Raw genomic sequence first — 269828 nt, forward strand, 5'->3', positions numbered from 1 at the left:
TATTTATAAGGACTATTAAGTAGTCCTAAAACATTTCTAAATAATTAAAATAAATCTAAACCTTTACCTTATTACAGCGGAATAAACCTAGTAAAACTATATATTTTTTATTAAAATTAAAATATTATAAAAGTTTACAAAAACTATACGCAAGAAACTAGTACTTATAGTACTTTATTAACTAAAAAAAATTAAAAAGGAAGTAAAGGTGGTCCTGCCACCCTAGTATATTTATTAAAGTAAAGTTTTTTTTAAGTAAAAAGCTACTTAACTTTTAACTAATAAAATAAAGCATAAAATTTTATTAAAAAAGGGTAAGAAGCCTTTATAAGGTTTTATTTATAGTCTTCTTTAGTATAAGTTATAAATATTAAAGGAGTATCTTAATAAAATACTTAAAAAAAAATAAATTAAGCTATTTTAAAGTAGCGCTAAAGCACTAGTACTTTTTATTTAAAAATTTAATAAATTTTTATATTTTTATATTAACTACCATGGTTTAAATATAATAACTAACAAGAATTATTATTTATTACCATGTATTAACAAGCTAATAAATTAGCTAGTAAATATAAAATATTTTATTAAGCTAAATCTATATAACATGTATTATTAAATATAAATTAAAAAAAAAAATAAATAAAAGATAATATTCCAGACCTATTATAATTATTATAAGTATATAATTATGCCTTTTAGCTTAATAAATACACTAGCTATGTTTTAATCCTATATAAATATAGCTATAAGCGGGATTTTTAATAAATTTTGTATTATTTACCTTAATAATATTCTTATTTTTTTAAAAATAAAAAAGAAACATGTGTATTATGTTTAAAAAGTCCTTAATTAATTAAAAAGGCATAATTTATATGTAAAATTATTAAAATATAGTTTTTATAAAAAAAAGGTAAAGTTTTTAGGCTTTATTATTAAATAAAAAAAAATATTTATTAATCCGGACCATAGCTAGATTATTACTAATTAACTAAAATTAATATTATTTTATAAGTTACAGGTTTTTTTAGGCTTTATAAACTATTTTTAACACTTTATTTTTAATTATGCTAAAGTAATGTATTTAATAACCTAGCTTTTAGTAAAAATAGTAAAAAAATATAAAAGCAGGCCTTTTTTATTCCCTATTAACATAAAAAATATATTTAAAAAAATTAAGTTAAACTTTACCAGGCCGCTAGTACTATAATACTTTAATTTTAAAAAAAAAATTTTTATTATTACTAATATATTAGGGTTTATTATTACTAGGATTATTGCGTAGCTAAAGTAAAAAAAATTATTTAATAAAAAAAAATAGGACTAGTAACACCCCGTGGCTTTTTATTTTTATTAATTATATAAATTAAAGCTTTATTATAAGGTTTATAATTAGGAACTACTTATAATAATTAAGTACTTTAAAAAGTAATATTACTATCTTAAGGACTTTTTATATTTTATACATGTGTAATATAATTATAATAACCTATATTATTTTTTTATAATAAAGGTTTTAAATTAAAGGCAGGTATAATAGGCGGAATTACTTATAGCTTATAACTTTAAAATTAAGTATAAACTAAGTAAGTATAATTTAGTAAATACACTATCGCGGTAATTAAATTATATAATAAAAAATAAAAAGTATTAAGTTAAAATACTTTTTACTTTATAAAAAAAGTTAAATTTATTTTTTTAATAAACTACTATTAAAATAGCACTAGAGGACCTAGCTATTTTTTCACGTGGTTAAGCTTATAAGTACCTAAAACTTTTAAGCCTTAAAATATTTACTATAAAAATAGCAAGTAAAAAAAATTACTAAACTAGTTATAAATACCCTTTAGTAATAATTAATTATAGCCTAATAAAAAAATATTTTTATAAGTTAATTATAATAGTAGCTTAAAGGTATAATCCCTGTTAATTTAAAACAGGCCTTTTTTATTATTAAATAATATAAAAAAAAAAAACTTTTTTTTTATAAAAGTATTATTTATATACCTCCCGTGCCCGCGTTGCAACACAAGATTATAAAATAATATTATAATAATTTTTATATAGGCCACTTTAATTATAAAAGGATTATTAAATTATTTACCCGCAAGTTTTAGTAAGAAAAGTTTAATAAAAATACACGTGTATATATTAAAAAATATTTCTTATGTTAAAGGTCCAAGGTTCTAAGGTAGCTATTTTAAAAAAGTTTAATATTTTTTTTAGTACTAAATATATTATAAAAAAATATATTTATAAACTTTATTATTAGCCTATTTTTATTAAAATATAAAGGGCGTGTTTATAACATAATTTTAGTAATTATAAATTAATTTAGTAAGAAAGTAAAATATCTTTTTACCACTAATAAGATTACTATAAAAAAGTTAGCTAACTTATTTATTAAAAAAATTATATATAATACAGGGTCGCCCTAAAGCATAGTAATAAATTAAGATTTATTTTTTATTTTAAAGTATTAAATAGCCTTTTATTAAGCACTATATATTAAGTAATAACTTAGTATAACATACTATTTTTAATTAAATAGTTAAACCAAGCGCTAAAATTAAATACTTAAAACATATTTACACATGTATTATAACTACTAGTAAAATAATTAAGTATTATACTTACTACTAGCACACTTTACTTATAATAATTTAAAAAATAACTTAACTAGCTATGCTTTGCTTATAGCAAGCTATAAATAAAAACTAGTAATTTTTAGGCTTAAAAACCTAGGGGAATTAATATTTTATTTTTTTATTAAAAAATACTTATACTATTTAAAATAGCTTTGCGAGAATTTATAGGATTATATAAATAAGGTATAAAAAAAGTAAGCGCTTTACTATAATTAAAAATATTATTTAGTAAAATTTAAGGTTAAAAATAATATTTTAGTATTTTCAAAAAATATTAAATTAATATATTTAAGTAAAAAACTTAATTTAAAGTATAATAAACCCTTTAAAATTAAATTTATTATTAAAAAATAAGTATATTAGCTCTAGCTTACTAGTACATATAATTAGTTAAAAATTTATTTAGTATTTTATATTTTTTTTAAAACTATTTATATAGCAAGATAAGCCTAAAGGGGAAAAAAATAACTACTAACTATAAAGTTAGTTAATAAAAAAAAAAAAAAAAAAGTTAAAGTTATTCTTAAAAAATAACATATTTATAAATATAATAAATTTTTTATTAAGTAAAAGGGCTGGCCTAGCTATAAAAATTTATAAAAACTACTTTTTAATCTTAAGCATGCATAAAAAGCCCTAGTAAATTATAAAAAACTAGCTATAATAATACTAGTTTACCGCTAGTTTAAAAAAAAAGGTAATAACCTTATTAAGTTAAATACCTTTTTTTTTACTAGGTTTTAAGGTTTAATAAACTACTAGTATTATTAAAGAATTATTAAACCACTATTTAATTATAACTAGTTACTTATGGCTTTAAAAAGGGGTGTAAAATTTTTTATTTTATAAAATTTTAAAATTATACCCAAGGCTATAAGTAAAGTAGTTATTTTTTTTATTTTTTTATAAGGTTTTAAGGTTTAATAAACTACAGCTAGAACACCGCCGGCTTGGTATTAAAACTTATTTTAAATTATAATTTAAAATAAAGGACTATATTTATATTAAAGTTAAAGTATTAAAAAAAAAAGAATTTTTTATTTTTTTTTAAAAAAAAAAAAATAATAACTAACTACGCAGTAAGGCCGTAATAAAAAACTACTATTTAATATTAGGAGTAAAAGCAGGGGCCTTTCTAAGTATTTTTTTTTATACCTAGTATTTTTTAAAAAAAAAAGGCGTGACAGGCTTATTTTTTAATAAAAAAATATTTATAAACTAGTAATTATTCTAGCTATTATTAAAATAGGCCGGGGGCTGTTTAGTAATAAGCTAAAAAAATTAAACAAGCTTTTATATAACTAAAACTAATATTTTTATTACATAAACCTTGGGGCTTATTTTCTTGTTATAAGCCTTTATTATTAATTTAACCTAATAACTAAACATGTCTTAATAATAAATATATTTATTATAGTTACCAGGGTTTATTTATTATAAAAAAGTAATATTTTTTTTATATAAAATAGCAGGGGGAGGCAAGTGCCCTTATTATAAATATAATAAAAATAATTACACCCGGGGGCTAAACAAACATAATTATTAAAATTATTAATTAACCTATTATTTTTACATGCTTAAATATATTTTGCATATTATAAATAAACCTATTTTTTATTAGCTAATATTTATACTAGAGCTGTTTTACTAGCAAACTAGTTAAAAATAGGGTATATTTATAAAAAAAAAAGGCCGGAGGCTAAAAAAAAAAAAGCCTAAGGGGGTAGTAATATAAAACCCATAGTAAAAATATTAGTAAGGGCAAAGGCTAGCATAGCACTAAATAAAATAAGAAAAGGTAAGCTAAAAGGCGCGGGAGCTATAGTTAAATAATAAAGCAGTTATTATAAAATTAAAAGTTAATATTTTTAATAAAACACCAGCGAAGCGCCGCCGGTTAGTAGCTATTAAAATAAAAAAAACTTACTAAATTATTACTTATAACCTTGCTATATATTTTAAAAATATTTATTAAATATAAGTTATACTAGTTATTACTATTATTATTACTACCTAAAAACTAATTAAAATTAAAGTTTTTAAACTTAAAAAGGGACAGGGGTAAAAAAAAAATTAAAAATATTAAAGGCTTTTAAAGTTAGTAAAAATATTATATTAAAGGGATTTTATAATTATACCATAGTAGGAGTGTAAGGGGTAAAAATAAAGGTATTTTAAATTACTATAGTTATAGTAAGGCGCTTTTTTTTTACTTATTAAAAAGCCAGGGCAGCGCCTAAAAAGGCTTTTTTTTAGCTATAATAAAAAAAGGTAACTTTTTATTTAGTAAAAAGTTTAATAAGTTTAAAAATTTATAAAATTATAAATTACGCTATAATTTATGCTTTTATACCAGGTATTATTAAAGTACTGCCTTTTCCCTTTTAGTTATAAATAAATATTATATTTTATTTAAAGCGCTATAAATAATAAGAATAAAATATTAAATTTAATATATTAAATAACACTTTAATAAAGTTAAAAATAGCAATAATAAAGCTATATTTAGTATTAATATTAATAATAATAATAGTGTTTTATTATTATTTTTTTTTAGTTTAGTAGCAGGTCGCGGACGACCCTTTAATTAAAAAAAAAAATTATTAAGGCTAATATTTTTTTATTTAATATTACTAGAGCTAATTTATTATTAATTTAAAGTTAGTACCTTAAGTAACCTAAGTTTTAGCTTTAGGTTACTAAGGCTTGGCATACCTTATTATTATATTAAGCTATATAACTTAACTAGGTTATTAATATTTAGGGTCTTAATTACTAGTTAGGTAAGGCTAGGGTAGGCCCTAAGTATAAGCTAAAGTAAAAACCTATGCGCAAAGTATTTAAATTTATATTTATTTTTTAGTTAAAAATAGCTTAAGCGTAGCTTAAAGGTTTATAAAGATAGCCTTAAGGCTAGCCTTTTTTTTAAATTTTTAAGTAACTTTTTTAATATTATTTAACAGGGTTTAAAATACTTCATTCTTATTAATTAGATTTCTTTGTTAATATCTTTATTATTAGTAGAGATCTTCGAGACTTGTTGGTCTTACAGTATTAAAGTATTATTAAGTCCCTAATATATTTTATATTAAGAACTTAAGCTAATATTACCTACCTTATATTTATTTTAAGCTATTTTTTTACTAAACCTATAAAAAAATATATAATAATTATTAAGCGTGTGTTTTACTACCTCCAGGGCTTTATAAATTATAAACTAGTATTTTTTAGGGATTTTTAATTACTAACTAGCTATACTAATACTAATTAAAATAGTAATTTAAAAACATGCTATTTTACCTTTAAATATATATTTTATATAAGCTTTATAATTATTAGCTAGTTTTTTAAGTATTAGCCTATTATAGCTTTATCTTTTTATAAAGCTAAGTATATAAGGGAAATATAAGTTATTAAAAAGGTTATTTAGCTTTATTACTTATTAAAAAACTTATAAATACTTAAAAGGTAAATCCCATAGCTATTATAATTTATAAAAATAATAAAAATATTATAATACTAGCTAGTAACCCCTAGTTTTATACCTAAAGTAAATATATTAATATTTAGTATTATTTTATTTAAAAAAAAAATTAAAGGCGTGGTTAATATTTAGTTTATTCTTACTAAAAAATAAATAATAAATAGTTTTACTAAGGCACTAGGGCCTAAGGTATTTAAATACTTTAAAGCCTTACTAAAAATTCTTTTTAAGCTTATATAAGTAGGTTTTTTAATAATTTTTATATTAAAATTAGCTTTTTTTATACTAAACCTATAATAACTTGCGTATTATAAAATTATATTTAATTATTTTTATTTTTAGTTTATTATTACTTTATTCCTATTTTTAAAAATTAACCTTATAATAAAAATAATATAATATTATATTATTTTAAAACCTTACCCTAGTTTTATATAATACCTTAATTATAATATTAAAAGTTAATATATTTTTAACTTAATTTAATAAAGTTCCTGGCGCTTTTTATATTTACCCGCGGGAAATTTTATTTTTAAATATTAAAATATAGGCTTACTAGTATAACCAGCTTATTAACTACCTTAATTAAAATTTTTATTTAATATTTTTTTAAGTATTAAAGCATGATTATATTACATGGCTAGTAGCCTTTAAAACCCTAGGACTTTTTTAAATTAAGTAGCTAAATAATATTATTAGCTTTTAATATATATAGGCTATTATGGTAATCTTATCCCCTAAGGGGGAAGGTTTAAAAAAAAATATTATTATTTAAAACTATAATTCCTGCTATAATCCCGCTAGCTTATACCCTAAAAACTTTATATTTAAGGCTTAATTATACTTATTATAGCTACTAGGCTAATATTATATTATTTAAAATATATAATATTATACTAACACCAAGTTTTTTAGGAAAAATTAATACTTAAAATATATATTTTAATAGGTTTAGTATACTACTATGCTAGGTAATTTATTATATATTAAAAATTAAAATTTTTAAATAACTTATTATATACTAGTTTATTATTACTAGTTAATAATATTTTTTATATAAACTAGGCCTTATTTTTACCCTTAAAATAGCTTTTACACGCTTTAATATTTATTATTACTTTTTTAGTTATAAAGGGGTTATATAATTTATAAAAAAGTTAGTAAATATACTAGCTAGCCCCTAAATTTATAAATTACTTAACTTATTATTTATTATTTAATTTATTTTAGGCTACCTAGTGCCCGAAGCTTTTATTAAAAGCTTATTATTTTATATATTTTATTATTATTTATTTATATTTTTAAAAACTACTTTGGCTTATTAACACCTAAAGCTTTTATTAATATTTATTATTTTTATTATTTTAATTACTAGCTTTTTAATACCTGCTTATAAATTATACTTTTAAAAAAGCTTTTTCCCGGGACTAATAGCCTATAGCTTATTAATTTAAAAAAAACTTTTTTATACTAGTAGCCTATAGCTTATTAATTTAAAAAAAACTTTTTTATACTAGTAGCCTATAGCTTATTAATTTAGGGAAGTTCTTAATATAAATAAGGGGAAGTACTAAAAGTAAGTGCCTAAGGCCACTAGTAACCTTAGGGCTTTAGTAAAAAAATGTTTTTTTAGCTTAAATAGCTATTATAAAACTCTTTATTTATTTTTAAAATATTTAGCTTAATATATAATATAATACAAGAGACTTCTACATACAGTAACTATTTATTCCTTTTAGTACAACCCTGGGAAGGGGTCTCGGGAGGTCTGCCGACGAGTACGAGACATACCTTGCCCGCGCAGGGAACTGGCGGAATCTATACAAAGAAGACCAGACATCTTTCGTGAACGGCACAGACACAGGCTTCGTTGGCTTCTTCCAGCCCCGATACCTAAACGGGACATGGTCGTACCAAGACCCCATTGCATGCAGTGCACTCTCGGGCTCATGGTGCTCGCTCACAAGCAACCCCTCCGAAACATTCGAGTCAAGCGTGTGGGAGTACCAGTTCTACGTCCCGCACGACATGTCCTCCCTAATCGGCACCTTGGGCGGCGACGACGCCTTCATCGCACGCCTGAACTACTTCCACACCTCGGGTCTCGCGGATATCGGCAACGAGCCCGTGTTCCTGACGGTCTTCCAGTACCACTACGCCGGTCGCCCGGGTCTCTCGGCGTCTCGTGTACACTCGTACATACCTAGCTCCTTCAATGCGACGCACGCCGGGCTCCCGGGGAACGATGACTCGGGTGCCATGGGCGCATTCGCGGTCTTCAGTATTCTCGGTTTATTCCCGAACGCCGGGCAGAACATGTATCTGATTACGCCGCCGTTCTTTGAGGAGGTTAGGGTTACGCATCCGATGACGGGGAAGGTCGCCGTGGTGAGGAATGTGGGATTTGACCCGGGGTATAAGAGGATTTGGTTACAGGAGGCTAGACTCAATGGGGAGGCTTATAGCAGGAGTTGGATAGGGCATGAGTTCTTCACGGAGGGGGGCGTGCTGGAGTTGGTGCTGGGGGAGGAGGAGAGTGATTGGGGAAGGGCGCTGGAGAATCGACCTCCGAGCGTATCGAGTGGGTAGGTATGGATTTGGCTCGGAGTAGGCGTGACGGTGCTGGCATGCTTGTCACATGTTGGGGGTCGGAATTCTTGTATACATGCTCTACACCCAACTTAGGTTTGTTATGGCTGTTGCAATGTGCACAGTCCCCGTCACGTTAGCCCAGTGAGGGTGAAACACGGTCGACGTACATCTGCAGGCATTGGGTACACGGCGTTGGGGAATTGTCTAATGGGATTTACGTCTCGTCTCTACTTCCAGAGGTGCCGGGCTGTCTGGCTGTGTTCGGCCGAGGGCAGGGTGTAATAAGCGTGCAGCTATATATAAAGCTCGCCCTCCTCTCGTTTTTAACCAAGCTCCAATTTGAAAAAAAAGAAAGAGAAACAGCCCCCCAAGTCTCAAACAATATAATCCAGGATAAGCCACCATCAGCTTTACTAGGAGTAGAAATGACCTTGCAAGCGCCTTGTTTTACTACTACATAATCGTGGGAGCCGTTGTACGGTTGTAGACGTGCCAGAGCCTGCATAGTGGCGAAGACTGCTTGCTGTTTTTTAAAGATATTATATATGTATATAAAATTGCTGCTATTTATAGAAGTCTCCGTGGCGCAACTGGTTAGCGCGTCTGACTGTTATACTATAGTAGTCATCAGGAGGTTGACAGTTCGAGCCTGTCCGGGGACGTCTAATTTTTTTTTTTGATTTTTGATTTTTGATTTTCTTTTTCTTTATCCAACATCTCCGGCTATAAACTTGGATAGGTCGGCATTTAACTGGTTGGCTTATTGCCTGCCTGCTTACCGTGAGGTCTATAGTGTCGGGCGGCTGTACACTTGCCTTATCTCGATATCTCCCTTCCCTTCGCGTGGCGCGTCTCTGGCGCGTCTCTCTTTTATTAACCTTCTTCAAGCCGCGGCACTCAACAATAGTCAGGAGCCAAACCTGCTCACAATTCGCATGGGGTGATCATAGGACAGACTGATTTGATATCAGCAATATGGGGAAGAAACGCAAAAGGCCCGTCAAGGATAACCCAACACCGCGGGAGAAACCGTCACTATCACAACCTGCTGGGAACACAGCACGCCCTTCTATTACCGACAGCAACCAAGTCGGAGATGCAGTCGAGACATGCCATCCGGTAATATCCCTGTACTACCGTCAGGTGGTGACACTGCGCCAATATATCCTGCAGCGCATACCCCGATCCTCCAAGGCGCGTCGCCGGAGAATTGCTGCAGTGGGGGGCGAGATTGCACACAACGACGCGGATGCTGCGCCTAAGACGCAAGAAAAAGCTCTAGCCGACCTTCTGGATACTACGCTGGTTGGAATATCAAAAGAGCTACCCCCTACTGATAGTAAAAGCCTTCAAGAGGACTTCAAAAGATTCACGCAATTGGTCACTCAAGCCGGCACTGATAGTGGGCCTGAGAGCTTACAGTCTGATGTAGGTCATCTACTTATCATCATATATGCTGAGCTAATGCTGGCATTATCGTAGGTCGTGGACTTCGTGATTTCACACATCTTCGAGAAACATTTTCACGGGAAGCTGGAACATGTCCTGAGCCATGGATATCGGCAAGGGAGCGGCAGGCTGCGATGCAATGTTCACAATGCCGGGGCGTGGTATCCAAATAGGAACGTCGAGAGGCTCAAGCAGTCGCCATGGACGGAAGTTCTCGCCCTGCTAGGGGGCAATGGCGACGAAATCATGATAAGGCTCCTACTTGACTGTGGACTCTTTGCGGCCGTAGACGCAAAGAAGGGGATTTACTACCAGCTAAGTGGTGCGGCGGCCCTTTTGACAAACTGAGTTTTGATGGACACTCACAAGCTATTGCCTGACCCAGGACTTGCGTTATCGAGCCTAAAACCCATCCCAACTTCACCGGAGGGATGCTCTGTTTCGAGGGACGGCAGCAACCTACCTGCTAAGAGTGCGCCGGAACAGGTTTCTGAAACTCGGGCACACAGGAAGGAATCAAAAGACAGCCAGTATCGATTGAGTCCCAACGCGGCTGTCTTCTGCCGTCAACGTATGCTATACGGTCGCCCTCATTTGAACCCAAAAGGGAGGATAGTTTTCGGGTTACCGAATCGTACGTACTTTGTATATCACCAGAAGCAGTATTCTGACAAGCCCTAGATGTCCTCAGTCGCTTTCCTTCATCCGATTCTTTGCAAATGACAGTGCATGTGATGAAGTATATCTTCCCTCAGCAGTTCGGTCTCCACAATGTTTTCACAGTCCAGCCAAGTTATCGTGAGCACCCTTTGTCCAAAAACTACTCTTCACGGGAAGAGGAAATTGCCGCAAAAGAGAAGCTAGAGCGGACTCGAGACCAACGTGCGCCTAAACTTGAAGCTGCTGCTGGAGAGCCCCAGGAATCAATTAAGATACCTAAAAGACTTCGAGGCAAGGCTCTGGAATTAGTCCGTCAGCTTCAAAACAAACACAGACGATGTTGCTATAGGGAGCTTCTACGGTACTACTGCTCAGAAGAGGTATGAAATTGCCCCAAGAATGACGCCAAGGCTAATATCGTAGCTTTCGGATCCTTGGGCTCTAGGACCACTCAGTGTTGAGTCTGAGGTATCAGCTGGTGTAATTCCATGTTCGGCCTCTGGGCCATTGATAACCCAGCCATCGCTCATACGCAAGGACGTTCGACGCGTGCCGAGGCCGGGCAATTCGGCCCCAATCTCGTATACGAGTAAGAGATCAGGTGCTACCAAGCCCAAGGTTAACCTGACCGACCACGCCACCCCTACCGCGTCTATATCGGCCTTCTGTCGAGCCGCCATCCGAAGCTTGATACCATTAGGGTTCTTCGGAGTCGGTGATCAAGGCATCTCTCACCAGAAGATAATACTCGGGCATGTTGATCGGTTTATACGCATGCGCAGGTATGAGAGTCTAAGTCTTCATGAGGTCTGCGAGGGTATAAAGGTTAGCGATCTACCCATTTTGTGTAATGCTAACTCTAATTATCCGCAGATCACGCAGATACCTTGGTTGGAACCTAGTGGACTCTGTCAAAGTTTGTCAGAAAACAAAATCTCGGCATCTGACTTGCAAAAGCGCAGAGAGCTTTTCCACGAATTCATCTACTACCTGTTCGATTCCATACTGCTTCCACTTATACGTGGAAATTTCTATGTCACTGAATCGCAGGTACACCGGCATCGTTTGTTCTATTTTCGACATGACGTCTGGCGCCGTCTTACCGTCCAGCCTCTGGCTAATCTCAGGGCTTCCATGTTTGAGCAACTGGTGCCAGAAACAGCGGAACAACTACTGTCTGGTAAAAAGTCGCTGGGGTATGGGTCTTTACGATTGCTCCCTAAGACGACTGGGATCCGTCCAATTCTTAACCTGAAACGGCGCACCCTGGTCAAGAGCACCTACGCGGGGAAGAATCATTATAATCCGGCGCAGAGTGTGAATGCAGCAATCGCACCTGTCTACAGCATGCTGAACTATGAGAGAGGTCGTCGGAGCGACATTCTTGGTTCAAGCATGTTCTCCGTTGGAGATATGCATTCCCGACTGAAGGGATTCAAAGAGTCATTAGTAGGAAAGGGCTGGAGCCAGAGGAGGCCACTCTACTTTGTGAAGCTTGATATCCAGTCCTGCTTTGATACTATACCGCAGGCAAAAATCGTGCGTCTGGTTGAAAAGCTGGTCTCCGAGGAAAATTACCACTGGATGAAGTACGTGGAAATGAGGCTCGCAAGCGAATTCGGCAATATGTGGCCGCTACGAGAAGCGGAGCAGCGCAAGACATGGTCAAAATACCTTCAAAGAATTGGCGCATTCGGGAAACCAGAGCATATGTCGGATGCTATCAACAACGGAAGTGTGACTGGTCGAAGGAATACCGTGTTTATCGACACGATCGCGCAGAGGGATTACAGCGGTGAGGGTCTGCTTGACATCCTCAATGAGCACGTCCAGAACAACCTCGTCAAGATAGGAAAGAAATACTTCCGACAAAGCAATGGCATTCCACAGGGCTCGGTGCTGTCTAGCTTGCTGTGCAGTTTGTTCTACGCAGAGATGGAGCGCAATGTCCTGGGCTTCCTGCACACCGACGACGCCATACTCCTTCGTCTACTAGACGACTTTTTACTGATTACCTTAGATTCCAAGCTCGCAATGGATTTTCTCCAAGTCATGGTCAGAGGACAGCCGGATTATGGCATCTCCGTTAACCCAGCAAAGAGCCTAGTCAATTTCGCTGCGTCCGTTGATGGCGCGCAAATCCCGCGACTCGTCGACTCGTCACTCTTCCCTTACTGCGGCAGCCTCATTAACACACGAACTCTAGAGATCTCCAAAGATCAAGATCGAATGCTCGACGGCGCGGAAACAGCGGGCGCCGCCATCAGCGATTCCTTATCGATCGACTCCATGCGAAACCCTGGCCGATCTTTCCACAGAAAGGCCCTTGCATCGGTCAAGCAATCCATGCACCCAATGTATCTCGACTCGGCGCACAACTCGCTGCCCGCAGTGCTCCTAAACCTCTATAAAGCCCTCGTCACCGCCGCGATGAAGATGTACCGATACACGCGGTCACTACCGGGCCGGGCGCAACCTCGACCCGAAGTTGTGGTTCGCACGATCCGTGATGCCACACAGCTGGGATACCGACTGATTCGTGGCCGGCACGGCCTGTGCAGGGTCACGTATCCTCAGCTGCAGTACTTGGGGGCGGCGGCGTTTCAGTTTGTGTTGGGGCGGAAACAGACACGGTATGCGGGAGTGCTGCGTTGGCTGGACGGGATGCTGGCGGAAGCGCGGCAGGGCGTCGGCAACGGTGCTTTGCTGGCTCAGGTGGTGTCGAAGGGGGACCGGACGTTTAGAGAGTGGCGGTTTTGACCTTGCTCCTTACCTTGAGTATAGCTGCGCGAGCTAAAATAGAGCAAAACTGCCCGACAGTGCAGGCAATGCAGGGCCATAAGGAATGGTAGATTAAATGAAGGGTTGTCAAGGGATCGGTGCGTATCTACGGAGTATGGAACGCAGTACTACCGCAGAGCAGGGCGGGATAACAAGGAGCAGTAGCACAATCTTGAATCGCGATTCATTCAGCTAATAACAAGTTGAGATGAGATCCATGGTCGACGGCTGAGATGCAAGCGATTGTGGTCTGAGCAGACCATCCCATGGGACGACCGCGAGTGGACGAGAAGCACAGTGGCCCAGCGGACAGGGGGTGGCAATGGATCGTAATCAATGCAGTCAACAATCAACACCGCAGCAGCTCCCTTCCAGTTAGTTACCTAGTAGGTGTTGTAGCCTTCGTTCGCTCTGGTCTCTACTCGGCAGACAGAAGACAAAGTAAGCCGCACGTGTGGATTCGTGGCGTGCCTTGGAACAGCCGCTCGCTCCTTCATCTCGACGATGGAAAACGTCGACTCCGCAGCGCCATCTCTCTAAACCGGTTTGATACTGATCGCCGCGCACAGCGAATGAAACGTAAAGTCTGGACCAAATTGGAGTCCCGATCTCACCTGCCATTGGCTGGTTGAGATAGCCTCTGCCTCAGGCGCTGAGATTGCTGGCCGGAACTAGACCCTTTTGACTGCGTTCGGCTGAGAACCTGGAATTCGTGCCTCCAACACAGTCGGTGATGGAATCATCCCAGCTTCATCTCTTCGCTCTTTGCTTCTTTCCTTGATTTTTTCTACTTTCCACTCGCTCTTCCGTCCATATTTTCTCCAACTACCTCCCTTCGTTCGCCTGCGTCGATTCCTCTTTCTTTTCCATCTCCTTTCGACCCTCCCATTCGCTCCTCCCTTTCCTGTACGATCTCACCACCGAACCGCCGGCCCCCTGTTCACCCTTCCGCTTCACTGGCGTCATAACGCGTTGTCCACCGCTGCTCTGAATACCCTGGATTCCAGTCCTGGTTATTGACTGGCGAATTTATGGCCCTGGGCCTCCCTGTGATATATTAATACAGCGCCGTTGGGGCCATCGAGTCCCCGCTAGTCCTTCGTTTCTTGCTGCCGGTCCGCACTCTTATCCGCACGACGCGAACATACCTTGCAACACCACTACGCTTATCGAACTATAACGACTATCGAACTATAACAACTGTCGCACTATAACAACCGTCGCACTATAACAACTGTCGAACTGTAACAATTATAACACGACCCTGTCGGCTTGGTCAGCGACATGGCGGCTGTTTTGACCGCACCAACTTCACCTCCGGAGCTTTCCGGTTCCAAGTCCTCTAAATCCTCGTCGTTCCGGTCCTCCTCGCGGATGTCAAGTCCGGACGGGGTGTTTACGGACATCGGAAACTTTGAAGATGTTGTTCTAGAAGATGAATCGGCTCAATATCTGGAAACATCGGTCCCGTATGGACGGGCCCCCGGAGTTGCACGGTCGTCGACCGCCAGGATGCTTGCCAAGGCACCCATCACGACAACCCGTGATTTGATATCTCCAGCTCCGAGAAAACCATATGCATCTGCGCAGGGACGATCCGGGCCGAAGTTGATGACTTCCTCCCGGGACTTGCAGGCCCCACGACCTCCGTCCAGGAATCGTCGCAATCGATCCGCCTCACCTCTGCGACCCGCTCAGTCCCCAGGCATCGCTTCATCTCCATCCAGCCAAACCCTATCTCCATCTCCAGTCAATGCTCGGCCTCTGAATCGAAAGCCATCTTGGCAGCGCAGCCGTAAATCGCTAAAGGAGTTGGAAGCAGAATATCACGATTCAGACGACGAGCTTCCCGAAGATGCCAGTTTATGGAATATTCCGATTTCCCCACGACCAGTGGAAGACCGTGCACCGTCTAGAGACCACAGTCCCAACCGCAGCCCGGGGCCGCGACCATTTCCCTTATCGCATTCAGTCTCTGAAGCTGCCGTTGCTCCAGCCTCTCCTCAACGATCGCCCGCTACTTCTCGGGCAAACCGACTGTTGGCTAGATCTAGCTCGGCTGGTCCCGAACGCGGCCAACTATCTCCTCGCAACCCCCGGCTTTACTCCTATAATAGCATGATGTCCGATCTATCCGAAGAGGCGAAGAACCTGACACAGGCTCTGGAGTTTCACGCCGACGAGAATGATCGCAAGCGCGGAGATAGCCTTCAGAGTGGGAACTCTTCGCTAAGATCCAGCGATGAGTCGAAGCGTGACTCCAAGTCCCCGATCGAATTACCACCCGTGCAAAAGTCCAACATAATGATCGATCCTTTGCCCATCAGCAAGGAGAAGGAAAAGGTTCTCACGCGAACTCGCCCCAGTTGGCTCCCTCCCAAGGATCAGAAGGAGGAAAGGCGACACCTTCGAGAATACAAGAAAATGATGGAGCAGTCTCGGGAAGCAGAGAAACGTAAAGCCGCGCAGGCGGCTTCGGCCAAGTGCGAGCGAGACAACACTCGGGATACGCTCCAGCAGATCTGGGACGATTACGTCTATCCAAACTGGACTAGGGCCATTGGCGAGTCTCGCACCCGCGAGCTGTGGTGGCGTGGCATACCCTCGCGAATCCGAGGACCGACTTGGAATCGTGCCATCGGCAACGAGCTGGCTCTATCCGATGAATCTTATAACAAAGCCCTGAAGCGGGCAAAAGACGCGCTCGCCAAGTCTGAGGGCGATTCGGGCGAGAGCAACAAAAAAATGATGGAGTGGTTCGACGCCATCCAGACTGATGTCTCGAAGGCCTTCCCGGAGCTGAACCTCTTCCAAGAAGGCGGCCCTCTACGTGAAACATTGGTTGATGTGTTGGAAGCGTACTCGATGTATAGGAGTGATGTTGGATATTCGAGTGGCCTTCACGTTAGTTTCCGTTAACATAAGACAGACCCAGCGCTAATGATTCGCAGACCATTGCCGCACTTTTTGTGCTACAATTCCCGACACCCTCGTCCGCTTTCTGCGCCATGGCCAATGCGCTTAACCGTCCCCTACCCGTTGCCTTTATGACCATGGACCGTGGAGCCATCGGTCGAACTCTCTCGTTAGCGTCTGCGACGCTCCGCTACAAATTCCCACGTCTAGCCACTCATCTTTATGACACTCTGCGCCTGTCAGATGAAGAGGTCTTTGACAGCATGTTCCGGTCGCTGCTCACCAACGGCCTTGATTTAGAGCGCCTCAGCCGTGTCTGGGACTGCTGGGTTTTCGAAGGTGACCGCATCATGATCCGCGCCGCCGTTGCAATTCTCGGCTGCCTGCAGACGCAGCTGTTTGGTTTCACCAAGCCGGATGACCAGAGTCGTCTGGCGGTGAAGAACATTCTCGCCTGGGGACCACACGATTTGGGTACCAAGCCCAAGGAACGTCGAAGCGCCCCTGCAGCACCTGTGGCTGGCTTTGCAGGTGGATCTACCAGTGCCGCCGCCGGCGACTACTGGGTCCTGACATCTGCAGGTGATGCAGACGGATTCATAAACGAGATGCGGGAAGCAGGCAAGGTCCATCCACGGGCGTAGCCTAGATTGTACACTCGTTTGGCCGGCACCTGTTCTGTATATAGCTTGAAGCATTTTTATCAAGAGATCCTACCTTAGCAACTGCATCAAGCACTGGGTCCCTCGTTCTCGTTAGCTTTGTTTACTTGTCATTATAGACTGATGGGTTTCTACAAAAGATCATTACCTTCAACTACGGAGTAGGGCATTTGTGGTAACGGGGAATGGCCAAACGAGCGTAAAATAATAGGTGTGTGGATGGACCGCCTACCTAACGCATCCTGTTTATGAACCCATCTTCATCACCTGCAGACATCAGATCCCAGTAGTCGCCGGCGGCTGGCGCTGGTAAGCATGTCGCAATCGAAATTGCTGGTAGAGATTAAGCTCATTATTAATGCTCGTACTCGTATCTCACGGCCGGCTTGGCATTTGCTTGGTAACTTATGCACGCTGACTCAGCCGCACCATGACATCACTATTATCGATAAGCTGCATCACATGATCATCGCCGGCCGAAAAGCAACTAAACCGACTACTAACAAAACGGCCTGGATAGCTACAACAGACGATACATCATCGGCCTGATTCGACCGCAGAGGCAGAGCAATCGCAAGATGACGGGTCTACCCGGCACCCGCCCAGTGGGCACAATTCCCCGATCTTATCTTTATGCGTGCGGCTTTGGGTAGAGCTGCTTCCGGGGGACCCGAAAAGAAGGCTGTGCAGTGGACCCTTTCCTGCGATCCCTGTTCGTCCATCGTATTCGTCTTGGTCCTCTTCTTCCTCGCCTCTCAAAATCTTTCTTCTCTCCCTGGTTGGCATTATACTTAGCGTCATATTTTCAGTATTCTTATTTTCTCCTGCTTGTCCTACCTTACCTCGGTCCGGCCCTTGGTCCTGGGATGTCGTCTCCATTCCCGCTATCATGTCTCTCTCACCTCGTCCGGATACCGATGCCATTGCGCTCCCCAATGGCCGTCGGAGTGCAAACGCCAGCGGGGAGCTGAGCCCCTCCGACAGCGAGGATGCAAGTCTAGGTGCTGACGTCTCACCTTATCCCAGCCCCGGCATCGGTGCGGCGGCGACTGGGATTACCGACCTGGAAGAAGATGCTGACGACGCTGACGAAGCCGACGACGTGATTGGTGTCAGCATGGGCTACGATCAGAGCCGGCTCAAATCTCGTACGACGCCTGCTGAGGAGAAGACGCGCATTATGGAACGCAATGGTGGGTTCTTTGAAGATGAGGGTCTTTTTGCGCCGGATATCACGGAGGAGCCGGAGTCGCTGGCGGAGGAGGGGGATACGGATAAAGATAGGACTCCGACGGGAAAGGAAACCACGGCGCCGGGAACTGCTGTTTCGAAAGGCCAGACCTCGCGCACTGGATTTACGAGGTCTCTCTTGAAGGGAACGCTGCCGCTGCGGCCGCGAGCGTGGTCGGGCGATAGCCATACTGGGAGTCGGCGCGGGTTGAAGAAATTCTTTCCATCGTTGCACCTGCGAACGAGCAGCCTTTCGATGTCTCGACATCGCTCGCGCAGCTGGTCATCGCGGCTCAATTTGGAGCAGGAAAAGGGCGGTGATGTGCCTACGACGTCTCGGTCACCTCGGTCACCGTGGCCGCAGCCTTTGGTTTCGGACCCAAGCTCGTCAGCGTCGAATGGGACACTGGAGGCAGCAGCAGAGGACCCGATCGGGGAGTTGAAGCCATTGCAGGCGCCGTCTGCGCGGACCCGCGGTAAGCATTCATTCGTCGGTTCCAACCCGACCTTGCGACGGTCGTCTTCGGATCAGTCTTTGTATTTGCGGGCTTCCTCTACTGCGTCCTCTCTTGAGCACCGTCCTCAATATGAACACATCCATTCGCAGGTCAACAGTCGTTTTAAAGCCATCAAGGATTCTTTACAGGACTCTAGCAGTCGGCTTTTGAGCATGCCCACGCTTCACCTTCAGGATCTGCGGAGCGATTGGGGATACAGGCAGTTTCTCTCGGATGCGCACCACCGCAGGACGGAGACAAATGAGACGGACGACACGGTCCTCTCCACGGGCACAACGGCTCCACCGCTTGAAGGTGCACCCCCGTCGCCTCTTCTGCGATCAAAGTCTACTCGCAAGAGCTTAGCTGCAACCTACCCTGTCCTCTTCGAGGCCATGAGCGAGTTATCCGGAGATGTAGTGGTCATGGGCGGCTACCGGGGTTCTGTTCTACGCTCCGCCAAACCCCCACATCGACAGCTCTGGGTGCCTATGAAAGTCGGGTTGAATCTCCGCAAAGTAGACCTAGAAGTTGGGCTGACACGAGAGGACGAGGAACGCATGGAGGAAACCATCATCCCAGACGGCGTTCTCTCCCACGTAGGCCCCGTCGACATCTGCCGACGGCTTCTCAAGCGGCTGCAGAAATGCGATAATGCCGCCCGCGGCGACTTGCGCGTCCACAACTACGGCTACGACTGGCGTCTTAGCCCGCATCTCCTCTCCCGCCGTCTAATCAAGTATCTCGAGGGTCTTCCCTGTAATGCCCCCGACGTTCCGCCACACAAGCGAGGTGCATATGTTATTGCGCACAGCCTCGGCGGTCTCATCGCCCGCCATGCGGTGAACCAGCGGCCCGAGCTCTTCGCGGGTGTCCTGTACGCGGGCGTTCCTCAACACTGCGTTAACATCCTCGGTCCTCTCCGTAACGGCGATGATGTGCTTCTTAGCTCGCGCGTTCTAACCGCCCAAGTCAACTTTACCTTCCGGACGAGCTTTGCCCTTCTTCCAGAACGGGGCCATTGCTTCATCAACAAGCGCACAAAGGAAGAGTACCGCCTTGACTACTTCGACCCAGCCGTCTGGGATGAGTACCGCCTCTCTCCCTGCATCAATCGACCCTTCCCCACCCCAAGCTCATCCAGCATCAATCTACCTCTCCGCAAACGCTTCTCTACGATCCTCTCCAACTCTTCAGACGGCAGCATCGGTGCAGACGACACCACACCTGACCACTCGCCCACCCCAACAACCGCCAGCGGCGACTCCGTCTCCAACTCGACCTCCTCAGCAGCCGCCGCCGCCATTAAACAACTGAAACCCCCCAAGCCAAAAGGCGAGATCTTCCCCGGCCCAAGTACCAACCCCAGGGGCTCTTCCACCACAGGCCCGAACGCTCAGCCCGTCACCATCCCTCCTGAAGTCGCAAAGGATTACCTCGCCCGTACTCTCTCCGAAGTCAAGGCTTTCAAACACGAAACTCTCCACAACGAGGTACATCAGAGCAGCAACAAATACCCACCATTCGCAGTTCTGTACTCCAAGTCCGTCCCCACCGTCTACGGCGCCCGCGTCAATTCAAAGGAGGGCATCAAGTATGCCGACGCCTATGACGATCTGGCATTTGCAGCTGGTGACGGCGTCTGCCTTGCAAGTGCGGCGATGCTGCCGACGGGCTATAGGGTTATCAAGGGTGGTCTTGTCAAAAGCGACAGAGGGCATGTCGGGCTGCTGGGTGACCTGGAGGGCGTGGGCGCCTGTCTGAGGGCAATTGTCCGAGGAAGGAAGGAAGGTGTTGGGATTGAGGGGTTCAATGTGAGTTCGAGTTCGAGTTCGAGTTGATTCAGACTCAGCCTTGCTCTTGGTTCTGGCTCGGGTTCTGGTTCTGGTTTTTGAATATGCATATCTGCTGCACACGCGCTTGGTTGTATGGGTGTGTGCTGCGACCACAGACCGGAGTTTTGGTTTGGATGCTTTGCTACGGAGTCCTACTATTGATATTGATACCCACCCCTGTCATACATACAAACCATATATATACTTGTATACATACGCGTCTTATATATACATGATACGCATGTACCTTCGTCTATATATTTTATTACATTCTATTTCAAATGCAGCGGATGAGGAGCATTCCTCGCTAGGTTGCTATCATCGACGATTATCGGGACGGTCGTCGAGGTCAACTGGGGCAACGGATGCCGAAGGAGAATATAGCATCACATCCGAGTTATTCTCTTTCATAGAACCTCATCTCGTTCATCTATTACTATAGTCTGTCTACCAGTACCTAGGACCGAATGGACCGACACACATACCATACCGGTACGACCCGAAACTTTTCTTGCAGCTCATGGCTCGACGATCCCAGAACCGAGAAAGAAGGAGAAAGAGACACCCGACCGACGACCTACAAACCGATAACCACATCCCAAATCCGACATATACATCGTATATAAGCGACAGAAGACGGGCAATTCTAAGTAACAAGCAGAAGACGAACCTAGTGTAGAAAGGAAAAGAAAGAAAAGGAGATATTCTATGAAATAACAACCAAGACCAACAGGAATCAGGAAACAGGTAGATCAAATCAAATCAAATCAAGTCAAGTCAAGTCATGCAAGGGAGGGACGAAACAAAAAAAAGGTCTAGTCTGTCCGCGAGTTGGTGATGCTCAAGACCAAGATATCCGTGGCGCCAACCTTGGTCAGCTCGTCCATGACCGTGGCAATCTGCTTCTTCTCGACCATCGAGCTGACGGCCACCCAGCCGTCCTCTTCGAGCGCGGTCACAGTGGGCGCGCGCTTGCCGGGTGTGATGCTGCTGGCGGTTGAGAGGCTGTCGCGGGGGATGTTGTACTGGCAGAGGACGAACTTCTTGGCGGCTAGTGGAGGGAGGCTTGTTAGTTTTTCCATCTAGATGAGGTTTATTAGATGGGTGGGACATACTGATGACACCGCGGACACGGGAGGCGATGAGGTCGACGAGCGGGTTCGTGGTGTTGCGGTTCTTGACGAGGACGGCGGTGCTCTCGACGACGGTGTCGATGGCCTTTAGCCCGGCTGCGCGCATTGTCTCGCCGGATTCTGGCAGCCATTCGTCAATTATCTAGTCCCAGTAGAGGAACGAGTTTTGGAAACATACCGACAAGGTCAACGATTCCATCAGCGACACCAAGCGCGCAGGCTGCCTCCACACTGCCGCCAACATACTTGATGTTGGTCTTCTTGTCCGCGCCGTTCTCCTTCTCCAGCTTGGCGAAGAACTGCTCGCTCAGCGCCGTGAAGCTCGTCACCACGTTCTTGCCAATGAGTTGCTCAACCGTCTGGACGTCTCCCTTCTCCGGAACCTGGACCTGCAGCTTGCACCCGCCGAATCCGAGGTCCAGGATCTCCTGCACGCCCGAGACCTCGCCCTCGGGGAGGTGAAGCTGCGCATCGTGCTCGGCGACCTGGTCGCGTCCCGTGATGCCGAGATCGACGCGGCCCTCGCCGATGAAGGTGGGGATGTCGGCGGCGGGGAGGAAGATGAGCGCGATAGGCAGGTTCTTGACCAGCGCGATGTCGAGGCGGTTTTCGCGGCGGAATTGGATGTCGCAGCCGGAGAGGAGGTCGAGGGTTGCTTGTTGGAGGCGTCCTTCTGTTTCCGAGCGGGTTTGTTAGTTGTTGCGTCTCTTTGAACTCTTTGTGGCCTGAATTGAAATGACTCAGGTTGGGGGATGGGCGGATGGGACGGGGGACTTGCTCTTGGGGACTGCGAAGAGGAGTCTTCCTTCGAGGCTTTATATTGTCAGTTACCGACCTGAGATATACGCGATCCGAGCAATTGACTCACTGGTTAACGAGATCCATTTTAACGGTGGTTGGGTTGATTGACCGCGGGGTACTCGGAGTTTTTGGGGATGCGAAGGACGCGAAAGGTACAGGTGCGGAGGTTATCGGAGGTGCTCAATGGAATGAGCGGTATATTATAGAGTCCCAATTCGGGAGGAAGAGAACGCGCGAGTCAATCGTGTAAGGTGAAGGATAAAAAGAATCAAGATACACCGAGGACTGAATGAATCATCAAAAGTTGGCAGCGGGGCCGGGCGCATGTGCCTGATGTATAAGGCAACTACTTCGGCCGCCGAGCACGTGGCACAAGCCGCCATGCCCTAGCTGAGATGCATCCATCCAACGCTGGATATCTTCAGCACCTTCGGCTGAGCGCAATCGGTCAGCATGCTCAACTGTCATGTGAGGGAATTATATTCAAGTCTATCCAGGTTGTGAGAGCAGCGAGATAGAAGCACCATGATCCATCACCCCCAGGTCTGCTGTGTCTGGATTCCCCCAGGCGTGACTATACAGACCAAGACGATGTCTTCTACAGGAGATCACTTGGGCATAATTTGCGGCTGTCTGCGCCTATCTGACTGAAGGATGCAGGGGTGTGGATCGCCTGATTTGGGTAGTAGAGTCATGGCAATATATAGTTGAACCCCTAGTAAGATGAGCCCGGGCAGGGTTGCCGAATATATAACCCGAGAGCTAGGGTACATGTTGCAAGCGGCACAGTGCATACTACATATGACGTACGTACGTTGGGATAATCTGGAACCTGATCACAGACATGAGCACGATAAGCAGTCACTGAACTACACCATGGAGGAAGATCAGGCCATGACAGTGTAGGTGCATTTTGACCAACTTAACTGGTGCATCATCAACCTGCGATTATTGTCATCGGGAGCGAAAAGTAAACAGCCCAGAAGGACTGACTACATATAGCAGGACTATGGTTGATTTTAATTCATAGGAGATGATACAGCAGAATAGAACACCATTTGTTGCTTGCTACTGTTGAATGGGCCAAGGTACCGACTGACCCCTGGCAGAGTTTCAATTCTGATAGTAAGGAAATTTTACTTAAAAAGTAATGCTGATAAAAAGATAATTCGTCCCCGGACAGGCTCGAACTGTCAACCTCCTGATGACCATTATGAAATAACAGTCAGACGCGCTAACCAGTTGCGCCACGGAGACTTGATGAGAGACGATGGTAAAATTCTGCCACTAAGTGGGAACACACAATTAGTGATGTACTGCATGGAATACGTGTTGAGTCTTAACTGATTGCACCACAAAGAACTTGCTAACAGCTGGCAGAAAGCAAGTTGCCAATTAGTTTCAATTGGCTGTTTGTTGCAGGAAAATAGGTGCTATCAGCAATACACAAAAAAAGATTTACGTCCCCAGACTGGATCAAACTGTGGATCAACAACATTCAAAAAAGTTGTTGCGTCCCCGGACAGGCTCGAACTGTCAACCTCCTGATGACTATTATAGAATAACAGTCAGACGCGCTAACCAGTTGCGCCACGGAGACTTGCTATATACTGACCGTAGATCTGCTGGCACTATAGACAGCCCCAAACAGACGCTCTTATGTCTGACACATCACACTTCTTGCGCAGAAGAGTTCCCCGATGTATCCATATTTGATTCTAAATATGATGAGTTGCCCAAACAAAATCATATTTCACTATGTAGTCTTAGATAAAAGGTCAAGCATTATCATAAATGAGGTGAGCTGAGTGTTGCATGAACTACAAACTGCACGGTCCACCAAAAAAATAGTCGTCCCCGGACAGGCTCGAACTGTCAACCTCCTGATGACTATTAAATTTAACAGTCAGACGCGCTAACCAGTTGCGCCACGGAGACTTCTGATTGGCCAAAACCAGCTCCTGGTAACTCTACAATCCAAACTTACAATAACATTCCATACTCCAGTTTGACAAGGCCGCACACGGGTTGCAATACCATATCCTTCCAAATGTTGGGTGATAGCAGTTTACGCTATGGGGGCCTCTGCCATAGCCACAAGAGCAGCTGAGGGGAAACGAGCCTTGTCGAAGACACTGTATGTATGTGACGGGTACATCCATCCCGCGATCATCCAGGCCAAAACAGTGCCTCTCTCAAGTTGCTTCGTTATCCGGGCCACGATGGTGGGCATGTATTTAGCATGACACTGGTAATTCTCGTATAGGTGCTAGCCAGTGGCTGGGTTTAGTTGGTCGCGTTTCTAAGTAGAGGTTGGACTAGTCGTGTTGTATGTCTGACCAGACTATAGGTACTCCGTATATCTCATTTCGACTCATGGATAGCCGCAGCATATGAGGTCCGCTTGGCCATTGTGATCCCCAGCATCTAGCAGTGAACAGCCATCGGGCGTGCCCAGACCATATACCGAGAGGCACACTGCTCCTTATGCTGCCAATGATCCCAAACAACCACACGTAGGCTAAAGTCATCAACAGATATATTCAGGATGTACACAATCCGTGCATATTGGACAAGCCGCTCTCTGATTGCCAGTACATGAAGAAACCAGGACAAGCTAATAGAGGGACCGATGGCCCGAGAGCCCGTTTATGCAGGGCGAACACTGACAGCGTCGGTCCACCCGTAGGCATCATCTCCAGTTTCTCTACAGCATCCAAGTTCGGAGAATCTCCTCTCATGCACATATGTACTATGTAAGGCTGCTCGGATCACGCAGCTCGATTAACAACCATGCGGACAATAATGGGTTTCATACCCCTGGCTAACATGTGGCTTTCGTGCGGCTGCCGGCAAGGCGTCGAGTAGCTAGAACTAGAGTTCGCAGCCACAGATCCGAGCGTATAAGCACTTTAATGTGCTGCCAGTGCTTATCCTTCCCCGGCTGACTTGAGAGCCAATGTGAGATCTAATCATGATAATTAGGGGAAGGAAATGACATGGTCGCGTCGACGCATTTCAAGCCTTGTATTGTCTGGGGTCAGCCTTATTGAGGCGCAAAAAGTATATCTGTCCTGAAAATTGGCAACCTGACACAGTGACACAAGTGACACCGACACCAACTGACAACATCGCGTGCCAAGCGCACTGGTCACAGATATTCTGAGCTTAGTTAGTTGACCAGAGTAAGGCAACGACTAACCTGTTAGAGCCAGAATTCAGGAACAGGAACAGTCTCGGCCGTTTTCTGTCAGTGTCAGAGACGCAAGAAATTTCAGATCCGTGGGCCGGATGCTCGCAGCTAGACCTTAACTAGAGCTAAAGTGCTGCTAGACCATAAACTAAACATCCGTGTCTTCCCGCTTGAAGAATTTTCGTGAAGAAAATCTCTGTTGTTAAATGATTGTTGATCTGCTTATATTTTCACGGCCGGTGACTTGCTGATGACTTCGGGACAGACCCAGGATCCCTGGAATTAAAGGTTGTGGGATCGCGTCTCCACTCCCAGCATGGCCCAGGCCTGCGAGGAACTGCGTCCGTGACGAGCTCCGGTGACGACGTCCATGCTCTCACCCAAGGATCCCGACTGAGTGGATGATCTTGCACCAGAAGGGCAGGAGTGGACATGTCCGAGGTAGAGGTGATGCATGAAATATAACCGAGTACAGACCTCAGCTGCTGGAGGAGTCAGATCGAAAGCCAGAAATTTGTCACCATTGATCACAGGCGCTTAGAGTTTGCGAACCCAAGTTTGTTAGAGCCCCCGCTAAGTCCCCGTAGAATCCCCGTAAAATGAGGTTAATCAGGCCCAGGCTGAATAGCCTACTGCCTGACAGTGAGGCAACCATAATATTAAACGAAATAATAGATGGGAGCCGAGAAATCGCATCCTGGCTTCGTTAATTTTACTTCAAGTTCTAGGCTCTGACCAGGGCCGTCATCAAGAATCGATGGATCGATTAGAGTGGAACAGCATCTACAATGTCCGGCCCAATCATTCTCTCTGCCAAAACGCCTCTGTCGTCGGATTTCTTCCCTGCTTGCGAGCTAAAAACCTGTTTGAATATTGAGCACTTGTTTGATCTGAATTGTTCGCAGTGAATCGAACTTCGGATCGGCGATCTCATGCTCTTTATCATAATCCCGGTGGACCGGACTCGGCGCAGGCCAGATGAGGAATGAAACAAAGAAAGCCGAGCATCCTTTGTCTTGCCCGAGGTTGGTCCATAGATGCCTCGTGAGCGACGGAAATGGCGTAAACAGAGGCTTTCAAAGCCAACATGGCTGTGTAGTGATGGAGGGCTTCCCCAAGACGATCGCCGTTTGGAAGTGAAACCATGCGCCCAACTACTAACGGACTGACAGACGCCAGACGCCAGACGACAGTAGCTAGATACAGATGGGAATGTAGTCCAAGAGTGGTAGACATGCTAGAAAAGTCAAACAGGGCTGCTGTGGTGGCCCACTCGCTGTCTCCCAGACTTGAGCTCGCCAGTGACGCTGCAGTACGTATTTCCATCTGGCCTGCCCATCATCTCTCAACCCATCCATCTCTACCATCCTCATTAATCCCTTCGCCCATTCCCAATAACCCAATAATAATCCTAATCCCGACTATCCTGACCAGTACTGCCGCGAATATTGTTCCTCGCTTCCGGTCCAACCACTTTGACCTCCAATAAACCCCTCTCGGCCACGGCCCGCCTGTGACGAGCCCAGATCCCCTCCACGACCCCCGTCTGGACTGGCACACCTCCCCCTGCTCGCTCCTAGCTAGCTCTCGCCAGTCACCACCCTCGACGCCGTGCAAACGTCCTTACTCCGCCGTCTTCCTCCTCATCTCCCCGATCGGCTTATCATCCTTCTTCATCCTACGCCTCTCCCCACATCCGACCGTCCTTTGACCTTCGTTCCTAATCGCCGCACGTCTCTGCTTGTGCTGGGACACAGACCTTAGATCACCCGCCGGAGCTTGGTGATCTTGACCTGGACTTTGAATATGCCGCCGTATTTGGGTAGTACTACCCGGTGACGATTGCCTTGTAGTTCTGGCTGGTCCATCTGCAACACTGTGGCCACCAGCCGTGAACAACGCATCGCAGACTAGCATCCTTGAACAGAAACGATCTCCGCCAACCATTTCTGTTTGAAAGCTTTCCTCTGGCAAATTAAAAAAGAAAATCAACTGAAAATTAATCCAAAAAAGAAGGTCTCGCTCCATGTATCAAAAATGTCCGGCAGCGATGTCGAACACGTTTCTGGCTTCGTTGACGCCGGCCCTTCCCAAGCTCGGCGCCTCTCCTCCTCCAGCACCGCTGATTGCTTCTACGACGCTCTTTCCGATAGTGGCTCCCACAATCCTCCGCTGACTCTTCCATCCTCTCGACCGACTTCCTCCCGGTCAGGTACCACATATACCACCAAGCAAGGTGTCTCAAGGCCACAACCCTCCGCGTCACCCGCGACCGCTGTTCCGAACGGCTATCCCAACCGCCACCATCGATCCTCCCCCGACCCCGACGATTACTACCGCTCACATTCACCGACTTTGCCTTTGGAAGACGACTCTCGAGCCCGGACAGAAACTGCGTCGCTATCCGGGACGTCGAATCCAGTTGCGGACGCCCGCGCGATACAAACAACACAGCGAGTAACTTCCGAGCCCGCCTATCCGCCGGGATTATCGAGCGTAGAACGAGGACAGTACCGCTCAGTGTCCGATACCTCTTTGCGAGGCCGGTCTGGTCTCCCAAGTGGTCTTGACTCCGTGCGACCCTTGGCGGTGCGCTCGAAACAAACTTCCTTCAAAGATCTTGTCAACAAGTTCAACAACAACGTCGATCAAGTCCTCCCATTTCCTTCCGCTTCCCGAGACCACTCAAGGGCCTCCAGCCCTGTTGCCGCCGATCGTAGTATACAACCTGGAGCCGCGTCGCGTAGGCGAGACACCGGTGGCTCGATTGCGCAGAAACAACAGGCCTCTAGGTGGGACTTGATGGGAAACTCAGCGCAGGAGGCCCCATCGCACATTGTTCTACCCCCGTCGAACGCATCGGACTTGAATAACGGTTCTTTGGATAATCATCAACCGTCGAATCTGCTTCCGCGACGGCGTCTTTTCGGAGAGCTGCTTACAGTCGACACGGATTTCCAGGGGTATGGGATACCGTCTCACTCCCGACGTCGAGGTTCTGAAGGAAGTATCCCTAGTCCAAACCCTGCGCTTCTAGACCATTTCGATCCGTCGTTCAACCAAACACCATTGACTCCGACAGCGTGGTATCTGGGGCGAACGCCATTCTTAGAAGCAGTTAGCACCGGGGAGAGCTCGAGTCGCCATCGAAGGACAAGGAGCGACATCCCTGGGAACTCGCCCGTGGGTGCGAGCACGCACCCGTCTGATTTTCACATGGCGGTCCCTGGCCCCTTGCAGCCTGGATCACGAACGTATTCGGCCAGCCCGCATTCCAAGTCACGCATTCCCATTTCCTCCCACCGCCTCAACTCGCCTTCCGCTTCTGATGACTCGTCACCCTCTTCGAAGGCCCAGTCTCCTGACGGTGGCCGGTACAATGTTGAGATCCCTCTTCCACCCAAGGGATTGAGCCGTCTCCCCAAACCATCTCCAAAATCTCCCCGCGACTTGGTGCCGCATGGCAAATCAGCGTTTGCTACAACCACTACTCAGACCCCAACTCGTGGAAGGCGAGAAACGGGCTATGGTCGTTCCCGGACGAGATTAGCTGATAAGAGTCCCCAGCTTGAGGCCTTCATAGCTGCGCCACCTCCAAAGAAATCGCCTCCCTTGCGCAGCTCTCGACCACGCCAGCCCGTATCGCATACTGCGCCTCCGACATCCAAGTCGCGAGTGGGAGAGACGGTGTCGAACCTTCAAAAACAGATCCACCGTGAGCGGGAGCTGCGGAACTCGAGGCCGCGAGAGCGGAGGCTACCCGAGCTGGGGACAGTTGACTTTGCGACACGACGCCAAAAGATCCAGCAGGCGTTCAACCGCACGGTCAAAGAGAATGAAAGGAGAGAAGAGGAGGCAGCTGAGCTTCGCCGACGAGCCTCTGAGCATGAGAATATCTCGAAACACACGAACAACCTGCCGTCCGATTTCGAGCCAAGTGAGCAGGAAGCAGTGCCTGTTGTTCAACCGGATGATACTGCAACAGTCATAGAAGATTCTGCCGAAGTCTGTGAGGATGAGTCGCCCGAAAATGGAGATGTAGAGGCCTTCCCGCAACTTCACATTGACACCAATGTGCCGACCGATGGTCCACGTGCGATGACCATGGATTCTCCCACTTTAGGGCATATTGAATTGCCCCGGGATGAAGGCGATACCAAATCTTTCATCTTACCTGCCACCTCTTCGCCGACTTCATGCTCCGAGGATTCGCCGGTGACCACCTTTGATCCAGAACTGCAAGCCGAGATACCCCAACAGGACGTGCATACGTCACACAGAACCCTATTGAGTGAGATCATGCGCTTCCGTGAATCGAGCCCAAGTAGCTCCTCATGTGATGAGCAAGAGTTTGGGTTCTCTGACAATGACGATAAAGAATCGATCCCAATCTTACTGAGAGACAAACCGGGTTTCGACGATTTGACCCCGGACGATTTCACCACGTCTAGGATCGGACCTTTAGAGACATCGGATGCTGCTGGTGATATATCGAACAGATGGAGCATGAGCTCATGGTCTTCGTCTTTACGCCATCAACATTCCGACCACGGTCCTTGTGATGGAAGTGGAGATGATCTCTCTCAGCTGCAGCAATCAGTAGAAGATAGTGAGCTAATGGCCCAGTCGTGCTCTGCTTCATCAATGACTCCATCCGACCCCGGCCAGCTTCCTTCAACAATTCCTGTCGACCCTGTACAGATTACGAGCTCTCTTGCGCATGATTCTGATGCGGGACCTGATTTGAGACAAGAAAATACAGCCCCTCGCAAACCTTACGGACACTCCAAAACACCAAGCTTAGCAAAACTCGGCGGCTGGGACTCAAGGAAGATTACCCAGCTTTATCTCGAAGAGCTTGCCCGTGGCGGTAGAGACCACAGCCTTCCGCTTGACGTTCACGTTCGCGCTTCCCCTGAACCACGATTGCCGAACCTTTCCCATAATGACCCAAGAGCAGACGGGAGGACAGATAGTCTGACCGATGACCCTGTTCTGGTAACCACGGTTGATGGTGCTCCTGGGCCAGGCCCGGACCGACTCTCTCATACTGCGAGCCTGGTGCTACGAGATGACTGGGAACATGCATCCCCATCGATTATGGATTGGATGCAGGTCGCGGCCGATGATGCGCCCGCGCCTGACACGAGTCCCCAGAATGACGGTGTGCCGACACCAACGCTTGGGACTACCAAACCCGAAGATGACAATACAGGCCTCGGCCTGGCCATCAACATTCAGTCACCACAGGAGCCGGCGGCTCATGATACTAGCATTTCGCCAGCCCCTCGTCATGAACCTACCCCGCCCCCACTAGACACGCAAGTGGATACCACGGTCATCCGAGGGTCACTGGAGCGCCCTCGCAGTGTCCGACTTGCTCAACAGCCTGCGATCACTTCAGAGACCAGCGGTTTTATGCCCCTTGGCCCTGTTCACAGCACTGGAAGCAGTCAAGACTCTCTTGGGCGTCATGATCACGACCCTTCTCCATCTCCCCAAGCGAGAGATTCATCTGTTACTTCGCTAGTACCTTCGAGCTTGGAGCAGCCTCGCACTAGTACATCCTCTCCTTCCCCCGACCATGGCCGCCTGAAGAAACGCCGACATGTGATCAAAGAACTCGTCGACACCGAGTACACATTTGGGAGAGATATGAAAGTTGTCGATGATATCTATAAAGGAACCTCCAGTTCCTGCTTGGATCTGTCCGCGGAGGATATCAAGACCCTCTTCGCCAATTCTGACCAGATTGTACTTTTCTCGATGAATTTCCAAGATGCGCTCAAGGACGCGGCCAAAAGTGTCTACGTTATGCCGAAATCGCAACGGTGGAGTAGTAAGCGCAGTGGACGGAATCCTCACGTTTCTAAGAACAACTCAGACATGCCCGATGGAACGGGTCCCTCGGACCTGGAAAAAGACAAAGCTACATCCATTGGCCAGGCCTTTATAGTACATATGTCCCACATGGAGAAGGTCTATACCGAGTATCTGAAAAACCACGACGCTGCCAACAAAAAACTTCAAGCGCTCCAGCGGAGTGCGAATGTGACAATTTGGCTGAACGAGTGCAGGGAGTGGGCGTCAGATCTCACAAGCGCTTGGGATCTCGATTCGCTACTCGTTAAACCGGTGCAACGGATTCTCAAATATCCCCTTTTGATCTCTGAGCTCATTGACTCGACATCCTCGGACCATCCAGACCATGGGTCGCTTGTGAAGGCTCTGGAAGAGGTTACCAACATTTCCGTCCGTATCAACGAAATGAAGAGACGCGCAGATGTGGTTGGACAAGTTGTCGGGCGAAAGAGGAAAGAATCGGACGTGAGAATGGGATTTTCCAAAGCATTCGGCCGTCGAACCGAGAAACTGAGACAGCAAGTTGGCCTGTCAGACATGGTTGCCGATAAGGATTACGACGCCCTCGCTCAGAGATTTGGCGACAATTTCTTCCAGCTACAAGTGGTCATGCGCGACGCCGAAATGTACACTCGTGAGACGCAGGGGTCATTGGACCGTTTCTTCGAGTTCGTCACCGCTATTGAAGCGTTCATCGATGTGTTCCAGTCCAGCTACCCCGAGCTTGAGGGGAAGTGGCGCGTTTTCAAAATTTCCATTCAGGACATTATGGCGGCCACCTTGCCAGAGCATGTGAGTAGTTCTTGACAATGATCAACGGAGTGTTCTTGCTGACCCGATATTCAATGCAGCTCGACGTTGTTAGGAAGAGTGTAATCGACCCAATGGTCACCTTGCTCAAACTCCACGAAGGACCGCAGATGGTCATGAAGAAACGCGACAAGCGCCTGATGGACTATGCCCGCTTCAAGGGTATCAAAGCACGAGGAGATAAGCCTGACAAGAAGACGGCCGAACAAGCAGACCAGTTCGTTGCGCTCAACGAAACCCTCAAAGACGAACTCCCAAAACTCTATGCTTTGACGGCGAAATTAATGGAAGCTTGCCTGAAGAATTTTGTTCAAATCCAAACGACGTGGTACATTGTTTTGCAGAAGAAGATTGGGCCCTTGATCGATTCATTTCCCGAGGAAGTCCAGAAGATTGTCGATGACTGGACTACGCGGTTCAACTTCTCGGAAGCTCAGGTGCTTTCTCTTGGTATCTGCAATGGCTCCCTACTCGCTGATACCGTCAACCTTGTCAACTTCAACACTCCCTCCACAGCCCCGGGGGTAAGCTCTCCCCGTCGTCCCTCAACAGTTCACAGTACTAGCACTCGGGCTATGGATGAGTCGCCCAAGGCCTCTTATGATTTCAGCGCTAGCAACCATTCCTTCCAATCCCCCAATTTTGATGCTCAATCTCAGGTGTCTCTTGGGCGTCATCGTGCCGACTCGGCTTTCTCTAGTCGCCCTGCGCCTGACACTCCGGAGCTTCCCCGGACTCAAGTGCTGCAACAGGCTCACAGCGCATCGACGTCATTTGCCCCCCCTTCACACTCGCAGTCGGAACCTTTCCCTAGACTTCCCAGCATCAGCCTTGACACTCCATTCCTGGCGGATATCATTCCACCTTCTAGCAGCGACGGCCCAACAGATGAAACCCGTCCCAATTCGTCTGCGGGTCGATATTCGGGCTTCTTCTCGTCAGCAATGCCCATGTCCGATAGCCCACAGGAGATGACCGATTCCGAGGCCAATGTGGCCAAAGAGGCTAAAGAGCCCACTGTTCTTTTCCTTGCCGCTAGCATTTACGAATTCAACATAGATCGAGCCCGACGTGAGGCTGGCTATCCATATCTGACCTATGTTGCGGGTGAGATCTTCGACGTCATTGCTGAGAAAGGAGAACTCTGGCTAGCCCGAAACCAAGACGACGCAACTCACCAAGTCGGCTGGATATGGAACAAGCATTTTGCTAAGCTCTCAGCTTGAGGTTCAGCCGCTGTTTTCTGCCCTGCTTCATGATATGATATTGTACGAACCTTGTCCCTTTTCACTGGTTATTTTTCTATTTGCTTCCATTTTCGAGTTCTATCCATTTGGCGAGCGAGTTGATGGTTATTTGCTTTGCGGGAGCCGGTGTTTGCTTTAGGCCGTGAGCATGGAAGAGAATACTGAAAGATCCGCAAGGATGGCCGTGGCATGTACATCTAGATACCCCTTAACAATAAGAGTCTCATTACTTCACTACTAGCACAGTTCTCGTATTCGTATCCTTGTGGCCTTGGAATGAAGGTTGAAGGTCGCCAGTCAAGCCACAGCGCCACAGAGTGACGTTCCTTCTGCGCCACGGCTTTCCCCAGAGTGGCACCAGCCTGATCGTCGTTTGTCACAGGCAGCCAACCCTTCTGCTTCTCTTTCCTTGCTTCCAGTCACTGTCCCTGCTCGTCAATCGCTCACGACTACGATCCTCGTCGGCCCACTATAGTTCTTTTGAAACCCTGCCCAGTGTGATTCCGTGGTCGAAGTGTTGATCCAGCCGCCAATACCCCCGCTTGTACCTCCCTCCCCCACGTCACTACGAACTGCAGCGACCTGTTCCAACACCGGCTTGTGGACTTCTGGGATCACTGTCGCTCCGCGTACTCTGCCCAGAGCCTTGCAGAAGCTTCGTGCTCATCGCAAATCTCAAGTCACTATTGTGTTAAAGTTCCGCGTGCTGGTCGAGACAATAAAGTTCCGCGATTAGACTACCGGTATCGGATAAGATGCGGGACGGGGGGCTCGGAAAGCTCCAGAAACGGATGAGGCGGTTCGGCGATACGGTATGTCTTGCAATCATTCCTTTGCTGGGCTTGTCGCCCGTTGATCTCAGGACATGGATTAATGGGCGCGCAGTTGAATCCGGATGACGCATACCTTAGCTGTGAGTCCCCACGAGAATTTGCGTCGGTTAGTTACAGGATCGAGGCGTTCTGACTGGGTTGGAGCTCATAGATCACGATATCAGGTGTACGTTGGGAATTCTACCCTGCTTGAAACGGGGATTGCTAACCTCCGGCCTGGGTCTTAGTGACAAGAGGCGATTTACAATCTCTCAAGGATGACTGGCTTACAGACAATGTTCGTTTGACTATGCTTGGACTGTGTGCTAGAGACCGAAGCTGACCTGCTGGTAGATCATCTCTTTCTGGGAGGAGTAAGTCCGGGGTTTCGAGATGCACGGTGACCGGCGCCATGACTGACTGGCTGACTTGTGCCAGGTACCTGGAACGCGAGTTTCTCACAGAATACAAGACATCCAATATCGTCCTCCTACGACCGAGCATGTCCTTTATGATCTACCAAACCGAGAATCCGCATTCCCTGCGAGACGCATTACCGGATTTCACCCGCACAACGCACGTCTTCCTCCCTATAAACGACTGCCGAAACGTCACAGAAGCCGAAGGGGGCACACACTGGTCTTTGCTCCTGATCTCGATAGTCGACGGGATAGCGTTCCACTACGACTCGTTACCACCGGGGAACTACTGGGAGGCGAAAACGGTCACGATGAAGTTCGGCGCCCTCCTCAACCGCCCGATACGATTCGTCAACCTCGAGGATTCACCGATCCAAGAGAACGGCAGCGACTGCGGCGTCTTTGTATGCTTGAACATGCGCCAGCTCCTCCTGAAACGACTCCTCCGCGCAAACTCCAACGAGAAGGTTAGCATGAGTCTGGGTGGCTCCAAGGTAGACGCTCGCTCGGGCCGCAAGGAGATAGCGAAGACGATTGAGAGTTTCCGGAAAGAAGGCGAAAGGCGAAGATCGTATGTTCGCCCTCTTCTCTGTCTATTTCTCCTTCTGTTGCTGACCGTGCGTCGTGCCCCAGAGCCAGTTTAAGCCCTTCCGGGAAGAAATCGAGGAGCCCGCCGCGCATTGAATGATTGGTAGACATTGGCCACGTCTACCGTAGATACATGTATACCTCTGTCTTCATGCCCACTGGGATGGATGTGGATTGCTGAATAATTAGTTGCATTGGGCGTAATGAGGTTGGTTTGGATGAATGAGATGAGATGATGAATTAAGATCGGGGACATAAACATGAGCATGTGTTACGACGAGCCGGGCTTGCTGCTGTATTGACTGATGCGCTTTGTTCTTGGCCATCAATATACCTTTCTCTTCTGCATTCATTTCGTCTTATTATCTTTTTCCCGTTCCACGCCATGCCGGTTCTCTTATTGCTTATGTGGATAGCATTGCTTCTAGCATCTTCATATATTAATGAGCATTGCATTTTTCGGGGCATGATTGATTAACACTGGAATACTGCATGTATGCACCACAGCACTATATCTGTGTCGAGGTTTGTTCATAGGCCCTTGGACATATTAACTTCTACTGGTAATCATCCATCCAGTAGGGGATGCAAAGAAGTTCTGTAGTAAATGGCGGGTGACTTTATCATTGCATCTGTTCACCGGAGCTGCCAGAGGAACACTGCAGGTCCGGTTATGTTTATTCCAAGGTTCAATCAACCACTTACCTGGCCAACAAGACTTCTAGATAGATGCTTACAGAATTACGCACTCACCTAGTACTGATCAATCCCCGCGCCACTTCTTCTTGGACACTGGGACACGCACATGGCTGCTAGGAAGAGAAGCCATGCGGGAGGGTTGAAGATGTTTCTCCACGCGGTCTTCTCAACTTCAACAAGTGCTGTGTAGAGTCGTAGACTCTAGAGGCCCGTATTTGAAGGCCGCCATGCGCTCTGAGAGTGAGACACTTGCCATTGTGATTCCCGGTGCCGGAGGTGGTGCTGCGATGCTCGTTGCTATGGCACCATGCGGCAGCGTCTTTTCTCGAAGACTTACCTTGAGTGGAGCGCAGCGCAGTAGTGAAAGAGCCGATTCAAGCTCGTCAAACCAGGTGAGGTGTCTCAATTTGAGCCCTCGCGTGTCGCTTTTTGGGAGGCCCATTAGCCTGGTTGACTGGACCAGCGCGTAGAAGGTATTCACTGTAATCCGAACCCGTAGGGTCACTCCCAATGTGGACATCGACGAGCTTCTCCGGTGTTCTGGGCGAATCCAGGGAGCCTGGAGTGAATGGTTGCTATGGTTGTTGCTATGGTCGAGGAGTTTCTTCGGTGAATGTGCTCAAGCTCCGGTGTTGTGTTGAGTGTGGGTATAAAATCCCCCTCAATCCCCCCTCCAAATGCTTTTCCTCTTTTCTTTCTTTCCTCTTCACACCTTTTGGTTGTTTCGATTGCTAGTACCGTGCTTTGCCCACGCTGCGTTTTCATCGTTCCCATCTGGTGTATTGCTTTCTGGCTTCTGCCTTTTTGCTTCCCTGCTTCTGCTTCTCTCCTCCTTCACCCATTTCTCTCTCTCGCTCCCTTTCCCATTTCTTCTCTCTCTCTCTCTCTCCCTCCTAAGTCGCAATGTTCCGACCAAGCGCTTTGGTGAATCTTGTTGGTCGGGTGTTCTCGACTGCACCCAGAGCACCCAGACCGTCTCCTCTCAACCCTATTCCTGTCGGACCGATTCGTCTCATCCGTCAAACCCCTCGCATTCCTCCTCCTTCTCTGGTTTGGATACCTGTCGTTGCGTGTTTGATAGAATTGACTGACTCCCCTCCACAGAGTGATAGCCAACTCAACAAGTCTCCTGTCAAGATGCCAAAACCGTCGACTCCCGTTCTGGACGGCACAGACTTCTGGCCCAATGAAAGTGTGAAAGGTCCACAACGGCGGAACCCTGCACGCTCTGTTGGATTTACTCAAATCCGGTCTGCACGTTCGGGCAAGAACACGCAGCTGAAGTCAATCTTGAAGCCCGAAGGACGGATAATTGTGGCTCCCAAAATCAAGCTCAGGCCTTGGGTTAAGCGCAAGGGCGTCCGGTTTGATCAAGAGATCGAAATCATCACCATCGATAGATGGATTGACCCATTGGAACACTTGCACTCCGCTAATTGGGATTTAGAAACCTTGCATCGTCACCGAAAGGCGCAAGAGATCGCACAGAACGCTAAACTCGAGAAGGCCGAAGCCGAAAAGGCCCGACCTCTCCGCTCGGCCATGGCCAAGGGTAAAAGCACTATGAGAAAGTGTTACGATGCTTTCTTCAAAGTGAAGCCGACCAAGCGCGTTCAGTTTGACGAGTATTGCACCGTGACGGAGTTCGAGCGCCACATCGATCCCGAGAAGGACGTCCATCCCGAGAGCGAGTTCGGCAAGGGTAAATACCTGACGGCTTGGAAAGTGAAGCACAATCCCGAGTACGATTTCGAGATGATCGGCGGTCGACGAGTGATCTCGAGAAAGGATAGCCATTACACGACATGGTGGAGTACTGCTCCCTGGGGCCAGATGTATCGCCACATGGAACCCTGCCGCCAAGGGACAATGTGCTCCTGGAATGAAATCGCCGACCTGCAAAACCAAAATCCCGACTGGTATCCCGCGGATGCAGTGGCAGTATGGCTAGGCATTCGGAAAAGGCTCAGGATCAAATATGGTCCATTCTGGGCCTGACTGCCCAGTCAATTGGTGACCCCTCCCCACCCGCGTTTCGTTGTCCACTGACATATCCCTCCCTTCCTTCAAAACTTCTATATGGCCTGCAAGGCCACACTGTCTACGCTGATGATTTATAGATCGGGCTGGCGTATCAACGCCGCAGCCAACGTTTTCTTTTCTTGCGTGATTCTCAGCCACCGGGCTTGTTGGAGACATAGGAGGGCGATGGGGGTAAGTCTTCGTGCTTGGTTTAATCAAGGATAGAACAACGCTGACGTTCAGTAGTTGGTTGGTGGGAGCATCGCCTTCACTTCACTTTCCTTCTTCTAGGTTGATCGATAGCCACCGGGCGTGTTGGAGACACCGGAGGGCGATGGGGGTAAGTTGCCCTGATTTGAACCCCGTAGGCGAGCATCGCTAACCATGGCAGTTGGTTGGTGGGAACATCGCCTCGACACGTTCTGGTGACTGCCGCCGGGCTTGTTGAAAGGACCAAAATGACATGGTAAGTTCCCACCGAGGATGTTCAATTGATGATTGAAGCTGATGGTCTAGTAGCGTCTTGGTGGGAAGGTTTGGAGGATGTTGTTTCGAGGGCTGAGGTTGGAACTTGGAAGTCGGCGGTCTTGGCTTGACTTGGCGGTGGTTGTGGAGTGTGGACGGGCCGGGACGGAACTACAAATAACGCTTATATAGACTCCTGTGCCGAGATTCGTTTGTTTACTGCTGTCTGCACCAAACTCGGTCTTTTGAAGACAGACAAACTCATCTACGACCTCTGATACTGCATCAAAGGGGCACTTGCTTCCAATTGATTATCCCATGCCCGCCATATAGGTGAATTAGCGCCAAGCTGGCTGAAGACAACAGAGCAGAATCGAATCAGTCTTTGTCAAGTAATCAGGACGCCCAACGTACATGTAGGTAGAGAAAGGTATAGGAGAAGACGCCTGGCCATGGTCCATAAGCTATAGGTAATAACAATGTCACTGGAAAATGAGCAAAAGAAGAACAAGAGAAGAAAGTCAACGCCCAAAAATGCCAACCAACGTGACGTGTGAATGCCGATATGCGGTCAACAGACAAACAATAAGCGCAGTACCGGGTTCGGTACTAAGTCATTGTGTACATGGCAGGTATAAAAATAGGCATGATATAGGTAGGTACGCGAAACAGAGCCCAGGGCAAAGAAACCGGAAGTGGTGTAATGAAATGAAGCAGGTATAATGCTGTCCACAGGACAAGAGATTGAGGGAAAGCCAAGACAAACCCGGGCAGAGGAGGTCTATGGATAGAACGAGATAAGAGGGGAATCGTCGTGGCTTGAAAGACAGCAAGCAGAGAAAGGCATCAAGAGGGGTATGCGATGCCATCCAGATCAGATCAAAATCAACTGATTCATGAAAGCGGTAGTAAGTGGGGGTGAAAAGTAGAGGATGCGTAAGGAAGAGTTGGATGTCCACTCGACATCATGGCCCTATTCGGACATGTAGCGCCAGATCTGCTAGTTCGAGGCAGTTGGGGAAAGAAACTCGGCTCGGCGGGCTAAAGGGCGCAAATTAATGATATAGTAACCAAGCCGGACTATAGATAGGTCGACTAATGATGTCTTATAATGATAATGTTTCAAGGCGGCGTGCTAGTTTGGCGGACTTCAGGATGCGCGCGGGAGCGCATGTACATCTCGTCCGATCCCGATCCTCGTGTCATAAACCCTGCTTGGGGTTGCGGTTGATGTTGCTGCTGGGCTACAATTTCCCTGGCATAGAACTCCACCAGCATGGTTCCGTATGCTTCAAGTTCCTCGACCGGAATTGAGAGGCGGAAGTCGTTGAGGAGGAGAAACTGGAGTTCGAGGTGGTTTAGCTCAGCTAGAGGGAGACCTCCGACCTTATTGCGAGTTAGCCAAAGAACAAGAATGGGGTCGTGGAAAAGGCACCTTTGCGTATCGAGAGTTGGTATAGAATACATCAGAGAAGAATTTACTAGCGCAGGTTACGCCCGCAATGACTAGCCGATGAATGTTGAAGCTATCCACGACAAAAAAGTGAGAGAGATGGTCATCTCCTTGCGGATTCATGGCTGGAGAGATAGGTGATGACGACGCCGGGTCTTGAGCTGATATACCAGCGGACGGCGGCGGGGTTACCATGGGTGAAGTATGAGCCCGCTGCGCGGCGGATGATTCAGAAGATCTGGGTCTGATTGTGCCGTCAGACTGCAGGGCGTCTGTACGACTGTAGCGACCGCGTAGACGGTCTAATTGACCTTTATTGACCATCTCGGTCATGCGGTCGAAATACACTAGTAAACTGAGAAAAACTTCATAGGTCGTAGGACAGTACTTGTGGATCCTGGTCAAATAGCTCAGTATACTTATGCTCGGGACGTTTTTGCCATGGAATGCAAGCACGCTGTGCGCTTGTTGGGTCAGGTTACTTGACCCATCGACAGGGGGCATTTGTCGATGAACCTGCTCATGATGTGAATCGTTGGTGCTAGTGATCTTGGTTAGGAGGCCTGCGACCATTTCGATGATGTCCGTGACCGGCATGGAACTGATTTCGAACTGGCGCTCTTGAGCCCAAGTTCCGGGTGCCCGGCTCCTCTGTGGCTGAGCTAGAAACTCTTCGCTAGCGAAGCTCTGAATGTGAGACAGGTCACGGATCTTGATGCGGCTGGGAGAACTAGCTTCTGAGCCTCCCAGTGACCGAAGAGACTGTAAGGTCGGTCTCAGCCGCGGAGACGCTGGGGAAGAATGACTCGCCGTATGCCGGCCTGCAGAGCCAGTGCCCGGTTGCCCGCCATAACCAGTATGCACGCCAGATGGCGGGTTCATTGATCCAGACTGCTGTTGTACAGGTATAGGGGTCGGCCCGGGCGTGACTGTTGAAGATTCCGAGGATTGCGAACTGGTATGAGATGATTCCCTGATGTAGGCCGGAACATCTTGGGATGAAAATCGGGCTGAACCTGCGGCAGATGCCGATGGCGGGGCTGGCAAGGTGGGGGTGTTATTGGACGAGGTAGATATAGAGCCGGTGTCAAGATTCGATGACGGCTGAGCGGGTTGACGTGAAGAAGGTCGATAGACAGGTTCCGAAGGGACGGCAGTTCCCAGCATGGTGTAGGTGCTGTCACTATGGTTGGATTGCGAATAGTTAAGAACGACCGATTCCATGCCCAGGCTGTTGCGATGAAGACGACGGGATAGCGTTAATCAATAATAATATATTTGAGCCACAGCGCTCTAAGCCAAGGTCAGCGACAGTACTGCATCGACAGATGCAATGAGGGGGTGTTGGAGGCTTCAGGTAGGTACATGGGGTTGAGAAAGAGGCGCCGGGGGGTAAAGCAAGCAATGGCATGAGATAAGAGACGCGGGGTTGGATACAATTAATCAATTATTACCAGCGGAAACGGAAGAGCCCTCGGTGAAAGCGATCGCGATGGGCCAGAGTACTTGGGGGTGCACTGTGCCATTTAGTGCGCAGCGCACTCCGACCCGGCAGACAGAGTTGAAGTGGAAGGGATTCACGAGCGAGAGGCAGCAATGGAGCAATTCATTGCAGTGGAGAAGCTGATAGATCGGAAGGAGGAAAAATGTATAGTACAGAGCAAGAACCTCCAAGGGAAGCAAGGTAGGGGACGGGGAGAAAAGGAGAGGGAGGGAAGCTAACTCGGTGGCGGAGGAGAGGCCTCGATAGCCAGGAAGTGATGATGGCGATGAAGATGACGGCAAGGCTGGTTGACGGACGGGCCTGGGTCCACCGGCAGTCGGCGACAGTCAGCAGAATACTACCGACACAACAACAACAACAAACACTCTGATATCAAATCCTGCCCAACTGTTCGACGATCAATCGCCTAGATTTATACAGGACTCCGCCGAATCACCGTAGAATAACGGCATGGTAAGGATCGGCTGCCTATGCGTATCAAGGAGAATATACCTCAGATGCATCATCGCTGCAGTCTTGGTACGGTGAGTACGCACTTGGCATGTCTTTTATTTGCGTACTTGCTCTTTCCAGGTGCTAGTTCTGTTTCCTTTTTTCTAGCAAACGCCCCTGATACCTTGAGCCTCCATATCACTGGTGGCCGCGATTCCACCTGAATGTTAGCTTCCGAATTCAAAGGACAGGTATGAAATCCAAGATCCAGGACGGGAGACAGCAGGATTCCTGCCGGACATACAGGGACTGGAACGGGCGAATGGCGGCTCATTGGAAGGGCACCTGGTGGTGATGATCGGATGATTGGTGGTCGCGGAAGAGTAGTCGTGATGCCGAAACCCACCCTCACTGACGGCCCTCACCCCGCCCCAGCAGTCTATATACGGCCCCGGACGACTTCCGGACCCTGTCGTTTGAACCTCAACCGGATTATTTATCTCTCTACTGCTGATATTGCATGCGAGTTACCGACTGTCTTTCTGATCACGATTGCCCTCTGCCATGCAGCGAAAAAGCAATGCGGATCTCGCTAGTCTTACTGGTACAACAAGCCGCTTGCATGACCTCTCATTTAGCGATATGACGCAGATCTGTTCAATGTACGTACAGCTGAGAGATCGCTGCGGGTGCATGAGCCAGGTCCTTTGATACGTCGCGGTAAAGCGAGATTCGAGAGCTTGAATCGCAAGCGAAACACCGAAAAGTAGGAGTCATTCACTTGATAACTAGCATGCAAATATAGTCATTGCCATTTGCGGATGGCTTTAATTGGTGGTACCGGGCGCGGTGTAGCCGTTGTCCGGCAGGTACAGGTGTCGTTGCGCTCCATCCTTCGTCAAGACTACCATCCTGATAACGCCGCCTGAGCTGCCGTCCCATTTAATCGCCTCCCGCAGTGCCGATCTGACAAAGTTGACGCCCTCCTCCTCAGTCATGTTCTCCTTCCAGTTCGCATCACAGTAACCGTAGATGTAAGTCGATCCAGACCCGCCGATTGAGTATGCCTGCTTGTGCAGCGATCCACCCAGAGGTATCGAGTACACCTGGCCGCCGTGTCGAGGATCATAGCCCGCGATGATAATTCCGGCACTGCAATGGCAAGTCAATCAATGAGTTCATTTCGAGATGGTACATAGATGGCCTACCTTAGCATGTCCTTGTTTTCGTAGCATAGCTCCTGGAACAGCGCGGCTGCAACCTGGGTGCTCGGGGGCTCGTTGTTGACGATAGAGTACATGTTGAGGTGGTAGGAGACAATGTCTGCCACAGCCTGTGTATCGGCAGCGGAGCCAGATCGACAGCACCAAATGGTATCATGGACTTGCGTCAGTTTATCCGTAACTCGGTTGGCGATGTAAGCTCCGGTTGTTGTTCGGCTGTCCGCGCCCAGAATAACGCCGTCTTTGAAGTTGATCGCCATGCTGGAGGATCGTATGTTAGTTGAATGGATCTTGATACCGCATCGAAGTCGCTTACATTGATGTTCCTAGGCTGGAAGAAGTAGTGTTAGATCAGGTCATCAAGCGCGAATCTGGATCCATGAGACTTACTTGACCTCCCCTTTCTTCAAGTGATTCATATCAATGTGAATTCCATCTAAGCAGCATATTAGTGCTACCGTAGGATATATTAGAGCAGTATGGAGTAGCTTCTAACCTTCTCCGAGCATCCCCGTCATACCGTGACTGGCGACCATGGTGTTGGCGGATGATAAGACGTTTCGTGTGAAGATTGGCCGAGGATCAAAATTTGGCAGCTGCGTGAGTATATCTTCTGTGAGCAGAATTAGAGGTGATTGTAGGGGTGTGTGATGAAAGTTGAATTGAGAGGTGATGAGAGCAGCTTCAGAGCTCAGGCAGGCGAGCCTTACGTGGGCAAGCAAGCTGGAGCTGCTTCCGCCAGGCGGTGTAGGCTGTATGCCCTCCCATTGGTCAAGCTTCCCGCCGTCTTCTCCCCGCAACATGGCCCGAAGCCTCCTGAATGTACATCATTTCATGCGACCAGCAGGCTTTCAACTTTTTATTCCTCCCCCATCTGTTACAGTCGTGGTGGCTGGACTTGCTATCAGGCTGATATAAGGTGCCGATCTTCTCGCACCTCACACGTTTGGAGCACTCTAAGTCTGCAATTACTGTCACTCTTTCGTTCCCCGTGCGACACTCATCATGTCGGAATCTCCGCCGCCCCCACCGTCATGGAGTATAGCCAGTATGACCAACAACGCCGTTCAGTGGATGCGCCTTCCGATGCTGGCATCGTCTGGGCTAGCTGTCGTTGCCAGTGGTCTCTTGTACTTCAAGCAAAAGTTTGTCCCACCTAAACTGCAATTCTGGTGCAACTGGTTCATGAAATTGACAACGTGTGCAGTGAACTGATATATCCCCGAAACATCCCCACGGACGCACGCACAAATGTTCCTAAGCCTCGCCAGTTTGGTATTGAGGACTATGAGGAGCTTCAGCTTCGCACGCCTGATGGCGAGTCTTTGCATGCCTACTTCATCCGTGCTCCTCCCAAACGAGTAGACCAGAACCTTACAGTCTTGATGTTCCACGGAAATGCGGGCAATGTGGGCCATCGGATACCGATTGCGAAAATTATGCAAGAGTACCTGGGCTGTCATGTTATGATGTTGGAATATCGTGGTTACGGGCTATCCACCGGTGTGCCGGATGAGAATGGGCTAAAGATCGACGCCCAGACAGCGCTTGACCACCTGCGACAACGGGGAGAGACGGCGAACACGCGGATTGTCGTATATGGACAGAGTCTCGGGGGTGCCGTGGCCATCAACCTTGTGGCTAACAACGAAGACAAGGGTGGTATCTCCGGGTTGATTCTCGAGAACACCTTTTTAAGCATCCGAAAATTAATACCAAGGTACGTCTCATGGGGTTTAATCAGTCTCGTGTTTTTACTAACAAGATCCAGCGTCTTTCCTCCCGCGCGATATCTTGCTCGTTTCTGTCATCAGACGTGGACAAGCGAGGATGTTCTGCCGAAGATTACCAAAACTCCTATACTCTTCCTCAGCGGCCTGCAAGACGAGATTGTACCGTACGTCTTCATCAAGTCTCTATGCATAACATCAATAACTAACTTGTGGCAGGCCATCAAACATGACGCAACTTTTTGCCATCTGTAACTCGAAGCGCAAAGTATGGCGGACCCTGCCTAACGGTGCACATAACGACAGTGTCGCCGAGCCAGACTACTTCGAGCATATTGAGACCTTTGTCACGGAAGAGATACTCAAACACAACTAATGACCTTTCTGTCCATCTCACGACTCACGAAAGCGCTACATGACCGCGCCAACTGGGACCCGGAACAGCACGCGATAATGCCTGAATCCCCCTGTTTCATTCGACGGCAAGGCATCAGCGGCTTAGCGACTCATACCCCATCTTTGTTTTATCTTTCTTGTACTTTACCGTGGCCTACTTCCAGACACGATCTTTTGGACGTGAAGATCCACTGGAGGTAGTGCTGGGCGTTTTTCAGATTGCTTCACCGTCCCTATTACGCATACATTCTTTGAGAGGATTTCACCTCTTCGGCGAGCACCATACACCATAATAATAGCTGTAATGCGGATGCGAAACGGGGAGTTGATGGGCCAGGCTTCGGTTCTACGTTCTAGATTGGCGTCTGGGTTTGGATTTCGATTGAGTATATTATGGAGGCGCCTTTTCTATATCCAGTTAATACAATGTACCAGGCTTGTCACTATGCAAGCCAAGTTTTTCACCGTTCTTCTGCCCTACCTACCAAGATTGTTAGACCAAAAAAAACGTCAAATGTTATACAAGAATGCTAAAGTACACGTAACGCATGATATCTATCTAACCTACAACTTCTCCGCCTCGGCCATCAACTCTTCAATCTTAAAGTTCTGCACATCACCCTGGGTGAACATGCGCAGCAGCTCGCCCTTCCGCCCACTCGCCTGGCCACCGAAATCATAGAAACGCTGCACGCAGCTAACCAGCCACGTAGCCTCGGTTGTCGACACCCCAGAATCAGGCATAACCTGACCGTGCATAAGAACCAACCCTTTCTCATCCGCAAGGTCCAGATGGTGCGTGATGGTCGTATGCGGCTGCGCATAAGCACCATGCAGCTTGTACGCCGCCAGCGGGGTAAAGATCACGGTCGAAGTATGCGAGTTAACGGCCGAGGGAGCCGACGCAGGCGGGTGGAAAGCCCATTGTAGGAAATGGATATCCGCACCGCCCTGCTCCTCGGCCGCGGGGGCGCTAGGCTCCGCACCTTGCGACTCGGAAGCGGAGCGGGGAAGCGGGAGAATAAACTGCGGGTTCTGGCGCGCAGCGGAGACAATGCGCTGGTATGTTTCCACCGGAATCACAGCGCATATGGAAGTCGGGTTCGAGGCGTGGCGGAGACGCCAGATAGCTTCGATTTCCTTCGGGGGGAGGGCGCGGACTTTCTCGACGTCTAGGAAGGAACTGAGGGGTTTGATGCCGGTTGAGGAGGCGGATTTGGCGGCTGCGGCGACTTGTGATTGTGCGGAGGATTGGGGAGTTGGAGGCGGAGGGGGTGTGTGTGGCTTTGCGGAGGGCTTTGGGGGTTCCGGGGTGAGGATTGTTGATGCTTCGCGGCGCAGCTTGTCAATCTTTTCTTGGTGCGCTTGTTTTAGGGATTCGACGGACTCGAAGCCCTCCCTGTGATTTTGTTGTCAGAACTTGTATGAATGGGCGGTCAAAGCGCTCTGTTAACTCACTGCTGGGCCTTTTGGTTGAGCTTCGATCGGTATCTATCGAGGACCTGGTTGGGATCGCGGTGGGTTGCGAGGAAGCGAACATCGTGGACTTGAGCCCATCGGCGTTGTTGAGAGCGGATAAATGGGGTGCGGTTCCGCGAGAGGGATTGGAAGGCGAAGGACCGGACAGACGCCATCTTGCTGGTAGCCGAGCGGGTTTGGCGATGCGGATTGAGAACTTGAGGCTCGGGAGTCGGTTCGAGGCCGAAAAATGGCGGCCGCAGGGATCGGCATCGGGGCGTTATGTAATCTTCTCCCCGCATTGAGTTGGAGTTGACTTCGGAGTCCGGGCCCCAGCATTTCAAGGCAGCAGCTAAGTGGGCTAGTAAACAGGTAGGAGCAGAAGCTTTGGACGTTGCTATATAGACATATATTATAAAGGACCTATCATGCGCCCAGTGCAACTTTCAATCGATTGCGTTGTAATTTATAGATCCTGACATGAGCACATTAGAATAGTGACTAAGCATGGTTGATTCAGTTTATGCATCCACGTGGGCTACACCATTTCCAAACAAAGGCTACTCTGTACCCCGTAATTTGCTCAGGCTCAGACCACTTTGCCCATGCAAAGGCCATGAACTGTGGCTTTTTGGTCAATATCACCTCTCAGTCTCTCATTGAATACTAACCATCTCGGCACTCTCTTTAGTCTTGATGTTTTGATGCTTTCCTGCTCTCTCCGCTAGCACTCGGCGACTCGAATATCGCCGCAGGGCATGCTTCTCTCGCCCCATTTGACCAGGGAACCGTGACTCTTCTCCTAATGATGGCCAACCGCCAAATCACAAGGCGCATTCTAATCAGCGCTTCTCTCTTAATCTTCTTCCTTTTTATTTTGTTCATCCAGCCTCACGGACCTCCCAGTCCTGCAGTCCGAGCTCCCGGTCATCTCGAGAAATCGACGCCCATCAAAGATGATTTAACGAAGGGAGACATCGTGATGCCTCGCCTAGGCAATGAGACGGCAAAGTATGAAGTCCAGGCTTAGACTCAGACCGTGCGTTAATCATCCACAAGAGCCGAATTAGGTCGCGCAACATGGAAGTACTTCCACACCATGCTCGCTCGATATCCCGAAGACCCCACTGAAGAGCAACAAGAGACGCTCCGTTCATACATTTACCTTTTTGCGCGACTCTACCCATGGTATAGTTTGCCACTGTTCGCTCATTCGGCGCCCGGATGCTGACAAGCAAACTAGCGGTGAATGCGCGTCTCACTTTCAAGGACACCTGAAGCAGTACCCTCCGCAGGTATCTTCGCGTAATGCGGCGGCGGGATGGGGATGCTTCATACACAACGAGGTCAACGCTATGCTCGAGAAGCCAGCGTTCGACTGCAATAAGATCGGCGACTTTTATGACTGCGGCTGTGGAGATGAGGCAGGTGGAGACGGGAGCAGTGGTTCTGCCAGCGAGCACAAGCCAGCTCCCGGCGAAAACAGCGCTGAGGATGGCAGTATCTCGCCTGTAGAGATATCTCGGGAGCCGTGAGTGCAACCTCTTGCATCACTCTACCAACCTTGACTAAAAGTGAATCTTCATCTAGCATCACGCGCGGTGGGTAGACCAACGTGACACGAACTGAGTTGTCCGTGCGTACTTCTAGATACCCAGATATCAGTGCATATAACCAACGCTGGCGTTGGATGTACAATAATCTCTGTTCGAATCGTTGAGCTATAACGAGCAATCAGAACTCCTATATATGAGCACTCGTTTACCGAGTACGCGAAGGGTCTCGTACAAGTCCGGATACGGGAAAGACTGGAAGGTTGAAGCTTCATAATATGAGCCGTAAACATGTGGAGGCCCTCTACCAAAAGCGACACCAATAGGCATAGCTGTGCGCGTGACTGTTCGCTTGTAAACGTTGCTGCCTCTGTGACTCGCGCAGGTGACCCGAAATTGATGGTGTGTTGACTTTTTCGACTTGGCTCTTTCGCCGTTGTGATCGGCTTTGTATGCGCAAGTGCAAATATACCGCTTGACCCAGGCCTGACGCGCAGCCAGTATGGTGCTACTGTATCGTTCAGTAGAGATTCGGTTGAGCAAGGTTCTCCGCGAAAGGATAAATTCGATCGCAGGTCTATCTGAGCTCAGCGAACGACCCAATGCAGGACATGGATCGCGAGCAGCGAATGGATCGCGAAACCTTGTCTCACCTCGAATGCTTGCCCGGGTCCCGGAGTATTCCGTATACTTTTGTATATGCTTTGCTGCAAGACATTTATGCTAGCGGCACGAACTGCCCTCCATGAGCGCCGAACTAAGAGCCAAATTGAGGGGCGATCCGCAAACAAGCGCCCATTATCTATCCTTGGCTGTGCAGTGTGCGCCAGAGCGAGTCTCCTGACAGGCTCACGCTACTTCAACCACTGTTGTTGGCGAAGAGCATGCCTACCCTCCTAAAGGTGGAATCTGTCGATCGTTGCTCAGACTGCTGAGCGACCCTGGCTCTTCCTGGTTGCAAGAATGATTCGGTTCAAGTCTTGTGCTCAGGCCAATGGTTGCTGTTGTTGGTGCCATAGTCGTAATTTGGCGTCTTATCTACTCGGGGAACCGCGCCTCGAGTGAGATTGCCTTTTTGAGTTTCCAAGAGGTGAGACATAAGGCGGCAGCGTTTCAGCATCTTGCAAAAAGAGACGATAGTTGGAAGTTGGAAGTTGAGACTTCTGTCAAGCATCAAGATATGTCAACGAGATCTACGTCCGCGATGGAGACCCGGGGTTAGCGCCTGGTTTCCGAGGCAGAGACTGCGGATCCTGTTCGTCCCAGATAGGACTAGCTCGGTTTACCCACTGTTTCCACTTTGATTTCGTCTTCATTTTTTTGAACGCGCCAGAAAAGAATCCAGCAAGGAAAGCGCAAATCGAAGAACGCTCTTGAAGGACAGGCGCGCTCTTTTTTTTTGGATTGCTTGGGCTGCTGCGCCGACTTATCGAGTCGCCTCATTCGTTCTCATTTCCTCTGTTGCCTACTAGGTTGGCTTCTGTTTCTCTGTCAACAAAGACAATTCGACCGACCTTTCGACCTTCTTCGTCCTATCGTTTGCGCGGAGAGTCTCGGTCTTAATTGAGGAGTCGCACTTTCATCTGATATCTCTATCATCTGTGCCAGGAAGGTTGTTCTTGCATCTGCGCTGTTAAGCGGGTTATAACATCGCGGGGCCTTGTCAACATGGTGTCGTTTTCGTGCGAGGTGAGTCGATTGTGCATTTTGGCGTCGAAACACGAGTCGCCGGGTTAGAGACTATATTATATCAAGTGCTAACCGAGCTTTTGCTTCTAGGCGTGCGGTGACATCCTCACCAAGAAGAAGCTTGATCCCCATCGCAACCAATGCCGCGGCGCAAGCTTTACTTGCATTGATTGTATGGTCCACTTTCAAGGAACATCTTACAGAGCTCATACGGTACGGATAACACTGTTATGATTTGCTCTCATTGTTGGTGTTTGTATCAGACTGGTTGGGTGGCCTGATTCGTATTCGCAGCGCCGGTCCGCATGTGGCGCTTGACCAGGCATTGGCCTGTCGACAAGCGGCGCCAACACAGCAGTGCATGTTTGTGACTCAGGATTCAATGCTAACGGTCTTCTAGTCATGTATGAGCGAGGCCCAGAAATACCAGGGCGCACTCTATAAGGAGAAGCCAGCCAAAAACGGCCGCAAAGGCAACAACAACAACAACAACAACAACAACAACAATAATAATAACCAGAACGGCAACAAGAACAATAACAACTCGAAGACGAATAACGGTCACCGTGCTCCCTACGTCGAAGACGCCCCCGATTCTCAACTCAACCTTGCCCCCGCTGCTCCCACTCCTCCTACTCCGAACCAAAACAAGTCGGCCCCGGCTCAAGAAGGCGGCAAAGTCAATGTATTCGACTTTTTAGTTGACGAAAAGACACCGAATGCGTCCAAGGTCTCTATCGCCGAACCCAAAGAACAAATGAAGATGAAGGATCACGCGCCTTCGGTTTTCAAGGCGTCTCAGACGTCGGCGCGTGTTAAAGACAATGACGGAAACAAAGAATACGAGGAGAATGGGTTCTCTTACGGCTCCGGGCCCATTCAGCCACCAATGTATCCGAACAAGGATGCTGCTGCGTCAATGGAGTTCATGACTCCTGCCCCGAAGAAAAAGAAGGAACGTCGTGGAGAGAGGAAGCAGTCACCCCCCACTCTGGCGACGACTGCGAGCGAAAAGAAGCGAAAGCGCCGGATCGACGACCATGACATGGAGGACGCAGATACTCCTATGCTTGAGGCCCCATCTAGTGTGGTTAACCACCCAGGAACCCCGATGCTTCATTCCGGTCTAACAGGCGGACTCGACCGCATGCTTCGATCGCCTTCTCTAGATGGAGAGGATGACTTGGAAAACCCGCGCCGACGGTATCAGGATCCTTCGTCGCCTCTCAAGCGCACACGGCGCGACGAGAAAGAAGGCCACGGAGACGCAGGCTTGGGCATCTCAATTAAGAACCGCGCTGAACGACTAGTTTCTTCTATGTTTGCTGGATCCAGCGTTTCCGGAAGCAGTGTTGCTGGCAACGAAACCGAGCCTCGCAAAGCGAAAAAGACTCACAAGGTCCGCCATGACGATCAGGCCCCCTCTTCGGAGGCCCTGAAAACTAAGCGCAAGAGTAGTGCGCAGGCCGACGGAGACCGTCCGTCGCGCCGTGCTAAGAAGGTCGAGTATCCCGACTCTCCTCGAGACGACGGCCGCGAGATGATTGTCTACCGACAAGAAAACCACCCCGACGAGTCACAGCGCCAGATGGCTGCGCACTTCATGTCTCTGGTGACAAAGGGACCTGAAAGCACCCGAGGATTCTCTGTCAACAAAGTTCTTAAGCGATTCCACAAAGACTTCTCGGACGAACTGGATGGCGATCGCGGTCGAGGCCAAGGTCGTAGTCGCGCAGACCGCGAACAAAGAGTGGATGATGAAAAGGATCTGTGGCGAACACTGCGTCTAAAACAGAATGAGCGAGGGGAAATCGTGTTGTTTTTCTAAATGTCTATATAATCCTGATGTTTAACGGGTTGCATGGGTGGATGTCTAGTCGCCTACTATTTCCTCCAGTTGAGGACCGCATAGCGATGATATTTTATGGCGTTTATCTTACAAGCAGCTTATCTCACATGTTCAACATCTCGTATGCACAGGTCCACTATGAGTAATGGTGATGATGACTCGGGCGAGGCTTGTCTAGAGCGTATGAGTCACCACCAGCGGCACTGCAAGATGGGCCACGGCCAGGAGATGACTGTGAATACCAGGAATCCATTCAGTGCTTTGTTAGATAATGAAGAAAGCAGAATGTGACAATGAAGTACTGCAGGACTTGCAAGCAAACGGAGCCACCTTTGCCACAGTCTTATTAAGGCCCAGGAACTGCCCGCTTTCGACTTTCTTTGGTCCCTGGAGTTCCATTCTCTTCCCTCGCCTCAGGCTTTGCTTCCTCGCCTCAAAGGGACCTTTCAATCTCTCTCCCTTTCAACCTTCAATTCTTTGTATTCTACGTCTATAAGTTCGAGGTCGAGTCCCGTGCGTTTCAGCGTTCCATATTCGTGCATGAACCCAAGTGCACGTTCGAGTTTGCCGGTTCAGACTCCACTATCGCCAATGTCAAGCTCAGCTACAATGTCAAGCTCAACTACAACCACCACCGGGGACGGTAGCGCTCCCCGGGCTCCTAGGAATTTCAGACGTGGAAATCGAGGCCGTCGAGGAAATGCCAATCGACGACAACAACAGGAATCAACACAATCTTCCGAGGCGCAACGACCGCCGCAACCACAATCGCAACCGCAAAATCGGCCCGTAGCTCGGGCGCCAGCGCCGACGCCCTCCGTACCCCAGTCTCAGAACACACCGCAGTCAAGTGATTCGACGCCTTCGAATACGACGGGTCAGCGATCAAGGCGCGGTCCGAGGCGGCGGCGGGGTGGCCGAGGTGGCGGGAATACTTCGGCGGATGGAGAAGGACAGCGACAGAGTCCGGTGCGGGGTGGTGATAAACAAATCGGCTCGGGAGCGTCTAGGCGGACATTTGGAGGACGATTGACGAAGTCGCAGGAGACTTCGGAGGATGATAGACAACAGGCGGCGGAAGATACAGAAGACCCAGGATTGAGGGCTAATGCGCCGGCGTTTGTGCCTGGATCTGTTCCGCCGGTCAATGGCGAGACACCGTCCTCGAGCAATGCTGCTTCAGCAAAAGGCAAAGGGAAGGCGAAGGCTCCTCGACAACGCGCGCCGAAGGTTACTACGAAATCAGAGGCCGAGGATATCACTACCCGGATCCATGAAGATATCGCGCATAACCTCTACGAGTGTCCGATTTGTACGAGCGAAGTTGGCCGGAAAACGCGCGTTTGGTCGTGCGGGCTCTGTTGGACTGTGTTCCACTTGAGCTGTGTCAAGAAATGGTCGAAGAACGAGGGCGCCGCGGCGCAGGATCCGTCCCGGAACGTCGGTGAGAACGGGGAATCTAGCGGGCCTCGTGCTTGGAGGTGTCCCGGTTGTAACCTCGCCCAGGAAGTTTTTCCATCAAGCTATACTTGCTGGTGTGAGAAAGAGGTTGATCCGCGTTCCTATCCTGGCCTCCCGCCTCATTCTTGCGGGCAGACTTGCTCCCGAAAGCGTAAGGGCTGCCCACATCCCTGTGATTCGACATGCCACGCCGGCCCATGTAAGCCATGTACGGCGATGGGACCGACCCAAGATTGTTTCTGCGGTAGGAACTCGTCTACGAAGCGCTGTCAAGACACAGACTACGAAAACGGATGGAGCTGTGGCGAGATCTGCGGTGATCTGCTACCATGCGGTGAGCACACCTGCACTCGACCATGCCATGAAGGTCTCTGCGGGGCGTGTGAAGTCAAGATTGACGCGCGCTGTTACTGTGGTAAGGTAGAGACCGAAATGCTCTGCAGCTCCAAGGACGAAGAACTGGATAGTGAGTTGCTTCAAGAAGATGGCAATGTTGAGGAGTGGACTGGATGCTTCAGTTGCGGCGATGTGTGCAGTCGTTCTTTCGATTGCGGCGTCCACTCCTGCCAGAAAGGATGCCACCCTCAAGATGCCCAGGCAGCTCATTGTCCGAAATCACCGGACGTAGTGTCACATTGCCCTTGCGGAAAGACATTATTAGCCGATATTCCAGGATATAAACCTAGGTCATCGTGTGAAGACCCAATTTCTAACTGCTTGGAAGCCTGCGGCAAGACCCTGCCATGTGGACACCCTTGCGAAAAGATCTGCCATACTGGACCTTGCGGCGCTTGCATGCGGACGGTCTCCATAGATTGCCGCTGCGGACGCAACTCATTCAAGAGCGTCTGCCACCAAGGCTCGATCGAACCTCCTCAGTGCTTCCGGGTCTGCAAGGCAGGCTTGCACTGCGGGCGACATGCATGTGCCGAACGATGCTGTCCTGGCGAACAGAAAGCGATTGAACGCCAGGCTGCGCGGCGAAAGCTAAAGTCTCATCTCCGCCCTGTCGACGAGGACGTGGAGGCTGAGCATATTTGTACCCGGATCTGTGGCCGCACGCTGAAATGCGGGCGCCATACATGCCCGGAAATCTGTCACAAGGGCCCTTGCAATACCTGCAGGGAAGCCATCTTCGAGGAAGTACACTGCAACTGTGGTCGAACAGTTTTGTATCCGCCGTTGCCCTGCGGGACACAGCCCCCGGCTTGCTCGTTCTCTTGTGAACGTCCCAAACCGTGCGGCCATCCTCAGACGGCGCATAACTGTCATACAGATGATGAATCTTGCCCCAAGTGCCCCTTCTTGACAGAGAAAACTTGTCTCTGCGGTAAGCGAACTTTGAAGAATCAGCCCTGCTGGCTGGCAGATGTCCGCTGCGGACAGATTTGCGGCGAGCTGCTCAAGTGCGGCTCCCACTACTGTCAGAAGGACTGTCACCGGCCAGGCGACTGCGAAGACGCCTTACAGCCTTGCCAACAGGCATGTGGAAAGACGAAGACGATTTGTGGGCACCCTTGCACGGAACCGTGCCATGCTCCGTACCCCTGCGCGGAGAAGACACCCTGCGAGTCCACAATCACAGTAGCATGTGGCTGTGGACGCCTGCGTCAAGACCGACGATGCAACGCGGCGAAAGCCGTGACATCAAAGGGACAGCTGCAGCAACCGCAGCGCCTCTCCGCAGTCACCCCACTCTCATGCGACGACGAGTGCGCCCGTCTGGAGCGCAACCGTTCCCTCGCGGCTGCTCTGGGCGTCGACATCAACCCATCAACCACTCTCGCACAAAACGCCATCACCTCGACGAACCTCCCTTATTCTACCGAAACTCTGGACTTGTACGTCCAGCTCTCCTCGACGTCATCCCTCTCAACTCTCCAATCCCACGAATCAACACTCCATTCCCTCGCCACGAGCACAAACCCAAGCCAACGCTCCATCCGAACTCAACCCGCCAAATCCTCAATCCGAGCCTTTATCCATTCCCTCGCTACAGACTATGGCTTCGTCAGCGAAAGCTACGACCCAGAACCTCACCGCCATGTGTTTGTCCTCAAACCCACAACCTGGACACCACCCATCTTTGGCCTCGGCAACGGCGTCTCAGTCGGCATTGGCGGCATGAGCGTCTCCGAATGTGTCAAGCTCCGCGAACGCCAGCGAGCCAAGGAGCGCGAAGCCCAGCGTCTCGTAGCAGCAGAAGCCAAAGCACAGCGCGACGCATCCAAAGCCCAGGCCAGCTCCGAGGGCGGATGGGCGCAAATCGCTGCGTCTAAGCGGGGTAATGGAGTCACGGGGAGCGCGAGGAGCACGCCGCTTTCTCGCACACCCGTGGGCTCGGGGTCCTTCTACACAGCTCTTGCATTGAACGATGACGGGAGCGGCTTCAGGAAGGAGAAACTTGTCCTGCGATCGGGCGTTGGCGCGGGTAAAGCGGCTTCACGCCGTCCGTCTCCCCCGCGGCCCGTCGAGGTCGCGGATAGCTGGGAGGAGGAAGAGGATAAAGAGGAGAAGGAGGAAGAGGAGCGCCGTGCGAAGGAATCTGAGGCTGAGGCTTCTAGTAGCGCGGGGACGAGGACCCCTGAGGTTGTTGACGTGGATGCTACTGGGGGACCTTGAGGCACTCCTCTCGACACTGCACAAGTGAGGACCAGAGATTCCAGTCGGTCCCGCATGATGCCATGATCAGCTCATGATCCTTTTCTTTATTGGAATGTTTTTCGTTTTTGTTTTGTCTTTTTGTTTTTGTTTTACATGCATTATGCACTCATTTTGTGTTGTTCTAGCATAGCGAGTCTGAGTCCTACGGGCTGTACTGCATTTGCATACATCATGGGTGGCGCAACTGGTTTAAGAAGAAAAAAAGGAATTCACATAGTATAGAATATTAACCATCAAATACCATAATGGAAATTTATATTCCTCAAAATATTTTTCTTGACACACTTCTCAGTATCTTCCCTATCTTACTTAGCTGGATCGCTTTATATATTCTAGCCCTAACTATGACTTAACTCGGATCAACCGAGTACACCTTTGATCGAGAATTCCCTCGGTCGTGGGTCTTAAGTTGGGTTAGCACTAGCAATCAAATCTGAAATCACTGCTGAAATAAGATCGTTTGTACATACATTGGATTCACAAATTCAGTTTCCGGACACACGTCTAGTTTTGTTCTTAGGCAACTCTACAGTAGACTAGTCTAGCAAATGAATGATTCGTGCCATAGCAGTATTTGAACATGTCCATGTCTTCGTTAAGTATGTAATAATCACAATTCCTCCATACTACGAACCAGCCGCTCGATAACCCCTTCATCAACCGAGCCCGACTTAACCACATCCCCAACAGCGGTAACAAGACCCGCAAGTCGTCGGCGGCGAATCTTCTCCTCCAGCTCGGCACTCTTCTGCTTAGCCATCTCCAAAAGCGACACAGGGAGATTAGCCAGCCTTGCAACATTCAACCCGTAGCTACGATGCGCGACGCCTTCCCCAATCTCGTAGAGGAAGGTGATGTCTTCGTCCGTTCCGGACCCCGACTCGCTGAACCGCATGTGTACGTTGCGCAGCTCGTTATCTGCGAATGAATGGACCATGGCCGAAAGGTGCTGGTAGTGCGTGATGAAGAGGGTGAGGCTGCGGATAGACCGCACCGTGTAGTCGAGGACAGCCTGCGCGATTGCGACTCCGTCGTGGGTGGATGTGCCTCGGCCCAACTCGTCCAGGATGACTAGCGAGCGTGGGGTTGCCTGCTTCAGGATGTCCGCTGTTTCGGAGAGCTCGACCATGAATGTAGACTCGCCTGCGAGCATATTGTCGAATGCGCCCATTCGTGTGAACACGGCGTCTAGCATACCAAGTTTTGCAGACTGCGCCGGAACATAGGAGCCTATCTGTCCCATGATTGCGATCAACGCTACCTGGCGCACGTAGCTGGACTTTCCACCCATGTTAGGCCCGGTCACTAACAAAGCGCGCGTCTTGTCGCTGTCCAGGTCGATGTCGTTGGGAACATAGCTGTCTAGTAGCAGTTGCTCCACCATCGGATGGCGTCCCTGTTCGACATGAATGCACGTCTCTTCCGTATATTCAGGCTTCACGTAGCCTGGCTGACTGGCTATTGTGGCTAAGGATAGCAAACAGTCTAGCGTCGCCAGAGACTGCACACAATCTCGAAGCGTTTGGTAACTGGCCGCTATCTCGGCTTGGAGGGCCAAAAATGCCTTGTCGCACGCTGCGGCAAGCGCTTCTCTGTGTTGATCTCTCTGCCGGATCATCTTAATCACATCTGGGGTGTGAAATCGCGACAACTTCTTTGTGCCACTGATTTTCACCCATGATGCTGGCACTCGCTTGATAGCTGGTGAGTTGTTTTCGACTTCAATCAGATATTCAATGCCTGCAACCGTGGCGTAGGTGACAGTTCTCTTCCCCAGGGCCTCTCCAGCTACAGGTCGATGCTCCTCAAGCTCATGCTCAATGGCCCCAATCCCAAGCTTGTGCTCGCTAATCTCCTCCGTCTCTTCCTCCTCACGGAAGAATTCATACTTGTCATCGTTTCGAGCCGCGTGCATATTGATCTTGTCCAAAAATGACACGACGTCTTGCAGAATTGCAGGTAGAGACACAATAGCTTGGCTGATAGCAGGAGAAGAAAATCCAGTATCCGCTGGTGACTTGATATCCGCAAATTCCTGGGCTATCATCTGCATCATTTGCAATATAATCAACAGCTCCGGTCGGGAGCACTGCAGCCGTTAGAACATGCCAGAGGAATACTGACCGTGATACTTACCTTTCCGTAATATATCCGGATCAAGCCCTTCTCTAGATCATGCTTGATCCTTCCGAGCAAGGCTTTGATCCGCTCAACAATCACGACATTTTGCGAATCCTTCAGCTCCTCCACGGCATTGACCCGATCCTCAAGCTGGCGTCTATCCAGTAATGGCCGCCCGACCCATTTCCGAAGCATCCTCTGCCCGAACCGGGTCTGAGTGCGGTCCAACGTCCAGAATAGACTGCCCTTGGAGGAATAATCGGTCTGGTTTTGGTAGACTTCAAGGCTCGTAAGGGTGTTTCCATTGAGGAGCATATGGGAGCGTGAAGAGAAATGCTGAAAGTATTTTGTTAGCTGCAGGACATGTTCCAGCCCATACTCGGTCATGTGTTTGATCATGGCAGAAAGGCAAATGGTAACTTGATCCGGCAGGCCGAGCACTTTCTGGAGTAGATTGCTAGCAACCTCATCATCTATGGCGTCTGCAGATTTCATTTTTCCGGCGTAGAAGCTCGAGACTTGATTGTGTGATTCAGCAGCGGCGGTTTTCTCCTTAGGCGCTCTCTCAACTCGGACCTCATCGCCTAAGACATTTGTCTTGCTCCCGGAAAGATGCTGCACGAGCTTTTCTGTCGCTTTGGATAGCTCACCAACTATGAGCATTTCACATGGCGCAATATGGAGCAATCTCGTTTCTATCTCGCTCCGCATGAAGCCGTCATCGAACTCGTCGTAGACAATATCCCCAGTAGTCGGCTGCACGGCGACAATTCCCACATGCACTCTCTCGTCATTTCCCCAGCCTCGTGCATTCGTCTCTGTGATGCAGAGGATATAACCCGTAGATGAAGCACCCGACGTCCCAGCCGTAGACCCTTCGAGGCCCTCAATATCGTCAATATAGGTGCTTTTCGTGTAAACATTCGTCAATTTACGAACAAACGGTGCATTGCGGTTATCTCCGGCAGCTTTCAGCGCTGCAGTCTCCAGTTGCCTCACGACGCCCACCTTGTGTCCAGCAGTGACGAGGCGCTTAACATGCACATGAAGTCGTTGTACAGGTATGCTTGCCGACGCAAAGCGGTCGAGATGGGCTTCCGAAGGATCTAGACAGAAGTCAGCAACTCGCCACGGCGTCGAACACAGGAAACCCACGCTCATCATATCGGAACTTGCCAGGGATGCATACAATGCTAAGCTCCTTTGCAGCGACCCTTGCATCTTCACCGAAGAATCGAAATTTGTATCCGACTTCGACGAGTAGTATTGTGTCCATATGCTTCCTCTTGATTTCAATGACCTGCTTCTCCATCGGCGTGAGTTTACCTCCGCCTTTCTTCCCCGCAGCTCTCCGATTTGTTTGTACTGGTTGTGGTGTCTCCTCATCCTCTTCACCCTCCGCAGCTTCCTCCACTGGCGCAGTCTCGTTGACGCTATTCCGTCCGATTCCCAACAAGCAATCTGCCCCGCCGAGTTTTCGAACAAACTTCTGGTGTAGCTTCTCCCGTTGTTTCTGCCGTGCTTTCGCTTCCTCGTCGTCTAATTCGACCGTGCTATCTGCCCCCAGCTCAACAGCAGGGGAGCTAGCGAATTGCGAGAGTTCGGTTCGTTGGCTGTTTGAGGCCTGTGGCGCCTCCGCGCGAGCCACGGGCTTCGCCTTTGGGCTTTGTGGCCGTTCTGCAAGAGATCCATTCGACTTGGCGCGCTTCGGGGCAGGAGCCACTATGTCTTCCTCGAAGTCTGCAGCTTTATTGGGGTGAGCAGCGGGCGTACTGCTGGCTTCATTTTGAGGGGATTGCTGTGATGCGAGTGGCTTCTTCGTAAAAAAACTGGATATCGTAGGTTGTTTTCTCTTGAGGGTTGGAGACGACGATGCAGATGACTGTGACGATGGTAGGGGCATGTTGTCTTTCGCTAAAAAAAGGAATGAAAGGATTCGAGATCGTTCGGCAGAAGTAACAATCGCGTTTCGGTGAAGATATGCGGTCTATGCACGCTCCAAGGGCCGGATTATAACTGTCATTGTATTCCGGAGTAAAACAGGACAAGCTAGGTAGCTCAGGGTACGGAGACAACCGAGCTCGTATGGGGAACAAATTGGCTCTCAAGATTGACAATGATAGGAGCTTGACGCGTACGGGGCCGTGACGCGTTGACCTGCATCCGCGGGTGTTTAATTAGATTACCTAATCTGGCATAGACAGCCCTGAACCCTTGGATACCCCACATTTCGACAGAGCTACGGGTTGCAAACTTGCAATCTCTTGACGTTGTGAATATAACGGATATCATTCCTTTGCCCTATACTTCTACCTCTACCGAACAGATAACAGAGTATAAACCCGCTTTGGAACTGCCAGGTTGACAACCTGGCCAGGACCCATGCAGTATAACAGCAACAGAAACATATATAATGGGCCACGGCGTACTTATATGGTAGGAACGATAACTTCGATAACGCTCAAACAAGCACGGGTCCAAGATTAACCTTTGCTCGCAATACTGTACCTTGGCTTCTATGAATGCAACAAAACAACCATCAAGAGCGAGACGCGCCGAGCGAAAGGGGGAGCGGAGATCAAGAGCTCCCATCCATATAGAGGCGGTCGAAATCATCGTCTGCAACCTCGGAGATTGTCGCGTCCGGCGAACTAACACGGGCTGCGGAGGGAGCTTTTAACGCGTTCTCAGGTTCGGCTGCATATATTGGGTTTTCATCCGTGGCCAGCTTCGTGAGAGATCCGGCTAGAGGGTTGAACGAATAACCCGATGGGCTCTCTTGGCATTCGAATGGGCTGTATCCGACATAATGTGCATCTCCCCCGAAGAGAAACTGAGGGGACAGCCCTCTATCGGTCCGCTTCATCACGGGTGAATGCCAACCGACCAGGGGATCGATCCGACCAAAGGCATTGAGCATCGGCTCCATGTTCTCCTTGTCAGCGCTTGTGCGAGAGCCTTTCTCGAGTAGGTTTGAGGAATGAGTAGCATGGCGTGGTGAGTGAGGGTCGGCATTGATTGCAATGTCTCTTCGCAGGAAGAGTGGCTGCGAGGCAGCAGTCTCCCCTTGGACAAATCTATGCTGGTCCTCCGGTCTAGGTTCTCGGGGTACGGACATATCACGGAATATCGTGAACTTGCTGTGTTGTTTGAAGTCATGGTCACGGAGGGCTAACGCAAACTCCTCCAGGTTGTCCCCGACAGACATCTGACCCCCAAGGCGACCAAATGTTTGAACCGTAGCTCGTTCAGGGGTATATAGATGGGGTTGATCAACTTCGCCACCAAAGGAGTCGCCGTCTCGCCTGATATTCTTCTTTGCTCTCTTTCCATCCACTTCGCGTTGAGCGTTTGGGTCTAGCTGAGCAAGCACGCGCTTGGGACGAGTGGCCCGCTTCTTCGGTATCGGCGTCTCCCCCTTCAGAGGACTGCTGTCTTCAACGTTGCCTGAGATCACGCGCTGCTTCCGCAAGACACCAGTCGGTGAGAATACCAGTTCAGTCGGCTCCACTCCCATCGATGTCCTCTCCATCATCTTCAAGATGCTCTCGTCCTTCTTTTGATTGCGCTTTCGTTTCATCTGTTCGGTGGCGGAGTCAAAAATGTCCATTCCGGGCCACAGAACACCCTTGAGTCTTGAAATCTCATCCGCTCTGTCTTTGTCCACCTCGCTACCATTCGAATACGCAAGGCTATCATTGTCGTCCACGAAAGGATCGTAAATGAAGGGCCCGTTCAAGGATTTCGCTTCCTGACCTTCCTCTGACCGGAGAGGGTTCGGCCAGCACGGCGTGGCTTGTGTTAATGATGGAGATGAATCGTCCTCGTTTTCACGCTTCCAGTGGTCAGGTACACTTCCCACGGTCTGCTCATGTGGTGATGGCGTGGGTGCCTGCGGGTACCCTATTTGGAGACGAAAAGGTCAGCAAATCGCATGATGCGGGCCCACTATAACAGTACTTCCTTACCTGCATTGTTTCTCGAGCTCAAGAAAGGGTCCGAGAGGCGTGGATCAATGTAGTCCGGAAGGTTGTTGTGTGGGTTATCGGTTGGTAACGGCGTGATCTGATACCCGTTGTCCCTGTCCGTAGGCCCAACCGTATCTGGCACGGCATACTTCCCCTGTGATTTTCTCCTGCGTGAGTCCTTGGACGACATCCGATCCGACAAGAGCTTCGCCAGGTTGTTGGCCTTGTACCATTGATTGTAGTCCTCGAGTAAGGCCTCGGCTTGTGGCTCCTGGTGGCTGCGTACTTGAAGCTTGAAGTAGTGGGAGAGGTGAGCCTTGGAGGCAACGTGAGTTAGCAGATGCGAGACATCGCTGAACTTGGGATGCTTCGGGCAGATGTTGCACAGCAACGCTGTGGCATCCATCGTCGGCAGGATCGCCTCGAGGGCTCCTGGTTCAATGCACGCTGGCAGGCGAGCTGGGCAGAAGCTGGGGAAGCAACAAGTTGCAGGTCGTGGCTTTCATGAGAGGGCAACAAGGCACGCGACAGGAAACCAATATAGAAAGACTGATCCTGAGGATAGAGACACCGACTTCCTTAGAAGTGGAAAGTGAGGCAACTGAGGAAGGGCTATCAACTGGCCGGGGACTTGCCTGAGAGTGCCATTGCCGCCGTGGCGGGTAGGAAGGGAGACAACGTAGAGCAGAGTAGAGCTGGGAGTCAGAAGCAGGTGCAACCCTCGGCCTCGAGGAAGGCAGGTGCCAACATCGGGCCGGGGTCGGGGAGGCTCAGCGAGCGCCATATATCGATCAGTCATTAAAACACAAATGTACTAGAAGGAGGTAGTGTTAGGCCGGGGAAGCCAGGAACCAATGACTACTGCTGCTGCTCATCGTCCCAACTGCAGTACAGCTGGGATATGTCCAGTCTTGACAGTGTCTACCTACTCTTCTGCCTCTCACTCTAGTGGATCGTTGGGCAATCTGCTAGAAAGGAAGTTGGTATAGATAAGGTGCCAAAGGATCGTGACAAAAAAGGTAATGATATAGAGTGGTCTCGCTCTTGACACTGGCAAGTTTCTGGCTCCCGGCTTCGTGGTCACTACCAGGCCCTTTTTGCACTTAGTCGTTGAGTTCCAAGCTGCCAATACAATAAAAAAAAATACATATATAAAAAATTCGATGGGATGACCCGGGGTCGAATCGGGGACCTCTAGTAGATACCTGAGGAATGTTGTCTTCAGATTGTAGCCCAGTCCTGGTAAAAGATGTAGGAATTGAGATACAGAACAGACAGAAGTAGATGTTCATTAATAAGGTATTAAGTACTTCATGATTGTGCCACTGTGTCTTAACGGCCGATGTCCAGGCCATTGTAGAGGGGTGAAGCGGAAATAAGTCACAGTGCCTGAGATCCAATCTTCTCCCGCATTGTATCCCATAAGCCACAGAAAGAAAGAAATATGGGTTATTAGATTGCAGGAGGTGGGGGTTATAAAACGAGATCGGAAAGGAATCCCCTCTCGAGAACGATGTGTAGGATAAAACATCATGCTACGCAGACAAGACTTTGCTTGTGATTGCTTTCGGCATACAACTGAACGACATGGTCAGCATGACTGCCAGACTCATGACGGCTTTGGGCTACTCACTAGACGGGATCTACTTCCTCAACACCTTCGAACCCAAGAAGGCTTAAGCCGGCCACGGCAAAGTGCGTATGGAAGACATCGACGGCATTGTCGGGACGGTCGGCAAAACCACCAGCCTCTGGATCCTATGGAGGGTTAGCTAAGCACTCGTGCTGGATTGGGGTTACAAACCTGACAGTGTAGGATGTAGGCAACAAGTTTAGGACCATCAATCCAGTCGAGCTTGTCAATCATGGCCAAGCTCGCTCCAACCCACCAGCTATAACAAGCGTCTGCTAGTTTCTCCGGCCGCCCATTGAGCCCGCCGTGTTCGAGCTGTCGCTCGCTAAGCCAGCCACCTAAGCGGTCCTTGTCGACCAGATCTAATCGCCCGGCAATAGCAAGTGCTCCTACACAGGTAAAGACCTGACCGGCGTGCGACTCCGCACCGGGAGTGACTCCGTATCCTCCATCCAGATTTTCGCATTTCTGGACATATGAGACAGCCTTGGTAACATCAACCAAGTGCAAAAGCCCCAGGAGAGATAAGGCGTTGAGCGCTCCATAGAGAAACCTGGTATCCAACTCGCCCCACTCGTCACCCATGAAAGAGCCAGACTCCCTGTCCTGTAGCCCTGCGATGACTGAAAACACTTAGCCAGGCGCTCTTTACCCAGGTGCATAAGGGTCATATCGTACAGGATCCGACTTTCTGCTTGCCGCCCAACCCGCGCTTTTCCAGCTCATCAACAGCGTCCAAGGTCACCAGAATCTGCACAGCAGACACTGTGTACAGCAGATGTGCATCGTGGCCTGGTGCAGCACCGAAACCACCATTTTCTTGCTGGCATGAGAGGACAAAGTCCACAGCGTTGTCGCGCGGCAAGCCGTCCGGGCACCCAAGGAGATGCAAAGCCGTCAAGCCCCAGTAGACTCCATTAAGTCGCAGGTGCTCTGTGAGCCAGTATTCCAGCTCATCTTTCCGCTACCAAAACCTGTCAACCGTCTCCTCGCGAAGAGAAGTGGCACGGTAGGAAAAGGACGACGCACGCTATCCAGTTTTTTGATGTAGTCAATATGCTTCTCGGCGTATAGCTTCTGATCGGCAAGCGTCCCAGCGGCCCTGCCAGGGCCTGAAGCCAAAGACATTTAGGCGTAGAAGTATGAGGTTAGTAACTGACAAAAGACCAAGGTCCAGAATGGCAATATTCGCCGTTATAGGACAACTGCAGGAATTCCGGCCCAAGACCGAGTTGAAACAAGCGCCTAGCTGATTATTTCAGGTTAGCATGACATTGCTGGCGTTAAAAAGGACGCCGGTGCGCCACAGAATAATGTGGTACCTAGTAGCCTTGGGCTCGGCACGTGTCCAAAGTTTTTGCAGGGATGCTGACAGGGATTGTGTGTCGAGAGGCCCGAGCGCACGTGACTTAGCGCATATCACATAAGCAAGTGGATCATGTTTCAGATTTCGAGAATAACAGGCACAAGTTGCATAAAGCAACCTTGTGAGCAAGCCTGAATCTGCTCCCGTGAGGAGAATTTGATACTGAGCCATGACCCGACTGGCCTCCGCTTGTCTAAGTTCTCACTGATGGTTGATCTGCGCGACATGGGCCTAATTAAGCCAGCGATCATCGAGGTAGGCATACTCCGTAGTTGGACAGACACGAGATGATCGATCCAACCTCCCACGTGTTTCCAGATGTCGTACAGGCAAAGTACAAAGAGTACTAAAAAAAAGCAGTACGGAGAAGACCGATTTACTTCTCAAGTTCTTAGTATTCCGTACAGGGCCTACAGGATTTTGCGTCTCTAGGCATATTCATTTCGCTTACTCCCACTTAAGGCTCCGGCTTTATAGGCTCGGTCTATTTATGGTTCTCAGCTCCCAAAATGCCATCAACGCTTGACGATTCCGGAATCATGGAAGCAGCTAGATAGGCCGTACTAGAACCCTAAAGTACCCCAGTAGATTAAACCATGCTTGTCTTCTTGATTGAACAATCACCATGCAAACATTGCCGCCTGTTCTTGTAGATACGGCAATCCCAATCTAATAGACGCTCGGTATCTGGCAGTCCGGCCAATTGGTTTACTATACGGAGTATCCCCTGATGACTCGAAGATCCCCTCATGCCACTGTATAATATTTGACAATAATTGCTGATTATTACTTTTAATATCTGGGTTATCAATGATATTGTCGGTGTAGCCTGGTCCAATTTTTTTCTTTTCAACCCCACTGGCAGCCTGGCGCATCAAAAGGCCCCCGAACCTTGGTTGACGACATCAGACAATCGTAGGGACTTGGTCAGGCGACTGCAAGACTATGAGGACGACCATGGTTGTGACTGCGAGGATAAAGGAGATGCTGTAAATAAGCACATCAAGATGATGATTCAGCCCTAGGGTGGGTTAACGGTGATGATGCTCTGACCTCCTCAGCCTCGTCACTCCGCCAGGTACTCGTGTCGCCGCTGGCCGGTGATTTGTTGGTGCCTTTGGATGCCCCTCGGGCGCTCTTCGGTTAGCCAATCCGTGGTCTCCATCGGAGGTCTTAGCTGGCACTAAAGATATCATCCCGCCGAGGATGCGCTGCTCGAGCCACTCGTTATCCCGCCTTGGGTCTTACTCTTGAGTCTTGCCAAACTTTCGGTGTCCAAACTGTGGTTCACAAAAGGTACGGACCAGAATGCATAATGTCTATCCTTATGAAACCGAGGTCAGAGTGACGAGATAAGAGTACGGAGTAGAACGCAGGGCACAGTCTGACAGCCCCCAGCTTACGAGGCCCCCAGTCTCCAGCCGTCAATCATCACTGTCATCAAGCGTTGCGCTCCGATCAGACTCAGTCTGTTCCTGGGACGAAAACACTCTAAGGAAGCCTGGGATCAGCCGGTGGCTTCACCAAGACATCAGCGACCCCCGACCCATGGATGCGCTGGTTCCAACATCCGGCGCCAGGGAGGAACCGTAAAAGATTGTATTGCGGCTGGGTGTCTAGAGTGTAGTGCACGTCAGGTAGAAAGCTCTTATACAAATATTGTGGCCATTCTCATTAAAATTTGATGAGATGGCATCTACTTATCTCCCGGCGTATCTTGCAGAGCTGCTCGGATAGGCTGTCATTGTCAAAGCGCTCAGCAAGCCACTTGCTCCGAAACAGTTCTCCGCCATCCCCACTGGTGGTTCCCCCCTTAAAGAAGAACGGAGTTTAGTCTGACACACAGCCGCGCTTGCATCGCGCTATCAAGGAATGTGTCGTCGCTACGGCTTTTAGTCCTGGACACCTTCAGAACCGTGCGGGATTCACTTTCTCCTGTTGTCTGTCGATTATTCCTCTCCAACCGAGCCATCATCGCCTGCCTTTTCTTAGTCCTCTCGCTTTGTTGCTTTGATCCGCGCCCTTCATTGTCACATATCTTATTTTGTCTTTCTGCGAAATCACTAGCGTTGTCAATCTCCTTGCCACACTCCCTCCTGCCCCGACCGCCCGCGAACACTCCCAAAGAAGAGAAGACGAGGAATTCATTCTGTGCAAACCACCCAGCGCCAATTTATCGACTGAAAACTATTGTCGACATTGGACAACATATAGAAAGAGAAGAAACCCTCGGAACGCCCTCCGGACTCACGAAATAGTATGAGCGGCGCGGCTTGGTATGTTGACATCCCCGTCTACAACTCCTGGCGGCACAGGTTTCAGACTTCTAGTCAGGCACTCACTGTGCTCTGAAACGATTTCTTCAGGACTGGGGGCTGGGTCCAATCGCTCTCTCTGCGACTTGGAAAAGCCCACCAAGGATCCATGCATCGGATCGTTGTCCACTTCGTTTCAGATCTCATTGTCCCGCTGTGCCTTGGATCTGTTAATCCTGGAAACACCTGCCGCTGCAGATGACCCGAGTCCTTGGGAGAAATAACTAACACTTATGATGCAATCGGCTGCAGATTCAACCGAACCAAAAGATACTCCGAATACCGCTTCTTCATCATTCGTTCGTACCTGAATATACAAGATTGGCGAGGCTGGTTCTAGTCCAATCACCCTGGCTGTGACCCTGAGCGATTGATACCCACAAACACCGAGATTTCTTTGCGTTTTGGAACGTTGGAGGTATTGGACGCAGTATCGCAGGCCGGAGTGAAGGTGCTGGGGATTGGTCGGATGTTCATGGTCAGTCCTCGTCCGCGTATTGTTGACTCATGTCCTGTTGACCGTTGACGTGTGAATAGGCTGATATTGCCCGACTGTTCCTTTGAAGCCGACCTCTTTATCTGCGTTTGGCACTTCCGTCGCTCAAATCGTCTCCTACCAACCCAAACCAATACATCAACCATCGCCAAAATGCCTTCGAGACACTCTGTGGTTCCGAACCTGGATCTGAGCCCATCCACGCTGCAGGCGGGAACGAAGAACTCCTCTCCTCTGTCACCTGGTGCTCAGAGCTCCGACGGTCTCAGCCCCCTGACGCCTCACTCGCCAAAGTCTTCCTCCAGTTCACAATTCTTCAAAGGGGCCACAATACGCCCCGTCACTCAAGACTCAAACCAGACAACCGATAGTCCAACGTTCCCTGCATCTCCTGGTGCCGCTACAGAACCACCAACTCCAGGTTTCACAGCTATACCGCAGTACCCGCCGTCGCCTAGGGAGTCGCCCAAGCACACGCGTGATCCCTCGCGGTCCTTCTTCGCCAGCCTCAAGGCACCAAAGTACTCTCACAAGGCACAAAGATCGGACGGTTCGGGAAATTCTGCAGAGAAACCGAAGAGCCGCGGTAGCTCTAGGGATCGCAGGGCGCAGGTGACGTCAAAACTTTATGAATCGTCTCCTGATCTCCCAGCGATGATCGCTCAACACGAAGCCGGTAGGTACCAGTTGAGCGTTGGCATTCCCAAGGTGTCCAAAATTAACTCTAGTCAAGATGGCAACCTCCCCGACGAAAAGCACACCCAGACTCAAACGACAGAGCTCAAAAAGGTGGGAACTGAATTGGATGGGTACAGCTCGCTCAAGAAGACGAAACCACGATTCGCCAACCTTCTATCCCGCTCCCGGTCGATCAGGGTGGACGACTCAGCAAAGAGCCGAGCACCGAATAGGCGTCCGTCTACCAGTCTTTTGAGACTCGAAGAGAATTGCAAGCCAGAAACGCAGGAGTCTGCAAAATCTCGACAAGAGCGTGGGATAAAAACAGCTGGAAGCGGCAGTACCAGGGGATTGCCTGTCGAACGACCTGCGGAATTTGGCAATAACTTGACGGCACGGAAGGGGTCACTGGTGCCTTCGGCGTCCTTGAGCCAAGTGTCGGGTGCTTCGGCCGCCATATTCAACAATCTCAAGCAATCTTCCAGCGGAGCAGCCGATCGATTAGGAAAGGCCGGCAAAGGCTTCTTCGGCAAGATCACGAGGAGTGGTAGCACTAACGAGCGCGAGTTGGTCGCAGATGATAATTATGTTTGTTCTGTCATCAACCTGCCCTTGATCGAGCAAGCACGCCGGACACGCATCGCCAAACGACTCGAGGACTGTAGGGATAAGACTGAGTTCTGGATGCCCGCTTTGCCGTATCGTTGCATAGAGTAAGTTCTCAGGTGACTTGACGAGGCTATCGATTACTGACCTGAAACCAGTTACCTCAACTTTAAAGGATGTGAGGAGGAAGGGCTCTACCGTGTGCCAGGAAGTGGCAAGGAAGTAAAGCACTGGCAAAGACGCTTCGATACAGGTAGGTGTCTTGCTCATTTGCTAATCTGACTATGTGCTCACCAAACCTGCAGAGTTGGATGTAAGCCTCTTTGATGAACCAGATCTTTATGACATCAACACTATTGGCTCCATGTTCAAAGCTTGGCTGCGCGAACTACCGGACGAACTATTCCCCAAAGAGACTCAAGCCATGATCGCTGAAAAATGCGAGGGTGCTACTACGGCACCACAATTGCTAAAAGATGAGCTCTCAAAATTGCCTCCCTATCATTACTACCTTCTCTTCGCCATCACCTGCCATCTCAACCTTCTCCACTCATACGTCGACCAAAACAAAATGGATTACCGCAACCTTTGCATTTGCTTCCAGCCTTGCATGAAAATTGATGCATTCTGTTTCCAATTCCTGGTTTGCGACTGGAAGAATTGCTGGCAGGGCTGCTGGACGGAGAAAGAGTGGCTCCAGCGCGAAAAGGAAATGGACGAGCGAGAAAAGGCACCCGAAGGAAAAGAGACTCAGGCGCCCAGTGTCGACGAGAGGGCCGTTTCATCTGGCAGCAGTCAAAGCAGCACTTATGAAGCGCCGCCCCGTCCCGAGACGCCAAAGCCTCACAAGAAAAAGCCCCGGAAGATTGAAACCTCGCATACAAGGAGCGTATCCCAGCTCCCCGAGCTTGGTCCCCCTCTGTCACCGATTCAGATCTGAGGCGCTCATTCTGAAGACACGCTCTAACAAAGCAGACTTCTGACTCTGCGATTTGAGCGCCTTGGCCAGGCAGTCTGAGTAAAAAATCAGATAGGCTGGCCTATCCTATACCATTTGTCATTTCGGCGCGAAGATCGCGCCCTACGAGATCTTCGGCGGGAACCGTGGATCAAGCACCTTGGTCGAGATCCGAGATTGTACATTATCTCGTGCGATTTTGTCTCTTTTTGCGAACGTTTTGCCCATTCATTTCCCTACGGGGACTGGGCTTGTCTATGTTTGAGTCTTATCAGTTTTCGAGAAGTCGTTTCGTTTCCCCCCCCTCATCTCGCGAAATTGCATGTCTGGCGCGTTTGGAGTCTGGTCGCTGTTTCTTCACCTCATTTTTGGCTGTAGAGATTGTTTCTCTTTCATTTACCATTTGCTATTGTGTTTATGTTCTCTCCACCTTAGAGTTGTTACTTGACTGCCTTGAGCGTTTGGCTATCGAATATTATTGCACAGGCCATTTTTTTACACTTGCATGTATGTGTTTTGGAGCCTCTGAACCCGGTCTATCGTTTTCACATTGGAGCCATGTCGCGGCATCTCATAGCACTCAATCCACTTTTTCTAATGGATTTCTCTTTGCCTTCCCCCGTAGACTCATAGGCTGAAATGAGACAAAAAATATGCGCATCGCCCCAAGGCTATTTGAGGTTTTGTAGCGAATCCAACGAATTAGAAACCGACCACTATCCGAACGACATGCACCCAATAACAGCGCTCGTCGAAGATGCAAAGCAACCATTTAGCCAGCTCCTGGAGCGCTCGGAAGAGATATGCTAACAGCTTCACGCCAATGCGCATGTACAAAGGCAATATTGCTTTTAACCCTAACAACAGGGCAACCTATAAACTCAGAACCTGATACCACTCCAGACGCCCAGATAAATCCAGCACACCAGATATCATAATCCCCAAGAGAAAGTTTTAACTTGATGTGAAAACCCCACGAGACAACAATTTATCGTCCTCCGCCGTTCTTCCTGGTATTCCGCTCATTCGCCCTCTGCTTCCTCTCGTTTCGCCGTATCCTATCCTTCCGCTCTGCCCGCGACATACCACGGATCGAGCTGCCCTGGGCCGCGGCCTCCTCTTCCTTCTTCCAGTCCTTTTCCTTCACCTCAACCAGCCACTGATCATCATCCTTGTTCTTGCCCTTGTATCCCCATCTTGGCACCCACTCGCCAGACTCCTCGTCGTAAACCAGCTTCTTGCGACGTTCCTTATCCGCCAGCGCAGCACCGGGCTTGCTGCTGTACTTGCCGATGCCCTTCTTGCGGGCGAACAGCTCCCATTTGGTGGGTGGCTTGGGTGTGGGGAGGGGCTTGTGGCGCGGGAGAAGTGTCGAGGGGGCGGGGAGGTTGAGGAGAACGCCCTGTTGCGAGGAAGTGATGGTGCAGGTGGTGAGGAGTTGGTTGAGGAGACTTTGGACGCCGTCTCGGGCGGTGGCTTTTAGGGATGCATTGAGGGGTTCGGAGCGCGGGAGCTCGAGCGGGTTGGGGTCGTTGGCGAGCAGGTGGCCGAGGTCGAATGTATATGGGGTTGGCTTCGAGACCGTGATAGGGCTGTTGCTAGGTGAGCGGATGTCCAGAGACATGATGGATATATTCGGACTTACAGTCTCTCGGGCTTGGCTTTGGAGGCAGATTTAGCCTCTGTCGTTGAGTTCGCCATCTCTGATATAGAAACTGTATGGCTACAGAGTAGTGACTTGGTGGAAACGGAAATGTCAACGTTGGAGATTATCCAAGCGGGAAAACAGAAAAAAAGTTCGGGGATAATTTTGGAGTGCCGCTTTTGCGGGCTGTGCTCCATTATACCCAGACCGCCCGCTAGAGCGGCCACTGCACTAACCGTCTACAGAAACCTGAGGAGCGGCCAAAAATGTGCTCCGACCTTCCAGTCTCTCCCGGCCGGCGACCAGGCTCCACGATCCCATTCGTCCTCTAATTATCATTGTCTGTTCAAACACTGGCCATTGCGCCGGTGTATTGCATCACAATGACTTCCGCTTTTTGCTCGGGCTGCTTGACGCAGCTTCGCCAGACACCTCGCGCCATTTTACCACCGCCGTCCACAGCAGTGCCCCGAACAGCGGCCTTCCACACATCCGCCCCTCTCCAGAAGGTGGTTCAGAAAGCCAAGGCTTCGGGATATGAGGGTCCTAGGTACCGTGTTGGGGCCAATGTCAAGATCAAGAAGAAGGGCAGACCCCAGGAGAAGTCGCGTCCTCCGCCCCCCGGAGAGCGCAAAGCCCTCCGCAAGCGGATTGTCCTCAGCAACCCGAATGCCCTCGAGGTCGAAGGGATGCAGGAGCTCAACGGAGAAACGATGGTGGATTCACGTCTTCGCGGCTCAGTCCTCGCTCTCCCCGTGCCGATGATCGATCAGTTGCGAGCTGTCCAGGCGTTCAAGACTAGCCAGGGCTGGTCGATTTTCCGCCGCCCCGGGACGGTTTCGCGACGGGAGACATTGGAGATGGGTAGACTGTTTGATCAAATCTCCAACGAAAGCGCGGGCGATAGGAGTTCACTGAAGAGAATTATTACCGGGCAGAGGAAAGCGGGAAAGAGTGTTCACTTGTTGCAGGCTATGGCGATGGGATTCACGAAGGAGTGGATTGTTGTTTCTGTTCCGGATGGTAAGTTTTATTATCGACTTGGGTCTTGAATTCCAGGCGCATTGTTTCTGACTGAGCCATTAGCACGGGATTTGGTCGTCGGGACTACCAGCTACGCGCCGCTGTCTGAGGCCCAGCCCAACTTATATGTCCAAAACGCGGCAACGGCAGAGTTGCTATCTCGTACTGCCACTGCCAACAAGAAAGTTCTTTCTAACCTCCTTGTCTCTCAGGAGCATGCCGCCCTTCCTACTGTTAAGCCTGGCATGACTCTGGAAGACCTCGCGAAGTTCGGTATTCAGGACCAAGCGAACGCATGGCCTGTTTTCCAGGCGCTGTGGGCAGAACTTACAGCAACGTCCGCGACGCCTGGCCTTGAGAAGCACTTTACTCCCCGTCCTCCTACACTCGTGACTGTTGACGCTGTCGGCTACTGGATGCAGAATACCGCTTACCACAGCATTAAGCATGAGCCTATCCACGCTCATGATTTCGTCTTTGTGCGACACTTCCTCGACTTGTTGAAGCCTGGCAAAGGAAAGTCTGCCCTGCCCAACGGCGGAGCCCTTCTTTATGCCACCTCATCCTCCAACAACCCGTCCATCTACGCCTTTGACGTCGCTCTCAAGCAAGCTGCAGCTCGCCACGCTGGCGTGAACCCCTCATCTTCCGAGTTCCCTCTCCCCGAACCATACAGCAAACCTGATACCCGCGTTCTCGAGGCTCTCAACTCGCCGAAACCTACCGTTTCCAAGGAGGGTATGCTGAACGTGCAGGAACTTGGTGGGCTGACCAAAGAGGAAGCCCGCGGCTTCCTGGAGTACTTTGCCCGCAGCGGTCTTCTTCGGGAGACGATTAGCGACGAATGGGCTAGCGAGAAGTGGACGCTGGCTGGTGGTGGCGTGGTTGGAGAGCTTGAGAAGCTGGGCAGACGGTTGCGTGTGGCTGCATAGACTTTTCCTCCTCCTTAGAGCACAATCTGGGTGTTCTTCCTTATCTTCCGTGGTTCCGGTCTATGCTCGCCTGTATTCACGGACCTCCGGATTTACCTGTATTTTACTATTTGGTTTTTGAGTCTGTGATCTGTATGCATATAATGAAATGGGTATTGTCTCGAAATTTAACTCATGGAGTCTCAGCTTTATTCAGGGCGGATTAGCATAGAAAGACCCAAGGGTATTGATGATATCTCATGTGATGCTGGCCATCCATGACAGTCAGGCGGTGCACTATAAGCAATGGTCAGCCTGTGATGGAACAACCTAAAAGCTCAATTCTTTGCATGCACTAATCGCTGCATCATTAGAGAAACAAAGAATCGATCATCAGGGGATCTTGGAGTTGAGAGACGAGCAGCTTGACGCAAGTTGGCCGCTAAGCCTCACCCCCACTCAACGCTGCGGCCACTTCTGCATCTTCTCTCTCGCTCCCCTTCGAACCAAGTTGAGCCTTATAGAGCCTCGGAGGCTGTGTTTGCGCCTGACACACTCAGCGCTCCATTTCCATCGTTGAATGATCCGGGTCCTCCTTCCCCGCACCGCATCAACAACAGCACCCTGCTAAACGCCCGTTCGCGACAGCGCTCCCCGCGCTCCGAGGACTCGTCTCGAGACGATGCCCAACTCGTATCAATATACGAACTCCAATCGACCGCCTACCTCCGCGCCCCCTGCCCCAGAATGGCGAGTCCCGGCAGCACCACCGAGGCCATCAGGGCGCCCAGTCGCAAGCCCCCCACCACCGCCGCCTCCTCCGTCCTACAACCCGGCAACGGCCAGCTACGGTCCGAGTCCTAGTTACAGTCCGATTCCAGGAAGCGCTGGCGCAAACGTGCCCCCGATCTCTGGCTTTGCCGGCGTCAGTACCGCAAGCTGGGGCGTGAACTACAACAGGCAGAACTATATGCAGACGCCGCCTCCTCCGCTGCCAGTGAGTTGTTTCGGTGCGCGGTGTAAGACTTTGATGTTCCCTTGCTAAAAGGTTGTTCTAGCCTCGACCTTCAAGTACCTCTGGCCAACAGCCCAATGCCCAGTCTCCGATAGTAAGCCCCGCGGATTTCTACCAGCCTTCGGCAGCCGCGGTTCCGAGCTATGGAGGTCAGGCACCGACGGGAGATTATCACCAGCAGTGGAATTCGAATCCTGCCTATCCGCTTCAGCAGCCTGCTACTTCTTTGACACCTCCGCCACCACCTCCGCCGCCTGTTCCGCCAGTGGTCGATACACCTTCCTATCAGAACAATCCGCCGGTAGCATCGCAGACCCAGCAGTCCTGGAATCAGCCACCAGTGCCGTCATATCACAACATTCCGCCGAATTATCATTATCCTCCCAGTACCAGTCCTAGTCATCCAAGCCCTCCTCCGGCTCAGCCGGCACCCGACTTCTACCAGAATCAGAATGTTCAGCCAGGTGGTTCATTTCAGCCAGATGGGACAGTGCCACAGTCTACAGCGTCTGCTCCGCCTGTGCCTCCGAAAGCTGGTCCTTCCGTGTTAGGATCCGGAGGCCCCTCAGATTGGGAGCACCTCTCTCCCACCGCGGGTGATATTGATGATGTAGCTGTTTTCAGACCCAGGCTAGACACCCCGGTAAATGCCGGCTACGGATTGACTTCGGATCATGGGGCTGGCACTCCGGGGACTGTAGGAAACGGTCACTCGCCAGCCCCTTCATTTTCGAACCTAGACTATACGAAGCCAGCAGTGAGCGCAGAGTCATCTCAGCATTACTTGGGGCAGTCACCTACCAGTCCAGGAACTCACTATGATTTCCAGCCGCCTGCTCATCCGGTCAGGATGGACACTGTCGGGTCAGATTATACCGCGGTGTCTGTTATTGCTAACTCCGAAAACATCGACGGCGTTATTGAAGCATGGAATAAGCCCATCTCAGCGGATCACAGATCTTCATCGATCCAGCAGAGCCCTAGAATCGAACCAGAGCCGATCAATAGACCGTCGTCAGTACAACAGAGCCCCAGAGTTGAGCCGGAGCCGGTCTCCCTTCATTCGACACCAAGTCCGGTAGAAACTCCCTTAGCAAAGCAGCGGGAACCTGCAGCGCCGGGAGAAAGGGCTCAGATTGACCGAGTCGGTAGCGTGAAGGGTGTCAACGAATCTGTCAGAACAACGGAATCTCCTCGGCCTCCATCCAGGCAAGTAGATCGCTATGACGATCTTGATTCCTGGTCGCAGTCCTCTTTAGAGCGCTATGTGGCCATGTTGCGGAAAGAGGCTGTTGCTGACTCCGATGAGGAGCGCTTCAAGATCTTCACAACTTTTATGGCCAAGGAAACAAAGCTGCGTGAAATCTTATACAGCATCGAACATGAGGCCGACGCCGCTGCAAGTGCCCCAAAGCAACCGCCTACAATCCAAACTCCGTTGAAGGAGCCAGAAGATGTTAAGCCGAAACAGCCCACTCCCGATGAATCGGGCTTGATACCCGTCGAAACTGAAGAGGGATATTTTGCGCCGGCCAGCAATTCGGACGATGTGGAAGACGGCAGTTATAGTCCAGGCGGACGCCCTATACTTCCCAGGCTCCATACCCCTCACCCTGCAGCTCTCCATAGGTCAGCATCCAACCCGGGAGGCCATAAGTATACCGCAAGTCACGCTGTCGCAGCACATGCGCTACGGTCTACATCGGTACCGCCCAACGAAGGTCCAGTATACTCACCTCTCTCAACGAATCCACCGCAGCGAATCTATACGCCCTTTAAATATACTGAAGGGCCTCAGAGAGGCTCTGACAAACTACAAATCGAACGGCCAGCGTACCAAGCTTACTCTGCTTTGCGTCAGGCACAAGCAGAAAGTGGACGTGTGATGGCGGACACGCCGGCGCCAACTGAAGGCAATCGGAAGCGGGCTACCTCCGGTGCTTCTATCCAGAACGAGATGGACGAAACCTTTGTTGGTTTGATTCGAGAAAAGAGTGTCACGTATCGAAAGAAACCCCCTCAGACTTCAACGCCTCCACCCCTGCCACTTTCTCTTCGACAAGGGAAACCGCCCGGTCCAGTTGAGGAGCTGCGCACTGTCACCTCGTCGCCTGTGAATAGGCAGTCTGAAAGCTTGTTGCACACTACGGTGAGAAGGGACCTGGAAAAGTATCCTAACGACTTTAGTTGGGTACGTGAGACCGGTCGAACCTGGGAAGCGGCTAGTAAGACTCGCAAGGAGAACCTAGACAAAGAACGAGTCAAACGTCAGGAGGAGTCTGAAAGCCATATTGATGCATTGTTCAATGGCAAGGAGATTGGCTATGCAGATATCAACATCCTCGAGGAAGAGTTTCGCCAAACGGAAGCACGTACCCAGCTGGAGGAGGAACGAAAAGAACTCGAGGACTTCATTTCCAACGTCTATGAACCGGTGGATAAGCGGTTGAAAGAGGAAATATCTACCCTACAAGTCCATTACGACTCTGCACTCACCCAGCTTGACCGGGAGAACAGCAACAATCAAGACGGCGCAGACAAGCAAAGCATATCTCACACAATGAAGATTGTGAACGAGATCTATAGTCGACTTGAGATGAGACACCACAAGCGTCTAGAAATTGCTTTGGACCGCGAGCGTCGGCGAAAGAAGGCCGAGAGACGGCCTCTTGTTTTCATGGGTGATTCTGCGGCGCTGAAAAAGCTCGACAGCGAGTTTGATCAAATGGAAAAACAGAATGTCCTAGAGGCCGCACGAGCCCGGGATGAAAGGGCAAACAGGCTCATGGACCTATTCGACGATGCCATCATGCGTGGACTCGGAGAGAATCAGAGTCTCCTCGATGAGCTCTCAGCCAAGGTGACCCGAGTCGATGAAGCCGCCATTCGCTCATCCGGCCTCCCAGACGCAGAAATCGAACAGATCCTCAAATCCGTACACAGCTTGGTAGAGTGCCTTCGCAAAGACTCCGAGTCCAGCCTCCACAGCTTCGGCGTCGCCGACTCGGCCCTCAACAACGCGGACTACAGCGTATCCGTCGCCGAGGCCCGCTACTCCAATGCAGAACCCGAAGTGTTCCGCCAGTTAGATGCCGAGAAGAGGAAGGAAGACGCCAAGATCCAGGATAACCTGCGCACCAAGCTGCAGAGTGTCCGCGTTGGACCTGCAAAGATCACCGTTGCAATCAACGACGCCCTGCGCATACTAGGGAAAACGCCTTTTCCTGAGCCGCCGGTTTCTGCGGACGTCATTCCTATCGGTCAGCTTTACGATGTCTCCCTGCCGAACCCTGCTGTGCGACCTGCTAGTACGGTGGGGATAGCGGCGAGGAAGATGGAGACAGACCCGGAGCATCGGGACCGGCTGCGCAAGGCGCTGGAGGATGCGAAGAAGCGCAATGCGGCGAGACAGCGCTCGCCATCTGCGGCTGCGAAAGAATGATTATACATACAACTTACGACTCACGAATTTCTTATGCCGTTTATACCCTTTACCTTTCGCGATGCACTTGTTTTGCCTGTGTTTTTTGCATGTCGGTATAGATGGGTTAGGGCTTACTCCGTAGTTTATAGTGATAGCGATTAATCTATGATTATTCTCGTTGTATACTACCCAGTAGATGTACAAGAGTACATTAACAGAAGTGGTTCGCAGAGAAGTAAGTACGAGGCTCGACTGACCACCGCGCCACATCTACGCCGCAGCCAGCGAGTGGTAAACAGAGCACCACCCTTCTTCCAACAGCGTCAACGGGAAACTGCCTCGCGTGCGCCCTGCTGCGGCTTCAACTTTCTCCCCACAATCATTCCCACCTCTCTTCTTTCCCACATCTACTTGAGCATGCGTCAAGCTCCGTTTGGCCCATCCCACCCAGATGTCGTCATGCGGCGCGAAGCCAAACACCGCAGACAACGAACCGTGCCTCCTCAGCTCGTGGGTAAACATCGATTGCGCTGTCCTATTCTACTCAACTCTCGATAGCGCCGCAGTGTGCCCGACATTGAACAGAACCCCAGGGAGAAGGAGACGCTGAAGTGAAGACGAAGAAGGTCCGACCCAGTCTTATCTTATTTACGAGCAGACCCGCACCATGGCCGCGTTTTCTGGTTTCGTCCTGGGTCTGGCTTCGTGGTCTGTTCTGGCTCGGGAAATATCATCCAACAGAACCCTACCCTACCGCGTACCGGTCCTTTTCCTGACTCTGGTACGCTATCCACCTGGTAGGCTGGACCTGTTGGCAGATAGTTACGTATCGTCAGCCGCGGACTCGGAGTCTCAAAGCGAAGCATCAAAGCTGGAAGCTCAATGTCCACGCCCACGGGGCAATTCTCCAGTCTTTCGATTCATGGGAGAGCTGGACGTGGGCAAGGGCGAGGGCGAGGTGTGGGACAAAGAGAGTCGTCAACAATGACGGACCTGACCGCCGTTCAGGCCTCGTCTGGCTTCGTCTACGACCTTCGCAACTCGGGCCTTGGTCCTGACACCGAGGCTAGGGCGCTACTTGGCTTGACGACGGACTTTGACGTGCTGTTTTGTGAGAGAGTGAGGGAGGGTTATGAGTTTGTTTTTGCGGAGAGGGTGCGCGTGCGGATTCCTTTGATGCGTCGGGGTCAGACCCAAGGCAGCCTCGATGGTGAAGGCGATGGAGTGGAAGGGAACGGATATGGCGATAGCTATGAGTGCACCTGCGCGGTGTTTCGGGGGAAAGATGTGGCTTGTCAACATATCTTTGTGAGTTTTTCTACCCTTGCCTCGAGCAAACCAGTCAGGGCTTGTTGCGCAATCTGTTTTGCTAACCGGTTTGAGTGAAATATATAGTGGCTTCTCGATCAAGTTCAGGGTCAATTACTTTCGGCCTCTCCTTCCCCTTCCCGAGTCCCTTCGAAGATCCTCCTCTCGAGTGACGGGCATGCGCAGGGTTTCCCACGCATCGAACAACTCCTTTCCAGCCATATAACCCTAGAATCCCTCGCAGACCAGCTGGACTGGCCATACGTCCGCTCCGCAGTGGAGGAAGGCGGGTTCAGCCGGACGCAGAGGGTCCGCGACATCCTCTCTGCATTCAGCACGGAGATCCTCCCCGAGGAGTTTCGGTGTGACCTTGCCGAGCTTGATTTCGATCCGGAAGACAGTACGGGATATAGCCACATATCAACCAAGGAGAGGAGAACACCAGAGCAGTGCGTCGTGCAGGGAGACATGGAAACGACCGTCTTTCGCCTGGCCGTGAACGATGATAACGTATTCACGAGTCTGTGCAAGGCCATGCCACCTGGTGCTTGCGCAGCGATCTACTTTGATAAAGCGCTGGAGAGGTCGAGGAAAATTCTCTTCGAATTTGACAAGTACTGTCAAACACTAGGAGGACCAACCGAGATCAAAAACCAAGACGAGACTGGATACAAGGGCGCATCAAGTGTGGCTGCATTCATCCAGGCCCTGAAAACAAACACCATCAACATCCACAAGAACATCCATGCCCGAGCCCCCCACGGCCTCCAAGGTGCCGCTGAAGCCCTCACCACCATCCTCGAAGACATATCCAGGCGCAACAACGATGTCCTTGCTGAGAACAAATACGGCCGCGTCTCCTTTTCTCCCGCCAACACGCCCGAAGACGAGGACTCTCGCAATCTATACCAACAGCTCATTGGGAATGCAGACGACGAGGATGAGGAGGGAGTGTATTTCGTCCTCGATGCGTTGGCGGACCTACCCGGTGAAGATCTACACCAGTTTCGTGAGAGATTGGGCACAGTGCTGCGTAGGGTTGAGGTTAACCGGGCGCCGAGGGGATTTATTATGAAATTGGCGGGAATTGTTCGTGTTGCGGAGGCGGGAACGGGGACTGCTATTGCGAGGAAACGGGCTGGGGAGATGGGGGGTGAGAGGGGGAGGAAGAGGATGAGGTGATGGATCGGTATAGTTTAGATCTGCTTTTCTGCGTTCTGTTGATCTTATCGTTGCTGCAAGCGAGTGTATACTGCATACCGTACTGCTAGCGTTCCATTCATTACCTAGGGTTGATTGAGCCCAACCACGAGGCTAGCCTCGGCCATGACCACATAATGAGACAAGCAGGGAAAGGTTGAAGAACTTCGTCCCGGAAGTCGTCATTAGCATTAACCATTAACAAAGCAAGCTACTCCATATACAATCGCTGCGCCGAATCTCAGATCCGCTAAGAAAGATCAAGAACAACCCGCCCCTGCAACTTACCCTCCTCCATCTCTTTAAACACTTCCGTCAGAGCCTCCATCTTCTCCTCCCGATAATGAGTCTTGATCACACCCCTAGCTGCAAATTCCATGGTCTCAATCGCCTCCGTCCGATTGCCCACCGCCGACCCCGTGATGTGTATATGCTGCTGTATAAACTTGCTAGGGAACGCAGTAGCTATAGCCTTCGGCTCGTTCTCGGGAATGCCCACGCAAACGAGTGTGCCGTTGTACCGGAGGAAGAGCAATGACTGGGCGTAAGCGACATTCGACGCTGTACAGACGACGACTGCGTGGGCACCTAAACCCTTCGTAGTGAGCGCTTTGACGTGCGACGAGATAGCGGCGAAGTTATCGTCTGTGGGGAACTTGGTGATGTCCACGAAGTGTTCGGCGCCCGAGGCTTTGACCAGTGCTTCTTTGCTCCCGTGGTCGACGCCAATCACGCGTAGACCCATGCCCTTGCTGGCGATCTGGACGGCCAAGTGGCCTAGTCCGCCGCCTGCGCCGGAGATCACGATCCATTGGCCTGGTTGGGCTTTGCTGCGTTTGAGGGAGGCGTAGACTGTAACGCCTGCGCAGAGGAGGGGCGCGGCTTCGGCTGAGGAGAGGCCGTCTGGGATTGGGGTGACGTATTGGGCTGGGCCGAGGACGTATTGCTGGAATGTTCCGGGCGTGTAGTAGCCTGATACTTTCTGGTTGAAGCAGAGACCGTCGGCGCCGTCCTGGCAGGGGGCTTCACCGTTGTTAGTGAGGATATTGGAGAGAATTGTATTGTACGTACGGCACTGCCCGCAGGCGCTGGAAATCCACTTGATACCGACTCTGTCTCCGATCTTCAGGCCTGATGCTTCGGCGCCAGCGCCGAGCTTCACGACCTTTCCGACTCCCTCGTGGCCACCAACTTGCCCGGGCTGGGTAGGGTATGGTAGCATTTTCCACTATAGCATGGGGCATTAGATTGTGATTCGCCGGCTTGAGGGTCTCTATGGCAGTGGGTGCATACCGTGTTGGTCATGATGCCAAAGTCCGAGTGGCACACGCCGGAGTGTGTGCTGTCAGGGTCACAACATTAGCAATTGTTACACGTCAATTCTCCGATTCAACTTGATCTTTCCGAGTCAGTCAAGGTTGCAGGCATGTTTCACATACAGATTAATCAGGACTTCATTATCACCGGGCTCAGGCACATCCACTTCGACGACCTTGGTAGAGACAGTGCCGGGGTTGTCGTAAATGATAGCCTTCGCCTTCTTAGGAATCTCGGGTACAGCTGCCATTCCGGTAGGTCTCGATTCCTCTTTTTCCTTCGGTAGATTGGAGGTATAATTGCTTAAATCATGTATAAAAGAAGCGGAGGAAATGAGGAAACAAGCTCTCTAGGACGGATCATAACCCTCTCTTTATACCCCTCGAGACCCTAGCGCAAGGTAACGCCAAGTCGTCAATCGTCTCTCGTCTGACCTTTGGCCTCGCAGAGTAAATACTCCGTAGATCCTCCGTCCTGATAAAGAGATGAGGGGAAACGGAATCTCCGCCCTGGGAGGGGAAGGTGGCCGACCCAAGGCAATGCAGTGGGCCTCAGGACCAGCTCGCGGCAAGAGCTCGAGGGTAAGGTTTCAGCATGACGCAGCTAGTTCAGGGCATGGAACGTGTAGATGTGATTCATCCAATCAGTCTCGAGACAGAGTGAGGGGTGTCGGCGACCGAGGAGGGTCTGCGGTGGAACAGCCTCGGTTACGGTAGACGTGTGTCATGGTCTTGGTGGTCCAGGGGGACAGAGAGCTGCTTTGAGAGGTTCATAATGAGCAGTCTGCCAATGGGCACTCAGCGGGCTCAAAGCTGGAACGGAATGGATGCGGAAGCCGGCGATGGATCTGATGGAGTCGACGGAGTTGCTGGGAGTCTGGGAGTCTGGGAGTCTGGGATGGCGGGGAAAACGCGGGGTTGACGACATCCGCACAGGGAGAGCTCTGAGCAGTAAACATGCCCAGGGCAGGTCCCTGGCCTTATATCTCTGGATGTCTGAGTACCCTGGTCTCCAAGCATTACTTACATCTCCCATTGGAGCTGCTACGTATCGAGCTATGCCAATGATATGCAACCATGACGCTCATCATCGATTCGGTCTGAAATCACCCGACGGCTAATTTCCACCGCGGATTTACCCCCGAAAGCGCACCTTATAGCAAGGCATCCTATTCAGCTTCACGGTCTTCATCATGTCCAAACCAAAACCTATTTCAAGTTTCTGGACCCGAAACCACTCAACATGGCCTTCCCCATCGTGGACTCGCACATCCACCTCTTCCCCGAATCCCACCTCCCCACATTATCCTGGCATACACCGGGGTCCAATCCGCTCGGCTCCCAACACTCAGTCGACGAATACCGCGCGGCAACGAAAGATTCCACGTCCCTGCGCGGCTTCATCTTCCTCGAAACAGACCGCCTCTCGTCCGTCGAAGAGGCTGGACCGGACAAACATGGCTGGGGACACGCCCTGGATGAAATCTCGCTGCTCGCGCGGATCGCGAGCGGGAATCCTCTGCCCGGGGAGGGCCACAGCTCTGAAGACCGCGGTCTATGCTTGGGAATAGTCCCCTGGGCGCCTGTGCCTGGCGGACCGGATGCGCTGGAGAAGTATATAGCGTTAGCTAAGGAGAGGGCCGGGTCAGACGAGGTATGGGGCAAAGTGCGTGGGGTGCGATACCTGGTGCAGGATAAGCCGGCTGGAGTTATGCTGCAGCCTGCATTTATTGAGGGGCTCAAGTGGCTGGGGAGGAACGGCTTGACCTTCGATTTGGGTGTCGATGCCAGGCAGGGCGGGATTTGGCAGCTGGAGGAGGCGGTTGAGCTGATGCGGAGGGTTTACGACGGCGTTGAGGAGAAGGATAAGGTGACCATTGTGATCAGTATGTTCTATTCTCTCTGATACTTTTGGGCTCTGTGATTTGAATGATTGAAGATCGTGCTGACTTATATTTACAGACCACCTATGTAAGCCGAATCTCCGTCTACCGGCTACATCCACAGACGCAATCACCACCCATGCCGACTTCATTCAGTGGAAGTCCCAAGTCACAGCCATGGCGCAACATTCATCGACATATATGAAGCTCTCCGGCGCCTTCTCAGAGCTCCCGCCCCTCTCTATAGATTCCGAGCTAGACATTGAGTCTCTGGTGGACAAGATTCAGCCGTGGACAGATGTTGCCTTTGATACCTTCGGCCCTGAGAGGGTGATGTTTGGCTCCGACTGGCCTGTCTGCAATGTGGGAGGTGGTGGCAATGCAGTTACCTGGAGCCGTTGGAGTCGAGTAGTCGCAGGTGTTTTGCAACGGAGAGGATTAAATGAAGCGCAAAGGAGGGGATTCTGGGGGCAAGTCGCTGTAAAGGCTTATGGCGTGACACTATGAGCTTAGACCACTCAGCTTTAAAATCAACAAATGACCTCTTCCCCGTTAGCGAACCATGGAATGAAGTAAAGAAATTCCCGAAAGTTTGCAGACTACGTGTATACTAGTAGCTGCCGTCAAATAACCCTAATGAGCGCAGGTACAGAAGCCATTTATCCCACGATGCCTGTTCGCAGACACAGCGAGCAAAAAGTTTTCGAACGGACAAATAAAAACGAGCTCGTGAGATGTCTCAAAAACAGATCGCGATAACCCAGTCAAAATCTCGGGCCCCAGAATAGCATCTCGTAGACATTTTCAGCCCTTCGCGCCACCTGAAGGGGAATCAAAGCAGAAAAAAAACACGGTAAAGTTACATGATCTGATCCTGTGTGATTCCACCGGTAGGCTGGGCATCATCCATGGGGTCGACCGGACCCTGAGACGGGGTCAAGTACTTGACAAAGGTGATACCAAGGGGACGACCGCCATACTGGTAGCCAGTGAATTTGGCTGCAACTGTGTTAGTGATATCGGCAGAACCTGGCGGCAAGAGAAACGTACCGATTGAAGTCTCAGCCATGTCGGCGCTATCAAATTGGACTACACCGGTCCCACGAGACCGGCCGTTGGGCTCATATTGGATTTCGGCGCGCTCAACCTTTCCGATGGTCGAGAACAGGTCCACTAGATCATCGTTGCAAGTAGACCAAGGCAACTGCTATGCGTCAGAGGCTGTATCAATATTGCTGTTTGTCCACGATACTCACGTTGCGCACGTAAATTACATCGCTCTTCTCGCCGCCGGAGGTAGCATAATCGGTGAAGGGGTTGGGAGGCACTGAAGGGCCGCTCTCAAAACCAGGACCACTGGGAGGACCGCCGTAACCACCGCCGAAACCTCCACGGCCGCCGAAGCCACCGCCGAAGCCGCCACGGCCACCAAAGCCTCCACGGCCGCCGAAGCCACCACGGCCACCAAAGCCACCACCAAAGCCACCGCGGCCCATGCCGGGTCCAGAGCCTGCAAAGCGGTCCTCACGGACCTCAAGGGTACGGCCTTGCCAATCGTATCCGTTGAACTGCTGGATAGCATTGCGTGCATCCTCGGGTGATTCGAAGGCGACGATTCCAGAACCCTTGGGACGGCCAGTCGCGTCGGTGTGAACGTCGGCACGGATCACGGTACCTTGCTGAGCTGTACCAAATACGAGCGTCAATCTCGGGCCATATTTGGACTTCGGGGAAATAGGTAGACGGCAGGGAACAGCGGAAACTATTCAGAGTGAAGCCTGGCATCCTGAGCTTACCTGCTTGGCGGAAAAGATCCTTCAAATCTTGCCAGCCAACGTTGAAAGGGAGCTATAGATCGCATCATATCAATCATCATTCCCGCGCAGATGGCGTCGCGTCATGTTAAATTGGAGCGAGAAGACTTACGTTGGAGACGTATAGCTGTCTTCCTCCACCACCGGGACCGCCGCCGCCACCGTAGCCTCCAAAACCACCGCGGCCGGGGCCACCAAAGTCCCCACGGGCAGGGCCACCCGAAAAGCGAGGCTCAGGTTCGCGGTCCTACCAGTGAAAAAGAATCATAATTAGCCTCCCTGCTGCCGGATATATGGATAGGGTATGTACCTCGCGGACGTAGACTAGACGGTTCATCAGGTTCTGGTTGCTGAGCGTGTTGACAGCATTTTGCGCTTGCTCCCTGGTTGCGTATTCCACAATCCTACTGCATGGTCAGCGTTGTGTGGACAATGTATAGCAAGGTTTGAGTAACTGACCCGCATCCCTACAATAATCCCGGACAGCCAGGCCCAGCCCGTCAACCCAAAATTCCAAGCAGATCAAACCAACAGGGGTAAGAAAAGAAACCAGAAACAAATGAAATAAAGAAAAGAACCAGTCACGCTACGCATTGGCGCCCACCTTCGACATTCCATTGGGAAGAAGCAAGACGTCGGCAAAGATAACTTCTCCAGCTGTAAATCGGCGCGGAAAAAGGATCCCCCAAAGTCAGCCACATATTCCAATCCCATAAATGCTCATTGCCCTGCCGGCACGATATGACCCTGCTCACCCTGTCTCATAAAATCTTTAAGATGATGCCATTTGACATCGTAGGAAAGGTTCCCAACATAGACTCGACGGTCCTGTTGGGACGAGTCGCGCACAGATTGCATCATTTGTTCTTTTGCGACTGCTCGATCTTCGAATGACCTGGGCGGAGGCGGGTAGCTGCCACCGCGTCCACTGTATCCCGAGCCTGAATGACCTCCTGCTGGGCCTTGGGCAGTACTCATAGGAGAACGAGAACGGCGATCGCTGCGGCGGTAATCGTCACGGTCACGACTCCGAGATCGACTGCGTGGCGAATACGAACGGCGGCTTCGTCGCGGACTGCGAGATCGACGACGGGGAGATCGGGATCTCTCACGCTGCGCGCGGTCAGTATCGTATTCATAGTCGCCGTAAGCCATTGAAAAGAGATGTAAAAATGTTTAAGGGGATAAATAAAGAGACAGGATAAGAGACAAAGGATGGAGTCGGGAAAAAGGCTGATGACTAGTAACTGCGAATCTGCGACATCGATCTGCGCAACGGGCGTGAACCTTGGGTGCGCGATTTCGGAGCTGAAGTCATGTGACTGGAATGGGGCAGAGCTCCATAATTGTGAGGTACCGCAAAGAGGACCCGGGGGATAGATAGGGCATCCGAAGCGGCCCTAGCGCAAAGGTCCCAAACTGTATAAGTGCAACAAAGAGGAGCTCATGGGGACCGCAGAGGAACAATGGATAACCGAGTCACATGCCCGCTAATGTGCGCAGAATGAAAAGTCGAGGTAATGCCACGCCCAAAGGAGTCTCAATGCCTCTAGCTATCTACCATATCCATGGTAGCAGTAGGGAGGGGGCGGGGTAGATATCGCAGTGGTGGGAGAAGCACACAAAGAAGATTGCCAAGGGAGAGGGCATGAGATGAAAAGAGGATACTTACTTGGTATGGTCGATAAACGTCGGCTGGTATTCGCTTCAGGTGTAAGCCACAAGTCTAGTGCGTTCTAACAGAAGCAAAAGGACAACAGCAGGACGACAATAAGAATAGTGAAGATGGAGTGTTAATAGGGAACACACAACACCACAGGAAGAGGAGGGGAAGGGATGGGAGAAGGAGAGGAGACGAGGAAAAAGAGAAAAGATCTAGGGCCAACGAGGGAGAATAGCGGGGGAGCGAAGGGGGGTGCAGCGAAAAAGAAAGCACAGCTACAGACGAGCTGTGTAGCTGTGTCTGACAGGCAGCTCGGACAGAACGCACGCCACAAGTGTGATTGGTGTTCCCGTGGGAATCCGAGATGCAGCAGAGTAAGGTGACTGGCTGTGTTGGAGTAGACGGGCCGGGAAGAGTAGGAAGAAGAGCAGATGGATGAATGGAAATATGATGAGGTTAGAAAGAGGAGAAATTGCAGAGAACGAGACGAGATGCAGCCCAAGGTCCCCGTCACATCAGCTCCCGATGAGAAAGCAATGGAGCCAAGCCATTAGGAAGAGGGGGGACAATAATAAAATGGGGGAGTAATAATAGAGAGCAGTAATAGTAGGGGAGTGGGGAGGGATCAGGCTGGGGAATGGAGGAACCAAAGATGCAGTCAGATCAGAAAGTATGGTCTGGAGGTACAATGGATGCGAAAGTAGCCACATAACGCAAGGAAGTAGACGAAACACAGCAGGAAAGACGCAGACATACCCATGTTGAAGACGCGGTCGGGGAATCCAAGCGGAAGAAGCTGAAGGGCGAAAGAAGGGGAGGAAGAGGAGGGATGATGGAGAGGGAGAGACAAGAGAGGCGGACGACGAGGCTTGATTTGACGCCAGAGATGGTCTGGATTCTGGATCCTCCCGCAGTCACAGCATAGAAAGACCCAATTGGTGAAGAAAAGAGAAGGGAAGAGAGGCGGATGGTTGGAGTGGTTGGAGTTGGGTTGGAGGAGGAATTGGGGCGTTTAAAGCTGCCAGATAAGATTCTGGATCTGTGTTAATGAAAGGGAGCGGCAGGCAACCTGGTTTGTGTTGAAACTACAGTCAAGCGATATAGGACCGCTTTGAGTGAAGATAGCTGCGATTGAGTCCAAACACATACTCCATGGGATCAAAAGCAGTTGTCATGAAGAACTGGGGTCTCCATATAGAGCAAACTGACAGCACGTCCCACCTGTTCAGTTAGCCATCTTACCTATAACTAGATTTGAATTTGACTAACGAGACATGTGGACTTTCTCTATATGCAGGTACTACCAGCTAGGTGGCTTAGGATACAGATACAATGTCTGATAGCCCGACGGACATATGTATTGGCTTTTTGGTCAGATGGTTAAGCGGTTAATGATAGCCTCAAGAAGTCATGCACTGTTTAGGAAGTCATCTGGTCTAATATCAAGACCAAGTACCTATAATGCGACCCAAGTCTTGCGTTTTTCATTCCTTGATGCAGGATCTGGCCGGATCAAATTCAATTCTTTCGTAGGTGAAAAACATAGACATAGTATTGAATTGAGACCACCCTATTGTTCTGCGGAGACTTGGTAGATACTGTCACTATTGTTTTTGCGGCTCACGGAATTTCCACGGAGATATAAGTAAACCGCCAAAAAACATCATCCGATGCTATCCAGAACTCCGATCCCTCCACAACCGACCAAACCACACATCAGACCAAAATGGCCCGTCCAGCGCTTCGCCCACTGCGCATCTGTCGCAACTCCCTCCTCTCCTACTCCTGCACCCCCCAGAGATCCATTCTAGCAACAATCACCGCCACAATCCCCCAGAACAACCTCCGCCAACCCGCCGCTCTCCGATCCCATCTTCCTACCCAACGTCTCTACCACTCTCAGCACCATCCCGACCTCCCACCTCACGAATACACCAACTCGCAAACAACCATCCTCTCCGCAGCCCTTAAGCATGTCCCCGCCCACGGCTTTACCAAGGACGCCCTCGTCCTCGGCGCCCGTGACACCGGCTTCCTAGACGTCTCCGTGCAGCTCCTCCCGCGCGGCGAATTCGACCTCATCCTTTTCTGGCTCGCCAGTCGCCGCGGTCTTCTCCGCGCAGCGGTTGAGCAGAATGGTCTTCTGGCGACAAGCGACGGGGTCAATGCCATTCCGGCCTCTGTGGAGGAGAAGACGAAGACACTGATCATGAAGAGGTTGCGCATGAATAAGGATATCAGGCATCAGTGGCAGGATGTATGTTTCTCTTTCCATTTACTTATATTCCAGGAGGTAAACAAGTCTAACAATATGCGGATAGGCTCTAGCGCTAATGTCATACCCCTCCAACATCCCTCTCTCCCTCTCCGAACTCCACGCCCTCTCCTCGGACATCCTTCACCTAGCCGGCGATGCCTCAGTCGACGCGTCTTGGTATACGAAGCGTCTCTCCGTCAGCGCCATCTATGCCTCCGCGGAGGTCATCATGACCCGGGACTCGAGCCCTGATCTGGCGGCTACAGAAGCGTTCGTAACGCGGCGAGTTGAGGATAGCAAGGCTATTGGAGACAAACTCAGCGGTGCGAAGCAGTGTCTTGGGTTCATGGGTTCGACGGCTGTTGGGCTGGGCAGGAGCTGGGGTTTGAAGATTTAATTCGATGTCAATCGTAATAGGAAGCAAAGTGTGCACGGTGTATTTGTGGCTCTCGATGGTAAGCGGGTATCGAAGGACTGTAATTGTATATTATATCCACGATTATCATCATTTTAAATAATCTTTGCGCAGGTCAGACTGAATAAAGCAGCGCTCATAGATTGCCTCAACGCCAACACCAGATAGTTTGAACAAAAACACAACCGAGCCGACCCATTGGCTAGCTATACTATAACACGCGGACCAGCACAAGAAGGACGAGTGCCCGGAAACCTACATCCACAAGCAAATTTTTCCACTCGCCGTCCCACCAGCAACCCAGTTCTTACTTCTATGGAAAACGGCCACCGCAGGTACGGCAGTGATACCATCGCCTCCCAGTTGGGCGAGCTGATCGCCAGAGCCACTGTAGATGTCCACGAAGCGGTTCATGTTTCCGATGCAGAAGCGCTGGATGGCTGATTGTGGATTGAGTTGCCATTGGGGGCGTAGACTAGAGAAGTTAGCATGATGCGCGAGGACTCATCAATACTGGTTAGGTGTATAGAGAACGTACATAGTGACCCATCGACCAGTTTGGCAGTTATGTCGTACAACGGTGTCGGGCTTCATCTCCGAGTCATCAAGGCTGTGTCCTGGCTTCCAGGAGGAGATGCCCTTGGAGCTGAAATCATATAATTTCAACGTATCGTCGTAGGAAGACGTTGCAATCTGTCCGGCGCTGTTGAACGCAGCATGCGAGACTGAGAGGCGACTCTGGTGTTCGCCGATGGGCGTGGGATCGGTTCGGGATAGTTTACGGATATCCCAAAGGCGCATGGTGCGGTCGAGACTGGCAGTTGCAAAGTAGTGCGGGTGCGTTTGGTAAAGCGAGAAGCCACCAATTTTCTTCTCTGATAATTGCCAGGTCGCGGCGGAGCCCTGGCGCTTGGTGCGCATATCGTACCTGCCGAATGCGCCATCTAGGGTCGTCCAGTAAATTGTGTTCATGTCTCCGACAGCCATGTCAAGGCCGGAAATTGGAACGTCTTCTGACGTAGACTCCGGTGCCCACTTCTCGACCGATGAGGTCTTCTCGAGGTCCAACTCACGGATAGAACTGTCGTAGCTTGCAGTGTAAAGATGAGTTGGTTTCGAAGGGTGAACGGTCATTGAGCTGATAGTGCGGGTGTGCGGCTTGAGTGTAACAAGTACTGGGTCAGGGTCGTCGTCGTCTTCATCGTCTTCATTCTTCACGGCCGATGTTGGCTTCTCCTGAGATGCGTCGAGGATCCCGAGGTGACCCATTTTGTCTCCAGCAAAAATCAAGGGCTTCGCTTCAGACGGATGGAATGTCATAGAGTAGATTCGCTCAGGTGTGATTTTAATGCCTATGATCGTCCATAAATTAGCATTTGTCGCGTACGGCGAAGAGGCAACTATCATACGGTTAGGTTCCCAAGCTTCCCACAAGCTCAAGCCATTCATTTCTTTCCTTAACGCCTTCAAGTCCTTGTCATCCGTGGACTTGATGTCCTCATCGCCGAATGTTCGCTGGTACGGTACCGCGACGCCCTTAGTGACCACATCCACGCCGATCAAGGCGTCTCCGGACAGTTTTTGGCCTGACACAAAGAGGTCATTGAAGGAGAAAGAGTCCGATTTCCGGACCCTCTTCGCCCTTTCCTCCTCTTGCCTGCGATCATACTCCTCGTCCGCCTTGCGCTTTGCAACTTCGCTATCCGCCGCTATTCCCCTCAGTCGCGACGATGTGCGCCGGGGGAGCGGAGACTCCTCCTTCTTCACCTTAGGCGCAGGCTTCTTCTTGGGCTTTGATGGAGTCCCAGTTGTGCCTCTCGGCATCTTCGAGGGGAAGACGCCCGCCGAGTGCGCATCGAGGCTGAGCTTCTTGAGAAGCGCATCGCGTTCGGCGATATTGGCGAGACGCTGCTTCTCAAAATCGGAAAGTTCTTCCTTGACCATGGCGACCAGTATGGCGAATTCAATTGACCGTTGAAGAAAGAAATCGAGTGGCGTTCCAGTTCTTGTTCGCCATCGCGGAGTTGAAAAGCGGGAACGCGTACAGGCAGCCGCGTGGTCACGTGGGTCTACCTAGGTCTAAATTGTTCTCTAGGAAAAAGTTCCATCGGAGTCTGGATAATCCACAGTCTCACCTGCAAAGATGAGCTTACAGCGTCGCGCAGCTTCAAACTGGCTGGCCCAGGCCCATGCCATTTGCAATTCTCCTGCCCCGTTCTTATATCAAACAAATACACTCACCAGCATTCGACCCCGTTCTTCGAACTTTCGGTCTCAGCTAAGCTCGAGCTATTCGACCTCCGATCCCTCCAACTCCTCTTCCATTGATTCGCACATACAAACCGAAGGTGACAGTTTCACTGAACCCCCCAGCAATGACACCGGCGAAGGTGGCCCGCCAATTGCCTTCAATCCTACCCCTGCACCTCGGAGAAGCTTCTTGCGGACGAAAGCCGAAACTATAGCCAGGCCTGTTGTCAGGGAAGGACGATGGCAAAAGAGAGAACGGTCGGATAAACTGGGACGGAAGCCAAGATTGACGACACACGAGACGCGGACACTTGCGGGCCTCATCTCGAGACTGGATCCCGAGAAACGCCCAATCCCACAAGGGCTGGCGCAAAAATCAAGAAAGTCAGATGAGTTGGGCTCGGTGAAACCGGGAGAAGTGGACGCGGAGATCTCTGAAATCTTCGCCACGGTGTTAAAGGATGTAAGAAACCTACAAGGTCCGCCCGAAGATGGTAAGGTTTGGAGTCCGTGGCTTCGGGAAAAGGAAAGAGAACAGGAAAGACAAAAGGAAAAACTCGAAAACAAAGTTTCACAGACTTTGGATGAAATTATTGCTTTACCAGGACAACCCGGGGCTAAGGAAGAGACGAAAGCCGATGAACAATCCAAGGCTGCCGTGCAAGCTCATAAAAGCGAGCTCGGCGAACTCATCCTAACCGATGAAGGGCTAGTGGAGCTCTTAAGAACAGAGCAGATAACTCTAGCTCGGGCTATTGAAATAGTCACTGCTCGCGAAGCTGCGAAGATCGACTCAGCTCTCCACGGTGCCGTTGAGGGCACTACAGACAAGGACTTCTGGAAGGTATGCCAGGACAAAGTCTTTTCTTTGGTTCAGTACCTACGCAGCGACGAGGGAGTTGCATCTACATCTTCATCCGTGACCGATTTCTCAGTCCCTGCTGGCGTCCCTATTGAACCCATTGTGGCAGCAATCTACCCCAAAGTCCTACGCTTAGCGTTCGTCCTCCTAAACCTGCACTTCCCCGACTCCCACTTCATGAGCCAATTCCGCACAGCGATCACCTCGCTCGGTCGTGAGTCCGCAACCCTAGGCTTTACCACCGGCCTTTTTAACGACATGATCTACCTCCACTGGCGCGTGACACACGATTTTCCAGAAATCATCGCGCTATGCCGCGAGATGGAAGTCACGGGTGCGCACCCGAACAAGTCCACCATCGGTGTCCTTGAGGGCATTGTGCGCGAGCGCAATGCGGACATCGCGAAGCGTCAGGCCGGTGAGATGTCAGAGCAGCCATGGTGGGATCTCCCGGATAATCGGAGGGCCATGCGTATGATGGTTGGGGAAGACGGGGCGCTTGCGAGGCTTAGGAGACAGTTGAATGAAGGGAGGTCGAGGATGCAGATTTTCAAGCCGTACTTGTAGTACGGTGTTAATTGGGGCGCCTGGTGTGTCACCTTATTCTTTATTTTGTATTATACCTTACGGCGCATGGGCTGTGGGCAGTATATATATGATAAATAACCACACGTCTCTAAAAAGAAAATTAGTATATACCCAACACACCATAATGTTTTCAGCCGAATCGCCGACTACTAGAACCCTAGGTTATCAATAGCGATGTCTTGAAACTTCCCTACTATCGAGTCCACTTACGTACCATGCGTACTTTGAACCTGGCTTTAACATAAAACGTTTCTTCATCGTCTGCATCTTCTGGCCTGCATATAATCGAGTCCATCTGCCCAGGTATTCATGATATGCACATGGCCTATAGCTTTGAAAAGAGTCAGCATACAGGGTAAACACCAAAACATACGTGATGCATAACCAAATAAAGTAGTTATCAGCACAAGCGGATCTTAACTATACGCAGGTCATAAAGTACATATGACCTATTCCCAAAAGACGCGCAGGAAGACCAAGTAGGAGATAGAAGAGTGAATTGTCTAACCATAAATCGCATGCTCATTTCATCTATGCCAACAAAAGGGACCCATGGACTATTTACACAACAACAGAAATAGATCTAGAACCACCCACACTGTACTCAATCGCAACAAGAGCCCCAAGACGAAAGAGAGCAATGGCATCATTTCATATGTACCGTGAATAGCCATAGCTCCTTGGTGTCTGCATTTCTTGCAAAGGGGTGCTCTTGATCGCCACTCAACACATACGCAGATAGACATGGACGAAACGGCCATCACAACAGGGTATCAACACCATGAAAAAAAATGCTTTCCAAAAGAGAAAGAGAAGAAGTTATAGAAAGAGACACAGAAGGGAAGAGCGTTAATCGTGAGATAGCATATATGGTGGAGATTGGAGAGGTTATGGCGAGAAGTGAGTGAGGGCTGAGGACTGAGCCTCAGCCAAGAAGCAAAGCATAATCATATACACCAGAAGATACGGAATCAGTAAGTGCAAAGCCACCCCATGTTATACAAAACAAGTGACAGGTCCGTTCTAGGTTTACCTGTCTTTTTTGTTTATGTTTCAACCAAAACTGGTTCAACCAGCGGCGGCGGCTGGACTGCGGAGGATCCATCGTGAGTCTTGATGATCATCGTCGCCATCAAGATTCGTTCCGTAGTTCCTCGCGGGACTGCTGCTGGTTGGCATCCCGGTCTTTACCCTTGCGCCTGGACGGTGCAGGAACAAAATCGAAGAATGTGCGATATTTACTCGTTGTCTCCTTAGTTATGCTAGACCGGCGGGATTTGGCAGCATCGGGGTATTCAAGCGAATAGGTCGAGGAATTTTTGGAGCTCCCGGTACTATCTCGAGGTTCAGACCACCTGGGTATTGAGAACGGCACTCTGCTCTGGTCCCAGGTGGCGGAAGACGAACTCGGGGGAGTCTCCTCATCAGCTTCCTGGGCATGGTCGGTTGAGCGGCGGGGGAGGGACGGCCTGGAGGTAAAATAACCGATGGAGTTACGGTGACTTCCGGTCAGAGACGCCGCTGATGGCACGTTGGCTTCAGGAGCGGGCGCCGAAGAAGGAGCGGGAGCTGAAGCGGGAGCAGGCGTTGTGGGCTTGGATGAGCTTTCTCCGTAGAGCGTCACAGAACGCTCTAAAGAGTCGACTAATTCTTCCCACTTGATTTCGAGGTTGCCGTTAGGACGTTCCGCCAGCTCCGCCCTGTTTAAGCATTCCTTGGTTCTTTGCTGTAAACGGATGGCAATCTCATGGAATTTCAAGATCGCAGGATCTGATTCTTCCAGTTGTGATAGCCGGGCTGGCGCGACTTCTAGCCATATTCTGATCAAATTGGCAAAGCTTCGTGCATGATCAATGAGGAAAGGAAGGCTTGGGAACCCCTCACGCGAGGGTGGTGGTAGACGGCCGAGAATCTGGATTGGAGTGGCATAAGATGGTGTGACGATGGGTGTAGGGCGGTCGGCCGGTATCGCACAGATGGAGTCGACGAATGTTTTGAATTCATTCCGGTTGCTGTTCAGGAACTTGTTCATTGGCTCCATCCAAGGTTCCTTGCTCCCAAACGTTGTCATGTTGGCCAGGCCTTGCAGGGCTTTGGCAATCAGTGTCAGAGTGCGTTGGGCGCGAGGACGGGGGTGATCTAGACATATGTGAGCTATGAAACTCTTGCAGGCGCGATGGGGATAATTCGTCATACCTTTGAGCAGTCCAAACAGCTTCGGATTTAGAATTGCTGGACAAAAGAACCGCAAGAAGAGAAAGCCAGAGACACTGCTATACGTAACGGAGCGGAGGAAATCGCCATATCGATCATCAGCACAAGCCCGAATGTGTCGGAAGATAAGTCTCAACTCCGCCGGGCACCGTGAGGCAGAACTGGCTATAGACTTCCAGACACTCGTGGTAAGGCTGACCAGATTCTTCCAGTTGCGTTCGAGATCGTCTGCACGATGTATTCGAGAGGGGTCAACTTCGCATTCAGGGTCAGTCTCATCGATCTCATATAGCCGTTCACCAATTGTTTCTTCCAAATATTCCTTGCCGAGGCGACGCATGTGGTAATCAAGGGCTTTGGTGAGAAGCGAGTTTCCTCGGAAAAGAAGATTCGCCTCTAAGGTTGCGGTGCGCCCCAGGTCGCGAACCAGGACCTCTCTATCTTGGCCATGCTCCCTAGTGTCGTTGGAATGGAGTCGCGACGTATACCGAAGTCTGTTGGCTGTGGACTCCTTGTGGATACCGTCTATCTCGTCCTCAACGAGGGCTGATATCCATTCAACTGTTGTCCCTGACACTTGATAGATGTTCATAAGTGCTTCGGACAGTTGATTCAACTCGGATGACATGATTTGAGCCATATTCACTGTGAGCCCGTTACCGAAAGAATGCAAAATCTCAGACATTGGGGCGTATTCGTGAGACATGAGAACAACCGTCTCCTCCATCCGAGCTCGCATCAACATCTCTCCTACACATTGGTCCCTATCATCCAGGATTGGCCACCACTTTTCGGTCTCCGTACCTGGCTCGAGGTCGTCAAGTTTGATATCCACCCTCCCACACATGGCGTCATGAGAAGATACCTCAACATCATCCAATAAGCGCGTTGGGTTTGTGTCCTGGTTCAAAGCATACGCGCCATGAGCTACTAGAGACCAGTCGCGTTGCGCTGGGTTAAGGGTTTTCACCATGATAGAAACCTGAGATAGGACTGTTGGAAGATCATTGAAAGTGAACTCTTCTCGCCAGAAGGGATTAGGTGTGCGATACTTTATAGCCGTCTTCGCTCGGATCTCACCATCCAAAAGGACCTCGGTATAGTAGTCGTTGGTTGCAGATGGTGCAGCGGTCGTGAAGTGAGACCGGGACTGTTTACGACTTCGAGGTGTCTCGTCCGCGCCCTTATTACCGAACATTTTCGCTTCGGTCACCTTGACCGTTAGCATTCTCTCAATTCTGAACATATCGGCAAGAGACGTTGTGCCAGTATTGCCGGTGTCGATAGAGCCCGGTGTTTTCACGGACTCATCATCGGCTGGAATTGCCGGGCCATAAAGTTCTGGCGTGCTAAAGGCTCGCAGGAGCACAAACCACACTTCAAAGAGCACCCGACTTTCCAGCGCAAGATAAAGCGGGCGCGTCAACCCAGAAACAGCATGCACCGCATATTGCGGGTAGATTGCTATGCAAAACTCATCTTCCAAAACAGAGGATTCTAGCTTCTGTATTGCGCAGCGTGAAAGTTGAGATAGTTGAATGGTGGTGACGTGTGAAATGTCAGACTCGGTGAAGAGCCTGAACGCACCATTCTCCTGCAGCGTGCAGCTCACCTTTTGCCAGGATGAAGATAAGGCGCGCTGTTGCCGGAAGGTTGAAATGCGACGACCGGAAGATGGGCGAACGCCCGAGGCGCTAGGTCTATCCCATAGAAGCATTTTCCCTACTTTTATGATGGCGGCGTCCTTCTGGGCAGTACTCTCAGAGTTTCTCCTACTTTCTGAGTTCCTTCGGCGATCGACCACGCGACGATCAATTATCGTGACGGACTGTGGCTTCGTCATCTTGTTTTGTACGCCCTTAGGGCGGATGGGCTGCCAGCACAACAAGGCTGCGAGCCAGGAATCGAATGTCTCGCTCACGTGAGGCCGCAATTCTACTCCAAGGCCGGACGTAAAGGTAGAAACGCTGAGGTAATTCGCTCGGGTTTCCGGATCCACAAGGGAGCGAACTTGACAACCACGTAGATCTGGAATCAGTGTCTTCGCCAAGGCGGGCTCCCCTTTTGCTTGGTAAATCAGACTGCCCATGGCGACATTGATAGCACAGTAACCGGAAGACCAAGCGGTGGTGGAAGATGTTCGGAAAGACAGAATGCCGTGCATCCTTCCGCATGTAGTCTTCATAAGCTGCAAGATCTTGGAACTATCCGTATTCGGCAATGATGAGGATCCTAACCCCGAACTTCCAGGAGACCTACTCATCCGGGGACGACTGGGTGTTCGGGGAGAGAATGTGGGAGACTGTATAGATGGAAAACCGATGGACGACGCCGATTGATCATCAGCACTCTTGGGTTGAGGGGTCGTATTGATCGAGCCCAAGCGGTTCCGCGTGCGGGTGAGAAAAGAGCTTGACGATATATCGCTTCGTTGGTCGTCCAAAGTGGTGGTGCGGGACCGCGCCCGCTGATTTCTCAACTCCGAATGCATATCATCTTCATCCCCCGTGGAATAGTATAAGTTGAAGTCGCGTCGAGACTCTCGATCTGGGGCTCTTGTCCGGGCGGCACGCGGAGAAGGGGCAGCACTCGCAGGGAGATGCTCCACCTCCGATGCAGGTGAATTGTTCCCGGTTTCAACGGAGTCAGGGGTCACGGTCCGAATGGTCGCTTCCCTGAAGCTATCCGGGTAAACCATGCCGTGGCGGTCCTTCGAAGATGACTTCTTGCTGGGCCTACGTTCCACCGGACGGCTGTAAGATCCCTGGTGCATAGAATTCCGCTTGTACCCGTTCGAGCTCTCCGACTCCATCCTTATCCGCAGGCGGCAGCGGCGCTCCGAGAGAAGTCGCTATGGAACGCAAGCAGGCGGAAGCACATATATCGATTATAGTCTGGTGGGTATGTTACCATGCAGCGGCAGGCTGGGACCCGACACAAACTGCGCAACCGACCTCGAACAATTGAGAGCCTTGTCGTCCAATGGATCGCTAGATGAACGCATGGAGTCCAGATAGGAGGAAACCGGTAGAGTCGCACATTCGGTCGAGGCCGGGCGTCCTGGGGTACAGGTGAGAGCTGAAGACACGACACGGACCACCGGGACAACTGTAGGTTCAGGGGGATCGTGCCGGCGGGTGGGCGAGGGCAGCGAGTATGTCTGTTGAAGATTCAAAGGGCGAAAGAGGCACAAGCCGATAACAACGGGGGTGGATAGGTCGTGGTCGAACGGTCAATTTGGCATGGCGGTGTTGTTGCTAGAAAGCCATCGTAGAGCGGATTAGCTTCTTGGGGAGGGGAAGAGTGTGGAGGAGAGAAAAGTGGTACGGAAGCACGGCGGACGGTCTGCTGGCTGGTTCAACCGCCCGCCAGCAACGTGATATCATTGGGCTGTCCATTGGAGAGGGGACATACTGTCTGTCTGCTTCTTCTCTCTTCAGAGGTTCAGCCAGCCCTGGCTATTGCCAGACGCGTGAATGTACCGGTTTAATTGGTTGCGATTGAAGCGATCGATCGATTGATTTTGATCTCGCCCTCGCTGCGCGGCTTGGAGGGCTGCAGATCGCACGTCAAAACGAAATCCTGGGGTGGGAGTACTTTTTTCAGGATTAGTACTTTCAGGATTTCTTCTGTTTGTACAACAGGAGGTTTCGGTTTTCGGGTACAGGGTAAGCGAGAGGAGGACACAAAACGGCGCGGTTATTAGAAGGAGTGAGGTGGGGAGGAGAGGGATGATCAAAGTGAGAGGCAGCTGGGATTTGGAAGAACGAGATGGGCAGAAGATAGCGACACCTCCAATGAGTCGTGCACTGCACGGTATATCTAGAGTGCTCAGCAAACCGCTTGATCGAGTCCTCTGTATAGTTCCAGGACAAGACTTCTCTTCTTCTTCTTCTTCTTACGTACTCTAGACTAGGCTATGCTAGCTTTCCTCTTCATTGATCCTTCCAGGGCGGCAATCTTGATAAGGAACTCCGAACGAATGATGCTTATGAATTCCGAGCAGAAAGCGACGATAGCAAGACGAACACTTGAGTCGGTGTGTCGAAAGAGTTGATATACCGCTCTCATTGGAGCCCACTTCCCATAACGACCCTTTCCTCTCCTGTTCGTGGTCGAATCATGCCGTCTTCTGCAGGGAAGCTCCCACACCTCTGTTGAAGAAAGGATTCCCCTCCTCTTCCTTGTCTCCGAGCGTCCTCCGAAGAAGCTTCGGCGTCCACCACCTTGACAGGGATAGTCTCTACTAAGCTGGTCTGGACTCCTATCACTCCAGCACCGATGGCCAGTGCAGCCCGAGAGATCATCATGATGCCTGCAAGTCATCGCGGAAGTCCTGGGGTAGTCTCCCGAAGTGGACTTGCTGACGGGCGAATATCGGCCCCTCTGCCAGGACTAAGGAGCAATACTATCACCATCGCAGGTTACCAGTTCCCACTTTGTTACGAATCCGAAATCCTAATTTTTCGACTGCCAGACATGATTCAGGTTGGTTGATTCCGGCAAGATGACTGATTCAATTCTAGATTTGGAATTTGGACAGGGAAGATGTCTAGCCTTCTAGAAACGGCAATATAATAGCACTCGCCACATGGATACATCAAAGGAATATGTCTCAAATGATACGGCATACATACCTATTCCTCGGCTTACCCCTCATACTAACAGCGGTAAAGCTTATTAGAACCCTGGTCCCTGAACATATATATGAACTATCTTGATAGACCTGCAGCATGCCTCCACAGAGCTGCAGGGCCAAGATGACTCCCGGCAGTCAACTTCGCTGGAAGCTCGTAACAAAGCCACTACTCGTCCATCGGGCGTAGACTACGCTATACTCCGTATGTTACCCAAACGCTTGGAGCAAGGCAAATATTCATCCGTGATTCCTATCTTCCTGACTCGTACATAGGTATCAGGGATTTGTGATTTGCGATTTGCGATCCAACATCCCGCGGAGCAGCAGTCCGCTGTCAAAGAGGTACCTATGCTTTGTTGCTTGATTTATGGGAGAATTTAGTTGAGTGACTGGTCCTAGGTGGCTTTTCAAGCCACTTTATATATTTTGATTCTTTGAAACATCAATTCGTTCAAGAATCCTGCATGCAGTAGCACGTTGTATACCCTTGTTCGGTCACATGATTTGTGCCTCAGGCTTTAAGGCTGCCACAGACCACTTGCATCATCTACTCCGTAGGCCGGTGCGGCTCCCGAGCTTCTGTCAATGTCATGAGACGAGGCTGTTCATCACCTGCTATCTTGTAGACTTGTCATAATACCTACAGGCAGCATTTGACTACCTCGCCGAAAGGCGAGCCATAGATCTTTTCCACTCTCATCGCCTAACTATATCTATCACCTCCCTCTTCGGAGCTAATTTCCCGCTTGTCGCATCTCCGCATCTCGCTTTCTTGAGCCATCTACCTCCTTGGATGGCCGCTATCTAAAGAATGACTTTGGCTTCGAGGCCGCTTCTATACGCTGATGCTCATGTATGTTATGCTGATGATAGGATCTATTCGAAAAGCTTTTAGCCCAGCATGATGGCCTCAAACGTCCTATCTCGATTCCTTCCTCCAAACGGACAGTCGGTATACGAGACGATACGCCAACACGACAATGACTCTGATGTTTCCGATGTGGAGGAACGTGCCGGCTTGGTTTATGATGGCGACGTCAATTTGGAAGATCGGTTCAGCGATCGTGAGCTTGAGGAAGCCATGGCCGACGCTACGAGAGAGGGATCTTCGAGCCCGAGCGATACGTTTCTGAACCGAAGAGGACCTCAAGTACGCCCAACTAGCTCTGGGCCCCGGCGGCGTAAACCTAGCGACCCCAAGTGGATGCAATCAATATCTCCCCGGCCTGAACCCCTCGACGACGACGATAATGACGATGAACATGATGACGATGTCCCAGCTTCTCTTCTGATGGAGGGCCAGCATGATGATGATGATTTGAGGATGCGGCTTCCTCCTCCGCCTTCCCATCACCTCTCCGACCTGCAGCCTTCTCGCACCGCTCGCTCTCCGCGCCGTGAGCACATTCGATGGGACACAACCAGGGATCAACGACCTTCGCACGATGTTTCTAGCCGAAATCGCTTAAAAAGCCTGTGGTCAGCGGGTCACCCCAATATGGCCATGGTAGATCCGAAGGAGAAAGCGATGTGGATGTGGGCAAACGTGGAGAACTTAGATAACTTCTTGAAAGAAGTCTATACATACTTTCTGGGCAATGGGATATGGTCCATCCTGCTAAATCGGGTTTTGAGTATCCTGTGCGTCCACTTTCCACTTCCTGTGGCTTTATTACTGGACTTATGCTGACCACTTGTAGAACCTTTGCATTCATCGTGGGGTTTACAACGTTTCTTACAAGCTGCATCGACTACCATCTTGTTCGGACCAGCAAAGCCTTAGATCAAATATTAATATCAAAGTGCACCAGCAATATGTCGGCGTCTTCTACTTTCTTGCTTTGGTTGCTCTGCGTCTTCTGGATTGGCAAGGTCTTCCAGTTGCTGTTGGATATCAGAAGACTCAAAAACATGCATGATTTCTATCATCATTTGCTCGGGGTCTCCGACGCAGAGATCCAGACAATATCCTGGCAGGAAGTCGTTAGCCGTTTAATGACGCTGAGAGACGCCAACCCCGCCACTGCTGGTGCTGTATCAGCGTATAATCGCCGATTATTGGGCAGCCAATCCAAACAGCGAATGGATGCTCACGATATTGCAAACCGTCTGATGCGCAAAGAAAACTACCTGATCGCCTTGATCAATAAGGATATCCTGGATCTAACGCTTCCAGTCCCGTTTCTACGGAACAGACAACTATTCTCCCGGATCCTGGAGTGGAATATCAACCTATGCATAATGGATTATGTCTTCAATGAGCAAGGCCAGGTACGACCACTATTCTTGAAAGATACCCACCGAAAGGCATTGAGTGAAGGCTTGCGACGACGCTTCATGTTTTTTGGTATAATGAATATCTTCATAGCGCCTTTCATCGTCGTCTACTTTATGATGCATTATTTTTTCCGCTATTTCAACGAGTTCAAAACCTCCCCGTCACAACTCTCTTCTCGCCAGTATACGCCACTCGCTGAATGGAAATTCCGTGAGTTCAATGAACTATGGCATCTATTTGAGAAGCGAATCAATTTGTCGTACCCTTCTGCTAGCCGCTACGTCGACCAGTTTCCCAAAGACAAGACCGTCCAGGTTGCTGGCTTTGTGGCCTTTGTTTCCGGTGCGCTGGCCTCTGTTCTGGCTCTAGCATCAATTTTAGACCCGGAGCTGTTCCTTGGATTTGAGTTGACGCACGATCGGACGACGCTCTTCTATCTTGGTGTCTTCGGATCTGTCTGGGCATTTGCCCGGGGAATGGTTCCTGATGAGACCCTTGTATTTGACCCCGAATACGCTCTGCTTGAAGTGATCGAACTTACTCACTATTTTCCAAGCCATTGGAAAGGGAAACTGCATAGTGACGACGTTCGAAGAGACTTTGCTGTATCGTATCAGATGAAAATCGTTATTTTCATGGAAGAGATACTGAGCATGATATTTACGCCGTTTATCCTGTGGTTTAGCCTACCCAAGTGCAGCGATCGTGTGATCGATTTCTTTCGGGAATTTACTGTTCACGTCGACGGCATGGGTTATCTCTGCTCTTTTGCTGTCTTTGATTTCAAGAAGGGTACGAACGTTATTCCGCAGGGACACACCAACCAACGCGACATGCGGCAGGACCCACGCGTAGACTATTTCTCGACAAAGGATGGCAAAATGCTCGCTTCATACTACGGGTTCTTGGATAACTATGGCGGGAACCCTCGTGCTACCAACTCAAACAAGCGCGCGTTCCATCCTCCACCAACGTTTCCATCTCTAGGATCCCCATACTTGGTCGGTGTTGGCAACATTGGGAACCGGCCAGACCTGGCCCAGACTCGGTTCGGACCGGCATCTGCAGCCATCGGCCAACAATCGGTGATCGGTGGCCGATTGGGGGCTCTCGGCGGTGGTGACACTGAATCTCCTGCCCCCTCGCTCCTCCTCGACCCGCACCATCAACCATCAGCGTCTGAATTCCGGCCAGCAACCCGCGTCGCACCGCACAATCGTCACCGACCGGCCCGTCCTCCGCCAGCGCCCGTGTCTGAATCCGTTTACAAGGACGGTGGGACGTCTATTGCAGCCGCGCGTCCCCCAGCCCCTAGGCAAAGAAGCGGGCCACTGCATGCAACCTCTGGGTCAGCAGGCGATACTAACGTCGAAGACTCATGGGGCATGAAATCAGGCGACGAAGTAAACGAGGAGGATGCGGAGGAAGAGAACGTTGACGACATAGTAGGGGGCGCGGGGGTTCTTGGATTGATTCAGCAGTTCCAAAAGGCGAACAAGGATAACCGGCCTCGTACGGCTGTTGGTCTCTAAGATACCTTGTGTCATCACTATCCTATTAAATGCCAAGGGCCATAGAATTCTTCTGTCCGTCCCCCGCAATGCGTAGGAACAGTGCGGAGTATGGTGGCACTAGCAAGTAGTAACAACCGAACAAGTGCGGAGCAACGACGCATCCTATTGTCCTACACAGACCGCTCGGAGACTCTGCCCAATAATGACAGGGCCGTCCATAATTACACAGGCTGATCGGACAAATCTTGTGATGGTACGTAGGGTCCGTACTACTGCTCGGACGTATTATCAGGGTCCTTTTCAGGGTCCATCGGCTGGCTGTATCGTACCGTATTCTTACCAGGGTCGAGACCCTTTATTGCAGCATCGTCCCTGAAGCCTGAAGGAACCTCGGGGAATTCGCACACAACCCACGACGATGGCTGTCCCCGAGGCATCCTTTTGTAGGTCTTGACTGAGGCCCCAATGATTCCGTACCATTCTTCACACTTGAGACAGTGAATTGTGGATGGATTGCTGGTGCCTGATGTCATTGCAGCCAGCTCCGCTCCGTTCAGCCACAAGGGTCTGGGCAAGCTCCGCTTAGCGCTCGCTATAAATCAAAATCACCTGCACGAATGGACAGTTCAACTTTCAAGGAAATCCTTGAGTCCGAGCATATCCTATCGTTTCTCAGCCTTGCAGCTGGTTCTGCGTGTAACTGTCAATCCTTGGCTGAATTTCTTCGAGACCCCAGTTCTCTTCATCCTATCCACCATCACAACTCGTTACCCTGCACGCGACCTCGCGACCACACAGCTCAGTTCCCGAGATGCGCTGAATGACTATTCCAAACTCTTCTCTATTATAATCACTCTCTACTGCCAGCGAGTGATCTTGTCCTTTGACGTCCATTCATTTCAGCGCCGCTGCGCCTTTACCCTCGTTTACTGCGTTTAACCACGCTTCTCCCACTTTTCCTTTTCCTACCCCCTACTTTCTTAGCAGGGGATTCGCCGACCATGTTTCGAGCACGACGATATCGCATTTCTCTGGTGTTCGCCGCCATATTTGTCCTACTTGTACTCCACTTTAGCCGGTCTCACAGTCACGATCAATCAGCGATTTTACAGGCCCCTCCGCCGCCCGTCGATCATCATACTCCCCCTTTCCCGGATCCGAAGGTCAAGGACACGGACACAAGTAACAATGGCGAGGCCACCAGTGGGCCTCCTGCGCTGGAACAACCCGGACAACATCAGCCACCACCTTTCACAGGTCCAGATGACAGCTCTGCTGTGTCAATCGAACATCCGAGCATCCCGAACAATGCACCATCCCAGGTCCATGAAGTGGGCGGCGCAAAGCCCCAGACTGGTGCACAGACCCAAAGTACACATGATGAAGTTGATGATGTTACTACCTCGATACCCCACTGGAAGCCAATGCCCGAGCGGCATCCGATTAGCCCGGAGTCTCTGATCAAGCTTCCAACTGGGCCGTCAAAGGCGCTGCCCCAACTACAAGCGAAGCTCAAAGACGAGTCGTCATCCGACAAAATGCAGCGACTGCAACAGCTTGACACTATTAAGTCGGCGTTTCTACATGCGTGGAACGGTTATAAAATATCCGCGATGGGCCATGACGAGGTTAGACCCCTTCGAGGTGGATACAAGGACACCTTCAATGGCTGGGGTGCAACTCTTGTCGATGCTTTGGATACTCTGTGGATAATGGATCTCAAAGAGGAATTCTCCATGGCAGTCGACTATGTGAAGAAGATCGATTTTACCACCAGTACCAAGAAAGAGATCCCAGTTTTCGAGACCGCAATTCGCTACCTAGGCGGCATGCTCGGCGCCTACGATATTTCGGGACACAAGTACGATGTACTCCTAGACAAGTCTATTGAGCTTGCGGATGTCTTGATGGGCGCCTTTGACACGCCGAACCGGATGCCAACTCTCTATTACAAATGGAGTCCAGAGTATGCATCCGAACTTCGCCGAGGCGATTTCAAGGCCGTCCTTGCGGAGCTTGGCTCACTCTCTATGGAATTTACACGTTTGGCGCAGTTGACGAAGCAGGATAAATACTACGATGCTATTGCACGTATTACCAATGAGCTTGAAAAATATCAAGATTCAACCAAGCTTCCCGGTTTATGGCCTCTCAACCTGGACGCGTCCGGATGCAGAAGGGTTCCAGGTATCTCACGAGAGCCTGCTGCAGCTGGGCAGCCGGTCAGAGGGTCCGCTTATGAGATCAATTCTACGAGCTCTGCAGTCCCACTTCATGCGAGACAAATCCATGAAGGCGCAGAGCCAGCCCACTACGGAGCTGATCATTCGGAAACGGAACCTCTGGAATCAATTGACACTCGAACACCTCCCCCAAAGCAAGATTGTTCCGCGGGCCTCAACAATCAACTTTCGGGCATGGACAAATTTGGGCTTGGTGCCCTTGGTGACTCTACATACGAGTACTTGCCGAAAGAGTATATGCTGCTAGGCGGTAACAACGACCAGTACCTGACCATGTATCAAAAGGCCATGGACACAGTACGAGAGCAACTTGTTTACCAGCCGATGCTCAAGAATAATCGCGATGTCCGCTTTTTGGCTACGGTCACCATGACAAAGGATCTTGACGCAAATCCTCCAGGTCGTACCATTTTCTCCTACGAAGGTACTCACCTTACCTGCTTCGCCGGAGGAATGTTTGCCATCGGCGCCAAGTTATTCGGTATCGAAAAAGACCTCAAGCTGGGTAGTCAGCTGACGGACGGCTGTGTCTGGGCATATGAGGCCACCAAATCCGGGATCATGCCGGAAGCATTTCAGCTGGTCCCTTGTAAGAAGGGCGAGCCCTGCGAGTGGGACGAGGATGCATACTACATGGCTATGGATCCTTACGCCGACAAACGGCCCATTTCACACAGTAAGCGATTTGCCGATCCTGAAAAGGGAAATTGGCATGTCGTCGCAACCCCCGAATCGACTCCATCTGCCAAAGAAGATGGAACCGAAAAATCGGCCGCCACTGAAGGGCGACATGTCGGTACAGCGGCCGGGGCCGGCGCGCTCTCGCATGAGGAATTCGTTACGGGGAAGATCCTCAACGACCGACTTCCGCCTGGCATGACAGGGATCTCAGCTCGCAAGTACCTCCTTCGTCCGGAGGCGATCGAGTCTGTATTCATCATGTTCCGCCTTACAGGAGACCCTATCTGGCGCGAGAAGGGTTGGAAGATGTTCCAGGCTGTGGACAAAGCCACGAAGACGGAGTTGGCCAACTCGGCCATTTCCGACGTTACCGTTGATGAGCCGCGGCCCGTGGATAGCATGGAGTCATTCTGGCTTGCAGAGACTCTGAAATACTTCTACCTTCTATTTAGCGATTCGAGCCTAGTGAGTCTTGACGAATATGTCTTGTAAGTGAAGTCTAACCACGTTCTACTACGGCCTGCTAACTTCTTCCTTCTAGGAACACTGAGGCTCATCCATTCAAGCGTCCTGTGTACTAAGCGATATTGTTAGCCTGTATCCATATGATGCGACTTTTGCATGTAGAAGTATCGATCGCGAACCTAGCTAGCCGGCTTGCGCTCATCAGAGGGGACTTTGTGTACCTTTCCGGCCCTTTGGTTATGTCTCTCTATATACTACATCAAACACTTATATAATAGCATTGTGTACTCAGATCCTGCGTACTGTGGAATAAATATAGAATGGGCGTTGAGTGGCTCCGCACTAGAGGGACTTGGGTGGGTTCAGCCACGCTTTATTTAGTCAGAGGAGTCTCGCTCTCGTCGTCATCGCCAACCGGGCAACCTGCCACTGCTTCTCCTCCCTTTGCTTCTCTCCTTGTCCCGCTCCCTCGTTCTCTGGATCCATTCTTGAACTTTAATTTTAGAACGATTGGCAAAGGCGCCAACGCTTCCTCGCCTCTCCTTCGAACGGAGCGCACGGCCAACTTGTGTGACGGGCGCAAGTCGGGATGAGTGAAGCAGAGACCCAACAGGCCCGAGGACGACGATCGAGTTGTGGGAAATGGAGCTTGAGGTCTCCGTGGATAATGAGCAGCAATTCTGGGCCAGTATGTTCTCCGTGTCCTAAGATTTCCGTGCTTGGTGTCACCGTTTCTGAAACTGACCTGTTCCGCTCCTGCGTAGACATCCAAGCGATTGTATCCGCCCCTTGCTCCACGGAAGACTTGATTGATGATGCACTACGAGCGTACCTGAGTTTGACGGCTAAATATAAAGGTAACCCGGCGATATGTCCCACAAATACTGCCCATAACATGCTCTAACCAGTCTCCGCAAACCCCTCCAGAGCATTATCTCCAGTCCGAGTACGAGGTTACAACATGTTCGTTCCAACTGCTTTCGTCCGCGCTCTTTGTCGCTCATACGGACTATATTCGGCGACAGATGATATACGCTTTACTGCAGGTACCGCTCGCTATTAATCCCGTCTTCGCGAGAATCGCTATTCATGCCCCAGATAGGAAGATGATCCCATGATACTTCATATGATTGCCTCCTTCCTCCTCTTCGACGGCCGGCAACATGAGGTTCCACTCGTTATGATGAATGAGGAGGGTGCGTTTCCGCGTTTACTTGAGTTGCTTCAGGTGCAAGCGTTGCGCATGGATGATGACAGTGCGGCGGGATTACATCGGCTTTTGATGGACCTCTTGTATGAGCTGTCGCGGATACAGAAGATCAGAATTGAAGACCTGAGTGAGTCTAATGGGCTTCGGTAAATCGTCGCCATGATTGGATTACTGACGTGCTCGTATTCAGTTCTCGTGGACGACGACTTCGTACGCGGCCTATTCGACATCATTGAGCATTTGTCGTATGACGCCAATGACCCGTATCACTATCCCGTCATTCGCGTGCTGGTATGTCCCAGTTTGTGATATTTCCAAGGCATTTACTGATTTGCGCGCCAGTTGGTTCTGAATGAGCAGTTCATGATATCCGCCCATAACCCTGACGAAGGATCGCCATCGGCCCCGTTGACGAACAAGGTCATTAAAGTACTGTCTATGCATGGGAACTCCTATAAAACCTTCGGTGAGAATATTATTCTATTAATAAATAGAGAAGGTACTTTGCCAGTCAGGCCATTTCGCGTACTATGATCTGACCTTTCGGCAGCTGAAACTTCATTGCAACTTCTCACTCTCAAACTCCTATACCTTATTTTCACAACCCCGAGCACGTATGAGTATTTCTTTACCAATGATCTTCATGTCTTGGTTGATATTCTTATACGGAACCTTCTCGACCTCCCGGAGGAAGCCTCGGCTCTGCGACACACCTATCTCAGAGTTCTCTACCCACTAATAGCACATACGCAGCTGAGGCTCCCGCCGCATTACAAGCGGGATGAGCTCAAGCGTATGCTCAGTCTCCTTGTTCGGGGCCAGCTTACGGGTGATACTGCCGCCGACTGCGAGAAGATCATGCATTTCGATGAAGTCGACGAAACAACTCGGAGACTAGTCCTCCGATGCGCTGCCGTTGACTGGCTGCGTGATGAGCCAGAGCCGTACAAACTTGCGCGCCCTCCGCAAAGGGAGGATAGCTTGACTTTGTCCTTTCCTTCAATCGACGGCGCGCTTCTTTCCGATGCCGACATAGGAACATCACTAGAATCGTCCCAATCAATCGGCTCGAACAGCACACGGGGCAGCTCACTAGAGGATCTAACATCTCCTCCAGGCGACGGCAGAGACTCCCCCGCATCGGCGGGCGAAACTCCCCGCAAGCATAGCCACGTTGAACGGCTTGAGATGTACCTCGCTCCCGCCTCGTCGTCTTCACTCAGCGTGGACGAGATCGCATCCCAACGCGAAAAGCCGGGTGTCATCACACCAAGCCGCCACGATGGACACCTGCCCGGCGCGCAAACAAGTCCCACCAAACACAAAGTGAAGCCGCTACCCCCAAAGACAAGACGCTGGCGCGGTAGACGGGCAACGGTAGATGAAACCGCTTCACCCCTCTCCACGGCAAGCATCGCGGAAGAAAGGGGGAACGCTAGCAGTCCCAGCCCTCTTTCATCGACACCTCTCGTAACCGCCTCTGAGCAATTTTTCCCGAACTCAGAACGGCGAGACTCGTCCTCGACCATCCATAGTCACACTCACATGTCTTCCGCCCACCAAGAGCCTGTCCACCTACATCCACCACCAGCTAAGGGCCCCAGCACAACGCGCCGCTCTGCCTCCAACCCGCCACCGGCCGTCCCGCCCCCTCGCCGCTCCGCAGTCCACCACAACCTCCACCCATCTTCCTCCAGCCACTGCACCCCGGCCACTAGCCTAAACCCCAGCCCCTCACGTCCAGCAATTTCAGCACAAAGCTGTACCACTACCGTCGCTGCACAGAGCCACAAACAGGCCCAGAAACCTGAACCACCACGAACTCGCCGCTGGGGCCGCAAACACACATTTACCGATTCCTCGGACACCTCGCAGGCCAGCCAGGCGGGGAATAGCATTAGCAGCAGTGTGAGCAGTGGCAGCGGCAGCGTTGCGACGGCATTTCTGCACCCGGATTATCCGTATTCGCTTGAGAACACGTCTTCTCCTGCTCCCACTCCTGCTTCGACAACTGTTCTTGGAAATGGGCCGGCCATTGAGGCTGCGGCTGCGGCTGCGGTCGCAACTGATATTGTGCAACGTGAAGACCCAAAAACTACGGAAGCCGAGCCAGGTGTGAATGGGGACGGGCATGAGATAATTAGTGTTGAGAAGGCGGTGCAGAATGTCTCGCTGCAGTAGAACTAGCCTTGATATAAGAGCGGACTTGGTAGAAAGATGGAGTGACTAGTCGGTCGACCTTATATATGTTCTCGCTGCTGGATACATCTAGCTAGTTGCGCAATGGATGTAGGTCGTGCATCATATTACTTTCTTCATTTATCTGCTTTGTTCATTTCCAGTTCTAATCAAATGTGATAAGCCTGCTGATGATCTGGCTTTGTATTACTATTTCAAGAAGATATGTACATCAAATACACCAATTATTTCTCTTGGAGACATTTCATAAAGATCGTTGAGGGTGGGTGACAAAATGAAAAGAGGGTGACAAAATAAAAAGAAGAAACCCCTCAAGGCTCAACCTCGCTTCAGGGCGCCATAAGCTCCAACGAACTCCAAGTAAATTGAAAGAAACCACACCAGACCACATGCAGACCTTTCCAGAGGCACTCGCTATACTGCTGCACCTCACTGGTCCAAATCGATAATCTCCAAGCCCTTGGTCATGTCACCCACCGCAGCAACAGGAGAAGGCTGCTTCTTCCTAGGCGAGGCGCTCCTGGGCTTAGGCTTGATCTGCTGCAGCAGACCCTTGCATTTGCCGCATCTGTGTTTTCCAGGGTCGATGCTCTTTGAGTGGCGGCCGTAGTTCTGGCAACAGTCGACGCAGGTCCATACGTACTTGTAGTCGATCTTGTAACTGTGCTTCGTGGTCACCTCGATCCGTCCACCGTAGACAGGGTGGTCTTTTAGCCTTTCCTTGCATTTCCTTCCCCATGCCTTGAAGCTGGTGCCGTGGGGTTGGTCGCGGACGTCTGACACGATGTAGTTGGCGAGGTGGCAGTACTCGTGAGCCAGGGTATTAAGCAGTCTGTCCTCGTCGTCGATGATCTTTTCCGCCAGCTCAATGGTAGCATAGTGCTTCGTGGTCACTGATGGCGCCTCACTGCCTGATGAGGAATCGGCTGGGGACGTGGACCGACTAGAGACTATGGACCGATCTCGTTTCCAGCTTGCACGCCCGGCCGTTGTCTGGAGCGTCTTGCTCCAGACGATACGAACACCGCCGGTTGCTGCTGAGAGGCGTTGGACTTTGCCGTCAGAGACATGGTCGTCGAGCACTCTCAAAAAGTCTTCTGCGAGGGTAGCTTTCCTGTTGTCGAAAGACTTTTTGCGCGCGAGTGCGGCTTTCTTTGCTTCGGTTTCTGCTTTCTTCAAGGCCGTCTTGCTAGGGGTCTTGACTGGCTTCTTAACCTCTGATGGTTTGGGCATGGCTTCGGAGTCACAGTCAGACTCGTCAAACTCCTGCAATAGTAGGTTCACCTTGCGCGGAGAGTGCTCATCGATCCAGCTGTTGGTGACCTCGGAGCTCCAAAAGGCGTCGGTGCTTTCACGATAGGGAGTTGGTGGTATTTGGATCTTGCTCTTGGTCGGAGACCGTAGAACGCCCTTCGATGGGCTGGGCGGCGGTGTCTGGAATGCAGAATCCTTACGGGGTGTTGAAGATGGTGATTCCAGCTCAGCTGTCACTCTGTTTGTACTTAGTATGTCAAGCACTGGGCCTCTGAGGGCGGTAGGACTTACCCGAACAGGTCATTCTGAAGCTGTGAGGAGGGATCACTGTCCTCCAAATTCAAACGGTGCATCTTGTCGGACACGTCGGTGTCGTTCTGGAATAGTTTTCTGGAGACACTATCCAGCTTCGGAGACGGTATCGTGATAGTGGCTGGCACTGATGGCTCAAGACGAAGGTCAGGTCGTTTTGAGGACTCACGCAAAGTATTCTCCAGATCGAGTGTAGGATTTTGTCGTCTACCCCTTATCAACCTCCTCCTTTGTGTTGGTGGTGGCGAGACCTTGTGTTCCTCTTCTTCCTCAGATTCATCGTTTGATGTTTCATGGTAGCTCGGCTCGTCATTGTCACTGACAATAAACTCATCGAGCGAGTTGTAGCTGTTATCACTCTCATTCTCAACCTCATCCTCATCTGCCGAGTCCTGTTGAGGCTGTCGGTAACCCGTAAACTGCTGCGTGGTTCTACCCCTCGTTGGTGACCGTCTTGTCGAAGACGCATCAGACGGATTTCTAGAGAGCGATGTTGGCTCTGGATCCAACTCTTCTTCTAGCGGATCGTTCTCCTTGTCATAGTTGTATAGTTCTGATTTGCGACTTGTCCGAGCCCTGGGCTGCTGTGGAACGGGCAAAATCATGGAGTTGGTGCGTGCTAGCTTTAAGGGCGTTGATTTCTTCGCCTTGGGCGTGTCTCGCTCGGTTGTCCCATCACTATCAGCAAATATATCAAAGGTCTGCTCAGAGAGCGTCTTTGTCCTGGTCCTTGTTGTCTTGCTCCGCACCAATCGTGGTCTTTCTGTTGGCTCCTCGTCAAACAGCGTCCTCCCGGGCATCATCATTGTGCGTGCCAATTGTGGCTCCCTGCAGCGCTCCTTGGTTGTTGGTGGCGGAGGCGAAACATATCGTTCAGTCAGGCGCTGCGGTCTCGTCCTGTGGCATTCCTCCTGTTTAGTCTGGTTCCTAGTGTTGAGGCGAGCCATTTTGGCAGTTGGCGAGTCGCTCCGGCTGGGTTGGTGGTGTCAGAGTATCGACTTATCCTTTGGCCGACTATCGACTTTGCTGCAGATTCGAAGCTGCAGAAACAACCCACTCGAGAAGAATCGTGGTCCGTCGTTGGAAGTGAAGCTGTCCATGGAGATCGCGGTTGGCACGGCAACACAAAAACACCCGATCCCGCTGCAGATAGCCGCCATCCACCCATGCAGTACTCCGTAATAGGTTGTCCTTCAAGTTAATGACCAATTGAATTTGTGGATCTTGGATACAGACCGGGGCTCTTTGCTCATTTGGCGTTGCGCTGGCTGTCCTTCCCTGGCTGTGGCTGATCGCTAAGTTCTACGAGCACCTCTCCGGCGCCCCCATAGTAAGTCACGGTGAGTTGAATCGAGAACGGGAATCAAGTTGAGATCGTCTCCTTGTGTCATAAGCTGGACATAAGTTGGATCCAGATTCTGTTTGCTTATATTGTATGCTGTGTTTTCGGTGCAATGTTGATGTCAAGTGGTGACGGCAGGTATATATTTTGCAGGTATATATTTTGGTTCATGGCAGCCAACAAACTAAGATAAACCACAGCAGAGTGATGGAATAAACACTGGAGTATAAGGGCCCGCCTATTGCCAAATGGCTTTTCAAGGGTATGCGAACAATAAACATCGCGACAAAATACAATCACAAGTTCAACTCAGTACTCATCTGATAAGTTAGTATTGATAACCACTGTACTCCGTAGCCTGGCTCGCAATAAATTACAAGATAATACTAACAAGCAGTGATCGTTTCACGTGCAGAGAGAATTAGATGAAAGTGACTTGGGTCATGTATCAAAAAGCCAGGTATACATGATAACGAGCGATTGAGCAATAGAATACACTAGACATTCGTAGTCTAATCACCATACGGCGCTGGCCTGCAGTGTGGCGCGTAGACATGGTCAATCAAAATTCCCCAATCTACAATAGAATCATAGCAGCACCGGCAAACATAGCCGTGGTAATGTAGGCACCGATCTGGAAGACACCAACATGAACACTTCCGGGAGCCAAAGTAAATGCAGCACCATCAGAGGTGTCAGCAACAGCAACCCCGCCAGACCCAGCGTTAGCAGCGGTAGGTGAAGCCTTGACAGACCCCTTCCCATCAGATCCCGCTTCGCTTAGCAAAGATGAGCATGCTGCCGTCGGCTCACTGGTACTCTGGCTCGTAGCGGCACCGTCGAAGTCACAGGCATTCTGGCCATTGCCTTGATCGGCCTGGTCCTCGTAGTACTGGTTCATGGCAAAAGAGAGCTGCTGCTCGGGCGTGCAGACACTGTAGGCGCCGTACTCTCCAGAAGTGGCATTACCAGTAACTCCTTCGCAGAACTTGCCATCCTGATAGCCACAAACGGTGCTGAAAGTGGAGGAGAGCTTCTTGCCGGAGATGTCGGACTTGGCAACACATGTGAGACTTTTTTCCATGCAGCTGCAGAGGTCTGAGTTGGGGGAAGGAGGCAGAGGAGAGGCGGCGGCGAGCCAGTTCTTGCCGTTGGTCGGGCATGACTGAAGGGCGGTGTTCGTGGGGTTGTACTCGGCTTTCTTGGTGCCGGTGGGCGTGGCCGAGGCGAGCTGCTTGGAGAGGTAGCTGTAGTCTTCAAGGGTCTTGGCTTTGCCGTTGTCGATAGAGACCAGACCTAGGCGATGTCAGAGAGTAGAAGGAAACTAGGCTAAAGAGACATACCGTAGTTGTTTTCCTCCTGGAAGTACATGTAGACAATACCGCCGGACCAGACGTCGGCCATCTTGTCACCATAGAGAGCCTCCACTTCGGTAAACTTGCGGGGGGTGACAGCATTGCAACCGTACTCAGCAAAGAACACAGGAATAGAGTAATCTTTGAACTCCTCTGTACGAGACTTATAGCCAGACTTCTCGTAGTTGGAGTCACCACACCAGGAGTAAACATTGTATCCCCAAAAGTCGATTGTATCTTCCTTCTCGCCGCAGTTGAAATAGTTCGCCATGTCCACACGGATAGACGAGTCATCGTTGGTAGCATAACCAACACCCATTGTGCGGTAGTTCTTGGCCTTGATATAGCGCTTCATATCACGCACAGCGGCCTTGACGAAGGCGCTGGCATCGGTGGTCTTGGGGTTGTTCGACACTTCGTTACCTGCGAAGAATCCAATAACGTTGCTGTACTGGGAAAGCTCGTCGACAACAGATGCGTAGCGCTTGTACAGATCGTAGTCCCACTTAGGGTCGTTACGGACAATGGACTCTGAAGGAGACGACAAGTCCGCAATAACATAAATCCCAGCATCACTAAGGAGGCTCATACACTCCTTGTGATCAGCCGTGGGGTCAATGGCGTAGACACGGATGGCGTTTGCATTGAGCTTCTGAAGGTAAGGAACATCGCGCTTGCATGCATCGGCGTCGGCGAGTGGGTCTTTGTAGTTGTTGGTGCCAGACTTGGGACCGGAATATTCCTCTGCATTCGTTAGCCATAACAGATATCAGTGATGGACCGCGGTCAGGGTGGCTCACGTTGATAGGCGACACCACGAATGTAGCTGGGACTCAGGTCAGTGCGACTCTGCGTTGTTGTTCATAGAGAGGAATGCCATACAATTGGGTGTCGTTGCTCTTGTAGAAGAATTTGGAACCCTGGGTAAGTCAGCTACCTCATCTCCAGACTATGGAAGAGTACAAATGTAGTCGTACCTTGATGACGATAGGGTCCAGGTCAGCGGCAAGAACGCTACTGGCGAAGAGGGCCGCGCCCGCAAGAATGCTAGAAAACTTCATGTCGAAACACTATTGGTCATACGAGGATCAAGTAAAGATGCGATCGCAGAGCCAGGACTCGTCGTTCGGGTATGGTTGTAACTGATGGAAAGAGTGGCGCGCAAGACCAGCGTTACTAAAAAAGGAATGGAAGGTGCGATGGACTGTAGACGGAAGTGAGCGTATAGGTAAAGTAGCATTAAAATCAAGTAGAACAAGTGGGCGAGTAAAGGAATGTCGATTCTCGAGAGAATGGCGAGAAAACAGAAGTCAGAGAAGGGTCTCAGGGCAGAGAAGCATTTCATACTTCGCCAACGGGGACCCCAGGCTGCAGGGTAAGCCTCAGGGACCGCCCACTCCTACGGCGAATTCGCTGATTTACTGAGACCATGTCCACTCTTGCGTGCTTGCAGCGGAATAACGAGAGGTTGATCGCAGGCGATTTTCGGTGATGTGCATCTCTGAGGGCTATCATTTGGCAAACCACGGTGAGACTTCCCCACGACGGGATAGCCCTGAAGTCGAAAGGCATAACAACGCGCAAGCTGGGTCCACGGGCTTCGAGATTCAGGGGGAGAAGGGTCCAAGCAAAGCTTATTCTCTCGTCACTCGAGTACTCAAGTATATAAATAGGTTATTGGGATAGTCATGTCGCGACTAGGATTGCCGCCTGTCTCATTCTCTCAGAGACGACTCGATTCCTCGAAAGCCGAGGGACATCACTGGGTAACGCGGTCTACTCCCCAGGAGCAAGGCAACTGTTCGATGATGACAAGCATGTGAAGATACGGTTGGGTTCGTTGTTATCAAAATAAAGACCCTCGTCCCGATTTTGCTTGATGGCTTGGTCTCAATGACATAGATACCCGGTTAATAAATGATGCACTTTCCGGCTCTGGGCTGCAGAGTAAGTTCCAGAATTGGATGAAGTATCTGAGGCGTCTCGATTCTCTTGCTGAGCCTTAGGTGTAGACTATAGATATCTTGTGGCCATAATGTACTCCGTAGCGGCAGGTCCCTGACTCCAGACCCAGGGTAAGGGATCGACCTGAAACAGCTCCACTATGCAGATGGCTCTCCACCGATCTTCGAATAATGTTCCTGGCGAAGCTGCATCATGCCTGTGCCCTCAAGGCTCAGGTGCTGTGGCAAGATGGCTGTGCTGTGAGATCATGGTTCAGATGCTCCTCCGGTAGACTCTGGATGGCTCAACCAGTAAAGGAAGTGGTGATCCTGTTAGGGAGTCAATCCATGCTCGACTGGGTGGTCACGTCGCCTTCAGACATTCAGCCGACGCCAAAGATTTGAGAAACAATCAACTTGAGAAATTGGCAGCGAGGTAACCCGAAAACCAGGGTATCTCCGAGAACTGATAAGCATGATGAAAGCGATAGGTTGTCTAAAGATGGACCGTGCCAAGAAATCATGAAGGTTCCGACAGCAAATTTATCCACTGCATAAGCCGATGTTATGCACGGTAATGGCACGTGACACCATAGCTGGGAAAATGGGCCTCGGTCTGTTAATTTTCAACGGCCACCCGTCTCCATGGATATTATTGTATCTTCCATTCAAGCTTTAAAGCCGGGCTGGAAATACGTCTAGAATTGGCCAGCAGGAGTGTATATCCGCAGCCCCTTTTCAACCGGCCCATGGAATCCTCGAGACCTCAACCACCGGCAGCTATGCACTGAGCACTCGCCACCATCCCGCCACCCCTGTTTTGGGATTGGCCCCGGGTCTACATCCTGAAACAGTGAATTGCCCTGATCCTCCAATAAGCACCTGGACTCGATGGATCATCGTCGTCCCAGCATTTGAATCTTACGGCCTTTGCATACGGGCCGGATCACGCCGGAATTGGATTTGCGAGTCATTGTGCATAGATACATACATCTTGGTCTTTTAATACAGAGTGTGAGCCCATCCAGCATTGAGTGGTATTATCCCAGAGACATCAAAATCACCAGCAAAAGATAGATAAGTAGGTTCCTGGCCATGTACTCTAGCTCGCGGCTCGCCTGATGGAAGTCGGCATCCCTTTAGCTCGGGCGAATACCCGCCACCGAAAATCTGGCCGAAGAACAATACTTATTATACAGCATGGAGTTGAGAAATACACGAGATACTAGCGGTCATGGTCTGGCCAGGATTGACGTGGGAGCCTACGCCATCAACGGATCCGCCGCAGAACAAGCGGATTTAAGAACAAGGAACGGGCTTATGTATGGAGATCAAGATCTGGAAGCTGGAAATTTGACTGTCAGTTTGTCAGTGACCGAGATATTCAGCCTAGAGAACCTTGCCGGCTCCTTATATATAGAGCATCTACACTGCACATCCGTAGACTGGCAGCGTCTATGCAGAAATTCCTTTGAGTTCTGACGGAGTCTTATCAAAGTGAAGCACAGTCAGCTTCTGAACTCCGTGCAGTGAGTTTCAAACTGCGGGGCCTATACACCTTAGATAACGACTCCTTCAGGGGACAAGAAAAAGCAATCAAAAGCCACCATCGCGCTTGACAAATGGCCTCCCATCTTTGAGTAGTGCTGTCAGCCTGTCCCGGCTGCCAACGTCTTCGTGGCTTGTCCTCGTTTGCGAGAAACTTGGAAGCTTCCTGCGCTTCTATATTGCGGGCGATCAAACGCAAACCTGAAGCCACAGTGCCACTTCATCCTTCAGAGACTACGGAGTGTAAGCAGTGGCGGCCACAGTGGGGCTGCTTAATTTCAGGCAACGCATTTTATTTGTGCTGATGAGATCATGGAATCGGATTGTGGAGGCTGTCTGGGCTACATCTATTGGTTTCTGTTAAAATACGCCTACTTTATTCAAATTTCGGCCGTATAGTACAGAGTTCATCCACGGCTCTATGCAGTACCTATGGCAGCACGGATAGTCGAGGTCCTCGAGGATTCATGCGACCCAGGAGCATGATGATCAACCAGGGTGCTGGTGCTTAAATCTCTATCTATGAATAGAAGGTAGACAGATGTATGTACTGCCGACGGCTGAGGGGAGCTCTTTCCATGGAGCTAATATCAAGGTCTTGCTTTGGCTGGGAGAGTAAGCGACACTACAGACTCACGGCCGGCATAGGTACTCAACATCTTGGCTTATTTTGTCAGTTAATACCCCACGTTCTCGCTGCCAGTCACAATCATTAGCCTTGGGTCGGATTGTCTGTTGAATGTTGTTGTATGGCAATCTGATTGTTGAGAATGATAGCGAGCCCCTGCATACCAGCTCCGAATACTGGTGGTAACAAAGCTCGTAACACTGACCCAACGGCGTATGGTGTGACTTCTGATCATTGGCCGGACTGGCAGACAGCGGGTCTACTCAGGGGCGCCCGGCGACTTCCATGGAATCTGTCTCGCACTCTTCGAGTTATTTGTTGGTAAACCCACCAAAAGCGATACATAACTTGAAAATTGACACACATGCTCTCAAGCGAGAAGCCTCCACGGTTCACAGACCTCAGTATGGCCTCGCGGGGTGGCGGTGGGCAGGCATGACAGCCATCATGTAGGTACATGTACGATGACACCAAGTTGCCACAACCAGCGAAATCCAAGTTGTGAGCAGCAACCTTGATCTTGTCCAAGTTTGAGTCGATACTCTGTAGCAGCACATAAAACAAGTAAACACTAGAGAGTGGCACCTGCGAGTCGTGTTTAACACTGGGATTACGCGGAATCCCCAGCCGTATTTTCAGTACACAGAATGACAGACAAATACGCATAGGCCACAGAAATCGGCCCGTTCAGCGTATCAGGACGGTAAATTCGCAGATCCAGCGCCCAAAATAGCCACAGCCCCCTCTCAAGCAGGCCAGCCAGTCCGATTTTCCCTGTTGGACAATCGATTCCCTTTTCACTCTCGCTGACCGTCCAACTAACTACTCCCTCCCTTCGTCCTTCGCTTGGTTCCCTTTCCTTCTTTACGAGGCTTCACTTTTTCCTTCAGTTGCTTTTTGAGTCACAGTCCGCTCTTTTCATTGTTTGTACTCTAAAAAGCTTATCGACCAGGACCGTACTCCCCTTCCTTCCTTCTGCCTTCGTTCGGGGAAAGAAGAGGAGGCGCGAGACCGCGGTTCCCCTGCCTGTCGGTTCAAACAGGTTTCAAGTCCTCTCGTTATCTTTCGTCTTCCATTCGTTTGGCAAAACTCGACAATAGTTCGAGATCTCTTCGAATAGAAGAGATAAAATTACGACATTTCGCTTTTCGATTGAGATAATTTCTACAAAGGTCCACGGATAGGCCAGGTGCCTTCGAGCGAACGCCAATTGCAACATCGACGATATTCACGACGCGCCTGGTGCATTATCTTTAGATCTGCTCGTCTACTACGCCTGAATCGCACTGTCCATGCTATAATTACTTCAACTTGATCGGAATAATTTTTAATGGGCCTTTGTTGCTGTAAGTCCGGCCTCCTTGCTACGGTTTCCTCGCTTCCTGCCTGGGCTAACATCTACAAGAGGACCTCAGTGATTATCGCTTGTCAAAATGTCGGGCTACCCACAAGGTTCGGGCTACCAGCAAGGCCATTACGACGATGGCTATGACCATCAGGCTCATGGCGACGCCTACTACCAGGATGACCATCATGGTCAGGACCACCATGCGCAAGGTGGCTATTATGACAACCAAGACTACGGGGACGGCTACTACGATAGAGGGTAACTCCGCCTGTACACTACGCCGCTAGGTCGTTTTGCTGATTTATCTAGTGGCTACGGGGACAACAATGCCTACCAGCACGATGGCGGGTACTACGATGCGGGTCATCACGACGAGTACTATGGTGACCAGTACTACGCCCAGGGAGGTCAAGGCAGAGGACGACCTGGCCGTGACTCCGAAGAAGAATCGGAGACGTTCAGTGACTTCACCATGAGATCCGAAACAGCCCGTGCTGCCGACATGGATTATTACGGACGCGGAGACGAACGGTACAACAGTTACACCGATAGCCAGTACGGACAAGGCTACGGTGGTTACCGCCCTCCTTCCTCGCAAGTGTCTTACGGAGGTAACCGGTCTTCTGGAGCGTCAACGCCAGTGTATGGCATGGATTACGGCAATGGCCTGCCTGCAACTCAGCGATCCCGAGAGCCATTTCCAGCCTGGGCTTCCGATGGTCAAGTCCCCGTTTCCAAGGAAGAAATCGAAGACATCTTCATTGATCTGGTCAACAAATTCGGTTTCCAAAGGGACAGCATGCGTAACATGTACGACCATTTGATGACGCAGTTGGATTCCCGTGCCTCCCGTATGACTCCTAATCAGGCGCTTCTGTCGCTTCACGCCGATTACATTGGTGGTGACAACGCCAACTACCGCCGTTGGTACTTCGCTGCCCATCTGGATCTCGACGATGCTGTCGGATTCTCGAACATGAAGCTGGGTAAAGCAGACCGCAAGACCAGGAAAGCTCGCAAGGCTGCGCAGAAGAAGGCGAAGGAAAATCCCGAGGATGTCGAGGGTACTCTTGAGGCCTTGGAAGGTGACAACAGCCTGGAAGCTGCTGAATATAGGTGGAAGACACGAATGAACCGCATGTCTCAGCATGAAAGGGTGCGCCAACTCGCGTTGTTCCTGCTCTGCTGGGGCGAGGCAAACCAGGTCCGGTTCTTGCCCGAGTGTCTTTGCTTCATCTTCAAGTGTGCCGACGACTTCTACAACTCGCCTGAGTGCCAGAACCGAGTCGAACCTGTTGAGGAGTTCACATATCTCAATGAAATCATCACTCCTCTATACCAGTATTGCCGCGATCAGGGTTATGAGATCTTGGATGGCAAGTACGTTCGTCGTGAGCGTGACCACAACCAGATCATTGGATATGATGATATGAACCAGCTTTTCTGGTACCCAGAGGGAATCGAGCGCATTGTGCTGGAGGACAAGACCCGACTCGTTGACATTCCCACCGCGGAGCGATGGGCGAAGCTCAAGGAAGTTAACTGGAAGAAGGTATTCTTCAAAACATACAAGGAAACGCGTTCCTGGTTTCATCTGGTCACAAACTTCAACCGTATCTGGGTTATTCACTTGGGTGCTTTCTGGTTTTTCACTGCATACAACTCTCCTACCATCTACACCAAGAACTACAGGCAACAGCTCAACAACAAACCACCCGGGTCTCATTATTGGTCTGCTGTTGGTTTTGGCGGAGCCCTGGTTTCGTTCATCCAGATCATGGCGACAATCTTCGAATGGATGTATGTTCCTCGACGTTGGGCTGGTGCTCAGCATCTTACCAAACGCCTGCTCTTCCTCCTCGTGGTTTTCGTCATTAATCTTGCTCCCGGTGTCTTTGTCTTTGGGTTTTCATCGAAAGTCGATAACAAGATTGCTCTTGCTGTCGGTATTGTCCACTTCTTCATCGCGCTTGCCACGTTTTTCTTCTTCTCCATCATGCCCCTTGGCGGCTTGTTCGGTAGTTATCTGAAGAAACACGGCCGCCAGTACGTTGCGAGTCAGACATTCACCGCTAGCTTCCCGAGATTAAAAGGAAATGACATGTGGATGTCATATGGTCTCTGGGTCTGTGTCTTCGGTGCGAAATTGGCCGAGTCTTACTTTTTCTTGACTCTGTCCATCAAAGATCCCATTCGCTACCTATCGCCATACCATGTTCACAACTGCGCTGGTGTTTCCTATCTTACGGACAAGATTTGCTACTACCAGCCTCAGATTCTTCTTGGACTCATGTTCTTCATGGACCTGACGCTGTTTTTCCTCGACAGTTATCTCTGGTACATCATCTGCAACACCATTTTCTCGGTTGCTAGGTCGTTCTACCTCGGTGTCTCTATCTGGTCTCCGTGGAGAAACATTTTCTCCCGCCTCCCGAAGCGTATCTACTCGAAGGTCCTTGCTACCACGGACATGGAAATCAAGTACAAGCCAAAAGTCTTGATCTCTCAGGTCTGGAATGCTATCATTATCTCAATGTACAGGGAGCATCTTCTTGCCATCGACCATGTCCAGAAACTACTCTACCACCAAGTTCCCTCCGAGCAAGAAGGCAAGCGAACTCTTCGAGCACCTACTTTCTTCGTTTCCCAGGAAGATCAGTCTTTCAAGACGGAGTTCTTCCCCCGCGGTAGCGAAGCGGAGCGCCGAATCTCGTTCTTTGCACAGTCGCTGTCGACCCCGATGCCTGAACCTCTCCCGGTTGACAACATGCCCACCTTCACCGTCTTGATCCCCCACTACAGTGAAAAGATCCTTCTCTCTCTCCGTGAAATCATTCGTGAAGATGAGCCTTATTCCCGTGTCACACTCTTGGAATACTTGAAGCAGCTTCACCCCCACGAATGGGATTGCTTCGTCAAGGACACAAAGATCCTTGCCGACGAGACCTCTCAATTCAACGGAGACTATGAAAAGAACGAAAAGGATGCCGCCAAGAGCAAGATCGATGACTTGCCATTCTATTGTATTGGGTTCAAGTCAGCTGCCCCGGAGTACACGCTTCGCACCCGTATCTGGTCCTCGCTGCGCTCTCAGACTCTGTACAGAACTGTGTCTGGAATGATGAACTACAGCCGTGCTATCAAGCTGCTCTACCGCGTCGAAAACCCTGAAGTTGTTCAGATGTTTGGTGGAAACTCTGAGAAGCTAGAGCATGAACTGGAAAGAATGGCGCGTCGCAAGTTCAAGATCTGCGTCTCTATGCAGCGTTACGCAAAATTCACCAAGGAAGAACGTGAGAACACAGAGTTCCTGCTCCGAGCCTACCCCGATCTTCAGATTGCCTACCTTGACGAAGAGCCCCCAGCCAACGAGGGTGAAGAGCCGCGTCTCTACTCCGCCCTGATTGATGGACACTGTGAGCTGCTCGAGAACGGTATGCGCAAGCCCAAGTTCAGGATCCAGCTGTCCGGCAACCCTATCCTTGGTGATGGAAAATCCGACAACCAAAACCACTCGATCATCTTTTACCGTGGAGAGTACATTCAGGTCATTGACGCCAATCAAGACAACTATCTTGAAGAGTGCTTGAAGATCCGAAGCGTTCTTGCCGAGTTCGAGGAACTGAGCACTGATAATGTTTCGCCATACACCCCTGGTATTGCTACTTCCTCGGAAACCCCTGTCGCTATTCTTGGTGCCCGTGAGTACATTTTCTCCGAGAACATCGGTGTCCTTGGTGATGTTGCGGCCGGTAAAGAACAAACATTCGGTACCCTGTTTGCTCGTACACTTGCTCAGATTGGTGGAAAGCTGCACTATGGTCACCCTGATTTCTTGAACGGTATCTTCATGACAACTAGAGGTGGTATCTCCAAAGCCCAGAAAGGTCTACACCTTAACGAGGATATCTACGCTGGTATGAACGCCATGATTCGTGGTGGCCGCATTAAGCACTGCGAGTACTTCCAGTGTGGTAAGGGTCGTGATCTGGGTTTTGGCTCTATTCTCAACTTCACTACCAAGATCGGTACTGGTATGGGTGAACAAATGCTGTCAAGAGAGTACTATTACATGGGTACTCAATTGCCCCTTGACCGGTTCCTGTCTTTCTACTATGCTCACCCTGGATTCCACGTCAACAACATGTTTATCATGTTGTCTGTGCAAATGTTCATGATTGTCCTGATCAACCTGGGAGCCTTGAAGCACGAAACCATCAACTGCGACTACGACTCGGACAAGCCCGTCACCGATCCTCTCATGCCGACATTCTGTGCCCCTCTCACGCCTATCATCAACTGGGTCAACCGATGCGTTATCTCGATTTTCATCGTTTTCTTCATCTCGTTCGTTCCATTGGCTGTTCAAGAGTTGACCGAGAGGGGACTGTGGCGTATGGCAACGCGTCTGGCCAAGCACTTTGGATCTTTTTCCTTCATGTTCGAGGTGTTTGTCTGTCAAATCTATTCTAACGCCGTCCACCAAAACTTGTCTTTTGGCGGTGCTCGCTATATCGCTACCGGTCGTGGTTTCGCCACTGCTCGTATCCCATTCGGAATTCTGTACTCTCGGTTTGCGGGGCCTTCAATTTACACAGGTTTCCGTTTGCTGATCATGCTGCTTTTCTCGACTTCCACCACCTGGACTGCTTCTCTCATTTGGTTCTGGGTTTCTCTTCTCGCCCTCTGCATCTCCCCGTTCCTTTTCAACCCTCACCAGTTTGCCTGGAACGACTTCTTCATTGATTACCGCGACTACATTCGATGGCTATCACGTGGTAACTCCCGCTCTCACGCATCGTCGTGGATTGGCTTCTGCCGTCTGTCCCGTACACGCATTACTGGTTACAAGCGCAAGCTGCTCGGTGTCCCTTCGGAGAAGGGTTCAGGCGATGTCCCTAGGGCCCGCATCACCAACATTTTCTTCAGCGAGATCGTGGCTCCTCTGGTCCTTGTTGGTGTCACCATCGTTCCATACTTCTACATCAACTCTCGGACTGGTGTCACGTCTGATAACGGGGAGGTTAAACCTTACAATGCAGTGTTGCGTATTGCGATCGTAGCATTTGGACCGATCGGTATCAATGCTGGTGTCGCTGGTGTTTTCTTCGGCATGGCATGCTGCATGGGCCCTCTTCTGAGCATGTGCTGCAAGAAATTCGGTTCCGTGCTGGCGGCTATCGCTCACGCGATTGCCGTTATTATCTTGCTTGTCATTTTCGAGGTTATGTTCTTCCTTGAGAACTGGTCCTGGCCCCGGTGCGTCCTGGGAATGATCGCCATGGCTGCTATCCAACGCTTCATCTACAAGCTTATCATTGCGCTTGCCCTGACTCGAGAATTCAAGCATGATCAGTCAAACATTGCATGGTGGACTGGAAAATGGTATAACATGGGTTGGCACTCACTGTCTCAACCTGGTCGAGAGTTCCTCTGCAAGATCACGGAGTTGGGCTACTTCTCCGCAGACTTCGTCATTGGTCACCTCATCTTGTTCATCATGTTGCCAGCGCTTTGTGTTCCTTACATTGACAAGTTCCACTCTGTCATTCTCTTCTGGCTGCGCCCGAGGTAAGATATTCCATTCTTGCTATCATTGTTATATGTTTTCTAACTCCACACTCCAGTCGTCAAATCCGCCCTCCTATTTACTCGCTCAAGCAGTCGAAGCTTCGCAAGAGACGCGTTGTCCGATTCGCCATACTGTACTTTGCCATGCTGATTCTGTTCCTCGTTCTCGTGATCGCTCCTCTTATTGTCAGGAACATGGACATGAATATCGATCTTGGAACAGGTATTCTTTCAGAACTCTTGCAGCCCATCGACAAAGACAACAACGACACCATCACCAGCTATACCGGCTCTGGTCTCCCGCAAGGCTTCAAACCGGTTGCGTCTCCGTCGGCATACCTCAAGAATTACGAGGGTAACTAGAGACTGCCTTGTTCCTTCAAACTACATTCTGCTACATTATTTCGATATGGAACATGGAAACGAGATGTATAAAGTATCCAGTGCGTTGGTGTCGCTGTTTTGAGCCCATCAGTTATGTTTCTTCCATATTATTCTCCTTCTCGCCGGGATCTCTACTACGTGGTGGTTCCTGTGAGGTTTAATGGATCCAATATCTATCGGCTTGTTTTGTATCCGCGAGGTGTATTCTTGTTTTGTTCATTATGTGAAATCATTAGACTAGCAAATTCCCATTTACTACGTTCGTTATTATTATCTTATTAATAAATTTTCTACGTCTGAGTACTGAGTCGTATATCTCGTAGCATGCTTGAGGAACCTCCGCGTCACGTGTCGGCTTTACTCGGAAATCGAGACCGCGGAAGAAACACCGTAAGACGCCAGCCGCTACACGATTTCCAGTCCAACCCTTCCATTTCTCTCCTCGTTTGTCACTCCTAGGGTCCATGGTACCATTCTTATCTTGAGCTTCTCCCTACCTTCTTTGGGTTTTCCATTCGCCTGCGCAGCGTGCGCGCTTTCCTTGAATCCTTGATTTCCACTCATCATGGATATCCAGGAGACCCAACGTCTTCTTTCTGAATATCTTCAGGAGCTTGCCAACCTTTTCCATCGCGTTCCTGGCTCAGCCATTTTTCTGCGCTATGTAAGATCTAGCTATCAGAACGATCCCATTCGCTCCGCTGTCGAATTGTTCCTGTTCCTGTTCGCCGTCCGCTACCTGCTCGCCCCGAAGTATTCCACCAAGCCCGGTGTCGTCCAGCTCTCGGAAGATGAAATCGACGACTTGGTTGACGAATGGACGCCAGAACCGCTTGTGGGGAAACCCACGCCTTTGGAGGAGATGGAGGTGGAAAAGAGACCAGTCATTGCAGGGTATTGAAGCCTAAAGCTCTCCTTTACCCCTGTATATTTACCATGCTGACGCTCAAGACGCTCACAGTCCAGTTGGCCCTAAGTCGAAGCTATCGAACGGTCGGACGGTGATGAACCTTGGTTCTTACAATTTCTACAACTTCAACACGAACGAGTCCATTAAGGAGAAGGCGATCCAGACACTCCGAAACTACGGTGTCGGACCTTGTGGTCCTCGCGGTTTCTATGGTACTCAGGATGTCCACATGAAGACGGAGGCAGATGTTGCGTCCTACCTTGGCACAGCGTCTTGCATCATGTACTCTCAGGCATTCTCGACCATCTCAAGTGTGATTCCGGCCTTCTCGAAGCGAGGTGATATTATCGTTGCCGACAGGGGTGTGAACTTCGCCATCCGAAAGGGTATTCAGATATCTCGGAGTATCGTCCGGTGGTACGATCATAATGATATGGAAGATCTAGAGAGGGTTCTGGCCAAGATCACGAAGGAGCAAGCACGGAAACCTCTTACTCGACGATTCATCATCACCGAGGGTCTGTTCGAGTCGTACGGCGACATGAGCGACTTGCCCAAGATTGTGAGTGCACTTTCTATCCCTCCTTCCACATTACACAGTTGACAAGTGCGAAGATCGAGCTCAAGTTGAAGTACAAGTTCCGTCTAATCCTCGACGAGTCATGGTCGTTTGGTGTCCTTGGAAGAACAGGACGTGGTATCACTGAGCACCAGAACGTGGATGCGGCCGAGGTTGACATGATTGTGGGTTCGCTGGCCGGCCCATTGGTTGCTGGAGGAGGTTTCTGTGCAGGTTCGGAGGAGATTGTCCACCACCAGCGCATCTCGGCCGCTGCCTACACGTTCTCTGCTGCATTGCCTGCTCTTCTGTCTACGACGGCTAGCGCGACTATCAACATTTTGCAGAACAGCCCCGAGACCATTTCCCATCTGAGAGACCTCACAAAGGCTATGTGGGCGCAGCTCGACCCTCGCAGTGATTGGGTTCGCTGCACAAGTGCACTGGAGAATCCCATTCTAATCCTTGTGCTCAAGCCGGAAGTGGTTGCCGCAAAGAGACTTTCTCCAGAGGACCAGCAGTTTGTTTTGCAGGATGTAGTGGACGAAGTGAGATCCCTTTGAATTCGCTTCATCAAGAGCATTACTAATATGGCTTGTCTCAATAGTGTCTCGCGAACGGAGTCCTAATCACCCGTCTCAAATGTCTTGACGACAACTTTGAACCCAAGCAAAAGGTCCCCGCCGCACTGAAAGTGTGCGTCACGATCGGCTTGACGAAGAAGGAGATTGAGAAATCAGGAACCATTATTCGTCATGCCATCACCAAGGTTCTGAGCAGAAGGAAGTAAGCTGCGATGAACTCCATTTGCGCTGCTTCCTGACTGCTCCGTTGGTCATGACACTCTTAATGCGACCATGATTCTAGCTGTCTCAACCCAATTTCTCGCTTGCTCGCTCGCTGACGCCTCCGACATTCCTGATCTTGCGTCTTCTATTCGTCTTCCTTCCACAATTCTTGTATAGACTAATTGACTTTGTCGTCGGCGGATGCTTACTTCTTACTTTTGCTCAAGCACAAACGCATAGGACGAGCCCCGGCATTGAACCTACCTATATACTGACTGGCCTCCTACCTCATGGATGTACACAATACGCCCTTTTCTCCTTCCGTTCCTAGCCAGCGGGATTGGGGCCCGGCCCGCCCACATACCTAATAATTACCTTCTGACTTTGGTCTTACTCGTTCATCTTTGGTCGGGCTGTGGGCCTTGCATTGTTGCATTGTTTTATTAGAGCTTATATTTTTAATGGAAACGGGGTTTTCTTTTCCTTGCTCTTGTCGAGAGTGGTGTGTTCGTCAGCTCGGTCCCTTGGTTGTTATGAACGACATACTACTACTTGAGTCCTACGAACAAAGCCGGTTGGGCAGTCAAAGGAGAAGTTAATTTCCTATTGAAGAAAGACACAAACTGTCTAGCCGCAAAACCAGAGTAGTCTAGAAGCAGTAAGGTGTGGTGTAGATCTAGTCTAGCTAGGTAATCCCATCAAGATGCAAGCTGACCAAAAAGATCGGGTAATGGGACAAGGAAAGCAACGCAAGAAGGTGATGGAACAGTTAGGGTATGACACGATTGCAAGACAAGGGACATGACACGAGCATAAGCAAGGTCACAAGCATGATCAAGACATCCAAGTACCAAACATCCAAGAAGAAATCTAACGCGTCTCTATTCCCCAAAACTTCTCCGCACCAAACGTCCATTGGTTATCGATTTTCCACAGGTCATCAAACGCACTGAATAGGACGAGATCGCCATGACGGTTCCCAAACGCCTTGCGCAGGCTGTCGATGGCCACCTTATGGTTTTCCCACGACGGCACAGCGCGTCCGTTGTTTTGTCCTCCATGAGGCCAGCCAGACTCGGTGATTACCGTGCGCTTCCCGCCAGAAATTTCAGACAGACGGCGCGAGATAGCAGCGACATAGGCGCCCGCGTTATCGTGGGTCTGTGTTGCGTCGAAGAAGGCGTGGCAGTTGGCGGCGCAGTAGTCGGAGGCCTGGCAGAGTTCGGGGTGCTCGAATATCTTAGAGTAGGTGTCGACTGTCACGACAGGGCCATTGTACCCGAGGCTGCGGAGGTAGGCGCGGGCGTCGTTCACGGCGGCTGTGACCTCTCCGGCGGAGTTCTGGCCGCGGTTGAGGAGTTCATTGCCGATTGAGATTGTGTGCAGGGTTGAGAGGTCAGGTCTAGCGGCATCAATGATGGCGTTGAGGTCCGCGTGTAGGTTTTGGAGGCTCCAGACGCCTGCGAAGACTTGCATGTTGTGGCGGCGCGCGGCGTTGATGACCTTTCTGGTCTGGTCGCAGTCGATGCCGTAGATGCGGACGTAGGCGTAGTGGGTGAGCTTGTCGAGGTCGCTGTTTACCTGGTCCTGGGATTTGCAGGTGCTGTCGGCGTTGTAGGGGGAGTAGGAAATGCCAAAGAGCTGGCCTTCATGCTTATCCTTGGAATGAAACGAATCCTTGTCCCCTCCTTTAGGGTCGAGGTGTGTGTTTGCCTTGATGTTGGTGTCGCTTGCGAGGGCTGGTTCGAGGTCATTAGGTGCATTTTGGTCCGGGATTGCTAGGATGGGATGGAGGGCAGTGGGTTCCTGTTTCTCGGTCAGTGTCTTCTCTACCTATTACCATGTAAATGTACTAACATTGTTGACGGTAGCAGTTGCAGTGGGATGAACGGTCTCAACAGAAACAGTCTGTCCATGCTGGTCAACCCAGACGGTGATCACCTCTTCAGGCACAGCAACAGTTTCAGTTGCAATGGGGATAGCAACAGCCAGGCAGCTGAACAGGAACAATGCGAGCAAAGTAATGAACTTCATCTTTGCAAAACGAGCGAATGGTTGCTGTATGCTTGATGGGGGACTGGATGATGACTTGACGTCGAATACAGAAGCAAGGCAAAGGAGTGTCTAGCAGTAGAGAAAGCAAAGAGCGTGAGAAGAGGAACAAAAATATGACAGGACTGGCCCCTATTTATATTGAATAACACAATCATTCACACCATTGTGCATAGTGGAGTAGTTGAAAAGTTGCTGCAGATATTCACTCAGCCATTCACCCACCCAGTCACTCAATCGATGGTCGGACGGAAAATCAAGACTCTGGATCTCCACTGCTCCAGGGGGGCGATAACTGGGGAAGAGATCCATTAAATTGATTTTCGGGCGTAGGAATGTTGCTCTCATACCTACTTTGTTGAGACGTCTTAGTGAGGAATGAGACGGTATTGTATCCCTTCATTTTTGGCTCGATTACCCCAGAGCCCCAGATCCACAGAAGCCTGGGTCATATTCAAGGGCGCCAGTGTAAGGAGAGTGTTGGTATCAAGCCACGAAGCTATCACTGGCTTCAAAATCAATTTGCTGGGATTAATCAAGTATCTCTGTAAGATGGCGAATCCGAAGAAAAACCCGGGAATCTCGTTCGTGAAACTGATACATAATGTTAGCACAAATCCCATGCCATCACTGGACGTATACCATACCCAGTAACCCAGTAATTCTTGTAAGCCGCCTCCAAGCAATTCAGTTGGCGGAGATTGCAGCCAAGGGCTTTCCTTCTGTTCAACACCAGACCTCAACCATTGAAACCAATTCAAAGATTTTTCAGTCCAAAATCTTAGATCACAGGAAAAGGGAAACAAGAAGAAAGAAACATCAACCTCCAAACAGCCCCCAGTCCACAATCTCCAATCTTTCCACCAGCCCATCGATAATCGCAGCTGCTAATTCCTCCTCTCGTGACAGGCCCCTTGGATCCCCCTTCTCATCAAACTCCTTATGTGGGACATTAAAGAAAACCAACATATCGGTCTCCTGCTCCTCGAGCCTAACAAGCAGATAGTGAACACTCACGCTGGACACCGAGCTCCCGTCAGCGCTCGAGCCCGGTGCCGCACCTCCAATGGAGGGTGCAACTCCGGAGCGCGGTGCCGTGGAGGAATTCATCTGCGCAATACCCTTGTATACATTTGCTCGGGGAATTTTCCGGGCGGTGACCTGCTGGGGAGGAGTGACGATGCGCAAAATATCCGCATCGCCGTCGCGGATATCGTTTAGATGGTACAGCGCCGCCGCTTTATCGACGGGTTGAGGGCCACTGTTAGTAGTGGAGCCCAGGAATTCGAGGACGTCTGGGTTAGGGTTTGCTTGGAGAGCGGAGAGAGCTACTTGTTCTGAGACGCGCTCATTGATTTCGAAGATGAGGTTTGAGAGCGTAGTCGGGGAGAGAAATAGTTCTTGATGGTCGGGAATTTGGCGGAGCTCGCTGGTCGACATTTGGTTAGTAGAGCATAGCATAAGGTAATGGGCTCTCGGACCTTGCATCGAGCCAGCGCTCTGGTATTATAGCTTTGATGGCGCCGCCATAGATGTCTTGAGGTATAAAAGTGGCCATGACGAACTGATTGATGCTTGAAGCAGTAGGTGGGGGGTAGTTTTTACGCGCAGGTCGTAGCTGGGAGCCTGGGATTGATAAGATCTGCCCCGCGGGCCCCGCCTACGTAACAGGAACTGGGCTACTCCAGAGCAAGACGGTTCAATAACCTGTCTCTACGTGGTCTAACGACTATGGTCTATTGAATGATGTTCGGAGATTCTTCGATTCAGCACTCATGATACTCAGTAACGAGCTAAATAGGCTGGTACAAGAAAGGAAGACAACGCTGAGTGCCAGTAGTACAAGCTGGTGAAACCCTAAATCTTCAGCAGTTCTTCAATGTAGTCATCCAGGAGAACAATCCGGAATTGATTCCCCCACCGAGAACGGAATTCCTTCTTCTTATAAGCCCAACTTGTCACCTGAGAGAAGCTAACCAACTCGACTTTCCAGCCACGTTGGAGGGCTCGTTCAACCATCTTCATGAAGCCGCCGGAGTACTCTGCTTCTGCAGCATCTCCCGTTGCCAGCACCATTGTTGACGGCTCATCTGCGTCTAACAGGCTTTCTAATATCTTCAAGTGTAGAATTTCGTCCACACCCTGCTCGACCCAACGCTCTTCCGGGGCATCGTTCGTTTCTGAACCATGGCCGCCGTCCCGAGATGTTACCCTAGGATTTCTCCTGAATTTCACCTGACGAGGGGTGAGCTGTTTGATTTTTTGAACCCGGTTGAGAATGTTGGCTTCGTATCCGAGTTCCTCGCTTTCGTTTATAGCAGCGATCCGATCCGAGCCAACGAGAATTTTTTTAGCTGCTGACCGACCGCGTTCTAATATCAACGAGAAGTTTTGATATGAAAGTGGCAAGCGGCGGATCCTGGTTTGGACAGGTATATTCCGCGAGATTTTCATCGTGTCGTGAAAACCTACCATGATCTAGACCACAGATTAGTAAAGCAGAATGCAACAAGCTATGAAGTGAAACATACATTCGAAATATCGACAAACACGTGTATTGGACGAGAAGACGAATCAATTTTCTTTGATTGTTTCGGCCGCCCAGAATCGGCGATAAGCTCAGCATAGTCGGGAAATTCCTTCAGAAGCTTCGTCAACATCCCCAGTCGTTGATCAGGTGCGGATTTGTACGCAAGTGGTTGCAATCCAGGTGCGCCAGTGCTGGCGCTGGCAGGATATTTGATGATGTTCTTCGGAGTCAAAAATTCATCTAATTCGTCAAAAGAAGATGGTGGCGTCTCAAGATATCCTGCTCTAGCTCCTGAAACACCGACCTGCGGTGGAATCATTGGTGGAATGCTCCGAGGTTGCGAGAGCGGGTGGTCAAAAACACTACTATCCGACTCCCCTTCTAGGTTACTCTCTGATGAGCCAGCATCTTTATTGACTTTGGTCCGATGGCGGCGTCGCTGGACGGCTGTTTCCTTAAGAGGAGCGTCGGGAACCTTGGACTGTTTGAGTATAGTAATGGGTTTGCTCTGTGCATGAGACTGTTTCGGGCATGGTTCTTTCGGCCATGGCCGAGTGTCACCGAGCTTCTCGCTCTTTGGAGTAGTCGAAAAAGGAGCGTCGGGAGCGTCTGAGTGTTTGAGTATGGTAATGGATTTATTCAGTAACCGAGCCGGTTTCGGCCATGAATGAATCTCATCAAGCTTCTCGCTCTTTAAAGTTGCCAAAGAAGAAGCATCGAAAGCTTTGGGCCGTTTGAGAATGGTAATGGGTTGTGTTGATAACTCGGACTTCAAAGATGGTCGAGTGGCGGTGTCATTTTCCTTGCTCTCCGGATCAGAAACGCCGGTGTTACCCAGCAGCTCCCACAAAGAGCCGAAATCCCCCAGCTTCGGCGTCAGGAATCGTTCCCTGATGTCCGACGACGTCCCAGCGTCATCTTTCCTTATCTCGTGTGACGCAACCGAAGATAGGGGATAATCCGAGAAACTATTACATGCCGACGATCCCTCGTTCTGACATGTGGGTGATCGCAATAGGTTAATCACCGGGGTGAAATCCCAGTTTGAGGATGCAGAAGATGGTATCATTGACGAATGTCACGGCCCCGTAGCAGTAGTGATTCTATCAAGCTTTGATCCCTTGTTGATTCAAGGTAGGCTTGAGATGTGTTCAAGCTTGCTCAGCAAGATTTTCGGGCCAAGGTCGAGAGTATCGAATGTACGTTACTATGTTGGACGTTTAATGACGGCTGTGGCGGACGATAAATCAAGGCTCGAAACTAAGGCGCAGGTAAAATTAGAAGTCAAAAAGAAATTCTCATAGAAGCAAAGCAAATCAACATCGCGAAAGGCAATGAAACCAGAAAAGAATGCAGTAAACGACTATTTCGTTGGTAGGGCGTAGATTTGGGCATTGAGAATGACTCTCCGTTGATATGGGGGGCGGATCTTTGGTGGCGGTGCCCAATTCTGCCTCGAGGAACCGCCTTGTCTCCACGGTCAAAATCGGATTTCGGGAGAGCATAATTCCGCGTTTCACGTGCAACAAGTGATAAGCGATAAGCCCAATATTACCTAAGGGATGTCATGTCTACGTCATTTCAGGATTAATAGCAACAGGGTTACGCCTGACGCAGCCGCCGATAACCATTATTATTCAATGGTGCCATGGTGAGATCGACCCCGGACTGTCACCTGTGCGATCTTCGATTTGACGTTGACCCAGTGCGCTCTACTGGACCCTGCGGTATCAACGCCTATTCGCCACGGTCCCCCGGTTGAATGACGTACTTTCACAAGCCGAAGATGATACTGGGATCTACTTCGTACACCACCAAAAAGGTCGGAGGTGGGAAGGCACAACATCATGGATGGGAGTCGATTGCCTTCTGGATTCTTGAGACTCAACGTCATGTCTGACGTTCATTAGAGTGCCAGAAAGCTATATATACTCCTTCCTCGACCGTCCTTTGAGCTCCTTCATCATCAGCTTCTACCATCACAAACAACGACCAATCAACTAAGACTACTTTGAACTTTCCAACCCCAAACAAATAAACCATCTATCATCATGTCTGACTCTGGTCGCAAGGATTTCTCTACCAGTAAGTCAACTCTTCCGTTATGGTACAGAGACACGTGAACTCACAAGCTTTGCAGAGGCCAAGGAGGAGATCACTCCTGACTCCAGCAAGTCCACCCAGGAACGAATGAAGGAGACCGTCACCGACACTACCGACCGCCTCTCTCGCGGCGCTCAGCCCGATGACAACAAGAGCTCCACCCAGCAGGCCTTTGACAAGACCCAGCGTGCGGACGACCGCCATGCTCACGGCAGCACCCCTCGGTCTATGTAAGTGGCCTTGATGATTTCTTTCAATAAGCATTGTGCTGATAGCATGTCTAGTGGCGACAAGGTCAAGAATGCTGTCGGTCTCGGTGACCACTAGATGTGATCGTTTCCCGATGATGGCTTCTCACTGATTACCTGTCAATGATTGCCCCGAGCATCAGCTTTCGCTTCATGAATGTGTTATGAATTTCACGATACCAACATACCTTAGGTAGCCTCTGTACCTGACTTGTCATTAAGCTTAATGTGAAACAATGAATCCCCAGAATATTTGATTGTAATTGGGCATCGTCGGCCGTTCGTATATAAGAGTAAACCAAGCCCCTATCTGTCCACCAAGCCTTCGAACATAGAGTCCCGTGTCCGGATGAGTCGGTTGAGCTCCTCTTCTAATTCTTTATACTTGGCTCGAGCACCATTTATGTCTTTGGGAAGGTTGTGGAATGTCTGGATCATAGCCTCGAGGGACTTGACCGATTCTACCATTCGGCCGACCTCTTCCTCTGCCCACATGACTTTCTCAAGAGTGGCGCCTTTGTTGCTATTCCGCTCCAATGCCGTCGACCTATCCTGATACTCACTAACCTTAGCATTAAGCAACTTTGTACCTCTTGTCCATTCAGATGTAAGCGCAGGAAGGTTGGCAGGCATCTCAAACGCAGGGTTCGACTTGAGCTCTTCGAGTTGTTCGCGTAGAGTGACCATTTCTCGCGTAAGATAGCTCTGCAAGCTCTCAACCCTCTTCATCTGGTCCTGAGTTTCGAACTCTTCCCTGGTGAGGTCGATTATCGACTGACCCACATCCATGGTGCTGGTTCCCAGCGCGCCCAAGACAACAACTGTTTCTGCTAGATCATCGAGATCCCGCTCACCGGCTTCGTCAAGAGAGTACTCTACCGCCTCCAGAAGTTCCACCTTCTGCTTAACCTCCGTCTTCTCTCGAGCCTTGAAACCTTCAATCGTTTGTCGGCGGGCATGGTGGAGCATCGCTGCCTCCTCGTCTGCTGCCTCGTTCGCCGCAGCCAGGGCTAATAGAGTGCGTAGGGTATCTTCGTTTTTCTCGAACTTGGGGATCGGGTTCGGTGCGTACTGGCGGCTTAACCAGGAGTTCACGTATGCCCAGTCTTTGGCCTGAATGGCGGCTTGACGCGCCTTGGCTGGGGAAGCAAGTGGGCTGTCCATGACGAAAAACCTGAGGAATTCGCGCCTAGACGTAAATATTTGTGCCTTTGTGCAGCAATTGGAAGGACACGAGTGTAAGTTGACTGGTCTGCTAGTCGGTCGACCGAATGGGGTCTGAGTTCGTCGTCAGGCCAAGATTGTTGATCCCGCGATCTTTCTCTCTCCGCCTCCGCTGACCCCACGATCCAGACCGTTCTTGCAGGACCGTCCCTGAACCATTGCCAACTCCCCATGGCTACTGGCAGTTATTTTCCTCCTCCTGGAGCTTCCTCCAGCGTATCGCCTCGAACTTCATCTCCAGCATCGTCGCCACTTTCACCCCCGCTCCAACAGCGCTCCAATGCCTTATCAAACCGATTGACAAGTGTACTCTCCGTGTCGTACGCGGACTCGGATATACGCGATGCGCTCGAAACTCTTAACCTCAGGGGTATTCACAACACGGCGGAGGTGCGGAGGCAATTGCGTCTCGATGTGCAGAAGGAGGTAGTGGATTGCAATGCGGAGATCGTGAGGGACTTTGGCAACGTCGCGGAGGTAAGCGGATCAGGCCAGGGACGGGCAAGGCGATTGGGGCCTTAAGGCTATAGGCTGACAGGCTTGCAGCAATTGAAACGCATCGGTAGCGTCATATCGAGTTTGAAAGAAACATGCGACGAAATGCGCAAGCACATCGTGCTGGCCAAGCAGGACACGAACCCGGTTTTGGAAGAGGCATCTGCGTTGATGAACCAGAAGCAAGAGGCCGAAACGAAACAACGTCTGTTGGATGCATTCACGAAGCATTTCATAGTCTCGGATGAAGAGCTCCTGGTGCTGGCTTCGGTTGAGGAGCCAATAAACGACGAATTTTTCGATGTCCTTGCGCGGGTAAAACAGGTCCACCGTGACTGCGAAGCTCTGCTGGGTGCAGAAAACGAGCGGCTTGGTCTTGAGCTCATGGATAAAAGCTCTAGGAGTCTGAACTCGGCCTATCAAAAGCTATACAGGTGGATTCAAAAAGAGTTCAAGTCATTGAATCTCGAGGATCCCCGAATCAGTAGCACTATCCGCCGCGCTCTGCGTGTGCTGGCTGAGCGTCCAAGCTTGTTTCATAGCTGTCTGGACTTCTTCGCAGAAGCGAGAGACTACGTCCTGTCAGATGCGTTCCATTATGCCCTAACTGATGCCGTCTCTGGAGGCGATAATGCCGTGAAGCCCATCGAATTCTCCGCCCATGACCCCCTGAGGTATATTGGAGATATGCTCGCGTGGGTTCACTCCACAACGGTCTCAGAGCGTGAAGCTCTGGAAGCCTTGTTTGTTGATGAGGGTGATGAGCTTGCCAAGGGAATTCGAGCCGGTCTAAGCAGCGAGCCGTGGTCACGCATCGACGAGGATGCAGAAGTTACTTTTGACGGACAAAAGGCCCTCAGCGATCTAGTCAGTCGTGATCTCATTGGGGTTGCTCGTTCATTGCGGCAGCGTGTTGAACTGGTGATCCAAGGCCACGATGATCCAGTCACTTGCTACAAGGTCGTCAATCTACTTTCCTTTTATCAGACCACTTTTTCTAACCTGATGGGCCCTAACTCCAACCTCGCCGACCTGCTCCAAGCCCTCGAAAAGTTCACATTGAACCACTTCCAGACAATAATGCGCGACGATGTCAGCAACCTCTCAACAGATCATTCCGCTCTTGCGCCTCCACACGATCTATCGGCGCCCCAGTTCCTGCTAGACTCGTTAGAGATTCTAACATCCGTGATGAGAGCCCACGAAGCATCTCTAGGAACAGACGAACTCAGCACCACGCCCGGAATCGAAGAAAACAAATTCACACCAGTCCTCCACGCAGCTCTCGATCCGTTCTTCAGCCTCGCAAAATCTTCTGCAGATGAACTTACCAATCCCACTGCGCGTGCAATCTACCTTACAAACATTCATATCACCGTACGCTCCTCCATATCACCCTTCCCCTTCGCAACAGCAACGCATCTTCCTCCTCTCTCATCAACACTCTCCACTCTCCGTGTCGAGCTCCTGGAGATTCAACACCGCTATCTCCTCAACACCTCAGGCCTCCAGGTCCTCATAACTGCCCTGCAAACTTTCTCGCAATCTCCAGGGTCAGGCACAGATCAAGATCTCGCCGCCATTGCAAAACTCGCGGCCTTCCAGCCCGAGGCCCTCGTTGCTATCAGTCAGCAACTAGACGACTTCCTCCCCTCCGCACTCATGGACGCCACGGATAATCTGAAGCGCGTGCAGAATGCGACCTTTGTGAAGAGCGTTACAGAAGAAGCAGTTGAGGCGTTTTGCCGTGATTTCGAATTTGTGGAGGGTATGATTATTGGAGCTGACGAGGCCAGATGCATTGGGCAAGCTGACGGTGCGGTTGCGGAGGACGAAGGAGATGATAAAGATGAAAAAGGAAGCGAACAGGAACAAAGCCTAAGGAGGTTGTTCCCGCGCACAACGGGAGAAATCCGGGTCTTGTTGAGTTGATTTGCTTTCTGCCAGTCCTACATTGGTGATTAAAGCACTGCCTATTCTACATAATAGTATATAGCCATAGCTGAGAAACAGTACAATATGCACAAACATCACATCTACTATTACATTAGTTACTGTACTCTGCACTACGTAATAGATAGGGCAACGTCACTCCATATACTTCGGAAAATCCCACGCCGAGGCCGACCCTAAACGCTTTTCCCGATTCGGAAGCGCAAATCCAAGTTTCAAGGAGACCGCGGAGGAGCGAAGCAACAGCAAGCAAGCCTTCCTACCTCTTTCCTCTCGTATCTTATCTTAGATCATTTTTCGCAAGCGGGAAAATGGTCCAACCCCTGAGGCGAGGCGTGAGGACGCTCACATGGACACGAGTCCTCCCTCGCCAAACGCGACAACCTGCGTCATCGCATCGCGGATCTCAAGCAAGATACGTCCAGATTCGTGCCTCGCCTACGGAGCAACCGGCCACAGTCAATGGGGGCAACGTGCCCATTGTTGATACACCCAGCTCTGCGGAGTCTGCCGGTATGTGGTCTTCGTATCCGTCGGAAAATATCCGTCGCTAATTCACGGACATTGCAGATGCGCGATTCGATGTCATCGGAGCACCATACTCGTTACTATCGGTTTCGCTTTCGGCCTCACAGAACCTCTACACACGGCGCGGAACGCTAGTTGGGTTGAGTGGCAAGGCGGACAATGTAAGCGATTACAGGCTGGGTTCGAACGTTCGCTTTGGCTGATGGTGCCGGTATAGGTGATTTCGACGTTGAGTGTTCTGGAGCCCTTTCGGAGGGCTCCTGTTGGTGTGCCATTCCTATACCAGAAAGTACTTCTTCCTTTTTTTCGGCCTTGGAACGTCAGGTATTGATCTGTGCTATATAGGTCTCCTCCGCTAGTCCCGTCACTGCCTTGATTTCCACTCGATCTCCCGTTACATCGTTCGCCGTTGTTCATCTCAATGGCTCTGTCGATTGGATGGTGGCCCAGAGAAGGGCGTTGCTGGCATGGACTGGTCGCTCGCTGACTATCCGTCCAACGATCAACACAAGCCTGGTTGGTACTTCCGGTCTCGTTCACTAGAAGGGCTAGACTGATTTATGCAGAGCATGGCTCATTGGGGTAGCTCCGAGGTCACCGGAAGGGGTTTGCTTGCTCTTGTTGGAAGCGGCCAACTATACTCTGTTGAGCTGAAGGCGGGCGAGCAATACATTGTCCACCCTAGGTATGTCTGAGTGACTGCTCTTTACTACCGCAGCCGCTAACCATTGAAAGCAATGTGGTCGCCTACACCGTGAGCCCCAATCCTCCTCGCCCCTACCGCTTCAAGTCAACGACCTTGAAATTCCAAGTCCCAGGCCTGAAAAGTCTCCCCAACTTCCTCCAAAACACACAGTTCATCAAAGCCATGTCGGAAACAGACTCATGGAAAACCGCCATGCGGATATTCCACAGTGTCCGTACGTGGTCGCGGATGACAATTTGGGGAGATAGGCTGTTCCTTCAGTTTGACGGCCCCTCCACTATCCTCTTACAATCCCGCGGATCCCGGGTCAGCGATGTTCTAAGCACCCAAGAGGTCAATGAACTCGCAAGCACACCTCGAGGCCTCACGATCCTCCCTCCCAAGTCAGAGGCAAAGGACACTGACTCCGAGCAAGCCGACGTCCGCAAAGTTCCTGGCTCAAGGACGGTGGATGAAATTGAACAAGAGATCAAGGGTGTCTCTCAGAGTATCGCTGTCCTGACAAAGGATGGGAAGGTCACATTCGAGAAGCCGGGACAATCATAGAAGACGATAACTGTACAACACATACTCCGTATACACCCATCATATTTTCCTGAAGAATGATATCTGCCAATATCATTTTATGCTTATCTTAAGGGAACCAATTATGTCAGTTTCTGCTATCGAGGCCACGGAAAGGACTGCGACCACGGACTTTGCTTTCCTGGTCATGTAACGACGCTAGAGAAGGCACAGGGGCCGGTGTGGTTTTTCCTTCTCTCCATGCCCTTCGGAGTTCCAATTAGTAGGCTTCAGATGAGTTTCTCTTATGTAAATATGCAGGCAGGTCCATGCATGGTCATTCGTCAGCGCTGTACAACTCCGACACTGCAGAAGCTGTACCACGTACCGCACAGGATAAACGATATTGTGGACCAGCTCAGCCAGCCCTAAATTCGAGATCAGAAGGTTAGATTCGTCCTCATCAATCTAAGTGGAGGAGCACGGTTCGAGGCTGGCTGGATGAGACTGCAAGGTTGCAGCAGGCAACGCTGAAGAATCCACTCCTTGCGCCCGCGCCAGGGTTCACCCCGAGTCACCTCGTCACCAAGAATGTCGTGTAGCAACAACCGGCACAGACCAAGCAGACAACCGGTTGCTGTTTGCGAATGCGCAAGAATGAGTCGGCCCCTCCTTATCTTGTTGCGCGAGCATGCGTTATGGCCTGTCCTCCCATGTTGAGAGCACTACCGTCCTACTCCTCCCACGAACACACAGTCTAGCTACCGTTCGGTGGTCAAAGCAGAACATGTCTAGCAGTGAGACTGTAACTGTGGACGAAAGTGCTCCCTTTCATATCTCGACCGTCGAGTACGAGACGCCTAACCAACGACGGAGCTCCTTCATTGAGACCGTAGCGAATGGAGCTGTGGTTATCGATCAAGAGAAGTTCGGAGTACGGACTCGGTCTCGAGAGGCATCAGCTCCGAGCTCACTTCCGGCTGATGCACCTCCAGATGGAGGACTCCGAGCATGGAGTACGGTCGTCGGTGCCTGGTGCGGCATGTTCGTGAGCTTCGGCTGGATCAGCTGTGAGTATCTCAGCACATTCAGACCTCAAGATCCAGTTGACCAACATAGATCGATATAGGCATCGGTGTCTTCATTGACTACTACAAAGCCCACCAGCTTCGAGATGTGAGCACGAGCGCAATAACATGGATCACCTCACTGGAGTATTTCATGATGTTCTTCGGGGTTCGGCTACACCTACAATACCCTACTCAGCAGCATCTACGTCCACATCCATACTAACTTTCCAACGCAGGGCCCCTTCGTCGGTATAATCTTCGACAACTTCGGCCCGCGCTGGGTCCTCCTCTCCGGCTCATTCCTACATCTCTTCGGCCTAATGATGATCTCCATCTCCTCAAAATACTACCAATTCCTCCTCGCGCAAGGCATCTGCAGCCCAATTGGCACAAGCGCTCTCTTCCACATCAGCATCAACTGCGTAAACACCTGGTTCCGTCGCCGCCGCGCCCTCGCCCTCGGAATCACAGTCAGCGGCTCAGGCTTTGGGGGCATCATTTTCCCTATCATGCTGGCGCGGATCACACAGCTGGTGGACTTTGGCTGGGCGATCCGCACCTGCGCGTTCACAAGCTTGTTCCTGCTGATCATCACAAATGGGACCATCCGCTCGAGACTGAAGCATAAGCGACGAAGCCCGTTGTGTCACCCGCTGGATTTCCTGAGGCCTCTTCGGGAGATCCCGTTCGTCTTAACGAGCGCAGGTACGTTCTTCTTATATATGGGGCTGTTTCTCCCGTTTGCATTCATCCCGACCCAGGCGCAGAGGTACGGTATGTCGTCGTATCTAGCGTCGTACCTGCTCGCTATTCTCAATGCTGGAAGGTTAGTCAGGCCTCCAAGACCTCAGTAGAAAACCCCTAACAACGCACAGCATCCCCGGCCGCATCCTCCCCCCTTATATCGCCGACCACCTCGGCCGCTTCAACCTCATGATCCTGACAACGCTCGCCTGTATAATCCTCGTGTTAGCCCTCTGGCTCCCGAGCCGAAGCAACGGGCCAGCAATCGCATTCGCCGTGCTGTACGGGTTCACCGGCGGCTCAGCCGTCTCTCTCGCGCCGGCTCTCGTCGCGCAGATCTCCGATATCCGGCAGATTGGTGTGCGTAGCGGGACGTATTTTGCCATTGCGGCGTTTGCGGCTCTCACGGGGACGCCCATTGCTGGGGCGCTCTTGCCGGAGCCGCTGAGTGGGAGCTATTTGGGTATGGAGTTGTTTTGTGCGGGGAGTATGGCTGTTGCGGTTGTGTTTTATGGGGTTGCGAGAGGGATTGTTCCGGGGGGTGGGTGGGGGTTGAGGGTTAGGGTTTAGGACTGTGTCTTGTCTTTGTGAGCAGATCATGATCACGGTTGGAATGTTGTTGCCCTTGGGTATGATTGGGAAACGCCCCAACTAGGGCTAAATCATGCATATTTTGACTATGTAACTAACCCTATAGTATGCAGTAGTAGGTAAATAAGCGCCAAACGCCCTCGCTTCAATATAGATGCAAATGCATAATGCATAGACAACGCACCTTATACCATGCTCTTGCGAAATGAAATCAAGCATGCAGGTCAACTAAACAAAAAATCATCAGAGGGACAACATATGGGGAATGCCGAATAGGGTAAACGTGAAGCCAAAACCAAAACCGAAATGCAAATGAGAAATGCGACGCGATTCCAATGCTTCAGATGAAGATGCAGCGCAATGCATAAACGCAGAGTTTTCTATACCAAAACACCAGCCCGCATACTCTGAACCGTCTTTACACCACAGCCCTTCAACTTGCTTAATTCCGCCAGACTGTTGATACGGACCTGACTTTCCTCCGAAAGCCCCTGGTCCATCTCACAGAGGCAGTCCACGATAGCCTCGGCCTTCTTCACGCCGACGCCTTTGAGGAGCTTGATCTGGCTGACGTCACGGGAGTTGATTATGGAAAGAAGGTGGATTGTTCGAGGTGACGGGATAGATTCGTCGCCATCTAGGGAGACCAGATCCAGTTCAGGGCTTGTTTGCTTGGTTGTCTTTGCACGCTTCTTGCGCTTGAGGTGAGACGTCTCTGTCAAGTCGAAATCGGCGTCTGAGTCAAGGACGTGGGAGTCTTGGTCTTCGTAGTCTGCGTCGGCCTCTTCAGCGACAGGTCGTTTGGTGCCTTGTTTCCTAGATGACGGCAGAGAAAGCAAACTGCCCATTCCCTTCTTAGCCTCTACCGCGGGGGTGCAGGTTACTTCAATTTCCTGGCGGGATTTGTCCTGGATGCGCTGTTTGAGGTTGCTGATCTTTTTGGCGAGCTTTTCGTTTTGCGGGAAGAACGGAAGAGCTAGCTGATACATCTTAAGCGCTGAGATGTCTTCGCCACGGCCCTGGTGTTGTTTTGCCATGAGCAGATATGATAGCCCCTCGGCCCTACTATCCTCAGAGCCCTCGATGCGCTGCTCCAGAAGTTCCAAACGCCGTTGGACCTGTTCGTTCAGCTCGCGAACCTGTGTCTGTCTTGACTTCTCGCTGACTGCGCGCACAGCCAATATCTCTTCCACCTTCTTCTCCACGAGTTCCTCGATTCTAGCAGAGATATCCTCCTGTTGGTGTTTCGGAGGGACTCTCGGGGGTTGCGCGATTCGACTAGCTTTCGCTGAGCGTAGTCCAGGTAACTCTGAGCTTATTGAAGGTCGGCTAGGGATCTCTGGCTTCTTGAACACAGCAGACGTCCTCGGATTTGGTTTGTCCGCATAAACGTTGAATGCTTTTGCCGGTTTGGGATCGCCGGGCTTCGAAGCCTCCTTATCTTTATTGGCAGCGAGGTTGACGTTAACAGATGCTGCCAATGGCCGAAGAGGTTGCCGTTGGGCTGTGAATGAGGGTCGAGCTGCAGGTCTCGGAGGTCCTTTGAAGATTGGCTCGTTTTCCACTTCGCGCAGTTCGATCTTCTTGGTGCGGTTGGCGAAGTTGAGTGAGCTGATTGTGTCCAAGTGATAAGACCTGACGGGGGCCAAGTTTAGAATCATCACAGTAAGCCCGTTATTCTGACCCAGTGACAGGATCCTAGTCATCTTGGACTCTCGGTATGGTATACGTTGATGCTTCTTGGTGATCGCCTCCACACATTGGGCCAGGACAAAAAGACTCTTGTTGATGCTAGCAGATTCTACCATCCGTTCCTTGTCATTATCCGTTCGGCGGTTATCTTCCGAGCCAGCAAGATCAATAGCAGATGCAGTGCTGATACGAGTTTGGTCGCCGGTAGTGATCGCAACCTTTACGCAGAGGATAGCATGTGACCGTGACGAGTGGGCATTTAGCTGTAGGCCATCAGCTGCGCTGTATCATTGTGGTCGTGAATCAATAAACAAACCTTGGTAGCGGAGGTAGATCTGTTGATATTCGCCTGGTCATACAGGATCTCAAACTCCTTCAAGCTGTGGCACGGCCTCTCCGTCAAGCCCACAACCACTGTCTTCCCACCATTGTCCCTAAGCGGTAGGCCGGCCATCGTTCTCTTCTCCGGCGGCTCAAATAGATCGAATACCTTGTCGTTGTAGATTTCATAGTAGCTCAAGGAAACGCTGACCGAAGTTTGCCCCTCGCTATCCTTTTCCATCTTGCGGCTCCGTCGGTATATGCTGCTCAGGAGACGCGGAATAACACCCCGTTCAGCGAGACTTTTACCACCTCGCATTGTGTGCGTCTTTCCCGTTCCAGTAACTCCATAGGCAAAGAGGGTGACATCAAAACCGTTGAATAGATGCTTGACGGTCGGGGTAACTATCATATCTGTTAGTATACCGCTGCTTCAAGTCCAGGCTACAAGTCACAAACCCTCTGCCTCGAATAGCTCTTGTTGAGACGCCTCCGCATCGTAGACTGCATTGAATTGGAAAGAGTACTCCTCATTTTCGTTCTTCGGGTTCGGAATTCGTACGAGTGTATCCCTATCCCTCAGCGCGGCCAGCTTCGACATCTCTTTAGAGACCTTCTTGTCGTCCTTGGGAGGTAGTGTATGCTTAGATCCGGTATGTAGGATAATGTCGACATCCCTTTCCGACTTCAACAGCGGCCGAACCCGCGCGACAACACGTACGCTCATTGTGTAGACAACTGCTCAACGTCTTGGTGTAAAACAATAGAGGACCGCCGTATCGCAGTCCCTTCTGTCCGTCTAATCTGGCCTCGCGGTCTATCGTAGCATGGTATAACTGGCCGTGAGCGAGGTATATCGGAGATTCAAGTAGTTCATCTAAAATCACAGGAGAAATGCAAATCAATGAACCCAGAAAAGCTTGAATCAGAATGAAAGAAATGCAAAGACGCCGGGAGTAATGGGTGAAAGCTGCAATTCGAGCATAAGACGATGATTATTGCAGGATAAAGCGGAGTGAAGCAGATTGTGGTGCGAGCAAGCGACTAACGCGTTGGCAGGGCAACCGTGAACTATATCCTGGTGACGGAACCATGGCATTTAACCTGAAAAGTATCTACTTTATATCTACTTTATATGGTCTATTTCACAGTTATTTTATTGATCTTGTTGTTTCCACATCGGTGTAGCTTATTGATTATAAGCATAGCTCTCTATATATAGCTGTGACTGCCCAACTCACATATACTGCCCAGACAGTCCTCCAGTCCTCCGGTCTAATATCACGAATTCACGATCACCTCTATCAAAAAACAACAGTGGCAGAGTAAAATAGGATACTTTGGCATACTGGTCTAGTGGCTCTCTCACCTCGTCCCTACTGACGCCACAGCAATCAGCTGCCCAACAAGCAATGGCAATAGCACTGACTGACTGACTGCCACCCAACATGCACTCATTTTCTGTCTCTTATATAGGTACAGCCTGGCCACAGAGCCACTTGAGCATAGGTTCAGTAATATTACTCGTCGCACACCTTGATCTGTCAGTCTTGAGATCTGTGCAACCCGCCAGCTTACCAAATAGATATGCATCCTAGTTAGTAGTCCCAGAGGCTATAAGTATTAAAGCAGCTAGCTGCGCCAGCTATCTTTTGTTGGCCGCTTTGCTCGGCTTTAACTACCGCGCTCCTTTGCTTTGTAGCATCCTATTCCAAAGAATCACAGTATAGAGGGCATCCCTGATGCTAGTTCCACAGTAACCTCCATGCCACGTATTACGCCTTATATAGTGAGCGAGATTTTGGCATCAATTATAATGGCCTAGCTGTCGTAGACTGTCCATAATAATGTCTGATACCAATGAAATTGTGTCTTATTTGCCCAAGTTGTTTATATATACTTATGATATTATTGACGCAAGCCACTTTATATCTATGGCATTATCCTTTAGACTCTTGTGAAAACCAAAATAATATGTATCTCAGTCAATTATTTATTCGGTCTTATTTAGGATAAAACCAATAAACCCAGCATTTGAGCTCTGAGCCCCAAACTTGACACCATATACACCGCATTTCTAGAGAACGACGTCGGATGATGTGGGAAGAAAGTTAGATATTTAGGTTAAATAGGAGAAGACTGTCTTGAGAGCAAATGCTGGACAGCGTCCATTCCTATTTGGACACGATCATCAAATTTCTGGTTGAGAGATGACATAGCTATAGATACCAGGCTACCCCGTATCTCGATTCGAGTCGGCTAAGCTGCGGGGCATTCTGATTGGCGCAGGCCCAAAGGCCACCGTAACCCGACCTCGACTTGTAAGTTGACCTCAACTCCAGGGCTCCCTCCCACAACCCCCCTTCTCGACCCCTACTCCACATCCCTCATAGATAATTTCTTTTCTCCGGCTGTTAGTTGCAGATATTCTCCCTCTGTCCGTGACCCAAGCATTGACCTGTCCGACAGAGCGAACCTGAAGCGAGCTACGCGACCGGACTCCATCCCTCTCCGAGAACGCCGCCGGACGACATTCGAATAAGCGGAATATTCCCTACCGGAAAGTTATAGGAAATCTCGATGGCATCTCCACAAGGGGGCTACCCTCCCCAGGAAGGGTACGGACAACAACCCGCGGGCTATGGAGCCCCTGTTCAGCAGCCCGGGGAAGCTCCTCCCGCTCCACAAGCCCACGCCGGAGGGAAAAAGAAGAGAGCATATGCTGGAGAGGCCTTCGAGTTCGGCTCCGGTGCGAATGCTGCCCTCGGTGGTCAGCCGCCTGCCGGTGGTAGCTACGGGGCATACCCTCAACAGCCTGCCTACGGAGCCGATCCGTCGCAGATGGCTCAAGGATATGCTCCTCCAGTTGCCCCGGGAGTCGCACAGATGACCCAGCAGTTTGGTGCTATGGGTGTCACGGATCCTCACCTTATGCCACCTCAACCGGCTCCCCAAGCTCCCCAGGCCCCGCGAGCAGTTCCCCTCAATCAACTCTACCCGACCGACCTGCTCACCCAGCCGTTCAATGTTGCCGAGCTCGACTATCCTCCCCCTCCTATCGTCCTGGCGCCTGGGGTATGTGCTCGACAAGAAGGCTCGATGTGATGGGATGATGGCTGACATGTTGTTTAGACCAGCGTTTACCCCTCTCCCTATGCGAACTGCCCTTCGAAATATGTGCGCTCCACACTCAATGCCGTCCCGACAACGCACTCGCTTCTGAAGAAGTCAAAACTCCCCTTCGCTCTTGTCATTCAACCATACGCTGCCCTCCACGATGCCGAAGACCAAGTTCCAGTAATCCCAGACCAAGTCATCTCGCGTTGCCGACGCTGCCGATCTTATATCAACCCCTTTGTGACATTCCTGGACCATGGACATCGCTGGCGTTGCAACATGTGCAATCTGACCAACGATGTACCGCAGGCGTTCGATTGGGACACAACTCTCCAGAAGCCAGCAGACAGGGCACTGAGAGCTGATCTCAACCACGCAGTGGTGGAATTTGTGGCCCCTCAGGAATACATGGTTCGACCTCCGCAGCCGCTGGTTTATCTCTTCCTGATCGACGTGAGCTATTCGTCGGTAACCAACGGTCTTCTGGCTACGAGTGCCCGGTGCATCAAGGAAAGCTTGGACCGAATTCCCAATGCAGACCGACGGACAAGACTCGGTTTCCTCGCCGTCGATTCCAGCCTTCACTATTTCAGCATCCCTCGGGATGGCTCAGAGACATCCGACCCGCGTATGCTGGTCATCAGTGATCTAGACGAGCCTTTTCTTCCCATTCCCGGAGATCTACTGGTAACTCTGAGTGAGTGCCGTGAGAACATCGAGGTCTTCCTCGACAAGCTGCAGGAGATGTTCCAGAACACCCAGAACAACAGTTGCGCCATGGGCTCGGCCCTGCGTGCTGGATACAAGCTTATTTCTCCCGTCGGAGGTAAAATGACTGTTCTCACCTCTTCTTTGCCCAACGTCGGCCACGGTGCTTTGACCATGCGAGAAGATAAGAAAGTTCTCGGAACAAGCAAGGAGAGCGGTCTGCTTCAGACCGCGAACAGCTTCTACAAGAGTTTCGCTGTTGAGTGTTCCAAGGCGCAGGTGTCTGTGGATATGTTCTTGTTCTCATCTCAGTACCAAGATGTGGCGTCACTCAGCAATCTCCCCAGATACACAGGTGGTCAGACATATTTCTACCCCGGCTGGAATGCTGCCCGTAGTGAGGATGCGATCAAGTTTGCGCGCGAGTTTTCTGACTACTTGTCCTCCGAAATCGGTCTCGAGGCCGTGCTTCGTGTCCGCGCCACCACTGGTTTGCGCATGAGCACATTCTACGGTAACTTCTTCAACCGCAGCTCCGATCTCTGCGCCTTTCCTGCCTTCCCTCGTGACCAAGCATACGTTGTCGAGGTCGCGATTGATGAGACCGTCACAAAGCCTGTCGTCTGCATGCAAACAGCGGTGCTTCACACGACCTGCAATGGCGAGCGCAGGATCCGAGTCTTGACCCTGGCGCTGCCTACTACACAGAATCTGGCCGACGTTTATGCTTCGGCTGACCAGCAAGCTATTGCTACCTTCTTCAGCCACAAAGCCGTTGAACGGACACTTGGAAGCGGTCTGGAGCAAGCTCGCGAAGCCCTACAAGCGAAGGCTGTGGAACTGCTATCCACCTACCGAAAAGAACTTGCTGGTGGAAGCGTTGGTGGCGGCGGCCTCCAATTCCCCGCCAACCTTCGAGGCCTGCCTGTCCTTTTCCTCGCGTTGATCAAGAATGTACGTTTAAACCACCTCTGGCGTTTTGCCCGCATTTACTGACATCAAGCGTACAGCTCGGTCTACGCAAGTCGGCGCAGATACCGACGGATATGAGATCTGCGGCTCTTTGCCTGTTATCAACCCTCCCTCTCCCACTCCTCATCCAATACATCTACCCGAAAATGTACTCTCTTCACGATATGCCCGATAACGCCGGCTTGCCAGATGAGCAGACCGGCGAAATCGTCCTACCGCCCACTGTTAATCTGTCCTCCGAGCGAATAGTTCCTTATGGTCTCTACCTCATCGATGACGGCCAGACTCAGTTCCTGTGGGTTGGACGTGATGCGGTGCCGCAGCTCCTACTTGACGTCTTTGGCCTAGCTGATAGGTCCCAACTCCGGGTTGGCAAGCAAAACCTCCCTGAGCTGGACAATGACTTCAACGGACGGGTCCGGGCGGTTGTGGAGAAGAGCCGGGACCATCGGTCGAAGGGTGTGGGCAGCATTGTGGTGCCACACCTGTATGTGGTCAAGGAGGATGGAGAGCCCGGCCTTCGTCTGTGGGCGCAGACGATGCTGGTGGAAGACAGAGCGGACCAGGGGGTCAGTCTGGCGCAATGGATGGGCTCACTGAGGGAGAAGGTTTGAGACCCTTTTTGTTAGTCATTTGTCTATATTTTCTTGACTCTCTCGTTACCGAAGCCTGCAAATTCGTATTTGATAGATTAGACTGACGCGCTCAAACCGCAACAGGTCATCCAGTAATGATAGCATCTACGATTTTTGGCCGATTATGAGTTACCCTATACAACAATAAACCCGAGGTTGCTGACCTCATTCGCAATTCCGCTCCGGATTCTCATCCGTTCATTGTACCATCATCCAGCGCAGCTCTCAGGAATATAGGTGTTGTAAGGTGTAGAGGGGTATTTTGCTTTTTCGTCTATTTTCTCGTCCGGCCGCCGGTCCACGGTCGTGGCAGCAGAATGAATGATAATCGAGAGTTCTTCAAATAAGCTGCGCATTTGACCTGGCCTGTGTTGATCATGCACTGTAAACTTTCGATTACGGCTTAGCCTGCCAGGGAAGGCCGACGTGCCCAGAATAGACAGGACAAATCAACGGCGGAGGGAGCGAAGAGGATCGAGAGGCTGGGATAGAGGACGACGTGATTTGACAGGAGCCGGTGATATGTGATGGACTAGACGCTGTGATCAGTTGGAGCGGCAGCAGTAGCGCCGGTTTCGAGTACTGCCCCTCTCTGGCTGTTCAAGAGTGAATCAAAGTCTTCAAAGACCAAAGTTTGAGGTGTTGTCTGATTAAATTGCTGTGGGTGCTGAAACACTGGTCGAGACAGCACGAGAGGTTCCTGACCCAGAGTCCGTCCTCACTGCTGCCCCTCCATCCTGCCCTTAACCAAGGTTCCGGCACTTCTCCAGGTCGACTCTCCATCTTCAGTTGACTACATTGCTACTATCTGTCCTGAACTGTCTCTCAAGTTATCTATCGTCCTAAGGTAAAGTTCGACCTCTCTATACTCTGCCCTCTTCTGTCCAGTCGCCAGTGCTAGCTTCCCCTCGTTTCAGCTCACCCCCACTCTGGCCGATCTACGCCTGGGTTATTAACCTCTAGTTCAGTTCTCAACTGGGTCTCCGACTCCCCATCGTGCTGCTGCTTTTTCTTGGTTCTCGCCCTCCGCATTGGAACTTGGACCTCCAAGCTTCTTACCTGTCAACTTGCCAGCTTGGACTTTGTCGTTCCTGAGCTGTCCGGCCCCGTCGCCCAGAGCCAACACGGACAAAAGGACGGTAAAAATAGATCGGAGCTGTGAAACATCGACCTAGACCTAGACGGCGAATCCAGCTGGTGAGCTTCTCCTTTTCTTGCGATGTCTACAAATATTTTGTTTTCTTCTCCCAACTTCGCATGCATTGCCCTATTCTCCTACCTCGATCCTGGTTCTTCGCTATATTGACACCGTCGCCTACCGAACAGAACGCCTGATTTGGATCGAGGCCCTTTGAATCCCGGTCATCCAAAGCAACTGACTTCCATCGCCGGATTATACGTGAATCGGTTGGCCATTCCAAATTCCACCACGTTCTTGAACCTTTCCTTTATCTTCCCGATTCTCGTCGGCCTTCGCGGTTCGAGCGATAGCAGCCGGCACGGGCCATACCCCGCATTCGAATCTCGTCCGACCACCTTTCCAGTTCAGCGGATAAGTCGACAACGGATTGTTGGCGACTCCTGATATCGTTTGGAATACCGACAGAACCAGCAATTGTAAGCGTCTTCCATGGCCTCCATACCCGATTGCTACGTGAGATGGACGCACGGTCATCCTGCAGTGTGTACCTGCATGACACGCACTAAGTGTATTGCTTGAGTGTCTTTATCTCTGCGCGCATCATACTTCACCTAATGACCTGCTTTTGAGACGATTTCTCGCCATTAATTCAGATCCCACTTTATCACGGTACTAACTCTCGTCCAGTTCAAATCAACCAACATGGTGCAGCAACCGCCTCAGGGGGGCTCCAGGAAGATCTCCTTTAATGTCTCCGACCAATATGAGATTCAGGATGTCATCGGTGAAGGTGCCTACGGTGTTGTCTGGTGAGCATTATGGCGCAAATCAGGCTGGTTGATAACTGATTCCCGCAGTTCTGCTATCCACAAGCCTTCTGGGCAGAAGGTAGCAATCAAGAAGATTACACCTTTCGACCATTCAATGTTTTGTCTGCGAACATTGCGAGAAATGAAGCTGCTCCGATACTTCAACCACGAGAACATCATTTCCATTCTGGACATCCAAAGACCGCGAAACTATGAGAGTTTCAACGAAGTTTACCTCATTCAAGTACGTCTGCCTTTATGGATTTAAAGAAACGGCTGACCGATGGCCATGTAGGAATTGATGGAGACAGATATGCACCGTGTTATCCGTACGCAAGATCTATCGGACGACCACTGCCAATACTTCATTTACCAAACGCTGCGTGCCCTGAAGGCCATGCACTCCGCGAACGTCCTCCACCGTGATCTTAAGCCATCGAACCTTCTCCTCAATGCGAACTGTGACCTGAAGGTCTGCGACTTCGGTCTCGCTCGATCTGCGGCCTCGACCGACGATAACTCTGGTTTCATGACTGAATATGTGGCGACGCGCTGGTACCGTGCTCCCGAAATCATGTTGACATTCAAAGAATACACGAAGGCAATTGATGTATGGAGTGTGGGATGCATCCTTGCAGAGATGCTGAGCGGGAAGCCCCTGTTTCCTGGAAAGGACTGTAGGTGCTCCCATCACTGGCAAGTGGAAGATTGCGCACTGACACATGGCAGACCACCACCAACTGACCCTAATTCTGGATGTTCTTGGAACACCCACCATGGAGGACTACTACGGCATCAAGTCCCGACGAGCTCGGGAGTATATTCGTTCCCTTCCATTCAAGAAGAAGATCCCCTTCAAGGCACTGTTCCCGAAGAGCAACGACCTGGCCTTGGATCTGCTAGAAAAGCTTTTAGCCTTCAACCCGACGAAGCGTATTACTGTTGAAGAGGCATTGCGTCACCCGTACCTGGAGCCATACCATGATCCAGATGATGAGCCAACAGCGCCTCCCATCCCCGAAGGGTTCTTTGATTTCGATAAGAATAAGGATGCTCTTAGCAAGGAGCAGTTGAAGAGTTAGTTTTCGAGCCTATTTCTTTCATGGCATCTTGACTAACAACTCTCTCACAGTTCTGATTTACGAGGAGATCATGCGGTAGGAAATCAATTGTCAGACGTTGGGATTGAGGCGCATGGAAGCAGCAGCACGCTTGCACATATCATATTTGCATAGAATTTAGGAAGTTTGCCTATTCGCAGATTAATGTACTGCATTTTTGTCAACCCTTTCTTTACTCAGGGACATGGAAACAAGAATCGATCTATTAACTGTTACACAGTACGCAACCTAAATGCATCATGGGTATATAACAGTGCCGTCTACCTCGACCCCAAATTCCTCATAAACTCCTCTATCCCCGCACCAACGCCCTCAGGCGAAGGCTTCGCTGCACATACATCCGGCTTGAACCCACACTCCTTCACTAGATGATCCCTCGTCGTTGGCCCAATCGTCGCAACAAACACTTTCCGCCCGGCCCCTTCCTCAATCTTATCATCCTCCCTCCTCAGAACCCTGACCATAGCATCGCACCCCGTAGGCGAGAAGACAACCACCCATATCACGGCCGCCTCGGAGTCACCGTTCAACGAATCCCGCAATACATTCTCGAAATCCCCTTCAAACCCCTCCACCACCCCCGTCTCATAAACAACAACTTCCTCAACCCCAATCCTCTTCTCCGCCTCAGTGCCACTCCCCATAAGCGTTCGCGGTATGATATCGCGTCTCGTCTCGCCGACAAGGAAGAGTAACGGCGGCTTGCGCTCTTGGAGCCGTCCTTCGAACAAAGCATTATAGTGCTCTAGTATAAACTTCGCCAGGTTCTCTCCGTTCCCGGTTTCCGCGCCGTGGATCGTCGCGCTCGGGAGATATTTGTCTCGCAGTGTTGTTAGTGACCGTGCGGTTGCGGGGCCGACGGTGTAGAGGGGGAGGTTCTGTGACGCGGATACTAAATGCGCTTCTATACCCATTCATTCCCATTAGCACATACTCCCCAAATAACATGCAGCAGTTAGTAATGTTCTATAGCGACGTACCCTCAACACCACCCACCATCTCCGCAAACGCCTCGACCGCGCGCTGGGACGTAAAGATCAGCCCTCCATATCGGCGGTCCGGACCGGGGCGCAGACTGCCATTCTCGAGGAGCTCCTTGATGCCGGAGAGGTTCTGGGTGTGGAAGTTATGGCTTAGGACGGGGATAAAGGTTGGTTTGGTATGTTGGGAGGAGAAGAATTCGTCGTAGCCGTCGTGCGGGGAGGACTTGGTTTTGAGGAGGAGGATGCGGCGGGGTGAAGGAGGGGTCATTGTGGATACGTTGGGTTCGTCGCGCGGGATTTTATGTTCGGGAATTTGATTTGTTTCTTCCAGGCGACCAAGTCTCGAGTTCTTGGAGTTGCGGATTGGAAGTATGAGAGGTTTATTTTGTGGTGGATGCGTTACTCCCGCCGCGGAGTGGAGCGGGGAAGACTCCGGATGGCTACGGTCTATGATGTAGTTGATGGATCTGAAGTGAGGAAGAGCAGAATTGCTACGAGTACAATCTGAACAAACGAAATCAATGCGTCTAGTATTGTTATGTACACTAAGAAAACAGCACTACTGGTCGTCGAGAACGTGCACGTACTTCTTCTCCTCCGCCCGCTCGCGCTCCGTAGCAGGGGGCAGATCGTAGTACGAGGCACTTCGGTAGCCCTTCAAGTAGTGAAAGGTGAGCTCGGCCAGCTCAGCAGGCTCGATCCCGAGATCCTTGAACGTCTTGGCGGTATGGTCGATCTCTTGGTCGATGAACTCGCGCTCAACCTCATCGGCGCTCATGGTGGGCCACCACAGGTACTTGTTGAGAAGGTGAGCCGCAGGCTTCAGGATACGCTTGGGAACATTGATGTGACGGCGGCGCTTGATGATTTCACGGTCGACAAGGGGAGCAATCTCGGCAAGCGAGTAGTTGGTGGGGCCGTACAGCTCAAAGGTCTGGCCAGCGGTGCTGTCATCGTGGAGCATGCGCTCAAGAGCAGTACCAACGTCAATAGCCTAAGAACATCAGTCTCTGCTTAACTAGAACGTGCGATTCATCTTACGTGGACGGGCCAAGAGCGCTGCAGGAGGTGGTTGGCGGTGAAAAGGTTGGTCGCGCTGGCAAGCTTGTGAAGAAGACGGTCCTCGAATCCGAACAATGGAGCTGGTCGGACAATGGTGGTCTCTGGATATATCGAGCGTGCAACTTCCTCACCCCATCCCTGGTATGATCAGTCATTGTTTAAAGAAATGACTGGAACGGACATACCTTGGTGGAGAAGTATTCGGAGGGAGAGTTCTTGTTGGCATTGTAGGAGGAAACATGGATGAAGCGGTCGACGTCGTACTTGGCCACTGCCTCTGCAATGCGCTCTGTACCGTCGACGTGCACGTCGGTGTATGAGAAGTTCCTGGCGGTAATCAGCACAGCACCGAACTTCGGAATGTTTCGCAACGAACTTGGTAGGGTATTCACGGCCGACAAGGTTGTAAACGACGTCGGAGTGGCGGACGCTCTCCTCGATGGACTGGGTGTTGCGCAGGTCGTATTCCTAACATCCGCGTCAGTGCATGCCTCGCCATCCCGCAATGCCGGTACCGTACGATGAAAACGACCCGCCCGAGGTCACCGGTAACCTTGAGATGGCGCTTGGCCATCTCCTCACGGTATGGAACAACGACAGTACATCCCTGTGTAGCTGAAAAATATGTCAATCTATATGCCTTCCGCGCACCTGCATCCGGACATACCGAGCTTGTTGACGATGTAACGACCGAGGAAACCAGTAGCACCGAAGACAGTCGCAGTGTGTCCTAATCACGATTGGTTAATTTAGAATGTTCGTTCGAGCTGGGTGAGACGGGGAACGGCTTGCGAAGTACCTCCGAGAGAGTGACTATAGAGAAGATTGTCAGCGCCGCAGCCCACACCGGAAGCGAATTGAACACTCACCGTCCACCCTGGATCTTCAGAAGCGGCTTTCCAGTGCGAGTGATCGTAACATCTTGGAGGAATCGGCGTTGAGCCTGGAATTGGACACGAGGGGTGGGGACGAACGCCCTAGACCCCAGCACGGGATTGATGGCCCTGGACTTCTGCATGGCCTATATTTCAGTCGTCAGTAAGTCATATGACCGAATTGAGTGTATATAGGTCACGTACGACAGCAAGTAAGAGCTGGGAGAGAGACGGCGCGAAGCTCGGCAAGCGGTCCTTGATGAGGTCGAAGTCATTCATCTCCGAAGCAATCTGTCGGCACGGGACCACGGCGCTAGTCCTGATTCGGCCAAAATGACCTGGACTTGCGGAATGTGACGGTCAGGCTGCCATACGTATACCGCTACTACACGGCTAAAAATGTGCTTCATGGTTTTACTTCTAAGTTTGAAACGCTCTACTGTAACGCAGCTTGCGACTTGGTAAAGCTTTGATGGTGTATGACTATTCGTACCCTCTGATTGGTTGTTCATAGTTAGTGCCTGAGGCCAGAACTATATACTTCACCGTTAACATGCAGCCCCTCAAGCTCGGTACCCCAGTTGCATGCGACTTGACAGTATAACACCCTGTTTTATGACAGGTTACTAGAGAGTAAACAGATAAGCAGATGGAGCGCCTGATTCTCAGTGAGACAGTCATGTTTTCATGTGCCCGAGTAGGATTTATCCCTCGAGGCGTGTATCAGCGTGCTAGATTTAGCCCAGTACGCGGCCCAGCCATGGCTTCTACGGTCTAGGGTATCTCAATTCCCTTTACACACTCAGAGCATTGTATGCCATGCGAGCTATCAAAGCTCGTTATGTCTTCAGGTAGGGTTATACTGTTGTCACGTGATAACGTGTGACGAGTACTTTTGGACAGCAGGCTTATTTGATTTGATTGTCTTGGAGTTTGAGCCTGTACCAAGTTACTAGAGCGCCTAGAACTCAAGTCGACGTACGATGTTGAACGTCCTTCTAGGCTGATCGACATCATGGACAAGCGCTAGATGGGCAAGTCTCCGAGAACTCTCCGGATGAAGGACCCAGGCAGTCGATATGCCTTGAGGATATTGAGGGATTTGCATTTACTAAATAGACTGGTATGGCTCGTGTAGTGTGTTGTCTCAGTAACTCGGCGCCAGATGACTGGTGATTTGCACGGAAGTCGCCGAATAACTCTCCGGAGCACGCACCAAACGCCTTAGGTATCTTGGCGCATTTGAACTCTGTATGGCAGCTGAGATATGAGCTGTGAGAATGAATTGTTCTCACAATTTCGTGTTGTGGCTGATGTTGGAAGTCTCCGAATATCTCTCCGGCTAGAGGCGTCGAGACCTTAAATGCCCAGAGCTCGCTCCCTCACCTCGTTCTTCATTGCATACTTCTTTAACTTACTTGAACTCTATTATAACAACCATCTCGAAGCACCACATTTCTTGGATCTCTTGGGCAAAATGACAACCGACTTCACAGAGAAGAACCGTCAGGCATTCGAGTAAGTCCTCGACTCCTCTCAAGCCTGCTTGACTTCGAAAATGGGCTCATAAGGTTACAGCAAGAAAGCAGCCACCTACAAGTCTGGCTTTGAAAAGGTGGTGGAAACGCTGGTCAACGTCGTTCAGGAACAGCGTAGCTGGGTTAGCGACACATGGGTCGACACCGAGGCAGGGAAGGGAAAAGAAATCAAGGCACTAGAGTATGCTTGCGGTCCGGGTTATATATCTTTGGTGAGTCACGCGGTCATTGAGATGTCAAGCCAGAGTCTAATCCATCTCAGGCATTGGCGCCGTTTGTAAACCGCGTCGTTGGCATGGACATCTCAGATAATATGCTTGAAGAGTTCAAGAAGCATGTCCGAGAAGCAGGCCGCTCGGAAACTATGATTGGGGTCAAGGCTGATCTCGTTTCTGAGTCGTCACCAGCTGAAGTCTCAGGACCCGAGTACTTCAATTTCGATCTGGTGTTTGTCAGTATGGCCCTTCATCACTTCGAATTTCCCGAGAAAGCCATGATCAATCTTGGCAAGAGACTGAAGAAGGGTGGAGTGATGATGATTATCGATATGATTCCCGAAGATCATCATGGTCATGAGCATGAACACGCCCGACACCAAATGGGCGATATGGTCGACACAATCTCGAAGCATGGGTTCAGCCTGGAGGAGATGCGGACGATGTACGAAAACGCTGGAGTGGGAATTGGCTTCGAATATAAAGTTCTAGAGAGTCCCCTGGTGTTCACCAAAGACGGGAAGACGTTTGAGAAGACCATTTTCATCGCTCGAGGGCAGAAGTGAGTCCATTGGAGGAGTTCGGTTGCCTCGGCCCGCGCACTTTGCTATGATTCCATTTTGGGCGATGCAGATATTCATAAGTCATGATGTTGAGATAATTCATGAACCGAAGGTTGAGGTTTTCCCTGCACGATTCTAAACTTGAGAGAGTAGACTAGAGGAGGAAGTCGAGATGGACAGTCGATGACAATAATCTGTAGATGTGGCTGTGTGGCTAGTGCATGTGGCTAGTGCGGAGCACCAAGGTGAGGCTTGAGCTCATCAGCCGGAGACAACGATCCATCACCAAACAGCTACCTCCAATCCGCTACACCTCATTCTCCCTTCCCCTTAACTCTCCTCATATCCCATCTCCTACATATCGCGGCTGCCAGTCCTGTGCTTTCACCATGGAGAACCAAAAGATCTCCGACTTCCTCGCCGACCAGCTTCAACAAGCTCCGGAGCAGTGCCAGGCGTCATTCTTGAGCTTCGAAGAGTACTGGGAGCGAAAGCTGTGGCACCAGCTGACCAATGCCTTGATCGACTTCTTCCGTCTACCAGAGAGCGCTCCCCAGCGGTTACCGTTATTCAAGACATTCGTCCTGAGCTTCGCAGACAAGATCAACCAGCTGAACTTTGTTTCGTTGGGGTTGATGGCGTCGACAGAATGCGCGGGTATGACATCTTTCGCTGAAAAGACATCAGGAACTTCACTGACATTACTGCCCTGCTAGATGACCAAGAACGACTTTCCTTCCTCACATCACTCGCCGACAAGGTGAACAAGCCAGAGTCACAAGACGCTTACATCTACGCCCTCGCGGAGGTCGCCAATGTCAAACAACGGCTTCAGAATTTGGACGGCGCGCAGAAGGACCTAGAGACATGTCAGAAGGTGTTGGACTCGTTTGACGCGGTGGAGAACGTTGTACATGCTTCATTCTACAAAGTCAACGCCGACTACTACCACGTATGCTCACCCTATACCCCTCGCCCAGGAGCATTCGGAACTAAGAACCCAACAGGCCAAGCAAGAATTTGCCTCCTTCTACAAAAACGCCCTTCTCTACCTCGCCTGCATCGACCTCGAGGAGCTGTCCGAATCCGAGCGTGTATCGCGCGCTTACAACCTCAGCGTCGCCGCCCTGGTCTCAGACTCCATCTACAACTTCGGTGAACTCCTCCTGCACCCGATTCTCGATTCTTTGACCGAGACATCACACGCCTGGCTCCGCGACCTTCTTTTCGCCTTCAACCGTGGCGATCTCACCGCCTACGACGTCCTCGCAGGCAACGTCTCTAAGAACCAGCTCCTCCAGTCGCACCGGTTCTTCCTATACCAAAAGATCTCCCTCTCCGCACTGACCGAGATGGTCTTCCGCCGCCCGCCACACGACCGCAACTTGACATTTGCGTCGATCTCCGCTGAGACGAAAGTCAAGCCCGAAGAAATCGAGCACCTAGTTATGAAGGCGCTGTCGCTGGGTCTGCTGAAGGGTGCTATTGACCAGGTCGGCCAGGTCGCTCAGATTAACTGGGTGCAGCCCAAGGTGTTGGATATGAAGCAGATTGAAGGCATGCGGAATAGACTGAAGGACTGGGATGCCGGTGTTAACCAGTTGGGTCACTGGATCGAGGGTGTGGGCAAGGATGTGTGGGCCGCATAGAGAATTAGCATATCTTTTGATCTTAATCACAAAAGAGAACCTGCGTACCTTTTTCATGTACTAGATTACCACGATCGAATCGAAACGCATGGAAGATGACAATATGAGACTGGAGTCTAGTATATACGAGATGCCGTCTACCTAAACCAATGCTAACATGATGATATAATTACAACCAAATAGAAACCTATCTTAAAAGTCCTCCAATACTTAGATCATCAAACCCAACTACCTCAACTGAACAACCCACCCCCAAGCACCACACCCCCAACAACCCAAGCCGGCCACCAAACACACCAAACAACAACCTGCGTCCACATGCCCCAAACATCCCATCCAAACGCCGCCTCCGTGAGAACAGTCGTCACCTCAACACCGAAGTACTTGCATCCAGCGAGCAGTACCACGGGCGGGGAGAGGATGTTCAGGAGTACCAGTCCAAGGACAGCAGATGCGTAGCGCACGGCTGGCTTTGTGGCGGTGCTAGGACAGGATATGAAGGATAAAGGGGAGCAGAGGAGGCCTGTCATGAATGACAATGAGAAGTTTAGGGTTGCGAGGGTGGAGAGGAAGAGGCCTAGGGGGAGGAGAGAGAGGGATTTGATGAGGTGGAGTTGGGCCTGTTGTGAGACGTTGGTGCGTGAGAGGAGGAGGGAGAGTGTTGGTGGGAGGAGGGCGTTTATGGCGATGGAGGTATGTGTGGCGAGAGTGTATTTCTGTACGAAATTAGTATACATTCCAAAATTCAAAAAGAGGGTTGTGTTGAACGGGGACTGACCTCGTGGGAGATATTGTTGAAGATATACAGCGGGATGAGACCGAGTAGGTGTAGACTGATGACGAGGGTAAGCGGGAGGGCGAGTTGGCGTTCCGCAACTGTAGATCCATTGATGGAATCTCCCGCCTTAGAGATAGCTTGAGCCTGATCTTTGGATAGAAGCTGTTCCTTCTCGCTTTCACTCGCTTTTCCGTCTCGAGTCACAGTCGAGTCGTCAGCACCAGGACCCTTGTAGTATCCTGTTCGCAGCCACAACGCAATGGCCATGATCGTAAAGTTCCCAGCAATGAGCATCGCACTAGGTAGATAAGTGCCAATACTAACAAAGCGGTGTGTCTGCATGAGCAGATAAAAGAAGAAACTTTGGTGCAGATGTTCGAGCAGGTTGTTCAGACTGCGGCAAAGACCCTCAACGGTCCGGCCAAGCGCCATCTCATCCTGCCAGCCATTTCCCTGAGTCTGAAGCGTGATGGCGTCGATATGGTACGGCATGAAGCTGCTATGCGCGCCTGCAGCATATCCCAGGCCCTGCTTCACCATGCCCCTTAGCATAGTCTGCAGCCGCTTCTCGTAGCTGTTGTCGTGATCCCACATCTCTTGCAATCGGGTCCCGATGCCCATTTGTCCGCCGGCAATGGAGACGGCCGTGTTGAAGAGATCTAGGTTCGGGAGCTGGCCGTTCACGCCATCGTAGATGATGTGTACGTTCTCGAAGCGGTGCTCGAAGGGGTACTCGATTACCAGGCCTCCCTGTAAGGCGCCGCTCTTCAAGGGCAGAGGCTGGACGGTGGGCGGTTGCATGTCGTGGTATGCGTCGACCCAGGCTTGAGTTCCTGCCTTGCTATCTGGGGGGAAGACGAAGATGATATCCTTTGACCAGAGAGACCACCCTGCAGCACATTTGTCAGTGGAACGGGATTCATGAGCCATCCTGCGTTTGTGTAAACTCACGCTTGAAGTACCGCGCAAGAGTCAGCGCAAGGCTAACACCATTGAGATTCAGCTCCCCATCAATGGTCTCCCACGCCGCAACAAGCACAATCGCCTCCGTTGCATCTCCCCGCGGCGCCTGGATAATGGCATAGATGTTCTCCCCCTGGTGCGTGATTCCCGAAGAGGTGTACTCGTAGCCCTGCGTCGCGACCTTCAATCCGCTAGCTTTCAGAATCGACTGTATCTTCTCGGAGATCCTTCATGACACACCCGATTAGCAGCCAACTCTTAGCAATTCAATATGATTTAGCCGGGTCCAACATACACCGGCGTTCGCTCCACACTCTCCTCCCCCTCATTCTCATTCCCATTGATCAATCCCTCTAACTCCCTCTTATACCCTCGGAATATATGCTGTTCACTGCCCGCAAAATACGCATGGACTTGACCCGGCAGAAGCGCGTTCTCGGAAATGTATGTCTTGCGCGAGTAGTCGTCGAGGGGTAGGAGGAAGAGCCAGATCACGCCGGAGATGATGCAGAGGAAGGACAGGATGTACGGTAATCGGACGAAGAGAAAGTGAGGGTTATTCCGCAGATTGCGGAGTGAAGCTACCATTGTCGTGAGTTAGCGGTGTTGACTCGACTCGGGGATCTCAGGAGTTGGAGCTGGAGCTGTCCTTGCGACAATCTGGGGTTACGGAGATAAAGGAGCTTGCGGGACAGTGGGTGAATGTCGCGGCGAAGGCCCGGTCAAGAAAATTGTCAAGAACGTACTTACATTTCAAAGCCATGATGACGAAGCGGCACGAACTCTACTAGAGTCCATGCATTGAGTGGGTGATTTGGATCAATGTCGAGTTGATCGCTCTCCACATGGAAATTTACGTCGGCCGCTAAAGACCAGCTGCACATCAACATATTCATAGCCATCACCGTCACATCAGTCATTATTCTATAAGAATTAAATACTATGCTGCATATACAGCCTATTACAAAAGGCGCTATTATAGCTAGATATGCACAAGAAGTGGAATGTCCGGTCAAATCGAGCGCAGTCTCAAGAGCCCAGACGCTGCGATGACCCTGACATGAAGCTCATCGGCGTTCCTCGTTCGCCCGCAGGGGCGCCGCTAGTAGGAAGAACACCGAACCGGCCGTAGGTCTTCTGATCGACTGAGACGTAGTGTGGCAGTCTTCCGAGGAGATTCAGTTTTCCCTCGATGAATCTTAGAACCTTCTCCGGGGGAACAAGAACTTTCAGGTAACCGAGGCCAACTAAGCATATTAGACGCATGTGCAAAGAATTCAGGAAGGAGAGCTTACGGAGATAACCAATCAAGATAGAGCAAAGGTGCCCGAGGAAGCTGTTGTTGGGAATCAGGATCCAGACGAGTGCGCATATCAGCAGCGGCGAAGTCCACGTAGGGATTTTGGTAGTTCCCAGACTGAAGTAAGGGTTGGACTTGAACGTCCTGATAGCCTCAGAGCCCAAAAGAAGGAACACCCACACACTAATTGTTGTCAAACCATATTCAGTATGATCCCTGGGCTCAAAAAGAGAGCAAGACTTACCTCGATCCAACTACCCAGGTATTACCATGCAGAATAAACTTCTCAATCAAGACATAAAGTCCCGCGGGGAACGTAGAAAGAGGACCCATGAACAACGCAATGGCCGTCAGAGTTCCGTGCTCAGCCTCGAAGCGCTCAAGTAGCGGTGTCAGCGCAAGCAGGTTAAGAAAAGCGTGGAAAAAGCCGTTGTGGATGAAGGGGTAGGTGTTGGTCCGGTACACTGCGCGCCCTGTCAGTACTCTTCGCTTCGTGACGGTCCCTTGAAGCAAGTAAGCACATACTAGTCTTCAATCCCAGCTCGTCTGGTATCAGAGCGCCCCATTGCACAACGCTCCAGACTGTCTGGAGCTCGAGCAGCCAGAACACAAGTATTGCCAGGATTACGAGGCGCGTAAAGAGCGGCAGTCGAAGGACGTATGATCGGACCCTGGACGGGTTGAATGGTAACGGAGGCAGTGCAGCAGGAGATGCCATATTTAATGGTGAAATTCGGAAGACGTAATCGTTATGTTATGCGTATGGCAGATTGAAGTCCGAGGCCGAGTAGGAGTCGCGACGTGGCTTATCCGGCGATGGAACGTGTGCCGTGGCAGAGCGGGCGGGTCGCGAAGATGCAAATTCAGTCTAGAAACGTTCTAAAGAAAATGCGACGAAGCACGTTCACTTGTATATATGTTCTAAGAGATGCGAAAGAGCGAGCAATTGATTGTTGCAAGACGTGGCTAGCTCTCGGGAGACGCGGAGAAATTCTGCTGGGCTCAAGGCGCAGTGAGATTGACAAATGGTGGCTTCAAAGAAGATGCAGAAACAGCGACTCCGTAGACCTACGTAGGACGGATGGCGAGGAGCAAAACAAAGATTTCAAGAGAGGCAAAAGCACAGGGTGAACTCGTCCAGGGACCTGCCGTCGTTCCTGGCCGTGGTGGAGCCTTTTTTCCAGCCCGCCGATCCCCCAGGTCACGTGCACAGTTTTCTCGATCGAGTGGTGCCTGACTCTCGAGGCCTTACACTATGCCTGTCTAAGACTAGCGTAAATAGTATACATCGGTTATCACAGCAAATTATACCAAAGACTTCACCTCGGTGTCTGTCTTCCTCATACACCTTCATACTTTCCAGCGCAAAACCTCTTCCCTCAAACAATATATTCATAACCATTAACAAGATCTTACTTACCTCCGGCACAAAGAGAAACACATAGAGGCCCTCCTTACCAATGACTGACCTTTCATCTAATATATACGGCGCTCTACGATAACGCTGCCTGAACCCCGGCTTCGCCCCAGACGACTTCAATAATCGACAATGCCGCGCCATGAGGCGTCCACATTTTGATATTCGAGAACCGGGAGTCAGCCTTCTTGAATAGCTCAATCCGGTCAGCCTCCTGACGTTCCCTACTATTGCACAACGTGAGCATGATAAGGTCCATGTCCCTGCGCCGCGTCAGCAAGTCCAATGAGTAACATAGAAGGCCACTACGTCTGTTTCGCTCACCTCACAGCCATCTCCTTCATCCGAGACATTGTGCCCGGTTGGGGAAGGATGTAATCATGTAGGACAATTCTCGAGCCTGGGCGCAGTGCAGGGATCAACGCCCGCAGAATCCGGATCGAGTACGTATCTGACCAGTTATGCAAGATATTGCGCAGGAGGTAGACATCTGCATGGACTTTCTGCTCCGTGAAGAAGTCATGAGCCTGGAACTTGACCCGGCCTTGGAGGTCTTCTGGGAGGGCCTCGGCCGCACCGGCTATCACTTCCGGCATATCCTGAACAACGAACTGGAGGTTTGGGAATTGATGGGCGAGAAGAGCGCTGACGTGGCCTTTGGCCCCGCCGAGGTCGACGACTGTGCCATTGCCGTTGTTAATGGCTTCCCAGGGGTAGTTCTTCGCGAGGAAAGAGGGTGCGTTGCCGTGGGCATCCGTAAATGCCGCCATTGCCTTCCCGAAACGCTGCGCCATGTCAGGGTGCGAGGCGTAGTGTTTATAAAAAGGCTTGTCGGATTTATGGTAGTCATTCCAGCCCTGTCATTGTCAGTTTTCCGCTGTTCTCGTGATGAAGTACGGATTGTAAACCCTACTGTTTCGTTGGGTTCATCGCTCTGAAACTTTTCCAGAGCAGGCAGAGTCTATTCTCCCTCTCTTCACGTTAGTCTTCACCAGTACTCGCGCTTTGTCGTGGACAGGTAAGGGGAGGCACGTAGGTCAGAAACATACATGAGCAAAACTCGGCCAGACCTCGTCGAACATATACCCCAACCCGGCCCTTGTATTGGGATTCTCGCGCACTCGGCGGCTTGCAGCTGTATGGGCAACAAACCCTTCCCGCGGCTCTCTAAAAACATGATGGAAGACCATCGCATAGCGGAGGATACGCCGGACGTTATGTTCGCTCAGCCCGATCTTGTTGGCCAGCTCAGCGAACGAGATCTCTCCGTGAACTGGCACCGCCGCGGCAATGTCGTACTTGTAGATGGCCTGCAAACTAACCCCGTTGAGCTGTTCTTGTAGTTAGTTCTGAAGCGAAATATCAGGCTGCGAGTTCGTACAACAGGGCGAAGGCACATCGCGGGACCAAGAATCAGATTGTGAAGCTCAAGAGTGGCGCCTAGAACATCATCGCGGGCTTTCACCATCTCCTCGCCTGTTAGATTCTGCTCGGTTGGTCCGTCCTCGTCGAAGGTGGGTTGTGGGAGGTTGTTTTCTTGCAGGTGGGCGTTGATATCCGCGGTGCGCTGCTGGATAAGCGCTGCCAATTCAACAATGCGACTCATTTTGCTTGCTTCCTGGTGAAGTGCTGCAAGGCTGAAAGCTAACAAATCTGTTCAGGAAGCATAGCCTGTTTAAAAAGCTTCTGAGTTCTCCGTTTGGGGTAGAACTACGCGTACACCCAAGTTGCTTAGTTACCCGAGTCCAAACAGCCCCCACGGACATTGCGACCTTCGTGTAGTGATCTGCGATGGAGGTTAGAAAGGATTCACTACACAGCCTCCCCAGTCATCCTTGCTCCGACCACAAAGCTTGTGAGAATGGAATACCCACATAAGCAATGCCATGCCCCATCCTACTATCCGATCATCCGATAATCACTACTAGACTTCGTCGCCTATGAAATAACACATTGATGGCCCTGAGCCATGGATTAATCCTTCTAGCCTAATGGTCAGTCAAAAGTGCTTATTTCGTCCCCACCTTCACCTAATACTTCTCCAACTCTTTGTTCCTGCCCAACAAGGATGACATACGTTAACGAAGGCAGTGCTCGCCCATGGTGTGCTTTTCTTCGCGTTGGGAACCGGCACAAAGATGACCAGACTCATCATCCGGACGCGCAAGCCAGGGCTGGGGACGGAAGATTGTTTTGTTGACAATGCATAGGGGAAACCCTAAGCCAAAGATACCACCTCAGGGTCCGTCTTTGGCTCTAACCCTTCAGTACCTCTAGCCTCTTCATACGCCCTCATCTTCGCCAGCGCAAAGCCTCGTCCTTCAAACAACCTATCCATATCCTCCAATGGAACACCATTCGTCTCCGGCACAAAAAGATACACATATCCCGCGCCCAGCACCGTCATAGACCCAAAGAACAGGAACGTCCCGTACGTTATTGCATCAAACATGTAAGTCACGGCATATGTCGTATAGAATTCGCCGACCCAGTGCGCGCACGTTGTCATTACCATGCAGAAGGAGCGGACCCTGGTCGGGTAGATCTCGGCTGCGATGATCCAGGGGAGGTTCCAGCCGACGGCCTGCAACGGTGTTAGTGCTGGAAGCTTGTATACGAGGTAAACCGGAGGTAGGAGGATAGACATACATATCCCGCGCCAAAAATATAGATAAACGCCGCAGCGGAGTTGCTGGCAGCGTTCTGGTCCTGGGCTGTATGGAAGGAGTCCGTGATGGAAGAGTACGCCGCGACATAGAACATGGAAAACGCGCACATTACTGATCCAACGAATAGAAGCGGTCTTCGGCCGAACCGGTCGACCAAGAGAAGGAAGGTTATTGTAGCCATGACGCCCTTGACGATGCCGTAGATTCCCGTGGAGAAGAGCTTCGCCGAGGAGCCCTTGTATCCGATGACCTGGAAGAACGTCACGGAGAAGTTATTCATCGCGTTGATTCCTGTGCTGTTCTGAAAGATCATCAGCAGACAGCCGTGTACGAGCCGCGGGATGATTCTTCGGTTGAACGTTTCTGTCAAAACGGCGCGGAATCCTGAAGCTGAGGTGATTGAGAGCTCGTGCTCCATTTGCCGCTCGTAGTCTGCTAATTCGCTGGCGACGTAGGGGTGAGAGACTGGGAGGCGTCGGAGCCATGTTAGAGCGTTTTGGGCTTCTAATTGCCGGCCGCGCGTGTAGTACCATCGTGGTGACTCGCATAGAAAACAGAGACCGAGGATCATGAGAGTCGCCGGGATAAATTGGAAGGTTATTGGGATGAACCACTGGCGGTCAATTGTTGAGTCCACCTATACACGGAGTTAGTGAGTGTCTGCCTGGGTAGGCATTGGCGAAGACATACCCCCTTCTCAACACCATAATTGATCCAAAACCCCACAATCGTCCCGACTTGAACCCCAATCTCGAACTACACCGTAGGCGGTGTTAGCCATTCATCCATCGAGGCGAACTTCTCAGCGATACTCACACAGCCAACGATCCCACCCCTGGCCGCAGCAGGCGCGCACTCAGAAAGATACTGCGGGATGACAAACGTCGTTCCCCCAATGCCCAACCCACTAACCAGTCTGCCCACATAGAAAGCTGGTATATTGCCCCGACAAGCAACCTGCATGACCACGCCGAGATTGAAAACCACGCCAGCAGCCATCAGCGCAACGCGGCGCCCGAACCGCTCGTTGAAATAGTAGAATAACATCACGCCGAAGAAGGCACCGCCTTGGACTGCGGACATACAAGCGTCAGCTAATCTGCCATTCGCTTGAGTTGAGTGCCACACATACAAGTGTTCACCATATGAGCCTGTATGGCGCTCGTGTCTTTATCCGCCAGCTCAAACCGTTCAATGAACGAAGGGAGCGAGAAGACACCGCCGATGAAAGCAAGGTCGTAGCCGAATATCACGGAGCCGCCCATGGCGACGAATATCACCCAGAAGAGCTTCCAGTTGAAGACCTCGCGGGGAGTGCTGGTGTCTTTGCTGTTGAAGGCAAATCCCATGCTGACGGTTACCGTTTGATAAGTATAGGGCTAGTCAATAGTAAAGCGAAACGAAACCGTACGTCAAGGGATGGTTCACATCAACAGAAGCAATATAAACTTGGCCGCAGGAAACCAGACCCGGCCATCTTGGCCGTTGCTGAGCGGCACCAAAGCATATACATCTGTCCAGGGCTGGCATGGCGCCCAGTCGAACCGGTCCCCGCAGCCTCGAGTCATATGGCAAGACAAAGAGGACCATGGCTTATCGTTGATCTTCCCCGGAGTGAGATACGTTATCACTTATCAGATTGGTGGAATAAGTTCTCGGACGTCACCTCCGACTCATGCGGTTGGAGTAGGGTTAGACTTGGAGTTGGGGACGCATATCTCGGAGGCCTCCTCCGAATAGTATCGAGCGCCTCAGTCACGTTGACTAGATGGAGCTCCGCCGTATGTAAGGATGGATATAAAGTGGGTTGGAACCGACTGCTGTCGCGCAGAAAGACCTCGACAAAGCAAACCCCAACACAACTCTCATAATGGGTTCAATCGGATACACCGCGCCAGTGAGCGACATCAAAGTATCAATAGGTGCGTCCTGATCTCGGCCTACTCACCTTAATCCAGCCTAATCATTCGCATCCCAGATCGCGGAGGCACTTTCACAGACGTCATTTCAATCTACCCGGATGGCACAGAGAAGGTCTTCAAATTACTGTCCAGGGATCCAAAGAATTATCAGGATGCGCCCATTGAAGCCTTGCGGCGGATCGTGGAAGAGGCGACTGGGACCTCGATCCCCCGGGGTGTGCCGCTGGATCTGAGTTGTATAGGTGCGTACCCCTACCTATAGACTTCTTGAAAGCCTGTTTATTGACGGGTAGCTCATAGGCTCATTACGGATGGGAACAACGGTGGCTACAAACGCCCTACTTGAGCGACAAGGCGCTAAGACTGCGCTGTTCATCACGCGCGGGTTCCGAGTAAGTTGGACCCGGTCCAAATCTCCAGACTCGAGGTTCTGATGGAAATATAGGATCTGCTCAAGATCGGAAACCAATCTCGGCCAGATATGTTCGCTCTGAACGTAAAACGCCCGGAGCTCCTGTACTCCAAAGTGGTCGAGGTTTCTGAGCGCGTCACGCTACACGACTCGACATCGTATAGGAGGACGGACGAGCTGTCCGAGTCGGAAGAAGCTCGTAAGGACACCACGACCACAGTTCAGGAAGACGGCGACAACGTCGTAATCGGCCTATCTGGCGAACGAATACGCATCCTCGAGAAACTCGATATGGACGAGACGCGGCGCGAGCTGGAGGAGACCTTCGCCGAGGGGTTCCGCAGCATCGCAATCTGCTTCCTGCACTCATATACCTTTCCGGAGCACGAGCTGGCAGTGGCGGCAGAAGCCAAAAAGATCGGATTCACGCAGATTTCCATCTCGAGCCAACTCTCACCAGCAATCAAGATGCTTTCGCGAGCGAATTCCGCCGTTACGGATGCGTACCTTACGCCAGAGATCCATAATTACCTGGAAGGGTTCAAGGCCGGCGTTGAACCCAACAGTCTAAAGAATGTTAACTGGAGAATCATGCAGTCGGATGGTGGGCTGGTGCATCCATCGAAGCTGTCGGGGTTGAGGGCTCTTCTTTCTGGTCCTGCCGGAGGTGTCATCGGATACGCGCGGACGTGCTATATGCCTGAGAAACCGCAGGCAGTGGTCGGTTTTGACATGGGAGGAACATCAACAGACGTATCGCGCTACGCCGGGTCTCTGGAGCACGTCTTCGAGTCCACAACAGCCGGAGTCTCCGTGCAAGTACCGCAACTCGACATCAACACGGTGGCAGCTGGTGGCGGCAGCGTGCTGTCATGGCGGAAGGGGATTCTAGCCGTTGGTCCGCAAAGCGCTGGATCGCACCCCGGCCCTGCGTGTTACCGCAAAGGAGGTCCGGCAACCATCACAGACGCGAACTTGGTCCTGGGCCGCATTCTGCCTGAGTGCTTCCCGGCTATATTTGGCCCGTCGCAGGACCAGCCGCTTGATGTTGAAGCATCGTTTGAGCGCTTGGCGGAACTGGCGGAGGAGATTAATCGTGACCAGGGTACACAGCTTAGTGTACATGAGGTGGCTAATGGGTTCATTACTGTGGCCAACGAGACTATGTGCAGGCCGATTCGAGCCCTCACGGAAGCAAAGGGGTATGCGGCGTCTGATCACATTCTTGCGGCGTTTGGGGGTGCTGGTGGTCAGCATGCTTGTGATATCGCCCGGGCGTTGGCTATATCAAGAGTTGCGATACACAAGTACTCGTCCGTGCTGTCTGCGTACGGAATGGCACTTGCGGACACCACGCAGGAGGAAAGGAAACCTTGCTCGGAGATCCTCTCTACACCAACACAGTCGCATATCATATCAGTTCTCGACGAGCTAGAGGAGAAAGCGACGCGGTCAATCCAAGAGATGGATCCGTCGTGCAAGTTCATCGAGTCTGCCTATTTCCTCAATCTGAGGTATGAGGGGAGCGACACGTCTCTGATGATTGAGAAGCCCGAGGGCTCGTGGGACTTCGCCGCCAAGTTCGTCGACCAGCATCATCATGAGTTTGGATTCACGCCAACAGGTCGGCATATTATCATTGACGACATCCGCGTTCGAACAACTGCTAAGACGATCTCATCTAATACGCCTGGCCTCAGCGAACTGGAGTCCATCAAGACAACTCGCCAGGTCGAGTCCAAGAAGACAACAAAGATGTTCTTCACCGAGACCGGGCTGATCGACGCGCCCATGTTCCACCTGCAAGACATCAAAATGGGAGAGACTGTTCGTGGGCCGGCCGTCGTGATCGACCAGACGCAGACAATTGTTATCACACCAAATGCCACCGCAACAGCATTATCCTCGATGCTGGTAATCGACGTCGACAATGCTCCTGCCACCGGCTCAGATGCAGCCATCGACCCAATCAAACTGTCTGTCTTTGCAAACCGGTTCATGGGAATAGCAGAGCAGATGGGTCGCGCCCTACAAAAGACATCAGTGAGCACCAACATCAAAGAGCGCCTTGATTTCAGCTGTGCCATTTTCTCAGCCGACGGTGGGCTCGTAGCCAATGCTCCACATGTGCCAGCGATGCTCGGAAGCATGGCCCAGGCAGTGAAGTGGCAGATTGAGCACTGGAAAGGAAACATCAAGGAAGGAGACGTGTTTCTGAGTAACGCGCCGGCTGCTGGCGGCGCCCATCTACCGGATTTGACCGTCATCAGCCCCGTTTTTGACACTGCTGGCAAGGAAATCTTGTTCTGGACGGCGTCTCGGGGCCATCATGCAGATGTTGGTGGCATTGTCCCCGGTTCCATGCCGGCTACCTCGAAAGAGATCTGGGAGGAAGGGGCTGTTATTGACAGCATCAAGATCATCGAGAATGGGATATTCCAAGAGGAACGAATCTATAAAGCCATGGTGGTAGATCCAGCTCAATTTCCAGGATGCGAAGGGGCAAGGTCATTCCAGGATAACATCACCGATATCAAGGCACAGACTGCCGCGAATCACAAGGGAAACAATCTCATCGGGTTATTGATCAAGGAGTACACCTTGGCTACGGTCCTGGTAAGACGCTCTGCGCCTTGAAACGACATCGACTAATCATCTTTCACAGCTGTATATGGGTGAAGTCCAGAAAGCTTCCGAAAACGCCGTCAGGGAGCTCTTCAAGAAGATGGTCAAAGAAAAGGGTCAAACTGTCTTTAAGGCAGAAGACTTCATGGATGACGGTTCAAGAATTCACTTGACCATCAGAATAGACCCAGACACAGGATACGCAGACTTTGACTTCACGGGGACCAGCCCTCAAGCATATGGTAAGCGACCCACCACATACTCACCACCTCCCAACCCAAAACTAACCTGTCATCTGTCGGTAGGCAACTGGAACGCCCCCCGAGCCATCTCCAACGCCGGCATAATCTACACCCTGCGATGCCTAGTTGGCGGCGACATCCCCCTAAACCAAGGGTGTCTGCTCCCCGTCAACATAATAATCCCCGAGGGCAGTCTCCTCGCCCCAACAAAAGAAGCCGCTGTGGCTGCCGGAAACGGACTGACAAACCAGCGCTTGGTCGACGTGATCCTGAAGGCCTTCGAAGTCTGCGCCGCCAGCAACGGCTGCATGGCGAACTTCACCTTCGGCCTCAGCGCAAAGGGCGGATTCGGGTACTATGAGACGATAGCGGGCGGGAGCGGTGCCGGACCCGGCTGGGTTGGCGAGGACGGCATCCACTGCCACATGACGAACACGCGCATTACGGATCCAGAGGTGTTGGAGCGGAGGTACCCGGTTTTGCTGAGGCAGTTTAGTTTGCGGGGGGGTAGTGGGGGCCGTGGGGAGTTTAGGGGCGGGGATGGTGTTGTGAGGGAAGTGGAGTTTCTGATTGATATGCATGCCGGGATTCTTTCTGAACGGCGGGTCTTCCAGCCATATGGGATGGCGGGGGGTCAGCCAGCTGCTAGGGGAGTGAATCTGTGGATTCGGAAGAGTGGGCAGGTCATCAATGTTGGCGGGAAGGCCTCGTGCTATGTTAAGGCTGGAGACCGGCTGCGGATTTGTACGCCCGGTGGAGGCGGTTACGGTGCAGAGGGCAGGCATGTGATGGCAGCTGCATCATGATTATGTCTTTGATGTTCGCGGATAAAGTTGTTGATGGATGGATGAAGTTGAGGAAGAAAGAAAAGGGTTTGTGTAGGAGAGGCCAAGTTAGGCATTGGGTTACGGTGTCACACCCACGGGTGCCAAGCCCCGATAAGATAAGGGAACTGATAAGATAAGAGTCACGGTGACGTCAACCCGCCACGCAGCGATGATATCACCATTGTTCCGACGGTGTATCTAAGGCCAACGCCCCAGCAAAGAATAGTTGGCCAAGAGTTAGAACCGGGGATGGCTGGAATATATTCTTAACCAGACAACACAGGGAAATATCACCTAGTTGCGTTCTGGTCTTATAAATTTATTAAAGTAGAAATTAATTGGTTAATCCTAGACAAGGAGCTATTTACTATTATTTAGTTATTTTATTATTAAAGGTAATACCTTAAAGGTTCCCCTTATAAAATAATAGTATGGTTAAATTATACAAATCTTTGCTTTTTTATACAGCAACGGAAATATAGTAAAAAGCAGGTAAGATAGTGTATAAATTTAGTAATATATAACTTTAAGATTTTATATTATTTAGGCAAGCATAACCCTACAAATGCCCTATTTAAAAGGTATAAAAATAAAACTAAATTAGTCTTAAAAAAAGATTTTTTAGCACTTATTAAAAAAAAGATAATATAAGGCATTAAAGTGTAAATAATTACTTACCTAAACTTAATATAAAGTTTTTATAAAAAAAAGCTTAATTTAAATAAAAAATAAAATATTTAAGTCTAAAGTATTAGGTGCAATAAGTGCTTTAATATTTTTAAAAATTTTTTTTATTTTTAAAATAAAATAAAGTTAAATTTTAATTATAAAGACCGTGGTACCATAAATATATAATTTAATTTTAAAAAAAATTAGGTTTTAGCCTAGTATTAAGTCTAAAATATTATATTAGTTAAAAATATTTACTTTAATTATATATTAAATTATTTAATAAAGTTACTTTTAATATTATAATTTATAGATAATTAAACTTAAAAGCAAATTAAAGCCTTAAAGGTAAAAAATTAAGCTAAAAAAGTTAAAAAATTAAGTTTTAAAAACTAGTTAATTATAAAAAGTAATTTACTAGCTTTTTAAAATTAAATCTATGTCCTACTAAATTAAAGGCTTAAAACTATAATTATTTAAGTATATTATAATAATTTTTTAGTAGGATATTTTGGTTTATAAAAAATTAAATTTTTAGTAAAATAAAAGTTTTTTTAGCTAAAAATAAAAGCTATAATAAAAACTTTTACCTATTTATGCCTTATATACTAACACACCATAATATCTTAATATTAATTTTATAAAAAACTATCCGCCCTACCAAAACTAAATTACCCTTTTTTTAAAATTAGTATAAATTTTATTATTAGCCTACCACCTACCATGTACTAAAAACAATATATTAATATTATTTTTATAATAATAAATTATTATATAAAATAATATTAATTTATTCTTATTTTAATATTAATCCAAGCCCATAAACTAGCTAAAGTTTTTTATTAAAATTAGACTTTAAATTATAGCTAGCCTAAAAGTATTATATTTAATTAAAACTTTTTTTTTATAAGTAAATATTAGGGAAAGCTATAGTTTTATTATAAAATTAAGTTATATTTATTAACTACTTTCCACCCCTAAACTAATAAATAAACCAAGTAAATTAACCAAGTTTTAAAATAGTATTTATATTATTTTACTATAAAAAATTACCATGCCTGGCTTATACTACTTAAAATAGTATAATTTACTTATAATAATACTAAAAATACTACTATTAAAATATCACCCTTTTAAGCTATATATAGCTAAAATTTAGAAATTATAGTATGGTTTAAGGTTAATCCTAAATAAATAAAGGTACTAGCTATATTAGCCAGGATTAAAAAACTTAAAAAAATTTAAGTTAAATATAAAAAAAACTAAAAAAAAAACATAAAATATTATTAAACCTACTATAATAAAGGCTAGAAAAATATAAAGTTTAAACTAAAATAACCTATTAAACTTAGCACTAAAAATTTAAATTTAAAAATATTAATAAAACTTAAGCCTAAGTTTATTAGTTTTTTTTAAGTATTAAATAAAATTAATTTTATAGTATATTAACTTCTACTTCCTAAGAAGTATTATTAAATATATAATATTTTTTATATTTTATTACTTAAGCCTTAGCATGGTAAAATTAATATAAAAGCTATGCCTAATTTAAAAAAAAATAAAAAATAGGAAATTAATAATATTATTAGCTATAACTTTATTAAAAATAAAGATTTATACCTAGTAAAATAGAAAGGATAGCCTTTAAAATATAATTAATAAGTTTTTATTAAGAATATAAATATATTAAATCTTATTTAAAAGTATAAAAAAAGGCAAGCATAATAAAATAATTATTTATTATTTAATTAAAAGTAAAAACAGGACCTAACTCCAAGTTAAAATACGCCTAATATACTTAAATAAAAAAACCTTAATAAAATATTACTTAAAAATTATTATTTTAGCCTTAAACTACAAGTAACTATAAGAAACTATAAACCTAAAAAGTAATAAGCACTAAATGTTATCACTGTTATGGTGTTGCAACTGCGTAGTGTTGCAATAACGCAATCCGGCGGCCTGAGGCCGCCAGGCGGAGGAACATTAGCGCTAAACTAGCCGTGCGCTAAGGCGGCGGCCAGTTATATAATATATAAAATACTAAGTTTAACTTTAAACTTTAACTTAAAAAATTAGTAATTAGTTCTTACTATAAATATATAACACCTTTTTTATTATAGTAATTTATATTTTTTTAAGCTTATTATAGTGTATAAACATAACTTATAGTTTTAATTACTTTTTTTTTTAAAAAAAAATTTATTTTATATAATAATTAGGTAATAAACTTAATTTTAAGGGCTAGTAAATAATACTTTAAAAAAGTAATTATAAACCCTAACTTAATATTTAACTAACATGCCTAAAAAAAAATTTATAAACTTTAAACTAAAAAATTTTAAGGGCGCCCTTATTATTAAACCTTAAATTATATAAAAAATATTAAAATATAAAAAGCCCGCCCAGGGGTAAGAAAATAAAAATAATAAAAAAATTACTAAAAAATTATAGGTAATGCTAAAAGTAATTTTAGTAAAAAAAAAGGAATTATAGGAATAAGAACGCCGTAAAAAAAAAAATATTAATAAATTTATGCTTAAATTAAAAAGGCATGCTAATAAATTACAAGGGCTAAAGCTAATTAAAAAATATATAATATACTTATTTAATTTATTAAGTAATTAATAATCCCGCGCTAAATAAACTTTAATAATTTTATAATTTTAAAAAAAACTACTAAAGGGGTTATAATAATAATAATATAATTTAAAAAGAACTTTTTAAAAAAATTACTATTTATAAAACCATACCAGGTAAATAATATTAAAAAATTTAATAATTAAAAGTTAAACATGGAAACATACTTTAAAACCTTTTTAACTTATTACCTAAATAATAATTATAAAATATTTTAATTTATTAAATTTCTAGCGGAGGACCGCAGGCGGGAATAATTTAATATTTATAAAGTAAAAACTATATTTACCTAGAAAGAATTTCTTAACATGCTAGTTAAAATAATTAATAATAAGATAGTGCTGGTTAATAACTTGCTAATTAAATAGGGTAATATAAAATAGTAATTATAGTAAATTATTAGGTAATTTATATAGTTACTAAACTAAATTAAAAAATACCTATTTTATAAGTATAAAGATAATTAGTACCAAGGATACCTATACCAAAAGATCCTAGAAAATATATAAAAAAAGTTTTTTATTTATAAATACTAAAAGCTAAAACACTATAATAACTATATATTATACTTAATAAGTATTAAAAATAACATGCCCAAGCAAAAAAAAATAATTATAAAAAAAAAGGGAGTTTTTTAACTAAACTTATATAAGGCTATCCGCGACTAAAGTTAGGGTGCTTTTTATTATTAAAAAAAGTATAAAAATAAATACTAGTATAAAATAACTTAATAATTTAAATAATTTTTTATTTATAAAAAAGCTATACCTAGGTAAATACTTAAACTATAGCCATGCTAAATATTTTAAGTAATATTACTAGTTACTAAATAAAGGTTAAAAAGAAAAAGCACCTTTATAATAGTAACTTTTAAGTAAATTTAATAATATAAAAAATATAAAACCTTAAAGCTTTGTGCGGTGCAAGCTTTAAAGGTTTATATAAAATAAAAAAATACGCCGCGGGCCTGGGTAATTTAGATAAAAATAAAAAAAAAAATAAAAAATAATAATATATAAGGATTTTTATTAACTTTAAAGTAAAAGTAAATTTTATAAACTAGCGCTAGGTAAAGTCCTACTTAATATAAAGTAAAGAATTAGCTTATAAAATACGCGTAGTTAATAGCCACATAGTAATATTTTATAAAAAATATATACTTATAGTTTATACTAGAAATTTTGCGTGTAATATACGGCATTATTAGTAAAACTTTAAAGCTATTAATATTAATAATTATAATATAATTTTAGGATTCCCATGGCTACTAGCTATAATACCTATTTTAAATTAGTAAACTAATAATTAAACATACAGCCAGGAAGTAAAGTATAATTTTAAATACTTATAGTATATAATAATAATATAAGAATATACTATAAAAATTATTATAAAAGTTAAAGTACTTTTAGTATAAATTTTTAAATAAAAAAATTATATTATAATATACCTTAATAAGGCAAAGGTTAAAAAAATCCTATTACCTAAATAATATTGTAAATATATAAATATATTTTTTAAAATAAAAGCAAATATTCTTACATTTTATTAATTTTATAATTATATAATTAAATTATAACCTAGTACTAAGCCTTTAAATAAGTATATTTATTTATTATTTTTAAAAAAGCTTAAGGTCCTACATAAATATATTAAAAAAGCCCTTAAAAAAAACTAAATATACTTGTTAAAAAGCCCTGCGGGAGCTCTAGTACTATTTATATTAAAAAAAAATAATAGCCTATATTTTTATATAAATTATTAAGGCCTAAATACTATTATAATTAAAAATATATACCTATTACTATTACTTAACGCGACCCTTAACTATCTTAAAATAAAAAAAAATTTTATATAGCTAGATTTATAAGACGCGTACCACAGGCTCTAAATTTATAAAAAAAATAAATAAAAAATAGTATTTAAAACATAATTTAGACTTTATAAATATTAAGTTATATTATTTAAATTAGTAAATATACTAGTAATATTTTAATTTTATATAAACCACGCCCTAGCTAGGCTAATTAATATAATTTATATTACCTATTTAAATAATATTATTATTTTCTTAAAGAACAAGAAAAAGCATGAATAACATGTATAAATAATTTTTAAAAGGCTATGTAATTTTAAGCTATATATAAAAGTTAGTAAATACTTATTTTATATTAAAAAAATTAACTTTTTAGGCTTTATTATAACCACTAATAAAATTAAAATAAAATTAAAAAAAGTCTAGACTATTATAAAGTAGCTAAGGCTAAAAAATATAAAAAAGTAGTATTTTTTTAGGATTTTACAGCTTTTATTAAAAATTTATTAAAAATTATAGCCAAGTCGCGGCAGCGCTATTTAACCTTATAAAACTTAATATAATTATAAAATACTTATTAAAAAAAAAGGCCCTAAAGGTATTTAATATATTATACCTTAAATTTATAAAATAGCTATTATTATAACACTTTAATTTAAAATTACGTATATAATTATAAACTAATATTTTAGGGTATGCTATTACCAGGGTATTATTTTAATTAATAAAAAATATATAATAGCACCTAATTACCTTTTAGTTTTATAAATTAAAAAATATAAAAACCTAGTATAAAACCTATAATTTTAAAATACTTATAATTATAAAATACTTTTAAGTTTAAAAACACTACCTTAAGGGTAGTAAATTCTTTATTAAGGTGCTTATAAATTATAATAATTTATAATAATTTATAATAACCAAGAACCTAACGCGAAAACAAGCATAATAAGTAAAAAAACTTATAATTTTTAACTTTATTATTAAATACTACCCGGGGGCAAAAAACCCGGTAAATATTTTAAGTAAAAAAGTAGATTATATTTTTTTAAAAAAAAAAAAAAAGCCGCAGGCGGGATAGTTTTTTATAAATTATAAAAATAATTAAATAACTAACTATTATTATATCTAAAGTTTAAATTATAACTTAATATATAAGCTATTATAGTAAATAAGAACCTGTATATAAATAAATTATAACTAAATATTATAAAATTACTTTAGGTAGCCTAAAAATATAATAAAAAATTTAAAAAAATAAGAAATAACCTTGTAAATTTAAATTATAAAAAAGACCTTAAGTATTAAAAAGTAATAAATAATAGCTTATTATACTTTAAAAACTAAGTTTATATACTAAAGTTAGTAACACTTTATAAAAAAATTATAAAGGTAAACTATAATAAGCCCTAAGGTGGGCATTAGGGTGTTAATATAATTATTATAAATATTTTTTAAAGGTACTATTAGCTAGATATAACTAAATATATTAAAAAATATATTAAAAAGTATAATAGTTACTAAAAAATCACGGTCCATAGGTATAAATTATATAAATTATTAAAATTACTAAGCCTACTAAGGGTACTTATAAAATAAATTAGTATGGACTTTATTACTAGTTTATTACTTATAAAATATAATAAGCGTGTATATAATGCTGTTCTAGTAATGGTTAAAATATATACTAAATTTATATAATATATTTTATGCTTAAAAAATATTAACACGGAATAACTTGTAAATACCCTTATAAATAATATTTTTTACTTTATTAGTATATTAAAAAATATAATTAGTAATTATAAAAGTTTTTTTACTAGTATATTTTAGGCTATACTAAGCCACTACCTAGGTGTAAAATAAAAACTATTTACTATATATTACCTGCAAATAAACAGCTAAACTAAAAGGTAAAATTAAGTTTTTAAATACTATTTTTATACTTATATTAACTAGTACCAGGATAATTAGCCATGGTAAATTAAAATAGTATAATTTATAAATAATAATATATATAAGTAGTTTATAGGTTACACACTTACTAAAGCTCTTATAAATTTAAAGGTAACTATATATATTAATATTAAAAGGCCTAATTAAATATTAAAAATTAAACTTTAAAGAGCTGCAAAGTTTAAAAAAATCTATATAAATTTAAAAAAATAACTATAAAAGTTAAAAAAAGCTATAATAATTTAATATAATAAAAAATATAAGAAAATAAGCTTTAAAATTAATAATTATGTTATGCTTTATATAAAGAATATTAAGTTAATAAGGCTAAACTATAAATTAAGTAAAATACTTATTAGCCTGTTTTTAGTAATTATAAAATAGGGAAAATAGTTTTATAAGCTACTGCTCCCACTAAATATATAATAATTATATAATATTTTTTATATTATATTTTTAAAATCTTACCACGGCAACCTATTTTAAGCGCTAAATATTAGCCTTATACTAGTAAATAATAAAAAGAAATATTTTATTAAAAAAATTTTTAATATTTATAAATTTAAAGGCAAGGTATAATACCTTATAAAATAATAAGAATAAAATAATATAAAAAATAATATATGGGAACTAAAGGCTTATATAGCTAAAACTATAGTACTTAAAAATTTTAAAAAAACTTATAAAAATAAATTGCGTAAAGCAAAAAAATACTAAATATAAATATTTATATTTATAACCTACGCGTACTTATAAAAAAAAAAAATATATTATTTTTATTAATTAGCAGCGCCCGCAGGGCCTTTTAATAAAAAAAAAAAATAAAAATATAAAATAAAATAAAAAATAATAAAAAACTTAAATAAGTAGCTAAGCCGCGCGGCGCGCGGTACTTAATATATATAAAATAAAAATTAAGCTTATAAGGGCGCTAATATTAACACTTAATATAAAAGCAACCCTAATAAAAATTTTTAAAAGCGCTAAGGCGCAGCAGACCCTGCATTAAAAGTAATAAAAGTTTATAAAAAAAATTAATAATATAATATAGTGTAAACTAAAATATATAAATATATGCTTAGCGGCTAAAGCTATACTTATATAAAAAAAAATTATAGCTACTAAAGCAGTGCTAAATAAAGATTTAAAAACTAAAAAAAAAATTATTATAATAAATTAATAAATTAAAACATGGTAATACTACGGGAAGGGGATTAATTTATATAGTAAATTATTATTTTTATTAAGGGGGGCACTAACCTATAAAGTAAAGTTAAATATAAATATAATAATATTTATAAGGTTAGCTACCTGCGTATTATTAACTATAATAGTTTACTTAATAGCTACTTTAAATACTTAATAAGCTACCTTTAAAATAGTAAGGTCTTTGCAAGCTCGCGGACTACTAGCTCCTATATATATAATATTAATAATATTAAAAATATTTTATAACTAGTTACCTACTAGGGTAATATTAATAGTTATATACTTTAAAAGCGCCCTTTTTATATTATAATAAAACTAGCACTTTCCACCCCCTTAGTTATAAATAAGGGCTTTTATTATAATATTTATAATAAATATATTTTTATTTTAATACCTTATAGTAGTAATGCATATAATATACCATGGGATATAAAAATTAAATAATAAAGTTATAAAGCCCGGGGGCGGCGGGAAAAAAATACTAATAAAAGCCTTATTAGCAGGGGCGGTAAAAATAATAGCAAGGGTAGTAATAATAGTAGTAATAGCAAGGGTATATAAATATTAAAATTAGGTAGTTTTAATAACTAGCATGTTAATAATTATTAATATATAAGTAAAGGGCAGGGAAATATGATCCTATATACTAAAGGTAAAATAAAAAGTAAAGGCTAAAACCAAGGCTTAACTACTATAATAAAAAAATATAAAATAAAATATTATAATAAGATAAATAACTACTAATAATAGCATTTAAAATATAATATAAAACTATATTAAATATTAAAGTAAAAAAAATATAAAGCAAAGGGCAAGCGTAAAAAACCTTAAAAAAAAAATAGGGTTAAAAATACATGGTATAATAAAGGCTATAATAAAGGTAAACTATATTTAATTTAACTATTAAAAATAATTTTAAAAATATAAAAATAACAAGAGCTAAATATAAAAAGCTTATTAATTAAATTAAAAAGGTAAGTGCGTAGTAAGACATAAAAAAAAGGTAAATAAAAGGCTAATATAGTAATATATTAATAACTAAAATAAAATAACTATATATTATAAATAGCTGCTAAAAGTATTAAAAAAAGTATAAAAATAAAAAGATTTAACTATTTAAAGCTTAAAGCTTTATTATAAAAACTAAGTATAAAGTAAAATAAAATATACAGGCCTAATAATACTAACATGGGATTAATATTATTAAAATAAATAATATAATACTTAAAAAGCACGGGAAAAAATAAATATAGGGTATTTTAACCCTAAAAATATAATTAAATAATTAAAAAGTAATAAAAATATAATAAAAAGGTGTATACTTACAGCAGGCATTTTTAATTAAATTATAAAAAAAACTTAAAAAAAAAAAAAAAAAAGAAATCGCGAGGGTGCTTTAATATTAAAACTAAAATATTATATTTAGCCACTACAGGCAGTAACATTATATTTAGATTTAAAAGTAAAGTAAGGTAATTAAATTAATTTTTTATACCTAATTTTAAATATAAATTACACGTGAACTATAATACTTTATAAACCTAAAAATAGCTTATTTTATAATACTTAATAAAATCTATAATTTAAATTATATTTTATAAAATATAAATATAAATTTATGGATTACAAGGGCGCGATTACTTAAAAAAAAAGTACTATTATTATTATTATAGTATTATAACTATATAATATTATAATAATATAATCTAGCAGCCTAAGGCCACTAAGTAAAAAAATATTAATATTAAACTAGCCGCGCACTAAGGTAGCAGCTAGTTATATAATATATAAAATATTAAGTTTAACTCTAAACTCTAACTTAAAAAATTAGTAATTAGTTCCTACTATAAATATATAACACCTTTCCTATTGCAGTAATTCACGTTCTCCTAAGCTCACCGCAGTGTACAAACGCGACTCACACTAAAGTAATAAAAAAAAATAAAGTATTATTAAAAAAATAAGGCCTTAATATTATTAAGCTATTACCTAGTATAACTAAATTAAAAAATAATAAAAATAAATAATTAAGGCGCTAAAAAGGCACTAGAAATAAAATAAAATATTAATTTTAAAAAAGTAAAAAAATAAAAAAATATTATTACTAAAACTAAAGTATATAATAAACCTAGCTAAATACCCTTAATAATAATAAGAAACTTTATTTTAATATAAGCAAGTCTAGTATTAAAATTTAAAGTATTAATAAAATAAGCCTGGTAGGCAAGCTTAACTTTTTTTTAAAATTAAAATTTAGTAATAAATTATTAAACATGGCCTAAATTACTAAAAAAAAGGCAAAAGTATAATTATAAAACTTTAGTATTATTTTTTATATTAATAATAAAGGGATTTATAAGCTAAATAATAAAAAGCAAGGCATAATATAATAGCATTTTAATATAATATTAAAAATTTAATTTTTACTAGTTTTTTTTTGCCTTACTTAAAAGGAAGAATTCTTTTTAATAAGCTTTTTTTATATTTTTAAAGGCCTTTAGCAATTAGATTATTATAAAATAAATTTAAAATATAAATTTTTAACCCTATTAATACTTTTTATTTTTTAAAAAAAACTTTACCTTTTTGTTATTAGTCCGCGGGTAAAAAAAATAATAGTATTTAATAAAAAGCTATAAATTATAAGCATTTTTTATTATTATTACTTTAACCTAAGAAATATAATAAATTAGCTATAAAATATAAAAAAAAAATATTAAAAACTTACTAGCTTGTAAACCTTATTATAGTAAAAATAGGTTTTATATAAAATTAATATAATAATATTAAACTTATAATTAAATTAAAATAGCATGTTGTTATTATTTAAATTACTAGCTTTTAGTATAAACTAAAAGTATATTAAGTATTATAACATAGCTAAATAAATAAATATATATAATAAAACCCTATAAGTTTTACTAGCTTTTTTACCCTTTTTAAGCTTTTTTTTTTTACTATTTACAGCGCCCTTTTTTTACTTACTTTTTTTTTTAAATTATTTAAGGAACCTTTGCTATTCCTGTTACTATTTTTAGTAGTAGTAGTAATGGTTTTTAGTAAAAAAAAAATAAATTTTAAACCTTATTATAAAAGCCATAAGATTAAATAACCAGTAAAAAAATAAAAAAATAAGATATTAAACTTTAAAAAATAAAATAAGGAAACTAAAGGAATAAAATAAAAAAATTAAGAAAGTTAAAAAAAAAAAAACTAAAAAGTAAATAAAAATTTATTTTTTTATATTTAGCTACCTGTATAACATTAATAATATAGTATTATTATAATTATATTAACCTTTTTATTATTTATAAAACACTGCCTATTTATAATTTATTAATACTTAAATTAATAAAAAGTAACTTAAAACTTTTATTATTTACTAAAATAGCTATTTTAGCTACTAAAAGCAAAGCTATTTAAAARTAAAATATTAATAAAAAAATATTATTTTAAGCCTTAAAATAACCCCGCATTTAATAATAAATTATTTTAAATAAAAAAACTAGATAATTAAACGCGAAACTAAAGTAAAATAATAGTAAGACATGCTTATTATAAAAATTAAAGCTATTTAAAAATTAGGTTAATCTTAATTAAAAAAGGGCTAAGTTATTACACCCACGGGTGCCAAGCCCTAATAAAATAAAAAAATTAATAAAATAAAAGTTATAGTAATATTAAACCGCCACGTAGTAATAATATTATTATTATTTTAATAATATATTTAAGGCTAACGCCCTAGTAAAAAATAATTAGCTAAAAATTAGTTTTTATATATTTTAGGCCTTAAGATTTAATATTAATCCCCTATTAAATAGCCTTCTTAATACTTTATTTTGTACCTGGTTAGCCTAATCAAGGTTTTCACATACGGAGACATGCACCAAAAGTTTCCGCACGCCAAGAATGCCAAGGGTTGGTATTACGTGTTTAGGAATATATAATAATTACTATAAAAATAGTAATATTTAATACTTTTTTATAATTACTTTTTTATGCCCCTTTAATAGCTTTATATTTTATAATTTAATAAATTTTATAATATTATTTTTATACCGTAACTTGGCCTATTTTAATAAATTTTTAATATTTTAACCTAATTTTTAGCTTAAATTAATTACTTAATCCTCTTTTATAATTTTCTTAATTTTTAACGCTGGTTTTTTTATATAATAATACCTAAAAATAAGTTTTATTTTAATAAGGTTTAAGTGCAAGTTTTAACTTTTTAAGTTATTAATAAGCGTGTAGTAAAGATTTTTAGGCTCCTAAAACTTTTTATATATATTATTTATAATATTATTAAAAAAGGTAAACACCAGGGCTATCAGCCAAAAAAAACTAAAGTTTTTTAAATATATATTAAATTTATTAAAAATGGTAAGCGCTTTAAAAGGCCTGTTAAAATTAATAAAAATATTTAAAAAATTATAATAATTTTAATTATAATAAATTATTTAGGGCGCAAGAAGTTTTTAAAAATTTTTATATTTAAAGCTAGTATTTCTTATTTTTTTATTTTATAAATTTTTTATAAATATAAACTTTTTTTTATTAAGCCCTTTTATAAACCTAGTTTAACTAAAGCTACTTAAATTAAATACTTAAAGTTTTATATAGCTTATTAAAACTAGACTATTAAAAACTAAAAATATATAATTTTTATTAATAAAACCTTAATTATTTTAGGCTAACGCCATGGCTTGATTTAAGTATAAAAAATAATAAAAAATAAATATAATTAAACCTATATTTAAAGGTGTTAAAAGGGGTATTTTAACTTTATAATATAAAATTACTTTACCTATAATAAAAAGGGGCCTTTGTATATTTTTAAAATAAAAATAACCTAGTAAAAATATTAAGTAACCCACAAGATTAATAAGTTAAATTATAAGTTAAAGCCTATATTAAAGGCTAAATAAAAGATTAGTATAATATTAAAATAACTTAATTTATGCCTAAGAAAAGGTGGCTAAAGGCCTTAATAAAAGTAAAATAAGGCTAATAGCAAGCTAAAAAAAAGCGTTAGTAAAGGGATTAATTAGTATTAATACTAGGTAGTTAATTTTTAAAGCTATTTTTAACTCCCGTAGTTAAATACTAACACCTTTTTTTATAAAAAATTTTAAAGTCTTTTTTTATTTTTTTTACCTAAGAATATATAATTAAACAGCTAAATACTATTATTTTTAAAAATAAGGCCCCCGCTTATTAATACTAAATTTAAAAGTATATATATAATATTATAAAGGTTTAAAAAATTATAAATTAGCCTGGTAATTTACTAAATTTTAACGTTATTAAGTTTACTTAGGCCTAAATAAAAAAGTATATAACTTTACACGAAGCGCCTTAGGATAAAAAAACTAGTAAAGTAACCTGGTATAAAGCTTAAAAAAAGCTTTTTTAAAAAACTATTTAATACTAAATTAAAAGGCTAGTTTAACATATTTAAAAGGTTATTTGCTATAAAAAAGGCAATAAGTATTAAAAGGCTTATAAAAATTAAGATACCTATAGTTAAAAGGGCCGTAAAGTAAAGGGAAAGCTTTTTAAGTATTAAAACCTTTTTTTACTAAAAGATAATAATAATTAGGAGTTTAAATAGCTTTATTTTTTAATTTTAAGGGGCATTTTTAGTTTTAGTATAGCCTGTGTACCCTTGGAATTTGTTTCTATGGTAATTATATGTAAAAAAATTTGAAAGTTACACAAAGCTTACTAGCATGTGCGGAAACTTTTGGTGCACGTCTCCGTACTTGAGGTACCTAGACGCAAGTCACATGACTCTTGTTTTTATGAGTGGAGCACCTCATGAATGAAACAATCACATTCTTAACCACATCATCATTATCCATGTCCATGTCCATAGACATCAACGTTCATATCAACATTTCATGCGTATCATACCAAAGAAACAACATAAGGTATCAAAAGAGGTCCTGATAAATGGCAACTGAAGACAACACATGCCAGCAACAGCAGCCGAAACAAAGCCAAATACCAGGCTATACAAATCAACGGTATAAAGGGGTATAATACTCGTTCCAAAACACCACGCTATGTTTTTGTGGTTTGAGTTTCTTTCGTGAGACAAGATCCTGGCTTGCCAGGTATCCGGGGGTGGTAACACTAGAGCCAGGCAAAAGTGTCGGGTATTATCATTATTTGGAAGGCGATTACGCGGGGAACCGGTAGGGAGCGAGCTGCCGCCGGGCCTGCCGCTTGACGGCCCAGGCTTTGATGGAAATGACGATGATTTCCCAAGCCATGATGAAGACGGTCAAGCCCATCGCGATGCTGGTAGCGAACATGGCATCGAGCTCGTAGTATTCCAATGCTTCGACGACGTTGCGAGCCTGTTTATGTTAACTCATGTTCCTTGTTTGAGTCTGCAGGGACTTACACTCAGCATGAAGATGAGACCCCCAGAAATCAAGCAGAAGGAGGCGACAATCTCGGTCGGCGGGCGAGAAGGCAGGTACGAACTTGGCGGCTTCAGGTACATCAAGACGTAAGTCACGCCTCGGGCCAAGGCAAAGCCAATCAGCATATTACCCCACGACTTGTGGACCATGCTGGAGACCATGCTAGTCTGGTGGTGTCCTCCCATCATCATACCCAGAAGCAGGATAATAAGCGCCGGCATCGGGTTAAGCGACACCTCCTGGGTATCGGGCGCGCTCCAAGCGTGGGCGGTTTCCGCTTCCAGGTGAGTAGGAGCACGCAGGATGGTGTTGTTCAGCCAGCTCTTGAGGCGCCTCGACTCGAGAAGCATACCACACAGGCCTCCACCGAAGAACAGGACGGCGATCGATACGTGCTCAAAATCGGTAGCGGTCCAAGCACCACCCCAACCGTTGAGATGCTCGAGAAAGACATTGCTCACGCCGTAGGAGAAGATGACCGCCGACTCGGTGAATTCACCACTGCGAATCTTGGCCTTCCAGCCGACAATCTCGCGCGGAGGCTTAACGTTCCAGGCCCAGCCCAAATCCGCCCAGCAACCCATCATCCGGCCGAGAGTGAGGATCCCGTACCAGAAGAAGATGCTGCCTTTGATGAAGTGTGCCAGGCCGTTGAAGACTTCCCTGTCGCGCTATATGTTGTTAGCGGAGCTCATAAAGGCTAGGTCGCTATACTCACGAAAACACCGCCGTAAGTCACGCAACCGGTGACAAGCGCAATGGTACCGAGCAGCAGAATCAGTCTATCGATGACATTGTATACGAAGTTGAGGATCCGAAGGGCGCGGGCAGAGACCAAGGTCGGGACGCGCTTGGCGAGGAAACGATCGAGGACGCCGGTGCGCATGAAGCCGCGGGACTCGGAAGGTGACTCAGGAATATCCTCCTCTGGTTTCTCGAAGCCGTCATACTCATCGGAAGGCGAAGGGCAAGACGAGCTCGCGCGACTGTGAAGAGACGCCGTGTTCCGCTCAGTGCCCTGGCCGCTGTCCCTCGACCAGCGGTATTCATGGCGAATGCCGGCAGGGAAGGTAGTCGGGCTCTCAGCCATGTCGTCAGTCGACACGGGTAGGAACTGCGCGCGTTCATAGGCGTTCTCGGCCTTTTCGCCTCGACCGGCATAGGCGAAGATCAGCGCCATCACGATCTGCGCCGCGATCACCCAAGTCGCGACCCATCCAATCTTGTGGTGGACATTGTTCTCATAGAGATCGGGGGTCTGGGTATTGTAGACGATACCGACGAACAAACCGACCGCGTTCAGCACGAGGAAAACGAATTGCGACAGGAGCGCCAAGCGGGACCGCGCGATGCTCAACATCACAGCTAGAATGGGTCAATTCGCGATGCGCAACGTGAGGATTGCCGAAGCGGGGGTAAAACGTACCTGTTGGTAGCACGAAGCACCATGCGAGAACCATGAGCGCAATATGTGCCACGATCCATCCCGTGTACTGCCCGTAGGCAAAGTAGCTCATGGGCGAGTCGTCGTTTGTCTCCGGTTGCGCCTGTTCGTGAGAGGCGCCCATGTCCATATCCATATTCATATCCTCATGGTCATCGCCGTGGGCGAGAGCGCTCGCGATAGAGGCTAGTAGGAGAGCCGCGAGCGTGGCGCGCGAGATGCGCTGTAGCATGGCGCAAAGTTTATCTATAAAAAGGACGCGAAAAGGCAATTTTAAGCTCTCCGAGTCCGTGGACAGCTGCTATCAGTCGAGCTACAGCTCTAGCAGTAGAAATCGAAGCGAATGTACGGTGTACGGAGCTCGCGGAAGCCGAGAAGAGCTGTGAGGGGAATGCAGCCTCCGTCGTCACTGCCGCTCTATAGGGCTGAAGAGCTGAAGGTGCAAAGTATACGCCTAGAGGGAAGGGAGACGGTGAGAAGCGGGCATAAGAGGGAGAGAGCAAGAGGCAGGGAAAGGGAAGACAAGAAGAGTGAGAAAAGGAACGGGCGGTCTTTTATTCAATAATTTCTTGACCTGACTCTGTTGTACTTCGGAGACAGGCGGGGATAGCACTGGAGCTGGCCGTGGAAATTAGAGTGGGACTTGCTCTTTCCAGCGTCTGCACCTTTGGGCTTGTCGATGCAAAAGATTTTCATTTCCATCACACTATCACGCTCTACACCGTCTGTCCATCGGTATTTGGCCTCTAAGACACTGCTTCATCCCAGATACCTCGATTATAAGTCTTCACAGTTCCATCTCAATATCAGAGTGCAAAAAGACAGGGCAGCGACGTCATCAGTCATACGATAGCAGCCCTGGAGTGTGGAAGACATTTGGTCTGGGCCTTCATCTTGGTTCTTCAGCCTTCACGGGCACGGCGCACAAGCACTTTCCTAGCACAGCAATTGAGAGAGCCGGGCGAAAATCGGGCTCGGAGTCATCGGCAGAGTGACTTCAATCCAGCTCACTCGGTGCCAAGCTTGGAGATGACCTCATTAGGTACTGTGCCTGGCCCCCATACATACTCTGTTTCTGAGAGAGAAGATGGTTGCGATCAGTCTGATGCTGCCTAGTATGTCTCGCAAGTCGCAAGCCACAGATATCTATCTACACTACTCTAGGTAAGCACTTGGGTACGGCGTAAGCGTATAAGTATTCGATGTTTGACGGTAGACTGATGTATAGTCCGATACCCGTAGGGCTGTTGTGGATCCAGCCGAGAACTATGAGGACAGTGGAGAGCTTAACCAGGGATCATGGTAGTCACGGCAGAAGAGGCTTTCTCAACCAGGTCAAACCGCGAGACTCTAAGAGGAGATACTCCGGAGATTCCAGAGCCTGTGTAACTATCCCAGGCACCAGCATTCAGCCAGGAGTTGGCCAGTTTAGGTGTTCTCATCTGACAACCCAACCGAAGATCCCTGGCTTGGCGCTGGTGCATCCGGGCCTTCCGCAGAACCACGCTTATCACCACGCACCCGCCCATGAGTCCATGACCATGAGTCTGGCAACGTTCCCTGGATCAAGCATGCTCTAATAATGATGTCGCCTGCCATTGGTTTGCTAAGTTGCTTACAGAGTAGTGGCATGACTCATCGACTCTGCTTCGGCTGATGGAGCCATTCCAAGGCTCTTATACTCATCCTCCGCTGCTATACACTTACCGGTACGCCAACACTAGCAATGCACAGCACTTTTGCTGCATAAAGGTGGTCAGTCCCCGCATCTTACGATCACACGCCGGCAGCCATGAGCACCAACATAAGTCTGATTCAGCTGATTGGAAATGGCTCATGGTGATTGATAATAGCGAGTTCACAACTCCAGCCTCTTTTTTCAAGGTCACTTGGACCCCGGTGGATCCGGTCCGCCCATCATTGTTTTCCTTGATCCTTCGGAGACTTTCTCCCGAGTCAGCCTTTGATGTCCTCGCAGCCTCGCAGCCTCGCAAGCCTCAGCATTAGGCATCATCAATCCTTGCCAGATGGTGTGCACCCAGGCTGCAGAGTGCAGACGGCTGGCAACGGGCAACTGTGCATATTTGGCAGTTGGTGCCGCTGGCCCTGGAGATTGTTAAGCCATACTCCAACGGCATATACTACAGCAAATTAAGCTCGGAAGTCCGGCACCCAGCAGAACCCAGGCAGGATCCTTGAATCCTTGGACCTTCATCCCTGGCAAAGTCACGGAGCACTACTGCTTAATAATGCCATGCACGCATCCCGAAAGGTAATCTCCGGCAACAAGTCATCGAATCACAGGCAATCCATGTTTTTCATGTGGCCCGTGAACCTATGAAAATTTCGGCGGGAGATCCCGCATTCAGAATGGAAGATGGATCCTTAAGTCCATGATATTCCATGCCAACTTGCCAAGTCTGGCAATGCTGGCAATTGTGGCATAAAGAGTCCGAGCTTCCCATCGGATACTCGGAATATCGGATTCTCGGATGCCCGATGTGGCCTTGGCAGTGGGCTACTGGGCTAGTCTAATATATTCGAGAGGTTACTTGGACATCAACCCTTGAACTCGCTCCGGTCTTGTGATCAGATGATCGCGTGATTGTCTGAGGTATATTATCTCGGATGAGTACTTACAGTCCCTTGAATGAGCAGAATCAGGGCATATGTTGTTATCCAACTATCAACCCCCAATCAAGTTTTCTTTCAATAGCATCATGCCATGCATTCTGCTCCGGAGTAGGGTAGACTACGATGGGGAATCAGGGTTGTGTCCACTATGTCTACAGTAGCGCCAAAAGGTTAATCACCGTATGAGATCAGTCCCCAGTCAAGGTCATCGAGGTCTAGACTACGGGCTGCGCTCTCGCCATATCCTCGGTGCTAACCGTGATATATATTCCTGAGCAAGGAAGAGTTAAGGACAAGCCTCTTTAAATAATACTAACCAGTACCCTTATGATCTTTAATCACTACCTAGCCTAGCAAGCTCATGGCACTTTCATCTCGGTTGACTGTCCGGGTTTAAGTACGATCCCTCGTCCGAATACTGATTCGTTCAAGTGAAAGGTTTATAGAGCGAGTCTTGCCCGTCAGGAAGTACTGCTACAGCCATACGTTGCCTACCTAATACCTAGTTCAAGAACAAATCAGCCCCGAAAGACTCGCGAGCTGGTCTCCGGGCCTTGATCCGTGTTATCGCAAGTCGTCTTTAGCACAAACACTTGTAGGTATATATATCGGTTCGGTTGCACTGTTTAGGCTAGAACCGCATCATACACCTATGCTCACCGACTACAAGGTAATAATAGTAGATATGTCATCCTTGAAGTCGAACATACATCCAGCCATAGGATCCTCTACTCCGTCATCAGCATACCAGGCTCGAACCCCATGCCTACGGTCTAGGCCCTACAAACTGCGCATGTCGCCACCCCCAGGATCTTAGCATGAGCTTGGCTTCTTCTGACCAGTGATTACCCCAGGTCCTAGTAACCAACAACTACGGAGTAGCACTAGTAGGTTCCACTGCCTCTGGGTATGCGGCTCTACTTACTCGTATGTGTGTCGTTCCACTCCTGCACTGCAGCGTGTGAAGCTACCCTGGCCCATGATGTCAGCAGGCTGGGAGGCGGCCGGCTACCTACCGCATGCATACGGGAAACTGCTGGGGCGTACGTGCTGCAGGGCTGGGCGTGATATGATAGGTAGATGTATACTTGTTTGTTTAAATGGCTCTCCACTACGGAGTATATAGGGCTAGATGAGGATACATTGTAAGTTGAAGTCTGCATTAGGAGGTGATAGTAGAATTCAAGAGTACATATCTCTCCAAACCCAATTTGGACAAATTGATAAAAATTTATATATTCATTCATTCCTCATATCCATATACTAGCCCAACTTCATATACAAACAGCCCCCAAGAGTCAATAATCTACAGGTACTGCTTGAACCAGTTAACGGCCTGGACGAACGCCTGCTCCTTGGCGAACTTGTGGTGCTTGTTGCTGAGGTCCGCGCGGACGGCGAAGCCGTGCGTGACGCCGCTGTACAGGTTGATCTGCCAGTTCTGGCCGGTCTTGATGAGGATGTCCTCGGACTTGTGGCGGAGCTCGGTGGTGAAGATCTGGTCGATTTCTGCAGACGCACGATTGTTAGTATACGATGCGGTTACATACACAAGTCCGGCGGGCATGGACGGAACGTACCAGAAGCGCAGATGGAAAGGGGACCAGCAATGGCGGCGAGCTCCTCCTCGGTGACGAACGAGGGGTGAGCGGTGTAACCGACGTCGACCTTGCCGGGCTTCAGGAAGCGGCAGACGTACTATAATCGTCAGTTGGTGGCCCCGAAAAAGAAGTGATGGGCGGGGTGAGGGCTACCTTTCCACCGAAGCAGTAGCCGACAGCAGCGACGCGCTTGACTCCGAGGTCGCCGCGGACGTGCTTGATAGTAGCCTCGACAATGGGGTCGACGGCGGGGGTCTGGTGGTTGGGGAGCCACGCGGGGAGGTCGGCCTTGCCGGACTCCATGTCGCTCAGCTTGATGGGGTCTCCGCGGAAGAGGTCGGGGAGGACAGCGAGGTATCCATTCTCGGCGTACTCGTCGGCGAGGAGCTGGGCGTTGACGTAGACGCCGAAGATGTCGGACAGGATGATGACGGCCTTCTCGGGGGTCTTGTTGTCCTTGGGATAGACGATGTAGGTCTCAGCTGTATAGATAGGTAAATTGTTAGAGCTAGTTCAATTGGAATTGGCGCAGGTTCAGGGTGAGGGGCACGAACTGCCGTTGATGTTCTTGATCTCGCCGACGGGGGTGCCTTCGTGCTTGAAGCCGGAGGCGCAGCAAGCTCCAGGGGGGTTAGAGGCCATGTTGAGTGGATTGAAGGGAGATTTATATGTATAATAAATAAAATAGGAGAGGATAGAGTTGAGTGAGGGGAGCCGAGGGGGAATGGGGAGGATATTTATTTGCCGCCTCTGCTCTGCTTCTGCAGCAAACTCGATCCCCACTTTGCCCCTCCTTGTCCACTTCCCTGGGCCGTCTACGTAAGTGCGACCCTACTACTGCTGCTGTGCCTATAGCAAAGCGGTTCAGAACGGCTCTCTATCGTGCTGACTGCGGACAGGGTTTCAGCTGGGAATGCGCGGTGCGCAAGTGGTCGCAGTGGCAGGGATCTGTTGATGGCATGCAGCTGTACTAGGTACGACCTACCGTTGCCGGGAAATAGGCCGACGTGCCGTCAACCGTTGCGGCAGCCGATAGCGGAGATCGCAATGGCCTCTGTATCAGAGTTCACACATTCTATCCATCCAGAAGTGTTGATGCGACCAATCTCAAGCTGCTGAATGCCAATCCTTGGTCCCAAGTCTCTAACACTTCAACCGAGCGGACCGGATCTCTCCCGAAGGCCGCGGGACATACGGAGTATAGACTTGGCAGTTAAAGGGCATTTGATGCTGAAGGAGATAATTGATGTACTGCACTGAGTGCAGTCTTTGAAAACAAGCATTGGCAGATGGGAGGAAAAAGCTTGTGTTGTGAATACGAGCCACGGATCGCCGGCACCCTTACGGTATCTACCCAAGGCTGCCTTAACAGAGCCTGAAGATCCTGTTGACATTGTGGATCAAAGCATGGCCGTCGCCTCACCGACTCAAAACATCCACTCTTTGCGTTGCTGAACCAAACAAGGGGACGTTATACGGCAGCCCGAGACGCCATTTTCCACCTCCTCTGCTGTCACGTCGGTGACGAACATTGCCCTACAATGCAATGAATCAATGAAAATCACACTTGAATTGGAAGAGCCTTACCCCGGATAATGGCTCATGACGATGCCGGGTGTCTTTGCAGCATTCGGCGCCCTTCCAGCCCCCCAGGTAACCGGCTCTCCGTGCTGCTTGCTGAAGCGTGATGTTATAACCCGCACCTGAGCCAAGTGCTCAGGCTGATACCAGCGCATCCTGACGGCCATATGCGCCCGGTAAAGGCACCCATAGGGCTAAGCTGAACGGACGAGACTTTAACTCGAGGTGCCTTTCCTTCGATCATGTTCCGGGGCTTCAGATCAGCTGCGGCCAACGCGGTCTCAAGCGTAAAGGAGCAGTCGATGAGGAAGCCGACATGTTGGTCACTCCATTCGGTTGTGATGGTTGAGATGCCTTCCTTGTACAGCTCGCCGTCCTGGTAGATGTTGTACCGTGGAATGACGGTGCTGATGTCTCTGCCAGAGGCTAACTTGATGGCGCGTGATCCGGGTTCCATTTGCTCCAGCAAGGGGAGTGAGACCAGGTTGCGGAGACATAGTCTCCTGAAGTCCGCTGCAAAGTGTTGCGGAATTACCACGAGATTGCAGTACACACTGCTGGCAACTCCGGTGTTAGAACCGGTGATCTCGCCGCGTCGAGCACGAAGACGTGCTTCAATTCCTGTTCGACTTGCCTCAACTTTCAAGTCCATTTTCCGGTGCTGTCTGGTTCTGAAGCTAATACTTTCTCTCGACTGATAATCCACTTCTAACCTATCAGCTTTTGAGACTCAGTGGCTTCGTGGGGGATTCTAGTCCGACGCTGACATCCTATATTTCTTATCATTGGATTTTGGAGACACGAATGCGGCAGCTTCGGAGCTGCCGTCCGAATTTATACTTATTGACAGGATGGCGACTGAACATTGCTTTCGATGTTAACGAGCTTTGATAGGGTAATCTCCCACCCTTTGTTCCCTCTATATTCCAGAGTTCAAACAACTTGCGTGGTGTTTGGAAAGAGAATCCCAGACTCTTTATGAAGGGTGATCGCTCACAAAATGGCGCCCAAGCTCGGCAAAATCTCCCATGTCCTCGCCTGTAAACGCCCAGCGCTGATTTCCATAGATATTTTGGTACAGGCTTTGAGGAATCGCTGCGCTTTCTTCATTTTGGAACGTCTCATAGTTCTCGGGAAGCGGCGCCCAAAGGTGGTTTATATCACCCCATATATCCAAATCGGCAAGGATAGACTGTGGTTCTGGCGCAGTCATCTCAAAATCACCATTAAGAATATCGACACCGGGATATTGTCTTGTGGATGTATCGTCCTGGTGTGTGGATCGCCCTTGACCAGATACATTTGTTGAACCTGCAGCTTGCGAAGCGTCTCCAGTCTGATCGGGAGCCTCGCGAGGAGCTTTTCGCGTTAGGGCTCTGTATGACTCCGGCATATCGAGACGGCTGCACAGCTGCGCCCAGGTCCTTTGAATCTCATGAAACCACCGCGCTGCAAATTTGTTCTCGTGGTCTGCCACGTACTGTATCAGCCCTAAGGCTTCGCCTAATCCAGGAGAAGGCTGAATCCTCTGGTCATCTTCGCAGCTCGAGTCTAAGATTGCCGTAAGGATCATGATGAAGGTCACTGAGAAGATCCCGTCAAAGTCAAAGAAGCCGAACAACGCTGGCACAGTTCACATCAGCTGGGCTGTTGTAGGCTAAGTCAGGCAACACCACTAACCTAGGCATTTATTTTGACGTAGCGCTGTCAGAGTCTTCAGTAGCCTTCTTGCTGCTTCGGTGCACGTTCTGCAAAGTTTTCCTATGGGCGACGAATAAAGAATCCCAGGCTGTGGCGGATTGCCGCTGAGGATTAGTTGGGCTATGTGTAGCATGACCGGGCGAATGGTCAATAGAAGAGCCTAAATCGACTTTAGATAAGTTCTTGACCTGAAGCATGGTTGAGCTTACCTGATAGAACATCAAGTGAAGGGCAGCTGAAGTCCTCAGAGATAGATCGTTTCCAAGTCGCGGCATGCCAGTTGCTAGTTCCATAGGTATTTCGTCAGAAATGTCGTATAGACTTCTGATGATGCTCTGGACATTTGAGATGAATGTGTCTTCAGCCTGAGGTGTGGAGCCGTAAAGCACTACACGAAGTAGATATTAGCTACCGGTTTACACAAAGGAACGTAGATCCGAGCTAAAGACATACCGGTCATTACTTGGCCATAGACTCGAGCTAGCTTAATGCTTGTCCGCATCGGGGCCGCCGGCGTGAATCCAATGGAGTCTGTGGGGAGCGGTTGCTCTATAAGCGCATCGCTGATGCCCGGTGGGCTTCCAGTAGCTGCAGCCAAACGTCTGCATCGATTAACAACGATATATGAGCTGAGGACATATCTTGTATTACCTCTCCTGATGGTAGATTGACCACCACAGCCGGTTGATATGTGTCGCTTCCGATTGCAAGAAACGTGCGGTGGATGACTGCCGGTGGTAGCCGTGAGAAACTGCCAATCGCAGGGCTGTGCTAACCTGAGAATCTGTTAGTTCTGAGAGGAATCAGACCTAAGACTGAACGGCCGGATACGGACATGAACGTATGCCTCTTCTTTCCGATATATGTTTTGTAAGTATACAGCCACTTGGGCAAGTACTTCGACGCCAACCCGTCCAACACTGTACAGTTGGCTCAGCGGAGGCAAACGCTCCCAAACGAATTCAAATAACGAATAGCCAGGGAAGCTATCAGCTCTATACGCTTCACCTCCAAAGTCGCCGGTGAGAAGTCTGGCTATTGCGAAGATGAGAAGAATCTCCAAAGTCCACAGGCTTTCTGTATATGTGGAATCGTCTTTGTTAGCATAAAAAAGCCCGACCTTATCCGAAATTTCACGGGCATCAATATAGTTTTGTGTATGGCCAATATAGAAGACGTGCGTTTCGAGCAGCCTGAAAGCCTCACGCTCATCTGGGAGGGAAGGTATATCAAAGACATGTATGCTCCGTGGCCGTGGTTGGAGTAGATAATTAGCGGTATCTTGTGCCCTTTCCTGACGCTGGCCTGGTCTAGGTCCATCGAGCAGGCTTTGCACTCGAGAGCCGAATGTGTAGCTGGAGCTCAGTGACGAGTCAGCAGCAATTGCTGCAATTGTGTCAGCTAGCAGTCTTTGTATGAGGACATAATGAAGACTACCTGAGCCTGGTGACAGTTCGAATGATTCTGGATTTGTGCTTGTGGCCAAATCTGGGCGCGAGGCCCTCGACAAAAGCCCCAGAGAGTCTACGAGAAAAGCGCTATTATCCGGATGTACGGAGGTCCTTCGGATTCGCGTGGGAGCAGGTGTTGTCACTAGTGATGCTTCGGGGAGCGTCTCTCCTGCTTGAGATCCTGAGTGACAGTAGTATACGCGTCAGAAGATTGACTAGTCTATGAAGCGAGCACTAGAGCCACATACCAGGTCTTATGGCTCGAGTCGTATTCTCATATCTAGCCAAACGAGCTTCCAAGTATTCGATTCTCCTATCGCAGGTTAGACGCTTTTCAAACAGGCCTGAATTGAGCATACGCTACTGAGTACGCTCTCCTTTTACCATGCTCGGAGAAGGTGCAGTCTATGCCTCGCTTCAAGCAATAAGAGCACGGATTATTTCCGGAGCATTTGACTTTTCTCTGTCGGCAGGTTAAGCAGCTAGACGGCGTTACTGATGCTGATCCTATGCCACTTTGGAGCTCAAGTGGATAGGCCTATTGTAACTTACGCTGCAAGGACTTTGGGAATATCCCTCCGACTGCGAGTCGGAGTTGTTTGCCGAGACGAGCCTTGGTGACGAGTGTGACCCCGGGGCATTTTCTTATCACTTCAAAAGTAGATTGGTTGTTCCATTCAATACCAAAAGAGTAAAGCCGCTTCCATGTGCGCTTTTGCTCACAATGATCCAGGAAAGCGGTGATTGCGGTGCCTGTGGACAGGTTGAAGCAGAGGGTCGGAGGCGACATCCGAGAGTGATAAGCGAAGCTGAGGGATACCGTACCCAAGCGACCATTCCATTTTAGTAAATCGGACGGTGGAGGGAGTGAGATAAGAGAGCTTAATCTCCGTCTGTGATTGTGGAGAGTTGGAGTAGATAATGAACCCCGCAAACTAAATTTGTCTCCTGAAGTTGGGATGAAGCAATGAGACCAGCAAAGTGCGATTCATTGAAAACGATCGCTGACGAGAGAAGAAATCTCTTGTTCATTGCACCCTTGTGGTGACAAGCACATACTGGAATAAACTGGCCTAGAACACCGGAAGAGTGCCAAACTCGCCATCAGGCTATGGTATAAATGAGAGAACCTCCAAGGGAGAGGCGACTTAAAGGCTCGTGGTGCTTTCCATGCCATCTAGAGACTCAAGAAGGGCCAAGTGGCTTGAAAATGGTGGCCGGAGAAAGAGCGTTGTCGACTATAGTACAGGTGTCAAATCAGTGGTCACCTCTGCTATTGTGGTTTGAGAGATTTTGACCGCATACTGATTTTAAAGCTCGAGTAGTTGCCTGGCTGCTCGTGGAATTGACCTGCCTGTACAAATCGCCATGCCATAAACGAGCAGCCCGGTGAAGATGAAATCAGTCCAGGGCTATGGAACAGAGCTCAGGCTCAGTGGCCGTTGCAACCGTGAAACTCGGGACTTATCCAGGGGAGGCTATCTAGGGAGGCAACTGGTGAAAATGATGTACGCTTCTCGTGATGAAGGTATTCCGGAAGCCATGAAGTTCATATTCGGAGGCCTAAGCTTGTCGTTAAGCCCGCGGCCGCGGTGCCTCTAGCAGATATTCCATTAACAAAGAGTTCAGGGAGGACGTGGAGCACATGGCAGGCGGCGCATGTTGGGACCTGAGTATCATCCTTACTGGAGGAATTGCTGTCATAGAGAGAATCGCACGGCTTTTCGCTTAGGTGGCCATGGGGTTTGTACTGCTCATAAAGACCTGGTCGGGTCAATGTGACCGAGAAGAGCCATGTTCGACCTGAACATTACGGCTCCTATTTGCGCCCTGCGAGCACTGTAAGGATTCGGAGGACACTGGCGTGTTTCGGAGTAGTCATCCGAAACCAGCAGGAGTTCATGCTAAAAAGAGACCATGTCCTCGCCCCAAGCAGTCATTTGAATGGAACGCATCACGTTCCCAGCATTTACCGTCCCCATCCGTCATGACATCTTTCTACTCAAACAATCTCGAAATCTGTGTGGCTTCTGGCCAACTTTGCAAATCGTTTGGCATCAAAATATCGCCCAACGCTCAAGTCGTCCAAATCGCACGCGACGCGGGCTTTGACTCGCTCTTTATTGATTTGGAACATGCGTGGCTCACTTTGGCTGAGGCGAGTAACCTATGCAATGTTGGCCACTTATGCGGCATCACACCGTTCGTGCGCGTGCCACACCAGTGTGGTAATGGTTATGTACAGAGAGTTCTCGATGGCGGTGCGATGGGTGTGATTTTCCCGCATATTCACAATGCAGGTACGTGCTCTTAAAGGGTTATACACAAGGTCATCCGCGCTGACCAAGTCTATTAGCCGATGCAAGGGCAGTTGTGAGTATTAGCAAGTACCCCCCTCTAGGCTGTAGGTCAATGACCGGCCAGATGCCCATGTTTGGCATGCGAGCGCTGGCAGTTGACCAGACTATTGACTTCTGCAACAAATCCGGTTCCACTGTCTTCGCCATGATTGAAAGCAAGGATGCTGTGGAAAATGCTGAGGAGATTGCCGCTGTTGAAGGCGTTGACGTTGTTTTGGTCGGGTCGATGGACCTCACAATTGATCTTGGAATTGGAGGCAAGTTTGACAGGCCAGAATACCAATCCTCGCTTGAGAAAATCAGCCAAGCTTGTCACGCGCACGACAAAGTTTTCGGTGTAGCTGGCGTTTATGATAACCCCGAGCTACAGGGTTGGATAATTAACGGCTTGGGGGCAAGATTCATGCTTGTTCAGCAAGATTCTTCCTTGTTGTCAATAGGAGGCGCAAAAGCAGTCAAAGCTCTACCGTCTGCCACTTAGTCGTAGGCCATTGAATGGGAGCTGTATTATTCTCTTGTGCATTCAACCAAGACTCGATGTGAGGGAAAGATAATTGGAATTTCATCAATCGGTCTTCTGATGTTTGGTGAGAATGAACCTCAAAGTATAGATCTCTCAAGGATTAACTGGTGAAAAGGGGATTTAAGTAGAGGTAAGTGTTCTTAAGAAAGGAAGAAACCGAAGTCTCCAAAAAGTCCACACAGCTGAAGACAGAACTTCTGTATACCTAAGTGTTGACGTTGTACTCCAGAGAAAACTGTTAGTGTCTGAGGAGATCTGGGGAACCCCGGTCAGTCACATGACTCTTATATCCTAGAACAGCTTAGCGTCGTCGAAGCGAGAAAGATGCGCCAAGCCCCGGTCGGAGGACCGAGACTGAGTCAGCAACCCACAACGCCAAATTCCAACCCTAAACCTGCACCTTTTCGTTTCGATTTCCGTCCCCATCGCCAGCGCCGACAGCAAGCCCACCGACCACCCTCCCGTCAACACCGTTTTCCCGACGTTTTCATACTCGCCGATTATTCAAGATGACTCACGAGTCCGTCTGGTACAGCCGTCCCCGCACGTATGTACACCTTTTCCGCTGCGGTTGAACTTGGGAGGTTGATGGGATGCTAACGAATATTCCGCGACAGTTACGGCAAGGGTTCCCGTCAATGGTGTGTTTAGCCTTCCTCCCATATCTATCCTGGACGAATATGCGAAAAAGAAGCGGATATTGAAGAAGGAATTGGGCATGGAACTTGGAGATTCGGATTCGCAAAGGACAAATTGGACGTGAATGGTTTCTAATTGGGATCTTCGAACAGCCGTGTCTGCTCTCACCGCGCCGGTCTGATCCGCAAGTACGGTGTAAGGATACCTTCCCTCGGAACCGAAATTTGCTACACTGGGACTGGGTGACTGATTGGATTCTGGTTTAGATGGACATCTGCCGTCAGTGCTTCCGTGAGAAGGCCTCCGACATTGGTTTCTTCAAGGTTGGTTTCCCTTATCTTTTTGTCTCCAATGGTGGATCCGGGCTTGAGAAGATGGAGGTGGTGGATGGCTTGCGACGATTCATTGGGGTTACGATAAACGAACGGCCGCTGACAAGGTTCTGCTTTAAGTACCGATAAATCAATCGCCAATGTTCTCCCGCCATGACGGTTCCGTATCCGTGCTCGGTACCGGTACCGGCACCATCTCAGCTCGCCAGTTATATAATACACTATTCGAAGGAAGCCGATTTACGATTCGATTCCAATCACGTACCCGATTTGCCTGAATATCTACGATTCCGACGGGCGTGAGACGAACTGGGCTGGATTTATGAATGATCAAGAGCACGTGATATTGAATTGGCAATGGTTGGGCCTGGAATGAAAAAAAGGATACTAGAAAAAAGGATTGCACGACTTTTCTTTTTTTTAATGACGAACTGAGCCTTGCGCGGCGAACGTTTGCGCGTCGTCGGTGTTGACAGACAATATCAATTTCTCAATTCACGGGTGTTTCGCTTTCTCCGTCCAGACCCAGCTCAATCGGGGCATCTTATACGATAGGGATATGGATCTCTGATTGGGCAGCTTCCAATTTTAGCCCAAAAAATACTGGCCAGCTAAGGACCTTGCCTGGGACCTAATACTAGCCTGAAATTGTAGTCCTGGGGATACATGTCCCCTAGATGCTGGCTTCAGCTATGAAATCCAACCTCCAGGTGATTAGCTCTGGAGGTCAAAATAGAATCGATTGGCCTGACCCGGCTTATCAAACAATCCTCAGACAGCGCTTGCGTCCCATAGCGAAGTAAAGCCTCGCATAGCATACCATAGGTATCATCACATCTAATCTATCTCTACAACTCGCAACCTCTACATAAATAAGCATGCACATACGTCGCAAGAAAAGCTCGAAGTGAACTGAGATAGAGGACGTGAATTTACACCTTAACCCATAACACCAAATAACAACACATTCGCCTCCAAGACGCTAACCTGGGATATGCGAACGTAACAAACATGACAATGATAGCTCTCTATAGGGGTTGAGGATAATGCTGGCTGGGCTAAGCGGAACTGTGTTAAGACACAGCATTGGCCAGGCAGCGGAGATTGTAGAATAATAGGTATGCGTCGACACCGAGGACTTCTGCCTCGGTCACAGTGGTGACCTGGTCGTCGTTGAAGAGCATCCACTGCTCATTGTGATGTTAGATACTGAGGCTGAAATGATAGAAGTAGGAGAAACAAACCTCATCACCCTGACGGCAGTAAACGTAGTAATGGCCCGCTTCCAGTTTGCCCTTGTGGACAACGGCAGAGGAAAGGTCATATGTGTACCGGGATTTGTCAACCGTGGTATTGGGGTTCGTAGTGTACGGAAGCATATTGATTGATAAAGGAAAGTCGATACGACCTTCGACCTTTTCTGAGACGGCAAATGTGTGTTCAAAGCGCTGCCTAGGTTAGACGATGTATTTATGGGTTGTTTGTAACAGAATGGGATTACCTTAAGCTGCATACACAGAATTGCCGGGAGTTTCTTAATTCGGAGCTGTTTTGTTGCCTTTTGAGGTGTATTCCCGCACCCGCTGCAGTTATACACGCCGGCCATGAGCTTTTCTGGCGAAGTAAAGCTCTCCAAGCAACCGCCAAGTGTTGGTGTTGCGGAGGAGCCGGAGCCGCCGCCCATTGCTCGCTTCTTTGCTTGAACCTGCACGTCGAGACTAAGGTCAACGATTGGATCTTCGGTCTTCGTGACATTGCCGCAACGATCGCAGGTCACGCTACTTCGAAGCTTGCCATAGAACGTTCGGTGGAAGAAACAGCTGCAGCCTTTCTCATGGTTGTCCCGGTTGCCCTCCGCGCTGGCATGTAGCTTGTCGACCAGAAACTGGTAATATTCGTGCGCGTCCTGCTGTTGATACCCGGCTAAGGTCTGCGCGAAAGTCAGCTTGTCGCAGCATGCAAGTAATAGGGTGCACCTACAGGACTAGCACGCCAAGAGGCCAGAAGCAGATTGAGCGCAGCGAAGCCTTCTGACTTGTCAATGCTGTTGAAGTCGGCAAACGCTTCGGCAACGGCGCATCCAATGCAATCAGTAACAGTACAATCATGCGGTTGGTGGCCATTTCCAAGAAAGTATGTACTCAGGATTGGGTCATGCAATAATGTCTGCAGGATGACATTCAAATAGCATGTCTGCCCAAGATTGAAAAGGCCCCTAACACCTTGTTTCGCACACGGTCGCCTGTTCGCGTTGCTCTTCACGTAGAGTTCGTCTGCAGAGCTCTCACTGAAACGCCGTTTCTTTGCGACTGCTGGAGATTAGCCAGTAATCCAGCAACGACGAGTCACATGCGGACCTTGTAATGTACTCTCCGGTGTGGCGGATCTACATCGCTCTAGGCCATGATCGTATACCATATCTTCGCAGCCTTGACAGAATAATGCGCGACTTCTGGACTCCATGTCTGAAGGACATTAGTTAGCGGCATCCCGCGCCAGCCCTGCTGCTCACTCACAGAACTGATGACCAGTCTTCTCTGTATGGACTTTACGATCGCCATTCATACATGGCTCAGAGCAAGTCAAGCAAGTGTATCTCGGTTTCAGGAGGCTAGACGGAGCCGTCTTGGATCCATCGCGACGTCCAAGCGCATTATGGGTCTTGATGAAGGAAGTCTTGAACTGGTTGCTGGCGGGACCATCGTGCATGAGCTGAGATGCTAGATGTTCTTTGATCTGTGTCAGCTCCTGAGAAACATGAGAAAATTGCCCATATAGTGTCCATACCGCAACCAAACTCGGCCTCCGAAAGGAGGGAAACCGACGCAACGGTCGCCATTATAGATGTGGAAGTCATGAGGCACCACCGATAGACTGCGCGTATCACGGCTCGAAATAGATATGTACAGTGCGCGGAGAGATCGGGAAAGGTATCAAATAGAATATCCTTCGCGACTGTAGGTCGTTGAATCGGTCGTTCGGTTCACAGGGCGGATGGACAAAGAAGCCATGGAGAAAGGTTGCAATTCAGTGCGTCGCGTGCATTAGAGCATCATCCCATCATATAGAGTCCAGCTCTTAGTCGTAATGCATTCAATGGAGCGGGTACGAAACAGTAGTGACTGAGCAAATCTGGGGCTGAATAAAGGTGTTGTCCGCGGTCTCGGGACTCCGCCGCTGCCGGATCGATGCCGAACACTGTGGGGAGCAGCGTTAGTTTTCAGCTTCTGTCAGATAAAGCACTTCAGGCTTACCAAGTACAAAGGATCACTATTCCCTCTGATCTACCAAGTCGGATAACTCGAGACCTGGTGTGAATGGTCCAAGAAGTTTTCGTAAACTCGAGTTTTGCGGCTCCGATAAGAGATCGGGCCTGCATTTGATCCGAGATGGCAAAGAACTATACGGTCCCATTCATGTTTCATCTATTGTTCTACTTTTAAGTTCATAGAAGTGTTGTTTTAATTGCCTTGATTGTTCTAGATTATTTGGCTTGCCCCTCAATTTACCAATTTCGCTTGTAGAACATTGTACGTCTGTGTTTGCATGCACTATGCAGCGCATGCGTTTTGGTGGAGATGCTCTATACTTAACCTGCAAACAGGTCACTATTGTGGCAACATAGCCTCGGAAGGCCCTTCGCATGATTCTAATCGTGTGGTATCATGGATAATCCGATTTTTGGATTTTCACGCCTCGCTAGAGGCCGGAGTAGAGCGTTCTGCTGTATCAGATCCGGGCCAAGTCGGTGCACCACCTGCGCATATGTATGATTGCAAAACATGCATTTCCTCATTATTGACCGGTCCGAGTCGCACGTTCATTGCCCAAGTTCACCGCATGCTCTTTCCTCGAGGCAAGGCACTAGGACGGCCTCGGCCCCTAGTCGCGTAACGACTAGTCGTCGACCCGCGAGTACTAGTACTAGTACTAGCTCCTCGCCCTCTTCCACGAGATGTACCAGACTTGGATGTAGGTTTCGAAGAGACCGTGCTCGGGGGGTGCTCGATGAAGGTGGTATCCGAAGTCCTACGCGAATTTTATGTTAGAAGCATGCGCAGAGCATGGAGAAAGGAAGGCATTGGATTCCTTAACTTACATAAACGTCATGTCGGCTTCGCTAGATTTTGCGATTTCTTCTTCTTCAGCCTCTGCAGCCTGTTAGATCAAGTGGATTTGCGACATGCGGGCAAACGATACCTTTTTGCGCCTCAGCTTGCTTCGCCCTGCGGAAGGACTCGGCGATTGGTGCCTATGATTGTTAGTCAGACCACGCAAGAGACGATAAACCAGAGTAAGCAGAAGCATACCTCTGGAAAGTCTACGCAAAACGCATTCATATTCAATCCGTAGAGAAAACTGGCAAAGCTCTCGCTGAAGCGCGTCAGGCTCTCATGCATTAACTGTAGCTTGTCGAAATTCGCTTCCAGTTCAGCCATACGGTCGGCAAGATCCGCAAACTGTGGCTCAAGGGCATTGATGGCGGGCTGCGTATACGGCACTCTGCTGATCTTCCTGTCATATCCATGCGCCTCGCGGACAGAAGACCTGGAGCCTGGCCGAAGAGGGGTCGTGGGCCTGGATATCCTGCGGGACCGCGACGACGACCGTGAAGGGGAATCCATTTATTCGTTAAGCTTTGTTGAGGAAAAGTAGATGGGCTCCGAGGTGGTTCTGAAAACAAGAGAAGAGGAGCGAGACAACGAGTTGAAGGCCGTTGCGGCGTTCGGGACGGATACGCAAATTGTAAGGTGGGGAACAACAAACAACTAGCAAAGGCCGCGGCGCGCAGCGCCGCGGTTGGAGCTAGTAAATTATTTTCCTTAGTAATTTAATATTAATAAATTATTAAATAGTAAGCAAGCTTAGTTCCCATTAATATTATAGCTAGCTTTTTATAATACTAAAAAGAATTATAAAATAATTTAGGGGCATAGCCATCTTTATAAAAAATATTAAATTTTAAGGGTTATTTATATAGTACTATACCGGGCATAATTTAAATATTTTAATATATTATAGCATGGGGGGATAACCATGGGATTTAATTAAGCTATAGTTACTAGGGGTTAAACCTGCTTAAATAAGCTAATTAAATATAAAATATAATATTAAAAAGGCTATTTATAACCCAGGGTGCCACGGGCAGTACCTATTTATACTTTATTTTTTAAATATACTATTAAGGGAGTAATAACTGCGTAAAGTTATAATTTACTTTAGTATATAAAAAAAGTAATAAGCCAGGTATATTTATAAAAAGTATTAATTTATTAAACTTTAGGGGGCCGGCCCCTAGCCTAAAAATATTTATTTAATAATAATATAAATCCAGGGGCCGGCTTTATTTTTTAATAATAATAATTAAGGTAATACTTATTATAAAAAAAAGCAAGGCCCCTAACCAAAGGTTATAAATAGCCACCTTTTAGTAAGTAAGTCCTTTATTATTAAACTTTATTATAAAATACTAATAGCCTATATTTAGTTGCCTGCTTAATTTACCTGCTTAATTTACCTACTTAATTTACCCGCTTATAGCCCTCTAGCCTTATTTTATAAGCTATATCCCTTTTTATTTTATGTGGCTTTATAGCTAATTTATTTTTAAGAAATTAAAAAGTTACCGGGGATTAAAGGTGTACTAGGAATTAAAGGTATACTAAAAATTAAAAAATTACCAGGAATTAAAGGTGTACTAGGAATTAAAGGTGTACTAGGGATTAAAGGGGTTTTAAGGGCTGTTTATAAATTAATAAAGCAAGAAATAAACACACCTATACTAGATAAAAAGTCCTACTAAGTCCTTGGTATACCCAGGGGCTTAAAAAGGTTTTTAATTACTTATAATATTAATAATATATTTATTAATATTAGGGGTGGTTCCTGGAGTCCTAACTTAGGGGTGGTTTTTAAAATCCTAACTTAAATATTTAGCCTTAAGTATTTTAGTAGCAAAGGTATTTAGGGGATAGTTATTTATAAATAGTGCTAATAAAGTAGGGCCCTTGCTAGATATAGTAATAAATAAATTTAATAACTAGCGGGAACTACCTTATAAACCCTAATTATAATACCTACTTTTAATACTTATTATTTACAGGCTAGTAGAATTTATACCCAAGATATTAAGTACTAGCATGTTTAAAAAAGTATTTTACCTTTTTTTATATTTAACTAGCTATTATGCAAGCTAATAGGCTTAAAATTAAGCTTTTAGTAAGGTAAATAGCTTATTATTATAGGGTAAACCTAAGATATAAAGTTTTTTTTAAAATAAGAAAATAATATAGTATTTTTAAAAGTAGCTATTTTTTAGGGCATGGCTCTTGCGTATACTATATTAATAAGTTTATTAAATTTATTATACTTTAGCACCGCACCTTTATACTAGTATTTTAAAATATAAAATACCTAGAATTTATAAGGTTATTTACCCTAAAAAATATACTAGCTAAAGTTTATAATATATTAATAATTAATAGTACTACTAAAATAGCTAGCTAACTTTAAAATTACTTGCATAATTTAGCTTTAGTACTTCTTGCGGTTAAATTTAGCTTTAATACTTTTAGCTATAATATTAAGGTAAGCTAGGTTATTAAAATTAAGTTAAAAAAGGCTTACTATCCTTATTTTATAATATATATAAAAACACTAAGGTACCAAGGTCTAAAAGCTATATTTATTAAAATAATAAATATATACTATTTTAGCGCGTTATAAAAAGGGATAATAAGTTAAATTTTCCTGGTTAGGGGCTTATTTTTAATAAACATGCTAACTTAGTAAATGCTAGTATTACACCTAACTAAAAATATACCTTTTATTTAATAGTTTTTAAGTTACTGGAATAGGGCTTTAAAGCCCTAAACCTTTTAAACTTATTATATTAAAGCTTTTTTTTAAGTATTACGCCTTTAGGCGTGCCTTTAGGTATTATACCTTTAGGTATTAGAAATTAGCTTAAGGCTAAGCTAGAAAAAGTTATTAAAATAATAGTACTTTATTATTAGCTATATATTAATTAATTAAAGTTATTATAATAAAGATTTCTAGCTCACGGGAGATATATATTATGCCTAAATACTTATTTTAGGTAGTTATAGGCTACAGGAATTTAACCTAAAAAATATTATAAGATTAAATAGGTAATTTTATTTTAACCTAAACTTTAGGAAATAATATATTATTTATTTTATATAAAAGTATAATAAATAATAAAGGGTCCCGTGAATACTTTAAGCTATGCCCTATATACTTTTTTTATATAATAATAAAGGTATAGGCAGTATATTATAATAATATAAAGTAATAATAAGTAATAATTTTTAGGTAGCTACTATACCCTGGATTAACTAAAAAAATAGTAATTAATAATATTTTATAGGCGCAAAGGTATATTATTAATATTAGCTAATAATGCTAATATACTAATACCTAGGGATAAGCTAATATACTAATATATAAAAATATTTTATTTTTTTAGTTAGTAAGGTTTAAGGTGGCCTTGCTGTACAGGGGATTAATTAGCTTTATTAAAATATATTATATTAGTTTAACTAGTTTAAACTGGTTGGTTTATTTAAGTATAATAAATAATTAATAAATTTAAATACCTATTATTTTTTTTTTTTAGCGCTGGACGTAAACTATAAACCTAAGGACTTTAATAAACCAAGGATTACTAATAAATTAAGAATAGTTAATAAACCTAGATTTAAATATTTAATTTTTTACTATACTTTGTATTGCTGCAAGTGTTTTTAATTTTTTTAATTAGCAGGCCCCTTATTAAGTTACTAATATACTTAAGGGCTTAAAGGGGGGCGGAGGGCCAAGGTTAGTATAACTAAGGGCTTAGGGCTTAGCGGGTAAACTTAGTGGGTAAACTTAGTGGGTAAACTAGAGGCAAACTAGAGGTAAAACAGGGGTAAACTTAATAAATAAACATGGCTTATTATAAAATATACTAAAAATATATTTAATTAAAAAAAAGGCAGGCACCTGGCATATATTAAGGCACTAGTTATTAAAATAACTAAATTTACTAGTTAAAAAAGGGCTTGATGTTAAACCAAGCATAAAAGTAGTAAGTAATTATTAATTTTAAACCCTAAAATAGTGCTTAATTACTAACCCTGTATTATAAAGGAACTATAAATATAATGCTAATAATAAAGTATAACTACCTAATTAAATATATAATTACTTTTTTTTAGCACCCCTTTTTATAGCCCTAGAAGTTTTTAAGGGGGTAACCTTTATAAAAAAGTTAGTAGTATTTAAAAAAAGTAACTATATATAAAGCAGGCGCCCTTAATATTAATTAATAAATATAAAGTTATTATTATTAGGACCAGGAAAAAATAAAAAAGTATAAAAACTAAATTACTTTTTATTTTTTTTATGTTTAAGCTTGCAAGCCCTTAAGTCCTTATGTTTTTACTTTTTTAACTTTTTATTCTTATTTTTTAGGGCTTTTTTATATTTTACTAAAAAGCGCGGTGGTGCTAGGAATTAAAAAGGCTTATAGTTACTTATTTTTTTTATCTTTATACTTTTATTAATAAAACTTTTAATCTCCTGCTTAACACGCGGGCTAAAATAAAAGTAATTAATATAAAATATAATATATAAAAAGGAACCGGCGTGCAAAAAGCTATTAAAATTTTAAAAAATAATAATATTAATATTAGTATTAATTTTAAAAAATTTATTAAGTAGCATGCCCAGCATAGTGCTCTTCTAGAATTATTTAGTACTAAAAATAAAAATATATTAATAAAGGTAAAAATAAAGTATAATATATATACTAAAAAATGGTAGTAAGTAAAAAGGTTTTTATATTAATAGTAGTAGGCATAACCTAGGACCTAGCCTGTAAATTACTAAAAAAATAATTAATAATAATTATTAAAATATAAATAAACCTTTTACTAATAAGTGTTATTTATTTAATAATAGTACTAGTTACCATGCACTAATAGCCTATAATAAAAATAATAATATATTATTAACGCGGACTTAGGCGTAGGATATAGTAAATATTAAACTTTATAAACTAGGGTTTCTCCCTCCCATAATAACTTTAGATATAAATACTAAAAACCTGGTAAATATTAATATTAGCCTGGTAAATTGCACTAACTATACCTGCAAGAGTTATAATAAGGTTAGTAATATTAATTAAAAAGTTAGGATAGATTTTTAAAAAAAAATTATTATTTTATATATAAAAATTATTTATATTTATAGCAAGGGTTGGACTATTAGGGCCTAAAATAACTAAAAAAGTACTATTAAACTAGGTAAACTAGCTATTAATATATATAAGATTAAGCTTATTAAATTACTTAATAACCATGCGTATTTTTTTATCACGCTTAAAACTAAAAATATTATTTTTGCAAATAATATTATTAATAATATAAATTAAAAGGCCACGTTTAGTTACGCTAGAAGAAGAGTGGGAAATAATACTAGGGGTAAAAATAATAATATAAAATTAGGATTAAAATATAATAAAAAAAGTTAGTATAAGCATAGCAAGATAAAATAAAAATAAAAAGTAAATATAAAAAAGCAGGAGCTAAAACTACTTAGGGTTCCTAGCTAAATTTATATAATTTAGCACCTTATTATAAATAATATTTTTAGTTAATTAGTTTTTATTTTTAAAATTAAAAAGTATTAAAAGCTACTTAATATTAGTTACCCGGGAGAGCATAATATATAACTAGCTATGGGAAAATACTAAATTTTAGAAATCTACCCTAACATGGTTTAATAATTAACCCTATAACTTATTAATTATTATAGTAAATATAAGGCGGACGGGAAATTAAAAATAATAAATCTTATAAAAAAAATTATTTTTCCTACTAGGTAGTTTAACCTAATAAATAAGGCGCTTTTTACTATTAAACTGCCCACTATTTAGCTAAACTTTAAAATATTAGCTAAAGGCGCGGAGCAAAGTTATTTAAGTTTTATTATATAGGCTATTTTTTAAGGCCAGGTTATTAAGTAATATTAGGGGAGCTTTAATCTTTAAATATAGTATAAATAGGGGCAGGGTGGCTAAGGTTAAATTTTATATAATTTTTATTATAATAAACTTATGGTTTAGGGTAGTAATATTATATTTATTTTTTATATAAAAAATTAGATTATCACGTGGGATTTAATTAAGTAGGATATTATTTAAATTTTAGATAATAATATTTAGCACTATTAAAATAGCATAGCCTTGGAAATATTTTAGGTTTTTATAGGTAGTGGTTAATCGCGGGTAAACCCGTTTTATTAAACTTAATAAGTTAAATTTTATATTAATAAAGGTAGGGAGCTAGATCCAGCCCTTTAATATAAAATTCCTGCATAAAATTTATAGCTAGCTTTTAAACTAAATATTTTCTAAAGTTGCATGTTAAAGGCGCATATTTTATTAAAAATAAAGTACTTTAATATTTAACTAAATATTAGTATTATGCATTGTGGCCTTTATAATTTCCTTTATTTTTTTTATAGGAACCACTAGTAAAATTTACTAAAAATCACCCTTAAACACCACCGGGATTTCTTTAAATAGCTAAGTATTTTAATAAATATTTTAAAGGGTATTTTCCACCGCGTTAAATATTTTATAAAATATTATTAATATTTTATTTTAAATAATTAAATCTATATACTAAAAAAGCTTGGCTAAATAGGTTTTAATATTAATATTAACTATTTTTACTAGGCCAAGCAGGACCAGGATTTTTAGGTATTTATATATAGTTTACCTACTAGGGAGAAGTTAGGTAGTAATACTAGTTAAGGCTATATAAAATATAATTTAACCCTTAAAATATAATTAATTATATAATATTTAGTACATAAAGGTTTTTCCCATGCTATTTAAACTATTTAAGAAAAAGTAAAAATTACTAGACTAGCTTTAAATAGCATGCAGGATTTATTTATATATAAATTACTAGTTTATATTTAACTATGCCTTTTTATACTTTGTATTCCAGGCTAGTAATAACTAGTTATATATATATTTAATAATAATAAAAGGATTTTAGGGCCAAGTACCCTAGGTATTAATTAAATTAGGTAATTAAAAATTAGCCAAGGCCTTGTTTTTATTATTAAGTAACTTTTAAATAATATATAAACTATAGTTACACGCCACTTAATTAAGGGTCTAGTTTTAGAGGTAGTCTAGAGCTAATTACTTAACCTACCTTAGTAAATTTTTATAAATTTAAGTACTATACTTAGCCTAAATAATAAAAGTATTTTTTAACTTACTAAAAACCATGGCTAAAATAAATATTTATTAAAGTGCCTTGCCTACTTATATAGTATAAGTATTTTTAAAGCATAAGTCTTACTTATTTTTTTTAAATATAATACCACGGGTAATACATGCCTTTTTATAAGTATTAAATTTATAACTATTAACCATATAAAAATCCCGGAAACTTGTTAAGCTATAAATAATTATAAAAAGTATTTAAAGGTAGTATTTATTCCCATAAAAAGGACTAAAATATAATATTTAATTAATTTAAAACTTTTATTAATATGGCTTTTATACTCGGGCCCTAAAAGTAAAAGGGTTAATAAAGCCTGTAAAAATAGGCACTAACATATACTTTAAATTTTAAATATATTTTTTTAGTATCTTATAATACAGGCATGGTTTTTTATTTAGGTTTACCTAATTATACTTAAAAAAGGCCTTTAATTTAGTAGTTTTTAATACTTAGCCCTTTTTTCTAATTTACTTTTTTACCTAGTCTTTTTTAAAAACAAAACTATTATAATTTTTATTATAGATTTTAAGCTACTTAACTAGTAAATAGTAAAAGTAAATAAGGTACTTTATTAAATACTATATAGCCTTTAAGGTATTAATAAATTAATTATTAATATAATAAGTAACTTTATTAATAATATTAAACTAGATACATGCCTTTGGGAATCCCTTGTAAATATACTTGTAAATATACTTAATAACTAAAATATTTTAAATAACTTTTATGTTAATATACGCACGGTAGTAATAAAAAAGGTAAGAAAAATAAGGTACTATTTATTTATTACTTATTTAAATTATTTTTTTTTTATTATTTAGGTTAGGAATATTAACATAAGCACTATTATTATATTATTAGTATTTAGGGTAATAGCCTTTATAAAAAATTATTTTAGGATAAAATAGCTTAAAAAAGCCTTTATTATATTTCCAGGGCTTTTTATTATTATTAAAATAATATAGTATTTTTAGCTTAAGCTTTTTACATGGCCCATAAATTATATTACCCTTAATAATATTAAATAAAACCTTGGGATTAAAATCCCCTTTAAAAGTAGTATTTAAGTTAGGGATTTTAACTAAAATAAGGTTATTAATATTTTCCTGTGTGGTAAACCTTTACTTAAGCTAGTAAAGGGTATAAAAATAAGGTAAACCTTACTTTTAAAACTTAATAATAAAGTAATAAGTAATATACTTACTAAACACGCTGTTTTTAAATTCCTAAAGTATTATTTTATTTTTTATATAAAATATATAATATATTAAATCCGGCTGGTCCTATTAATATTATATTAGGTTATTATTATTATTTTAAATAAGCTTTTTAGTAACCTTCTCCCACCCTGGATTAGCTATAAAAGTAATAAATAAAGTTAGGGTGCTATATTATAGCACCAGGGCTATAAAATTATAATAAAACTTATATATATACTAGTTACTACCCTTATAATTAAAGCTTAAAAATATGCGCTTACTAACCTATATTAAATTATAATTTTTATTTAAGGCCCGAGAAGCATTGCTATAATTAGTAAAATAATAAGTTTTTTAATTATAGTAAATGTTAAATAAATATAAATTTTTTATATATAGCTAAATATTTATTAAAAATTATTAAAAAAGCATGCCACCCCGGTACAAGATATTAAAACTTTTTTTATAGGTAAAAATATAAAATTAGTAAAATATAATTATTATTACCTAGTTTTAGTTCTTACTTTATTCCTGTTTAGTTTATATTAAAATATAAATTTTTTATTTATAAAAGTAGCTTATCCCACCCTTGGTGTAAAAAAGGACATAGTAAAGTAGTAAATAAAGTGGGTAGTTAAAATTAATTATAGTAAAAAACCGCCAAGGTACTGGATTATTTTTATTTTTAGTAATAAAAATATTAATATTATAGGGATTTATTTTAGGGTGCAACTTAGCTAATAAAAAATTATTAAATAGGTTTGGTAGCTTTTAAAAAAAAAAAATAAGATTTTATTTAGCTTTTATTAAATAAGTATTATTAGTAATAGCAGGGTTAAGCTAACACTTTAAAAAAAAGATTATAAAAATATTAAGCATAAAAATACTTATTTTAAATATTTTTAACTAAAAAAAAAGGTTATAGCGCTTGCCTAGCTTACTATTAGCTATAAATTATATTTAAAATATTAATTATAGGAAGCCAAGGTCCGTATTTTATTTAAAAATAAACTTAGCTTAAAAAAAATATTATACCATGGGTTACACGCGTGAATAAACTAATTAATTTACTTTAGGGCCTTTTTAACCCTATTTAAAAATATATTACGCCCTAAATAGTATTTAAGGGCCTTAATAAAATTAAGCTAGTATATTTATATAAATATAATATTATTACTTTTTTATAAATTACCCAGGGGGCCTATATAATAATAAATAAATTTTTATATTTAAAATATATAATTAATATTATTAGGACTAGCACGGGCATAATATTTTATAAATAAACTAGTATAAGCAAGAAAGCTATTAATTAACTAAATATTATATATAAACTTACTGTACTCCGGGAAGTTTTTATTAAAAATTTATTAAATTAAAAAGTTAAGACTAGGCTCCAGGTAGGGATTAAAATTATTTTAAAGGTTTATATTACTAGTTATATAGTATTTTTAAAAATTATAATACTTATTAATATAATTAAAAAAAGCACCTAAACACCATGTAATCTTTTTTTTTATAAATAAAAAGTAATAACTTAGGTAAGTAACCTTTATATAGCCTAAAATTAATAGTATTTAAGTGCTATACTTAAAAAAACTAGTAATTATAGCTAAAATATTTTTTAAAGCCCGCGCTAGTATATTTAGCAGGAGCTTTTAATAAAAAATATATTTATTTAATAAATTAGCTAAATTTAAAACCTTTTTACAGGTAAAACACTTTTAGGTAATAACTATTTAAAGCTAGTTATATTTTTAGCATGGCCTATAACAGGCATAATAGCTATTAGTTATTTAATAATTATACTAGGCCTAATAAAAACACTTTATAATACTTAATTAATTAGCTAGGCGCAGTTAATCACGGGGAATAAAAAAAAGGTTATTATATAATATAAATACCGGCATAAACTAGGTTAGCTTAGGAATAATTATACCTAAAAAACCTAGCACTAGGGGGCTTAATACTAGGGTTAGTAATAATATAAAAAAAGATAAAAATAAAGTAAATACAGGAGGTATAAGCTAGTAAATTAAAAGGGTAATAACTACACCTAAAATAGTATCCAGGGCTAAAAAAGGTTAATAAAAATTATTAATAATAAATTAAATATACTAAGCAGGAGCATATAAAAGTAAAATTAGCTATATAAATAGGGTGCTTATAGCTCCTAGGGTTATAACTATTATAGTAATATACTTAGCCCTTTTTAAGGGTTAGTAAATTATAAGTCTTATAAAAAAATAAAAAAGCAGGAAAATAGCCTATAATACTAGTAATTAAAAATATAAAAAAAAATAAATAAAGATAAAACACTAGACAAAGCGTAGGAAGGTATAGTAAAATAGCTAAATTTATAAAGCAAAAAGTACTATAAATAAAAAATAAAGCTATACCTAAAAATAAAATAAATAATAAAATTATACTAAACAGGGTAAAAAACCGGGAAGTAGCTAATTATAATAAATAATATAAAAAAGTACTAAAGAAAATAAAACACGTAATATAAAAATTATTAATTTTATATTTATATAACCTACCTTTTTATACCCATACAACCCACTGTTATTACCTACTATAAAACCTACTAAAGTTAAAAATATAAACCGCACGGCCCGATATAAAAACCTGGATAAATTTACTATTAAATAAAATAATATAAACCTTATAAACCTAAATAATTTATTCTAGGATATATATTAGTACGCTAATTACCTTAACCTAAAGTTTTATTTATGCACTAATAACCTACTTTACTAATTAAAGCTTAAAAATATTAAAAGTAATTATAAGGTAAAAAATAAAAAGCTTTAAAAAAAAATCTAATTATTTTATATTAAAAATAAATAAAGGGGGTTAACCTATACACAGGCATATTAAAATAAATTAAAGGTATAATATTATAAGGTAAAGTATTAATAAAAAGCTAAGGTTAAGGCATGTTAAAAAATACTAGCTTAAAAATTATTAAGTAAATAAAGTAAAAATAAAGCACGCAAAATTATTACGCGGTTTAAAAAGTAAAAAATAAAAATTAAAGTATTTATAATAAGTATATATACTATTATAGCATGCCCTATATATATATATATTAATAAGTGGCTAAAAATATATATTATAAATAATATACTATTACTAAACCTTATAATAATATTAATAATAATAATATTAATAGTACCTACAAACCCTAAAGCCTTAAAAATATAAATTATAATAAACCTGGCCTGAATTAATATTAACCTACTAACTTAAATATATAAAAAATACTTATATATTTAAACTTATAAAAAATATATAATAGGGTAAGATAATGGTATATAAAGGGCGGTATAATAATATATATAAAAAAAAATTAATAAGCTAAAGGCATGTACACGAAGGGAGTTACTTATACTATAAATAAAAATAAAAAAAAAGTTTAATAAAATTAAAAAAAGCGCTTAAAAAAAGCTTAATAAAAGGCTTAAAAAAATAATAAAAATAATAAAAAAGTTAATAAGGTACTTAAACAGGGGCTGGTACGCCAGGGCCTAGGAATTAAAGCTTTTTTAAATTAAAATTTTTTTAATAACAGGCAAATCTACAAGCCTAGTTTATATAAAAAAAAATTTAATACCTAGCGTGTTATAAAGCCTATATAAGTAATTAAAGGCCCTAAATAATATTAACTAGGGCTATATTTAGGGGCAGGCAAGCCTAATAATTTTTTAAAACACTATTTTTAGCTAGCAAGGCTATAAAAAAATTATACTAGTAATTTAATTAAATAAGTAAATTTACAGGCCTAGTTTATATAAAAATTTTTTATTATTACCTTTACCTTATATAAACTAGGCCCTTTAAAATAATAATTATACTTTTAAATATTTGCGCCCACCTTGCTAGTAAAAAAGGGGTTATAAAAATAATAAAAAAGGTGGGAATAATAAGCTAACTAGGGGTAAAATATTATTAAAAGTGCTAAATATAGGCCAAGCGGGGATAGCTTTAAAAATTAAAGTACCTAAATAAAGCTAAACTAGCTAAAAAAACTACTACTAGGGGTGTTAAATATAGGCTAAGCAGTGCTTAAAAATCTAGAAATTAAAGCTAGTTATAAAGGGCTAACTAGGGGCAAAATATTACTAAAAATAAAAGCTACTAAAGTTAGTATATAAAGAAAATAATATGCTTAAATAATTAGGGATTAAAAAGCCTAAATAAAGCCAAACTAGCCTAAGAAGACCGCTAGAGTTAGCAAGAATAATAGTACTAAGGGATAAAGGGATTAACATGCCTAAAAATCTAGGGATTAAATAACCTAAATAAATCTAAACTAGCCTAAATATTTAGGGATTAAAGTACCTAAATAAAGCTAAACTAGCCTAAAAAACTGCTAGAGCTAGTAAAAGGTGATTATAAAGGGCTAACTAGGGGTAAAATATTGCTAGGGGCGCTAAATATAGGCTAAGTGGTATTTAAACTAGGAATTAAGGTGCCTAAAAATCTAGGTATTAAAAAGTTTAAATAAAGCTAAACTAGCCTAAAAAACTACTGGAGTTAGCAGGGACTATAGTATAAAAAAATAAAAAAATATACTTAATTATATGCTACTAGGGGCTTTAAATATCCTAAAAATTTAAAAATTAAAATACTTAAATAAAGCTAAATTAGCCTAAAAAATTACTAAAGTTAGCAAAAATAATAATATAAAAAAATAAAAAAATATGCCTAATTATATATTACTAGGGGCTTTAAATATTTTAAAAATTTAAAAATAAAGCTAAACTTACCTAAAAAATTACTAAAGTTAGTATATAAAAGGGATTAAAAAGCTTAAGTAAAGCTAAGCAGGGTTATATTACTTATAACACCCTTAATTTATATAAACTAGGCCCTTTAAAATAATAAATATATAAAAAAATATTTATAATTATAAAAGTAAAAAAAGGACAGCTGTAAAAATTATAAAAGGGATTATTAAAATTAAAAGTAAATATTATAAATAAAGAACATGGTTCTTAAAGCGTGGTAGCCAGGGCAAATAAAAAGTTATAGGGTATAAAAGTAATACCTACTAACACCTGTAATACCCGGTAATAGTAGGGCCCACTAACCAATTAAAGAACAAATAAAACCGGGCTGTTATAGTTACAATACAAATATAAGGGATTAATATCACTGAGACAGCGTACTAAATTATTAATACTATTCAGTGATCAGTCTTGGAAAAGCAAAACAGGCCTGGCCGCCTGAACAAATTGATTATTGCACCAAGCTCTAGGCCCAGGCTCAAGTCTCGAGGGACCATGGACGGAGTTTGTTGATGTTGGCGACGGATAAATCCCCGCTGCTCGGGCACTAAAAGTAGAAGCCCTCGTGAGCCGTGAACCTCGAGCCACGAGCCCGGAGCCCGGCAGACTAAATTGAACCCTCTAAAAATCGGACGATGTCTGTCTAGAAAATTGCTCGTCTTTCCTCTGTTCTGGCCAATTAAGTTAAGATGCTTGACCTTCTGGAACCTGCCCATTTTCAGGGCTTCGGTTCTATGGCACAGGCAACAGGGTAAAACGACAAACCTGGTTAGCCGGCTCGTCTTTTCGATCGCCCGCCGCTCCGCCGCCTCCTTGAATCGCTTCGATTCCCCCGCATATATTCCCCTCCAAGCCAATCTTTTCAGGGGTGTGGCTGATATCGAACTCTCTTACACGTGGACGCCTTGTCATCGATCATTTTCGCTTAAAACTACTGCTTCGCTTTCCATTCCCTCTGCAAGGGCACATGCATGCTTCTTTGCTCCATCGCCGTGCCTGCTATTCCTCGGCCAAATCAATCCGGTATAGTCATTTTCTGTTAGGACCCTCCTCGCGACGCGCACAGGTCTACAAACCGTCATCACGTCTTAGTCTTAGCTCATTTTTGGTGTCCTCCTACCTACCGAGACGGTCATTCTCCACCGCCCCGTCATCTTCATTTCAAGAACCGAGGAAGGCCTCGACTGGCTGGACGATCACCCTAGCAATCCTTCTCGTTTCTGGCGGACTTTGGCTACAGGATAAATACCAGGCATTCAGAACCGTTCCCGTCTCCCAATCGACCGTCGTCGAACCGCGAACACAAGAAGATCTCTTTCTCGGTGTGATCGATACACTAAAGACCATGACCGTTGAAGCTGCTCCAGGAACTGTGGGCAACCTCACCCCGGAACAAGAGGCCAAGCTCCAGGAATTCTGGGTCCTCTTGTTCAAGGTGTGCGGTGTCCCTCTTGATGGCATTGAAGAAACCGAGCAACCCGCCCCGAGTTCCGTACAAGAAAAGAAACAACCGGCCAAGCGGAGATTCGGGTTCTTCGGAGGAGGCTCCCAGGAGAAAGAAGAGCCCGCAACAGCGAACGACGCTGCCTCTGGTCTTGCGTCACTCGCCATTACCGATGGAGACGACAAGTTTGGGACATCAAAGGAGTTCCAGAAGGCTCTCGCCGAGATCAAGCCGGAGGAACTGCGGACTGCGTTTTGGAGCATGGTGAAACAGGATAACCCGGACAGTTTACTACTGCGTTTCTTGCGAGCACGGAAGTGGGATGTTAAAAAAGCGCTCATGATGCTGATTTCGACCATTCGCTGGAGAATGCAAGACGCGAAAGTAGACGAAGATGTCATGGTCAACGGTGATCATCTTGCTTTGGAGCAACTGAAGAGCAGCGACCCCGTGGAAAAGAAGAAGGGAGAAGATTTCATCAAGCAATTCCGCCTGGGCAAGAGTTTCCTTCATGGTGTGGACAAGATGGGCCGCCCGATCTGTTATGTTCGAGTCCGCTTGCACCGTGCTGCTGACCAAGACGTCGAGGCGCTCGACCGATTCACTGTGTATACTATCGAATCGGCCCGGATGATGTTGGCGCCCCCAGTTGAAACAGCTGTAAGTTTTAGGACGTGAGCTGGCAGGATATTATCTGACTAGCTACCAGTGCGTTATCTTCGATATGACCGACTTCTCACTGGCGAACATGGTATTATTTCCGCTTCACTGTTTATTCGGAATTCGCTAACCGTGGTTCAGGACTATCACCCAGTGAAGTTCATGATCAAGTGTTTCGAGGCCAATTACCCCGAATCCCTTGGAGTGGTCCTTATCCACAAGGCGCCTTGGGTTTTCTCCAGTTAGTCTGCCCCTCCGTGATTTGGATTATATGCAAGTCTAACGAACACTTTAGGCGTATGGAGTATTATCAAGGGCTGGCTTGATCCCGTTGTGGCTGCGAAGATCCAATTCACCAAGACAGAACAAGACTTGGAAGAATTTATTCCGAAGTCACGCATCATTACCGAACTGGAAGGCGACGAGAAATGGGAATACAAATATCTTGAGCCCAAGGAGGGCGAGAATGCTAAGCTCAAAGATACCGGCAAGCGCGACGAACTGCTTGCTCAACGCCAAGAGCTGGCTAAGGAACTGCAAGATTCAACCGTCGCCTGGATTCTTGCCAGCAGGAAGAAAGACAACGCCAAGGAGGTTACAGAAAAGAGAAAGGATCTTATCGAACGCCTCCGGACTCAGTACTGGCAACTCGACCCCTACGTGCGCGCTACAAGTCTCTATGACCGATTAAACATTATCCAGGGTGACGGCAAGATTGAATTCTACCCTAAAGAGGCCGCCACCAACGGTGCGGCTGCAAATGCCCAATAAGCTGTCGAGAGCATGGTTATTGCTCATTATAGGCGCTTTATTTCATTGGACTGTCATTAATAGAGTTGTATCATCTGGGTTCTGTCATGTTGTCTTTGTTTTTTATACACCGCTACATTTGCTAGAATTGGGCCGGAAATCCGAGTATGGCCTGTGCTTAATGATTCATGAGTTGTTAAGTTAAACGAGGGAGCTCAGTCGGGTCATATTATCTCAAGCTAATGAACCTCCACGAGCACATAGACTCGTTACCCACTGGATACGCAGCCATATGTACAAGAATGCACAATCAACCACTTCACATCTTTGACTTAACAGACTCGTAGTACTCTTTGAGCTTCTCCATGTCTGACTCCTGAGCAGGCCATCCGATGCCGAGACCTTCCTTCTCGTTGGGCTTGGGAATCTGTGACAGTTAAGGTTTGAAGCCGCGTTATCGGGAGTACCTGAACATACCATGTGGAAGTGAACCTGTGCAGAAGGTCGTCAGTTCGCAAAAGAACCAAGAGCGCATGAAAGAAGATAGAGAGGGGTAACGTACATGATCAACAACCTGGTGCGCTATGCGGCCGTTGTTCTGAAGGACATTGAAGTCGGTCGCGCCGGTTGCTTGGGCAATCTTCTTGGCAACGGGCTGTTTGTTGTCACCTGTTAGCAACCTCGAAACATGCTGTAAGCTGGAAAGGTATAGATTTGGATTTGAGACATATTGAGCGGGGAAGGGTGGCGGAGTGCATCCCGCAAGGTACCCGGTTCCGCATATCAATACTTATAAGGGGGCGAGTCTCGCTTGGGTCTCTCCATTCCTCAAGATCTGATTGTATAGCCACATACCAGGATCTCTGTGAGATGGTCGTCGGGGATGTCGGTGAGCTTTGCGCCGTGGTACTTGGGGATTACGAGCTGTTGAGCGATTCGCGTTGTTAGCTTCTCTTGTCATACTCTTTCCGGATATTTCCGGATGTAACAGAGTAATGGGGAGAACAAAAGAGCTTACAGCATGTCCGCGACTGAGGGGCTGGATGTCGAGGAAGGCGAAGACCTTGTCGTTCTCGAAGAGCTTGAAGGAAGGGATTTCACCTATTTGGAGTCAGCTCCGCGGTTAGAAGAATGGGAAGGTTTTCTGGTTCCGGGGAGGGTACGGGATTGATTTACCCTTGATGATTCTGCAGAAGATACAAGCGGCCATATTGCAGTGGTGGGCTTTTTTGCTTGGACTTGGTACTGGAAGTTGAACTGAATTGAGGTCATCACAAAGAAATGCGGGGTCGGCGGTATCGGACCGGGAGGGATCACTCCACCAGCCACTGCTAACCATCCATACTTCTACACTCTACTACTCTGGGAAGGTCCACGCGCTTGAGCGGTTACTTTGAAGAACCAGACCCTAGGTTCTTGAGGGGCTCTGGCATCGGATACCTTCTTACCATGGCTTAGATTTGCTTTCTCCTGTCTATGATTTGATAGCAATACCGACCCCAAGACCTTATCGAACCCCACTCGGACATGATATGAAGCTGCTATAGTTGGGGACTTGGAGTCAACAACTCCCTATCTTATCGTTCCCTCAAGCATCCTTGGAGACATCTTCGTATCTGGCACCATATATAGAGTGCAGTACCCCGCCATTGGCCTCCCAAATGGCTACTTTTCTCCAATTGAGGGCATCGGTAGTAGGCGCATTCAAGCCAACTTCCAAATATACATCCGTTTTCCCCGCACGAAGACCATCTTCACACTTACGACGCGCATTTTCCGTCTTTTCAAGTCACGCCATGTTATCCACCGAGCTGACCGAGGCCCAAGTCTCGGCTCTCAGAGCCAATAAAGAGCGTCTTGCACAGGACCTCCACCATACATGTCAATGGGGATATGGAATCCGCTGGGGAGAGTGAGTATACAATACGTTGATAGTACATTGGCCGTCGCGGCCTCAACGGGAGCCTTAAAAGACTAATGATCAAACAGTGGCCACACAGATACAGGAATGCAGCGGTTGGCGCTGTCACAGGAGGATAAGCAAGTACGGGACTGGTTTATCGAGACTACGAAAGCTCTCGGGTGCAAGGTCACAGTAGACGAGATGGGCAACATCTTTGCTGTCCGTCCTGGTCGCAGAACTGATGTACCAGCGACATTCATCGGAAGCCACCTGGATACGCAGCCTACTGGTGGCCGATATGACGGAATCCTGGGTGTTCTGTCGGGCATTGAGACTCTCAAAACCCTAAACGATTTGGGATTAGAAACCGAGGGTGGGGTTGGCGTTGTCAACTGGACAAAGTAAGATGCCTTCCAGATCTCTTCCGCGAGCAAAGCTGATGCTCTGTAGCGAGGAGGGTGCCCGATTCCCTATCAGCATGGTCTCCTCTGGAGTATGGGCAGAATGCATCCCACTGGAGAAGGCACACGCACTGAAAGAAGTTCCCACTGTCGCGTCTCTTCCAACCGCAGCATCAGCCCCCGAGTCCATGAAATCGGCACTCGAGAAGATCGATTACCTCGGAAGCGTGCCGTGCTCATACAAAGAGAGCCCCATGGCCGCCCACTTTGAGCTGCACATCGAACAGGGCCCTCACCTAATCACCGCAGGCCAACAAGTGGGCGTCGTCACGGCCGTTCAAGCATACAGGTGGTTCCGCCTCAACATCTTCGGCAGAGACACCCACACGGGCACCACGGCATTCGAGCACCGCGCCGACGCCCTCTACGCCTTCGCCCGCATGATGGTGCGCGCCCGCGAAGTCGCCGCCTCACAGGGCTGCCTAGCAAGCGTTGGCATCATCGAAGCCAAACCCGGCAGTGTAAACACGGTCCCCGGCACCGTAAGCTTCAGTCTCGACCTTCGGGGTCCCAAAACCGAGCTGGTGGAGGTGGTGGAAACCCAGCTGCGCAAGGACTTCGACGAAATCGCCGCAGAGGAAGGGAAAGGTATCGGCAAGCCTTGCCGTGTAGAGTGGACATTGGATTTCGATTCCCCAGCCGTCAGCTTCCACCCGGACTGCATTGAGTGTGTGCAGCAGTCTGCAGAGGCGGTCGCGGCTGATGCGGGAGTTGCGGACCCTAAGTCACTTGTTAGAACCATCATGAGCGGTGCCGGGCACGATAGTGTTTTCACCTCGAAGAGGGTTCCGACGAGCATGATCTTCGTTCCGTGCAAGGATGGGCTGAGCCATCATCCTGAGGAGTTTTGCTCTGCTGATGACTGTGCTAGAGGCACATCTGTCATTTTGCAGGCCGTTGTCCGATATGACCGGAAGCGGTTCTCATCATGAACACTTCCTAGGTAGCTACACGAATGGAAAGCAAGTTTTGTATCATGATCATGTCATTATCTAGCTATTCCATAACAGACATAGTGGAAACATGACATTTCTTTTTGACTGAGTGCACTAGATGCAGTAATTTCTGGCCACAGCCTACTCAAACCACACTAGTGACACCCATAAAGACCCTCGGAAGACCGGGAGGCGACATCAACACCACCTTACGAAGGGGGAGCGCCACGGCCACGGCCGAATCCACCACGGAAGCTAGGAGCGAACTCGCCGGGGGCACCACCCTCCTTGCCTTCCTCACGGCGGCGGTAGCCACCCTCACGAGGAGGACGGGGACGGCGCTCGCGCTCCTCACCGCCCATCATGCCGCGAGGGGGAGCGTGGGAACGCTGCTGCTTGATGTGGGTGGCGGGGACAACCTCAGCGGGGAGGTGGAGCCATTCACGGAGGTAGTCAAGACCCTGGGTGTCTTGTTAGTAAATTGTTTCGTGAAATGTCGCATTGCCGCTGAGCGCGTGCGGAGACTGAGCGAGAGCATACCTCGGGGGTGAGGGTGTAGTAGTAGTACTGCCACGAGAACTGGGTCTTGACGTAGCCGCGGGAGTTGAGCGACTGGAGGGCCTTGATCACGTAGAGGTTCTTGGTGTCAATGTCGCCGTGCTTGGGAAGGTTGAAGTCCTTCTTGGCCACGAGCACACCCTCTAGAGCCGACAGTCAGTAATCATCCTTGCGCAATATATTTCGCGGCCAAGGCAATTCAATCCAACGTTGGGTACGTCGGGTTGTCTTGTCTTGTCTTGTCGCGCCGTCGAGGGATTCGTTCACATACCGCGGAAGAGGTACTCGTGGATCTTCTTGCGGTCTTCCTTGGGGATAAGCCTGGCATATTGTCAGTAAAACAAGTCGATTCGATCCACGTCTCATGAACTTTTACTCACATTGTCGCGAGTTCCTGTTGCTCTTCGGGGAATCGCTCTGACAACGCGCGAAGAGGTGGTTGAAATTGGATGTTGGAGTGGAGCGACGCTGCCGAGTTAAAAGTGCGGTCATTCCCTTTTCGGTGGTGAGAGGGCTCAGACCCTAATCGCTACGCCATTACCGATAAGATGAGCCGCGTCATGTGCTACATGTCATGTGACTTTGTAGGCGGAGCCGCCCGGGATCTGGGCCTTATCGTCGACTTCATGTGGCTAATCCAGCCTTGTGTACAAGACAACGACTCACCTCATCAGCTTCTCACCTTGGCGAGCGTCGATACATCAGCCTGAATACCAACATCTCGACTTATTGCTATTATACAAACAAACAGCAACGCAACCTCCGCGACAAATCAAGATGGCTTCGCACGTAAACGTTCTACTCTCGTCCTTCCCAGGACTTTCGCTCCCCTCAACTGTCTCCTTCGCACTCCCGGCTACGTCAACTATATCAGATCTTTGCGAAAAGGTGTCATCATATGTTCCTTCCTCTGTGCCGCTGCAGTCGCTTATTCTCACGACAACCAATAACAAACAACTCCTACCGTCATCGCGCGCCGTTTCCGACCTCATCTCACCAAATGGCGACTCGAACATTCTCCCCCTCCGCCTTAGCGTTCCTATGTGCGGTGGAAAAGGTGGTTTTGGCTCCCAACTTCGTGCCGCCGGTGGGCGCATGTCAAGCCGGCGCAAGCGCAACCAAGGCGACGACAACGGCTCTAGTCGTAATCTCGATGGTCGTCGTCTTCGCACAGTTAATGAGGCCAAGGCCCTCGCGGAATACCTCGCCGTGAAACCCGAGATGGACAAGAAAGAGAAAGAGGAACGCCGAAAAAGATGGGAGGCTGTCGTTGAGGCCGCGGAAAGGCGCCAAGAGGAACTCAAAAATGGAGGTGGAAAGCAGAAGGTCGATGGCCAGTGGATGGAGGATAAGGATGAGATGAACGAGAAAGCTAGAGAGGCGGTTCTTGCGGCTATGAGGGAGGGTACCTGGACAGATAATTTGAAGGACGCTATACTGGGCGGGTCAAGCACGAGTGCCAGTGAAGGAAGTGGGCAAGAGAGTGCTTCTGCGTCAGAAGACAGCGAGGAGGAGGCCGAGATGAAAGATGCGCCTGCGCAGTCTGGGCCGTCACAGGCTGCTGCACCGAGGAAATACATTGGTTTCGACGAGGACGATGAATTTATGAGCGACTCGGAAGAGGAGGAGGCTACAAATGATGATCCAAAAGGAAAAGGCAAGGCAAAGGCTTAGGTGATTGCAGTTTTGTTTTGTTCATACACTCTTACGGATTTTAGAGTTTAGCGCGGGTTATAGGTATGATCTAGTACAACAGTATACATAGTAGTTCTTCAGCCTTGGTCAAAATTGTCATTATCTTTATCCTTCCAATTCAGGAAAATTGGGCTGTACTCGTCCCTTCGCTGAGCCCGACCGCCTCTCCACAGCGTAGCTTACAGGGCCAGTTTACCACCTTATCGGCGATCGCCACTGCAACTTTTTCCGGATAGCGGAGCGGACCAACAATGCTTCAACAGAACGCTTAATCTCTGTCGCAAACACCTTTCTCTACCGTGATACTCGATCGTCATGTCGTCGTCCCTCAGGCGCATGAATCTAAAGACCCTGTGGAATTCTGTGCGACAGTATCAGCAACCACGGTGTCTCTTCCGCGGACAATATGCATCAACTCGCCTCTTGCGGCGTGAAGCTGGCTCCGGCCTTACTCCGGTGTTGAAGACTCAAGTACGAAACTCATCTACCGCCGCTCCTGACGCCTTGAAATCTCCGGAACAAGTCAAGGTCACTCTACCAGTATGCTGTCCAGGATGCGGCGCGTACTCGCAAACCGTCGAGCCGAACGAGCCTGGATACTATGGCAAATTTCGAAAGCAAACACGGAAGCTCTTGTCAGAAGCGCAAAAGGAATCATTGGAGGAACCTGCGACGCAGGACGCGGCATTCACCGTACAACAAGCTGTTGACAACCCGGAGCCTGCTCCTAGGCTACGCCGTGAGATTCCCCCCCTGACCTACCCCTTCGCTCTCTAATACTTTGGCTATATAGAAAAGGCCGTGATCGAAGATGCGGCGGACACCGTTAGCCAGTACCTCGAGAAATCGCAATCACCGGTGCAAGTTTGCGACAGATGCCACGACCTTCTACATCACAATAAGGCGGTATCCGCAGTATCGCCTACAATACACTCCATTGGAGCATATCTTGACGAATCACCGCATAAGCGGAACCGAATTTATCACATTATCGATGCCGCAGATTTCCCTATGTCGGTCGTCAACGGTATATATAAAGATCTTGAGCTCCAAGAGCAGCGCTCCCGGAATCGACGATCTGCAACGTATAAATACAAGCATGGGAAGCAGCTAACAACGATCTCGTTCGTTATCACTCGCTCAGACCTTCTAGGCCCCACAAAGGAGCTGGTTGATTCGAAGATGGAATACGTTCGGTCAGTCCTTCGTGAGAAGTTGAACATCTCATCGGAGGAATACCGCATGGGCAACGTGCATATGATCAGCGCTCACCGAGGCTGGTGGACCAAGAAAGTCAAGGAGGAGATGAGCGAGCATGGAGGTGGTCTTTGGATCGTGGGAAAGGCCAATGCTGGAAAGAGCAGCTTTGTGCAGGCGTGTATTCCAAAGGACTCACGGAATCTGGAAAAGTTGGCGGAGCTCATTGCACGCCGCGGTGAGGCGTCAACTGCTCCTAGCCTAAATGAGCAGCCTGATTTCGATTCTGATAATCTGCTTCCGCCTGCTCCGAAGGAGGATCTCTATCCTGTTCTTCCGGTTGTGTCGTCCCTACCTGGAACCACAGTTTCACCTATTCGGATTCCCTTCGGCCGCGGTAAAGGTGAAATCATTGACCTCCCGGGGCTTGACCGCGGCGACCTAGCCGACTACGTTCTGGCTGAATACAAGCGAGACCTCATTATGACCAAGCGCGGAAAGCCTGAGAGACATACTATCAAGCCCGGACAGTCCTTGCTTATTGGTGGCGGCCTTGTACGCATTTCACCTCTGGATCCTGAAACTATTTTCATGGCTTCGGCCTTCATTCCCATCGAAACTCACTTGACGAGGACAGATAAGGCCGTAGAGATGCAGGCTCAGGAACGCTCATATCCTGGAACTAATATCGTCAAGGAGGGCACAGGAAAACTGATCAAATCCGCCGGAACTTTCGACCTAAAGTGGGACGTGACCCGCTCACACCTCCCGACATCCATCGCAAAAGCCGTGGCAGACCATGGGATCAAACCTCCTTCCTTGCCGTACAAGGTGATGTCCGTCGATATCCTGATTGAAGGATGCGGCTGGGTTGAATTGACTGCTCAGATTCGCGCAAAGCAGCAGGGTGGTGAGGGTGAAGAGGGTGCGCCGTCCTTCCCACAGGTTGAAGTGTTCTCTCCTGAGGGCAAGCATGTTGAAGCACGGCGGCCCATCCAGAGCTGGGAATTCCATGCGAAGAAGGCGGCGGCCAAGAAACGAGAAACCGGTGCTCGCGGTCGTCGGAACGTTGGACACATGAAGCGGAAGCAGACAGCTTAGTGCTGAATGATTTTTCTGGATATACGGTGATTAAACTGTCCCCTCTCTCTGTACAAAGGACTGCGGTGCTCCTGTACATTATTCTGATATAGCATAGCGAACGGTGTTTAGGATATAAGATTGGTTCATAGATGTACTATACAGGGCTTTCACTTTTCTGATCATGAGATAAGAAGCAAGCAGACTACTGCTTATACCCCAGGCTTCATAGATATACAAGGCCAGGCATTTCTCACTGGCTTTATTGCATCGTGGTTGCTGACAAACTTGGTTAACTGGGCTTGGGCTCACAAAACAAGCGGAAATATATTTTTCTGCATCAAACATCAAACGCTGAAAGAACTCGAACACTTCGTCTATCCTCACGTCCGCGAATCACCAGAACCATCCAAGTCAATCACAATCCTTCTATTAGAGGCCGACCCGTCCCGCAGCATATTCAACGCATCATTCACCCCCGCTAGCCCATCGTTCCGCACGATCAACTCCGGCGGTGTCAGAGCCCCAGTTTCAAGCAAACACTCCAGCCACCGCATGAGTCCCTCCGCTACGGGCTCACAGATATGGAAGAGCTTAATTGGAACAGAGTGGTAGCGAATGCGCGGGTGTCGTTCCTTCGGCATCCCCGTAAGCCCCAGAAGGTGTGCTTGCGGACTGTCAGGGTTTGTGCAGAGAGCTTCCTGTAGGATTGTGGCGGTCTCGCGTCCAACCATGTCCAGCGCATACCGAAGACGCCCTCCCGTTACGCCGCGTATTATCTCGATCGCTCGCTTCTCGTCGAACCGGTCGACGAGCAGGTCTGCCCCGGCTTCGTGGAGCGTCCTTCCGTGGCGGCTGACGTCGGCTACGCAGATGACTTTCAGTCTGCACTGCTTGGCGAGTTGGGTCATAATGTATCCTGTTGTGGTGGAGGCTAATCGAATTGGGTTTCAGTATACATCTGAAGAACTCGTTGGCCAGGGCCAGGTCTTACCTCCCCAGATAGCAATCCACTCTCCTTGCCTGACATGTTGCGCCTCGCCAACCTGGAAACATTCTCCCGCAATATCTTCTGGAACTGTGCTCTTGTCGATTCCTCCTAGAATATGCACTAGGTTGGGACCGGCCGCAGCTGTCGCAGCTGAGAAATCCAGGCCAAAGCAAACGCCCAACGCGAGGGCCGCCGCGACATATGCTACCCCGACGCAAGCGCCTTGGTGAATTGAGATGTTCTGTGGAATTTTTGCGGCGTTATGCTGTGAGGCCACGGCATATTCCTGGAAAGCAGCTTTCCGAATATCTCGGTAATCGGTCGAAGGCACGAGGACGAGATCTCCGACTTGGATGCAAGAAGACGGGCTATGAGATGATGATGTCTTGACAACGATTCCCGCTAGGTCTCGCCCGAAGACCCAGGGCAACCCGGGAATACCGAAGTTGAAGGCACTGCCCGGTTTTGCATGAGCTTCTTGACGTATAATCGATGGGCTGAGAGAAGGAAGATACATACGGGGCTTTCCAGTCAACGGGGTTGAGTCCGACGGCGGCAACTTTGATCAAGATTTCGTCTGGGTGTGCTAGGGCTGGGACCTCATGGTCCGTGACGAGGGTGTATGCCTCTCTTACAGCTTGCAAAAGTAGGGCTTTTTGAAAGAGCTGGATGTTGACTTGCACTGGCTGCTTCTCCTGTTCGTGGGGATATTCTGAGAGATTACTGCTCAGGGTGTGCACGTGTTCCTGCTGGACAATGGTCGATACTGTGGTAGCCATTGTGGTGATGTCTACTTCTGCCTTAGGGCTTTTCGAGGAAAGAATGGAGTTAAAGGACTCCTTATATGCTACGAACTTGATGAGGCATCAACAACTGCGACTATTGGTTATCCTGGCCATACCTCTCTGCGAAAACCGTTCCTACAAGGAAGACTGCCGCTGTCGCCATCCAGAGGCGAGTGCACGGCATGGCCGGAGATCCCTCCGTGAAGCAGTCCCCTATCCCTGTACAGACGTCCAGATATGCCCAGGTAACCCGCATTGGGGCGGAACTACAGGCGGGGAAACACACCAGACACCTACGCCTGGCATAGCCCTAGTGGGTAGCTTGCGTACGCCCATGACAACGCCGCCGTGATCCGGCCGAGGAACTGGGTGAGATCCGACAGGAACTTTGTACAACCTGAATCAGGCAATTGTGTGTACGGAAGCTTAAAGGAACTGAGTTGCCATTGATAGGGAAATCCGCTGATAAGCTACTTAACCATCAAAGTGCACTGCAGCCTTTTCTACTTGTTGCAAGAGAGCAGAGCCAACCATGACAGAGCTGCAGGAAGCAGCTACCCGCAATGGCGGAAAGAAACAGATTATTCTGAATGCGTTTGAAATGTCAACGGTCGGGCATATGTCGCCTGGACAATGGAAGGTGCGTAGAGGCAAATTGTCCGACGTTTGCGATTTGTGCTCTGCTAATCCTTTGCCTCTCCTAGGACCCTGAGGACCGTTCTCCCACAAAGCGCACGCTTGAGTATTGGACCAACCTAGCCCAGATCCTCGAAAGGGGAGATATTACTGCGCTGTTCTTGGCGGACACGTACGGTGGCCACGACACGTACGAAGGCTCGATTGATAACTGTGTCCGGCGTGCGGCGCAATGGCCCATGACTGATCCTTCTATTGTGGGTATCTCTAGCTGTTTCCGACAGGATTTTATGCTAATCCAGTTCCTATGCAGCCTATCTCAGCAATGGCTGCTGTGACCAAGAATCTAGCATTTGCTATTACGGCATCCACCTCTTTCGAGCCACCCTTCCTCCTTGCGAAACGGCTATCAACCCTAGACCATTTGACAAAGGGGCGAATTGGGTGGAACATTGTCACCGGCTGGAAGAAAGGCGCATTCAAGGCGATTGGTTTGGACGAGCCCCCAGACCATGACCGTCGGTATGCGCAGGCGGATGAGTATGTTCGGGTCTTGTATAAGTGAGTGCTTAATACCCAAAGCCAACTTCTTTACTGTTTCTGACAATAGTAGGTTGTGGGAAGGCTCTTGGGCAGAAGATGCCATAGTCCAAGACGCGGCCAACGACGTCTTCACAGACCCAGCCAAAGTCCGGACCATCAAGCACGATGGCGAATTCTACCACCTCGAAAGCAAGCACATCGTTGATCCTAGTCCGCAGCGGACGCCGCTCCTGTTCCAAGCGGGTACCTCACCGTAAGCAATCATTCAAGTACATAGTGAGCTTCTACCTAACTTCACCAGCGCCGGATCCCAATTCGGTGCTACTCACGCCGAAGGAATCTTCGTCTCAGCACACAGCCCCTCGGTTCTCGCCCCGCGCGTCGCAAAGATCCGTGAGATGGCTAAGACTGCCGGCCGTGACCCCGATTCCATCAAGTTCTTCGCCAGCATTACCCCCTTCATCGGGCGCACAGAGGAAGAAGCAAAAGCCAAGTACGAGCGCGCAAAGAAATACGCCTCCGCAATCGGCGGTCTAGTTCTCTTCTCCGGGTGGACGGGCATTGATCTCTCAAAGGTGCCGTTAGACGAGGAAATCGATCCAGAGAAACACTCGCTCGAGGCGCACAAGGTTACTTCGGTCGCGGAGATGCTTACTGCCAGGACCCCAGACCTACCTAAGCTGACACCCCGAATTGTTGGCGAGATGGCATCGATCGGTGGCCTGGGCCCTGTAGCTATTGGCACCCCGGAGCAGGTTGCAGACGTGATGCAGCAGTGGGTGGACGTTGCTGATGTTGACGGATTCAATGTGGCGTATGTGACCACGCCGGGGACGTTTGAGGATGTTGTTGATCTGCTTGTGCCGGAGTTGCGGAAGAGAGGTCTATATGCACCAAAGCCTGATGCAGCCGGAACCACAGCGAGAGAGAAGTTCTATGGTAAGGGACAGAGCAGGCTGCGTGAGGACCACGTTGGGAGTGCGTATAAGTACGATGTCTACAAGGAGGATGCTCCTTTCAGCGCTTGATGGAGTAGTACTTGATAATCGTTGGCGTTATTCTCAAGGTTCCACCTGTTTGAACTGTATCTTCTTGCCTAGTATATTTGTACGGCCGGACCACGTCCCATCTACTTCGGTGCGCCTGCCACGATGCTGCAACCCACCTCCGACTGGTTTATCAGGCACAATTTATTCTGATATAGTGCGGACTCCAACCAGTACAAACAGGTCTACTGTCTTCATCTGAACCTGGTTAATCCCCACTGATTTGCCCTCTCGTGTACACGTAAAGGACCCCAGATTCTCCCGCCTATCATGAATATGTCGATATCTCCAGGCCTGCCCCTAGAGCTATCGATATCGACGTGACTCGTCTGTCCAGGATTATTGCTGAGCGTCGGATCCCGGCCCGTGGGCCTAGACTGAATCAGGTCAAGAATGAGGAGAACCTTTCTATCCCTGCACTATCACTCCCGAGGTTGATAACACTCCCCTACACTATACACCAGGAGGGATGGTAGTATTCCCTCAACTTGACAAGATGATAACAGGCTCTCTGATACCAGTCCTGATAGCCTCGCTACCCCGAGATCCGCTTCCCCAGAACATCACTCGCGAGCCAGCTTAAAACGAGCCCCGTCTGTCCCCGCCGTGGATTATCCATCACCACCTACCGAATACCAGGAGACCGCACTTCGTTTCCATGATGGCCGACAAAGTCGACCCCAAGGCCCCCATGCCCGGCATCGAAGAAAAAGGCCAGCCCGGCAATTCCTTCACCTGGACAGCCGAAGATGAGCGCGCCCTCCGCTGGAAAATCGACCTGCGCGTCTTCCCCGTCCTCATCGTCCTTTTCATTCTCAACTTCATCGACCGCAACAACTTCGCCAATGCCCGTCTCAAAGGCCTCGAGGAGGACCTCCGCCTCACAGATGTACAATACCAGACTTGCATCTCCATTCTGCTAGTCGGGTATATTGCCTTCCAGATCCCCTCGAACATGCTCCTCAACACTCTCCGTCGGCCAAGCTGGTATCTCTGCGCCGCAGCCGCCCTCTGGGGCGCCATATCAGCGGCTACGGCCGGGGTCCATAATGCCACCGGTGCTATTCTGTGCCGCTTCTTCCTGGGGTGTGCTGAGTCGGCGCTGTTCCCGGGGAGTATCTATTTCCTGTCGAGATGGTACACAAGAAGGGAGATGCAGCTGAGGGTGACCTTGCTGAATGTTGGAAACCTCGTCGCACAGGCGTTTGGGGGTTTGATTGCCGCTGGGATCCTAGGCAGGATGGAAGGCACTGCCGGGATTAGGGCTTGGAGGTGGCTGTTTATACTGGAGGGTGTCATTACCGTTGCCTGTGCAATCATTGCAGGCTTTATCCTGCCTGACTATCCATCTACAACGGGTTGGCTATCGGCGAGGGAAAAGCAGATCGCCCAGCTTAGGCTTGACCTTGACGTTGGGACTGACACGAGCCCAGAGAAACCAACCCTAAGTGATGCTTTGACTGGATTAAAGCAGGCGGTCGTTGACCCCAAGGTCTGGCTACTTGGGATTTCGTATCACTGCACCATTATGGGCCTTTGCGTAAGCCTGGCCTCATCCCAGTTTCCACTCATGACTATACTGACGCCCCGTCCAGTTTAGCTACTTCTTCCCAACCATCACCCAGTCCCTTGGCTACGGCACAACAACCACTCTCCTCCTCACTGCGCCTCCCTGGATTTGGGCCGTGCTGATTGCCCTCCCCAACGCCTGGCACGCTGACCGAACAGGCGAGCGGTTCTTCCACTATCTTGGCCCGGCAGCAGCCTGTATCGTGGGCTACATTATCGCAATGACGACGCAGTCCACTGCACCGCGATACGTGTCTATGTTCTTGATGACGAGTGCGTCTGCCTTGACTTCTATGTATAAAACACACTTCGCTAACCTTGTTACTCTGTGCAGCCGGATACGCCTCAGGCTTCGTGATGCTCGCCTGGATCAGCAGTACCATCCCCAGGCCCCCAGCCAAGCGGGCAGCAGCCATTGGTATTATCAACGCGATGGGTAATGTCGGAAGCATTCCCGGCTCATATATCTTTCCGTCGAAGTATGGGCCGCTCTATGTAAAATCGTTTGGGGCCGAACTGGCGATTCTGGGGATGGGGTGTATTTGCGCCCTAACTCTGCGGACTTATCTGAGATATCTGAATAAGAAGATGGACGAGGAAAGTGAGCGAGACGAGGTGTATAGCGAGGGTGAGGTTGCTGAAGAGAAGCCGTTCCGGTATTTGTACTGAGGTTGGACACCTTGGTTACAGTAAGAAGACGAGGATGTGGTATTAATATGCTCTTGTACGCTGTGTTCTTCGCTGGTCTACCCTGTACAGACTCATGTAATGAGTAGATAGTTTCTCGTTATATGACCCACAAACTGATTATCCTAGTTATGCTGATGGCTAGATACCCGTGGACTCATCTCTAGGGTATTGCCACGATTCCCATTCACATTCCACCACCGTCCTCGCCAGACATACAAACAGTAACCACAACGTAAGTGTTTCTTCCTGGTCGACTAGGTGCTCCCTGACATGGTCAGACCAGTTAGTCTGGAGATAATCCCAGAGGGAAATCCCTAGCCTTCCGTACCCTCGGGGGCATCAGCCGGACCATAGCTCCCTATTTTGTTCTTCTAGGCCTGAATAGACCGCGTCACTTGTACCTAGATAAGATATCTCCGGACTCACATTCCGTCACTTCACTTCAACTCCAATAAGACCACGGTCATGAGTCAGTATCCTATACAACAACTCCACCCGATCCACTGAACAACCATTTCAGACTATCAGCACGACTGGCTACAAGATGAGTTGGAACCTTCAAATCAAAGGACAAAACATCAAACGCCAGCGACGAGCATAGCAGCGTTCGCCGTGCGTGCCACCAAGATCTTCGAGAGATCTTTGAGAAACTCCAGAAAGAGCGAGTCCGCAAGCTGGACGATAATCTTTGCAGTGAACTTGGGATCATCAAAGATATGCTACCTTGTATCCCTGATCCTGAAACTCCTCATCGTCCTTCTTTCTACTAGTCCTTGATGGTAACTCAGATCAAGAACCAGCATCCAGACCTCCGCGACCCAGAGACAGCCGACGTAATGGAAGAAGGGGAGAAGGACTGGAAGAGTGTCCACCCAGACGATATCGACTCGGGAGACGCAGTGCATTTGTCGATGATGGATGAGTTTTCGATGTATGATCGCGTTCTCTCGAACGGCGAGAAAGTTGGGACTCTCAAAAACCAATCTGAGTGGATAAGATTGTGAGATAACATGCGAAACAGTTATCAGCTCTTTGTGACTCCTCGCTAACGAGCATCATTGACCTACTAACTGGGACGACAATTTCCTCCACGAGACTTTCCGGTGCCTCGGCAATGTCACTGACACCCCTATTGAGCCCTGGGTAACAGACATCCGAAATGCTTTTTGCCGGAGAAAACACGTACTCGGGGATAGTGCGCCCCATGTCCTCTGTACCATGATCCAACACTCCTCTCCCACCGAATTTCTTCTCCGCACAGAGGTATTGACAATAATCATCACGCGCCTTGGAGTCCAGGCTCTGCAAAAGCACCAAGTGATGCCGGTAGGGATGATCTTCTCGCAATGGAGTGCACTACTAAGTTCTAGAATACCTTTCTATTCAATAGGTCAACGTGCTGTCGTGCTTCGACGGACTCAAGGCGCGCATCATCCAGGCCCACATGACAGACAACGGCCTAGCTATCCATCACACGCGCCTGTATGACTTCAGCACATTGGACGACCGTCGGCGGAGTGCCCTGGCCTGCCTCGGATACGTGGCCAGCATTCCCATTGGCGATACCACGTCTTTGAACTATACCTCAAAAGACAACGGGAAGGAAAACTTGCCAATTTCTCGCGATTGAGCTAGCGCATGACGCACTGGTAGAGACTCATGCTGTCTTGTCACATAAGTCGCATGTTTCAAGGGCAATACTAAAATGGAGACAGTTGGTCAGGTCAAAGCTATATTCTCCACATTGCATCGTTCATGGGCCACAGAAACTTCCTAAACAGCTACATTATCCAGAACTACCATTCAGGGGGTTCCTCATTGCCTGGCAAATCATAAGCCTTTGCGAGGATATACAGAATCATATCATGACAGATAATGCCAACCAGGACCCAATCACCTCGGTCTAGTACGTATCGTCAGCAATGCTTCGCTGGGCTAGGGCAGACAGGAAACTACACTGGTACTCTAGATAAAATTCTATTACCAGTTCAAAGGCAAGAAAGTTATATAATCAAGCTTCTCCTTTTTACCAGGAGGCATATCTAACCCCCAGGCCTGCAAGAGCAATCAATGCACCCGTAGCAGTCGCCCCAAATGCTTTCGTCACGCTATAATCACCCAGGTGGTCTCTATCCAGAGGCAGTCTGAATATCGGGAACAGAAACCACGGGGCAAACAAGTATATACACAGATACGTCCAGAGATATCCCAATAGATATCCACAGTGCCGCGGCACTCGCCATCCCAAGCGTGGGACCAGGACCTCGCAGTAAACCCGCTGAGCGCCCTCCTCAAACAGCATTGCCAATGGCGATATCATGAAGAATGACGATATCCCTACCAGACTCCCTGGAACATCGGTGTATACCGCTGCCGCCTGGTGGAAGAAGCCGGATAGGCTGAAGACCATTATAAGAGAGAGGAGTTGGTCTGCTAGGGGTGGGAGTTGAATGACGCGGCGCAGATGGCGGCGCACACAGGTAGACACGGATAGTGTTGGCCAGCGGAGAAATTGGTGCCATGTTTTGCTACTGGGTATCAGTCGCCAGTACTTATTTGAAGAGAGCGCTTGCGGGGGGAGGTACTTACGCCCAGAATCGGCGAACGGTGTATGCATCACTGATACGCCCAAATGCTGGAGGCCACTGCGCGCAGGATGTCAGGCCGGTAGCAATAAACGTTATGGCGAGAAGACCGTGTGCCAGGTCAATCAGCATCGCAAGGCCCACTATACCGACGATGCATAGGTGAGAGCGTGCGATGAGTTGCTCGGCTGTTGTATTCGGGCCAAGGAATTCTGTTTCAAAATCAAATACCTGCGGCTTCCATCGCTGGTGGCTATCAATGTAGCCGAAGAAGATTAGGTCGACGGCAAAGATTTGCAGGAGCACTCTCGCTGCCCGACGAAGCAAACAGCGTGAGCGAGTCGGAGGAGTAGCATGTGGCTGAGCCTGAGCCTTGAGGATCTTGATCTCCCATGGTGTGCCGATGCCACGGAAGCTGAATACCAGTCCGGACGCTGCCAGGAGCTGTGGGATGATTCGAGAATTGCGTAGTGTTGCGTAATCGATATGGTCTCGGAGTTCAATTCCAATTACGGCGAAGATGCTGGCAAGGTGGCATGCCTTGAGCAGGATGAAAAAGGATAAAAGGCCTTTCAAGACCGGCGGGCCTCCTAAAGAAGGCAGAAGGCTTATCTCAGTGCATACCAATAGGGTCAGGACGAGGTTGACAACACGGCGCGTGAGTGAACGCTTCAGGGTCAAGACGATTGCAAAAGCAGCGAGCGTGGTTTCAGCGCAGATCGCACTCCAAAAGAGCCATGATTGGGGAAGGATCCGCGGAGAGAACTGGAAGCTCATGACGAGAATTGGTGTGCACGGGAAGAGGAAGTCTCGATGTGTATTTGAGAGTCTGCCTAGGGATCACCCTGCTGTAGCAAAACAGACAGTATATATCTAGTCCACTTCAAGGAAGTTGCCCAATGCCAAGGGCCTGCGAACTTACACGTCTGTGGAGGGGAATGCGCACATTAACAAGATGGGGAATGCCGCAGGTTGATCTCTGAGGTCTCATCTTACCAGAAGGTGAAAGCTGCATGTTTACTGCCGTGTGACTTTAAAAACCAGATTACCTAGTTCCAGGGAAAGTATAATTTGAATCAACAAAACAATTACCTTGTCCAGAAGTCCGGGGACATTTACATCACAAGTTTGTTGTCATGTCAGCAAGTCCTGAGGGTTGTAGTCGTGTGATCATCTTTAACTTCTGCAGATGCTATTCCTGACTGCCGCTTGAAGTCCGTGCGGCAGTCACCCGGCTCTAAGAAAGGGTTTGTTCAAACAATAGGATTGAGATGTGCAGGAGTCGTTGTCAGTCAACATCTACAAGACAGTGCGCCATCCGCAAGCATTTTGAGGTTAACAGAGGTTACTGCTACTAATTGAAAAGAAGCATCGGCTACACTCAATTCCTGCTATGATGCCTGCATAGCCCTAATAATGGATGCCCGTTGAATGAACTCCACGTAGCAGAAATCAGAGGCTCTAGCTGACGCAGTGAGCTATTGCGGAAGATCATTGCTGGCAAGGGGGGTTGTAAACGGGAAATAGCAAGTCTATACTCCTTCAGGAAAGCCCAAGTGCATTGCATTCCTTGATTGTGTCAGTTGCCGTACAAGCCAACTCAGCTTACTCCTTCTCCCAGAAGACCAAGCACCTGAACTCAATACTTTCTCGAACCTCTCCATCCTTCTCATCGAGATCCTCAAATGATGAATGCACCGCAACCGCCTTGGCCATTGCAGGTGCCGAATCAAAAATCTTCATCAAAAGCACATCCGCCAACCCCATGTTGGATAGATAATACCACCTCTGCCTCTCATTATATTTAGCCATGGCAATTTCCCATCCGACCGTGGTCTTCAATCTCTGATTCCCGCCCCTGGCCCTAGCATTGGCCGAGTAGTCCATGCGAATGGGCAGTAAATCACCCTCTTGCAATGTACTGCCGTCGCAGATAGCAAGGGGATCTCGTCTAACGGGCTTCATGGGCCTCCGAACATTGATAATTGCCCACCTTGTCCGCGAGAGCCGCGAGGCGTCATCGGACGGGAGTTTCTCGTAGAGATAGTTCGTGGCGCCCGCAGCGGTGTGGTCGAGATGGGCAGCTCGCGCGGGACCGGGTGTCCCTGTATATTCGCTGTTCAGATCGCTAAGGGCCGAGCGAATGGTGTGGGAAGCGACTTTGACGTGTGTTGGAGGAGGGACCACACTGCCATTTCTTAAGCCCTAGGCAACAAAAGGAGTTATAATATAGACAAGCAAGACAAAGAGAGGGCGGAGGTACTTGTTCTTCAAAAGCTCAGCTGTCTCCGCATAGACCTCTGATTTAATGACTGCGGGATCGAGAACGGGGAGATATACGCTTCGGTGGGTGGTGAATTGGAAGCCGTTGTTGGATAGGCTGAACTCGTCCTGTCGACCGCGAACGTCATGGATCGTTACAACTCGTTTCTCACTTGCGTGTGAGTAGAAGTCAGCCGTCCCGGTCATGCTTCGGGTGGCTGAGTCGGCGGGAATGAAGTTGAGGGTTGCTTGAACGTCTTTGGCCATTTTGGTTGCTGCATAGATTGACTGTTGTTAAGGTTCCATGCGTTGGTGACGCCTTTATAGATGCCTTGAACTTGAGACTTTCAAGGTCCCCCAGTGGCCGTGAGGAAGCAGTGGAATCCAACCCAACCTGACCTGACTTTCCCACGTCGCAAAACAAATATGATGGATGACGTGGTTAAGGTTTTTGTATGCACATGCTTCCTTCGTGCAAGATTGTTGTATGCACTTTCTTCTTCTGTGTAACGCGATCCTCGCTTGCTTGAAGCCTCGGAATCGGATGCTTGAAGGTGATGCCAGGTAGCCAATCACAAGATATCGACTAGAATTGCTGCATTGCGTGACGTAGATTGATTTGTCCTTGATGCCCATGAGGAGGTCGGGGTGTGTTATGAGAGTGAGGAAAAGAGAAGCAGAAATAATCAAGAATGCAAAATGAATAAATGCTACCAGTCCTTTAAGTAATCCAAGACGCCCGGCTGCCCTCGGCTTCCCGTATTGATTTGATTGTCTACTGCTCTCTTTCTCCCCATCAAGCCTACCTTCTGCTTACAGCGAGACAATCGCAGTATGGACTCAAACAATGAGGTTGAGCCTCCCAAAGCGACCATCCTCGTGGATCTAGGGGGTGTTTTTGTGCATCCACCAGAAGATTATACGTTGACAACCAGTGAATCGACCGTGACGTTAGGCCGAGTCCTATCGTCGTCCATCTGGATGGAGTACGAGATGGGCAAGATTACCGAGCAAGAATGCTTTACCCAAGTGGCAGATCTCTACGGCTTCCAAGTGAAGGACTTGGAAGCAGTCGTCTCTGATCTCCGTGAGTCTCTCACATATGACCAGCAAATGCTTTCAGTTTTCCATGCCATCAAGCGCCGGACTACCGCGGTCGAGATCATTCTTGTAACGAATATTTCTGAGCCCGAATATCGCGCCCTGCGTAACCGGTGGGACGAGGACTTTTGGAGGACTTTCGACGGTGTATATGCCTCGTGGATGATTGGTCTTCGCAAACCAAGCTTACGGTTCTACCGGCATGTAGTTCGGTCCACGCGCTCTCTGCCACAGAGGACCTTTGTTATTGATGACCGGCCTGAGAACGTGCTGGCAGCTCTGTCTCTGGGGCTGCGCGGGACAGTCAATACAGATGCAGGCGTCGTCTTTCGAGAACTTCTAAACTTCATCGAAGATCCTGTCAAACGAGGCCTTACCTTCCTTCGACAGAATGCTGGGAAACTGCACTCGACTACCCAGGAAGGCGACTCCATTGAGGAAAACTATGCCCAGCTCCTTGTTCTAGAGGCATTGCAGGACTGGTAGGTCATCCCAAACCTGTGGTTACTGTCTGAAACTGACCAGTTATTCCTGCAGGAGCCTTGTGGATTTGCGCCGTCCCCCATGTCTATGGAATTTCTTCTCGGGCAAGCCAAAGTACACGAGCCAGACGTATCCGGACGACATGGATACAACAGCGCTAGCTCTAGTGGCCATAGACTACAAGCCAGAGATAGCTCACCAGATCCTTGACAAAATGCTGGGTAATGTCAATGAGGACGGACTTGCTCAGGTACCTCTTCTTCCGCAAGCGGCAGTCCCCCCAATCAGCGCTAACGTAATCAGGTATATTTCGACAAGTCCAGGCCCAGGGTGGACGCAATCATCGCACTAAATGTCCTCGTTGCTCTCCATAAGTATGGGCGCGGCTATGAGCTCCCAGAAACACTGGACTGGGTCCACCATATCCTCCTTAACAGGGCATACATATACGGAACACGGTATTATGCAAGCCCAGAGTGGTTTCTCTACTACGCTAGTCGGCTTCTCCTCCATTCAAAAGATCCGAGCTTGGAAGAAAAGCTCGGAGCCTTGCTTCGAGCGCGCCTTGTTGAACGGACTGGTGTTGACGGGGACGCCTTTTGTTTGGCGATGCGCCTCCTTGCTTGCAATTCGCTTGGGATCAGGAATCATCTAGATCGAGAGAGGCTGGCTAGCATGCAGCAGGAAGACGGAGGATGGGAGCCATCTGCCATGTATGTATTTCCAACTGATAAGAAGACGGTTGGGAATCGGGGAACTACGACTGCACTCGCTGTTAAAGCTCTCCAGGATGCGGTATAAATCTGCAATATTCATGCCTGGGGCTTCCAATTGCTCACATTTTTTATCTGGCTCTCATTTTATGTTTTCGAAGACTTTGATAATAAACGATATATTGGGGAACTAAACTGGTCACTGGTAGCAGGAACCTTGCTGAGTTCCGCGGAGTGCTCAATGACATACCGGCGGATTCTGTACAAAGCTAGGGGTTGAATGACATAGGCAAATGATTTCAATTACAAACATGACCTCCGCAATAGAAATGCAGTCTAAGATAAGAAAGAACCATCGGAGATAAGATGAAGGTTTCGGGCGTCTCCACAGAACAAGAGCAACTGCATGACTCCAACAGGACTAAACTAGTCTCTTGTCTCTTCTCTTCTCCAACTCCTACACTTCTGTGCGTCGATTAGCTATCATCATTAAAACTATGGGCACCTCAGGTCGCATATGGAAGGCTTGTCTATCTTGTCGCAGGAAGAAGGTAACACTCCTACTACACATTGAGGCAATAGTTGACCCCAGCAGATCAAATGCGACGGCGAAGACCCTTGCCACAATTGCCAGTCCCGCGAGCAGATCTGCGAGTTTCAGGACAGCAACGACAATGCCTCGACCAGCCGGCGGTGCGTCGCCTACTTGATTCTTGGTTCGCTTGACTGACTGAGTTGAATAGGTATGCCGCCTCCTTCGAAGAACGCTGCCAACACATGGACAATCTATGTGAACGTCTCGAAGGACTAGCCAAGACACTCTCCGACTGCATCGCCACGGCCCAGCGGTCGACGTCAATTCAGTCTTCGGGTGCAGCTTCAATATCGAATTCGATCCCGCCAGCGCGGCATGAAGAGCAGACTGCCCTGCCTCATTCAGACCCCGTCATCGACATTCCAGATATAGGTGAGGTACCGGATAGATCGCCTGGATTTGGCTTGGGTGCTGTTTCCGAGTCTTCGGGGAACATGCAAGGGCATGATACGCAGACGTATCCGACGCCAGTTGATGCAGTAGGCCATATGGTCGCGGACTCGTATGGGCGGCTGAGGTGGGCTCAGACTATTCACCCAAACAGGACCTTTACTGACAACTTCGTGTACTTGCAGGTACATCGGAGGCGCGACTAACAAAATGATGATCGAAGCCGTCCAAAACCTCTCCCCCGGCGGCGCATCCAAGCCTATTCGCTCCATTGACAAAAACAACGAAATCAGCCTGCCCTTCTTCATCCAAGGCCAAGTCTGGCCGGAATTGCCCTATCTCCCGCAGCCGCAAGATCTCGCCCGCCCACCGCAGTACGTCTCAGACCTGCTTGTCGGAATCTACTTCGACCAACTGCACTACACGTTTCCGATCCTGTACAAACCGGATTTCATGCGTCGGTATCACCTCATGAATGCAGGTGCCAGGACAAGTGCTAAGAGAGATACGGCTGTCGGACGTGGCTTCCTCTCTGTATTCTTTGCAGTTTGTGCTTGTGCTTCGAGTTTGCTTCCTAGAGCTCCTGGATCGTCCTCCCTTCCTGGGATTGAGTACTACCAGAAAGCTCTTCTTTTGCACTTTGCCTCTTCCGGTGAGGTCTTTCTGGAACAGGTGCAGTGCTTGGGGTTGTTGGCGCTCTGTTCAGCTGGGTGGAATACGCTCTCACAGAGTTGGAGATTCGCAGGGCAGGCTGTAAGGCTTGCGCAGGATCTAGGACTGCATGTTTCTAGTTTGGTATGTCACCTGCCCTGCTCAACCTAGGTCATGTCCATGCTGTATACTAAGCAGAGCAGAAAGGGCTCTCTATAGACACGCCGAGCCCCACCGAATATGTCGAGGCACAGGTTGCAAGGTGTACGTGGTGGAGTGTCTTTACACTTGACTGGTACGCCTATCTCAGTATCTACCCAGTGTCGCATCCACTGACCAAAATACGTATAGTCTGATGTCCATCTGCCTCGGCCGCCCAATGGCCACTGACGAAGCCGACTGCTGCTGCGACCTTCCCTTCGACATCTCCAACGAAGATCTCGAGCACGGGATCCCACCAGCGCCATCAATCAACAGCCACCTATCATCGACCTCATCCCCAATGACCGGTTTCCTAGCACTTACGCGACTTTGCCGAATTGCGGCGCGCGTGCACAGATTCTACAGTTCCAATCGAATCCGCGGCCGTGATTCTACACTCTCTGACGACTGGACCCATCTCCTTCCAACACTCGACGGCTTCGTCCGCGAATTAGACGAGTGGTTGCAGAAGCTGCCCAATGAGATCCGCTTCTCTGCAAACTTGACGCAGAGCGGGCCGAATCTGACGATGTGTGTTATTGTCTTTATATTGCATTCGGGAACGATTATGAATCTCTATCGGTTTGTCTTACCTTGCCTTAACTTGAGGTACGCTTCCCCTACTAACCACATTTATGGCTGGATACAGACCCCTTGCAGCCCACTACTCCCCAACTACAACGTCCCCTTCGTCTCTCCTCCACACCCTCTCCCCAACCCTTGCAAACCCCTCTGCCGAATGCATCAACGCCGCCCGCAGCTGCATCCAGGCCGCCGAACTGATCCGCGAGCGAGTCCCGCCGTCACATTACCTGGCCTTCTGCGTGCAATATCTCACCATATCCGGTATCTTGCTCCTCAGCATGACGGAGGACGAGAAATCACCGGCCTTGCTTCCGGACGTAAAGAATGCATTGACGTTCCTGGGTGACCTCGAGGCGATCTGGCCCGGTGCTAGTCGGAGCCGGTTGATTCTCGATCGATTGTTGCAGAGTCCGCGGCCACGAGCGAGGAATGATATAAACGGTATCGGTGAGGATGTGGGCGAAGGCGAACCTGCACATGATATATATGGTAATGCTGGGTGGTTCCCGTCGTTGCCCGTACTTGATGATTTGTTGTGGGAGCAGTTTCCGGACTCGAGCGAGGTGTTCCTGGGATTGAATAACTTCCCTAACTGACCTTACTACCTGCTTACTTGATTCCTGAACAAACATCACATGTCCATTGAAAGCACGCCAGTATATACAGTCCATATAACCCCCGCCACCCTCTGCACGCTGGAAGCCTACTCCTGATTCATAATAACAATCTTGATCCCCCTCCTCTCAAACTGCGCCTGAAACGCCTCCTGCACCCTCGTCAACGGAAACGTCTCGGTAATCAACGGCTTCAAATCTACCCTCTTGCTCTGCACCAAATCAATCGCCTCAGCATAGCACCCCGGCGTAAACCGCACCGTCCCCTTAAGCGTCAGCTCATTCGCCGTGAGCAAGAAAAGAGGAACGCTCGTAAGCTGCTTCCCCAGCCCAGCCTGGATACACGTGCCGCCCGGCTTGAGGATCGTAAGCGCCATTTGCGCGGATGACTCGGCGCCGCTGGCTTCGATGGAGATGTCGACCCCGTGGCTGAGATTGTGCTCTTGCTTCACGGAGGATGTAAACTCTGTTGCAAACTTCAGGGGCTCGATGTTCTCTGTGTTTTTCGGCGAGAGGATCCCGATGTCTGCGCCGTAGGAGAGCGCGAAGTCGAGGCGGGATTGCTCGATGTCGAAGACTAGGATGTTGCGGACGCCGTAGGCTTTTGCGATAGCGATGACGAGGAGGCCGAGGGGGCCGCAGCCACTATCCAGAAAGTCCCATTAGCGGGTCTGAATTGTATGGATGGGACGTGGAGGCACCGGGGCGTACAATATAGCCACCGTCTTGCTGGCACTCAGCGCCGCCCGTCTGGCGAGCTGCACCGCAATCGCGAGAGGCTGGATGGCGCCAGCTTCTTCCCAAGAGACACTTTCGGGAATGGGCACTGCCATGTGTGCTTTGCAGGTGAAGTACTGCTGCAGCGTGCCGTCCGTGGGATCGAGGCCGCAGTATTTGAGATCCGCGCAGGTATTCTGGTTGCCGCGGCGGCAGAACTCGCATCTAACCTGTTAGCTACGAAACATCTAAAATGCAAAGGTGTGGACGCACGTGGAACACGCAAACCCCGGCTCAACGGCAACACGCTGCCCGACCTGTCGGTCTTTCACCGCGGCGCCGACTTCCACGATCACGCCTGCGGACTCGTGGCCGAGAATTAGCTGCTTTGAGACATTGGGGTTGTTCCAGTTGTGGGCGTCCGAGCCGCAGATTCCGGTTGAGATGATTTGGACGAGGACGTCGTTGGGTCCGGGGGGTGTGATGGGGCGCTCTTGGACGGCGAGGGTGCGGTGCGAGACCCAGACGGCGGCGCGGTTGGTGGGCATTTTAGCTAATGGTACTAGCAGAATTAAGATGAATAAGGACTTGGGATGGGTGAGTCTACGGAGTAGGTATGGTTTTGTCTTATAGTTCGAGGCGCATCGGGTCTCGGGCCGGAGCGTTGATTAGGGCTATCTCTACCGTATCTCTATACATCACAGTACGGTATACAGCCATATCTCCCTCCCTATACCTCCAGTAATATTAGACATTCTACTTCTGAGACTCACTCTCCTCAATCAGCCCCTTCAACCTCTCCATCTCACCCCCCATCCAAGCCCCAACAGCCACAATATCCGCACCACAATTCACAAAGTCAAACCCCTGCCTCCACCTCCTGGCCGCCTCCTCCGCCCCCAACGCAAAATGCCCCGCATACTTCCCCTTGTCCTTCGCTGCCCTCAAAACCCGCGCGATCGCCTCCTGAACCTCCGGGATACGCGGGTGCTCAAAGGCCACATGCCCCATCGAACTGGCCAAATCATTCGGCCCAACAAACAGCATATCGACCCCCTCCACCCCCGCAATCTCCTCGCAGTTCTCCACAGCCGTCCGACTCTCAATCTGCACGATCACAACGATGTTCTCGTTCGCGCTCGTCAGGTACTCCCGCGGGCTCTGGTTGAATGCGCTGTGCGCGAACATGGCGCCTGCGCCGCGGATCCCTGTTGGTGGGTACTTGCACCCTGCGACGATGGAGCGCGCTTGCGCGGCGGTCTCGCACATGGGGACCATGATCCCGTGGGCGCCGGCGTCGAGCGCGCGCTTCATCATCCAGGGTTCTGAGGCGGGGATGCGCACGATGGGTGAACAGTTTGCGCTGGCGACGGCGGCCACTTGCAGGTGCATGTCGGTGTCGGAGATGGCGCCGTGCTCGCAGTCTATTAGGACCCACTGGGCTTTATCAGTAAGTGCTTTGAGAATGACGGTGCCCAGATTGAGATAAGATAGGGTAGTGTAGGCGACGTACGTCTTCACCTAGGGATGCGACCGTTCTGGCGAGCTGGTAGCCTGGGAATTCGAGCCATTGGCCGACGGAGGGGGCTTCGCGGGCGACGGCGCGAGCAAGGGAGGTTTGGAGGCGGGTTTTTGTGGCCATTTTGTGGTGTAGGACGTAGCTGTAAAGACAGTGATGGGAAGTTGAAGGGAATGGCTGGAGCTCGATTGCTTAATGTACACTGGGCCGGCCGGAGCTCGTCCGGGGCCGTTGGAGGTGTAGGAGATTCGATTTCATACAGATATTGGTACGTTCTCGTCAGCGGTTATCTGAGTGTCTTGTATAGGTTCGGTTGGTCTTTACTCTTGCGGCTCCAATGCATGTAGAGTAGTGGCTAACATGGTTGTTATATAGCCAATCTGTACACTAGTAAGATGAACAGCATATATGCATGATGCTTAGACTCACCTATACTGCTTGTAACTCAAATCCGGTGGCATGAAGGGCGAAAACAAGTGAAGATAAGGTAGAGTATAGTCCATGGAAAAATCCTAAAATTACACGAAACAGACAAAATGCTATGCTACAATGAGTCCCAAAGCCAAACCCTCGCACACAGAGCCTTTTATCACCCTTGACTCAGCTTCGCAGCCTCTCCCTTTGCCGCTGCCAACATCCTCTCGTGATCCAGCTTCGCCTGTCGCATGGCAGCAATACGCGCTCGGTCCTTGACGGACTTCTGTGCTTCCTGTTCGATCTTCTGCAGTTCTTCCTGTTCTTTCTCAGTCGCGGCCACCTCCTGTGCCCCCGTCATGTTCTTCACTTTCATCCAGATATCGGTGTAGTTGAGGTTGCGGACATCAACGGTAGCCGTCTTCTCCGTCGCAGAGGGTGCGGGCGCATGCTCGTCCTTGTCCGCGGTGTTCAGCGACGCAGCTTTGCTGAGCTTCTCTGCAAAGTATACCGTCAAAGAGGCGGGTCCTTCCTGGTTTTCGGTCTGCTTCACGGTCATAGGGACACCCGGGTTGTGGTACTTGAGTCGGGTGAGGCAATTCCGCCAGAAATGCCGCGCTCCTTGGTGTCCGCCGTAGATCTTGCGAGCATATGTGAGGTGTAGGCGTGTGACGGCTGGGTATTCGGGGGTTGCGGTAGCGGCGGAGGGAAAGATTGCGGCGCCTGTTCCGACACGGACATTGAGGACCTGCGTGGGTTAGCGGTGGTCTAGGGACTTTGGTCGATTGTGACAGATTTCGATCCGGTAGTTGAATGGCAAGATTTCAAGGCGAATGAATATGATTCGGGGAGAATTACCCTCTGGAGAAACACGTTAGCAGTTGAAACTTGATTGGGATAAAGGACGTACAGTTTTCAGCTTCCGCAGACGCTTCATAAGGTTCGGCATGATGGCGGATTTTGCGCGTACACGCGATACGCTCTCTCTGAAGGACTAAAAGAGAGGTATAGACCGAGAAACCGGGCTGAACGTGTGCAATTGATGATCTCGACTCCGTCGAAAGATTGTCGGCGAAAAGAAACGGCTCCGATAACCGCACGTGACACAGAGCGGTGGTGCCACGAAGAGAAGGCGGTGAGTGACTCCGCGTCCCACATAATCTTTTCGCGGCCTTTGATCGGGCTGACCCCGCGGTCTGGAAAACAATCATTCCTGACTCATTTCTGCCTCACTTGCCTCTTGGCTGATCTATACAGTTTGCAATTAGCAGACTACACAGAGAGCCATGGCCGCCGCCGCTGCGTCCGCAGCTGCGCTCGATCCGGGCAACAGCTCCAAGAACACCCTCAAGCTTGAAAACGTCTGCCCCTCCATGCCCTAATTCTTTGTACGAGCTAATTTTGGATCTATACAGACCGAGAAAAGAGATGCCCTTATCGCCATCGAGAAGAAGTACCAGGCGCAATGGAAGGAAAACAAGGTCTTTGAAGTCGACGCCCCCTCTCTGTCCGAGGTTCCTGCCGGCAGCATGACCGCCGACGAGCTCCGTGAGAAGTACCCCAAGTTCTTCGGCACCATGGCCTACCCATACATGAACGGTACCCTGCACGCCGGACACAGTTTCACCGCCAGTAAAGTCGAGTTCATGGCCGCCACCGCCCGTATGGAGGGAAAGAGGGCTCTGTTCCCCCTTGGTTTCCACTGCACCGGTATGCCCATCAAGGCCTGTGCTGATAAGCTTGCCGATGAGGTTAAGAAGTTTGGACAGAACTTTGAAGGCTACAAGGATGAGGATGAGGAAACCTCCGCCGTCGCTGCCCCTACCCAGGAGGTTAAGGGCGAGCAGCAGGAGAAGTTCTCCGGAAAGAAGAGCAAGGCCGCCGCCAAGACCGTGAAGATGAAGTACCAATTCCAGATCATGCTTGCTATTGGCATTCCCATCGAGGAGATCCACAAGTTTGCGGATGCCAACTACTGGCTCGAACACTTCCCTCCCCTTGCCATCCGTGACCTTGACAGCCTCGGTGCGGGTATCGACTGGCGCCGACAGATGGTCACCACTGATGCCAACCCTTACTACGACGCCTTTGTGCGCTGGCAGATGAACCGTCTGTACGAACTCGGCAAGATTCAGTACGGTAACCGATACACCATTTACTCTCCCAAGGACGGCCAGCCTTGCATGGACCACGACCGAACCGAGGGTGAGGGTGTTGGACCCCAGGAATACACCGCTATGAAGCTGAAGGTCAAGGAGTGGGCACCCCAAATTGCAGAGCTCGTCAAGGGCAAGATCGAGGATGACGCCAATGTGTACTTCATCCCCGCTACCCTGCGTCCTGAGACCATGTACGGTCAGAACTGCTGCTTCCTCGGCCCCAAGATTGAGTACGGTATCTTCAGGGTCAAGGAGAAGGAGTACTATATCTGCACCAAGCGCGGTGCTTGGAACATGGCTTTCCAGGGCACCTTCTTTGACGAGAAGAACTTCCCCAAGACCCAGGACCAGCTGCCCACCGTTCTGACGGCTCCGGGTTCCGCATTCGTTGGTACCCTCATCAACGCGCCCCTGTCATTCCACAAGGAGGGTGTGCGCATTCTTCCCATGGAGGGCGTTTCTGCTACCAAGGGTACTGGTGTCGTCACTTGCGTGCCATCGGATTCCCCCGACGACTACGCCACTCTGCTTGACCTCGCCAAGAAGCCTGAGTACTACGGCATCCAGAAGGAATGGGCCGAATTAGAGATCTTCCCTCTCATTGAGACGCCCACTTACGGTAATCTCACCGCGCCCGCGCTTGTGAAGCAGCTCAAGATCAACTCCCCTAAGGATGTCAACCAGCTCGCCCAGGCCAAGGAACTGGCCTATGGTGAAGCCTTCTACAAGGGCACTATGATTGTTGGAGAGTTCAAGGGTGAGCCAGTCAGCGCTGCCAAGGACAAGATTCGCAAGTCTCTCTACGACAGCGGCGATGCTTTCGCCTTCGCCGACCCCATGGGTAAGGTTGTCAGCCGAAGTGGAGACGACTGTGTCGTTGCCTACCTTGGACAATGGTTCTTGAACTACGGTGAGAACGATAAGGAGTGGCAGGAGACCACCCTCAACCACGTCGTGAACACCCTCAACACATATTCTAGCGAGACGAGGAACGGTTTCGAGAAGAACCTCGACTGGCTGAACCGCTGGGCGTGCGCCAGAACGTACGGTCTCGGCTCGAAGCTCCCCTGGGACCAGAAGTTCCTTGTCGAGAGTCTGAGTGACAGTACGATCTACATGGCCTACTACACCATTGCACACCTCTTGCACGGCGACCGCTACGGTAAGACGGTTGGTAAACTCAACATCAAGGCAGAGCAGATGATCGACGAGGTTTGGGATTACATTTTCTGCAGGCGCGAGATCAGCGATGAGCTCGTGTCGAAGAGCGGACTTGGCAAGGACGACCTTCAGGCTATGCGAAGAGAGTTCGAATACTGGTACCCCATGGACGTCCGAGTGTCCGGAAAGGATCTCATCCAGAACCACTTGACTTTCTTCCTTTACATCCACGTTGCTCTCTTCCCCCCACAATACTGGCCTCGCGGTGTTCGCGCCAACGGACACTTGCTTCTGAACGGTGACAAGATGAGCAAGAGTACCGGAAACTTCCTGACTCTGAAGGACTCTGTTGACAAGTTCGGTGCTGATGCTACTCGCATTGCCTTTGCTGACGCTGGTGATGGAATTGAGGACGCCAACTTCGAGGAGAGCGTTGCCAACAGCAACATCCTGCGTCTCTTCACCCTCAAGGAGTGGATCGAGGAGGTTGTCAAGGATGAGAGCCTTCGAACCGGACCTGCAGACCACTTCTGGGACAAGGTCTTCGACAACGAGCTCAATACTCTTGTTCGCGAGGGCAAGAAGAACTACCAAGAGTGAGTGAATCAGCCACCTCACCTATATTACAATCGCTAACATGCTCTAGTACCAACTTCAAGCTTGCCCTGAAGTCCAGTCTGTACGACTTGGTCGGTGCCCGTGACGCCTACCGTGAGGCTGCCACCTCCGCCGGCATTGGAATGCACCGCGATGTGGTCCTGCGCTACGTTGAGCTCCAGGCACTGATGATGTCGCCCATCGCGCCTCACTGGTCCGAGTACATCTGGCTCGAAATCCTGAACAAGGTATGACTGTAGACACTTGCGATGCGATTTCAGTTCTAACTTGTACAGCCTGACACCATCCACCGCGCTCTGTTCCCCGAGGTCGCGGAGCCTTCAGCCGAGCTCTCAGCAGCCAACAACTACGTCCGCGCGACCTCCTCCAGCATTCTGTCCGCGGAAGCCACCTTCGTCAAGAAGCTCGCCAAGGGCAAGGCCCAGAGCTTCGACCCCCGCAAGCCCAAGAAGATCACCATCTTCGCCGCGAAGAAGTTCCCCTCATGGCAGGAGAAGTACATTGACCTCGTCCGCGAGGCCTTTGACGCCGTCTCCCTGTCCATCAACGACAAGGAGCTGAACGCCAAGGTCGGCAAGCTCGGTGAGATGAAGAAGGCCATGCCCTTCGTCCAGGGTCTCAAGAAGCGCCTCATTGGCACCAAGGAGGCCCCCGAGATCGTGTTCGAGCGCAAGCTGCCCTTCGATGAGTTCGCTGTTCTCAAGGAGATGTCAGTGAACCTGAAGAAGACGACGGGTGCCAAGGAGATTGAGGTCGTTGCTGTTGACGAGGGCGGCAAGACCGGTGAGATCCTGGGCTCCGGTGAGAAGAGGGAAGGTCTCCAGGCTGAGAATGCTGTTCCTGGCCAGCCGACATTCAGCTTTGTCAACGTTGAGTAAGTATTATACATCTAGATATCTAGATATGCAGATTACATTCAAGCGCAATCAAAAGACATTATGACGACTGTTGATGGGAGCTACTCTAGAGTAGAACGCGACCTGAGTCGGGAAGCTTGACAGGGCGTCGCTTCCAAAGTGACCGACCTACTTACTTCTTCTAGTAACACTCAACAATGCTCAGCTCCAACCCAACCTTCACTTCACTCGTCCACTTACTCCCATCTTCCTCCTATCATCTCCCTACTCTCATCTACTCTCATGCACTCGCCTACTCTTCTAAAAACGCATCCAGACATCAACACTACAACACCAATCACCAACATGTCTCTCACGTCACTCCCCTGCGAACTTATACTCTGCATCGCAGAATACCTAGCACCACAAGATCTCAATCACTTCGTCCGCACAGACGGAAAATACTACCGATTCCTCAACACACGCCTCTACCAGCAGAACTTTTCCATTGCACTAGCATGGGCTATCTGTGCCGACTTTCTGCCCACCCTCCGGAAATGCGTTGATCTTGGAGCTGACATTCAATCGGCTTCACTGACACCTTTTGGCTATATCCCAAACTCAAACGACAGAGGTCTCATAACTCCTTTTGAACTTGCTGTGAAGTGTCACAGCGATGATATGGCAGCGTTCCTGCTTGAGCAAGGAGCTAGCCCGAGATCTTTTGATTGGGAGATGTCAATATTCACCATGAAGCTTTTACCGCAAACATTCGCGGCGCGCTTCTCAATGCCGAAAAACCTGGATTTTGAGATGCCAATAATCGACACGAAGCTTTTGCCGAAAACCTTCATGGCGCTCTTCGATCGTGGTCTATTTTCTAGATGCAAAGACAAGGACCGAGGGGCAGCCTGGGCTCTACAGCAGATGGTCCAGTTCGGGTGCGAGACGGGAGCAAGAATGCTTCTTGAGCGCACCGACCTTGCGATCGATATTGACCGTGTCCGTATCAGAGACCCCCCGTATACCGGTGCCTCAGCCCTGACCATCGCCGCACGTTATGGCGACGTTAAACTCGTGCAGCTCCTGCTTGAACACGGCGCATCAGTCGACCTCAGAGGTAATGATGGAGAGACGCCTCTACTGGCGCACCTTGGCGCTGGACTTGTTCCCAATCCAAGTGAACAAATTGTCAAGCTTCTTGTTGAGGCTGGAGCAGACGTCAACGCTAGAGACTGCCTTGGGCGTACGCCGCTGTGGAATGTGGCTGGCAATACGCAGACCTTAATATGGGATTATCTGTTGGAGCACGGAGGCGATGCGGAGATACACGATGAAGACGGTATAAGTGCCACGATGCGAGTCAGATATTTCAAGTTCCTCGATGAGTATCAGACCTAGAGCCCTTTTATGAGAGGAGAAACCCGGAGATGAGTTTGGTCTATAATTCTATCGCCATGATCTTCCACTGCATCTATACTCATCTCCAGTCAATTCAAGTGCATTAGTACTGGGTTTTGCCGCCAGCTGCCATGAGGTCTAGACTAGGACCTGCTTTGATCTGCGGCCCATGGCCGTTTGGGAAGGAGGAGGGCGGGGGGTAAAGGGGGTGCTGCTTTCCTTCCTTCTGGTGACAGCTGTAGTTATATTTCAGTTCCTCCAATATTCATTCAATATTCAGGCCTCAATATGTCCATGCCCACCATCTCCATCGAGCTCATTCTCTACATCGCCGACCAAATAGACTCACCCAAGACCCTTAACTCCTTTGCGCGCACGAACAGCACATTCTACCAGACTCTCAACCCGCTCCTCTAGCGAGGCAATATCCGCAAGGCGCTAACCTAGGCTATTCGTACCAATTTCGAGCCCAGTCTCCAGAATGCCTCGACTACGGCGCCGACCTCAATTCCCCAGCCAGTACTACCGACGGCATAAAACCTCTGAATAAAGCCATGCATCTGCGCAACGATGAAGCCGCCTTGCTTCTTCTAAGACGAGGCGCTGATCCAGCATCCATCCATCTCGAAACGCTACGAGCCCTCGTGAACGATCTGCCCAGAACCTTTATCAAGCTCCTTGAGATGGGCATGTACAAAGACGAACACGTATATGGCTACAACGCGGCCTTGCACCTCGCGGCCTCCCATGGAGCGGAGGAGTTGATGAAGATACTGCTTCAACGCACCGACATCGATGTTGATCATGTCCTCGTCTCCAATTCAACCGAAGGATCGCCCCTCTGCGTAGCCGCTCTTCGAGGACACGTCAAGGTCGTACAACTGCTACTTTACCAGGGCGCAACGGTCGATATCAGAGATGGTGCCAAGGGTGACGGTCAAACGCCTCTCATGCTGAATCTTGGCTCCATACTCTGGTACAGGAATGAGCGGATCATCAAGGCTCTGGTTGACGCTGGGGCAGACGTTAGTGCTAGGGATGAACTGGGCCAGACGCCGCTGATGTACCTATGCGGCTATGAATACGCGGAGTCCATATGAGGTCCTGTTGGGTCAGGGTGCGGATCCGGAAATGGTGGATAACAGAGGGAATGAATAGAGGGTTTGTAGTTGATGAGGATGAGAGTCCGTATGGGAGGGAGAAGGAGCCGTTTGAATTTTATATGCGGTGACACCCCCCTTCATGGTCCTGTTGTCAATGCAGTACCAGCTTGATCTCGGTCCGCTCAACTCAGTAGACTGGATGTGTCTTAAGCTATGCCGAGGTTTTGTGATGAAGCAGGATCTCGGAGTTGAAACCTTGCACGAAAAAGGACAGAAAGAATATCCTTCTCCTATCTTCATGTTAATAAAGCTTTTTTTGTCCGGCCAACAGTTCCAAGGTTGTATCATACAAACGACAGCACTGATGTTCACGTACGCTATATGATGTATGCTGGAATTCCCACCCCATCACCAGACATATCCATGTGGAGATGATCTCATTCCTATATTAAGCCTCAATATACTCTCCCTGTCAGATTCCAAATTCCGATACGTCGACAATCCTCCGATTCGACGCCAGAAATGTTGATCGCTTCTCGCGATACTATGACCTCGCCAGTGACGTCAGAGGCGACAACCCCAAGCGAAGTATATAAACCTCGCGATCAACACCTCTCCGTCTGTCTTCCATCAAACATACATCTGTCCATATTGATTACTACATCCCACTACCTGCCAAACAAACAGTACAAAACAAGAATCACAAACCAACCTCCACATCTTTTAACATAACCAAAACACCCAAAATGCCCACCAACAACTGGAACACCACCTCCGGCTCCAACGAATCCGGCGTAACGGGCGCCGCCAAATTCCTCACTTCCACACTGGGCAACACCGTCGGCGGTGTGTCAAAGACAGTTGGGGGCGTGACGGGCGCCGCAACGCGCGGGCTCGGCGATACGGTGAACAGTGCTGCCGGCAGCACGGGACGGCCTGTGGGCGATGCACTGGGGAATGTCGGGACGGGGCTTGAGGATGGGCTGAGGAAGGTTGGGAAGGGGGTTGAGGATGCGGGGCAGTGGAAGTGATTTTCTTACATGCCTTTGTCTTCTTTCTGCTTTTTGGGATTCTGGGATCAATATCTTATGTTGTTTAATGATGGGCTTATGATTGGGGTACTGTATTGGTACTGGCGGTGAAATTGATCTATTGATGAATTGACATCTATTTCGTTTGATGGCCTAAGTCTAATGTTTTAACGGTCTTGATAAGCCTATCGTCATGTTAGTCGATGACTGCATGGAAAGTACAGATCTGTTCGGTACGAGTAAAAACATACCTCCGTAGCCCTTCCCTTAAAGTATCCTCATCATGCGAAAAGACAAGTCTGAACCACCCCGGCTCCTTCCCATGCTCCTCGCCCGGATGTAAGAAGAGCCCATTATCAAGGAGTTTCTGGGCGAGTGCGAATTCGCGTTCTCGGGACTGTAGTGAGCTATCCTTGGTGAGTGAAAGGTATGGCGAGAGGTCGATATAAAGGAAGAAGCCAGCATTTCTGTACATGAAATCACATTAATCATTCCATTCCGTAGTATTCTTCGTTGCGATGCTGCTTGCTCACCCTCCCTTGACGTAATTGATTCCCTTTTTATCAAGGATCGAAGTAGCTATCCGGTACGAATAGGCAAGATCCCGTCGAGACTTCTCTGTGAATCTGGATACGAAGTCCTCGTCTTGAAAAATTGTAGCACCTATCGTCTCAGCCGCTGAGGACGGGCTGTGGAATCTCCTGGTTTTGATGATTGTATATCAGCTCTACCTGATTATCAGGATGGATTGGACTTATTTGGGACATGAAATGTACTTACAGCATCGCCGAGCAAGCTCGACGGAGCTCGACGTTCTGGGAGATTATGAAGCCGATATGGAGGCCGCCAGATGCAAAGTCCTGCACTTGTTATTAGGGCTTTTCTTGACACCTTGGACTCTTGCTAGGAGGTCGACGATATTCCCGGGCACTCACCTTGCTGAACCCATACAGTACATGCACGAAATTTGGATCTATAATATCCGGCGTAGCAAGCGAAAGCACAGACGAAAACGGGACTGCCTCGGGGTTCCCAGACTCGAATACACACAGTGCATAGATCTCATCACTGATCAGATGGAGCCGGTGTCTGTTGCAGAACTTCATGATCTCAATGAGCGTTGCTGGCGGATAGCAGCGGCCTAGGCCCTGTCAGTAACGCATACTTCTCAAACAAAGGCATGGGCATGGGAGTAGAGATAAACATACCAACAGGATTATGCGGATTCACAACGACAACCGCCCTCACTCTTAACCCCCTCTCCTGCGCCGTATTCAGCGCCTCCTCATACCTCTCTACACAACCCACCCCAAACGCCTCATCGACATCCGTATCCGCATAGACAACCTCAACGCCCCCCTGCACCCCATAATCGAGCTCGAACCGCCCATACACTGGCTTACTTACCAGGACGGCATCGCCGGGCTCCGCAAGCGCAAAGGACAGCATGTTCCCTGCCGCCGAGCAGCCGTTGGTCTTGACGATCATGTCGGGCGTTACGGGGCAAAGCGGGTTGAAATATTTATTTATGTGGGATGCTGCGGCTGCAGGGAGGGGGTTGGAGGTTGCCATTGAGGGGTAGCAGATAGAGTCCGTGGTGAATTTTACCTGGGGGGAGGATGTTAGTGGAGTATGCTTGATCTGGAGGGATGATGGCGGACATTGTTGTTGATATACTCGGCTACTTCGGTGCGGACGGGGCCCTGCGCACAGTTAACACGGGCTCGAGAGAACATTGGGAGTTCGCTGTACGTGTTCGGCCATCCCGAAGCAAATGATGCCTTCGGGATTGGTTTCCTTGTTGTAGGTTGGGGCGACGGCGAAACGCCAGGGAATGTCGAAGGAGTCTGCGTTCTTTTTACCGCGGGAGGAGAGCATGATTGTAAATATATATATGATATACAGAAAGAAGTGGTTGATGGTACGAAATGAAGGAAGGTGAAGAAAGAAGATGAGAGCATAGGACCCTGCGAGCGAGCAGATCAGCATACCCCACCAAGTTTAAGCTATAGATGACTTTAATATTGCCCCTTTGGATTTGCAGTCAAAAGTAAGCGCTTTCACGAGCTTGCTGACCACATCGTGAAGTGTCCACGACCGTGCCCTAACTCTCCATGGATCTATAGCAGCAGTTACATATATTCCTGGAGAGAAAGTCATCAAGCTCAAACTGGGCTCTGGAGATAGCATGAGGTGCGTAGGCCGGGGTCGGATGAGAGGGCCGGGCTGGGACTAAGAATGAGCTTAAATTGCTTCAACCGACGAGATCTCCTCTTTAGTGACTATGTACATGATATACAGGATATGATACGAGTAAATATAGTAATTGGTTGATGAATAGGATTGATGAAAGCATAGGATAGTAAGGAGGCACAGACTTTAGTCGTAGGAGAATTGAATACTAAACCGGAGATGGTATCGAAGAAACAAGGTGAGTGACTGACTTGTTTGCTAAGCTTCTGAGAGATGCAGGGAGATAAAACATGCCCAACCGATATCATATAATATAATCACAGACACAAGGAAAGAAGATGATAACGAGGGGGTTTGATGAAAGGAAACAGAGAGAAAAGTGGTATCTGGACACCGTAGAGTCGAATGTGCGGACGAAACAAAAAACAGACAGGAAAGAAAGAATTAACTAAACAAGCGTCTCATGACCGGCCAACCATCTCACAAATCAATCAGGCTGCCACCCTGTTGCGGCTGCTGGTGGCCTCCCCAAGGGTTACTGGGCTGCTGAAGATAGCCGGTCTGCTGCGGCACGAATTGCTGCTGTTGGGCATAGAACGGGTTGTTCCCGGTGTGCGTGGCCCTTAATCGGTCCAAGCCCTGGCCCGCGGAGTTGACAAAGGTGCCAGGCGCTGTGTGCTGCGCGGGGATGCGCAGGTCACCGGTGTTGCCGAATGTGTCTTGGCCCTCGCCGGTGGCCAAAAGAGCGTTCAAACGAGCAGCGTGAGGGTCCATCTGGGGCGCGGGTTTAGGCGGCGCCAAAGTCTGCGTCTGCTGAGGTGATTGAGGTGCTTGGTAGTTCGCAATGGGGTTCGGCGAGGACGAGAATTGGTTGGAGAACTGGTTTGAGAATTGGTTCGTCGCTCGGTTCTCTGACAGGGTGTTGAGGGACGGAGCGCCCGACGTAGAGGGCCTTGGGGCTTGGTGGAACTGCGTACGAGCGGCGAATGGGTTGTTGGAGCCAGTCGGCATGGGTTTCAGAGCCTCAGGCTGGTTGTTAGCCCATGGGTTGTTGGAGCCTGGTGATAGCATGCCATCCTGCTGTGGCGCTTGCTGCTGCTGCTGCTGTTGACCAAACATATCCGTGCCCCAAGGGTTGTTGGCACTAAAACCGGTCTGCTGAGGTTGGAGGGTAGCCTGAGGTTGCAGAAAGTTGTTCTGAGCATAAGGGTTCTGGCTGTAACCTGTGGGCTGCGGCTGGAAACCGTTAGAATATCCGTTCATGCCGGTAGCCTGTCCCTGGAATCCGGTCGCGTTCGCATATTGGTTGTTGAGGTATCCAGTCGTCAGCGGTTGCTGAGCGTTGATCGGGTTGCCGAACCAGTCGACCGCGCTCTGCTGCTGATAACCCTGGTTGAAGCCGGTGGGCTGCGGCTGGGCCGCAGGTTTACTATCGTCAAACAGAGACTGGGCGTTGGCTTCCTCCAGCTCGCGCCTGCGCAATTCTTCCTCTTCCTTGCTAAGCTTGATCGCCTTAGCCAGGTCCTCGTCGTTATCTTCTCCGTTGCCCTGAGACTGCGCTCGTCGCCTGCGCTCTTCTTCCGCCTCGTATTTGCTTGCTTCGATTGCCAAGCGGTACTCCGCATCCTCGTCATCGCGCCGACGGTCCCGTCGCTCTCTTCGTTGTGGCGGCACACCATTTCCGTGGCCACCATGGTGGTCATCGAGACCGCTTACCCGGGACTTCCAGAGCTTGCGGTCGGATCGTTCACTGCGCAGTCGGTCTTCATCCAAGATAAGGGCGGTAAGTTCCTTGGCAGCAACACGGACTAAACAGACAACACATTAGTCGACGGCTCGCGCGGAGAATGTAAACGCATATCCACTCACCATCCTGACCAACATCTCTGCTGTCTTCGTCGATGTACTGGAACTCGCGCAGGGTCTTGATGATGTACACGTTCTTCCGGGCCCATGTGACGACGAGTTCAGAACCTTCGTGGAGACAGTAGTCGAGTACCTTCAACGACTTCAGCACGTGGCGCCAGTTCTTGCCCTTATCGTTCAGCCGCTTGTCTAACATATCCATGATCTCGTAGAAGTCTGTCGGGCTGTGACGTAGTTAGCACCAGGAGTGTCATGCCATTGCGGTCTTGAAAAGCCTACCTGCCAAATGTCAGAGAGGCGATTTCTGCCATATCGGTCCCGGTCGGGCCCCAATGGTCATTACTCGTCGCTACGAACGCAAAGTGTCAGCAATCGATCCAACGTCCGACCGGAATCGGTATCCGGTAACCGGATAGACAGGGACCTACCATTTCGGACTTTCACCTGAACGGCGGAGTAACCCTTGGTGACGTTTTTCACGCTGCGCACGACTTTCGACATTGTGACGGTGTAGTGTGTGGGAGGGGTAGTTGAAGTAGAGAGGTGGGTTCACAGAAGACGGGGGGCGCGCAGGAATCCGGAGACGGAGATTGAGGCTCGCCGGTCACAACTCGAGATCGAGTGAGTGGTAAAGAGCGTTTGGTGGTAGGTGCGAATGAATTCAGAAAGAGAGGCGGTTGGAGCAGAGCCAGTCCGTCTCCCGAGGTCGTGGATGGAGGTGGTGAGAGAGTGTGTGTGGGAGTTGTGTTGGGCGAGGGAGATGACGGTTGGTCTCGTCGTCAGTCTAGTTCTGTTAGCCCACGGCGGCAGTGGCAGTGGCAGTGGCGTATGTAAGCCGCGTTCGGAATAATGCTATCTCTTCTCCTCCAAAGCGAAGAGGGGTATCCTAAATGGGCGAAGATGAAGCCGGTAGAGATGTAGAACTAATCGCCCAAGACGCAAGGAGCCGGAAAAGCACGTTGAAGGCTGATTTCTTCTTCCAAAGTCAGTTGGTGTGGGTGTGGCGCAAGGCTGACGACGCTTCTAAGAGAAGAAGGTTGCCCAGGAGGTCACCAGCATACAAAGACCACAACAGTAAGTGGAATTTTGCCGCAGATGCAAATAAGACCAAATCATCGATCAAGAAGGTCGGCGACAGTCAATGGTCGATGGACAATGGCAGGATGCGCCGGGAGGGGTTTGAATGTTAATGCCTAACGGCTGCCACTGCCGAGCTTTACGGAGTACTTAGCAGTCTCCAGTATACGACGCTGATGTTACCTACTTTCTACGAATACGCGATATCTAGCTGCTTGGCTGCGGTCAGGATACCCTGCACGGCGCTTATGGCCCAGGGTGTTGTCCACGGTGTTCGTCTTGCTGTGGCGGTGCAACTGCATTGCTGTCTGATGACGTCTGATGGAAGCTCTACAGAATGTTCCTGGTCAAGTTGGAGTAACAATAAACAAGGTCATGTTCTATTAAGCCGTCATTCATATCCAATTTATCACGCCCGACAAGTCTGTATATCCAAGGACAGATACTCTCTAGTTTTTACTCTCCATGCTGAGATATTTTTCCTCCGCTCCCTTGATACAAGCAATGTTCGCACCCAGCTTGTTCAAAGTCTCCACATACTCGTCGTAAGGGTCTGAATCAAAGACGATGCCACCACCCGCTTGCAGATACGCGACGCCGTCCTTGACCATCATGGTACGCAGAGCAATACAGGTGTCCATCGCACCAGGAATCTCCTTGGACCCATCAGCGGAGGCAATGTTGTACCCAAAGTAACCGACTGCACCAGCGTAGACGCCTCGCTTCTCGCCCTCCAGTTCCGCAATCAACTGCATGGCTCGCACTTTCGGTGCTCCAGAGACCGTGCCTGCGGGGAAAATGGAGCGGAAGGCGTCAAAGCGGGTCTTCTCGGGTCGCAAAATACCGGAGACTTGTGAGACAAGATGCTGGACGTGGGAGAACTTCTCAACAACCATCAAGCGATCAACTTGGGTAGTCAATGGGTCACAGACGCGGTTGACATCGTTGCGCGCTAGATCCACCAGCATGACGTGCTCTGCGCGATCCTTCAAGCTAGTGCGTAGTTCCTCGGCAAGCGCTTCATCCTCTTCGGCGGTCTTTCCACGCTTGACTGTTCCAGCAATGGGGTGGGTGATGATGCGGCCCTTTTCTTCCTTGGCCAGAAGCTCCGGACTGGCTCCTACTAGCTGGAAGTCTTCGCAGTCAATGTAGAAGAGGTAAGGAGACGGGTTCACAGTGCGGAGATGGCGGAAAAGGTTGAACGGATGAAGAGAGGTCGGGCGAGACAAACGCTGCGATGGGACGGTCTGAAAGATGTCACCCTTGGCAATATGTTCCTTCAGTCGCACGACGTGACGCTCGTAACCTTCGCGCCCGATGTTGGAAGTGTACTCCTGGTTCTGGATAATCGGAGCCTGCGGAGGCAGAGGGGTATCTGGGCGCTGGAGGGTATCGACAATGCGCTGAATGACTGTTTGCCCATGTTTGTAGTTGGCGTCAAGTTCCGCGTCGTCACCGGTAATCGGGATGTAGGTGACGACCTTGACAACTTGGAAGAAATGGTCAAAGGCCACAATCGTGTTGAACAGCATGAAAAGCGACTCCGGAATCTCGAGAACATCCTTGAGTGGACGCGCGGTCTTGGGCTCAAAGTACTTGACGCAGTCGTATCCCACGTAGCCGATCGCACCACCCGTGAGCGGAGGGAGAGTCAATCCGGGTACCGACGCAACGCGGAATTTCGAGAGTTTCTCCTCGAGGATCGGAAGAGGGTCGCTTTCGGGGCCATGGCCAGGACCTGTCTTGAGAACAGTGTGGGGGTCTATGTCGTGTCAGAGCACATTAGCCCGGTCCAGAATCCATCAACGCCGCGCACAGCATCGCGTACCTGCACCAACAAAGCTGTATCTTCCAATAGTTTCCGTTGTCGCAGCACTCTCGTAAAGGAATGACAATTTCGATCTGTCGCGAGTGTATCCAGGTCAGGCTCCTGCAACGCACCGAACCACGATTGAGGGCGACGACTCACTTTTCGGCGAGCTTCAAGTAAGCAAGTGTCGGCGTCAAAAGATCAGCCGGAATAGACGAGGTAAGTGGAAGGAGGTTGGGAGGGAATTCCGAGTTCTTTGACTGGTTGATCGCAGCTTTAGCGGTCTCGAGAGACGGCACAATGGTGATCTGAGTCAGAGGGAGTGTCAGCACGAGTCTTGAGGCGACTAGTTGCAGAGGCCAAGGTAGGATATGAACATATTGGAGGCTAGGAAGAGATACTCACAGGAGGCGCCATATTGTCTGAACTGCCACTAGGGAGTGCGACAAGCGATAAACAACTTTCTGTCGCGTGTGCGGGGATGGAGAAGATGAAATTTGGCGGAGCCCGCGGAGTTTATCAGCGAACCCTTTTACGGAGTACCTACCGGTACTGGATCGAGGCGGCTCACAACGCTGATGTCCAAGCTGCTGGAGCAACTAACTTGCGGAGTTCTTTATACTCCGACGCTAAAAGAAAGCAAAAAAACAGTTGTGATGAGGATGCATTGCTTTGTCGAGTTATGAGTAATGATTCTATACTTCCCCTCTGTTGACCGCTTGGATAAGGGCACTGATAACGAAACTTGCGGTACTAAGAGAAACAATTAATGTTATGGAAAACCATTCTAGTCTCTTGACATTATACTGTTCAAGGAAACAAATTGAAGGCATCGCCTGCTAAAGGAAGGAGCTCCCATGCCGAAGGCCTCGTGACCGTCATATAGACACCCTTAAAACTTCGCTTTCTCAACAGCATCAACCATGCTCCATTTGTTTATATAAGTACTATATCCAATATTCATCCTATGTATGAGTCAAGCACAAACGTTACCAGACAAGCGCTAATCAGACGCAGCGCTATCGTCTAAGCGCAATGGATCCCATCCCTGCGCAAGACGACCTCCCAAGCCCAGTCACAATTATCAGCAAAGCTCTATTGACGGCCAACCAAGGAGCATCAAGCTCCAAAGATATCTCAAGCCCCATCACAGTAGTCCATAGGGCTCTGTCGCCGGACGATGAAGGATTCCCAAGCTACAAAGGCACCGGTATCTCGAACCGCCTCATCCGACTTGCGCGCCTTCCAACACTCCATGGAAACTCCACAGAACCGTTCTCCCTCGATGCGAAGAGGGTAGAGCAGTGCCTAAACAAGCTAGAATCCCTGCTTGACCCACAGTTCAGCCTCTCGCAGTCAGAACTCGCAGAGCCAGACCTCACGCCGACAGACACCCTACCTCATCGGTCACAAAATCGACCTAGCCAAGGTCCGGAGTCTGATCCTGGCGCTGACACCAGTCCGGGACATATTCCTATCGCGCCGAAGAAGTCTGAATCTTTGAGGAGCGCAGCACCAGCTTCAAGCTCCAAGGCTCATCACCAATCGCGTTCTTTAGAAGAGCTTTCGACACCGCTGGCCCGGACGCTGTTCGAGATACCAAAAGTCTACAAGCAGGTGAACATGTTTGGCAACGAGGTGAGGAAGTTGGGCGATGCATTCTTGAAGCGCCGCGAGGAGACGCTCTATATCTATTCGCTGCATGACAGAGAACGCAAACGAATGCGAGGAAGAATTGCCGAACTAGAGGCCGAGATTGAAAAACTGTATGTGGTCATTTCAACCTTACTACTCAACAGAGACTAATCAATTCATTGCCAATCCTAGCCAAGCGGATATGCAGCAGGATATGGCCGCGCGGGAGGCGCTTCAAGGAACCGTTCATGGATTTGAAATTTGGATCGACGGGTGTCGAGATGAGTATCGGTTGACACACAAGAAACCAAAAGAGAACCTCCGGCAAGGCGGAGGAGGATGGTGGTCTAAAAAGAAAGTTGACAAGCCGGATGGTTTCGACGCCGATGCGCTATTCGACGGTATCACGGCGTGGTTGCGAGGCTGGGCCGATGTCGAAGAAGAATTCCGCGATCAAGATAGAGCTCGCAGGCTTAGAAGGAATGGGAAAAACAGGCAGGAAGATGAAACTATAGATAGAGGGTCTTCGGCTATCGACTAATAACTAATCAAGGAAGCCGCTATCCATGGCTTCATATATGTTCCAAATGATAAGGCAAACAACGCCGAACGTGATATTGATACTCCCGATATCATTCATCGATCGTACCTCTCCTCCCATACAGAGCTATAGAATGAAACCAAATCAAATCAAATCATCCACCCGTTTGTCCATATGCTATCCGCAACCCTACCGCGCCTTTCGCCTGATTCCAAGTATTCTGCGCCATTTTGTATCGTCTAACCCAAGCATATATCGAGGTATAAATGTAGTCATAAGATGTTGAATAAGAATGTATAGGTATGAATCCTCCGGATCATATGGTTCGCACAAATCTTCGCTAACCAAGCAAACGAGTCTATGCCGGCGGAAGAAGATCAACGGCATGCTGATGAGGCACCGTCGTTCCGTCTCGAGGGTGAGTAGTGTGCTCTCACTTCAAAAGGGTGCTTTATTGCTCAACAATAAACGCGCTGTTCCTTTAGGCGGCTATTGTGCCGCGCAAGGGGAAATTGTCTGTCGAGGTCTGTGTTGCTTATGCTGCTGACCTTGGTTCAACGCACCGTTAAAGCGGTGCGGCATGTCATCGTTGCAGATTTATGATTGCCAACTGCAGGCACGATTAGCTGCCTACAGAGCTAAAAAGGATTGAGAGTAAACGTACCTTACTGCCAAACCCGAATGCCAACTTCTTCCCGTCTGCGTCCCAAGTTAACGAGCGATCCTGCACTTCTTCTATGTTACCATTGTGCCCGTTCACAGTAGGAACCTCCCCTTCCTCTGGCTCGGCGTGGTGCGCGCTCGGGGACTTCCATGTAGCCATAGCAGTGCCACCACGCTGGGCATTCCAGATTGATAAAGACTCCTTGCTAGCGGCAGCTAGAGCGTACCCGTCGGGCGAGAAACAACTTGCAAGAACAGGCGAGGATTGACCAAGTGACAAACTGTGTATGCAGTCAAATTTCTTATCTTCCAGGTCGATATGCCACAGCTTTACTGTATCGTCGGTGGAGGACGAGGCAAGAATGAGTGGCTGATTAGGTTGCTCGGAGGGGTTGGGTTTGATTTGAATGGCGGTGATATGGCCATCATGAGCATGTTTCAAGTGCATGTCGTGAGTTGGGATCCAAAAAGAGGCGTTGGAAGATGACGCTGCGACAGCCACAGGCGAAGAACCTGCGTTTGCACAGCGAATGAATGTCCAGGGATGATCGGAGTCACCAGAAGAGTAGGTTTTGGAAAGATGAATACTGGATTTGATGTCGCATTGGTATACCGACATACCGCCGCAAGCAAAAGCCTGTGAACTTCCAAGCCAAGTCACGTCAAGTATTGAGTCGTCGACTATTTGCGGAGTAGGGAACTCTTCCGGCCGTAATGAGTCGTCCCAAAGAACGAGTTCCGACAGTTTGCTATCCGAGGCGACAATAATCAGTTGCGAACCATTATCTGCCCATTTCAAGCCTGAGATCATTCTGGGAACTTCGGGCAAGAGATCCACAGCGTTTCCGTCCACGTCGTACATGGTGATAGAGCCGCGCATGTCATTGTAAGTCGCAACAGCCAATTTCTGGCCAAGAGGGTCCCATGCTACCGCGGAAACCCACACATTGTCCCCCTTGTTCTCGACGAGTTTTTCTTGCACCGGAGAGGAAGTGGAAGACAGCTTGTATAGGCTGCAGAAGGTGTCCCCGGCTGCAACAACTACT

General features: G+C 48.0%; 86 protein-coding genes across 86 annotated transcripts in view; 45 read left to right on the top strand and 41 right to left on the bottom strand.

Annotated features, from left to right (window-relative positions):
- Positions 1-8157: 8157 nt before the first annotated feature.
- On the top strand, positions 8158-8718 carry DSM5745_01321 (uncharacterized protein; the record flags this gene model as incomplete). The annotated part of the gene is made up of 1 exon (XM_026743337.1): positions 8158-8718. The coding sequence occupies one exon, from the start codon at positions 8158-8160 to the stop codon at positions 8716-8718; it is 561 nt and encodes a 186-aa protein (XP_026609182.1).
- Positions 8719-9696: 978 nt separating this feature from the next.
- On the top strand, positions 9697-13574 carry DSM5745_01322 (telomerase reverse transcriptase; the record flags this gene model as incomplete). The annotated part of the gene is made up of 7 exons (XM_026743338.1): positions 9697-10149; positions 10204-10492; positions 10556-10804; positions 10852-11210; positions 11254-11655; positions 11704-13323; positions 13392-13574. 7 exons carry the CDS (start codon positions 9697-9699, stop codon positions 13572-13574), a joined length of 3555 nt encoding a protein of 1184 aa, XP_026609183.1.
- A 1321-nt stretch (positions 13575-14895) lies between these two features.
- DSM5745_01323 (putative TBC domain protein) lies at positions 14896-17171 on the top strand (the record flags this gene model as incomplete). Its single annotated transcript, XM_026743339.1, has 2 exons — positions 14896-16515; positions 16563-17171. 2 exons carry the CDS (start codon positions 14896-14898, stop codon positions 17169-17171), a joined length of 2229 nt encoding a protein of 742 aa, XP_026609184.1.
- A 907-nt stretch (positions 17172-18078) lies between these two features.
- On the top strand, positions 18079-20757 carry DSM5745_01324 (uncharacterized protein; the record flags this gene model as incomplete). The annotated part of the gene is made up of 1 exon (XM_026743340.1): positions 18079-20757. One exon carries the CDS (start codon positions 18079-18081, stop codon positions 20755-20757), a length of 2679 nt encoding a protein of 892 aa, XP_026609185.1.
- Positions 20758-21566: 809 nt separating this feature from the next.
- Positions 21567-22769, bottom strand: DSM5745_01325 (ATP phosphoribosyltransferase; the record flags this gene model as incomplete). The annotated part of the gene is made up of 5 exons (XM_026743341.1): positions 21567-21802; positions 21867-22004; positions 22063-22557; positions 22625-22689; positions 22753-22769. 5 exons carry the CDS (start codon positions 22767-22769, stop codon positions 21567-21569), a joined length of 951 nt encoding a protein of 316 aa, XP_026609186.1.
- Positions 22770-27915: 5146 nt separating this feature from the next.
- Positions 27916-33776, top strand: DSM5745_01326 (putative Rho guanyl nucleotide exchange factor; the record flags this gene model as incomplete). The annotated part of the gene is made up of 2 exons (XM_026743342.1): positions 27916-32532; positions 32592-33776. 2 exons carry the CDS (start codon positions 27916-27918, stop codon positions 33774-33776), a joined length of 5802 nt encoding a protein of 1933 aa, XP_026609187.1.
- An 894-nt stretch (positions 33777-34670) lies between these two features.
- DSM5745_01327 (Ulp1 protease family protein) lies at positions 34671-35712 on the top strand (the record flags this gene model as incomplete). Its single annotated transcript, XM_026743343.1, has 6 exons — positions 34671-34710; positions 34782-34796; positions 34858-34907; positions 34964-34983; positions 35048-35603; positions 35662-35712. 6 exons carry the CDS (start codon positions 34671-34673, stop codon positions 35710-35712), a joined length of 732 nt encoding a protein of 243 aa, XP_026609188.1.
- Positions 35713-37218: 1506 nt separating this feature from the next.
- Positions 37219-38313, top strand: DSM5745_01328 (uncharacterized protein; the record flags this gene model as incomplete). The annotated part of the gene is made up of 1 exon (XM_026743344.1): positions 37219-38313. One exon carries the CDS (start codon positions 37219-37221, stop codon positions 38311-38313), a length of 1095 nt encoding a protein of 364 aa, XP_026609189.1.
- Positions 38314-39924: 1611 nt separating this feature from the next.
- Positions 39925-41422, bottom strand: DSM5745_01329 (putative cyclin-dependent protein kinase complex component; the record flags this gene model as incomplete). The annotated part of the gene is made up of 2 exons (XM_026743345.1): positions 39925-40188; positions 40238-41422. 2 exons carry the CDS (start codon positions 41420-41422, stop codon positions 39925-39927), a joined length of 1449 nt encoding a protein of 482 aa, XP_026609190.1.
- Positions 41423-43018: 1596 nt separating this feature from the next.
- Positions 43019-43950, bottom strand: pre3 (proteasome core particle subunit beta 1; the record flags this gene model as incomplete). Its single annotated transcript, XM_026743346.1, has 5 exons — positions 43019-43343; positions 43400-43675; positions 43731-43745; positions 43805-43850; positions 43911-43950. The coding sequence occupies 5 exons, from the start codon at positions 43948-43950 to the stop codon at positions 43019-43021; spliced, it is 702 nt and encodes a 233-aa protein (XP_026609191.1).
- A 469-nt stretch (positions 43951-44419) lies between these two features.
- On the top strand, positions 44420-45520 carry DSM5745_01331 (alpha/beta hydrolase; the record flags this gene model as incomplete). Its single annotated transcript, XM_026743347.1, has 4 exons — positions 44420-44559; positions 44622-45134; positions 45186-45311; positions 45364-45520. 4 exons carry the CDS (start codon positions 44420-44422, stop codon positions 45518-45520), a joined length of 936 nt encoding a protein of 311 aa, XP_026609192.1.
- Positions 45521-46104: 584 nt separating this feature from the next.
- On the bottom strand, positions 46105-47174 carry DSM5745_01332 (ATP11 family protein; the record flags this gene model as incomplete). The annotated part of the gene is made up of 2 exons (XM_026743348.1): positions 46105-46939; positions 46999-47174. The coding sequence occupies 2 exons, from the start codon at positions 47172-47174 to the stop codon at positions 46105-46107; spliced, it is 1011 nt and encodes a 336-aa protein (XP_026609193.1).
- Positions 47175-48097: 923 nt separating this feature from the next.
- DSM5745_01333 (flavin-linked sulfhydryl oxidase ERV2) lies at positions 48098-48533 on the top strand (the record flags this gene model as incomplete). Its single annotated transcript, XM_026743349.1, has 2 exons — positions 48098-48149; positions 48193-48533. The coding sequence occupies 2 exons, from the start codon at positions 48098-48100 to the stop codon at positions 48531-48533; spliced, it is 393 nt and encodes a 130-aa protein (XP_026609194.1).
- A 1686-nt stretch (positions 48534-50219) lies between these two features.
- Positions 50220-52068, top strand: DSM5745_01334 (uncharacterized protein; the record flags this gene model as incomplete). Its single annotated transcript, XM_026743350.1, has 3 exons — positions 50220-50240; positions 50331-50453; positions 50641-52068. The coding sequence occupies 3 exons, from the start codon at positions 50220-50222 to the stop codon at positions 52066-52068; spliced, it is 1572 nt and encodes a 523-aa protein (XP_026609195.1).
- A 630-nt stretch (positions 52069-52698) lies between these two features.
- Positions 52699-56172, top strand: DSM5745_01335 (putative NF-X1 finger transcription factor; the record flags this gene model as incomplete). Its single annotated transcript, XM_026743351.1, has 2 exons — positions 52699-53533; positions 55166-56172. 2 exons carry the CDS (start codon positions 52699-52701, stop codon positions 56170-56172), a joined length of 1842 nt encoding a protein of 613 aa, XP_026609196.1.
- Positions 56173-56824: 652 nt separating this feature from the next.
- msh3 (mismatch repair protein MSH3) lies at positions 56825-60238 on the bottom strand (the record flags this gene model as incomplete). Its single annotated transcript, XM_026743352.1, has 3 exons — positions 56825-58303; positions 58351-59441; positions 59491-60238. The coding sequence occupies 3 exons, from the start codon at positions 60236-60238 to the stop codon at positions 56825-56827; spliced, it is 3318 nt and encodes a 1105-aa protein (XP_026609197.1).
- Positions 60239-60913: 675 nt separating this feature from the next.
- On the bottom strand, positions 60914-62709 carry DSM5745_01337 (uncharacterized protein; the record flags this gene model as incomplete). Its single annotated transcript, XM_026743353.1, has 2 exons — positions 60914-62238; positions 62304-62709. 2 exons carry the CDS (start codon positions 62707-62709, stop codon positions 60914-60916), a joined length of 1731 nt encoding a protein of 576 aa, XP_026609198.1.
- A 1129-nt stretch (positions 62710-63838) lies between these two features.
- Positions 63839-65064, bottom strand: DSM5745_01338 (Rab geranylgeranyltransferase subunit beta BET2; the record flags this gene model as incomplete). Its single annotated transcript, XM_026743354.1, has 5 exons — positions 63839-63881; positions 63937-64061; positions 64108-64559; positions 64615-64900; positions 64966-65064. 5 exons carry the CDS (start codon positions 65062-65064, stop codon positions 63839-63841), a joined length of 1005 nt encoding a protein of 334 aa, XP_026609199.1.
- A 3202-nt stretch (positions 65065-68266) lies between these two features.
- Positions 68267-70337, top strand: DSM5745_01339 (putative Rho GTPase activator (Bem2); the record flags this gene model as incomplete). The annotated part of the gene is made up of 3 exons (XM_026743355.1): positions 68267-69504; positions 69556-69650; positions 69703-70337. The coding sequence occupies 3 exons, from the start codon at positions 68267-68269 to the stop codon at positions 70335-70337; spliced, it is 1968 nt and encodes a 655-aa protein (XP_026609200.1).
- A 1006-nt stretch (positions 70338-71343) lies between these two features.
- On the bottom strand, positions 71344-72056 carry DSM5745_01340 (ribosome biogenesis protein RRS1; the record flags this gene model as incomplete). The annotated part of the gene is made up of 2 exons (XM_026743356.1): positions 71344-71947; positions 72001-72056. 2 exons carry the CDS (start codon positions 72054-72056, stop codon positions 71344-71346), a joined length of 660 nt encoding a protein of 219 aa, XP_026609201.1.
- Positions 72057-72383: 327 nt separating this feature from the next.
- DSM5745_01341 (mitochondrial 37S ribosomal protein mS29) lies at positions 72384-73955 on the top strand (the record flags this gene model as incomplete). Its single annotated transcript, XM_026743357.1, has 2 exons — positions 72384-73023; positions 73087-73955. The coding sequence occupies 2 exons, from the start codon at positions 72384-72386 to the stop codon at positions 73953-73955; spliced, it is 1509 nt and encodes a 502-aa protein (XP_026609202.1).
- Positions 73956-74616: 661 nt separating this feature from the next.
- DSM5745_01342 (uncharacterized protein) lies at positions 74617-78391 on the top strand (the record flags this gene model as incomplete). Its single annotated transcript, XM_026743358.1, has 2 exons — positions 74617-74931; positions 74993-78391. The coding sequence occupies 2 exons, from the start codon at positions 74617-74619 to the stop codon at positions 78389-78391; spliced, it is 3714 nt and encodes a 1237-aa protein (XP_026609203.1).
- Positions 78392-79357: 966 nt separating this feature from the next.
- On the top strand, positions 79358-80863 carry DSM5745_01343 (uncharacterized protein; the record flags this gene model as incomplete). Its single annotated transcript, XM_026743359.1, has 2 exons — positions 79358-79681; positions 79769-80863. The coding sequence occupies 2 exons, from the start codon at positions 79358-79360 to the stop codon at positions 80861-80863; spliced, it is 1419 nt and encodes a 472-aa protein (XP_026609204.1).
- Positions 80864-81131: 268 nt separating this feature from the next.
- Positions 81132-82448, bottom strand: DSM5745_01344 (zinc-dependent alcohol dehydrogenase; the record flags this gene model as incomplete). Its single annotated transcript, XM_026743360.1, has 4 exons — positions 81132-81904; positions 81953-82109; positions 82175-82223; positions 82321-82448. 4 exons carry the CDS (start codon positions 82446-82448, stop codon positions 81132-81134), a joined length of 1107 nt encoding a protein of 368 aa, XP_026609205.1.
- Positions 82449-83440: 992 nt separating this feature from the next.
- DSM5745_01345 (uncharacterized protein) lies at positions 83441-84587 on the top strand (the record flags this gene model as incomplete). Its single annotated transcript, XM_026743361.1, has 2 exons — positions 83441-84083; positions 84160-84587. 2 exons carry the CDS (start codon positions 83441-83443, stop codon positions 84585-84587), a joined length of 1071 nt encoding a protein of 356 aa, XP_026609206.1.
- A 352-nt stretch (positions 84588-84939) lies between these two features.
- On the bottom strand, positions 84940-87049 carry DSM5745_01346 (RNP domain protein; the record flags this gene model as incomplete). Its single annotated transcript, XM_026743362.1, has 8 exons — positions 84940-85079; positions 85131-85284; positions 85337-85764; positions 85877-85928; positions 86007-86141; positions 86205-86298; positions 86485-86551; positions 86650-87049. The coding sequence occupies 8 exons, from the start codon at positions 87047-87049 to the stop codon at positions 84940-84942; spliced, it is 1470 nt and encodes a 489-aa protein (XP_026609207.1).
- A 2234-nt stretch (positions 87050-89283) lies between these two features.
- DSM5745_01347 (uncharacterized protein) lies at positions 89284-90211 on the top strand (the record flags this gene model as incomplete). Its single annotated transcript, XM_026743363.1, has 2 exons — positions 89284-89814; positions 89879-90211. The coding sequence occupies 2 exons, from the start codon at positions 89284-89286 to the stop codon at positions 90209-90211; spliced, it is 864 nt and encodes a 287-aa protein (XP_026609208.1).
- A 273-nt stretch (positions 90212-90484) lies between these two features.
- Positions 90485-92173, bottom strand: DSM5745_01348 (WD domain protein; the record flags this gene model as incomplete). The annotated part of the gene is made up of 3 exons (XM_026743364.1): positions 90485-90704; positions 90768-91581; positions 91639-92173. 3 exons carry the CDS (start codon positions 92171-92173, stop codon positions 90485-90487), a joined length of 1569 nt encoding a protein of 522 aa, XP_026609209.1.
- A 199-nt stretch (positions 92174-92372) lies between these two features.
- Positions 92373-93908, top strand: DSM5745_01349 (uncharacterized protein; the record flags this gene model as incomplete). The annotated part of the gene is made up of 1 exon (XM_026743365.1): positions 92373-93908. One exon carries the CDS (start codon positions 92373-92375, stop codon positions 93906-93908), a length of 1536 nt encoding a protein of 511 aa, XP_026609210.1.
- Positions 93909-95061: 1153 nt separating this feature from the next.
- Positions 95062-98955, bottom strand: DSM5745_01350 (GTPase-activating protein BUD2; the record flags this gene model as incomplete). Its single annotated transcript, XM_026743366.1, has 2 exons — positions 95062-96068; positions 96126-98955. 2 exons carry the CDS (start codon positions 98953-98955, stop codon positions 95062-95064), a joined length of 3837 nt encoding a protein of 1278 aa, XP_026609211.1.
- Positions 98956-101686: 2731 nt separating this feature from the next.
- atgI (autophagy protein ATG9) lies at positions 101687-104592 on the top strand (the record flags this gene model as incomplete). Its single annotated transcript, XM_026743367.1, has 2 exons — positions 101687-102423; positions 102483-104592. The coding sequence occupies 2 exons, from the start codon at positions 101687-101689 to the stop codon at positions 104590-104592; spliced, it is 2847 nt and encodes a 948-aa protein (XP_026609212.1).
- A 983-nt stretch (positions 104593-105575) lies between these two features.
- DSM5745_01352 (class I alpha-mannosidase 1A) lies at positions 105576-108079 on the top strand (the record flags this gene model as incomplete). The annotated part of the gene is made up of 2 exons (XM_026743368.1): positions 105576-107986; positions 108040-108079. The coding sequence occupies 2 exons, from the start codon at positions 105576-105578 to the stop codon at positions 108077-108079; spliced, it is 2451 nt and encodes an 816-aa protein (XP_026609213.1).
- Positions 108080-109089: 1010 nt separating this feature from the next.
- On the top strand, positions 109090-111354 carry DSM5745_01353 (uncharacterized protein; the record flags this gene model as incomplete). The annotated part of the gene is made up of 4 exons (XM_026743369.1): positions 109090-109300; positions 109364-109464; positions 109516-109639; positions 109724-111354. 4 exons carry the CDS (start codon positions 109090-109092, stop codon positions 111352-111354), a joined length of 2067 nt encoding a protein of 688 aa, XP_026609214.1.
- Positions 111355-111801: 447 nt separating this feature from the next.
- Positions 111802-113885, bottom strand: DSM5745_01354 (uncharacterized protein; the record flags this gene model as incomplete). Its single annotated transcript, XM_026743370.1, has 2 exons — positions 111802-112864; positions 112918-113885. 2 exons carry the CDS (start codon positions 113883-113885, stop codon positions 111802-111804), a joined length of 2031 nt encoding a protein of 676 aa, XP_026609215.1.
- Positions 113886-114857: 972 nt separating this feature from the next.
- On the bottom strand, positions 114858-116696 carry DSM5745_01355 (glycoside hydrolase family 72 protein; the record flags this gene model as incomplete). The annotated part of the gene is made up of 5 exons (XM_026743371.1): positions 114858-115576; positions 115624-116379; positions 116436-116461; positions 116518-116555; positions 116613-116696. 5 exons carry the CDS (start codon positions 116694-116696, stop codon positions 114858-114860), a joined length of 1623 nt encoding a protein of 540 aa, XP_026609216.1.
- A 4491-nt stretch (positions 116697-121187) lies between these two features.
- DSM5745_01356 (1,3-beta-glucan synthase) lies at positions 121188-127036 on the top strand (the record flags this gene model as incomplete). Its single annotated transcript, XM_026743372.1, has 3 exons — positions 121188-121360; positions 121412-126673; positions 126730-127036. The coding sequence occupies 3 exons, from the start codon at positions 121188-121190 to the stop codon at positions 127034-127036; spliced, it is 5742 nt and encodes a 1913-aa protein (XP_026609217.1).
- A 586-nt stretch (positions 127037-127622) lies between these two features.
- lcbA (serine C-palmitoyltransferase subunit lcbA) lies at positions 127623-129316 on the top strand (the record flags this gene model as incomplete). Its single annotated transcript, XM_026743373.1, has 4 exons — positions 127623-127951; positions 128019-128529; positions 128583-129074; positions 129134-129316. 4 exons carry the CDS (start codon positions 127623-127625, stop codon positions 129314-129316), a joined length of 1515 nt encoding a protein of 504 aa, XP_026609218.1.
- An 868-nt stretch (positions 129317-130184) lies between these two features.
- Positions 130185-131348, bottom strand: scw4 (putative cell wall glucanase (Scw4); the record flags this gene model as incomplete). Its single annotated transcript, XM_026743374.1, has 2 exons — positions 130185-131120; positions 131172-131348. 2 exons carry the CDS (start codon positions 131346-131348, stop codon positions 130185-130187), a joined length of 1113 nt encoding a protein of 370 aa, XP_026609219.1.
- An 837-nt stretch (positions 131349-132185) lies between these two features.
- Positions 132186-132924, bottom strand: mog1 (Ran GTPase-binding protein MOG1; the record flags this gene model as incomplete). The annotated part of the gene is made up of 2 exons (XM_026743375.1): positions 132186-132795; positions 132848-132924. The coding sequence occupies 2 exons, from the start codon at positions 132922-132924 to the stop codon at positions 132186-132188; spliced, it is 687 nt and encodes a 228-aa protein (XP_026609220.1).
- Positions 132925-133223: 299 nt separating this feature from the next.
- On the bottom strand, positions 133224-134965 carry DSM5745_01360 (NYN domain-containing protein; the record flags this gene model as incomplete). The annotated part of the gene is made up of 2 exons (XM_026743376.1): positions 133224-133844; positions 133898-134965. 2 exons carry the CDS (start codon positions 134963-134965, stop codon positions 133224-133226), a joined length of 1689 nt encoding a protein of 562 aa, XP_026609221.1.
- A 982-nt stretch (positions 134966-135947) lies between these two features.
- On the top strand, positions 135948-136326 carry DSM5745_01361 (heat shock 9/12 family protein; the record flags this gene model as incomplete). Its single annotated transcript, XM_026743377.1, has 3 exons — positions 135948-135981; positions 136037-136229; positions 136284-136326. The coding sequence occupies 3 exons, from the start codon at positions 135948-135950 to the stop codon at positions 136324-136326; spliced, it is 270 nt and encodes an 89-aa protein (XP_026609222.1).
- Positions 136327-136553: 227 nt separating this feature from the next.
- On the bottom strand, positions 136554-137411 carry DSM5745_01362 (uncharacterized protein; the record flags this gene model as incomplete). Its single annotated transcript, XM_026743378.1, has 1 exon — positions 136554-137411. The coding sequence occupies one exon, from the start codon at positions 137409-137411 to the stop codon at positions 136554-136556; it is 858 nt and encodes a 285-aa protein (XP_026609223.1).
- Positions 137412-137642: 231 nt separating this feature from the next.
- Positions 137643-139898, top strand: cog6 (Golgi transport complex subunit COG6; the record flags this gene model as incomplete). The annotated part of the gene is made up of 2 exons (XM_026743379.1): positions 137643-137948; positions 138018-139898. The coding sequence occupies 2 exons, from the start codon at positions 137643-137645 to the stop codon at positions 139896-139898; spliced, it is 2187 nt and encodes a 728-aa protein (XP_026609224.1).
- A 332-nt stretch (positions 139899-140230) lies between these two features.
- DSM5745_01364 (AIM24 family protein) lies at positions 140231-141699 on the top strand (the record flags this gene model as incomplete). The annotated part of the gene is made up of 6 exons (XM_026743380.1): positions 140231-140432; positions 140490-140608; positions 140665-140736; positions 140793-140963; positions 141014-141132; positions 141183-141699. The coding sequence occupies 6 exons, from the start codon at positions 140231-140233 to the stop codon at positions 141697-141699; spliced, it is 1200 nt and encodes a 399-aa protein (XP_026609225.1).
- Positions 141700-142444: 745 nt separating this feature from the next.
- On the top strand, positions 142445-144041 carry DSM5745_01365 (uncharacterized protein; the record flags this gene model as incomplete). The annotated part of the gene is made up of 5 exons (XM_026743381.1): positions 142445-142727; positions 142787-142833; positions 142964-143432; positions 143520-143553; positions 143603-144041. The coding sequence occupies 5 exons, from the start codon at positions 142445-142447 to the stop codon at positions 144039-144041; spliced, it is 1272 nt and encodes a 423-aa protein (XP_026609226.1).
- A 401-nt stretch (positions 144042-144442) lies between these two features.
- DSM5745_01366 (kinesin family protein) lies at positions 144443-146802 on the bottom strand (the record flags this gene model as incomplete). Its single annotated transcript, XM_026743382.1, has 3 exons — positions 144443-146017; positions 146071-146480; positions 146535-146802. The coding sequence occupies 3 exons, from the start codon at positions 146800-146802 to the stop codon at positions 144443-144445; spliced, it is 2253 nt and encodes a 750-aa protein (XP_026609227.1).
- A 1853-nt stretch (positions 146803-148655) lies between these two features.
- DSM5745_01367 (COPII subunit SEC24) lies at positions 148656-151486 on the top strand (the record flags this gene model as incomplete). The annotated part of the gene is made up of 3 exons (XM_026743383.1): positions 148656-149150; positions 149208-150854; positions 150911-151486. 3 exons carry the CDS (start codon positions 148656-148658, stop codon positions 151484-151486), a joined length of 2718 nt encoding a protein of 905 aa, XP_026609228.1.
- A 1864-nt stretch (positions 151487-153350) lies between these two features.
- DSM5745_01368 (mitogen-activated protein kinase) lies at positions 153351-154618 on the top strand (the record flags this gene model as incomplete). Its single annotated transcript, XM_026743384.1, has 5 exons — positions 153351-153457; positions 153506-153701; positions 153753-154134; positions 154187-154534; positions 154590-154618. 5 exons carry the CDS (start codon positions 153351-153353, stop codon positions 154616-154618), a joined length of 1062 nt encoding a protein of 353 aa, XP_026609229.1.
- A 220-nt stretch (positions 154619-154838) lies between these two features.
- DSM5745_01369 (uncharacterized protein) lies at positions 154839-157777 on the bottom strand (the record flags this gene model as incomplete). Its single annotated transcript, XM_026743385.1, has 11 exons — positions 154839-155482; positions 155559-156088; positions 156149-156555; positions 156603-156761; positions 156809-156950; positions 157000-157091; positions 157144-157238; positions 157291-157353; positions 157423-157436; positions 157493-157644; positions 157703-157777. 11 exons carry the CDS (start codon positions 157775-157777, stop codon positions 154839-154841), a joined length of 2373 nt encoding a protein of 790 aa, XP_026609230.1.
- Positions 157778-158975: 1198 nt separating this feature from the next.
- DSM5745_01370 (class I SAM-dependent methyltransferase) lies at positions 158976-159817 on the top strand (the record flags this gene model as incomplete). The annotated part of the gene is made up of 3 exons (XM_026743386.1): positions 158976-159016; positions 159077-159248; positions 159299-159817. The coding sequence occupies 3 exons, from the start codon at positions 158976-158978 to the stop codon at positions 159815-159817; spliced, it is 732 nt and encodes a 243-aa protein (XP_026609231.1).
- Positions 159818-160203: 386 nt separating this feature from the next.
- On the top strand, positions 160204-161463 carry DSM5745_01371 (proteasome regulatory particle lid subunit RPN9; the record flags this gene model as incomplete). Its single annotated transcript, XM_026743387.1, has 3 exons — positions 160204-160471; positions 160531-160766; positions 160822-161463. 3 exons carry the CDS (start codon positions 160204-160206, stop codon positions 161461-161463), a joined length of 1146 nt encoding a protein of 381 aa, XP_026609232.1.
- Positions 161464-161696: 233 nt separating this feature from the next.
- Positions 161697-163792, bottom strand: DSM5745_01372 (GPI-anchor transamidase subunit GAA1; the record flags this gene model as incomplete). Its single annotated transcript, XM_026743388.1, has 4 exons — positions 161697-162179; positions 162242-163131; positions 163193-163431; positions 163500-163792. 4 exons carry the CDS (start codon positions 163790-163792, stop codon positions 161697-161699), a joined length of 1905 nt encoding a protein of 634 aa, XP_026609233.1.
- Positions 163793-164233: 441 nt separating this feature from the next.
- Positions 164234-165222, bottom strand: rbd2 (rhomboid protease family protein RBD2; the record flags this gene model as incomplete). Its single annotated transcript, XM_026743389.1, has 4 exons — positions 164234-164451; positions 164500-164687; positions 164749-164968; positions 165030-165222. 4 exons carry the CDS (start codon positions 165220-165222, stop codon positions 164234-164236), a joined length of 819 nt encoding a protein of 272 aa, XP_026609234.1.
- A 775-nt stretch (positions 165223-165997) lies between these two features.
- Positions 165998-167527, bottom strand: DSM5745_01374 (uncharacterized protein; the record flags this gene model as incomplete). Its single annotated transcript, XM_026743390.1, has 4 exons — positions 165998-166184; positions 166246-166778; positions 166971-167252; positions 167303-167527. The coding sequence occupies 4 exons, from the start codon at positions 167525-167527 to the stop codon at positions 165998-166000; spliced, it is 1227 nt and encodes a 408-aa protein (XP_026609235.1).
- A 612-nt stretch (positions 167528-168139) lies between these two features.
- DSM5745_01375 (uncharacterized protein) lies at positions 168140-169939 on the bottom strand (the record flags this gene model as incomplete). The annotated part of the gene is made up of 5 exons (XM_026743391.1): positions 168140-168505; positions 168571-169227; positions 169281-169346; positions 169407-169663; positions 169723-169939. The coding sequence occupies 5 exons, from the start codon at positions 169937-169939 to the stop codon at positions 168140-168142; spliced, it is 1563 nt and encodes a 520-aa protein (XP_026609236.1).
- Positions 169940-170460: 521 nt separating this feature from the next.
- Positions 170461-174597, top strand: DSM5745_01376 (uncharacterized protein; the record flags this gene model as incomplete). The annotated part of the gene is made up of 6 exons (XM_026743392.1): positions 170461-170512; positions 170569-170754; positions 170813-170904; positions 170958-173540; positions 173590-173791; positions 173855-174597. 6 exons carry the CDS (start codon positions 170461-170463, stop codon positions 174595-174597), a joined length of 3858 nt encoding a protein of 1285 aa, XP_026609237.1.
- A 14496-nt stretch (positions 174598-189093) lies between these two features.
- Positions 189094-191018, bottom strand: DSM5745_01377 (Ytp1 family protein; the record flags this gene model as incomplete). The annotated part of the gene is made up of 4 exons (XM_026743393.1): positions 189094-189273; positions 189321-190013; positions 190061-190707; positions 190769-191018. The coding sequence occupies 4 exons, from the start codon at positions 191016-191018 to the stop codon at positions 189094-189096; spliced, it is 1770 nt and encodes a 589-aa protein (XP_026609238.1).
- Positions 191019-194726: 3708 nt separating this feature from the next.
- DSM5745_01378 (dienelactone hydrolase family protein) lies at positions 194727-195663 on the bottom strand (the record flags this gene model as incomplete). Its single annotated transcript, XM_026743394.1, has 4 exons — positions 194727-194929; positions 195001-195118; positions 195175-195503; positions 195576-195663. The coding sequence occupies 4 exons, from the start codon at positions 195661-195663 to the stop codon at positions 194727-194729; spliced, it is 738 nt and encodes a 245-aa protein (XP_026609239.1).
- A 1048-nt stretch (positions 195664-196711) lies between these two features.
- On the bottom strand, positions 196712-197254 carry DSM5745_01379 (uncharacterized protein; the record flags this gene model as incomplete). Its single annotated transcript, XM_026743395.1, has 2 exons — positions 196712-197115; positions 197158-197254. The coding sequence occupies 2 exons, from the start codon at positions 197252-197254 to the stop codon at positions 196712-196714; spliced, it is 501 nt and encodes a 166-aa protein (XP_026609240.1).
- A 324-nt stretch (positions 197255-197578) lies between these two features.
- On the bottom strand, positions 197579-200111 carry DSM5745_01380 (fungal specific transcription factor domain-containing protein; the record flags this gene model as incomplete). Its single annotated transcript, XM_026743396.1, has 7 exons — positions 197579-198225; positions 198283-198463; positions 198513-198691; positions 198757-198905; positions 198955-199079; positions 199139-199935; positions 200003-200111. 7 exons carry the CDS (start codon positions 200109-200111, stop codon positions 197579-197581), a joined length of 2187 nt encoding a protein of 728 aa, XP_026609241.1.
- Positions 200112-201741: 1630 nt separating this feature from the next.
- On the top strand, positions 201742-202595 carry DSM5745_01381 (HpcH/HpaI aldolase family protein; the record flags this gene model as incomplete). Its single annotated transcript, XM_026743397.1, has 2 exons — positions 201742-202054; positions 202111-202595. The coding sequence occupies 2 exons, from the start codon at positions 201742-201744 to the stop codon at positions 202593-202595; spliced, it is 798 nt and encodes a 265-aa protein (XP_026609242.1).
- A 2086-nt stretch (positions 202596-204681) lies between these two features.
- DSM5745_01382 (putative ubiquitin C-terminal hydrolase Ubp8) lies at positions 204682-206447 on the bottom strand (the record flags this gene model as incomplete). Its single annotated transcript, XM_026743398.1, has 7 exons — positions 204682-204795; positions 204853-205056; positions 205110-205538; positions 205589-205917; positions 205966-206073; positions 206125-206337; positions 206396-206447. 7 exons carry the CDS (start codon positions 206445-206447, stop codon positions 204682-204684), a joined length of 1449 nt encoding a protein of 482 aa, XP_026609243.1.
- Positions 206448-207441: 994 nt separating this feature from the next.
- DSM5745_01383 (DASH complex subunit DAM1) lies at positions 207442-208233 on the bottom strand (the record flags this gene model as incomplete). The annotated part of the gene is made up of 4 exons (XM_026743399.1): positions 207442-207637; positions 207708-207759; positions 207809-207860; positions 207919-208233. 4 exons carry the CDS (start codon positions 208231-208233, stop codon positions 207442-207444), a joined length of 615 nt encoding a protein of 204 aa, XP_026609244.1.
- A 13649-nt stretch (positions 208234-221882) lies between these two features.
- DSM5745_01384 (CRAL-TRIO domain-containing protein) lies at positions 221883-223790 on the top strand (the record flags this gene model as incomplete). The annotated part of the gene is made up of 4 exons (XM_026743400.1): positions 221883-223019; positions 223069-223110; positions 223161-223260; positions 223315-223790. The coding sequence occupies 4 exons, from the start codon at positions 221883-221885 to the stop codon at positions 223788-223790; spliced, it is 1755 nt and encodes a 584-aa protein (XP_026609245.1).
- A 298-nt stretch (positions 223791-224088) lies between these two features.
- On the bottom strand, positions 224089-224979 carry DSM5745_01385 (HIT family protein; the record flags this gene model as incomplete). Its single annotated transcript, XM_026743401.1, has 6 exons — positions 224089-224196; positions 224247-224261; positions 224332-224424; positions 224625-224693; positions 224788-224870; positions 224946-224979. The coding sequence occupies 6 exons, from the start codon at positions 224977-224979 to the stop codon at positions 224089-224091; spliced, it is 402 nt and encodes a 133-aa protein (XP_026609246.1).
- A 586-nt stretch (positions 224980-225565) lies between these two features.
- On the top strand, positions 225566-227065 carry DSM5745_01386 (M20 family metallo-hydrolase; the record flags this gene model as incomplete). Its single annotated transcript, XM_026743402.1, has 3 exons — positions 225566-225681; positions 225759-226073; positions 226123-227065. The coding sequence occupies 3 exons, from the start codon at positions 225566-225568 to the stop codon at positions 227063-227065; spliced, it is 1374 nt and encodes a 457-aa protein (XP_026609247.1).
- Positions 227066-227277: 212 nt separating this feature from the next.
- DSM5745_01387 (40S ribosomal protein eS10) lies at positions 227278-228202 on the bottom strand (the record flags this gene model as incomplete). The annotated part of the gene is made up of 5 exons (XM_026743403.1): positions 227278-227529; positions 227609-227769; positions 227898-227947; positions 228007-228148; positions 228196-228202. The coding sequence occupies 5 exons, from the start codon at positions 228200-228202 to the stop codon at positions 227278-227280; spliced, it is 612 nt and encodes a 203-aa protein (XP_026609248.1).
- Positions 228203-228403: 201 nt separating this feature from the next.
- Positions 228404-229300, top strand: DSM5745_01388 (telomere maintenance SDE2 family protein; the record flags this gene model as incomplete). The annotated part of the gene is made up of 1 exon (XM_026743404.1): positions 228404-229300. One exon carries the CDS (start codon positions 228404-228406, stop codon positions 229298-229300), a length of 897 nt encoding a protein of 298 aa, XP_026609249.1.
- A 357-nt stretch (positions 229301-229657) lies between these two features.
- Positions 229658-231619, top strand: DSM5745_01389 (uncharacterized protein; the record flags this gene model as incomplete). The annotated part of the gene is made up of 2 exons (XM_026743405.1): positions 229658-230060; positions 230115-231619. 2 exons carry the CDS (start codon positions 229658-229660, stop codon positions 231617-231619), a joined length of 1908 nt encoding a protein of 635 aa, XP_026609250.1.
- Positions 231620-231981: 362 nt separating this feature from the next.
- On the bottom strand, positions 231982-233368 carry DSM5745_01390 (zinc-binding alcohol dehydrogenase family protein; the record flags this gene model as incomplete). The annotated part of the gene is made up of 3 exons (XM_026743406.1): positions 231982-232532; positions 232593-233044; positions 233109-233368. 3 exons carry the CDS (start codon positions 233366-233368, stop codon positions 231982-231984), a joined length of 1263 nt encoding a protein of 420 aa, XP_026609251.1.
- Positions 233369-233906: 538 nt separating this feature from the next.
- Positions 233907-235581, top strand: DSM5745_01391 (LLM class flavin-dependent oxidoreductase; the record flags this gene model as incomplete). Its single annotated transcript, XM_026743407.1, has 5 exons — positions 233907-234014; positions 234079-234267; positions 234324-234571; positions 234624-234806; positions 234855-235581. 5 exons carry the CDS (start codon positions 233907-233909, stop codon positions 235579-235581), a joined length of 1455 nt encoding a protein of 484 aa, XP_026609252.1.
- Positions 235582-236260: 679 nt separating this feature from the next.
- Positions 236261-237837, top strand: DSM5745_01392 (uncharacterized protein; the record flags this gene model as incomplete). The annotated part of the gene is made up of 3 exons (XM_026743408.1): positions 236261-237139; positions 237195-237441; positions 237503-237837. 3 exons carry the CDS (start codon positions 236261-236263, stop codon positions 237835-237837), a joined length of 1461 nt encoding a protein of 486 aa, XP_026609253.1.
- A 2047-nt stretch (positions 237838-239884) lies between these two features.
- Positions 239885-241220, bottom strand: DSM5745_01393 (wax synthase family protein; the record flags this gene model as incomplete). The annotated part of the gene is made up of 2 exons (XM_026743409.1): positions 239885-240386; positions 240448-241220. The coding sequence occupies 2 exons, from the start codon at positions 241218-241220 to the stop codon at positions 239885-239887; spliced, it is 1275 nt and encodes a 424-aa protein (XP_026609254.1).
- An 828-nt stretch (positions 241221-242048) lies between these two features.
- Positions 242049-242972, bottom strand: DSM5745_01394 (uncharacterized protein; the record flags this gene model as incomplete). Its single annotated transcript, XM_026743410.1, has 2 exons — positions 242049-242648; positions 242679-242972. The coding sequence occupies 2 exons, from the start codon at positions 242970-242972 to the stop codon at positions 242049-242051; spliced, it is 894 nt and encodes a 297-aa protein (XP_026609255.1).
- A 567-nt stretch (positions 242973-243539) lies between these two features.
- Positions 243540-247770, top strand: DSM5745_01395 (uncharacterized protein; the record flags this gene model as incomplete). The annotated part of the gene is made up of 8 exons (XM_026743411.1): positions 243540-244288; positions 244344-244539; positions 244593-245084; positions 245598-245695; positions 245746-246114; positions 246173-246782; positions 246842-246933; positions 246990-247770. 8 exons carry the CDS (start codon positions 243540-243542, stop codon positions 247768-247770), a joined length of 3387 nt encoding a protein of 1128 aa, XP_026609256.1.
- Positions 247771-248127: 357 nt separating this feature from the next.
- DSM5745_01396 (uncharacterized protein) lies at positions 248128-250397 on the bottom strand (the record flags this gene model as incomplete). The annotated part of the gene is made up of 5 exons (XM_026743412.1): positions 248128-248683; positions 248750-248980; positions 249029-249308; positions 249529-250192; positions 250269-250397. 5 exons carry the CDS (start codon positions 250395-250397, stop codon positions 248128-248130), a joined length of 1860 nt encoding a protein of 619 aa, XP_026609257.1.
- A 466-nt stretch (positions 250398-250863) lies between these two features.
- On the bottom strand, positions 250864-251637 carry DSM5745_01397 (mitochondrial 54S ribosomal protein mL61; the record flags this gene model as incomplete). The annotated part of the gene is made up of 2 exons (XM_026743413.1): positions 250864-251436; positions 251599-251637. The coding sequence occupies 2 exons, from the start codon at positions 251635-251637 to the stop codon at positions 250864-250866; spliced, it is 612 nt and encodes a 203-aa protein (XP_026609258.1).
- A 337-nt stretch (positions 251638-251974) lies between these two features.
- DSM5745_01398 (leucine--tRNA ligase CDC60) lies at positions 251975-255504 on the top strand (the record flags this gene model as incomplete). Its single annotated transcript, XM_026743414.1, has 4 exons — positions 251975-252049; positions 252104-254604; positions 254655-254853; positions 254902-255504. The coding sequence occupies 4 exons, from the start codon at positions 251975-251977 to the stop codon at positions 255502-255504; spliced, it is 3378 nt and encodes a 1125-aa protein (XP_026609259.1).
- Positions 255505-255828: 324 nt separating this feature from the next.
- Positions 255829-256863, top strand: DSM5745_01399 (ankyrin repeat domain-containing protein; the record flags this gene model as incomplete). Its single annotated transcript, XM_026743415.1, has 1 exon — positions 255829-256863. The coding sequence occupies one exon, from the start codon at positions 255829-255831 to the stop codon at positions 256861-256863; it is 1035 nt and encodes a 344-aa protein (XP_026609260.1).
- Positions 256864-257417: 554 nt separating this feature from the next.
- DSM5745_01400 (ankyrin repeat domain-containing protein) lies at positions 257418-257963 on the top strand (the record flags this gene model as incomplete). Its single annotated transcript, XM_026743416.1, has 1 exon — positions 257418-257963. The coding sequence occupies one exon, from the start codon at positions 257418-257420 to the stop codon at positions 257961-257963; it is 546 nt and encodes a 181-aa protein (XP_026609261.1).
- A 749-nt stretch (positions 257964-258712) lies between these two features.
- Positions 258713-258997, top strand: DSM5745_01401 (uncharacterized protein; the record flags this gene model as incomplete). Its single annotated transcript, XM_026743417.1, has 2 exons — positions 258713-258958; positions 258989-258997. 2 exons carry the CDS (start codon positions 258713-258715, stop codon positions 258995-258997), a joined length of 255 nt encoding a protein of 84 aa, XP_026609262.1.
- Positions 258998-259133: 136 nt separating this feature from the next.
- DSM5745_01402 (uncharacterized protein) lies at positions 259134-260875 on the bottom strand (the record flags this gene model as incomplete). Its single annotated transcript, XM_026743418.1, has 7 exons — positions 259134-259182; positions 259249-259464; positions 259531-259698; positions 259778-259857; positions 259933-260138; positions 260206-260605; positions 260750-260875. 7 exons carry the CDS (start codon positions 260873-260875, stop codon positions 259134-259136), a joined length of 1245 nt encoding a protein of 414 aa, XP_026609263.1.
- A 795-nt stretch (positions 260876-261670) lies between these two features.
- DSM5745_01403 (epsin) lies at positions 261671-263557 on the bottom strand (the record flags this gene model as incomplete). The annotated part of the gene is made up of 4 exons (XM_026743419.1): positions 261671-262998; positions 263060-263280; positions 263336-263405; positions 263485-263557. The coding sequence occupies 4 exons, from the start codon at positions 263555-263557 to the stop codon at positions 261671-261673; spliced, it is 1692 nt and encodes a 563-aa protein (XP_026609264.1).
- Positions 263558-264582: 1025 nt separating this feature from the next.
- trpE (anthranilate synthase TRP2) lies at positions 264583-266360 on the bottom strand (the record flags this gene model as incomplete). Its single annotated transcript, XM_026743420.1, has 4 exons — positions 264583-265895; positions 265962-266035; positions 266103-266251; positions 266349-266360. 4 exons carry the CDS (start codon positions 266358-266360, stop codon positions 264583-264585), a joined length of 1548 nt encoding a protein of 515 aa, XP_026609265.1.
- Positions 266361-266978: 618 nt separating this feature from the next.
- On the top strand, positions 266979-268119 carry DSM5745_01405 (uncharacterized protein; the record flags this gene model as incomplete). Its single annotated transcript, XM_026743421.1, has 2 exons — positions 266979-267709; positions 267771-268119. The coding sequence occupies 2 exons, from the start codon at positions 266979-266981 to the stop codon at positions 268117-268119; spliced, it is 1080 nt and encodes a 359-aa protein (XP_026609266.1).
- Positions 268120-268702: 583 nt separating this feature from the next.
- The window catches only part of DSM5745_01406 (WD40 repeat domain-containing protein), a gene marked incomplete at both ends in the record, with an annotated part of 2130 nt that continues 1004 nt past the window's right edge, over positions 268703-269828 (bottom strand). Inside the window, 2 exons of the mRNA XM_026743422.1 lie at positions 268703-268729; positions 268784-269828. The exon at positions 268784-269828 is cut by the window's right edge and continues 548 nt beyond it. Of these exons, the coding sequence (XP_026609267.1) occupies positions 268703-268729; positions 268784-269828 (1072 nt within the window). The remainder of the gene's footprint in view (positions 268730-268783) is intronic.

This window comes from Aspergillus mulundensis (genome assembly GCF_003369625.1).
Source record: "Aspergillus mulundensis strain DSM 5745 chromosome Unknown scaffold_0, whole genome shotgun sequence".
Lineage (NCBI taxonomy): Eukaryota > Fungi > Ascomycota > Eurotiomycetes > Eurotiales > Aspergillaceae > Aspergillus > Aspergillus mulundensis.